Source organism: Coregonus lavaretus (assembly GCF_964263955.1).
Source record: "Coregonus lavaretus genome assembly, chromosome: 13".
Taxonomy (NCBI): Eukaryota; Metazoa; Chordata; class Actinopteri; order Salmoniformes; family Salmonidae; genus Coregonus; species Coregonus lavaretus.
Genome location: NC_140000.1, coordinates 38,797,164 through 39,085,521, shown reverse-complemented (window position 1 = coordinate 39,085,521; position 288,358 = coordinate 38,797,164). Strand labels below are relative to the sequence as shown.

General features: G+C 43.7%; 2 protein-coding genes across 2 annotated transcripts in view; both read left to right on the top strand.

The window, feature by feature from the left end:
• Positions 1–60,991, top strand: part of dgki (diacylglycerol kinase, iota) — a 68,831-nt gene extending 7,840 nt beyond the window's left edge. Inside the window, exons 2-33 of the mRNA XM_084175422.1 lie at positions 11,418–11,526; positions 18,820–18,915; positions 38,756–38,830; positions 38,936–38,992; positions 39,146–39,211; positions 40,878–40,946; positions 41,099–41,215; positions 41,617–41,691; positions 41,791–41,886; positions 42,000–42,082; positions 42,180–42,240; positions 42,719–42,832; positions 52,416–52,541; positions 52,699–52,777; positions 52,880–52,935; positions 53,110–53,172; positions 53,350–53,423; positions 53,727–53,838; positions 54,093–54,179; positions 57,039–57,151; positions 58,035–58,097; positions 58,569–58,669; positions 58,772–58,851; positions 58,994–59,038; positions 59,133–59,202; positions 59,472–59,631; positions 59,810–59,835; positions 59,987–60,024; positions 60,145–60,265; positions 60,376–60,412; positions 60,568–60,667; positions 60,852–60,991. Coding sequence (XP_084031548.1) covers positions 11,418–11,526; positions 18,820–18,915; positions 38,756–38,830; positions 38,936–38,992; positions 39,146–39,211; positions 40,878–40,946; positions 41,099–41,215; positions 41,617–41,691; positions 41,791–41,886; positions 42,000–42,082; positions 42,180–42,240; positions 42,719–42,832; positions 52,416–52,541; positions 52,699–52,777; positions 52,880–52,935; positions 53,110–53,172; positions 53,350–53,423; positions 53,727–53,838; positions 54,093–54,179; positions 57,039–57,151; positions 58,035–58,097; positions 58,569–58,669; positions 58,772–58,851; positions 58,994–59,038; positions 59,133–59,202; positions 59,472–59,631; positions 59,810–59,835; positions 59,987–60,024; positions 60,145–60,265; positions 60,376–60,412; positions 60,568–60,667; positions 60,852–60,968 — 2,686 coding nt within the window. The 3' untranslated portion in view covers positions 60,969–60,991. The remainder of the gene's footprint in view (positions 1–11,417; positions 11,527–18,819; positions 18,916–38,755; positions 38,831–38,935; positions 38,993–39,145; positions 39,212–40,877; positions 40,947–41,098; positions 41,216–41,616; positions 41,692–41,790; positions 41,887–41,999; positions 42,083–42,179; positions 42,241–42,718; positions 42,833–52,415; positions 52,542–52,698; positions 52,778–52,879; positions 52,936–53,109; positions 53,173–53,349; positions 53,424–53,726; positions 53,839–54,092; positions 54,180–57,038; positions 57,152–58,034; positions 58,098–58,568; positions 58,670–58,771; positions 58,852–58,993; positions 59,039–59,132; positions 59,203–59,471; positions 59,632–59,809; positions 59,836–59,986; positions 60,025–60,144; positions 60,266–60,375; positions 60,413–60,567; positions 60,668–60,851) is intronic.
• A 44,866-nt stretch (positions 60,992–105,857) lies between these two features.
• On the top strand, positions 105,858–243,374 carry dock4b (dedicator of cytokinesis 4b). The gene is made up of 52 exons (XM_084175424.1): positions 105,858–106,025; positions 145,509–145,592; positions 148,215–148,255; positions 148,566–148,621; positions 148,991–149,087; positions 149,518–149,666; positions 150,181–150,265; positions 161,746–161,897; positions 167,349–167,430; positions 167,579–167,639; positions 167,841–167,973; positions 168,778–168,866; positions 178,353–178,478; positions 181,317–181,441; positions 182,135–182,297; positions 185,998–186,104; positions 188,100–188,253; positions 189,675–189,772; positions 190,006–190,089; positions 190,811–190,911; positions 193,104–193,185; positions 193,949–194,119; positions 197,213–197,405; positions 199,868–200,004; positions 201,345–201,479; positions 201,945–202,043; positions 202,358–202,452; positions 202,589–202,664; positions 202,897–202,997; positions 203,312–203,370; positions 203,476–203,624; positions 203,896–203,981; positions 206,870–207,026; positions 207,495–207,588; positions 207,783–207,931; positions 208,579–208,665; positions 208,795–208,899; positions 209,288–209,429; positions 211,986–212,152; positions 214,757–214,843; positions 216,339–216,515; positions 219,226–219,309; positions 219,441–219,560; positions 219,740–219,864; positions 220,689–220,809; positions 221,013–221,094; positions 225,871–225,980; positions 226,209–226,281; positions 229,294–229,413; positions 230,388–230,449; positions 237,916–239,233; positions 242,180–243,374. The coding sequence occupies exons 1-51, from the start codon at positions 105,989–105,991 to the stop codon at positions 238,381–238,383; spliced, it is 5,937 nt and encodes a 1,978-aa protein (XP_084031550.1). The 5' UTR covers positions 105,858–105,988; the 3' UTR covers positions 238,384–239,233; positions 242,180–243,374.
• Positions 243,375–288,358: the final 44,984 nt, after the last annotated feature.

Here is a 288,358-nt window from a genome sequence, read left to right as displayed (position 1 = left end):
TCTCCTTATTTGGGGTCTGTCTGGCTGTAAGAGGCTTTTCCTGATGCCTGGGTCCTGGCCCCCCCCTCACATCACCCAGCACCAGGCAGACCAGGCTGAGGGGCCCTACTACAGGCCCAAGCTTCAGCAGGATTCACTAGGCCCCAGAGTGGATGGCTAGACAGGAACAGGTGTAGTGTGTGCCTTTTAAACCTGCTGTTTTTCTGTCAGAGCTCTCTAGACAACTACCTACCCCCCCCCCCCCCCCCCCCCCCTCTCTCTCTCTCTCTCTGTTCTGTCCAGTCCATCTGGCAGTGCCACAGACAGCCCCACTGAGCTGAGAGTGACTCCATCACTGTGACACACGTCTGGCTGAGAGAGAAAGAGAGGGGGAGGAGAGAGAAAGGAGAGAGGGAGGCAGAGAGAGGAAAGGTGGTGATGCACACCTCTCACATCCTCATCCTAGTGCATGATGTGCCAATGTGTCAGGGTTTATGTGTGAGTGGAGCGTGTGTGTGTGTGTGTCTGTGTGAGCAAGCAAGGCATTAGCTCTGAATTGAGAGTCATCTCTCTGAGTGCTGAGGGACTTGCAGTGGTCTGTAATCCTACCAGTCATACACACACACACACACACACACACACACACACACACACACACACACACACACACACACACACACACACACACACACACACACACACACAAACAGAATAAAATGCCTGCCTGTGATTCTAGCATCCAGACAGGTGTGGGAGTTAATTGCAATAGTCCTGATACATGTAAGCTTCACTTTGTGAATTTTCTCTGCGCAAACACACACACACAGCACACACACACACACACAGTACACAGCACACAGCACACAGCACACAGCACACAGCACACAGCACACAGCACACAGCACACAGCACACAGCACACAGCACACAGCACACAGAGATAGAACAGAACAGTTCTTTGCAGATCTCAGTAATTATAGAATGTCCCTTGCTCTCCAGCTGTGGTCTGGGAGGTCTTGCGTGTGTGTGTTTGCCCTGCTCTGTTCCAGCGTGCACTGATTGCTCTAGGTAGCAGAGCCTCATTTAGTAAATGATTGATTCTATTAGGCAGTGAGGGGATGAGGGTGAGACAGAAGCCAGGAGACACCACTCCTTCAGCAGCAAGCCTAACCTCTGTCTAGTCCTATTCCAACGTTATTACAACTCAACTCTAACCTTATTATAACCTTTGCCTAACCCTATTACAACATTAATACAATCTAACTCTTGTTTAAACAGTGATACAATGTTGTTATAACCTCATTCTAACCCTGTTTGAACATTATTTATACAAACCCTTTTCAAACCTTACTCTAACCCTATTTCAACATTACTCCAGCTAATTTATATTCCAGCCTCAGTTAACCTTGCACAGTTTTCCCTTCAGTCCCACCTGGGTCAATGTTTTTTACCAGAAATAAAACTACAGATTGCACCTTTGACACAAGTGACTTTGAATGAAAGAGTTAAATGCTGGTATTCTATTCTGATATAATAGTTCAGTCATTTTCTTCTGCTAGTCGTTCTATTCTGAGCTGATGAAAGGTCAAATACATGGAGAGCAGTATGCTTCAGATACTTCCCCCACAGTACACACAGACACATTCACTGGTGCACACACACACACACATATAAACATACACACACATACTCACACACTGACACACACACACACGAACGCACACTCCCACACACTGGGTAATTGTTGAGGTGTCACGACCCTGTGTGAAAGAGAGAACGCGGGAGAAAGAGAGAAGAACAGAGAGAGAGAGAAGTAGAGGGTGAGAGGATCCTGTGGGCACATTCACTACCACAATTCTGGAACTGATGCCCAGGCAGGCATGTACACACACACTGAAAGAGAGAGAGATACAGAGGGAGAGAGAGAGAGAGAGAGAGAGAGATAGACAGAGGGAGAGGGAGAGAGAGCGACAGAGAGATATGCCATTAAAGCTGTTTTTGGACCTGCCACCTCTTTGAGAGGAGAGGGGATTGCTGGGTAGGATTTTTGGAAGAATGTGCTGCTTCTTTTCATCCGTAGCATGAAAGAGGCAGAACGGAGAGAAGGATGAGAGAAGAGAGGATCTTGAGCCCCCGAGTGCTTGGATTCTGTTTGGAGGTTGAGGTGCAGAGCCAAACCACCCACTGACCCTCATAGTTAACAGGACCCTGTACATTATTCACAGCATTAATTAACTTCATTAACAGCTCTCTCTCTCTCTCTCTCTCTCTCTCTCTCTCTCTCTCTCTCTCTCTCTCTCTCTCTCTCTCTCTCTCTCTCTCTCTCTCTCTCTCTCTCTCTCTCTCTCTCTCTCTCTCTCTCTCTCTCTCTCTCTCTCTCTCTCTCTCTGCCTAAGGAAAAGTAATTTAGGCCAATAGAGGAGTGAAGGGAAGGACAGCTTGAACCACACACACACACCCTCTGCTCCTGGTGAAGGACAGCAGTGGTGAGCATCTGTTCTATTGGGACCCTAACCCTCCCCGGAGGCTGATACCTCTTCCTCCTCCTCTCCCTCCCTCTGCTCTCCTCCTCTCCCTCTACTCTCCTCCTCCCCTCCCCACTCCTCTTACTCTCAACTCTCTTTCGTACACACATTCCAGAAAGGAAGGCATAAGAGGAGAGGAGAGGGGAGGAGACAGGTTGTGTCAGGCCAGAATGACAGGAACAGGGAAAAGAGATGATCATTTTCCAGCAAAGATAGGAAGAGAGGAAAGAGGAGGAGAGGACAGGAGAGTATCAGAAGCAGGCTGGCTGTGTGCTGAAGGGAAAGAATACATGAACACACCCTCCCTGTCAGAGGGATCGAGAGAAAGAGAAAGAGGATGAAGTGGATGTGATGAAGGAGAGACGAGAGCAGTTTTTGTGTGTGTGTGTGTGTGTGTGTGTGTGTGTGTGTGTGTGTGAGTGTGTGAGTGTGTGTGGTTAGAGGCAGGGTGGGAGAGGGATAGAAATAGAAAGAGGGAGGAGGGAGGAGGAAGAGGGGAGGGGAGGGGGTCAGAGGGAAAGGCCCAGGCTTCCTGTCTGCACAGGCAGGATGAAGCTCTCACACACACACACACACACACACACACACATAGGTTATCCTCTCTCTCCAACACCTACTCCTCCCTCTCCACTGGTGTCCAGGCAGCTATTACGTGTGTGTCTGTGTGTCTTTGCGAATGCGTGTTTGTGAGTGTGTGTATTTGCAAATGTGTCTGTGTGTATGTTGCAATGATTAAACGTCAGACATTACAGGGTTAAAGAAGACCAACAGATTGGGGACACGTCTGCTGTTTCAGTAGCATCTTGTCCTCCTCATCTCGACTCAGCGTTTCCTTATCTCCCTCCAACAGTACATTAGTTTAATTTAGCAGAAATAAGGAAAGAGTCAAAGATGGGATTATCTTTTATCTGCCAGGGAATCGTGCTGACAAAGCAAGCTTCTCCTCTCCTCTCCTCTCCTCTCCTCTCCTCTCCTCTCCTCTCCTCTCCTCTCCTCTCCTCTCCTCTCCTCTCCTCTCCTCTCCTCTCCTCTCCTCTCCTCTCCTCTCCTCTCCTCTCCTCTCCTCTCCTCTCCTCTCCTCTCCTCTCCTCTCCTCTCCTCTCCTCTCCTCTCCTCTCCTCTTTTGTGGTGAGGTCTCACAGGGATTTGAGTTAAGTGTGTGTGTTGTATATGGCATACAGTCTGATCTAGCAGGTTGTGTGTTCAAAGTGCTTTGGTAGGGGTGTGTGTGTGTGTGTGTGTCATAGCAGTGCTGTGAGGAGAGGAGTTGATCTAATAGGATCTGATAGTGTGCTACGCTCTGTTCTCACTGCAGCTGCTCTCACATACACCCACTCACTGTCAGAAAGAGAGAGAGAGAGAGAGAGAGAGAGAGAGAGAGAGAGAGAGAGAGAGAGAGAGAGAGAGAGAGAGAGAGAGAGAGAGAGAGAGAGAGAGAGATGCTGTATTTAGATGAACTGGGAGGGAAGGAAGTTTGAGGTTACCATGAAAACAACAAGTTTGAGGTTACCATGACAACCTTTTCCTGACCCTCTCCCTGGTCTCGACCACCCCTGGTCAATGTGTGTGTGGGTGTGGGTGGGAGGGGGGGGGGGGTCTGTGTGTCTGTGAGTGCCTAATGCCTGTGCTTAAGATGTTGGTGCTTTCGGTCTACAGTATTTGGAGTTTTCCTGCCATTGTCTGTGAATATATGTGTGTGTATGTGTATTCTGTGTGTGTGTGTGTGTGTGTGTGTGTGTGTGTGTGCGTGTTTGGGTGATGTGTTTTGCTGTTTCCTGTAACAAAAAACGGTCGAAGAAACTCTTATTCTGTCTTAAAAAAACAACTAAAAAAGGAATTGTGTAATCCGCACTGTGTAAGTGATGTTGTAAATTATCTGTCACTTGAAACAGCACACTCACATACAGTACGCCTCCTCAGGTTGTCCCTGTCAGGTTGGGGGTCAACGGTCAGGGTCATGAGGGTTGCGTAATGACGTAATGTTCCCAGAATAGACTTTGGGGCGACTGAGAGGGGGGTGATGTAGCCTAGCTAAGTGGCACAGACCATCTGACACCACACACACACACACGGTATAGGTGACTGGTATCAGGTCTCGGCTGCCTGTCACAATGATCAGAACAACTACCTGGTGAGTGTGTGTGTGTGTGTGTTACTAGGTATGCGTGTCCCTCAGTACCTGTAGATCAGTGGAGACTAGTTGCAGGTCTGTAGAAGTGCAGGACGGTGAGCAGGCGGAGAGGAGTAGAGGAGCATTTGTGGAAGAATGATGGACAGAAAGAATGGAGTAAAGGAGAGAAAAGGACAGAGGAGCAGAGGGGATGAAAGGAGAGGTAGTAAAAAGAAAGTGTGTTGGTATCGCAGGCTGCTGGGTTACAGGTCAGTGAGCTGCCGCTTAGGGCAGGGCTTTTCAAACCTCTCCTCGGGGATCCCCTGCCGTTCCGTGTATTTTAGTTATTCCAGAGATAGCACACCTGATTCAACTAATTATGAAGCCCTTGACTACTTGAATCAGGTGAGCTAGTTTAGGGATACAACAACATTGTGAAACGCCTGGGGGTGCTCGGGGAGAGGGTTCAAAACCACTGGCTTAGGGTATGTGTGTCTATGTGTGTATTTGTGTGGGGTCTGTCTATATTCCAAAGACATACGCCTGATGAGTTCCATTCAGATATATAATGCTGTTGAACAGTTACAATAGGCCCTATGTTGACGTTTTATATTAGATGCTATCTTGGTAGAAGCAGTGAGTGGGTAATGTGGGGTGATCTCATCTTTACTGTAATGGTGTGTAGTCGGGGGTTGGTCCCACCTGTGTAGTGGCCTGACAGTGAGAGGATACAGGTGTGTGTGCATGTGTGCCTCAGTGTGTGTGCATGTGTGTGCAGACCATGATGCTGACACTGAGTCTCTACTCTATAATTACATCTTTACACAGAGACAACTGGTGCGTACTGGGTGGTTACTATAGCAACCCTGTCAGCCTGGAACTGCTGCCACGACTTGTAGAAGGAAGAGGAGAAATAAGAGGAGGTGGAGAAGAGGAGGAGGAGAAGAGGAGTAGGCAAGGAGGACAAAGGAGAATGAGGAGATAAGAAGAGGAGGTGAATGGAGAGGAGGGAGAGAAGAGAGAGAGAGGGAAAGTTGGAGGCATAAGAGGGAGGGACGAATAAATAATATTAGAGAGAGAGAGAGAGAGAGAGAGAGAGAGAGGGAAGAGGGAAAGCGGAGGGATAGAGATGGAGAGTGGGAGGCAGAGGACGGAGGCAGAGGGACAGCCTGCTTTGTTCAGTAGTTGCTCAATTAATCACCCACTTGTGTGAGTATCAGATTTCTCCAGAACTTTCTTTGGTTTATGTGATACACCAGCAACCACTAACTTCTACATCAGGGAGTGTCAATCACCAGTTGGGATCAATTCAGTTTTCAATTCAGTTAATTCAGAATTTTGCCCAGTGTTTTCTATGATGATTTTTTAAGGGATTAGTTTAATTTCAATTCACTTCCTGGATTTACTGAACTGAAAAGTGAACTGAATTAACCCCAACCATGGAGAGAATCTGTTACCCTGTTGACTGTTAGGTGCCTGAGCTGACTCGTTCCTCTGTAGAGCCCCCATTACTGCATATCCACCCATCAGTCTAACATCAAAGTCATCAAAACAAGCTCTAATACCTTGATCCTGCTATGGATTTAGTAGATTACTAAGCATGCAGTTAAAATGCAATGGTGGTCTGTCTGTCTCTGTCTGTGTGTGTGTGTTCTGTCAATCCAACACACTACAGTACATAGCTACTCTGATCTCTGAGGCATCAGGTATTGATAGTTGTGAATGCACACGGTCAATATCTCTCCCTCTCTATCACTCTCGCTATCATACAAACCGCTCTCTCCCTTTATCACACTCACACACACATCCATATCTCTCTCTGTCAGTCTACTCAGACTGTCTATCCTGTCAGATCAGGTCTGGCTATAATCAGGTTAGTATAATCTACATCACTCAACACATAACACACTGATGAGCGTGTGTGGGCAGGTTGTGTGTGTGTTGCTTTATCACTGCTATCCGATAAGCACAGGGGTTAAGTGTGTTTGGACAGTATGGGTGTGTCTGTGTGTCTGTGTAGTGTGTGTGTGTGTTACGTTATCACTGGTATCCGCTAATGCGGTAGGTTTTAGGTGCATTATTGTCTCTTCTGCTCTAACTGTAGTGTCTGTCAATGGTGGTGTGTGTGTGTACAGTGGGGAAAAAAAGTATTTAGTCAGCCACCAATTGTGCAAGTTCTTCCACTTAAAAAGATGAGAGAGGCCTGTAATTTTCATCATAGGTACACGTCAACTATGACAGACAAAATGAGGAAAGAAAATCCAGAAAATCCCATTGTAGGATTTTTAATGAATTTATTTGCAAATTATGGTGGAAAATAAGTATTTGGTCAATAACAAAAGTTTCTCAATACTTTGTTCTATACCCTTTGTTGGCAATGACACATGTCAAACATTTTCTGTAAGTCTTCACAAGGTTTTCACACACTGTTGCTGGTATTTTGGCCCATTCCTCCATGCCGATCTCCTCTAGAGCAATGATGTTTTGGGGCTGTCGCTGGGCAACACAGACTTTCAACTCCCTCCAAAGATTTTCTATGGGGTTGAGATCTGGAGACTGGCTAGGCCACTCCAGGACCTTGAAATGCTTCTTACGAAGCCACTCCTTCGTTGCCCGGGCGGTGTGTTTGGGATCATTGTCATGCTGAAAGACCCAGCCACGTTTCATCTTCAATGCCCTTGCTGATGGAAGGAGGTTTTCACTCAAAATCTCACGATACATGGCCCCATTCATTCTTTCCTTTACACGGATCAGTCGTCCTGGTCCCTTTGCAGAAAAACAGCCCCAAAGCATGATGTTTCCACCCCCATGCTTCACAGTAGGTATGGTGTTCTTTGGATGCAACTCAGCATTCTTTGTCCTCCAAACACGACGAGTTGAGTTTTTACCAAAAAGTTCTATTTTAGTTTTTTCTGACCATATGACATTCTCCCAATCCTCTTCTGGATCATCCAAATGCACTCTAGCAAACTTCAGACGGGCCTGGACATGTACTGGCTTAAGCAGGGGGACACGTCTGGCACTGCAGGATTTGAGTCCCTGGCGGCGTAGTGTGTTACTGATGGTAGGCTTTGTTACTTTGGTCCCAGCTCTCTGCAGGTCATTCACTAGGTCCCCCCGTGTGGTTCTGGGATTTTTGCTCACCGTTCTTGTGATCATTTTGACCCCACGGGGTGAGATCTTGCGTGGAGCCCCATATCGAGGGAGATTATCAGTGGTCTTGTATGTCTTCCATTTCCTAATAATTGCTCCCACAGTTGATTTCTTCAAACCAAGCTGCTTACCTATTGCAGATTCAGTCTTCCCAGCCTGGTGCAGGTCTACAATTGTGTTTCTGGTGTCCTTTGACAGCTCTTTGGTCTTGGCCATAGTGGAGTTTGGAGTGTGACTGTTTGAGGTTGTGGACAGGTGTCTTTTATACTGATAACACGTTCAAACAGGTGCCATTAATACAGGTAACGAGTGGAGGACAGAGGAGCCTCTTAAAGAAGAAGTTACAGGTCTGTGAGAGCCAGAAATCTTGCTTGTTTGTAGGTGACCGAATACTTATTTTCCACCATAATTTGCAAATAAATTCATTAAAAATCCTACAATGTGATTTTCTGGATTTTTTTTTCTCATTTTGTCTGTCATAGTTGACGTGTACCTATGATGAAAATTACAGGCCTCTCTCATCTTTTTAAGTGGGAGAACTTGCACAATTGGTGGCTGACTAAATACTTTTTTTCCCCACTGTATGTGTGTGTGTGTGTGTCCTGGCCTCAGTGGCATGCATTCAGCCGCGTGTTGTCACCCCGTACATCTATTTTTATCCCTCTGGGCTAAAGGTGTATGTGTATGTGTGTGTGTGTGTGTGTGTGTGTGTGTGTGTGTGTGTGTGTTGGGGCTCGAGTTACACAGCCCTGTAAGCAGACTCTGTCTTTGTCACTGTGGATAATTATAGACGAGGTCTGAAACTTTCAACAGGGTGTCATGTATTAGCCACCCTTTCCACCGTACCTATCCACACACACACTCACTCTCACACACACACACATTTTTTTACTATCCTTGTGGGGACCAAACAATTGATTCCCATTCAAAATCCTGTTTTCCCTAAACCCTAACCCTAACCTTTAACGTAACCCTAACCGTAACTCTAACCCTAACCTTAACCCCAAAACCCTAAAACTAAACCTAACCCTAAAAAAGCCGTTTTCATTGTGGGGTCCCCACTTTTTCCTTGTTTTGCTATCCTTGTCCTCACAAAAAGCAAACCACACACACACACACACACATATATACACACACACACACACACACACACACACACACACACACACACAGGGCTCACCCTACGGCCTGTGTGTTGCATACTGCATAGGACAGATGAGAGAGAGGTGAGGTGGAGCAGAGTAGTTCCTGTTATTTAACCCACCTAGATTGTTACAGTTACAGCAGGCTGGCTGGAGCTGAGAATATAGTCAGCTATTCTGTAGGATGGATCTGAATGTTATATATATTGTATTACACATAAGGAATGTTATATATATTGTATTACACATCAGGAATGTTATATATATTGTATTACATTAAACTGAACATACTCAATATTATAGTGCTATTATGCATTATGCATACAAATGTTGCTGTGAGCAGATACAGTTGAAGTCGGAAGTTTACATACACCTTATCCAAATACATTTAAACTCAGTTTTCCACAATTCCTGACATTTAATCCTAGTAAGAATTCCCTGTCTTAGGTCAGTTAGGATCACCACTTTATTTTAAGAATGTGAAATGTCAGAATAATACAATTATTTCAGCTTTTATTTCTGTCATCACATTCCCAGTGGGTCAGAAGTTTACATACACTCAATTAGTATTTGGTAGCATTGCCTTTAAATTGTTTAACTTGGGTCAAACGTTTCGGGTAGCCTTCCACAAGCTTCCCACAATAAGTTGGGTGAATTTTGGCCCATTCCTCCTGACAGAGCTGGTGTAACTGAGTCAGGTTTGTAGGCCTCCTTGCTCGCACACGCTTTTTCAGTTCTGCCCACAAATGTTCTATAGGATTGAGGTCAGGGCTTTGTGATGGACACTCCAATACCTTGACTTTGTTGTCCTTAAGCCATTTTGCCACAACTTTGGAAGTATGCTTGTGGTCATTGTCCATTTGGAAGACCTATTTGCGACCAAGCTTTAACTTCCTGACTGATGTCTTGAGATGTTGCTTCAATATATCCACATAATTTTCCTTCCTCATGATACCATCTATTTTGTGAAGCGCACCAGTCCCTCCTGCAGCAAAGCACCCCCACAGCATGATGCTGCCACCCCCGTGCTTCACGGTTGGGATGGTGTTCTTCAGCTTGCAAGCGTCCCCCTTTTTCCTCCAAACATAACGATGGTCATTATGGCCAAACAGTTATATTTTTGTTTCATCAGACCAGAGGACATTTCTCCAAAAAGTACGATGTTTGTCCCCATGTGCAGTTGCAAACCATAGTCTGGCTTTTCTATGGCGGTTTTGGAGCAGTGTCTTCTTCCTTGCTGAGCGGCATTTCAGGTTATGTCGATATAGGTCTCGTTTTACTGTGGATATAGATACTTTTGTATCTGTTTCCTCCAGCATCTTCACAAGGTCCTTTGCTGTTGTTCTGGGATTGATTTGCACTTTTCGCACCAAAGTTCGTTCATCTCTAGGAGACAGAACGCGTCTCCTTCCTGAGCGGTATGACGGCTGCGTGGTTGCATGGGGTTTATACTTGCGTACTATTGTTTGTACAGATGTACATGGTACCTTCAGGCGTTTGGAAATTGCTGGATGAACCAGACTTGTGGAGGTCTACAATCTTTTTTCTGAGGTCTTGGCTGATTTCTTTTGATTTTCCCATGATGTCAAGCAAAGAGGCACTGAGTTTGAAGGTAGGCCTTGAAATACATCCACAGGTACACCTCCAATTGACTCAAATGATGTCAATTAGCCTATCAGAAGCTTCTAAAGCCATGACATCATTTTCTGGAATTTTCCAAGCTGTTTAAAGGCACAGTCAACTTAGTGAATGAAAACTTCTGACCCACTGGAATTGTGATACAGTGCATTATAAGTGAAATAATCTGTCTGTAAACAATTGTTGGAAAAATTACTCGTGTCATGCACAAAGTAGATGTCCTAACCGACTAGCCAAAACTGTAGTTTGTTAACAAGAAATTTGTGGAGTGTTTGAAAAACCTCAGAGCAGAGATTTAACCTGTAGCAGAGATTTAACTCTCAGGGTTGGTTATAGGGAGGTTGTGGGGAGGTTGTGGGGCGGTTGTAGGGGAGGCTTTAAGGAGGTTGTGGGTTGGTTGTATGGGAGGCTTTGGGGAGGTTGTGTGGAGGTTGTGGGGAGATTGAACGGGAGGTTATAGGGGAGGCTTTGAGGAGGTTGTGGGTTGGTTGTATGGGAGGCTTTGGGGAGGTTGTGTGGAGGTTTTGGGGAGGTTATATTGAGGGAGCCAGGAGCAGCTCTCAACACTGCTGACTCTTCCTACCCCTGACTGAGAGAACAGACGTTTTCTCTTTCTCCCTCCATCCCCCTCTCTTTCTTTCTCTCCATATCTCTCCAGAGTATTGGGGTTACTGGGCCAGTGTACTGAAGTAGCATCATGTAATCCTCTCTAAAAGAAACATGGTGATATTTTCCATAATTACCTGAGTCCTTTCATATCACTGATTACAGATGGTACTCTTCTATGAATCTCTTCATTTCACTGATTACAGGTCAAGAGATTTGATATGATGGATCACGCTGATACTCTAATAATGTGTGTGTTTTTCAGGAAAGCCATCTCGCGGTCGGGTCTCCAGCACTTGGCCCCGGTGCACAAACCCATGCCCCCCATCACTAACGGACCTTCCAAGGAGATACGCACGTCCGTCGACTGGACAGTGAGTCACACACACACATAAAAACACACACACACGCGCACACACACACCTTTGGGAAAAAACACATGATTTCACATGTGGAAAATCATGATTTCACTAGTGAAATTTCACATGTGAAATCATGTGAATCAATGTGTTTTTGGAACACTTCACGTGTGATGATATTTCACATTAAGTTTCACGTGGATTTTCACGTGATCACATAACCTTTCACATGTGGATTCCATTTTTCACCTGAGATTTCCCTGCAAACAAAAATTTGTTATTAGGATACACACACAAACAGTGCATTTAATATACAGTATTTCCAACTTACATATTTGACTCACTTGATTACATTGTTTATTTACACAGGACTTTTTATTCAACATGTCCTCCCTGGGATTTGAATTCACAACCTCTTGGTTAGCAGCATGATTTCACCTGTATTCCTACACTTTGGACTTCAAATTCAATCTCAGCTTTGTTAAAAATACACTCAAGAAAAACTATTATATTTATCATAGTGAGTATCATTAAAACAGAATAATATGCCCCACCAACATTATACAACTATATAGAAAACCCTCAAATTGCTGAAATAAGTAAATTAAATCAATGATGAGAGAATGGTCAGATTAAAGAGATTCTCCGGTACCTTTGTATGCTTTTTACCCAGTAGTTCTGAAAGCACTATTTTTGCTGAACAGCGTACCATTAACTTAAAAAATTCCCTTACAAATAAACACGTGAAATTTGCAGTCTAACATGTGAAATCGCATTTTCACATGTGAACTAGCTGTTTTCACATGTTGAGCTGAAATGTTCACGTGAATACAAAAGAGACAGTTGCTCACATGTGAAACCATATGTTCACATGTATTACATTTAGATGTTAACACCACCTTTTCACATAGAATAATGTCACGGTTCAGACAGACGACCAGAGGACCACAATTGCGTCACACCAGAAAGTTTATTAAAACTTAAGGGAAAAGGGAAGTAGGGAGTGAATGAAGGCTCCAGGGGTAACAGGGATCCCGTCCAATGTGCTGGGTCTGTGCCCCCCCCAGTGGCAGCGATGCGTCCTATGAAGCCGGTGGTGGGTGGTCCAGTAGTCCTGGGGGGGGGAGACACAGACACAACAGGGCGGAATGAAACAAGGCAGCAGTACAGTTCAAGGGAAATCCAAAATACGTAGTAGCAAGGCAGAAGGCTGGTCAGAGTTACCGGGATTGAAGAGTAGTCAGGAGTCGTTATGGCAGAAGCAGGTCTGGATCTCCTGGGGCAGAAGAGTATCCAAAAATCAGGCAGGTCCGGGGTCACAAAACCAGGGTGAGCCAGAAGCGCGAGCAAACAGGTTCCGGGTGTGAGCTTTGCAGACGATCTGACACCGGAGAGCTGAAAGACAGGGCCTTAAATACTGGGAGAGGTAGTGGGTAATGCAGCGCAGCTGGCAGAGTAATTAGAGCAGAGCAGAGCAGGGACAGGTGGAGCTAGTTAGGCTGAGTAGAGAGAGTGGTGAGCAGAGTGGAAGAAAATTAAGGTGGTAACCCGGTGGAGTGAGAGGCTCATGACAGAACCCCCCCCCCAAGGGACGGCCCCAGAAGTCCCAAGAGCAACACCACGCCGGGCGGGAGGAGGGGAGCCGGAGGAGGGCTAGAACTCCTCCGAACGGTCCGAGTGAACGTCCTCATCCTCGGAGGAAGCCGGAGGGCCGTGGTCGGGAGATGGGACAGGTCCCGAGACAGGATCAGGCACAGGACAGGAAGCCGAGCGGGCAGGACGGTTAGGGACCCCTCTGGGGCGGCCCCTACGGATTGCAGGTTGATCAGGATGCCGTTGGTGGAAAGCGGTGATGAGAGTCCTATCCACAATCCGACTAGCTGGCACCCAGGTCCTTTCCTCAGGTCCATAGCCCTCCCAGTCAATGAGGTACTGGAGACCCCTACCCCTCCGTCTGGACCGAAGCAGGCGGCGGACGGTGTAAACCAGACCACCATCGACGAGCCGTGGAGGAGGAGGACAAGGCGCAGCAGGGACCAGCGGACTCTCATGGATGGGCTTAATCTTAGACACATGGAAAGTGGGGTGCACCCTCAGGGAATTAGGCAGTTGGAGCCGGACAGCAGTTGGGCTAATCACTCTTATGATAGGGAATGGGCCAATGAACCGAGGTGCCAGCTTCTGCGACTCCACCCTGAGTGGCAGGTTCTTCGATGACAACCACACCCTTTGACCAACATGGTAGGTGGGAGCAGGAATTCTCCGACGGTTGGCCCCGGTAGTGTAGCTGGCAACGGATCTGAGGAGTGTGGCTCGGGCTTGTGACCAGGTGCGGCGACATCGACGGGCAAAAGCAAGTGCAGATGGGCAAGTAACCTCCTCTTCCTGGCTGGCAAATAGAGGAGGCTGGTATCCATAAACACATTGGAAAGGGGACATACCGATGGCAGAGCAGGTCAGAGAATTGTGTGCGTACTCCACCCATGTCAATTGCTGCGACCAGGAGTGGGGGTTGCGTGAAGTCATGCATCGCAGTGCCTTCTCGAGCTCCTGATTAGCCCGCTCTGACTGCCCATTGGATTGGGGATGGAATCCGGAAGTCAGACTGACTGTGGCTCCCAGCAGGTGACAGAACTCCTTCCAAAAAGCGGAGGAGAATTGTGGACCACGGTCAGAAACTACATCCTTTGGCAGTCCGTGGATCCGGAAGACGTGTTCCAGGACCACCTGGGCGGTCTCCTTGGCGGTTGGGAGCTTGGGGAGGGGAATGAAGTGTGCCATCTTGCTGAAACGGTCGACTATGGTGAGAATGACGGTCATGCCACTTGAAGGGGGCAGCCCCGTGACAAAGTCAAGGGCGATGTGAGACCAGGGACGTCTGGGCACAGGCAGGGGCTGCAGCAATCCGGCTGGGGGCTGGCAGGACGACTTGTGTTGGTTGCAGATGGGGCAGGCTTGGACGAATTCCCGTACATCCTTTCTCAGAGAGGGCCACCAGAACCTCTGGGCGAGCAGGTTGTAAGTGCGGGTGGAGCCAGGGTGACAAGCTAGGCGGGAGTCATGTCCCCACTGAACGACCTGGGACCTCAGGTCTTCGGGGACAAAAAGGCGGTCAGCTGGGCAAGTGCTGGGACCTGGCTGGTTACGGAGAGCCTCCAGCACCTGTTCCTCAACAGCCCAGGTCAGAGCTGCAACGATGCAGGGACTTGGCAGAATCGACACAGGGTCCTTGGAGGGGGTGTCATCCTTCTGGAACTGACGGGAGAGGGCGTCTGGCTTGGTGTTGCGTGATCCAGGCCGGTATGACAGAGTGAAATTAAACCTGGTGAAGAACAGGGCCCAGCGGGACTGCCTGGAGTTCAACCGTTTGGCCGTGCGGATGTACTCCAAGTTCTTATGATCGGTCCAAACGAGAAATGGAATGGTGGACCCCTCCAGCCAGTGACGCCACTCCTCCAAGGCAAGCTTCACAGCCAACAGCTCACGGTTCCCTATGTCGTAATTGCACTCAGAGGGGGACAACCGACGTGAGAAAAAGGCACAGGGATGGAGCTTCCTATCCTCCGCAGCCCACTGAGAAATCACAGCACCAACTCCCACATCCGAGGCGTCCACCTCCACAATGAATTGCCGGTCCACATCAGGCATCTGGAGGATGGGAGCGGAGGTGAACCTCACCTTGAGGGTACTGAAGGCCTTGTCGGCTGCTGGGGTCCAGGTGAAGGGTTGCTTGGTGCTGGTTAGAGCAGTGAGAGGGGCAGCAACGGTACTGTAGTTCCGGATAAACTTTCTATAGAAGTTAGCAAACCCCAGAAACTGTTGCAGCTTCTTTCTGTTCTCCGGAACTGGCCATGAAGTGACTGCTGATACTTTGGCAGGATCCATTTGGATACTTCCCTCTGCCACTATGTACCCCAGGAAGGCCACTGTCTTGACGTGAAACTCACATTTCTCTGCCTTGGCGTAGAGGGAATTCTCCAGAAGACGATGAAGGACTTGCTGGACATGGCGGGTGTGTTCAGACAGGTTTCTGGAGTAGATTAAGATGTCATCCAGGTAAACGAAGACAAACTTGTTTAACATGTCCCGCAGTACATCATTCACTAGAGCCTGGAACACAGCAGGAGCATTGGTGAGGCCAAAAGGCATAACCAGATACTCGTAGTGGCCTGTTGGTGTATTGAATGCGGTTTTCCATTCATCTCCCTCCCGGATCCGCACTAGGTGGTAAGCGTTTCTGAGATCCAACTTGGTAAAAACAGTGGCTCCCTGGAGCAACTCAAAAGCAGAGGTGAGCAGAGGCAGAGGGTAACGGTTTTTCACTGTGATGTCGTTGAGTCCCCTGTAGTCGATGCAGGGGCGAAGAGATCCGTCCTTCTTCCCCACAAAGAAGAAGCCAGCACCAGCAGGAGATGAAGATGAACGGATTAATCCTGCGGACAGAGAGCCATTGATGTAGTCCTCCATGGACTTTCTTTCAGGAGCAGACAACGAATAAAGACGACCCTTTGGAGGGGCTGTTCCAGGGAGGAGGTCGATGGCACAGTCGTACGGTCGGTGAGGGGGCAGAGATGTGGCTCTTGCTTTGTTAAACACCTCTCTGAGACCATGGTAGCATTCTGGGACATTGGAGAGGTCAGGAGCGGAGTTAGTAGGTACTGGCCGAGGGGGTAGTGCGGCAGCAAGCAGGCAGGTTCGGTGGCAGTCCTCTCCCCACTCCCTGATCACCCCGGTCACCCAGTCGAGCTGAGGGTTGTGCCGGCGGAGCCATGGGTAACCCAGGATGAGGGGTTGGCCTGGAGAGGGGAGCAGGTGAAACTGGATAGTTTCTTGATGGTTTCCGGACAGACCCATCGAGACCGGGGCCGTGACATGAGTGACCGATCCGAGTAAGTGTCCGTCCAGTGCCCGGGCAGGAATAGGAGGTGTCAAACGGAGGTTCTCCAGTCCCAGTTGGCGTGCCAGCTTGATGTCCATTATGTTGGCTTCGGCGCCAGAATCCACCAGAGCAGCCAGGGTGTGAGTTGAGTCAGAGAGGCGGAGGTGAACTTGCAGCAGGGGTTTGCGGTCGGAGGACTGGATGGTCATTGAACTCAACCGGACTCCCCCTATGCCCGGTGAGCTTCGGCCCTTTAAAGGGCAGGTTACCACACGATGTCCATCACCTCCACAATAGAGGCAGAGGTTTGAGGTGAAGCGGCGCTGGCGCTCTGCAGGAGTGAGAGAGGCTCGCCCAATCTCCATAGGCTCAGACTGATCAAGCTGACCTGGGTGAGTGGCAGTAGATGACAGGAGCCCAGTCGGATCTCTCCGAATGCCGGTAGTAGGTGGACCTTGGCGCCCCCTCTCACGACGACGGGTCTGTATCCTTCTGTCGATCCTGACAGTCAGTGCGATGGCTTCATCAAGAGTGGAAGGCAGTTCATGGGAGACCAACTCGTCCTTGATATAGTCAGCCAAACTATGGAAGAACGCGTCCACCAACGATGGTGTGTTCCAAGAACTTCGTCTAGCCAGGGTTCGGAAGTCGATGGAATGGTCTGCGACTGTACGTCTGCCTTGTCGAATACTGAACAGTTCACGAGACGCCTCTGCGGTAGGTGAATCCAGGTCAAACACCTTCAGCATCTCCTCAGCAAACAGGTCGAAGGTTGCACATGCGGGGGTTTGACGTTCGAACTCTGCTGTTCCCCAGAGTCGAGCTCGGCCCGTCAGGTGAGTGATGGCATACCCAACTTTAGCCCCCTCCGTGGCGAAGGTCCTTGGCTGCAAGGAGAACTGAAGTCGGCAGCTAGTCAGGAATGGCCGGACCTGGGTTGAATCGCCGTTGAACCGCTCGGGGTTTCCAATCTTGGGTTCCGGAGCAGCGGCTGCAATGACCGGGGCAGGTAACTCGGGGGCAGGGCTGGTGGGCAGACTGGCTGGGGTAAGGTTGGTGAGGAGTTGAATGATCATGGCGAGTTGTTGTTGCTGCTGCTGGAACTGCTGCTCATGCTCATCGGTTTCCATGTCGGGGAAAGTGTGCGCTGAGTCCATAATGGTCAGATCGTACTGTCACGGTTCAGACAGACGACCAGAGGACCACAATTGCGTCACACCAGAAAGTTTATTAAAACTTAAGGGAAAAGGGAAGTAGGGAGTGAATGAAGGCTCCAGGGGTAACAGGGATCCCGTCCAATGTGCTGGGTCTGTGCCCCCCCCAGTGGCAGCGATGCGTCCTATGAAGCCGGTGGTGGGTGGTCCAGTAGTCCTGGGGGGGGGAGACACAGACACAACAGGGCGGAATGAAACAAGGCAGCAGTACAGTTCAAGGGAAATCCAAAATACGTAGTAGCAAGGCAGAAGGCTGGTCAGAGTTACCGGGATTGAAGAGTAGTCAGGAGTCGTTATGGCAGAAGCAGGTCTGGATCTCCTGGGGCAGAAGAGTATCCAAAAATCAGGCAGGTCCGGGGTCACAAAACCAGGGTGAGCCAGAAGCGCGAGCAAACAGGTTCCGGGTGTGAGCTTTGCAGACGATCTGACACCGGAGAGCTGAAAGACAGGGCCTTAAATACTGGGAGAGGTAGTGGGTAATGCAGCGCAGCTGGCAGAGTAATTAGAGCAGAGCAGAGCAGGGACAGGTGGAGCTAGTTAGGCTGAGTAAAGAGAGTGGTGAGCAGAGTGGAAGAAAATTAAGGTGGTAACCCGGTGGAGTGAGAGGCTCATGACAGAATAACATGTTTTCACCTCACAACTGCAGATTCACATGGGACATTTGCAGTTTCACATATGAAAAACATGTTATCACATGTTGCTTTTACATGTTGTCACATGTTATCACACTAACTTCACATATGATCACATGTGAAACACATCATCACATGTGACATTCATGTGGTTTTTCTGTAAGGGCACACACACCCACCTAGGGAACCAAACCGGCTGTACCTGGGGAGCAATAGGTCCCTCCACGCAGGAGATTTCCTAAACGTCATTACTGGCATTTCCCTCTCTGCATGATCCACACGCACACACACACACACACACACCGCCATTAAACTTTAATGAGCTAGCGTATCAACATCATGCAGCACTGAGCGAAAAATGTGATTGTGGTTGTGCTGTGCTTCTCTCTCTGTGTGTGTGTGTGTTTTATGTTTGATCCACACACCCTGTAGTGGAGGATATCTCAAATATTCCCTCTCCCACACACTAGAATTCACTGGACAATTAGACACATTAAACACTCATACACCACTGTTTGTCTGCCGGGTATGTGGGAGAAGGTCTAACATATTCCTTTGTGTGCATGTGCGTGCGTGTGTGTAGGAGACTGCTGTGAACGGGGACCACCTGTGGCTGGAGACCAGTTGTTCTGGAGAGCTGTGCTATCTGGGAGAAGACACCTGTGTACTGAAGACTGCAGTGAGTACATGGGGAGAGAGAGAGATATCTTGGCCAGGTCGCAGTTGTAAATGAGAACTTGTTCTCAACTGGCTTACCTGGTTAATTAAAGGTGAAATAAAAAAAATTAAAAAAAGAGAGAGAGAGAGAGATATATATAGAGAGAAAGGGGGCTCCCGAGTGGTGCTGCGGTCTAAGGCACTGCATCGCAGGGCTAGAGGCGTCACTACAGATCCTGGTTTGATCCCGGGCTGTATCACAACCGGCCGTGATCAGGAGTCCCATAGGGCGGTGCACAATTGGCCCAGCGTCGTCCGGGTTAGGGGAGGGTTTGGCCGGGGGGGCTTTACTTGGCTCATCGCGCTCTAGCGACTCCTTGTGGTGGGCCGGGCGCCTACAGGCTGACCTCGGTTGTCAGGTGTTTCCTCTGACACATTGGTGCGGCTTTGGTGGGTCATGAATCGGAGGACACATGACTCGATGAGACAAGATCGAAATTGGGGAGAAAAGGGGGTCAAAAATACAATAAAACAGAGAGAGAGCGAGTGGAAGAGAGAGAGAGAGAGAGAGAGAGAGAGGAAGGGGGTAGAGTGACAGAAAGTACAAAGGAGAGATGAGTGAGGGAAAGAGGGAAAAGTAGAGGGAGCGAGAGAGGTGAGGAGGAGATGACAGGGGAGTGACAGTAGAGAAGGAATGATCGACGGTGATGAAAGAGAGAGAGAAGAGACAGGAGGGGAAAGAGAAAGAGAGTGGTCAGAGAAGAGAGATGCAGAGTGGGTGAGGAGAGCACTGGTGATAACAGTTTTTTATTTGTTATTTATTTCACCTTTATTTAACCAGGTAAACCAGTTGAGAACAGGTTCTCATTTACAACTGCGACCTGGCCAAGATAAAGCAAAGCAGTGCAATAAAAACAACACAGAGTTACATATGGGGTAAAAAAACATAAAGTCAAAAATACAACAGAAAATATATATACAGTGTGTGCAAATGTAGCAAGTTATGGAGGTAAGGAAATAAATAGGCTATAGTGCAGAATAATTACAATAGTATTAACACTGGAATGCTAGATGTGCAAGAGATTATGTGCAAATAGAGATACTGGGGTGCAAAAGAGCAAAATAAATAACAATATAGGGATGAGGTAGTTGGGTGGGCTAATTTCAGATGGGCTGTGTACAGGTGCAGTGATCGGTAAGGTGCTCTGACAACTGATGCTTAAAGTTATTGAGGGAGATAAGAGTCTCCAGCTTCAGAGATTTTTGCAATTCGTTCCAGTCATTGGCAGCAGAGAACTGGAAGGAATGGCGGCCAAAGGAGGTGTTGGCTTTGGGAATGACCAGTGAGATATACCTGCTGGAGCGCAGACTACGGGTGGGTGCTGCTATGGTGACCAATGAGCTAAGATAAGGCGGGGATTTGCCTAGCAGTGATTTATAGATGGCCTGGAGCCAGTGGGTTTGACGACGAACATGTAGTGAGGACCAGCCAACAAGAGCGTACAGGTCACAGTGGTGGGTAGTGTATGGGGCTTTGGAGACAAAACGGATGGCACTGTGATAGACTACATCCAATTTGCTGAGTAGAGTGTTGGAGGCTATTTTGTAAATGACATCGCCGAAGTCAAGGATCGGTAGGATAGTCAGTTTTACGAGGGCATGTTTGGCAGCATGAGTGAAGGAGGCTTTGTTGCGAAATAGGAAGCCGATTCTAGATTTAACTTTGGATTGGAGATTCTTTATGTGAGTCTGGAAGTTGAGTTTACAGTCTAACCAGACACCTAGGTATTTGTAGTTGTCCACATACTCTAGGTCAGACCCGTCGAGAGTGGTGATTCTAGTCGGGTGGGCGGGTGCCAGCAGCGTTCGATTGAAAAGCATGCATTTAGTTTTACTAGTGTTTAAGAGCAGTTGGAGGCTACTGAAGGATTGTTGTATGGCATTGAAGCTCGTTTGGAGGTTTGTTAACACAGTGTCCAATGAAGGGCCAGATGTATACAAAATGGTGTTATGCTGAGGTCTATATTTCAAATTTCAAATTTCAAGTTTTATTAGTTGTATGTATTTTGTTAGAGGGACACAGAGAGCAGCAGTAGAGTGGAGTTACTATAGTGTATTGGCTTTGACATTATCTGACATTACCTAGTACCTCTAACATTACCTTTAAAGGCCCAGTGCAGTCACAATTCAGTTTTTCCTGTGTTTTAAATCATTACCATCATTATCGTTTGACCTGTGTCATTGCCAACAAAGTATTGAGAAACTTTTGTTATTGACCAAATACTTATTTTCCACCATAATTTGCAAATAAATTCATTAAAAATCCTACAATGTGATCTTCTGGATTTTTTTTTCTCATTTTGTCTGTCATAGTTGACGTGTACCTATGATTAAAATTACAGGCCTCTCTCATCTTTTTAAGTGGGTGAACTTGCACAATTGGTGGCTGACTAAATACTTTTTTCCCCCACTGTATATGGACACTCAATCATTACGGTATTTTTTATTGGTAAATTTACAAACATATATAATGATAAATAGACTTGAAACTTGTATCTCATTATGGTGTATGGTGAAATAAGTATAGCCAGTTATAATTGTAATGGCTTAGCTGATAATAACAAAAGAAGAACAATATTTACATGGCTCAAAGAGAAGGAATATAATATCTATTGTTTACAGGAAACTCATTCAACAATTCTAGATGAAGTTGCGTGGAAAAAGGAATGGGGGGGCTAAATGTTCTTCTCCCATGGGCAAAGAAATTCAAAAGGGGTGATGATATTAATTAATAGTAATTTCGATCCGAATGTGCAAATTGTCCAAATAGATACGCAAGGTAGATGGATTATTTTAAACATGTTATTGGACAATAAACAGATATGGCTCATTAACATTTACGGACCAAATAATGATGATCCACACTTCTTTGACAATATATATAATAAATTATCAACCCTGCAAGCAATTCAAGACAATATTATTATGGTGGGGGATTATAATACTGTTTTAAATAGCTCAATGGACCGTAATGGAAATCACACCACAAACAATCACCCACATGCTCTTAAGGAAATCGTGAATGTCATGGATACATTAGAACTAGTAGATATATGGAGGCTTAAATATCCTGATCTAGTGAGATATACATGGCGGAGACTCAATCAAGCTAGTCGTCTTGACTTCTTTCTTATCTCATTCTCGTTGGCACCAAAAGTTTAAAAAGTGTTGATAGGGGACAGAATGCGGTCGGACCATCATATAATTGGCATATACATTACTCTTACTGAATTTCCACGTGGGCGAGGATATTGGACATTTAATCAAAGCCTATTGGATGATAATTTATTTTTAACAAGGACAAAGGAATTTATAACTGACTTTTTCCAACATAACATAGGTACAGCAAATCCCCTTATTGTATGGGACACCTTTAAATGTGCCTTTAGAGGCCATGCAATTCAGTACTCATCTCGAAAACAAAAGCAATTTAGGTCAAAAGAGTTTATACTAACAAAGGAAATAGAAAGTCTAACAGAACAGATAGATGGCAATAAAAACTGTAACATAGAGGCTCAGAATAAATTAGAGGAAAAACAAAAAGAAATGGAGAAACTTATTCAAGAAAGATCAAGTGTAATATATTATAAAAATAAAGCAAACTGGATGGAATATGGGGAAAAATGCACCAAATTATTTTTTAATCTTCAACATAGGAATGCTACCAAAAAGAATTTAATGAAACTGGTTACAATTGACGGAGTAACCCATGATTCACCAAATTATATTTTGAAGGAGGAAACAAAGTACTTTAAGCATATGTTTTTTGTTTCAGTCGCCTCCATCTCCTCTAACTGAAGCTAATTGTAGAGATTTGTTTTCTATTGATAATGTAAAATTAACAGCCATACAGAAAGACTCATGTGAAGGTAAAATTACAGAGGAGGAACTTCTGGATGCAATGAAAGACTTTAAGTCTGGGAAAACTCCAGGGTTGGATGGCATACCAGTTGAGGTATACCAAACCTTTTTTGATATACTAAGAGGACCGTTATTAGCATGTTTTAACCACTCCTATGTAAATGGTAGATTTTCTGACACTCAAGAAGAAGGTCTGATCTCATTATTACTGAAACAGGATACAAGTGGAAAATATAAAGATACAGTCCATTAAATGAATTGGAGGCCCCTTACACTTCAGTGTTGTGATGCAAAAATTCTAGCAAAATGTATAGCGCATATAATTAAAAAGGTATTGTCGGATATTATTCATTCTAATCAGACAGGTTTTTTACATGGAAGATACATTGGAGATAATATAAGGCAAGTACTGGAAACAATAGAACACTATGAAAAATCTGGGAAGCCAGGCCTACTATTCATAGCAGACTTCGAAAAGGCATTTGATAAAGTATGACTGGGGTTTATATATAAATGCCTGGAGCATTTCAATTTTGGTGAATCTCTTATAAAATGGGTCAAAATCATGAATAGTAACCCTAGGTGTAAAATAGTAAATAATGGCTATTTCTCAGAAAGTTTTAAACTGTCAAGAGGAGTGAAACAAGGTTGTCCACTATCGGCATATCTATTTATTGTGGCCATCGAGATGTTAGCTATTAAAATCAGATCCAACAATAATATCAGGGGATTAGAAATCCAGGGCTTAAAAACAAAGGTGTCATTGTACGCTGATGATTCATGTTTTCTTTTAAATCCACAACTAAAATCACTCCACAGCCTCATAGAGGATCTATATACATTTTCTAACCTCTCTGGAATACAACCAAATTATGACAAATGTACTATATTACAATTTTTACATTACCATGTAGTTTACCAATAAAATGGTCTGATGGTGATGTGGATATATTCGGAATACATATCCCAAAGGAAATAAAAGATCTCACTTCAATAAATTATAATAGAAAGTTAGCAAAAATAGATAAGATCTTGCTACCATGGAAAGGTAAATACCTGTCAATTTGTGGAAAAATCACCCTGATTAACTCTTTAGTATTATCCCAGTTTACCTATTTGCTTATGGTCTTGCCTACGCCTAGCGAACTGTTTTTTAAATAATATGAGAAAAAAATATTCAATTTTATTTGGAACGGCAAGCCAGACAAAATTAAACGGGCCTATTTATATAATGAATATGAATTCGGAGGACAGAAATTATTAAATATTAAAGCATTAGACCTATCACTAAAAGCTTCAGTCATACAAAAGTTATACTTAAATCCGAACTGGTTCTCTAGCAAATTAGTAAGATTGTCTCACCCAATGTTCAAGAATGGCCTTTTTCCCTTTATTCAGATTACACTTTCAGTTATTTGAAAAGGAAATCATCTCCCAGATATCACTATTTCTAAAACAAGCCATAGAAAGTTGGTTGCAATTTCTATTTAATCCTCCAGAAACGACAGAACAAATAATGCAACAAATATTGTGGTTAAACTCAAATATACTAATTGACAAAAAACATATGGAAATGTCTGCTCTACCCAAAATTACAACCAAATAATTGCAGCCTTACCACAAAAATGGAAGAGGAAAGTGGAAGGGGAGAAAGTAAGGAACTTGTCTGTCGGCCTTGCATTAAAGAACATAATTGGTTAAGGAAAACTGTGATAAATAAAAAAGTATATCAGTTTCATTTAAGGACCAAAGGATTGACAGCCGTCCCATATATGCAAAATAGTTGGGAAGAGATTTTTGACGTACCGATCCCATGGCATAGTGTTTATGAACTGATACGCAAAACGACACCGGATTCAAAACTTTGAATCTTTCAATTTAAATTATTATATACAATTCTTGCTACCAATAGAATGTTATTTATATGGGGGATACAATCTTCCCAGCTCTGCAGATTTTGCTGCGAAGAGACAGAATCATTAGATCATTTGTTTTGGTACTGTCCATTTGTAGCTTGTTTTTGGACACAGGTCCAGGAATGGTTAAAGGATTGCAATATTTACCTGGATCTAACCCTGCAGATAGCACTACTGAGTGATCTGAAAAGTCATAGTCAATCGATCAATAACAAAATAATACTATTAGCAAAAATGTTTATTTTAAATTCACAATCTGTAGAAACAATGAGAATAGAAAGGTTCAGAACTTTTGTAAGACATCACAGTACAGTTGAAATATATATGGCAAATAGAAATCCTATATGGATGGTGTTAAAAGATAGATGGGAGGTGGTGAATGGAATTGAAGGATGGGACTAATAACAACTAACAACAAACAATAACAAGATAACTAATAATGTAGGCACGCTGTGTCCATAATAAGCTTTTGTGAAGGAGCACAGTTAGAAAGATATGGCATATAAAAGCAAACCGGATGGACTTCATGAAAATGATCGGAGAGGTTGAGAGTAGAAGAAGTTCAGGAGAAAGAACAAACAAAATGTAATTATTGTAAAATTGACTGTGTCCATAAAATGTAGATAGTAAGTATAAGCTGGAAGTAGAGGCCTAAGCATTGTTGTTCACTAGTTTACTCCAAGTAGGGAAAGGGTGGCGGGGTTGGAAAGTAATAAAGGGGAATATATATATATATTTTTTAAAGGATATGTATGTGTATGTACAGTGGGGAAAAAAAGTATTTAGTCAGCCACCAATTGTGCAAGTTCTCCCACTTAAAAAGATGAGAGAGGCCTGTAATTTTCATTAATGGTACACGTCAACTATGACAGACAAAATGAGGAAAAAAAATCCAGAAAATCACATTGTAGGATTTTTAATGAATTTATTTGCAAATTATGGTGGAAAATACGTATTTGGTCAACAACAAAAGTTTCTCAATACTTTGTTATATACCCTTTGTTGGCAATGACACAGGTAAAATGTTTTCTGTAAGTCTTCACAAGGTTTTCACACACTGTTGCTGGTATTTTGGCCCATTCCGCCATGCAGATCTCCTCTAGAGCAGTGATGTTTTGGGGCTGTCGCTGGGCAACACGGACTTTCAACTCCCTCCAAAGATTTTCTATGGGGTTGAGATCTGGAGACTGGCTAGGCCACTCCAGGACCTTGAAATGCTTCTTACGAAGCCACTCCTTCGTTGCCTGGGCGGTGTGTTTGGGATCATTGTCATGCTGAAAGACCCAGCCACGTTTCATCTTCAATGCCCTTGCTGATGGAAGGAGGTTTTCACTCAAAATCTCACGATACATGGCCCCATTCATTCTTTCCTTTACACGGATCAGTCGTCCTGGTCCCTTTGCAGAAAAACAGCCCCAAAGCATGATGTTTCCACCCCCATGCTTCACAGTAGGTATGGTGTTCTTTGGATGCAACTCAGCATTCGTTGTCCTCCAAACACGACGAGTTGAGTTTTTACCAAAAAGTTCTATTTTGGTTTCATCTGACCATATGACATTCTCCCAATCCTCTTCTGGATCATCCAAATGCACTCTAGCAAACTTCAGACGGGCCTGGACATGTACTGGCTTAAGCAGGGGGACACGTCTGGCACTGCAGGATTTGAGTCCCTGGCGGCGTAGTGTGTTACTGATGGTAGGCGTTGTTACTTTGGTCCCAGCTCTCTGCAGGTCATTCACTAGGTCCCCCCGTGTGGTTCTGGGATTTTTGCTCACCGTTCTTGTGATCATTTTGACCCCACGGGGTAAGATCTTGATCCCCAGATCGAGGGAGATTATCAGTGGTCTTGTATGTCTTCCATTTCCTAATAATTGCTCCCACAGTTGATTTCTTCAAACCAAGCTGCTTACCTATTGCAGATTCAGTCTTCCCAGCCTGGTGCAGGTCTACAATTTTGTTTCTGGTGTCCTTTGACAGCTCTTTGGTCTTGGCCATAGTGGAGTTTGGAGTGTGACTGTTTGAGGTTGTGGACAGGTGTCTTTTATACTGATAACAAGTTCAAACAGGTGCCATTAATACAGGTAACGAGTGGAGGACAGAGGAGCCTCTTAAAGAAGAAGTTACAGGTCTGTGAGAGCCAGAAATCTTGCTTGTTTGTAGGTGACCAAATACTTATTTTCCACCATAATTTGCAAATAAATTCATAAAAAATCCTACAATGTGATTTTCTGGATTTTTTTCTCTCAATTTGTCTGTCATAGGTGACGTGTACCTATGATGAAAATTACAGGCCTCTCTAATCTTTTTAAGTGGGAGAACTTGCACAATTGGTGGCTGACTAAATACTTTTTTCCCCCACTGTATATATATATATATATATATATATATATATATATATATATATATATATATATATATATATATATATAACATGGGGGATTGGAAGTGATGCAGACAATTACATTGATGGAAGTTACAATCTATCTGCAATATTAAGCTGCTCTACCACCCCCCCAAAAAAAAAAAAAAAAGATTATCTTAGGTCTGAGTATTTTTCACAGAGTAGTAGTTAATGCAGCACTGTCTCTGCCTCTCCCTGTCCTCTCTGGGCAGCCAGGTTTGCCTTTGACGACCGGTCTCTATAGCCAGACTGTGCTCACTGAGTCTGTACCTAGTCATTGTTTTCCTCAGTTTTCTATCAGTCACAGTGGTCAGATAGTCTGCCACCATGTTTAGAGCCAAATAGCATTGAAGTTTACTTTGATTTTTTGTGGTGTCTTTCCAATAGGTGATATATTTTTCTGAGTGCTGTCCTGAGTCTCTATGAGGTTGGTTTTGGTTAGTGAACTGAGCCTCAGAACCAGCTGGCTGAGGGGACTCTTCTCTTGTTTCATCTCTTGACATAGTAGAGCTGTGTGATGGAATGTTTTGGGGTCACTTGTTTTTAGATGCTTGTAAAATTTGATGGCTCTTTTTTCTATTCGAATAAGGAGGGGGTATTGGCCCAATTCTGCTCTACATGCGTTATTCTGAGTTTTTCTTTGCACTTGCAATACAGTCTTGCAAAACTCTGCATGCAGTATTTCGATTGGATGTTTGTCCCATTTGGTAAATTCATTATTAGAGAGCGGACTCCATACTTCGCTGCCATATAGAGCAATTTGTTCTATAACTGATTGGAAAATTTTGAGCCAGATTCTAATTGGAATTTCGATTTTAATATTCCTTTTAATGGCATAGAATGCTCTTCTTGCTTTGTCTCTCAGCTCATTCACAGCCATGTGAAAGCTACCTGTGTTGCTGATATTTAGTCCTAGATATGTGTACTTTTTGGTGTGTTCTAATAGAACTGTGTCCAAATAGAATTTATATTTGTCATCCTGATTTCCGGACCTTTTTTGGAATATCATTATATTCGTTTTTTTTTAGATTAACGGTCAGGGCCCAGGTCTGACAGAATCTGTGCAGATGATCTAGATGCTGCTGTAACCCCTCCTTAGAGGGAGACAGTAGCACCAGGTCATCTGCGTACGGCAGATACTTGATTTCAGTGTTGTGTAGGGTGAGACCAGGTGCTGCCGATTCTTCTAATGTTTTTGCCAATTCATTAATGTAGATGTTAAATAGTGTTAGACTTATTGGGCAGCCCTGTTTCACTCCACGTCCCTGAGAGAAGAAGTCTGTTTGCTTGTTGTTAATCGCACATTTGTTTTGAGTGTACATTGATTTAATAACATCATATGTTTTCCCTCCAATACCACTTTCTATTAGTTTGTAAAAAATACATTCGTGCCAAATTGAATCAAATGCTTTCTTGAAGTCTACAAAACACGAGTAGATTTTGCCTTTGTTTTGGTTTACTTGTTTGTTAATTAGAGTGTGGAGGGTGTAAATGTGGTCTGTTGTACGATAATTTTTTACAAATCCAATCTGGCTTTTGCTTAGGACGTTGAGTTCATCAAGTAAATTATGTAGTTTATGTTTATGATACTGCAGAGAATCTTCCCCAAGTTGCTGTTAACACAAATTCCTCTGTAATTATTTGGGTCAAATTTGTCTCCATTTTTATAAATTGGTGTGATCAATCCTTGGTTCCAAATATCGGGAAAATACCTGCAGTTAGGATAATATTGAAGAGTTTGAGTATAGCCAATTTGAATTTGTGGTCTGTATATTTGATAATTTCATTTAAAATACCATCAGCACCACAGGCCTTTTTGGGTTGGAGAGTGCAAAGTTTTTCCAATAATTATTGTTCTGTAATTGGGGTATCCACAGGATTCTGATAGTCTTTGAGTGCTGATTCAAGGATTTGTAATTTTTCTTGTATATCTTGTTGTTCTGGGCTCTTTGTTATATTGCTGTAGAGGTTTGCAAAGTGATTTCTCCACATATCCCCATTTTGGATAGCCAATTCCTCATTATGAGGTTTGTTTAATTTCTTCCAATTCTCCCAGAAGTGGTTTGATTCTATGGATTCCTCAATCACATCCAGCTGATTTCTAATGTGCTGTTCTTTTTTTGTTCTTAGGGTGTGTTTGTATTGCTTCAGTGTCTCCCCATATTGAAGGCATATATTTTTGTTGTCTGGGTCTCTGTGTTTTTGATTAGATATATTTCTCAATGACTTTCTTAGATTTTTGCAATCATTATCAAACCATTTTTCATTATCTATTCTTTTTGGTTTGCTCTTATGTTTCTTAAGATTAGCCTTAAAATTCTTAAAATGTATTCTTAAAATTAGCCAAGGTGGCTAATTTGTCAAATATAAAGTTTATGTTCCAAACTGCCAAATTTACACCTTCATTGCTGTAGGAGAATGTTAAGGCTAAAAAGTTGTCCAGGAGAGATTGTATTTTTTGGCTACTAATTGATTTTTGGTAGATTTCTGTACTCTTTGCGCTCCATCTATAGGTCTGTTTAGTACCATATAATTTATTGGGCCGTGATGCTTCATGGTTGGGTTCTGCTCTTCTCAGATACACTGTGATTTTACTGTGGTCTGAGAGAGGTGTTAGTGGGCTGACTGTGAAGGCTCTGAGAGACTCTGGGTTGAGGTCGGTGATGAAGTAGTCTACAGTACTGCTGCCAAGGAATGAGCTGTACGTGTACCTACCAAAAGAGTCCCCTCTTAGCCTACCATTGACTATGTACAAACCCAGTGTTCGACAGAGATTCAGGAGCTGTACTCCATTTTTGTTTTTCACTTTGTCATCGTTGGGGGGGTGTGTGGGGAGGGAAAGGTTGTTGCTTCCCGGTAGGTGTTTGTCCCCATGACTGTTAATAGTGTCTAGTTCTTCTGCTGTTCTAGCATTCAGGTCTCCACAGACCAGCACATTGCCTTGGGCCTGAAAGTGACTAATCTCCCCCTCTAGAATGGAGAAACTCCCAAGTGGCGCAGTGGCCTAAGGCACTGCGTCGCAGTGCTAGCTGTGCCACTAGAGATCCTGGTTCGAATCCAGGCTCTGTCATAGCCGGCCGTGACCGGGAGACCCATGGGGAGGCGCACAATTGGCCCAGCGTCATCCAGGGTAGGGGAGGGAATTGCTGGCAGGGATGTAGCTCAGTTGGTAGAGCATGGCGTTTGGGTTGTGGGTTCGATAAAATAAATAATGTATGCACTCACTAACTGTAAGTCGCTCTGGATAAGAGCGTCTGCTAAATGACTAAAATGTAAGTAGGGTGCCTCTGAGCGGGGAATGTATGTGGCACAGGGGAATATGTTTTTATCTGTTAAGATAGCCTTGTTGATTTTTAGCCAGATAAAGAATTCTCCTGTTTTGATCAATTCGATTGAATTAGTTAGTTCAGATTTATTCCATATTAGCATTCCCCCTGAGTCTCTGCCCTGTGTGATTCCTTTTAATTTGGTGGATGGTACGATTATCTCCCTATAACCTAGTGGGCAGCCAGTGGAAACATCACCTCTGCACCATGTTTCCTGTAGTACTACAATATCAACATCATCAATTTCTTTAAGGAAGTCTGGGTTTCTGCTCTTTAGCCCAAAAGCAGAGGACTTCAATCCTTGTAAATTCCAACATGCAACGTAAAAAGACTTCATAACAGTTTTTTCTTTACCTTCAAAATGAGATAAACACTCACAATCCAACAATAACTATTAAAATATGATTTTTCAATTAAGGTAAACTCTTATTATGCAAATGTGATTTGTTTATCATTTAAGATAGTATTTGTGTCATGCCACTTGGGTGGATGTAGTGTGAGGATGGTGGAGTTATTGTGCTCATCTTACCATGACCCTCGGCCTATCACATGTGAGCATAGTAGATTCAGCATTTGTTTGATGTCACTCATTTCGTTGGTGGGAGCTGGGCCAGTCACAGCTTGTCCATAGCTCTATCTGCCGGGCTGTGGCTCCTCCAAGTGTGGGTCTGCGGTGGGGGGGAGGGGGGTGTTAGGCCTCGTCTGGGTGGGTCTGAAGCTGGGCTGGGGTGGTCTGTGCTGCGCTGGATGTGGTGGGCATTGAGGTTGGTGGTGCTGTGGCCGTGGCTGTGGGGTCCAGGGTGCTGTTCCGGGGTGTTGTCTCTGTGATCTCGGGGGGGTGGAGATTGCTCCGCTGTTCCTGGGTGGAGAGGTCGGGATGCGGTTTAAAGCGACGTCCTTGAGAGTCTTAGCAAGGGTGGGGACTGTCTCCCTGTACAGGTGAACATGGTCATAGAGACAGTCCAGATCGAGGGTGGGATGGTGGGCCAGGTGTACATTGGGTCGCAGGGCACAGTCCGGGAGAGGCTGGCGTTTATTCTTTGGATTGTGGCAGGGTGGAAGTCCTTCCTCTGTAGAAGGGTTGACACCACAATCCTTGAGTTGGGGAAGATTGAAGAGGCCTTCTCAATCACTCCCCGTAGTGAAGTCGCCACCCTCTCCTGCTGAGCACGCAGGTCGTTGCTTCCGGTGTGTATGATTATGTGGCTTGGAGACCCGAGCTGGGCCTTATCAAGCAGCGCCATGGCACTCTGCGTTGTTGGGCACCACACCTTTCTCGTTTTGTGTTTAGGGAAAAGTTTATTCTCCTGAACAAACTTCCCATTTGAGTCCATCAACAGGACAATCTCAGCCAGTGTTTCTTCTGGACTGGAGGGGGTAGAGTTGGGGCTGCTGGGGTGTGGCTGGTCTGTGCCGGTGCCGCTGTCAGTGGGAGGCTGTTCTGGGGGCTGGGGGGAGGCATGCAGCTGGCAGGGCTGGGGAGGCCTGGCTGGTTGAGGTGGGCTCCACTGCTGTGTGAGGGCAGGTCATAGAGTTGTGATCTAGCTGCTCCTGCGGCCTGGCCTCTGTTCTCTTTCTCTCCTGCAGCTCCTCTCTTAGTGTGGTCAGCTCGTTATTACTGCTCTGCCTGTCTTTTTGGAGCTCTCTCTCCTCCTTTGTTAGATCAGCCAGCTCTCTCTTGAGTCCGTCTCTCTCTTGCTGAACTTCTTTCAGCTGTGTTGCAAGGCTGCTGTCCTGCTCTGTCCGCGCCTTGGTTAAGTGCTCCTCTAAGGTGTGTCTGAGCCTGCTCTGCACTGACAGGGTCGCTCTCCTCCTGGGGCGTGTCCTCCACTATGGTGGGAAGAGAGGTGCTGGATGTGCCTTTTTGGGTGGGGATAGTGGGGGTGAGGGTGGTGCTGGTGGAGTTTGTCTTGTGGGAGGGCATGTCACTGGTGGTGTCCTTCTCTCTCTCTCTGCTCTCTCCTTAATGGTCTGAAAGTCTGTTTCAAACAGCCTAAGGTTACCTTGCACCATGACAGTCCCAGTCTTGTAGAGGTTGATTGTTATCATGGTGCTGTCAGGGTCTCTCTCTCTCTCAATTCAATTCAATTTAAGGGCTTTATTGGCATGGGAAACGTATGTTAACATTGCCAAAGCAAGTGAAGTAGATAGTAAACAAAAGTGAAATAAACAATAAATATTAACAGTAAACATTACACTCAGAAGTTTCAAAAGAATAAAGACATTTCAAATGTCATATTATGTATATATACAGTGTTGTAACAATGTGCAAATAGGAAACAAGTACAAATGGGAAAATAAATAACATAAATATGGGTTGTATTTACAATGGTGTTTGTTCTTCATTGGTTGCCCTTTTCTTGTGGCAACAGGACACAAATCTTGCAGCTGTGATGGCACACTGTGGTTTTTCACCCAGTAGATAAGGGAGTTTATCAAAATTGGGTTTGTTTTCGAATTCTTTGTGGATCGCTGTAATCTGAGGGAAATATGTGTCTCTAATATGGTCATACATTTGGCAGGAGGTTAGGAAGTTGTCACGGATTCTGCCGAGGCTGCTCCTCCTCCTTGCTCGGGCAGGCTTCGGCGTTCGTCGTCCCCGGAGTACTAGCTACTGCCGTTCGATGTTATCGGTGTTTGTTTAGTTTTGTCTGTATTGTTTACACCTGTTCGTCATTATGTTAATTGTTTCCCTTATAATTACCCCTGTCTCTCATCTGTACTTTGTGTGTGATTGTTTTCCCCTTCACGGTTGTCTATTTTGGTGAGCGGGTTATTTCCTCCCTGCGTGGAGTTATTTTCTGTGTCCTTTTGGATCCTTTTCGTATTAAAAGTACGTATCCGAGAGTTCTGTGTCCTGCGCCTGACTTCGTTTACCGCATCTCACAGACAGTCGTGACAGAATCACACACCTTACCATGGAGTCAGCAGGAGCGACGGCACCGACTGGATCACTCGAGGAGCGCGTCCTACAACAGGCAGCGATGCTCCAAAATCTTGGTGCCGCTATGGATAACGTTATGAACACTTTGGGACGATGGGAGAGAGGAGGTTTGCCCACACCTCCTCCAACGATACCACCACCATCGGCTACTCCTATCGTCTCACATCCGGAGTCCAGTGGGATTCGGCTCTCGCTCCCGAGGGCTTATGATGGCACCGCAGCCGGGTGTCAGGGTTTCCTGCTCCAGGTGGAACTTTACCTGGCAACCATTCACCCGGCACCCTCGGGATACGAGAGCGTGTCCGCCCTCATCTCCTGTCTGTCCGGCAAGGCACTGGAGTGGGCCAACGCCGAGTGGGGAGGGATAGACGCCGCTACTGTGAACTATGCGGAGTTCACCCGCCGCTTCAGGGCAGTGTTCGATCATCCCCCGGAGGGGAAGGCGGCGGGTGAGCATCTATTCCACCTCAGACAGGGAAAGAGGAGCGCACAGGAATTCGCACTGGACTTCCGGACTCTGGCTGCCAATTCGGGATGGAATGAGAGGGCCCTCATCGACCACTACAGATGCAGCCTGAGGGAGGACATTCGTCGAGAGCTGGCCTGCAGGGACACCAACCTAAGCTTCGATCAGCTGGTGGACATGTCGATTCGCTTGGATACCCTGTTGGCTACCCGCGGACGTCCAGCGCTGGGGCCGTCCATTCCATCCCCCAGCACCTCCGAGCCGAGCCCTATGGAGCTCGGGGGTGCTGGTAGTAGGGAGGCCAGGAAGGAGGCTGTCCCCTGCACCAACTGTGGCCGCCGAGGACACACGGCGGTTCGGTGCTGGGGAGGGTCTCCTCGGATTCGAGGCAGCAGGCAGCGCACTGATGAGTCATTCCCGGTGAGTAAGGTCCCAACTCACCCAGAGCTCTCTGCTGTTCATATGTGTATCCAAGTGATGTTTCCAGAAGTTTCTTCTTACTCCCAGCATAAGGCGCTAGTCGATTCAGGCGCAGCTGGGAATTTTATCGATCGCCATTTCTCATATAAGTTAGGGATCCCTATATTACCAGTCGATGTGCCCTTCCCTATCCATGCCCTAGATAGCCGGCCTTTGGGTTCGGGATTGATTAGGGAGGTCACAGCGCCACTGAAGATGAAAACGCAGAAGGGTCATGAGGAGACTATACAGTTGTATTTAATTGACTCTCCTGCGTTTCCAGTGGTGTTGGGACTTCCCTGGTTAATATCTATCCCAACATTTCATGGCAACAGAGGGCTCTCAAGGGATGGTCTGATCAGTGTGTGTGGCGGTGTGTAGGTGTTTCCGTAGGGGCAACGACGGTGGAGAGTCCGAACCAAATGCCCACAATGCACATTCCTCCTGAGTATGCCGATTTGGCAATCGCCTTCTGTAAGAAGAAGGCGACTCAATTACCACCTCATCGACAGGGGGATTGTGCGATAGACCTCCAGGTTGGCACGGCGCTCCCTCGCAGCCATGTGTATCCTCTGTCTCAGGAGGAGACGGCTGCTATGGAGACATACGTCGCCGAATCCTTGAGACAGGGATACATACGGCCTTCCACTTCTCCTGTGTCCTCAAGTTTCTTTTTTGTGAAGAAGAAGGATGGGGGTTTACGCCTGTGTATTGATTACCGTGGTCTCAATCAGATCACTATTAAATACAGCTATCCTCTCCCTCTGATTGCTAGTATGACGGAGTCATTACACGGGGCGCGCTTCTTCACAAAATTGGATCTCAGGAGCGCTTACAACCTGGTGCGCATTCGGGAGGGAGATGAGTGGAAAACAGCCTTCAGTACCACCTCGGGTCACTATGAGTACCTCGTCATGCCATACGGTCTAATGAATGCTCCTTCAGTCTTCCAATCATTTGTAGACAAGATTTTCCGGGATTTGCATGGACAGGGGGTAGTGGTGTATATTGATGACATTCTGATATACTCCGCTACACGTACCGAGCATGTGTCCCTGGTACGTCGGGTGCTGGGTAGACTGTTGGAGCATGATCTGTATGTGAAGGCAGAGAAATGTCTGTTTTTCCAGGAGTCCATCTCCTTCCTGGGACACCGGTTGTCTGCGTCAGGGGTGGAGATGGAGATTGACCGCGTTTCAGCCGTGCGTAATTGGCAGACTCCAACTACAGTAAAGGAGGTGCAGCGGTTTTTGGGTTTTGCCAATTACTACCGGAGGTTTATCCGGGGTTTTGGACAGGTAGCGGCTCCCATTACCTCCCTGCTAAAGGGGGGCCCGGTGCGTTTGCAGTGGTCTGCTGAGGCGGACAGGGCGTTTAGTCATTTGAAGGACCTGTTCACCTCAGCTCTGGTGCTGGCACATCCGGATCCCTCTTTGGCGTTCCAAGTCGAGGTGGATGCGTCCGAGGCGGGGATCGGTGCTATACTGTCTCAGCGCTCGGGCACGCCTCCAAAACTCCGCCCCTGTGCTTTCTATTCTAAGAAGCTCAGTCAGGAGGAGCGCAATTATGACGTGGGGGACAGGGAGCTGCTAGCTGTGGTCCAGGCCCTGAAGGTGTGGAGACATTGGCTTGAGGGGGCTAACCACCCTTTTCTCATTCTGACTGACCATCGTAACCTGGAGTACATCCGGGCAGCGAAGAGACTGAACCCTCGTCAGGCTAGGTGGGCCATGTTTCTGGCCCGGTTTGTCTTTAAGATCACGTATATCCCCGGGTCACAGAACGTTAAGGCAGACGCCCTGTCCCGACGATATGACACAGAGGAGAGGTCCATTGAGCCCACTCCCATACTACCGGAGTCTTGTCTCGTGGCACCGGTGGTGTGGGAGGTCGACATGGAAATCGAGCGGGCGTTACGTACAGACCCTTCTCCCCCAGAGTGTCCAGAGGGACGGAGGTACGTGCCGCTCGAGGTCCGTGACCGACTGATTTATTGGGCTCACACGTCACCCTCCTCTGGTCATCCTGGTATTGGTCGGACGGTGCACTGTCTTAGCGGGAAGTACTGGTGGCCCACCTTAGCTAAGGACGTGAGAGTTTACGTTTCTTCCTGCTCGGTGTGCGCCCAGTGTAAGGCGCCTAGACACCTGCCCAGGGGGAAGTTACAACCTCTCCCCGTTCCACAACGGCCGTGGTCTCACCTGTCGGTGGATTTTGTCACGGACCTTCCCCCCTCCCAGGGGAATACCACGATCTTGGTCGTTGTGGATCGGTTTTCTAAGGCCTGCCGTCTCATCCCTATGCCAGGTCATCCTACAGCCCTACAAACGGCCGAAGCCCTGTTTACTCACGTTTTCTGGCCCTACGGGGTGCCTGAGGATATAGTGTCTGATCGGGGTCCCCAGTTCACCTCTAGAGTGTGGAGGGCGTTCATGGAACGTTTGGGGGTCTCGATCAGCCTTACCTCGGGTTTTCACCCTGAGAGTAATGGGCAGGTGGAGAGAGTAAACCAAGATGTGGGTAGGTTTCTGAGGTCCTACTGCCAGGACCGGCAGGAGGAGTGGTCGGGGTATATTCCCTGGGCAGAGATAGCCCAAAACTCACTCCGCCACTCCTCCACTAATCTCACTCCTTTCCAGTGTGTGTTGGGCTATCAGCCGGTTCTGGCACCCTGGCATCAGAGCCAGATTGAGCCTCCTGCGGTGGATGAATGGTTTCGGCGCTCGGAGGAGACATGGAACGCTGCGCACGTCCATCTGCAGCGGGCCATCAGACGGCAAAAGGCGAGCGCCGATCGCCACCGCAGTGAGGGTCCGGTTTATGCACCGGGAGATCGGGTCTGGCTCTCGACCAGAAACCTGCCCCTTCACCTGCCCTGCCGGAAGCTGGGCCGGTGGTTTGTGGGGCCATTTAAAGTCCTGAGGAGATTGAACAAGGTATGTTATAGGTTACAGCTGCCTGTTAATTATCGCATTAACCCCTCGTTCCATGTGTCTCTCCTCAGGCCGGTGGTAGCTGGTCCACTCCAGGAGAATGAGGTACGAGAGGCCCCTCCGCCCCCACTAGACATCGAAGGGGCTCCGGCGTACTCAGTCCGTTCCATCGTGGATTCGAGGCGTCGGATGGGGGGTCTGCAGTATCTCGTGGAGTGGGAGGGGTACGGTCCGGAGGAACGGTGCTGGGTCCCTAGGAGGGACATCCTAGATCCCTCCCTGTTGACAGAGTTCCACCGGAGTCACCCAACTCGCCCTGCTCCGCGTCCTCCTGGCCGTCCCCGAGGCCGGGGTCGGCGCACGGCTGGGGCCGCGCGTCAAGGGGGGGGTACTGTCACGGATTCTGCCGAGGCTGCTCCTCCTCCTTGCTCGGGCAGGCTTCGGCGTTCGTCGTCCCCGGAGTACTAGCTACTGCCGTTCGACGTTATCGGTGTTTGTTTAGTTTTGTCTGTATTGTTTACACCTGTTCGTCGTTATGTTAATTGTTTCCCTTATAATTACCCCTGTCTCTCATCTGTACTTTGTGTGTGATTGTTTTCCCCTTCACGGTTGTCTATTTTGGTGAGCGGGTTATTTCCTCCCTGCGTGGAGTTATTTTCTGTGTCCTTTTGGATCCTTTTCGTATTAAAAGTACGTATCCGAGAGTTCTGTGTCCTGCGCCTGACTTCGTCTACCGCATCTCACAGACAGTCGTGACAGAAGTGCAGCTCAGTTTCCACCTCATTTTGTGGGCAGTGTGCACATAGCCTGTCTTCTCTTGAGAGTCAGGTCTGCCTACGGCGGCCTTTCTCAATAGCAAGGCTATGCTCACTGAGTCTGTACATAGTCAAAGCTTTCCTTAAGTTTGGGTCAGTCACAGTGGTCAGGTATTCTGCCACTGTGTACTCTCTGTTTAGGGACAAATAGCATTCTAGTTTGCTCTGTTTTTTTGTTTGTTCTTTCCAATGTGTCAAGTAATTCTCTTTTTGTTTTCTCATGATTTGGTTGGGTCTAATTGTGTTGTTGTTGTTGTTGTCCTGGGGCTCTGTGGGTCTGTTTGTGTTTGTGAACAGAGCCCCAGGACCAGCTTACTCTCCAAGTTCATCTCTCTGTAGGTGATGGCTTTGTTATGGAAGGTTTGGGAATCTCTCTCTCTCTCTCTCTCTCTCTCTCTCTCTCTCTCTCTCTCTCTCTCTCTCTCTCTCTCTCTCTCTCTCTCTCTCTCTCTCTCTCTCTCTCTCTCTCTCTCTCTCTCTCTCTCTCTCTCTCGCTCTCTTATGGGCTAAATGCGTGTTTTATGTTTTTCAAGCGTCGACAACTCTTTTATTGTGACTTGATCCGAGCGGGCAGATTTATCAGTTTGTCTCTGTGTGTGTGCGCGCGCATGTGTGTGTGTGTCTACGTGAGTCTCATTGCTCTTTCTGCTGTGTGTCTGTGTGTTTGTCCTCTCTTTTAAGAAGTCTGCCCCCAGGAGGAAGTGTGCAGCGTGTAAGATCGTAGTCCACACATCCTGCATCGAGCAGCTCGACAAGGTAACACATTACAAATCTCCCTTTCAACAAGTAAATCTGATAAAGCACACCTGACGCTACATCCTTACCATCTCTCACTGCCCCAACCCTCTCTTTCTCTCTCAGATTAACTTCCGCTGTAAGCCAACGTTTAGAGAAGGAGGCTCTCGCTGCCTCAGAGATGTGAGTCAGCATCTGATGATGGTGTGTCTCTGATATGTGTGTGGGTGTGTGTGTGCGTGCCTGTGTGTGTGTGTGTGAGAGAGAGAGAGAACTACTGTATATGTCAGTCTTTGCTCTCTTTCTTTCCCTCCCCCTCCTCCCTGTCTTCGGCAGAATATGTTGAGGCATCACTGGGTGCACCGGCGCCGCCAAGAGGGGAAATGCAGACAGTGTGGGAAGGTAAGACACACACACATACACTTTAAGGATATACTGTACATCCTGTGTATTGTGTACAGTCGTGGTCAAAAGTTTTGAGAATGACACAAATATTAATTTTCACAAAGTCTGCTGCCTCAGTTTTTATGATGGCAATTTGCATATATTCCAGAATGTTATGAAGAGTGATCAGATGAAATGGAATTAATTGCAAAGTCCCTCTTTGCCATGAAAATGAACTTAATCCCCCCAAAAAATGTCCACTGCATTTCAGCCCTGCCACAAAAGGACCAGCTGACATCATGTCAGTGATTCTCTCGTTAACACAGGTGAGAGTGTTGACGAGGACAAGGCTGGAGATCACTCTGTCATGCTGATTGAGTTAGAATAACAGACTGGAAGCTTTAAAAGGAGGGTGGTGCTTGAAATCATTGTTCTTCCTCTGTTAACCATGGTTACCTGCAAGGAAACACATGCCGTCATCATTGCTTTGCACTAAAACGGCTTCACAGGCAAGGATATTGCTGCTAGTAAGATTGCACCTAAATCAACCATTTATTGGATCATCAAGAACTTCAAGGAGAGAGGTTCAATTGTTGTGAAGAAGGCTTCAGCGCGCCCAAGAAAGTCCAGCAAGCGCCAAGACCGTCTCCTAAAGTTGATTCAGCTGCGGGATCGGGGCACCACCAGTGCAGAGCTTGCTCAGGAATGGCAGCAGGCAGGTGTGAGTGCATCTGCACGCACAGTGAGGCGAAGACTTTTGGAGGATGGCCTGGTGTCAAGAAGGGCAGCGAGGAAGACACTTCTCTCCAGGAAAAACATCAGGGACAGACTGATATTCTGAAAAAGGTACAGGGATTGGACTGCTGAGGACTGGGGTAAAGTCATTTTCTCTGATGAATCCCCTTTCCGATTGTTTGGGGCATCCAGAAAAAAGCTTGTCCGGAGAAGACAAGGTGAGCGCTACCATCAGTCCTGTGTCATGCCAACAGTAAAGCATCCTGAGACCATTCATGTGTGGGGTTGCTTCTCAGCCAAGGGAGTGGGCTCACTCACAATTTTGCCTAAGAACACAGCCATGAATAAAGAATGGTACCAACACATCCTCAGAGAGCAACTTCTCCCAACCATCCAAGAACAGTTTGGTGACGAACAATGCCTTTTCCAGCATGATGGAGCACCTTGCCATAAGGCAAAAGTGATAACTAAGTGGTTCGGGGAACAAAACATCGAAATTTTGGGTCCATGGCCAGGAAACTCCCCAGACCTTAATCCCATTGAGAACTTGTGGTCAATCCTCAAGAGGCGGGTGGACAAACAAAAACCTACAAATTCTGACAAACTCCAAGCATTGATTATGCAAGAATAGGCTGCCATCAGTCAGGATGTGGCCCAGAAGTTAATTGACATCATGCCAGGGCGGATTGCAGAGGTCTTGAAAAAGGAGGGTCAACACTGCAAATATTGACTCTTTGCATAAACTTAATGTAATTGTCAATAAAAGCCTTTGACACTTATGGAATGCTTGTAATTATACTTCAGTATACCATAGTAACATCTGACAAAAATATCTAAAAACACTGAAGCAGCAAACTTTGTGAAGACCAATACTTGTGTCATTCTCAAAACTTTTGACCACGACTGTATATCTGAATGAATAACATGACTAATCCGGTGTGTCCTGTAGAGCTTCCAGCAGAAGTTCTTCCATAGTAAAGAGATTGTTGCCATCAGCTGCTCCTGGTGCAAACAAGCTGTGAGTAGTGTCTGTGTGTTTGTCTGTGTGTTTGTCTGTGTGTGTATTGGGGCTGTGTGTGTGTGTGTGTTGTTCTCTATTAGAGTGTCTATACCCCCTCTCCTCCCTCTCTCCTCTCCCCACTCTGCCCTCTCCTCTCCTTTCCCCCTTAGTTCCATAACAAGGTGACATGTTTCCAGCTACATCAGATTGAGGAGCCCTGTTCTCTTGGGGCCCACGCCGGGGTCATTGTCCCCCCCTCCTGGATCATCAAAGTCAGGAAGCCACAGGTGAGAACACAACACACGCACACTAAAACTGACACAGATTCACACACGCACACAGCTCAACCACAGCTCAACCCTAGAGCACACACAGTTCAACAGGCAGCCTTCACATCACATCACATCACATCAGGCAAACAGACAGGATTGGAGGAGACGCACGTGCTTGGGCACACACTCCTTCACACACTCCTTCACACACTCCTTTACACACTCCTTCACACACTCCTTTACACACTCCTTTTAGAGTCTTCTGTCTCTTCTTATTACTGTCAACTTCAACTGACCTCAGCATACACCAGCAGCTAGACAGCTCTGTGTGGGTGTTGTGTGTGCTCTAGCGTTGATCTGTGGAGCATGCCTTAATGCGTCTCTCTCTCTCTCTCTCTCTCTCTCCCCTCTCACAGAACTCGTTCAAAAACTCTACAAGGAGGAAAAAACGCACATCGTTTAAAAGAAGGACCAGTAAGAAAGGAACTGACGTGAGTACTGTTCTCTGCCCCTCTATGAGATGTATGTACAAACTTGTTCTATTTGCTGACAAGGGGTAGACTCTTGCTAATATCTTTTTCTACCATTAGGAATCAAAGTGGCGTCCGTTCATGCTGAAGCCCCTTGCTTCCCCTCTGATGAAACCTGTTCTAGTCTTTGTCAACCCCAAGAGCGGAGGCAACCAGGTAAGTTAACCTATGATTCCTGACCTATAACCCTAACTACTGGCCCACAAACCCCTAGCTACATTCATCCCTCACCCCTGACCCTAACCTCCATCTCTCTCTCTGGGTCTCAGGGTACTAAAGTGTTACAGATGTTTATGTGGATCCTGAACCCTCGCCAGGTGTTTGATCTCTCCCAGGGAGGACTCAGAGAGGCGTGAGTACTACACCCTGCATGCTACACCCTATATACCACACACTACACCCTATACACTATTTCCTACACCCTAACCTCTGTACGTCCTGTCTCCCAGGTTGGAGTTGTACAGGAAAGTGCCAAACCTGCGTATCCTGGCCTGTGGAGGAGACGGGACGGTGAGAGAATGAACATGTTATTACTGTTTTACTGCAATACAACTGCTATTACTAATGTTAGTCTGAGTCTGCCTGCCTGCCTGTCTGTCTGTAGCAATGGCTCTGTATGTTTGCAGTGCTACTGTCAGGGGTTTTCAACTCTTACCCTACGAGGTCTGGAACCTGTTGGTTTTCTGTTCTACCTGATAATTAATTGGACACACCTCGTGTCCCAGGTCTAAATCAGTCCCTGATTAGAGGGGAACAATGAAAAAAAAGCAATGGAACTGGCTTCGAGGTCCAGAGTTGAGTTTGAGGGTGCTAGATGATAGACAGTGCAATATGTGTTACTGTGTGTGAACACAGCTCCACCTGGTGACAACACACACAGACATAGTTAACATGTCCCAGGCCCCTGTACATTATTCACAGCATTAATGAACTTCATTAACAGCGCCCCCTGCTCTCTCACTCTCTCTCTCTCGCTCGCTCGTCTTAGGTGGGGTGGATCCTGTCTGCTCTGGATGAGTTAGGAATGACCCCACATCCGCCTGTAGCTGTACTTCCTCTGGGGACAGGAAATGACCTCGCCAGGACCCTCAACTGGGGAGGGGTAAGCTGCCCTTTGTGTGTGGATGTGCGTGTGTGTTTGTTTGCGGCATGTGTGCGCTGGTGTGTGCCCGCACAGGGGTGTCATCCACCCATTATTTTAGAGGGGGCACGAAGTACGTGAGGATGGAGGGGGGGTGGACTGTAGAGGGGCTGGCCCCCCTCTGGAAGTAAGTTAATTTTTTACTTTTAAAACACCTGAAACACATTTTCCCTGCAATCTAGAGCCATAATCATTATACCTAAATCTATGTAAAAAATTCAGTATGTATATTTTTCTGCATAGGTTATCTAATCATACCTCTTTACCTGTTCAAATGTCATTTTAATTAATGATGCACATTGATTCTTTAAGAACATTTTTGCCTTAGGAGTTTAGTACAACTGTCACACTGGTATATAGTGTCACACTGGTACATTTTAGTATTTTCTCAAGTCTAGCAACCTTGCCAGCAGGCATGCCAGCTAAGATAGTTACTCTAACTTGATTGATAGCCTGAAATGCCTTGGTAGCTAGTAATGAGGTTGGGAGATTGGGAACCTACAGTGGGGGAAAAAAGTATTTAGTCAGCCACCAATTGTGCAAGTTCTCCCACTTAAAAAGATGAGAGAGGCCTGTAATTTTCATCATAGGTACACGTCAACTATGACAGACAAAATGAGAAAAAAATATACAGAAAATCACATTGTAGGATTTTATATGAATTTATTTGCAAATTATGGTGGAAAATAAGTATTTGGTAAATAACAAAAGTTTCTCAATAATTTGTTATATACCCTTTGTTGGCAATGACACAGGTCAAACGTTTTCTGTAAGTCTTCACAAGGTTTTCACACACTGTTGCTGGTATTTTGGCCCATTCCTCCATGCAGATCTCCTCTAGAGCAGTGATGTTTTGGGGCTGTCGCTGGGCAACACAGACTTTCAACTCCCTCCAAAGATTTTCTATGGGGTTGAGATCTGGAGACTGGCTAGGCCACTCCAGGACCTTGAAATGCTTCTTACGAAGCCACTCCTTCGTTGCCCGGGCGGTGTGTTTGGGATCATTGTCATGCTGAAAGACCCAGCCACGTTTCATCTTCAATGCCCTTGCTGATGGAAGGAGGTTTTCACTCAAAATCTCACGATACATGGCCCCATTCATTCTTTCCTTTAAACGGATCAGTCGTCCTGGTCCCTTTGCAGAAAAACAGCCCCAAAGCATGATGTTTCCACCCCCATGCTTCACAGTAGGTATGGTGTTCTTTGGATGCAACTCAGCATTCTTTGTCCTCCAAACACGACGAGTTGAGTTTTTACCAAAAAGTTATATTTTGGTTTCATCTGACCATATGACATTCTCCCAATCCTCTTCTGGATCATCCAAATGCACTCTAGCAAACTTCAGACGGGCCTGGACATGTACTGGCTTAAGCAGGGGGACACGTCTGGCACTGCAGGATTTGAGTCCCTGGCGGCGTAGTGTGTTACTGATGGTAGGCTTTGTTACTTTGGTCCCAGCTCTCTGCAGGTCATTCACTAGGTCCCCCCGTGTGGTTCTGGGATTTTTGCTCACCGTTCTTGTGATCATTTTGACCCCACGGGGTGAGATCTTGCGTGGAGCCCCAGATCGAGGGAGATTATCAGTGGTCTTGTATGTCTTCCATTTCCTAATAATTGCTCCCGCAGTTGATTTCTTCAAACCAAGCTGCTTACCTATTGCAGATTCAGTCTTCCCAGCCTGGTGCAGGTCTACAATTTTGTTTCTGGTGTCCTTTGACAGCTCTTTGGTCTTGGCCATAGTGTAGTTTGGAGTGTGACTGTTTGAGGTTGTGGACAGGTGTCTTTTATACTGATAACAAGTTCAAACAGGTGACATTAATACAGGTAACGAGTGGAGGACAGAGGAGCCTCTTAAAGAAGAAGTTACAGGTCTGTGAGAGCCAGAAATCTTGCTTGTTTGTAGGTGACCAAATACTTATTTTCCACCATAATTTGCAAATAAATTCATTAAAAATCCTACAATGTGATTTTCTGGAGAAAAAAATTCTCAATTTGTCTGTCATAGTTGACGTGTACCTATGATGAAAATTACAGGCCTCTCTCATCTTTTTAAGTGGGAGAACTTGCACAATTGGTGGCTGACTAAATACTTTTTTTCCCCACTGTATCTAGCTGGCTAGCTTAAGCCAACTTCATAACATTGCTAGGTGGCTAGTATAACAGAGAAAGAACAAAACAATTTAATTGTATTTATTAATCAAGAAGGAATCAATAGGCTACATAGCTTGATCATTCATTTACAAACATACCTCCTGTGAGTCCTGCTCATCACCAGCAGCTCAAATCAAACGCTGTCTGTGTGACTCTACACTCTTTCTCCTCCTCCAATGACTATACTGTCTGCACACACTAGAGTATCTAGCGTCCTGCCTAGCATATCTTTGCTCCGTGGTGCACCCTGGAAGCAACCACTTACTAGGGAGAATAGGGTGGGGGGCGGGGTACTCTTTGCCTGGCCCAGTCGGTGTGCCCCCTCCGCAAAATACCGCTGACAGATCTTTTTATAAATAATTTGGATAAAACATGGGCTTAAAAATGAAGTTAATTAATTTAACATTTGAAAAATTGTAAAGCAGAGGGGACACATGCCCTTGTGCCCTCTATGCATGTGTGTGTCTCATGATGTTTGTACTGTATATATTGCCCTCTGTCTGACTCTGACCCTATATAGTCATCTTACTAACTATAGCACAGTCAACACAGTAGACTCTGTCTTATCTACCCTTACTGAAAGAACTGCTGTATTGCAGCAGTAATTAGTGTGGTTTATTGCAGGTATTGTCCTGTTCTCTTTGAGTCTGTGTCCTTTTAGATTGTCCTTTCATAGCTGCTACTCTGTCTGTCTGCTCTGTTTTATCAGCATACAGCCTGTTCTCTCTGTTCTCCTGCACCTGCCACAGCGCCACTGTGTGTGTGTGTGTGTGTGTGTGTATGTGTGTTTGTCCTGTTGGTGAGAGTGCTGCTGTCATCAGCACGTTCGCTGACACAAAAGCTAAGTGTGTGTGTGTATGTGATGTGAAACAACCTTTGTTGCCTGAGTCAGTGCAGAGACATCTCTCTCTCTCTCTTAGTGTGTGTGTGTGTGTCCGTACGTGTTTGTGTATGTGTGTATCCTGTTGGTGAGAGTGCTACCTTCTCTGACACAAATTGCCTGAGTCAGTGCAGAGATGTGTGTGTGTGTGGGTATGTGTGCGCTAAGGCTAATTAGCAGTAGCTCTAATGAGCGTTGCCTAAATATAAATGAGTTCTCTCTGAACCCACAGAGAGAGAGAGAGAGAGAGAGAGAGAGAGAGAGAGAGAGAGAGAGAGAGAGAGAGAGAGAGAGAGAGAGAGAGAGAGAGAGAGAGAGAGAGAGAGAGAGAGAGAGAGAGAGAGAGAGAGAGAGAGAGAGAGAGAGAGAGAGAGAGAGAGAGAGAGAGAGAGAGAGAGAGAGAGAGAGAGAACACATCCAGGCTCTTGGGGAGTAGAGGAGGGATGTGTATATGAAGGCTTATTAGCAGTGATTATAATTCATTACAGACAACAACATCAAATCTGCATGGAAATCACATTCAGATGCTTAGAGGAGAAGAGAAAAGGAAAGAGACGAGCGAGAGAGAGAGAGTATGAGGGAGAGATTGTTTGTCTGTCTCTCTTCAGAATAAATAAGTGCATCGAGGACGTCTAAAGTCTAGAGCTGCCGCTTTCAAGCACTGGGACACTAATCCGGACACTTACAAGAAATCCCGCTATGACCTCCGACGAGCCATCAAACAGGCAAAGCATCAATATAGGACTAAGATCGAATCCTACTACACCAGCTCTGATGCTCAACGGATGTGGCAGGGCTTGTCAACGATCATGGATTACAAAGGGAAACCCAACCACGAGCTGCCCAGGGACGCTAGCCTACCAAACGAGCTAAATGCCTTCTATGCTCGCTTCGAGGCAAGCAACACTGAACCATGCATGAGAGCACCAGCTGTTCTGTGTGATCTCATTCTCTGTAGCCGATGTGAGTAAGACCTTTAAACAGGTTAACATTCGCAAGGCCACGGGGCCAGACGGAATACCAAGGCGCGTACTCAGAGCAGGCGCTGACCAGCTGGCAAGTGTCTTCACTGACATTTCCACAATTTTCCTGACACAGTCTGTAATACCAACTTGTTTCAAGCAGACCACCTTAGTCCCTGTGCCCAAGAACACCAATGTAACCTGCCTTAATGACTATCGCCCCATAGCACTCACATCTATAGCCATGAAATGCTTTGAAAGGCTGGTCATGGCTCACATCAACACCATCATCCCAGACACCCTGGACCCACTCCAATTCACATACCAACCCAACATATCCACAGATGACGTAGTCTCTATTGCATTCCACACTGCCCTCTCCCACCTGGACAGGCCACCCCCAGGCGATGAGGGTAGGCAACAACACTGACCATCAACACGGGGGCCCCTCAGGGGTGTGTGCTAAGTCCCCTCCTGTACTCCCTGTTCACCCACGACTGCGTGGCCATGCACGACTCCAACACCATCATCAAATTTGCTGATGACACGATTGTGCTAGGACTGATCACCGAAGACGATGAGGCAGCCTATAGGGAGGAGGTCAGAGGCCTGGCAGTGTGGTGCCAGGACAACAACCTCTCCCTCAATGTCAGCAAGACAAAGGAGCTGATCGTGGACTACAGGAAACAGAGGGGCGAGCACGCCCCCATCCACATCGATGGGGCTGTAATTCAATAAGGAATAAACATGGTCCACACACACCCGCACAGTCGTGAAGAGGGCATGACAATGCCTCTTCCCTCTCAGGAGGCTTAAAAGATTTTGTATGGGCCCTCAGATCCTCTAAAAGTTATACAGCTGCACCATTGAGAGCATCTTGACTGGCTGCATCACCGCTTGGTATGATAACTGCAAGGCACCCAACCGCAAGGCTCTACAGAGGGTGGTGAGTACGGCCCAGTACATCACTGAGGCCGAGCTCAGTGGGGCCTGGACCTCTATACCAGGTGGTGTCAGAGGAAGGCCCAAACAATTGTCAAAGACTCCAGCCACCAAAGCCATACACTGTTCTCTCTGCTACCACACGGCAATCGGTACCAGTGCACCAAGTCTGGAACCAACAGGACCCTGAACAGCTTCTACCCCCAAGCCATAAGACTGCTGAACAAGACTGCTAAATAGGTCATTAAATGGCTACCCGGACCCTTTTTTAACTAACTCTCTTGCACGGACTCTATGCACACACACTGGACTCTAACCACACAATCACACATACTTACACACACATAAACACTGCATACACTACTGGTCAATAGTTTTAGAACACCTACTCATTCAAGGGTTTTTATTTATTATTACTATTTTCTACGTTGTAGAATAATAGTGAAGACATCAAAACAATGAAATAACACATATGGAATCATGTAGTAGCCAAAAAAGTGTTAAACAAATCAAAATATATTTTATATTTTGAGATTCTTCAAATAGCCAACCTTTGCCTTGATGACAGCTTTGCACACTCTCGGCTTTCTCTCAACCAGCTTCATGAGGTAGTCCCTTGGAATGCATTTGAATTAACAGGTGTGCCTTCTTAAAAGTTAATTTGTGGAATTTCTTTCCTTCTTAATGCGTTTGAGCCAATCAGTTGTGTTGTGACAAGGTAGGGGTGGTATACAGAAGATAGCCCTATTTGGTAAAAGACCAAGTCCATATTATGGCAAGAACAGCTCAAATAAGCAAAGAGAAACGACAGTCCATCATTACTTTAAGACATGAAGGTCAGTCACTGGAAAATTTCAAGAACTTTCTTCAAGTGCAGTCGCAAAAAACATTAAGCGCTATGATGAAACTGGCTCTCATGAGGACTGCCACAGGAATGGAAGACCTAGTTACCTCTGCTGCAGAGGAAAAGTTCATTAGAGTTACCAGCCTCAGAAATTGCAGCCCAAATAAATGTTTAATAACAGAGTTCAAGTAACAGACACATCAACATCAACTGTTCAGAGGAGACTGTGTGAATCAGGCCTTCATGGTCAAATTGCTACAAAGAAACCACTACTAAAGGACACCAATAATAAGAAGAGACTTGCTTGGGCCAAGAAACACGAGCAATGGACATTAGACCGGTGGAAATGTGTCCTTTGGTCTGGAGTCCAAATTGGAGATTTTTGGTCCCAACCGCCGTGTCTTTGTGAGACGCGGTGTGGGTGTACGGATGATCTCCGCATGTGTATTTCCCACCGTAAATCATAGAGGAGGAGGAGGAGGTGTTGCTGGTGAATTCAAGGCACACTTAAGCAGCATGGCTACCACAGCATTCTGCAGCAACACATCATCCCATCTGGTTTGGGCTTACTGGGACTATAATTTGTTTTTCAACAGGACAATGACCCAACACACCTCCAGTCTGTGTAAGGGCTATTTTACCAAGGAGGAGAGTGATGGAGTGCTGCATCAGATGACCTGGCCTCCACAATCACCCGACCTCAACCAAATTGAGATGGTGTGGGATGAGTCGGACCGCAGAGTGAAGGAAAAGCAGCCAACAAGTGCTCAGCATATGTGGTAACTCCTTCAAGACTGTTGGAAAAGCATTCCAGGTGAAGCTGGTTGAGAGAATCCCAAAAGTGTGCAAAGATATCATCAACGCAAAGGGTGGCTATTTGAAGAATCTCAAATATAAAATATATTTTGATTTGTTTAACACTTTTTGGGGTTACTACATGATTCCATATGTGTTATTTCATAGTTTTGATGTCTTCACTATTATTCTACAATGTAGAAAATAGTAAAAATAAAAAAATAAAAAAAATAAATGAGTAGGTGTTCTAAAACTTTTGACCGGTAGTGTACGGCCACACACACACACATAACACATGCACACTGACGCCACACTCACACACACACAAACACACTCTCACGTGCACATACACATTCATACATACAAATTTTCACACTCACCACATACGCTGCTGCTACAGCTCAGTATATTATCTATCCCGTTGCCTAGTTGCTTTTCCCCTACCTATATATACAGTTGAAGTCGGAAGTTTACGTACACCTTAGCCAAATACATTTAAACTCAGTTTTTCACAATTCCTGACATTTAATCCTAGTAGAAATTCCCTGTCTTAGTTCAGTTAGGATCACCACTTTATTTTAAGAATGTAAAATGTCAGAATAATAGTAGAGAGAATTATTTATTTAAGCTTTTATTTCTTTCATCACATTCCCAGAGGGTTAGACGTTTACATACACTCAATTAGTATTTGGTAGCATTGCCTTTAAATTGTTTAACTTGGGTCAAACGTTTCGGGTAGCCTTCCACAAGCTTCCCACAATAAGTTGGGTGAATTTTGGCCCATTCCTCCTGACAGAGCTGGTGTAACTGAGTCAGGTTTGTAGGCCTCCTTGCTCGCACACGCTTTTTCAGTTATGCCCACAAATTTTCTATAGGATTGAGGTCAGGGCTTTGTGATGGCCACTCCAATACCTTTACTTTGTTGTCCTTAAGCCATTTTGCTACAACTTTGGAAGTATGCTTGGGGTCATTGTCCATTTGGAAGACCCATTTGCCACTAAGCTTTAACTTCCTCATGATACTCAAGATATCTATTTTGTGAAGCGCACCAGTCCCTCCTGCAGCAAAGCACCCCCACAGCATGATGCTGCCACCCTCGTGCTTCACGGTTGGGATGGTGTTCTTCAGCTTGCAAGCGTCCCCCTTTTTCCTCCAAACATAACAATGGTCATTATGGCAAACAGATATATTTTTGTTTCATTAGACCAGAGGACATTTCTCCAAAAAGTATGATCTTTGTCCCCATGTGCAGTTGCAAACTGTAGTCTGGCTTTTTTTATGGCGGTTTTGGAGCAGTGGCTTCTTCCTTGATGAGCGGCCTTTCAGGTTATGTCGATATAGGACTGGTTTTACTGTGGATATAGATACTTTTGTACCTGTTTCCTCCAGCATCTTCACAAGGTACTTTGCTGTTGTTCTGGGATTGATTTGCACTTTTCGCACCAAAGTACGTTCCTCTCTAGGAGACAGAACGCGTCTCCTTCCTGAGCGGTATGACGGCTGCGTGGTCCCATGGTGTTTATACTTGCGTACTATTGTTTGTACAGATGAACGTGGTACCTTCAGCCGTTTGGAAATTGCTCCGAGGATGAACTAGACCTGTGGAGGCCTACAATTTTTTTTCTGAGGTCTTGGCTGATTTTTTTTAATTTTCCCATGATGTTAAGCAAAGAGGCACTGAGTTTGAAGGTTGGCCTTGAAATACATCCACAGGTACACCTCCAATTGACTCAAATGATGTCAATTAGCCTTTCAGAAGCTTCTAAAGCCATGACATCATTTTCTGGAATTTTCCAAGCTGTTTAAAGGCACAGTCAATTTAGTGTATTTAAACTTCTGACCCACTGGAATTGTGATACAGTGAATTGTAAGTGAAATAATCTGCCTGTAAATAATTGTTACAAAAATTACTTGTGTCATGAACAAAGTAGATGTCCTAACCGACTTGCCAAAACTATAGTTTGTTAACAAGAACTTTGTGGAATGGTTGAAAAACGAGTTTTAATGACTCCAACCTAAGTGTATGTAAACTTCCGACTTCAACTGTACATACTGTAGCTACCTCAATTACCTTGTACCCCTGCACATTGACTCAGTACTCCCTGTATATAGCCATGCTATTTGTACTCATCATTGTTATTCATTATTCACTCTGTATTTATTCCTCTTGTCACTATTTATATTTTTATTTTATCATTTTTATATTTATCTTAACTCTGCATTGTTGGAAAACGACCTGTAAGTAAGCATTCTACTGTTAGTCTACACCTGTTGTTTACCAAGTATGTGAGAAATACAATTTGATTTGAACATTTGCTTATTAATAATAAGAGAAGAATCCACTGCAGCAGATTTGTTAGGGTTTTATTGTGTGTTAATGTACATGGCTATTGAATACTGTATGTGATGCCTCAGCTGTGTTAGGGCTATAATGGTTATTACTGTGACAGAGAGACAGACATAATAGGTTCTTATTTGCTTAAAAGCCCTTCATTACTCTGTCACTGTGTGTGTGTGTGTTTGTGTGTGCGTGTGTGTGTGTGTGTGTGTGCATATGTGCATGTGTGTGTCCGCCCGTCTGACTGTGTAGGCGGTAAACAGTCTGACCTCTGTCCTGGATACGTCACTCTCATTCTCTTTCTAACACTTGAAATGTTATTATTGTCCTATTCCCATTCCCTTTGTCTCAAGCTTCAGTTTAAAGGCATATCAATGAGATCAGTTTACCTGAAGGAACCTGTCTCTCTCTCTCTGTGTAGGGTTATAACCTTTTCTCTCTCTGTGTGGGATTATAACCTTTTCTATCTCTCTGTGTAGTATTTTCTCTCTCTCTCTCTCTCTGTGTCTCTGTGTCTCTGTGTCTCTGTGTCTCTCTGTCTCTCTGTCTCTCTGTCTCTCTGTCTCTCTGTCTCTCTGTCTCTGTCTCTGTCTCTGTCTCTGTAGGGTTATAACCTGTCTCTCACTGTGTAGGGTTATACAGACGAGCCGGTGTCCAAGGTACTGTGTCAGGTGGAGGACGGCTCTGTAGTGCAGCTAGACAGATGGAACCTTCAGGTGGAGAGAAGCCCCGCCCAGCCGGAGGAGGGCACACAGAAGGTCAGTCTGGGGTTAGGGGTCAAGGGGGGAGGGATGAATGGTCAAGGAAGGGGTGAGAGATGGGGACGGGGAGTGAAAGCATAGTTCAACCTTTTTGTACCTCTTTTGTGTGTGCTCCCCTCTTTTTCACTCTCTACATCTCTCTGTATGTCTCCAGCTCCCACTGAATGTGTTCAACAACTACTTCAGCCTGGGCTTCGATGCCCACGTTACACTGGAGTTCCACGAATCCAGAGGTGAGCAGTACTGTCTCTCAGGACTATAAGCATTATTCCTTTAGCTGTCTGACTACAGTAGGACACAGACTGTAACTGTTGTATCTCTCCTCCTCCCTGCAGAAGCCAACCCTGAGAAATTCAACAGCCGCTTCCGCAACAAGATGTTCTATGCAGGGGTGAGTACCTGACAGACTTAACACCACATTACTAAATGGGGCGAGGAGGGAAAGGGCTGAGGAGAGGGATGTGGAGGGATTTGGAGGGAGGGAATAGAGAGAGAGGGAGAGGTGTAGAGAGAGATGGAGAAAGGTGTATATAGAATGTAATGAGTTGTCTCTGCTTCCTCTCAGGCTGCATTCTCTGACTTCCTCCAGAGGAGCTCCAGGGATTTGTCTAAACACGTCAGAGTGGTGGTGAGTGTCACACACACACGCACACACACACACACAGTGTCACAGGCTGACAGTTTGGATTAGAAGGCCCTGACAGCCTGATAATAAACCTGCCACTGGACTGGTCCCTGGGTTAGGAACTGGAATCGCTCTACATTAATTGACTGTACTCCATTAACTTATTTTTCTCTGTACCAGTGTGACGGGACAGATCTCACTCCTAAGATCCAGGAACAGAAGTTCCAGTGCATCGTCTTCTTAAACATTCCCAGGTAGCTTTTCACCCAATCCCCCATCCCAGGTCACCTTTTTCTATCTGACGGTGTTGATAGATCTGTTGTCTGTCCATAACCTACCGATAGTATTATGCATGCACCATACTGTGTGTTTTTGTGATGTAGTGTTTGAGGATTATGTGTGTTTTAAAAAGTGTGTGTGTTTGTGTGTCTGTGTGTCTCTGTGTGTGTTTGTGTGTGTGTGTGTGTGTGTATGTGTGTGTGTGTGTGTGTGTGTGTGTGTGTGTGTGTGTGTGTGTGTGTGTGTGTGTGTGTGTGTGTGTGTGTGTGTGTGTGTAGGTACTGTGCAGGCACCATGCCGTGGGGGAACACAGGAGACCACCGGGACTTTGAGCCTCAGCGCCATGACGACGGCTGTATCGAAGTCATCGGCTTCACCATGTCCTCCCTTGTGAGTGTGTGTTTGTGAGTGTGTGTGTGTGTTTGTGTGTGTGTGTGTCTGTGTGTGAGAGAGCGAGAGAGTGTTTGTTTGTGAGTGTATGTGTGTGTGTGTATGTCTGTGTGTGTCTGTGTGTGAGAGAGAGAGAGAGTGTTTGTTTGTGAGTGTGTGTGTGTGTGTGAGTGCGTGTGTGTGTGTGTGTGTGTGCGTGAGAGAGTGTTTGTGACTCTAAACAAAATAGTGTAATTCCTCTTCCTGTCCCCTAGGCGGCACTGCAGGTAGGAGGTCATGGTGAGAGGCTGCACCAGTGTAGAGAGGTGACTCTGACCACCTTTAAAACCATCGCTGTACAGGTGAGATATCACACAGGCCAACACTAAATGGATACAACACAGGCCCATACTAAAGATATATAACACAGGCCCACACTAGCAATACAACCAATTATGTATATAGACCCTGGATTGCTGATACTATGTATTGGCCAGTGAGAGGGTTTGAAGCCACCGGTCGGCCAAATTGGCACTCCCCAGAACGAGCAGTCCTCCATAGGAATGAATGGAATTCATGTAATTAGAAAATTAAGTACATGTAATTAGAAAATTTAGAAAATGTGATGTATTTAAGTGTTTTTGTTGTTGTATTGGGGACAGTAACATTACAACTTTCTATAAATTATACTTTAAGGAAAATGTTTTTATATATTTTTTAATTTTTAATTTTTATGTTTAGCTCACATAATATCATTTAAAAGTATGCATTAAGGTGTCTGTAATATAATAAATGTAGCAAAAACAAATGTAGACATTCATAAATGCATTTCTATAGCTTATGAATTATTTTTTACACCGGTGGGGGAGTGCCAAGAAGGAGGCGCGGTGACTTCAAAACAGTGCCCCCTGGAAGTCATCTAATGTATAAATAAATAATTGGATACAACACAGTCCTAGACTACAGAGATAGAACACAGGCCCACACTGTAAAACCAAGGCATTTTTAACTCAAATACTTCTAGTAAGTTGAACTCAAAGTAAATGAAAACTCATTATTACCTAAAATGTTTGTGCGGTACTAACTCAAATCTAAATGAGAAGTCACATCAACTCAATTTATGTAAGTTATGATAACAAAAAAACTTTTTTCCCCAGCATGCTCTACTGCAGGTCGATTTTATTGAAATTATTTTTAATATCTGTGTTTTTACATGTACATTGAGTGATTGATTGATTCATCTTATGTTACACAAAGATAAATAACATAGATTTTTTGCACCCGTTACTGAAATGTTGTTCCAGTTTAAATGGCTTAGGTAGTCTCCTCACACTGTTCTGAACCCTTGCAGTCATTATGAAAGCAGGTTGCGGGTGAATAAAACTGTTGGATATCCTAACTCTGGCTGGATTCCAATAGGAATTACACATCATTTTGCAAGCCAGCATAATGTGGTTTGCAGGTAGGGTTGCAAAATTCTGGTACATTTTCCAGGTTTTCCAGAAGTTCTGGTTGGAAGATTCCTGGAAATACTTCAACCAAGGTTTTTAGAAAATCTGGGAAATTTTGTAAAAATTACTGGAACTTTCCAACCCTATTTGCGGACCTAATGTGGCCTGGAAACCATGAGTTTCAGGCCGCTGTATTAGGGTAAAGCTAGGCCTCAAAATAAGGCCTTATGTGATGTATTGTCATAAAGAGTTTAATTATAATGGTAACATTCACCTAGGAACTCACTTGGTGAAGGCCACAGGACTGAAAATTAACAAATTCAACAACCATGTCTCTGTCACTAACAAATACAGTCATCGGTGTTAACTCTACAATTCACTCGAAAAGGCAAGGCACTCTGGGAAATTATATTGGTGGCGTGGCTTAGTGATCTTTTTTTCAAGCTGATACAACTCAAATCAACCCCCTAGGGTTGCAGTGGCTCTATCGGTTTGAGTAATGACCATAAAATCACTTTAAGTAACTATTCAGATATATTAAGTGCAACGGGTTTCTTCAAATGTTTTGAGTAATGACAGCACATTGGGGTTTACAGTGCATGCTACAGACTCACTGGTCAGTTTATTATGTACACCAACCGTTTCAGAAAATGGATCGCTCCTACAGACAGAGAGTCACGTGGCCGTGGCTTGCTATATAAAGCAGGCAGACAGGCTTTGAGGTGTTCAGTTACTGTTCGATTGAACGTTAGAATGGGCAAAACTAGTGACCTAAGTGACTTTGAGCGTGGTATGATTGTCGGTACCAGACACGGCAGATCCAGTATGTCAGAAACGACCGCCCTCCTGGGCATTTCACGCACGACAGTGTCTAGGGTTTACAGAGAATGGTGCGACAAACAATAAACATCCAGTCAGCGGCAGCACTGATGGCGAAAACAGCTTGTTAATGAGAGAAGTCGAAGGAGAATGGCAAGAATCGTGCAAGCTAACAGGCCAGCCACAAACAGACAAATAACAGTGCAGAACGTGTGTGCAGAACGGCATCTCGGAACGCACAACATCAGTGTCACAGATGGGCTATTGCAGCAGACGACCACATAGGGTTCCACTCCTATCAGCTAAAAAGAAGAAACGGCTCCAGTGGGCACGCGATCACCAACACTGGACAATTGAGGAGTGGAAAAACATTGCCTGGAACATGACTGCGAGTTCAGTTTACTTGAGTGGCCTGCGCAGTCCCCAGAACTCAACCCAATAGAGCATGATGCCACCGCGTTACCATGGACCAACATCCCTGTCGAACATTTCCGACACGTTGTAGAATGCCGCAAAGAATTCAGGCTGTTCTGGAGGCAAAGGGGGGTCCGACCCGGTACTAGATGGGTGTACCTAATAAACTGGCCTGTGAGTGTATAACACAGACCCACACTATACAGGGATACAACACAGGCCCATGCTACAGAGATACAACACAGGCCCATGCTACAGAGATACAACACAGGCCCATGCTACAGAGATACAACACAGGCCCATGCTACAGAGATACAACACAGGCCCATGCTACAGAGATACAACACAGGCCCATGCTACAGAAATACAACACAGGCCCATGCTACAGAAATACAACACAGTCCTAGACTACAGGAATACAACCGCCAGTCAGACTGTGTTTTGATAAGCAGTATGTATGTGTGTGTGTGTGTGTGTGTGTGTGTGTGTGTGTGTGTGTGTGTGTGTGTGTGTGTGTGTGTGTGTGTGTGTGTGTAGGTGGATGGAGAGCCGTGTCGCTTGGCCCCCTCAACCCTCCGGATCTCCCTACGCAACCAGGCCAACATGGTACAGAAGAGCAAGAGACGCACCTCAGTACCCCTGCTCAATGAGTGAGTCACACACACACACACACACACAGGCCAACATAGAACTAGGGATCAAAACCTCACTGCCCTCACTCAACGAGTGAATCAAACATACCCTCTCTAACTAGAATGGCGGCAGGTAGCCTAGCGGTGAAGACCAGTAACCGAACGGTCGCTGGTTCGAATCCCCGAGCTGACTCAGTGAATCACACACACTCCCTCTTCCTGTGGAACTAAGCCAGCGGCGTACAGAAGGGTAAAGACCTAGTGAGTGAGTCACATAGCTCCCAGGGCACACATAATGGACACTATGAGTGTACGTTTACACCGATTACAAGAAAGATAACCAGTGCTAGTTTTGATGCCGTGCTTGCATTCTATTGGAAAGAAGCATACACCAAGGAGAAACAGGGTCAAACTAGGCGCTGCCTTAGTGTAACATCTCTCAAGGTGTAAACCCACTGCTGCTGTACACACCCACAGTTCCATTTCTTGGTTTTATTCAGGGATGTCTCTCATTATAATCCCTTCACACTGTTAGTTTCTCCTCTAACCATCTGTTCCGCTTACTACCACCTGTTACCAGATCGTCCCAACAGCACTAATACCTGTGTGTGTATCTAGCTGCCACTGTGTGTGTTGTTCTTTACTCAGTGTGGTTCTACTCATCTACAGTAACTAAAGCTGTGTTGTTGTCTCAGTGTTCTGCAATACTACTGTCTGTCATGGGCTTCCTCCATGTCTTCATCCCCTCCTCTCCTTTTCATATTGTCTATCTTCCCTCTATTCTCACCTTCATGTCTACTCCTCTGTCCCTCTCTCTTTCCTTGATACTTACCTGACTCCCCTCCGGGCCGGTGTTATCCCCTCACTCGCCCTACCCTGTTGTGTGTGTGTACGACTGCAGTATTCAGAAAGTGTGTGCAGCAGACCTGCGCCGCCTTTCTGCTCCCCCTGACTCCTTCTCTGTGTAAGTACCTGAACCCTGTGTGTGTGTGTGTGTGTGTGTGTGTGTATGTGTGTGTGTGTGTGTGTGTGTGTGTGTGTGAGAGTGTCTGAGAGAGAGAAAGATGGAGAGAAACTGAGTGAGAAAAAGAGAGTTAAGTAATTTTTTTATGTTTATGTGTGTAGTGTACCGTATACAGTAAGTGTGTCTAATGTCGAAATTATATGGTTGCTGCTGCATGCTGAACCCTTCTAACCTGTTAGTGTGCTGTCTCCTGGTGTCTGTCTCTGTGTGAGTCCACCCTGTCCTGCTCTGTACTGTTGTGGCTACAGTATATGTAGCACAGTGTACTCTATCCTGGCATAGCTAGATCGCAATCAATGAAAAAGTAAAAATACACACATCCTATTTGTTCCGGTACTGAACAGAAAAAAATAAAGCAATACCTAATGTTGATTGAGACATTTCAACGTGCGTGTGTATGTGTTCCTCCAGCCCCCATGCTGTCCCCGAGCGCCTGCGCCTCAGAGTCAACCGTATCAGTCTGCAGGACTACGACAGACTACAGTTCGACAAGGAACGACTCCGAGACATCTGTGAGTGTGTGTGTGTGTCTTTGATGAAGCGTCCATGTGTGTCCTGCAGCTAGGAAAGACGTTAATAAAGTATGTATGTGTGTGTGCGTGTGTGTGTTGCAGCGATCGCTGTGGGGATTGTGGTGGTGAGAGGGGACTGTGACCTGGAGACCTGTAGACTCTACATAGACAGGCTACAGGAGGTGAGAACACACACACGTGCGCACACGCGACACGCTTGCATACACACATGCACACACAGGCAGACACACTCACACCAATATGATTTGGCTATGATGGTTGTTCTATTTTCTGAAACACTGCTGGGTTTCCTGTTTCTAACAGGATCTTCATCAGGCTCCATCTGCTGGCCACCAAGTGCATTACCAGGTTCCTATCTGTCTATCTTTCAATCTATTATGTTTGACTATGTTATCAATGAGTCATTATTGAACTGCCCATCCCTTCCCTCCCCTTTCTGTAGGATGAGTGTCGAGGTCTACCGCGACCAGGCTCCGCCCACAGACTGTCCCCTAACTGGAGCTTCCTGGACTGTGAGTGACTTCACTCAGTGACATCACTCACCTAGGGTCAAAACTTGGTCAAAACATGAATCAAATTTATGTAAATGAGCCAGAGCTTTAGCCTACTTGTATATACGCATATCTCCAGACGTTATTCCTTATGTAAAGTGGGACTCTAAAGTCTCTAAATAAGGTTTGGTAACGCGGTATAACAGTGTGACTGTAAAACATTGACTGTGTGACATGAAACTGTTCTCTCCTTTCACATCATCTCTCTAAACAAAGTCTCCTTTCCCCAGCTACGTCTGCGGACCGTTTCTACCGTATAGACAAGGCCCAGGAGCACCTGCACTATGTGACAGAAATCTGCCAGGAAGAGGTGTTTATCCTGGACCACGATGGACTAGCGGGGGGACATGCCACAGGAATGCCTGACCTGGTGGTGGAGCCCAACTCTGGGTGAGAGACAGAGAAAGAGGGAGAGCGAGAGAGACCCACACACTCACATACACAGATGTGTAAACACATGCATGCACACACACACACACACACACACACACACACACACACACACACCTATAACGTTATTTCATGTTGAGAGTTGCAGTCCTCTCATCTATTTGTCTCTCTGGTACAGGAGCCCTCTGACATCTGAGGAACAAGGTGGGATATTTTGCGTCTTTTGAAAGAAGAACATTTCTAAACCCAAGTTGTTCATCTATAAAAACCCTGCCTTACAGTGGGAATGATTCCTGTTAACTCATGTGTAACCCTATAACATTGTCTAACTGATAGTGGTGTCTATGTTCTCTAGAACTGTTGACGGCTGCCTGCTCTGGGGACCTGACTACGGTTAGATATCTCTACCTTCTCCCTAGCAAACCTCTGAGTGTCATTCCTGATGTAATATGCACTACTGAAGTTGATACATATGTTTCTATTATAACTTTGTTCTTCCTGGTTCTCTTTCAGTTGTCGGGCAGCTTCTTTCGTGGGACCAGCCTTCTGGTGAGGGATTCTAGGGGTTGTAGTGCACTACACCTGGCCTCCCAGCACGGACACACTGAAGTGGTCTGCTTCATACTGGAGCACGGTGAGTGTGTGCCCGTGTGTGTGTGTGTGCGTGTGTGTTGCTTCTTATTGCATCCGTCAAATTAGCTTTTTTGCAAACCTAAAATGTTTGCTCTGTTTACTTTCTTTTAGGGTCAAAGGTGCTCCTGGATTTAACTGACAGAGAAACGTAAGTCACCCACTGTCTGATGGCTTTGTTGTCTATCTGAAGGTCTAACATTGAAGAATGTCTTGTTTCTGTGCCTAAAGTAACTTTGCTATACCTCAAACTGATCAGGCAGCCTGTAGCTTGCGTGAAGTGTGTGCTCATGTGTGTGTTTTCAGAGGAGACACTGCCTTGCACAAAGCAGCCTCTCAGAAGCATCACGCTGTGTGTCGTCTTCTCATGGACTCCGGAGCTTCCCTCATCAAGACCAATTTGAAGGTTAGAACCTCACACACACACACACACACACACACACAGTACACACACACACACTTGTACCGCACCGCACAAACACATACAGACACGCACGCACAAAGGCAAGCGAGCACATAAGAGAGAGTTTGTTTAGTGGAGTGTAAGTAACCACACGTGTGTGTGTGTGTGTGTCTGTGTGTGTTCACAGGGTAAGACGCCAGTGGAGCAAGCTCGTAACGCGGGGGACCAAGAGCTGGCCTCCTACCTGACCAGCAAACAGCACCCTACCACTGTCTCTCACGAAGATCTGGAGACTGCTGTATGAGAGAGAGAGAGAGAGAGAGAGAGAGAGAGAGAGAGAGAGAGAGAGAGAGAGAGAGAGAGAGAGAGAGAGAGAGAGAGAGAGAGAGAGAGAGAGAGAGAGAGAGAGAGAGAGAGAGAGAGAGAGAGAGAGAGAGAGAGAGAGAGAGAGAGAGAGAGAGAGAGAGAGAGAGAGAGAGAGAGAGAGAGAGAGAGAGAGAGAGAGAGAGAGAGAGAGAGAGAGAGAGAGGAAAAATACTATACTCGGAGAGAGGGGAAGACGAGGAGGAGAGATGAAGAAGAGAGTTAAGCCCCCTTCACCTCCATAGATCGACTGAGGGATGGACAGACGGATGGACCGACAGACAGGAGCAGCCTGACGCGCTTTAGACTCCATAATCAACATTACTCTGTCCTATCCTGCACAGGATAGAATTTCATAGAAATCATTATTTATTATTGGTTTTATTAATTTATTAATTTATTGATTGATTGTAAACATATGGAGTTGCCTGTTGTTCACTGAATGCCAGGGTCCGGGCTAGGTTAGGGTTCAGGGGGTTAGGGGTCAGGGGTCAGGGGTCAGGGATCAGAGGTGAGGGTTCACAGACACACAGACCCTCTCTCAGTGCGGCCCTGCAGCCTTACATACTGTACCAATGCGGTTCAACCACGGTTAAACCGCATACTAAACATAGTTTCAACTTATGTATTTTCCCAGAAGGCCTTTGTGAATCATTCAGACGTGTGCCAAAGACACACAGCACTGTGAGGCAGGGACAGCACCCAGCACCCTCCATACTACTAGCACTGCTACACTAGGATACCACTACTGCTATCCCACCAATACTGCTACACTAGGATACCGCTACTGCTATCCCACCAACACTGCTACACTAGGATACCGCTACTGCTATCCCACCAACACTACTACACTAGGATACCACTACTGCTATCCCACCAACACTACTACACTAGGATACCTCTACTGCTATCCCACCAACACTGCTACACTAGGATACCGCTACTGCTATCCCACCAACACTACTACACTAGGATACCACTACTGCTATCCCACCAACACTGCTACACTAGGATACCGCTTCTGCTATCCCACCAACACTGCTACACTAGGATACCGCTACTGCTATCCAAACCAACACTGCTTGTAGACACCCAATTCTAATCCCCCACAACCCCCCGGAGGCCAGTGTGGGACTGAGATGAGGGGACAGACAGCTAGGCAGACAACGAAAAGAGAGACGGACAGATTCTCCATGCAGCCCTGGGGACCCGTTACACACCCAACCTAGAGCTCTACCAGAGCAGCATGTACATACCTACAGACTGTGTGTGTGTGTATTTGTGTGTGTTCAGTTCTTTTAGACTTGTGTGTGCGTGCATGTGTGTGTTTGTGTGATAGAGAGACAGCGGGAGAGAGGGTGTGTGTGTGTGTGGTATGCTTGAGAGAGAATAGAAAAAGAAATCTGAGCCATATTCAATGCAATATGAATGAATGACATTTGTGCATTTCTCTGTTTATGTTTACATTACATTAATGTTTTAACAGTCCTTTATGGCACCAAGGAGTGTTGAATGTGCAATTTCTTACCGTGCTGGTGGGTGTGTGTGTGGTTGTGTTTCTGTTATTGTGGACACCTCACGGGTGGGTTTGGTTTGGTTGACTTTATATGGTTAAAACACTAAAACTACTGTTAGGTATTGTAAAAACAGCTGTAATGTGTTAAGATGACCGTTCTGAAAACCAAGACAGATGGACTTGACCTTGTTTTATTTATTCAGCGTCTACCAGTGGTCGAATATGACCTGGGAAATTGAAATGTTTTTATGTTGTTCTGCCTCACTCCATTCCCCACTCACCTGCCTGGTCGTGCTGAGAGAGATAAACCATAGAGATAGATAGAGGAATCTAAATGAATACAACCCGTTTTAGCATGGAAATTGCCATTGAGGTTTTCAACCATTTAATGTAGTCAACTTGGATTCCTATGGGTTGGGAGCGCAGCCAATGATCAGAGCATTGTCCTCTGTAGCTCAATTGGTAGAGCATGGCGCTTGTAACGCCAGGGTAGTGGGTTCGATCCCTGGGACCACCCATACGTAAAAATGTATGCACACATGACTGTAAGTCGCTTTGGATAAAAGCGTCTGCTAAATGGCATATTATTATTATTATTCTACTTCTTCAAATTGGGTTGCCAATGGTTTGTAAATAGCTTTAAGATATATTACCGCCATCTAGTGGCCACAATAAATTACACACAAGATTTTGTTCAGGATTCTAGAACTGCATGTGGTGGTAAATCACCATTACTAGCTTTTCACTTTTTTTCAAACACAAATTGAGAAGAAAATGTACTACTCTAAAATGGAGATGCCGGTGCAGTCACATATACCATTATGGCACAGATACAAAGATGAGTCCTCTATCTATCTCTATGAGACAAACATCCATTATTTATGATTATTAGGAATATATTGGATATGATTTTGTATTATTTTGTCTTCTTTATTATTCAACATTGTTGTGCATGCCATTTTGTTTACCTCCTTGGAAGTTGCTACTACATAATAATGGCATCACAAACTGGCATTAATATTATTATAATGTTATTAGAATTATTAAGATTTTAATTGTTTTATACCTAAGTATATGGGTAAGGTTTGAAATGTTTAATGGTTCTACTTTGTATTTTTCAGACCATGGGATTACTTGAATGTTGTTGTTTATTTTGTATTCTCTAAAAGTTATATAGTGCTGCCTCTGACAACATTTCCTGTGTTTTGATTGGTCATTGACGTGATGTCACAGTGAGGTCACAGTGATGAGGGTCTGTGAGGAGAGTCTCTTTAAGCCTCCCAACCTTCAGAGTGTCTGTGAAGAGGAATTTGAACATTAGTGTGGTTGAATATCAAGGCTGCCTGCCCCTAACCCTAACCCTAGGGAAAACCCTAGGAATACCTTTAGAGAATAGAATAGGTGGAGAACGTAGTGGGAATGCTGTATATTCAGTCTACTGACGAGACATCAGTAGTCACAGTCTCTGCAGTGTGCCTGTTAGATAACCTGCAATTATAATGATTCAGACCTGTGTCTATGTCAAATTATTGAGGTGTGCTTTGCTTGTCTGGTACAATGGAACCAATAGAATAGTAGCAAAAGAGCAAACTGCACTTCAAGTATTTGAAGTATTGGACCCAGGTCTGACATTTACCCTCTTGTAACCCAGTAATACCCAGTACTACAGGGCATTGATAAGGCCCATACATACATGGAGGACAGTAGCTGCTGGCCATACTGGGGACTACTACTTCTAGATTTCTTTAGCTTCTTTTCAGTGTACATTGATTTCTCTCAATCCCATTTTTCCACAGGGATTGGTTAGTGCCATATTGAGTCTTTCAATGTTACAGTAACAAAGATGTTACAGATATTACAAGGACTTTCTGAAATAATCTGATCTCAAACCAAAAACACTCTCCCACAGATATCTTCCACCAGGATTTAAAAGGTTTTAATCCAAAATCATTGTTGTTAACTGTTAAATGTTCCGCAAATTATTTTGGGAAATAAATTGACATTTAAGAGGCATATAAAGCATGCCGGGGTGTACAATTGTAACATCTGAATAACCTTATCATTTTAGAAGAATATTAAAGTTTTCATTGAAACATCTTCTTGCAGTGTCATAGTTTTGTTCGTTTTAATCAACTGTTTATGAGGTTTATTAGGTTTGTACAATCCTGCCACCTACTGGATTGGAGTGGAATGGGAGTAAATACATGTTCCAGCAGTCATACTCAAATGTACCATTAGATGGCATGATAACTATAGATATCATGCCCATCCCACTTACAGTAATGCATATTCTATCTATGGGAATGTCAAGTATGTGTAACATTTATAAGTTATTTGAATGAATGATACATTCTTCCTAGCACTCAATGGACGTAGAGGCTATGTGCAGGCCTTGAGTGATCCGATTATTACTGTCCCTCCAAGGGTTGTAGTATGATGGAGGTGAGGTAGGTCTCTTGTGTACCTGACCTCCATACAGAGTTGGACTGTGATTGATGACACTCAGGCAATGGGAGCTTACAGGTACAAATAGCCCCTGGAGACAAGGAGAGAAAAGGTGAGGACAAAGCCTCAGTAATAGCAGACAAATAGCTGAATTACTTTAGTTGAAATAAGGCACTGAGCAGTATTGATGACAACATGTATTAGTATGCATGAAATTGACGTGTGTGTGTGTACTCTATCAGAGGTGTTCCACACACACACACTACATACGCTCACACACATGCATATATACACCACACATACACACACAGACACTCTTTCACACTCTTCACATACGCTGCTGCTACTCTGTTTATTATCTATCCTGATTGCCTAGTCACTTTGACCCCTACCTACATGTACATATTACCTCAATTACCTCAACTACCTTGTACCCCTGCACATTGACTCGGTACCGGTACTCCTTGTATATAGCCTCTCATTATTTATGTTTTACTGTGTTACTATTTCCTTTTGTTTTTTATTTGCTAATCTTTTCTTACTTTTTAACTCTGCATTGTTGGGAAAGGGCTTGTAAGGAAGCATTTCAAGGTAAAGTCTACACCTGTTGTAGTCGGCGGATTTGTGACAAATAACATTTGATTTGATTTGATCTAATCTACTGTTTGATTCTCACACTGTTTAAAGTTTTGAACACTAGGGGGAGACTTGCTCCCATATTCAAGTAACACTCATCCAAGATGCACCTGCAATTGAAATTCCCAGGGATCTGAATTTGATGCATAATTTATTGAAGCAGTGAACTGTGTTGAATATTGTGCTGTGTGCTGAGCTTTAGAGACATTTAATGGACTTGTGGCACGCAAAGCAAGCCGAAGTCAATCAACTATATGAACCAGGGCAGGTAGCTTAGCGGTCAAGAGCGTTGGGCTAATAACTGAAAGGTTGCTTGTTTGAAACCCCAAGCTGACTAAGAGAAACATCTGTCAATGTCCCCTTGAGCAAGGCGTTTAACACTAATCGCTCTGGATAAGAGTGTCTGCTAAATGACCAAAATAGAACAGAATAAATCAGGCAGGGGGTCATAGAATTTATTTACTTTACAGGTGTGTATGTTTATGAACATGTGAAGTCTGCCTCAGGGATGTTTTGACCATTTTACTGTAGAATGATTGATTATACATTTTTTACAATTCTGCTTTATTGCTTTGTTCCAACAGCTTTTGCCACATCAAAGTTGCACTTGATGGTTGCTACTCTCTCTTGCTCTTATTTCCTACATACCCCTCTCCCCAGTCCCCAATCTCTGTCTGTCTCAGGTATTTGATCCATATGTCTGTCTTCTCTTACCTGTCCAAACCCTGTGTGTGATCACCTGCTGGTAAAGCAGTGTCGGGGGTCGGGACAGAACAGTGGTCTTAGTGTGCCAGTCAAGGTATCAGTGTGCCAGTCACGTCCGCCTGTCAACGGATGCCAGCCTCACCAACCTCCATGCCACATGAATACAGATGATGACAGTGGATGGGAAGGACGGTGAGAGAGTAAAAAAGGTCTGAATATTCATGAAATGTGTGAACGCTACTGTATTTAATAATTCATATCACAGGGCGACATACTGGGCTGTGGGGTTTGGGGGGGTTGGAGGGTTGGGTTGTGTTTTACGTTTGGATCAATGGAATATTTCCTATCAAAATCATAGAAGAGCTGGATGTTTCAATGCATCTGATCTGTTGTTGTCACACTTGTATTGTTCTGGACTGCTCTGTTCTGTTGTCCCTTTTGTGAATTGCACATACGCAATAGCTCAGACTTTACAGTAAACAGAAGGGATGATATGGCCTCTAAATCATCTGCTTCACTTTCAGATAGGCTACATACGACAGGCAGGAGATATATCATGAAAGCTCTTTTAAGTAATGATTCATTCAGCATGTTCACCGTAACACAATGATTTAAATGGAGAGGCAAAATGGATTAGATGATTGATTAGTAGTGGCATTTTGTAACAGTAGAGTAGACTATCAACCCATTCCTTACATTGCCTTTACAATGACCTATACACCTAATACACTGTCTACAGGCAGAGAGACTTCACTCTCGATTCATTAACCTTTTCATGTGTGCTGCCGAGTGGAGAGAGAGAGAGGGAGGTGGAAGGGAGAGAGAAAGAGAGACAGAGAGAGAACGAAAGAGAGAGAGAGGGAGTAAGAGAGATTAAAGGAGATATCTCCTCTGATGCCTTGATATTCACAGGCCCACGCTCCCTTGAGATTTTAATTGATCAAAAGAAAGAGGGAGAGCAAGAGCATCCAACTCTGCTCTACCCTTTCATCTCCTCACTTTAAACCCCATCAGACTCACACAGGGCCACAAAGTGCCTTCAGAGAGTATTCATACCCCTTGACTTATTCCACATTTTATTGTGCTACAGCCTGAATTCAAAATGGATTAAATTGATTTTTTTTTCTCTCACCCATCTACACAATACCCCATAATGTCAATGTGAAAACATGTTTTTAGAAATTTTTGCAAATGTATTGAAAATGAAATACAGAAATATGAAATGTACATAAGTATTCACACCCCTGAGTCAATACATGTTAGACTCACATTTGGCAGCGATTACAGCTGTGAGTCTTTCTGGGTAAGTCTCTAAGAGCTTTGCACACCTGGATTGTACAATATTATTATATTTTTCAAATTCTTCAAGCTCTGTCAAGTTGGTTGTTGATCATTGCTAGACAGCCATTTTCAAGTCTTGCCATAGATTTTCAAGCCAATTTAAGTCAAACTGTAACTAGGTCACTCAGAAACATTCACTGTCGTCTTGGTAAGCAACTCCAGAGTATATTTGGCCTTGTGTTTTAGGTTACTGTCCTGTTGAAAGGTGAATTTGTCTCAAAGTGTCTGTTGGAAAGTAGACTGATCCAGGTTTTCCTCTAGGATTTTACCTGTGCTTAGCTCTATTCCGTTTATTTTTGTCCTAAAAACAACTCCCTAGTCCTTGCCGATGATAAGCATACCCATAACATGATGCAGCCACCACCATGCTTGAAAATATGAATATGAAGAGTGGAACTCAGTGATGTGTTGTGTTGGATTTGCCCCAAACATAACACTTCGTATTCAGGGTATAAAGTGCATTTATTTGCCAAATTTTTTGCAGTTTTACTTTAGTACCTTATTGCAAACAGGTATGTTTTTATCAGTGGTGTAAAGTACTTTGGGTATCTGTACTTTACTTTACTATTTATATTTTTGACAACTTTTACTTTTACTTCACTACATTCATAAAGAAAATATTGTACTTTTTACTTCATACATTTTCCCTGACAACCAAAATACTCATTACATTTTTAATGCTTAGCAGGACAGGAAAATAGTAAAATTCACGCACTTATCAAGAGAAAACGTGGTCATCCCTACTGCCTCTGGTCTGGCGGACTCACTAAACACAAATGCATCTTTTGTAAATAATGTCTGAGTCTTGGAGTGTGTGCCTGGCTATCCGGAATTTTTAAAAACAAGACAACTGTGCCGTCTGCTTTGCTAAATTAAAGGAATTTTAAATGATTTATACTTTTACTTTTACTTTTGATACTTAAGTATTTTTTAGCAATTACATTTACCTTTGATACTTAAGTATATTTAAAACCAAATACTTTTTGACTTTTACTCAAGTAGTATTTTACTGGCTGACTTTCACTTTTACTTGAATAACTTTCTATTAAAGTATCTATACTTTTAGTATGACATTTGGTTACTTTTTCCACCACTGATTTTTATTCTGGACAGGCTTCCTTCTTTTCACTCTGTCATTTAGGTTAGTATTGTGGAGTAACTACAATGTTGTTGATCCATCCTCAGTTTTCTCCTATCACAGCCATTAAACTCTGTGACTGTTTTAAAGTCACCAATGGCCTCATGGCGAAATCCCTGAGCAGTTTCCTTCCTCTCCGGCAACTGAGTTAAGAAGGACGCCTGTATCTTTGTAGTGACTGGGTGTATTGATACAACCATCCAAAGTGCTTTTTTTTGTTTTGTTTTTATCTACCAATAGGTGCCCTTCTTTGCAAGGCATTGGAAAACCTCCCTGGTCTTTGTGGTTGAATCTGTGTTTGACATTCACTGCTCGACTGAGGCACCTTACAGAAAATGGTATGTGTGGGGTGCAGAGATGAGGTAGTCTTTCAAAAATCATGTTAAACACTATTATTGCGCACAGAGTACATGCAACTTATTATGTGACTTGTTAAGCAAGCGTTTACTCCTGAACTTATTTAGGCTTGCCATAACAAAGGGGTTGAATACTTAGTGACTCCAGATGTTTCAGCTTTTCATTTTTTATTAATTTGTAAAAATGTCTAAAAACATAATTCCACTTTGACATTATGGGGTATAGGCCAGTGACACAAAATCTCAATTTAATCCGTTTTAAATCCAGGCTGAAACACAACAAAATGTGGAAAACGTCAAGTGGTGTGAATACTTTCTTAAAGCACTGTAGCTCTTCCATTGACTATGTACTGAATTATTCTGTCAATACATTGTCATATTAAACACTGGGAAAGGAATCTGTTTTCCATTATTTGACCCATTGATGTACTGTACTAAATATCAAATGATATGGCATACTAGTCCTACAATTTTAAAGGTTTAATTCAGTGTTTAGTATGTAGAATGTATGAGATCAGAGCCCGGAATGCTATCCATTGTAGACAGTGATATTCCTGCATTACCAAATCTGACACTCTTCTTAAACCGACTATCCGCAATTGGTTGAAATCCAGCCCTAGAGCTCCATATGGACTACATACGCTACAGTGCTAATAGTGTAAAGTCATTGTCATCTGGCCTTGCGATTTAGTAGATTAAAAGGACATTTAGCAGCTCATAAGGTGTCATATGGGTGTAGGGTAATGGCACTACTCTCTCTCACCTGTTCTGCTGTGCATTCCTCCTTGCTGATGGGCATCAGTGGGCTGCAGAGGCAGCTGCCATTTTCCTAACCTGCTGCTACGCTGTTCCTCTGACACTAAGATCCACTATCTATCTCCACTACAGATGGATCTGGGCCAGGACTCACTACGTACGACATTATGTCCTATGAACTCAGTCAGGAATTAGGCCTAGAGCTCATGTAGCTCAATGTTGTTTTATGTACAGGTCATTTTTATTTCAATGCAGGTGATCTGATTGAGATAAAACATATATTTGACAGTTCAAGAGACCTGTCTGTCTAGTACATGAGAGACATGCAAAGCAATTATCTCCTATAAGCAGCCCTCTTTGACTACCTGAAGTGTATTTGTTAAGATACTTTAGAGCCTGTCCTACATGGGGTTGATGAAAAACATACAAATGTGCTCTGTGTCTGGCAGAGTAACAGATTGGTTGAATATATGTGCCCATTTTCCAGGCTTCTTTCCACAGACAACTATTTCCTGGGCATGGAATCAATGGAGGGCTGAACTGTGGACAGGTTCAATGAATTCCACTTCCTCAAACCTCCTCCTCCCCATTATTGGAATTGCCTCCATCTTCTTTTCACAGCGGGCTGAAACGGAAAGTGTATTTTAAACGAGTTCAGACTTGCTACTATCAATAGCTTCATTTAGAAGGCAGCCAAACTTCAAACATGAGAGTATGTGCCTGCTCAGTGCCCTGTCCAGCAAGTAATACTGACTTGACAGTAATTAAAAAACTAAACCAATAGAGGTGAAATGAAGGTATTTTGTACCTTAACTGTTTAACTATCTTAGTAAATAAAGAGTCATATATATACTTTGATTCCTCTTAGAGACAATCGTATTTCTACACCCGACCCATCATTACAAACATTGATACTGAGTTAGGATTTGTCAGTATCACTAGTTCAAGTCAGGGACAACAGCAATAGCAATTCTACACCAATAGCTAAAGCAGAAAGCAGATATTACAGTATATTACAGCATCCGTGCCCTATAAACTGTCTCTGTGAATGGGCCGCTGTCTGTTAACTCCAATCTGAAGTAGACGTCTTGCCCCAGGGCCTTAATAACATGGCTAAGATGGATAGCATGAACTTAGCTCCGATGGGTTGCGTGATTGCTGATATCTGACTGAAACTGCACATCGTCCTCTCTCTAGCCCTTCTCTCTCATCACTCTCTATTCTATCTCTACCAACCCCTGATTCCTTTTCTCTACCTCTCCCTTCCTCTCAGAATCCTTCCTAAACTCATAAGGGAGATTATTGATCCACAAGTTTTTATTAGTTCCCCTCAGGGCTGAGAAACATGAACAAATCTCACCCACCATGCCCAGGCTGCATCTTAACCAGACTGGAGGCATGTGAAACAGGGATCAAGTGTATTTCCAACCCAATTTTTGACATGAGAAATCTACACCCGAAAAAAAATACTATCATGACTCTTGATTAGAATTGCTCCATCATTTCTCTGTGGGTATGCCACAGTGACGTAATCATTTGGACAACAGTTGGGTTATACCAGAGATGGTTGTTTATACACATAGTCACACATCATTCTCAACCGTGACAGGACTGCAATCTCTCACCAAATCTCTGTATGTCTTGTCAAACCAGGAGAGACTTTAATTTTTTTATATATAAAAACATTTTTTTAAAGCTGGCAAGTCAACAAAGAACAAATTCTTATTTACAATGATGGCAAGAGACAAACGGCCTCCTGTGGGGACGGGGGATACATTAAAAAAAATTAACAATGTATGACAAAACGAACAACACAGACAGAATACACTGGCAACAGCAAAAATACAACAGCAAACAAACAGTGGGTGTGTGTGCATGCATGCAGGTATGTGTGTGGTGAGAGTTCATGTGACATAAATCTATAAGGGCCCTCTGTCTCCAATCCACTCCATAGGGTTCATGTCTCATGCACCTGCAGTGAGATATAGAGCCATGGCACTCTATATAACCTTTTTTAAAAGCTTGGCCGAGACATCTTTAAATAATACATTTCTAATGGAGATAGTGGGGGTATTGTTCCGCTTCCCAATCCAGTTTCACAGTAATGCTGAGAGGAAATCACTGCTGTAATCGCAGCATAATAGATGTCTGATAAGAACAGCACACAGTGAAAACACTAAGCCATTCAGACTCCATCACAGTTAACACAACGCATGGAGAAAATAGGAACATTGTATTTTTCTACCCATGGGTTAGGAAATAGTTTTCAATTAAAGGGATACTTCGGGATTTTTTGCATGCTAGCAGATACCCATAGACTTCCAGTCATTGCGCTAACGCTAGTTAGCATTGGATCACAAAACTACCTCTAACTTCCTTCATACTGGACACAGAGACATAAAAATATATCCACGAGTTCATCTGACTCTGGGGAAGTAGATAAAGGGCCTCATTGCCAAAATCCCAAAGTATCCCTTTAACACGAAGAATGTACACATGATGCAGCTGTACTGTACATGCTCATACATGTATGCTAAGTTTTGTATGTCCATATTTAGTACAATAGATGCTATTTAGTGTCTATCAAATTGATGTATGTGACTGTAGATGGTTATAGATTTGTCAGTCACTTGAAGCAGATCTCTAGAGGGAGAGACCTAGATGAAATACTGTCGATTTTTCTAAAAGCACAGACCTCCATCTTCGCCACCATCATCCCTCTATCAATTCCTCCCTCCACCTCTCTATCCCTCCCTCCATCATCCCTCCCTTTGCACTCCACAGACCTCCATCATCACCACTACCCTCTCTCCCTCCCTCCATACATCCCTTCCTCTGCACTCCACAGATTCCCAGTCATCGGCCATTAACTAATTGTCAGTATGTCAGAGGCGATTTCTCTCTCTGATAGCAGCACCGTCGTTTCCCTAATGTTCATATTCCCAAGGCTCCCTCTCCCTAAAGCTAGGATAAATAGCCTCAGTATCAGGCCCAATCTGATATTGATGTCAGTTAATGTATCCGGTGGTGGTAGTAGCAGATGTAGCTCTGATATGTGAGGGGCCCTTGCAGTGTAACACTCATGTTAAATTAAGACAACAGTCAGTAGACAGGACCGGAAATCTTTGGAAGATCCCTTTCTGACAGTCTCGGAAAGCATATGCAGGTCATCAGAGGAGAAAAGGACGCCGTTCCTAGCAAATCATTATTTTGTATTTTTTTGTGCTTCAAAGTTACAGTTCTGACTCATAGTGGTCAGAAGTTATCGTTGACCGGATGATATCACTTCTCTGTCATGTTCCCCCTGCCTTCTCTAGAACACTCAGGAACCTAGGGAAACTCCATGCTGTGACAAGTTTCTGTTCTTTATTTCACTACTTCCCATTTGTGTCACAAACATGGTTCAATAAACACAGACAACTTTTCTCACTGAAGGGAAACTGGTAAAAGAGAAGGAATAGGTGGTGATTTAAGTGATTCGATCCAGACATCTCTAAGGTGTAGTCTGATGTTGTTTTCTGGGCACAAAAGGTTACAAACTATGGGTTGCCTGGCGCTGTGAGTTGCCTAGCAACCCCTTTAGCCATATAGAAAGACTGGTTCTGATGAGGTCTAATATAACCACAATGATCTGTGTAAGAGAGAAGGAAATCATACTAGTTCCTCTTTCATAATTCATAGTAATACAATGCTTTGAATCACTCTTTATTATTGGGAACATGATCAGCTCATGTCTTTATCACTATTGACTACAATAGCTATTATCACTCACCAACATTGCTTATCATTGACATCCTGAATGGTGGTCTGTCTCTATCCTAAGCTACAATCCCTTGACGCTTTGAGGCATCACTAACACTGTATGTGTTTACATGATTTGACAGATTATTTTTCTGTTAATCATCAGCACCATCTGTGTGCTGTGTGTGATCTGATACCATCATCACTCATAGAGAATGGCTCTGGTGAACCTGCAGAGAGGCTTATTCCTTCAGAGAGCTTACACCCAGCCTGGGACAAACACCAGTCTCCCAGCATCCCGCAAACCCCTAACCTCTATGGCAGGGATCATAAACTAGATTCAGCCGCTGGCTGATTTCTTTCTTTAGTGGATGGTCAATAATTTGCAGACAGCAAACATATATAATATTTGACTAAAACATAATAATTTCAAACCTTGCTTACATTTGTAGACAATCACATATATCTCTCTATTATACGTGGGAATACTTTGGAACAGATTACACTATATATACAAAAATATGTGGACACCCCTTCAAATTAGTGGATTCGGCTATTTCAGCCACAGCCGTTACTGACAGGTGTATAAAATCGAGCACACAGCCATGCACTCTCCATAGACAAACATTGGCAGTAGAATGGCCTTACCGAAGAGCTCAGTGATTTCAACGTGGCACCGTCATAGGATGCCACCTTTCCAACAAGACAGTTCGTCAAATTTCTGCCCTGCTCGAGCTGCCCCGGTCAACTGTAAGTGCTGTTATTGTGAAGTGGAAATGTCTAGGAGCAACAATTTTTTTAGAGAGAGAGAGAGAGAGAGAGAGAGAGAGAGAGAGAGAGAGAGAGAGAGAGAGAGGAGGAGAGAGAGAGAGAGAGATTGAGACTCTGCAAGTTTTGATGTCTTCACTATTATTCTGCAATGTAAAAAATAGTAAAAATAAAGAAAAACCCTTGAATGTGTAGGTGTGTCCAAGTGGTAGGCCACACAAGCTCACAGAACGGGACCGGCGAGTACTGAAAATCGTCTGTCCTCGGTTGCAACACTCACTACCGAGTTCCAAACTGCCACTGGAAGCAACATCAGCACAATAACTGTTCGTCGGGAGCTTCATGAAGTGGGTTTCCATAGCCGAGCAGCTGCACACAAGCCTAAGATCACCATGCGCAATGCCAAGCGTCGGCTGGAATGGTGTAAAGCTTGCCACCATTGGACTCTGGAGCAGGGGAGTGATGAATCACGCTTCACCATCTGGCAGTCCGATGGACGAATCTGGGTTTGGTGGATGCCAGGAGAACGCTACCTGCCCCAATGCATAGTGGCAACTGTAAAGTTTGGTGAAGGAGGAATAATGTTCTGGGGCTGTTTTTCATGGTTCGGGCTAGGCCCCTTAGTTCCACTGTAGGGAAATCTTAACGCTACAGCATACAATTACATTCTAGACGATTCTGTGCTTTCAACTTTGTGGCAACAGTTTGGAGAAGGCCCTTTCCCCTCTCCTGTTTTTTTTTTTTTTGTATTTATTAATTTCTTGCTAAAAAAACATGGGGTGGCAATAAGGCCGTCAGTTGGGGAATCCTGCTCTATGGAGTAGCAGCTATGTGTGTGATTACAGGAGAGGGAGAGAGGAAGAGAGAGAGAGAGAGAGAGAGAGAGAGAGAGAGAGAGAGAGAGAGAGAGAGAGAGAGAGAGAGAGAGAGACAGAGAGAGAGAGAGAGAGAGAGAGAGAGAGAGAGAGAGAGAGACAGAGAGAGAGAGAGAGAGAGAGAGAGAGAGAGAGAGAGAGAGGGAGAACTAGAAAGCGGGGGAGAGAGAGAAGTGGGGAGTAACAGAGAGAGAGAGGGAGAGGGAGAAGCCCTCCTGGTTCCTCCTCGCAGAGCAGAGATGGCACCCAAGGAACCAGGGTTGTGCTCCAAACCCAGCTGCTGCCTGCTTCCCTGCTTCTCCTCACCATCTGTGTTCTCTCCTCTGCTCTCTGGGTGATTCACTCCTCATTCACTAAGCCCCCCAATACCCCTCCATCCACAGGCTACATATACAGTACTCTACAGAATATATTATTCACACACTTGATGGAGGAGGGGGTGATTGAGCCACAAATGTGTAGCCACTAGCCAGCAGTAATGAGTGACGTTCAGGGGAGACGACATGCTCTTGCTACAGGTGTTCTTCCTAGGTGGATGATCTGCTGGGTATCAGTGTGTTTGTAGAGTTAATCAATGGAAGTTCATGCATTCATTCACTAGCCTATGATTAAACCTGAAGGAGTGGAGTGTGTTTCTCCGTAGAGATGCAGAGAGGAACTCTTTACACCTCTCCTCTCCCCATATTCGCCCTCTGTATCGCCAGAGGCCAAAAACAAAGACAAACAAATCTGTGCTGCATCGTATACCCCAAACTCACCCCTCACTCTGGGGAATGGGGGAAGGGAAACAATGCGGGAAGATGAGGAGAGAGGGAACGAGAGAAGGAGAAGCAGCAGAGCTAGGGAATGAGAGATATAGTGAGAGAGAGAGAAAGATACAGAGAAAGAGTAGGATAGAGAGAGAGAGAGAGAGAGAGAGAGAGAGAGAGAGGGAGAGAGAGAGAGAGAGAGAGAGAGAGAGAGAGAGAGAGAGAGAGAGAGAGAGAGAGAGAGAGATAGAGCGAGAGAGAGAGAGAGACAGGTGGAGAGAGAGATAACAATAAAAAGAAAGAGAGAGAAATAGCTGTGGGCAGTATTTAAATGAGTCTGGCAGTCAAACACACAGTTACAGCTGAGTGTGAATGAATACCACTGTGTGCTCTCTCCCTGCGCTCTACTGGAGCTGTTTACCCACAGCTCTCTGTAATCTAAAAAAGACCAACATAAAGAAAGGAAAGGAGGAAAGGAGAGGTTCAAAAACAGGACCTAGTGGATCGGAGGAGAGGACGAAGCTTCCCATTTCTTTCTCCCTCTCTCTTCTCCCCAGTCTGCCTGGTTTCCTGACCCAGAGAGAGAGGCCCCGGCCTGGGGAGAGATGGGCAGATCTGGGGCACCGGTCGGGTAGAACCAGGGAGCTGGGCCTCTCCCCTGAGTTCTACTTCTCCCTACTCCCTCCCTACTCCTTCTGCTGCAGACGCACCAGGGTGGGGTGATCCACATACTGTACTGTAGCAGCTGGCAGACACCGCAGGTTGTCACCAAATGTTCTGGGTCAGCTCTAGTCTGGTTTTAGAAGGCTGACGTGTGTGTGTGTTAGTGTAAGTGTGTGTGTGTGTGTGTGTGTCCTACCTGTATGCCCCTTATATCGGCTGCAGTCTCTGATGTTTCTTTCCTCCTGTTTTATACATGTGGATTATCACTCAGGTAATTCCATTAGTCAGGGCAGGAGCAGATGGCTTAGAGCACATAGCAAGCCCAGATAGGAATACATTCAGCATTTAGCTTATTGAAAATTGACAATGCAATTTTTCTCTCAACCCTACCACTAGTATGCATTTACTTACTCAAATGTATTCTCTTTTTTGTCATGGTGGGATTGGTTTTGGCTTAAAGAATAATAGATACATTCTAATGGCGGTTCCAGAATGATTGTTTTGTATCGTGACCTGACTAAGTTAGAACCAGCCTCAGCAGACATGTACAAAAAAGAACTGTTGTGTTGGGGGATAAAACTGCCAGGCTAAGAGGGCTTTGTCTGCTTTCTACCTGGCTGGTTTGGTCTGTGACACACACACACACACACACACACACACACACACACACACACACACACACACACACACACACACACACACACACACACACACACACCACAGGAGGCTGCTGTGGGGACAGCTCATAATAATGGCTGGAATGGAGTGAATTGAATGATATCAACCACATGGAAACCATGTTTGATACCATTCTATTCCGTTCCAGCCATTACTATGAGCCCATCTCCCCCAATTAAGGTACAACCAGCCACCTGTGACACACACACGGGAGGGCTGGCACAGTGTCTGCAGGGCTTCCCTGTAAACACCATGGAGGCTTTTTGCCTTCCTGTTGTCATTGATTCTGTAGTCTGCTCCTGACACTAACACAATGTCACATGGAGTCCCTCTTCCTGCTTCTGCAGCTGTGTGTGTGTCTGCGTGTCCGGCATCACTACCAGTAGTCTCTGACTCGATTTATAATCCTAAAACAAATACAAAGAGATCAATTGACAACGGCAGCTCAATGACCCCTCTCTGACTCTCTCAATGTTCATGACACATCAATAATGTAGCGACAGTAGAGGAGAGGAGTAAGGATTCAAGAGACTAGGCTACTACTATCAATGAAATACCAATTGGCAACATTATTGCGAAGGTTATTGCTAATTATTGCTAATACAGGGTGATAGCTTGGCTGTGATGGCGGCAGGTAGCCTACTGGTTAAGAACGTTGGGCCAGTAACCAAAAAGTCACTGGTTCGAATCCCTGAGCCGACAACGTGAAAAATCTGTCGATGTGCCCTTGAGCAAGGCACTTAACTGTGGCGGGTGATTTGGACGGAGTCAGGCGCAGGAGGGTGAATCACAGAATAAATGGTTTATTCGGGAAGACAGCGGTACGCAGCAATGCGTAAAACACTCCAGTGCGGTATTACGGCACACGGGGGAATATCCCGGCAATACAAAATACCTCCACAATAAACAATCACACACAAAGACAAGGGGGGCAGAGGGAATACTTATACAGGTACTGATGAGGGGATATGAACCAGGTGTGTGTAATAAACAAGACAAAACAAATGGAATGATGAGATGAGATGAGGAGCGGCAGTGGCTAGAAGGCCGGTGACGACGAATGCCGAAGCCCGCCCGAACAAGGAGAGGAGGCAGCTTCGGAGGAAGTCGTGACATGAACCTTAATTGCTCCTGTAAGTCACTCTGGATAACAGTGTCTGCTAAATGACTAAACTGATGATGTTTTTATTGTTAAACTGGGATTCCACCAGATTCTTCTTTCATCCAAACACATCATCCCCCACCACCACCACCTCATCTATAATTGAGCGTTCACGCTCTCTTTTGAGGATTCCAGATTACTTGATGATTTTAAGCCCCTCACCCTCCTACACCTCGCAGAGGTAAAACTCCCACGATGCACCTTACTAATCCGTGATGTGACCAACATCTAGATCAAACAACGTACAGAAAATACTGGAGGCTAGAAATATGATAGGACACAACCTTGCAAACAACGTTATACTGGCCAAGCATTGAACGACCGGAGGCTGCGAGGGAGAAATAGGTCTTGCAGTTCACATTAAGGACCCCGACCTCACAACAACCATAACAAATAACATTATAGAGGTGATACATCAGATTCGAAATCATAAAGCAGCAGCAATTTCTGCTGACTGACCTTGAAATGATTATAACTTCTATAAATAAAACATTGAGGTACTGCCAACTGCCTTAACTACCTTTATGCATACATTATCTGGAAAATAAACTGTTATTCAAAACACTATCAAATCTTCTGCATGGCATTTTCTTAGTGGAACTGTTGAATTACTGCACAGTACAGTGATATTAGTATATATATAGTATATATATATATATATAGTATATATATATATATATATATATAGTGAATTATAACAGAAGTATAAGAGTTCTGCCTCAGCACAAGGCAGTGCCAAGGCAAAAATAGAACTGACTGATGTAAGACATTAAGCCCAAAGGGCTCTTAAAGGTTATGGCACTGGAGTGACAGTTTGAGGAAAAAGACAAATTGAGCTGTATTACTATAGTACTCGGCCCTCTGTATGGTCTGGTCTATGGTAGAGGGTACTATTCTAATGAGAGAGAGAGAGAGAGAGAGAGAGAGAGAGAGAGAGAGAGAGAGAGAGAGAGAGAGAGAGAGAGAGAGAGAGAGGAGTGAGAGAGAGAGAGAGAGATTGAGACTGCAAGTTTTGATGTCTTCACTATTATTCTGCAATGTAAAAAATAGTAAAAATAAAGAAAAACCCTTGAATGTGTAGGTGTGTCCAAACTTTTGACAGGTAGTATATATATATATATATATATATATATATATATATATATATATATATAGAGAGAGAGAGAGAGAGAGAGAGAGAGAGAGAGAGAGAGAGAGAGAGACGGAAAAGAAAAGGAAGAGAAAGTATTCACACCCCTTGACTTTTTCCACATTTTGTTGTGTTACGTTTTGTCAACGATCTACATAAAAAAATCTAACATAAAATGTTGTAAAAATTTAACACTCATATACAGTATCTTGATGATTAGATAAGTATTCAACCCCCTGTGTCAATACATGTTAGAATCACCTTTGGCAGTGATTACAGCTGTGAGTCTTTCTGGGCAAGTCTTTAAGAGCTTTGCACACGTGGAATGTACAAAATGTGCACATTATTCTTTTTCAAATTCTTCAAGCTCTGTCAAATTGGTTGTTGATCATTGCTAGACAGACATTTTCAAGTCTTGCCATACATTTTCAAGCCGATTTAAGTCAAAACCGTAACTAAGCCACTCAGGAACATTCAATGTTGTCTTGGTAAGCAACTCCAGTGTATATTTGGCCTTGTGTTTTAGGTTATTGTCCTGCTGAAAGGTGAATTTGTCTCCCAGTGTCTGTTGGAAACCAGGTTTTCCTCTAGGATTTTGCCTGTGCTTAGTGCTATTCCATTTATTTTTATCATAAAAAAACTCTCTAGTCCTAACCGATGACAAGCATACCCATCATCATGCTTGAAAATATGAAGAGTGGTACTCAGTGATTTGATGTGTTGAATTTGCCCCAAACATAATGCTTTGTATTCAGGACATGAAGTTAATTTCTTTGCCACATTTTTTGCAGTTTTACTTTAGTGCCTTACTGCAAACAGGATGCATGTTTTGGGATATTTTTATATGTACAGGCTTCCTTCTTTTCACTCTGTCAATTAGGTTATTGTGGAGTAACTACAATTTTGTTGATCCATCCTCAGTTTTCTCCTATCACAGCCATTAAACTTTGTGACTGTTTTAAAGTCACCAATGGCCTCATGGTGAAATCCCTGAGCAGTTTCCTTCCCCTCCGGTAACTGAGTTAAGAAGGATGCCTGTATCTTTGTAGTGACTGGGTGTATTGATACACCATCCAAAGTGTAATTAATAACTTCACCATGCTCAAAGGTATATTCAATGTCTGCTTTTTTATGTATACCCATCTACCAATAGGTGTCCTTTGCGAGGCATTGGAAAACCTCCCTGATCTTTATGTTTGAATCTGTGTTTGAAATTCACTGCTCGACTGAGGGACTTTACAAATAATTGTATGTGTGAGGTACAGCGATGAGGTAGTCATTCAAAAATAATTTAAACACTATTATTGCACAGAGTGAGTCCATGCAACTTATTATGTGACTTGTTAAGAAAAAAAACTATTGCCATAACAAAGGGGTTGAATACTTATTAACTCAAGACATTTCAGCTTTTCATTTTTAAATCATTTGTAAAACTTTCTAAAAAGATAATTCCACTTTGACATTATAGAGTATTGTGTGTAAGTCAGTGACACAAAATCTCAATTTAATCCATTTGAAATTCAGGCTGTAACACAACAAAATGTGGAAAAGTTAAAGTGGTGTGATTATTTTCTGAAGACACTGTATGTGTATAAATCTTCCCAGACCCACCGGTGGCGATAAAACCATATAATCTCTGTTTATGTCGAAGAAAGGCCACAATTTTCCACTCCAAGGAGCAGATGGAGCAACATTTTTATATAAACACTAAGCAATGCTGCGAGAGGGAAACAAATTAAGCCGAGCTCACTCGCCTACAACGATTCTCCGCCAGGGCTTGTTGAGCTCAATCTATTTTCTAACCATCACTGAAGGAGGTGTGTGTGTGTGTACAGTATGTGTGGGTTTTGTTGGTTATGAAAGTAGCCACTGACAGCACAATACCTTGGGTGATAAAACACGCAGGCTGATATCTCCTTCACTGAAGCAGCCATCCAATCAATAATATCTCTGTAATAGCTGTGCCTAAGTTCAAGACTGTATCTAAAACAAGCACTAAAAAGATCACAAGGACTTGTAGTACTGCACAAAAGTTTCTGTGGACAAGATCAGACTGTCAAGTGAAGAGGGAATGTATATATCATATCTAGTCATCTGACAGGCCAGACATTTGGCAATGTAGCCCAGTCTGTGTGATGTGGAGGTATGACATTTGAGGAGGGTTTTTGATGTGGTAGGATGGCATGGGATGTGCTGTGTGTGTGTGTGTGTGTGTGTGTGTGTGTGTGTGTGTGTGTGTGTGTGTGTGTGTGTGTGTGTGTGTGTGTGTGTGTGTGTGTGTGCAGGCGTAAATGTATGTGTGTGTGTTTATCTCTCTATGGGTTTGTGTGTGAGTGTGCGTGTGTGTGTGTATATGTGTAACATACACAGCATTGTGGGATAGTCTGTCCTCCCAGGCCAGTGCTCCCAGTCTGCAGGTTATCAGGCTGCAGCCCCGTGCCTCTCCCACTGTGCCAGTCTACACACTGCGCCGCCGCCCGCCCTCCGGTACCGCCACCACTATTCATTATCCCATCTCTACCCCAGCTTTGATATGCGCTTCACTGGCCTTCGGCTACTACAGACAACAGACACAGCCGGCTGAATATGCACCTCACTGTACTGCCCTAGGTGTAATGAGCCCTGACTTCAATATTCACCACAATTCACGTTACGAAAGGCAGAAAGCTACACACATGATTTATGTATTGTTGTATGTATCGTTCGTTGCCTGTGTATGTACGGTAGGCATATTGACTGTATGTTCTGTATGTGTGCACTGTTGTAGACATATCTGAATTATTATTGTTTATTTTCTTTAGTGGGGGGGGGTTACATCAGCTTCAATATTGCAGATAGATTATGGCTTCCATCATTGTAATTTTCTGCATCACTTCCAATCCCCCATATATCTTTTTTGTAAATATATATATTGTAGACCTATATTTGTATGTGTATCTTCTTCCTTTAGGTCTATGCATGTATGTATGTACAGTATGTACTGTATACTGTTTGTATACACTGCATATGCACTGTGTCTATGGTATATTCAATGGTATGTGAGGGGTCCTGCTTTGATATTGCAGTCACACAAATACAGGGTATCTCATCCCCCGTGGTGATTTATAAATCTGTTGACGTGTTTCTCCCCATCATCAGTCATCTCTTGCTGTTACAGCTTAAACACACTAAACCTATGAGCTGCTTACTCTGATAACATACGTTCAGGAGTAAAAATGTGCTGAACAAGCAGTGGTGTAAAGTACTTAGGTAAAAATACTTTAAAGTACTACTTAAGTCGATTTTTTGTGGTATCTGTACTTTCTATTTATATTCTTGACAACTTTTATTTCACTACATTCCTAAAGAAAATAATGTAGTTTCTACAAGAAAATGGTCCAATTCACACACTTATCAAGAGAACATCCCTGGTCATCCCTACTGCCTCTGATCAGTCGGGCTCATTAAACACACATGCTTCGTTTGTAAATGATGTCTGAGTGTTGGAGTGTGCCCCTGGCTATCCGTAAATAAATAAAAAACAAGAAAATGGTGCCATCTGGTTTGCTTAATATAAGGAATTTGAAATGATTTATACTTTTACTTTTGATACTTAAGTATATTTTAGCAATTACATTTACTTTTGATACTTAAGTATATTTAAAACCAAATACTTTTAGACTTTTACTCAAGTAGTATTTTACTGGGTGACTTCATGACTTCTATTAAGGTATCTTTACTTTTAGTCAAGTATGACGATTGGGTATTTTTTCCACCACTGTCAACAAGTCACATAATAAGTTGTATGGACTCACTCTGTGTGCAATTATAGTGTTTAACATGATTTTTCAATGACTATCTCATCTCTGTACCCCACACATACAGGTCATTGTAAGGTCCCTCAGTTGAGCAGTGAATTTCAAACACAGATTCAACCACAAAGACAAGGGAGGTTTTCCAATGCCTCGCAAAGAAGGACACCTATTGGAAGGACACCTATTGGTAGATGGGTAAAAATAGAAAAATCAGACATTGAATATCCCTTTGAGCATGGTGAAGTTACCGCTCAGGGATTTCACCATGAGGTCAATGGTGACTTTAAAACAGCTACAGAGTTTAATGGCTGTGATACATTTAAATTTTAGTCATTTAGCAGACGCTCTTATCCAGAGCGACTCAGAGGAGCAATTAGGGTTAAGTGCCTTGCTCAAGGGCACATCGACAGACTTTTCACCTAGCCAGCTCGGGGATTAGAACCAGCAACCTTTCGGATACTGGCACAACGCTCTTAACCACTAAGCTACCTGCCGCTGATAGGAGAAAACTGAGGAAGGATCAACAACATTGTAGTCACTCCACAATACTAACCTGATTGACAGATAAAAAAGAAAAATAATGGAGTTGTCGTGACGTGACTTACATTAATGTGATGACTGCTTTTTATCTAATCAACTAACTGTTTAATTGTCACTCAATTAAATTAATAATGTAACAATTAACTCATTAGGAATTTTGGGCACCACGGAAGAAGTTGTTTAACGAGTTACCATCTCCCTAATTAAACTCTTAGAAGAGATGTATATGTTATATATCGAAAACAGTCACTTATTAAATCATTACCTCATCAGTCTCATTCTGAACGTCGCATAATCCTTGAATCTGCAAGAACCCTAACCTTATTGATGAATCAGCAATACACTAATTGGCTTAATTATTTATTTAGTAACTAACTAAATAACACAGAATACATAAACACACACACACACACGGTATAGGTTATCAAAAAGGGAGGGGTCAATAAAAAGAGAGTGAAAGAGAGAGACAGAGATTCAAACTATCGTTGTTACATTTGGAAACTACGCTCACAGTAATCATAATACTTAGCACCCTAACCACCGCTCATTCGGATAAGAAATGCAATGTATATATTTACGCGTAGCTGTCCTTGATCGTCGTCTCTCTGTTGAACCACTTTCTCTAAAGGGGTTTGAGTGTCCTATCCCACTTCGGTGAGACTCAGCTTGTCTTCGAGTGGAGTGTTCATTAGAATAGATACTTTAGATGTACCAACGGTTGTCTGAGATGGGATTGTTCTTCCCAACTCGTGTCTTTAGTGAAAGTTCTCGACTCTTTACATGTACAGCTGCAGACTGATAAGGTCTAGTGCGTGGTCTTCTTCTCGTATAGAGATTGAGAGTTTCAGAGTTTCTCACCATTTCAAACGTGCAGTCGCCACTCTCACGTTCTCTGGTCTTTCTGGTCTAACCATTTTAAGCCGTGTAGCCACCGCTCCACGCTTCCTGGTCTTTCTTTTTCAAAGTTCTAACCATTCCAAACGTGCAGTCACCACTCCACGCTTCCTGGTCTGAAGGTTGATTTGTTTTTCAAGGCTTTTTATGCTGGGGTAAAAAGGGGCGTTCCATCACGTCTACATGATCTCTGATGGCACTTGGAGTGTGGCTAGTCACTGTGTATAGTTTATATGAAAAACTATTATCTCATTAGAAGACTAAAATCACAGACTATCTTCACTAAAATATTCTCCTACTTAATCATATATTTTATACAACATTTAGATGCAAACCTGATAACTGAAATGTGTATACTTCCAGAGATACAGTTATTTAGTAATATCATCCTTAATGACATCACAAAACAATAAACAATATGACATGATTATTCTTTAGATCCCCACCGACCATTCCAAACATTTGGATCTCAACAACAATGTTCCAATGTCCAATCTTTTGATGTTAAGAGTTTTTAGGCGGAAATCTGTCCCTGTAACACGGAGACATTACGATCACCAATACTAGGGACCAACAGGGAGTTGTTTGCGGCAAACCATTTAGGATTGGCGCGAGGGGTCATAAAACCCCCCACATCAATCCCTCCTGTGTTCATAAAAATGACCACGGGAGAGAGAGAGAGAGAGATCTGTAGACTGTTGCTTCTCTGTATTCTGATATTGGGCTTCTTACGTGGGACCATCACATAAGAGTCATGACAGAGCTAAGCACAGGCAAAATCCTAGTGGAAAAACTGCTTCAGTCAGCTTTCCACCAGACACTGTGAGATGAATTCACCTTTCAGCAGGACAATAACCTAAAACACAAGGGCAAATCCACACTGGAGTTGCTTACGAAGAAGACGGTGAATGTTCCTGAGTGGGCGAGTTACAGGTTTAACTTAAATCTGCTTGAAAATCTATGGCAAGACCTGGAAATGGTTGTCTAGCAATGATCAACAACCAATTTGACAGAGCTTGAAGATTTTGAAAAGAATAATAGGCAAATGTTGCACAATCCAGATGTGGAAAGCTCTTAGACACTTAACCAGAAAGACTCACAGCTGTAATCGCTGCCAAAGGTGCTTCTATAAAGTATTGACTCAGGGGTGTGAATACTTATGAAAATAAGATATTTTGTTTTCACTTTGTCATTATGTGGTATTGTGTGTAGATGGATGAGAAAAATATATATTTAATCCATTTTGAATTCAGTATGTAACACAACAAAATGTTGAATAAATCAAGGGGTATGAATACTTTCTGAAGGCATTGTTAGACAATATTTCATAGACAATATATTCCTATATTGATAGACAATGCAGAATGTGTTATTTGCCTCGGTTGTATATTTGGATCACAATGCAACGTTGACGTGATATGTTGTTTCTCTGACCAATGTACTGCCTTTTACTACCTGTCACACCCTGATCTGTTTCACCTGTCTTGTGATTGTCTCCAACCCCCACCAGGTGTCTCCCACTACCTCATGTGTATTTATACCTGCGTTTTCTGTTTGTCTGTTGCCAGTTCGTCTTGTCCGTCAAGTCCTACCAGCGTGTTCCTGTGTTTCCTGTGCACTATTTTTTTCTTTTTTCTAGTCTTCCCAGTTCTGACCTTTCTGCCTGTCCTGACCCTGATCCTGTCTGCCGTCCTGTACCTGCCGGACTCTGATTTGGATTACGACTCTTTGCCTGCCTTGACCTACCGATTGCCTGCCCCTTGTACTGTAATAAACTCTGATACTCGTACTATCCGCCTCCTGTGTCTGCATCTGTGTCTTAGCCTGAGCCTTGATACTACCGGAATATTTAAATATGATTATATCAATGTGACTGTGATGCATCTCATTTCAACTCCTCAGGGCAAGGACAGTGCCTTCGGAAAGTATTCAGACCCCTTGACTTTTTCCACATTTTGTTACGTTACAGCCTTATTCTAAAATGGATTAAATAAATAAAATATCCTCAGCAATCTACATTCAATACCCCATATTGACAAAGCAAAAACAGGTTTTTAAAAATAGAAATACAAAAAAATACCTTATTTACATTAGTATTCAGACCCTTTGCTATGAGACTCGAAATTGAGCTCAGGTGCATCCTGTTTCCATGGATCATCCTTGAGATGTTTCTACAACTTGATTGGACTCCACCTGTGGTAAATTCAATTGATTGGACATGATTTGGAAAGGCACACACCTGTCTAGATAAGGTCCCACAGTTGACAGTGCATGTCAGAGCAAAAACCAAGCCATGAGGTCGAAGGAATTGTCCATAGAGCTCTGAGACAGGATTGTGTCGAGGCACAGATCTGGGGAAGGATACCAAAACATTTCTGAAGCATTGAAGGTCCCCAACAACACAGTGGCCTCCATAATTCTTAAATGGAAGAAGTTTGGAACCACCAAGACTCTTCCTAGAGCTGGCCGCCTGGCCAAACTGAACAATCGGGGGAGAAGGACCTTGGTCAGGGAGGTGACCAAGAACCCGATTGTCACTGACAGAGCTCCAACGTTCCTCTGTGGAGATGGGAGAACCTTCCAGAAGGACAACCATCTCTGCAGCACTCCAACAATCAGGCCTTTGTGGTAGAGTGGCCAGACGGAAGCCACTCCTCAGTAAAAGGCACATGACAGCTCGCTTGGAGTGTGCCAAAAGGCACCTAAACACTCTCAGACCATGAGAAACAAGATTCTATGGTCTGATGAAACCAAGATTGAACTCTTTGGCCTGAATGCCAAGTGTCACATCTGGAGGAAACCTGGCACCATCCCTAAGGTGAAGCATGGTGGTGGCAGCATGTTGTTTTTGGGCAGGTTTTTCAGCAGCAGGGACTGGGAGACTAGTCAGGATCGAGGCAAAGATGAACGGAGCAAAGTACAGAGAGATCCTTGATGAAAACCTGCTCCAAAGCGCTCAGGACCTCAGACTGGGACGAAGGTTCACCTTCCAACAGGACAATGACCCTAAGCACACAGCCAAGACAATGCAGGAGTGGCTTCGGGACAAGTCTCTGAATGTCCTTGAGTGGCCCAGCGAGAGCCCGGACTTGAACCCAATCAAACATCTCTGGAGAGACCTAAAAATAGCTGTGCAGCAACGCTCCCCATCCAACTTGACAGCGCTTGAGAGGATCTACAGAGAAGAATGGGAGAAACTCCCCAAATACAGGTGTGCCAAGCTTGTAGCGTCATACCCAAGAAGACTCGAGGCTGTAATCACCGCCAAAGGTGCTTCAACAAAGTACTGAGTAAAGGGTCTGAATACGGATGTAAATGTGATATTTCAGCAAACATTTCTAAAAACCTGTTTTTGCTTTGTCATTATGGGGTATTGTGTGTAGATTGATGAGCGGGGGAAAAAAAACATTTTAATCAATTTTTGAATAAGGCTGTAACCTAACAAAATGTGGAAAAAGTCAAGGGGTCTGAATACTATCCGAAGGCACTGTATGTGCTATGATACACTAAGTGTTGCGTGCTAAAATTAAAGGTGTGAGCAGCATGTATTTAGGGCATTAGGTCACGTATACACACTCTAATCACACACTAAGTATACCATGCCACAGCACATCTATACATCAAGGCTTATATCAGAGAGACAGAAATTATGTGTTTGTTTGCCCTGTGGTACCAACTACCAGTGTAACCAGCACTAGCTCTGTGTCTAGATAAGCCAGTGTACACTCTAAAAAATGCTGGGTTAAAAACAACCCAGCGCTGGGTAAATAGTGGACAGAACTCACGTTGGGTCATTTTTGACCCAGCCAGTTGGGTCACTTACTGTAGTTGGATTTATGAGCTATGATCCACCGGGTCAGATCAGAAGACAGGAGGCTTGGCTTAGTAGGGGCGTGGCTTTCAGATAGTTATTTTTGGCCACCCGAGGGAGTAAATGTCATTCCGGTTAATCTGTTCTATTGTCTTGTCAATACATGTTAAAATTGAGCACTGACACTTTTGAAGTTTAATTAGGCTTACACAAGTTGAGTTCCTCATGTGCCTATGCGTATTCCCATGTTGGGATAGTTACCACTTTGTTATGAAATTTTAATAATAATGTTATTAATTCAAATCATATTGAAGGGACATTTTAAGTGGATTTATTTATATTTCTGCACTGTCTCTATGCACACTCACAGGGCCATACACACTCATGCACACGGACACTCCAACACACACACAAACACTCACTTCATCATTTGCTCACACACATAATATTCACATACATTTATACTGACTCTACACACACACACACACACACACACACACACACACACACACACACACACACACACACACACACACACACACACACACACACACACACACACACACACACACACACACACACACACACACACACACACACACACATCTCCATTCACATACAATCATCATATACGCTGCTGCTACTCTGTTTATCATATATCCTGATGCCTAGTCACCTTACCCCTATATATATCTACTTCTATCACGCCCAGTATCCCTGCACATTGTAAATATGGTACTGGAACTGACTGATCCTGTATATAGCTACTTACTTTCTTGTGTTCTTCTTATTTCTATTTCTTGTGTGTTTTTGTTCTACGTTATGTTATTTTTAGTATTACATTGTTATTGATTACTGCATTGTTAGGTTTAGAGCTTGCAAGAAAGGCATTTCACTTTATTTGTGCATATACTTGACATTAAAACTTGAACCTTGAAAACATAAAAAAAAAGTCCCATCTGCTAGGTCAACCCAGCATGAAAGTGAATAACAGCTCAACTGATGGTTAAATTAACCCATGTTTTGGTAATCCAAAGGTGTGGCCTATTGGGGGCTTGGCTTTCAGATAGTTATATTTAGCCACCCGTGAGAGTAAATGTCCTCCATGTTCATCATGTTAAGTTTGTACACCGCAAATGTATATTTTCCTTCAATATTTTTGCACATTACATATTTGAATACAACATTTATAACTCTATTATTTAAATATTATAACAGTGGTAACTATCCCAACATTGGGATATGCAAAGGCATTTAAGGAACTCATACTCTTGTGTAAGCCTTATTAAAGTTACAAAACTGTCAGTGCTCAACCTTAACATGTGTAGACAATACAACAGAACAGATTAAGCAGAATTACATTTACTCTCACGTGTGGCCAGAAATAACTATCTGAAAGCCACGCCCCTACTAAGCCACGCCTCCAGTCTTCTGCTCTGACCCGGTGGATCATAGATCAATAACCCAGCATCAACAAACCAACTTAAAGAAAATAATGGGTTGTTTGTGACCCAATTGGCTGGGTCAAAATAACCCAATTTGTGTTCTGTCCAATAGTTACCCAAATTGAGTTGTTTTCAACCCAGTGTTTTTTTTGTGTAGGTGTGGTGGGCTGAGCTTTAGTCGGTAGTACAGACAGTTCTTCACACCAACACCCACTAACCACCAGTCAGTGAGATACATATCACCATCCCCCCAAATAACATTATGAGTATGCTGTGTATCACCAGCCTCAGACTCACAGATATGACTAAATTCACTGTCTATGGATAGCAATTACAGGAGTCTCACTGGGGTGTGTGTGTGTGTGTATCTGCGTGAATGTGTGCATGCGTGTCAGTCTTTCAGTGTCTGTATGTATCTCTGTGTGTGTGTGTGTGTGTGTGTGTGTGTGTGTGTGTGTGTGTGTGTGTGTGTGTGTGTGTGTGTGTGTGTGTGTGTGTGTGTGTGTGTGTGTGTGTGTGAAAGAGGACTGCAAACTGCAGGTGGGCATGGTATAAGGCTCTGGTGAAAAGTAGTGCACTACATAGGGAATAGGGTGCTATTTCGGACGCGCATTGATATTTCTCCCACTGAGCCCATGACAGCAGGGGAGATATGGAGGCTCGATATGACAGCAGCTCTTAGTCACAGACACACAGTTATAGGCACAGCCCGCGGAGCTAGGGACTCACACTGATACTGTCAATCTGGTATACCAGATAACTAATAATCCATTCTCAGTGAAAAACTTTTAACATGCATTTCATGTGGTCTACTTTGTGTGCGAACCTACAGTACCTTTTTCATTTAACTGTTTATGCGTTTTCCGCACCAAATGCACTGTACTATATCAAAACTCCAGTGTGGCCAAACTACATAGAGATAGACAAGCCTCTGTAGGCTACTCCTGGGGATTCTCTGAAGCCATTTAGTTAGACTGTTCAGTGCTCACACATTAACTATGAACATCACATAGGCTCAGAGACTCTATCCACTTGTGAGTGGGTAATGGGATGCAGTAGGAGTGAGTAGTGAAGGACAGTGAACGCATTCCAGTGCTAATCTCTGTGTTATAGTCTGCCCAGGGAAGCTTCGTGAAAGGAGAATTTGTCACTGCAGACAGGATTACAAGCACACACAGACACAGACGCACAAACACGCGTGCACACACACACACACACAGTGTAACGTGCCTCAGCTCAGCCATAAAGCCCAACTCCGGTGAAAGAAGTGGCAGTTGGAAACGTGTTAGCGCACTGGGGGAAATAATTGGATCTGGATCCCTCCTGACCTCTCCTCTGCTCACTCACAACTACAACTACAGGATTTTGATGGTAAACCGTTCCAGTGTATTAGAGAAAAGTGTGAACGAAATAAGACAAGAAACAACTGCATTTTCGGTCGTCTGATTCAGACTGGATGCCGGGAATTCATGTGACAGAATTCATTTCCACCACCACCACCAAAAACCAAATAATGTTTCCTTTTGAATAATCTTTCTTTTACATATCAAGTCAATGAAAAAAGGGGGAAACATCTTTGGTGTACTCCATGTTGACGTTTACCATCTCAACTCAGGCGGGACATGCGGAAGCTATATTTTTACATACAGGAGTTGATGTTCTGAAGTGTAGGCCGCATCTGAGGGGAGAAAAGAGACTGAGGCTGACATCTCTCCTATATCTGCTCAGATCTGTAGAGGCACACTCTCCTGTTGTCAGTATCTCTGATTGCGTGCGTATATAAGTGTGATAGGCAGAAATGTTGACTGGCTGTAAGCTTATCTCACACTCACACATGCTTTTACACTACCTGATTAAATTACAAACTGTAGAGTAGCCTAACGTGTTGGCTTCTATGATCCAGTTGGTAAACGAAGGGGGGATACAGTAGGGCTGCATCCGAAATGGCACCCTATTCCCATAGGGCTCAGGTCAAAAGTAGTGCACTATAAAGGGAATAGGGTGCCATTACAGATGCAGCCTAGGTCTGGATAGCATTGTGATGTGTGTATCCGTATGAAAAAAATCCTATATGAAGACATACAGTGCCTTCAGAAAGTATTCATACTCCTTGACTTTTTACACATCTTGTTGTGTTACAGTCTGGATTTTTTTTCTCACCCAACTACACACAATAACCCATAATGACAAAGTGAAAACATGTTTTAGCAAATTTTTACAGTGTCAATACTATGAAGAAGCACCTTCGGCAGCTATTTTGCCCATTATTCTTTTCAAAATTCTTCAAGCTCTTTCAAATTGGTTGTTGATCATTGCTAGAAAACCATTTGCATGTCTTTCAAGTAGATCTAACTCAAAACTGTAACGCTGCCACTCAGGAACATTCACTGTCTTCTTCGTAAGCAACTCCAGTGTAGATTTGACCTTGTGTTTTAGGTTATTGTCCTGCTGAAAGGTGAATTCATCTCACAGGTTCTGGTGAAAAGCAGACTGAACCAGGTTTTCCTCTAGGATTTTGCCTGTTTAGCTCTATTCCGTTTCGTTTTATCCTGAAAAACTCCCCAGTCCTTAACGATTACAAGCATATCCATAACATGATGCAGCCACCACTATTCTTGCAAATATGGAGAGTGGTACTCAGTAATGTGTTGTTGTAGATTTGCCCCAAACATAACACTTCGTATTAAGGACAAAAAGGTAATTGCTTTCCCACATTTTTTGCAGTATTACTTAGTGCCTTGTTGCAAACAGGATGCATGTTTTGGGAATATTTTATTCTGTACCAGCTTCCTTCTTTTCACTGTGTAAATTAGGTTAGTATTGTGGAGTAACTACAATATTGTTGATCACCATTGGCCTCTTGGTGAAATCCCTGAGCGGTTTCCTTCCTCTCCGGCAACTGAGTTAGGAAGGACCCCTGTATCTTTGTAGTGACTGGGTGTATTGATACACCATCCAAAGTGTCATTAATAACGGAGTCCAGGTGTGCCTCATGATGAAGCGCAGGTGCACGTAATGATTGATGCCAGGTGCGCATAATGATGGTTACCAGGACCGGTGGTTAGTAAACCGCCGATGTTGAACGCCGGAGGGGAGGAGCGGGAGTAGACGTGACAATCTGTGTTTGAAATTCACTGCTCGACTGAGGGACCTTACAGATAATTCTATGTGTGGGGTACAGAGTTGAGGTAGTCATTAAAATATATATTATTGCACAGTGAGTCCATGCAACATTGTCACGGTTTCGGCCGAGGCGGCCCCTTCTCCTTGTTCGGGCAGGCTTCGGCGGTCGTCGTCTCCGGAGTACTAGCTGCCACCGTTCGATGTTTCATGTTTGATTGGTTTTGTCTGTTTGTCACACCTGTTTATTGTTTAGTGTTCATTAGGCACCCTATTTAGTTCCCTTGTGTTAGGTCAGGTGTTGTGTGTAATTGTTCTACTGTCGTGTGGTTGTTTGGTCCTCTGTATTTTGTTCTCTCTTATTTTCGTGTTGTATTAGAGAGTCCTGCACGTTGTGCATATTTTACCTTGGTCAGTCTAGTGTGCGTTTGTTTTCGCCTGTGGCCTGTTGCCGTGTTTGGCGTGTACTACGGACTTCACTAAAGACCTTTGGATTTATATCTCTGTGTCCTGCGTGTGATTCCACATCCCACTACACTCCACTCCTGACAGAATTACACATCATCTTATGGAATCAGCAGGAGCACCCGCACCCACCGAGATCATGGAGGAGCGCCTTCGTGGTCAAGAAGATCGGATCAACCAAATCGGGCACGCCCTGGACCGAGTGATGAACACCCTCCATCGATGGGAGACCAGCGGGGTACCCACACCCCCACCTACCGCACCATCACCATCGGTCAGCCCGCCCGTCCAACTACCGGAACCCAGTGGGATTCGGCTCTCGCTCCCGAGGGCGTACGACGGCACCGCTGCCGGGTGTCAGGGGTTCCTGTTACAAGTGGAACTCTACCTTGCCACCGTACACCCGGCACCCTCGGGACACGAGAGCATTTCCGCCCTCATCTCCTGTCTCACCGGCAAGGCGTTGGAGTGGGCCAACGCCGAATGGAGGAGAATAGACGCCGCCACTATCACCTATGCAGAGTTCTCCCGCCGCTTCCGTGCGGTCTTCGACCATCCACCAGAGGGGAAGGCGGCGGGGGAGCGTCTATTCTACCTCCGGCAGGGGATGAGGAGCGCTCAAGAGTTTGCGCTGGAGTTCCGGACTCTAGCGGCAGATGCAGGGTGGAATGAGCGGGCCCTCATAGACCACTTTCGTTGCAGCCTCCGGGAGGACGTCCGCAGAGAGTTGGCGTGCAGGGATACTACACTCTCCCAGTTGGTTGACATGGCCATTCGGCTGGACACCCTGCTCGCTACCCGCGGACGTCCCAGGTGGGGGTCGCCCATTCCACCCTCCAGCGCCTCCGAGCCGAGCCCGATGGAGCTCGAAGGTGCTGGCGCTAGAGGAGGGAGAAGAAGGAGCCCGAGGGGGGCCGTGGAGGGCACACCGCGGCTAGGTGCTGGGGAGGGTCCCCTGGTGGAGGAGACGGCAGAACACACATTGGGGAGTCCTCCCAGGTGAGTAGGCGCCCCACTTACCCAGAGCTTTCTGTCGTACACATAACTATACCTGTTTGTTTTCCACAGGTTGCACCTCGTTCCCAGCATAAGGCGCTAGTAGATTCAGGCGCAGCTGGGAATTTTGTAGATCGTAAATTCTGTGTTGAGTTAGGGATTCCCCTCCTTCCGGTTGATAATCCTTTCCCTGTACATGCCCTAGATAGTCGTCCGTTAGGATCTGGGTTGATTAGGGAGGTCACAGCGCCACTTAGGATGATGACGCAGGGGAGTCATGAGGAGACGATTCAACTCTATCTGATCGACTCTCCTGCGTATCCGGTGGTACTGGGGCTTCCCTGGTTGATTACCCATGATCCTACGATTTCGTGGCGAGAGAAGGCTCTTAAAGGGTGGTCTGCTCAGTGTGAGGGGCTATGTCTGGGTGTTTCCGTAGGGGCGACCTCGGTGGAGAGTCCGAACCAGATGCCCGCACTGCACATTCCACCTGAGTATGAGGATTTGGCACTCGTGTTTAGCAAGACAAGAGCGGCACGGTTGCCGCCTCATAGACAGGGGGATTGTGCGATAGACCTCCAGGCAGGAGCTGCGCTCCCGCGGAGCCATGTGTATCCTTTGTCACAGGAGGAGAAGAGGGCAATGGAGACATACATTGCCGAGTCTCTGAGACAGGGATACATACGGCCCTCCACTTCTCCCGCGTCCTCGAGCTTATTTTTTGTGAAGAAAAAGGATGGAGGTTTGCGTCCGTGTATTGATTACCGCGGTCTCAATCAGGTGACTGTGAAATATAGTTATCCACTCCCGCTGATTGCGACTATGACGGAGTCATTACACGGGGCACGGTTCTTCACAAAATTGGACCTCAGGAGCGCATATAACTTGGTGCGCATTAGAGAGGGCGATGAGTGGAAGACAGCATTTAGTACTACCTCCGGTCATTACGAGTATCTCGTCATGCCATACGGGTTAATGAATGCTCCATCAGTCTTCCAATCTTTTGTAGATGAGATTTTCCGGGACATGCAGGCGCAGGGAGTAGTGGTGTACATAGACAATATTCTGGTGTACAGTTCTACTCGGGCCGAGCATGTAGCCCTGGTGCGCAGGGGATTGAGGAGATTGTTGGAGCATGACCTGTATGTCAAAGCCGAGAAATGTCTGTTCTTCCAGGAGTCGGTCTCCTTTTTGGGCTATCAGTTGTCTGCACCCGGATCCCACTCTACCATTCCAAGTGGAGGTGGACGCGTCTGAAGCCGGTATCGGGGCTGTTCTTTCACAACGGTCCGGCACACCACCTAAACTCCACCCCTGTGCTTTTTATTCTAAGAAGCTCAGTCCGGCGGAGCGGAATTATGACGTAGGGGACAGGGAGCTGTTAGCCGTGGTACAGGCCCTAAAGGTGTGGAGGCATTGGCTTGAGGGGGCTCAACACCCTTTTCTCATTCTGACTGACCACCGTAACCTGGAATACATTCGGGCAGCTAGGAGACTGAATCCTCGCCAGGCTCGATGGACTATGTTTCTCGCCCAGTTTATGTTTAAGATCACTTACATCCCTGGGTCCCAGAACGGGAAGGCAGATGCCCTGTCTCGGCGGTATGACACAGAGGAGAGGTGCGTGGAGCCCACTCCCATACTACCTGAGTCTTGTCTGGTTGCACCGGTGGTATGGGAGGTCGATGCGGAGATCGAGCGGGCATTCCGCACCGACCCTAGCCCTCCACAGTGTCCGGTGGGTCGGACGTACGTCCCGCTCGAGGTCCGGGATCGGCTTATTTATTGGGCTCACACGTCACCCTTCTCTGGACATCCAGGTATTGGCCGGACAGTGCACTGCCTTAGTACAAAGTACTGGTGGCCAACGTTAGCCAGGGATGTGAGGATTTATGTCTCCTCCTGCTCAGTGTGTGCCCAGTGTAAGGCGCCCAGACACTTGCCCAGGGGTAAATTACAACCCCTGCCCGTTCCACAACGACCCTGGTCTCACCTCTCGGTGGATTTTGTTACCGACCTTCCCTCCTCACAGGGGAATACCACCATCCTGGTCGTTGTGGATCGGTTCTCGAAGGCCTGTCGTCTCCTTCCCATGCCGGGTCTTCCTACTGCCCTACAGACCGCTGAGGCTCTATTTACTCACGTCTTCCGGCATTACGGGGTACCCGAGGATATAGTGTCTGATCGAGGCCCCCAGTTTACCTCCAGAGTCTGGAGAGCGTTTATGGAACGGTTGGGGGTTTCGGTGAGCCTTACCTCGGGTTACCACCCGGAGAGTAATGGGCAGGTCGAACGTGTCAACCAGGATGTGGGTAGGTTTCTGAGGTCATATTGTCAGGGCCGGCCCGGAGGAGTGGGCGAGATATGTGCCCTGGGCCGAGATGGCACAGAACTCTCTCCGCCACTCCTCCACTAAACTAACCCCTTTCCAGTGTGTGTTAGGGTACCAGCCGGTTCTGGCACCGTGGCATGAGAGCCAGATCGAGGCCCCTGCTGTGGATGAGTGGGTGCGGCGCTCGGAGGAGACGTGGAACGCTGCACACGTCCATCTGCAGCGAGCCATCCATCGACAGAAGACGAGCGCCGACCTCCACCGCAGTGAGGGGCCAGTGTACGCACCTGGAGATCGAGTCTGGCTCTCAACCAGAAACCTGCCCCTCCGCCTGCCCTGCCGGAAGCTGGGTCGGCGGTTTGTGGGGCCTTTTAAAGTCCTGAGGAGATTGAACGAGGTGTGTTACAGGTTACAACTGCCCATTGATTACAAAAATATTAACCCCTCGTTCCATGTGTCTCTCCTCAGGCCGGTGGTAGCTGGTCCACTCCAGGACTTTGAGATAGAGGAGACTCCTCCGCCCCCGTTGGACATCGAGGGGGCTCCGGCGTACACTGTTCGGGCCATCCTCGATTCGAGACGCCGGATGGGGGGTCTCCAATATCTCGTGGAGTGGGAGGGGTACGGCCCGGAGGAGCGGTGCTGGGTGCCGAGGAGGGACATCCTGGACCCGTCTCTTCTGACCGAATTCCATCGTGGTCATCCCACGCACCCTGCTCCGCGCCCTCCTGGTCGTCCCCGAGGCCGGGGGCGGCGCACGGCTGGAGCCGCGCGTCAAGGGGGGGGTACTGTCACGGTTTCGGCCGAGGCGGCCCCTTCTCCTTGTTCGGGCAGGCTTCGGCGGTCGTCGTCTCCGGAGTACTAGCTGCCACCGTTCGATGTTTCATGTTTGATTGGTTTTGTCTGTTTGTCACACCTGTTTATTGTTTAGTGTTCATTAGGCACCCTATTTAGTTCCCTTGTGTTAGGTCAGGTGTTGTGTGTAATTGTTCTACTGTCGTGTGGTTGTTTGGTCCTCTGTATTTTGTTCTCTCTTATTTTCGTGTTGTATTAGAGAGTCCTGCACGTTGTGCATATTTTACCTTGGTCTGTCTAGTGTGCGTTTGTTTTCGCCTGTGGCCTGTTGTCGTGTTTGGCGTGTACTACGGACTTCACTAAAGACCTTTGGATTTATATCTCTGTGTCCTGCGTGTGATTCCACATCCCACTACACTCCACTCCTGACAAACATATTGTGACTTGTTAAGCAAATCTGTCCTCCTGAAGTTGTTTAGGCTTGCCTTAACAAAGGGGTTGAATACTTCTTGACTCAAGAAATGTCAGCTTTTCATTTGTAATTAATTTGTAAATATTACGAAAAACATAATTCCACTTTGACATTATGGGGTGTTGTGTGTAGGCCAGTGACAAAACATCTCAATTTAATCATTTCAAAATTCAGGCTGTAACACAACAAAATTAGGAAAAAGTCAAGAGGTGTGAATACTTTCTGAAGGCACTGTATGAATGGATATTTTCTGGAGGATTATGGCTTAAGCAAGCATTGCTTCTATAGAGCAGACTGGCTAATCCTTACAGGCTATATGTGTCAGTACTGTAATGTAATGTGCTGTCTAGGTACAGTAATACAGCCAGCCTTCTCAGTACAATTAAGGCCAAAACTAAGGCCATTTTCAGATGAAAGTCCTTCATAAAAATCATTCAGCACTAGAATAGGTATAGCCTATATTTAACCCTCTTACTGTGGAGCTGTTTTCATGTTGCTTAGAAAGGTCAGATACATACATTGAGAGTTTGGGACTATAAGGTTATACTGCATTTTTTCAAAATGTAGTTATTGACATAGCCGTGTTCTGTTCAATGTTCTCTATCTATATAGTACTCTAAACACCCAAATTCATGTTGTTAAGTTCAAACGAATACTAGATAGAAATTGCTGACACCATTCAAACCCATGAGGGTTCAGAACTTTAAAGCCAATTATCTCAGAATAATGATTTTGCAGATAGAACCTTAAAGTCCCAAGCTCTCGACATGCACAACATAAATCATAAATAGGCTCTTTTCTGAGATATATTTAGACATGCCTACTTTTAGTCTGTTACAGTAGGGCATACAGTATGATCGCCTTGGCAGACCAACACAGCATGATGTGAATAAATTGAAAGGCAGAACTGCTGTAAAACAGATACAGGCCCTGTGTAGCTCAGTTGGTAGAGCATGGCGTTTGCAACGCCAGGGTTGTGGGTTCGATTCCCACGGGGGGCCAGTATGAAAAAATGTATGCACTCACTAACTGTAAGTCGCTCTGGATAAGAGTGTCTGCTAAATGACTAAAATGTCAATGTAGTCTCTTGTGATTACCAGATGTACTATTACTTAACTCAACAAGCCAGCAATGACAAAGTCAATCAACACTGAGTAGCTTAATGTTGCTGAATTATCAAGCAAGGTGACTGTTATGATGCCTGAAGGAATTCTCTAGGAGAAAGGGAAGGACACGAGGAAGACACTCCTGTGGAGAGAAGGAGACTTGAAAGGCTTGGTGCCATTAAATATGTATCACTGGCCATAGCCTGTCTCTACAAACACACAGTATGTACCTCGCTGTAGAGTACAAATGGTATGGCCTCTGTGGAAATAATGAATAGAAGTATGAAAGTAGTAGTAGAATAGTATGAAAAATAGAGTAGAATTCTAGAGTAGTAGTTAAACAATTATCTTTCCTCTCCTTCCTTCCCCTCTCCTCTCAGACAGAGCAAATGGCTCTTCTTGACAGACAGATGAAAAGCGATGATGGGTGATGGTGGGTGATTGGCGGAAAGGAAGCGCTGAGTGATATTTCAAGGTTCTATCTGGGTTACTGGATCTGTCTAGTGTGGTTCAGCCTCAGACATCCTCTCACTCTCTCTCTCTCTCTTTTTCTCTCTCTCTCTTTCTCTCAGTCTCATCCTACGTGAACTATTCAAACTATGTGACTGTGTCTTTCCAGGGACCATATGGCACCAAACTGGGACTAGGACAGTGTGAGCCTGCAGTGTCCTCTGGGTTATAATCCACACAACCGCGTGGTCAGTGGAAAGCACTGTAACCTGACTGACCTGTCTCTCTGTTGGTGTTCTCTTCATCCTTTTTACTCTCTCTGTCCATCATCGCTTCTCTGTTGTATTCCTCTGTTGATCCATATTTTCCTCTACCATTCCTATCCCTGTGGTGGTGTTCTATCCATCTCTCTCCTTTATCCTCCTGTGGTCTCTCCATCTCTCCTCTTCAAAGAGCATGGGCTTACTCAGTCACATGGGATACTCACAGTGGTAGAGGACACAAGATGTCCTTGTGAGACTTGATGCTTTGATAAAATCAGAGATGCATTTTATATATGCATATGTTGAAAAATACCAAAGCCATTATTAATCCATTATAAATCACCTGTTATAAATAAATAGTCAACAACTTCTAAATGTCTTCTGTTGTTTTTATTCATGGTATTACTTCTCCCTGGCTGACCCGAGAGTTGTGATAGAACTACATACTGGAACAGACTAGACTTCAGTTTTCTACCCTTAATGAAAGAGCACTACACGCTCAGATCTCTTTTCTTTACAGGGAGGGAGGAAGGAATACATCTAGAAGTTTTTTTTTCTTCGCCTCTAGTCCCCTCTTATGATTAATTCATCTCAGATGGAGTGTTCCGTGAGCCCATCTCTCCATGCTCCATCGAGACATGGCAGAGACCACAATGGGGTGGAGGGTGAACGACTTGTAACATGACGGAAACACTGTATAAACTGTAGTCTAAACCCAGCCAGCTAGCTCAACCAACCATATTTGTGCTAAACACACTTGTATTTACAGCAGTGGGGTGAGGGTGTGAGAGGTCCATAAGGGTCAACCAACCCACAGCCCACAGCTTCACAGTAGAACAGAGTATGAGTGAGGAAGCTTTTGGACAGTTATTTAATAAATAACATCTATGGTTTCAGTGGCAAAGAGAAGCAAACTACGCAGCTCAAAGCTGGAATTACTATTAGAGGCTATTTGAAAGTGGTGGCACTGCCTCTGAACTGAACTAAGGGGAGGAGTTTAGGAGCAGAGAGCTTTAAGATCATACAGATTGTCTGTGGGCAGAGCAGTTAATTCCAGGCATTATGTGGACTACACACCAAACGGTGCCTTGAACTCTTGGCTGTAAACTGGAGTGCCCTGCAGTCCTCAACACACTCATGCATTATTTTTATGCTCATCCTAGCAGCAGATGATCTGTAAGAGGACTTGACTGCATGGCCTACTACAGCCTTCCCTTACACGCCTTGCATGGGAAATATGAATTATGTCAGCCAACACGTTCACCATTTGTAGTTAATGAGCACCTCTGAATCTGAAACACCATGGTGCCACAACACTTGGGATCTCTAGCAATATCACTGTCATATTGTTAGACCCATAGAGATTCTATAATTTACTTATGTATTTATTTTTTATCTATATGTAATGGTATGGTTAGACCATCCTTAGACCAGGGGTTCTTAAACTTTTGGGACCCCTTTTGTGACAGCAAATTCATCAGGGACCCCCTCATAATCACAACACAACTCGAGTGAGATAAAAAAAAAAAAGCATACAAGGAGTTCTACTATGAGGACGAACCAAGTCTTGGGCCCTTGGAAATAAAATGTTAATGCAAATTTCCTGCAATTCTACACATTTTGCCATGAGGCAGAGAGAAAACTTTGCAGTTTTAAACCTTACATTACAGTGCATTTATGAGCCTACCAGGCCCATGTTGCCCAGGGTTAACTGCACTCAGAGACATACAGTTGAAGTCGGAAGTTTACATACACCTTAGCCAAATACATTTAAACTCAGTTTTTCACAATTGCTGACATTTAATACTAGTAAAAATTCCCTGTCTTAGGTCAGTTAGGATCACCACTTTATTTTAAGAATATGAAATGTCAGAATAATAGTAGAGAGAATGATTTATTTTAGCTTTTATTTATTTCATCACATTCCCAGTGGGTCAGAAGTTTACGTACACTCAATTAGTATTTGGTAGCATTGCCTTTAAATTGTTTAACTTGGGTGAAACGTTTCAGGTAGCCTTCCACAAGCTTCCCACAATAAGTTGGGTGAATTTTGGCCCATTCCTCCTGACAGAGCTGGTGTAACTAAGTCAGGTTTGTAGGCCTCCTTGCTCGCACACACTTTTTCAGTTCTGCCCACACATTTTCTATAGGATTGAGGTCAGGGCTTTGTGATGGCCACTCCAATACCTTGACTTTGTTGTCCTTAAGCCATTTTGCCACAACTTTGGAAGTATGCTTGTGGTCATTGTCCATTTGGAAGACCCATTTGCGACCAAGCTTTAACTTCCTGACTGACGTCTTGAGATGTTGCTTCAATATATCCACATATTTTTCCTTCCTCATGATGCCATCTATTTTGTGAAGTACACCAGTCCCTCCTGCAGCAAAGCACCCCCACAGCATGATGCTGCCACCCCCGTGCTTCATGGTTGGGATGGTGTTCTTCAGCTGGCAAACAACCCCCTTTTTCCTTGACAATGGTCATTATGGCCAAACAGTTCTATTTTTGTTTCATCAGACCAGAGGACATTTCTCCAAAAAGTAAGATCTTTGTCCCCATGTGCAGTTGTCGCATGGTGTTTATACTTGCGTACTATTGTTTGTACAGATGAATGTGGTACCTTCAGGCGTTTGGAAATTGCTCCCAAGGATGAACCAGACTTGCGGAGGTCTACCATTTTTTTTCTGAGGTCTTGGCTGATTTCTTTTGATTTTCCCATGATGTCAAGCAAAGTGGCACTGCGTTTGAAGGTAGGCCTTGAAATACATCCACAGGTACACCTCCAATGTCAATTAGCCTATCAGAAGCTTATAAAGCCATGCCATCATTTTCTGGAATTTTCCAAGCTGTTTAAAGGCACAGTCAACTTAGTGAATGAAAACTTCTGACCCACTGGAATTGTGATACAGTGAATTATAAGTGAAATAATCTGTCTGTAAACAATTGTTGGAGAAATTACTTGTGTCATGCACAAAGTAGATGTCCTAACCGACTTGCCAAAGTTTTAATGACTCCAACCTAAGTGTGTGTAAACTTCCGACTTCAACTGTAAACATGGTATCCACAAGTTCATCTGACTCTGGGGAACTAGATAATGGGCCTTATTGCCAAAATCCCGAAGTATGCCTTTAAGAACATAAATTGTAGATTAATAATATTACATTGTATTGGATTACACCCTCTAAACTTATTCCACAGATCCCTTGGCCAAAATTAGTTTAATCTGTTGTTGTTAGTAATATTCATTTTTTTTAAATCAACTATCACGGGCTTCTAGACACAGAGGGTATTTGAATCAGTTTGTTTCAGTTGTTGGGATGAGAAGGTGGGCGGGAAGAGACATACGTAATGTATTTGGGCCAATTAATTTTGCTACAAGTGAAGTGCAAAGTCACACTGAGCCAAAGTGTATTTTCTGAAAAATAAAATAAAACTGGTTTTCAACATGAATGCAGTTGTCAATGATTACGCCCTACACCTGCACCTATTGGATATCATCTTATGTTTCCTGTGCCTATAGACCTACCTATCCCCTCCCTTGACCATGAGACATGGTAGGCTACCCTTTGACAAGGCCTACAATTTCATGTTGGCTTTATTGGCTATGTGTAAAAAGTATCTCTCTCTCTCTCTCTCTCTCTCTCTCTCTCTCTCTCTCTCTCTCTCTCTCTCTCTCTCTCTCTCTCTCTCTCTCTCTCTCTCTCTCTCTCTCTCTCTCTCTCTCTCTCTTCTCTCTCTCTCTCTCTCTCTCACTCTGTCTCTCACTCTGTCTCTCACTCTGTCTCTCACTCTGTCTCTCACTCTGTCTGTCTGTCTGTCTGGCAATAAATCTAACTAGCCTACTGCACCAGGGTCACATCTACCAATCCAATGACAAGGCAGTAATACATAACTCAAGAAGAGCAAAGCATTCATGTATGTATTCATAGAGCCCCACAGTGGAGGTGTCATAACACCCATTACAACTAGCGGTCATTGTTCCACCATTCATTTTTCCCATAGGGGATTTTAGAAACACTTAAAATAAGGGCTGTGTTTCGTGTAGGCTTACCCTGACGAGACGTTTTGATAACCATGTAAATCTCTCTCTGACAAGGTTACTTTTATCAATGTATTTGGCTCTATTTACTCTCAGATTCGAAAATGCTAACTAGCATCACAGTAGACATCATGCAAAACTACAAATCCCTGCAAGCTCCTGCATGTCATCTCTAGCTAAAACCTTTGCTAACAGGTATTGTGTCAATTTAAATCTTGCACAAGACATTTCAAAGAATTGTCCATTTAGAGAAATGTAGCCAATTTATGAATTACTACATTTAGCTAACATTAGATAGTTTATCCATAGATTCTTACCTTTGCCTCAATTTGAAGTCTCGTCCAGAACATCGTTGCATTTGTAGTTCTTTATGATAGCCACACTAGCAGCTAATTAGCATTTCATATTTTTTAATATTTTATTTTTTTGGGTGGCGGGGTAAATACAGGTGAATATATTGATAAAAGTCACCTTGTCCTAGAGAGATTTACACGGTTATCAAAACATCACACCAGGGTAAGCCTACATGAAACACAGCCCTTATTTGAAGTGTTTCTAAAATCCCCTTTGGGAAAAATGAATGGTGGAAAAACGATTGGAACCATTTCCCTGTTTGACTACTAGGGTTTATGGGTATTATGACTCATTCTGTGATCAGTGTTGCCAACTAATTTTCAAGGGAAGTTGCTAGAGGCAGGTCGATTTGTTGCTAAAAGTTGCTAAATGATGTTGTGATGTCATTGCGTGATGACGTCATTACGTAATAACGTTAAACCGCGTCATTACGTAGAATACACAATAACGTTACTCAAATTGACTGGCCATCTGGGCGACAAATATGATTTGACATTTGTTAGTTTAGATTTGTTTGTTTATTGTCACATATTTTTATTTGTAAAAGTAATATAAACACAACACATTTTATATGATCAGATATTTGTATTTTTAAACAGAACACATTGAATTATTGAACAATTACACATTATTGAACAATTGCATTTTATTTATTTTCTTATTAACTAGTAAACCTACACATTCTGAACAATTATAGTTTTAAGCAGTGTATTGGTAGTTAGTTAACATGCTACCTAACTGATCAACAATTATAGGTACACGCTAATAACAAGGTATATATGCTATCTTATTGAACAAGCAACTTAACTCAAATAATGATGTGTGCGCTAGGCATCTCTCTCCAGGTTGTGCTGCTTGGCTGGCCTGCTGCTGACGTCACTCACACTGCACTTTTGCAGCCAGGCACGTGTGTTGTGACTGAGTGTGTGACAGAGAAAATCGTTTTTGTGTCATTTAGAGGGAAAGTGCGTGCATTTTAGCGTTTGAGTCACTTTTCAAAAGTTGCTAAAAGTTCAAAATATATTTTTTTAAGTAGCTACATTTGTTGCTAGGTGCTGTTTGAAAAGAAAGTTGCCAGGGTAGTCTGAAAAGGTGCTAAGTCTAGCAACACAATTGCTAAATTGGCATCACTGACTGTGATACTCTATTTCATCCATGTATTCAGTATGGCTTTGTGGGACTCAGAGTCCTTTTTTTCTCTCGGGTTGTTTACGTCATTCGGTTTTACTACAAGCCCCACAATTCAAAGCTCCTTCTCCGTCTCAATCCACTATGAAGATACAGTAGCCGCTCTCTCTCCTGCAATCTGAACAATGACTTCAGAACCTAGGAAAGGAATTCAATAGCCTAGAATGCGTTATACAGCACGAAATATCTGCATTGAGCTGCTGTTCTCACAAATTACTTAAATGTACCAACCGTAAATATGTGGATACCTACAGAACACGAGAAATACGGCGTCGGTAAGTTTATTGGTTCTATGTTTTAAAACTGCAGTGCTCTCGTTTACTCACAAAATTAAAATTAGTTTCAAGCTAAGAGGTAATATGCTGCTGTTTCATTTTGTTGCACAGTATCAAAATAACAACGATCACTGTCTTTTATCATGTAGCCTACTAACGCGTACTTATTTCATAGGCACCACTACTTTCACGCATTTCACGAGTATTTGCTCTTTCCATGCATTTGTAGGCTATAGGCTATGAATACATTATGGTTTTACATCTATAAAAATGAACGCACCACGCATGACTCGAGGCTATGGAACCTCTGTGATCAGTACATCTCTTTGCACTCTGTGCGCGCTCAATCGCTTTGTTGGTTGTTGTTACATTGTATCTGATAAATGAATGGAAGGAAACAAAATACGATACTCTGTGCAAAGCATTTATTTAGCACTTTATATGTGTGTATTGTGTTTACTCCTCATTAAAAAGAAGAGAAAGTGTCACGATAAATTATTATTTTTAACGTTCGAATGGAACATTGTTTTTGTTATTCGGAAATTCCACTGAACCTTCAACATTGTTGATCTCGTCTCTCTCAGTGAAAATAGCGAATGAAGCTGTCCTCCTAGTGTGCATTGTTCTGAGCGGCATGGGTGTCGTAGCCATAGATAAAACGTTGAAGCGAAGCAAACAACGCGAATAAAAGATAGGCTATGGGCTTAAAAAATAGTGCTATAATATCTAATCGAAGTGGGAGATATTCACTGTGCTCCCACATGAGATGCGTTCCCCAATGGACCAAAAATAGGGCAGTAAAGCCTATTTATTGGTTGAAGGAGTGCATGTTTGGGATGCTTTATCCAGCCCCCAACAGTCACTGCTTGAAATCTCAACATTGCAGAAATATTACGATATTGAGTTATGTAGGCCTATCAGTCACACCTCTAGGTTCTGGTCTACCTTGTCTTGACCTGAAATCATTGGAACACAGTGATTCACTGAACCAGAAACTGGCCTCTGCCCTGTATCTGTTACAATTGGTTGTTGGTCACTAACTGGCCCTGCTCTTTTTCCTCTGGTGTGTGCATGTTTTCTTCCCTCCCTGTCACAACTGAGCTAAGCTTTGCTACTGTATAATTTAAAGACTCAAGTTAGAACCCAGAGCTTGCAGTTTGATACAATGCTACATTTCACAATTTCAACCTCTTTCTAAGTTCAGTCCATGGAGATAGGTGGGAGGAGGGTTGTATAACATTCAATTTATTCTCAATGCTTAAATGCCTTCATTGTCTTAAACATTGCAAGTGAGGCTTTAAGTGGATTAAGCAGTCTTGATCCTATTTTCAATAAGAGCAATAAGACTATTTTAATTAGCTCAGATTTAGAGCCTATGGTTGGGAAGTAGGGGACTTCCTCCCTGTGATGGTGAGGAAGAAATACAGTTTCCTTGTTGTGCAACTCTGGTCATAAGCCCATTGTTGTTTTTAAGTGGACAAAGAAACAACAACACAACATTGAGTAGATGTCTTGATTTGTCAATGTTTTATAACTCAGGTTAGATGTTATGTACACATTGTTTTAAAATGGAAAGAGTGCAAGTATTTGATACACTGCCGATTTTGCAGGTTTTCCTACTTACAAAGCATGTAGAGGTCTGTCATTTTTATCATAGGTACGCTTCAACAGTGAAACGGAATCTAAAACAAAAATCCAGAAAATCACATTGTATGATTTTTAAGTAATTAATTTGGATTTTATTGCATGACATAAGTATTTGATACATCAGAAAAGCAGAACTTAATATTTGGTACAGAAACCTTTGTTTGCAATTGCAGAGATCATACGTTTCCTGTAGGTCTTGACCAGGTTTGCACACACTGCAGCAGGAATTTTGGCCCACTCCTCCATACAGACCTTCTCCAGATCCTTCACGTTTCGGGGCAGTCGCTGGGCAATACAGACTTTCAGCTCCCTCCAAAGATTTTCTATTGGGTTCAGGTCTGGAGACTGGCTAGGCCACTCCAGGACCTTGAGATGCTTCTTACGGAGCCACTCCTTAGTTGCCCTGGCTGTGTGTTTCGGGTCGTTGTCATGCTGGAAGACCCAGCCACGACCCATCTTCAATGCTCTTACTGAGGGAAGGAGGTTGTTGGCCAAGATCTCGCAATACATGGCCCCATCCATCCTCCCGTCAATATGGTGCAGTCGTCCTGTCCCCTTTGCAGAAAAGCATCCCCAAAGAATGATGTTTCCACCTCCATGCTTCACGGTTGGGATGGTGTTCTTGGGGCTGTACTCATCCTTCTTCTTCCTCCAAACACGGCGAGTGGAGTTTAGACAAAAAGCTCTATTTTTGTCTCATCAGACCACATGACCTTCTCCCATTCCTCCTCTGGATCATCCAGATGGTCATTGGCAAACTTCAGACGGGCCTGGACATGCACTGGCTTGAGCAGGGGGACCTTGCGTGCGCTGCAGGATTTTAATCCATGACAGTGTAGTGTGTTACTAATGGTTTTCTTTGAGACTGTGGTCCCAGCTCTCTTCAGGTCATTGACCAGGTCCTGCCGTGTAGTTCTGGGCTGATCCCTCACCTTCCTCATGATCATTGATGCCCCACGAGGTGAGATCTTGCATGGAGCCCCAGACCGAGGGTGATTGACCGTCATCTTGAACTTCTTCCATTTTCTAATAATTGCACCAACAGTTGTTGCCTTCTCACCAAGCTGCTTGCCTATTGTCCTGTAGCCCATCCCAGGCTTGTGCAGGTCTACAGTTTTATCCCTGATGTCCTTACACAGCTCTCTGGGCTTGGCCATTGTGGAGAGGTTGGAGTCTGTTTGGAGTGTGTGGACAGGTGTCTTTTATACAGGTAACGAGTTCCAACAGGTGCAGTTAATACAGGTAATGAGTGGAGAACAGGAGGGCTTCTTAAAGAAAAACTAACAGGTCTGTGAGAGCCGGAAGTCTTACTGGTTGGTAGGTGATCAAATACTTATGTCATGCAATAAAATGCAAATTAATTACTTAAAAATCATACAATGTGACTTTCTGGATTTTTGTTTTAGATTCCGTCTCTCACAGTTGAAGTGTACCTATGATAAAAATTACAGACCTCTACATGCTTTGTAAGTAGGAAAACCTGCAAAATCGGCAGTGTATCAAATACTTGTTCTCCCCACTGTACATCCAATTACATTTGGACATATTTTATTGATGTAGAGAGATGTTTGATGGATAAAGATATACATTTTTTTAGCCCTAGATAGTACTGGAGTTTATCTTTGGTTGTTTGTTTGGATGCTTTGGGCTGTTAAATAGGTTGAGTGGAGAAATCTGTAGACGATCTGTTTTCATCTTCAAGACTCAGTCCCTTGTTTATAAATTCCTTTCGCCTATCGGTACACAGGGTGCTAATTCCATTGAAGAGTTGTGGCCTTTTACTGGAACAGATAGTTGAGCTAAACATACGTTTAGGCTTTTGAGGATGTTTTCAAGCATCTTTAAAGTCTTAGTCACCATCGTTTTGGTTGATTTGGTTTTGAATAAAAAAAATAGAATGCACACATACACTTGATTCAAAATGATCCTAACACATGGAACATATTGATATTCTATAGCTATATGACGTCATACAGCTAATTACCCTCTGTGATCATCATTGATCATGATCACTCACTGAGGTCAAAGTTCAACACAGAATGTTATTTGAGATTATTGATGTTTCAGTGATACAGCGGTCTTCAAAATCCTGGTTTTAACCGTTTCACCCCAGGATCTTTACTCCCAAGATGAATGGATGTGCATTATGTCTTTGATGTACCAGTAGTATTGATATAGTAGCCTACTGTATTTGAATATGATTAATATAGTATGCACTGAAAATGTGATTTCCTTGAGGTCCTTTCAGTGAACATTTTACCCCCCTTTAAACCAGGGCTGGCTTCCCAAAATGGGTTGAGATTCTTGGATCCTTGGTGTGAACCATTTGATCTCTCGCCAAGGAGCGAAATTAGAATTACAGTGTTTAATTGGGAGGTATTGGGCTTTGATGTTGATTTGCCTTATGCATGGGAGGAGGACAGCCCTGTATCTATCTACCATTGATGAAATATGAATGGAGTCCAGCAGAGGAAGGTAGTACAGCATTAAGACTCCTATTAGCGCACCATTTGAGTGATTACAGGTTTGTAACCATAAGCAAGGGTGCAAGATTTATGCGCTTTACTGTAAAATCGGATTCCTAATGGACATTGAGTCTATGGCGGCGTTGCATACTGCCAAGAGGAGAGATTTTCATATCAAAGAGGGTTGGAATGGATTTCAGTTAAACATGAGGTAGGAATTTGAATAAAAATGTGTACATTGAGAAAGCCGTCTGGTGTTCAACCTTCCCAAGTTCTCTCACGTCACCCCCCTCCTCCGCACACTCCACTGGCTTCCAGTTGAAGCTCGCATCCGTTACAAGACCATGGTGCTTGCCTATGGAGCAGTGAGGGGAACGGCACCTCTGTACCTTCGGGCTCTGATCAGTCCCTACACCCAAACGAGGGCATTGCGTTCATCCACCTCTGGCCTGCTGGCTCCCCTTCCTCTGCGGAAGCATAGTTCCCGCTCAGCCCAGTCAAAACTGTTCGCTGCTCTGGCACCCCAATGGTGGAACAAGCTCCCTCACGACGCCAGGACAGCGGAGTCACTCACCACCTTCCGGAGACATTTGAAACCCCACCTCTTTAAGGAATACCTGGGATAGGATAAAGTAATCCTTCTACCCCCCCCCCAAAAAAAAAATAATTGTAAAGTGGTTATCCCACTGGCTATAGGGTGAATGCACCAATTTGTGAGTCGCTCTGGATAAGAGCGTCTGCTAAATGACGTAAATGTGCCCTTGAGCAAGGCACTTAACCCTAATTGCTCCTGTAAGTCGCTCTGGATAAGAGCGTCTGCTAAATGACTAAAATGTAAATGTAAATGTAAAGGATGGTAGACGAATAGAATGGTAGGACTGAATGTGCAGGAACACCCATGAGACTATCTGGGAATATTTTCCCCGGTATTCCCACCTTTGGAATATCCACTGCATGTGGTTCCTTTTGAACACTGGAATACTGGAATTCTCAGTGGATTATCCATCATCAATTAAACACACAGCAGCTAACAATGTAGCTTCACAGCCTTGGAGAAAGAACATTGTCTCTGTTTTGGGAAATTGTGTTTGCTGCAAATAGTCTTAAATGATGATTAACAGGAAGAGAAGGGGCCTTTCTCTCCTTGTTAAGTCTGATATTGCAGCCAATCAAGCATGTCATTGCTCATCATAATTTAATGAGCTGCATTGGATCTTGTGTGTGTGAGTGTGTGCATTGAATATAATTTTCCAGCGAGCATTCAAACAAAATACTTTGTATTTAGCATATAACCACAGCCTAGTATTTACTTTTGAAATCTCAATGTTTACCCACAGCAGCCTATGGAAACACATAAATAATCCTCAACATATAAATACCCTCAAGCGAATGGTAGAAAAACAGAATGGAGCAGTTGTGTAGTGAAGTGTTGCCCTTGAATGGCCCTGGCCCTTGAGCAATGCATGTAGTAGAGTGGAGGAGTTCGAGGCCTGCTATGTAGTGGGGGTCTGTGTTAGGCCTGGGGCTGTCCTTCTCCCCTGGCTGCTGTCGCCTGCCCCCCTGGGGGGATGTCACTGGACCGAAGGGTGGGGGGCGGGCCATGCCTGGCGGCGTGTGTCAGAAGGGCTTATTGTTGGACGTGGCCACCCTACCCCACACCCCCTACCTCCGTGGGATTAGCAGGTTGTTTGGCAGGGGGAACCGGGGCCTGTGGTCCCATTCCTTCATTATATTACACCCCCCTGCCTCCTTAATGAACACAGCCCTGGGGCACGGGGAGGCATGGCCCCACAACACCACCCCAGCTTGTAATTGCTTCTTCATCTGCTCCCCTCTGCTGTCTTCATCCACTAGGCTTAATCTACTAGCTGCGGCCGGGCCGACACAGGCAATCATTTAGGGATGATGATCGCTGGAGGGAGTTGCCCCAGTCAATATTGGAGCTCCCTGGTGAATTAGACAGGCACGGTGGGATCAGAGAGAGAGAGAGGTGGGGGGAGGAAGGGATGGGGAAAGGGAGAGAAAGAGGGAGAAAAACCTTTGACATGTTAGACTAGCTGGTGTTATAGGTAGACAGAGGCAACTAAGTGGAGCCATGTATTTTTTTATGCCTCCGCTCCAACAAAGCTTTTTTGTGTTTATTTACAATGGCAATCATGCACAACAACACATTTCAATTTAAAATGGTTGGTGAATACTAGACTGGATTGGAAAATGCTGCATTTAGCCTGTTTGTGTTATCCCATTACTGCAGCTCTATTTACTTTCAATTGAAAATATAACAAACATCATTCTATCCCATTTATTATATAAAGATGCACAGAAAAAAAACATATTTTCCGGTCTTATTTCCTACAAAATCAGAATGTTTACCTTTTCACCCCCTGTGGCGAGGCAGCCTTTTGATATGAATACAATGTAATGTGTGTGTCCCGTTGGATTCGGTGACACCACCACGGTCTAATTGGCGGCATATGTTTTTGTGGAAGGATGCAGCTGAGGCTAGGCAGCTGCAGCCAGCCAATGATTGGACATGATTGCAGCTCACATGTCACCTCCAGTATGAATCCCAGCTTGCTTTTCACCACAGCACAATCAGCTGAAGGTAGGGCAGTCTGGAGGTAGCTAGGGCTGCTGTCTCCTGGTAACAACTGGACTGAGAGGGCATCACTATGGATACATACTGTACATACATGAATGTATGTCCTATTCATGTATTTCTTAATGTACATTAAAATTACACTACTGTAAAATATATATATTTAAAGGTCAGTGCTGTGAAATGGATATATTTAAAAGCCAATGTTTTAAAAATAGGATGATATTAGCCTAATCATTGTTCAGTAGAAACTTCTTCCCCTCTGAGTGATTCAATGTATTCCTTTCAGGCCTATAGGGCCTACTTATTGAAATGGACTCTATATTTAAACCATACTGATATAAAGCCTACTTCTGTTACATTGTAATGAAGTAGCCTGCCAATTCCAGAGGTCTATCTATCATATGGTCACCGTGGTTTCCCTGATACAAATCTGTGAACCCAGTAAGAGGTTAATGGGATGTGTTCTATTATGAATTCACAGTTTGTGCTCATCAACACTGCGACAGTGGAGGTGGGAGTGGGAGAAATGACAGCCTGTCACCAATGTTTCAGAAATGAATGCTATATTCATAGATGACAATCATCGTGATTGATGTGTGAAAGGAACCATTGAGTTTTTGTGCACATGCTCATTTTAAAGATTCCGTAAAAAATGCATTTCCAGAGGTGTTGAGTTACAGTTGAAGTCGGAAGTTTACATACACTTAGGTTGGAGTCATTAAAATCCGTTTTTCAACCACTCCACAAATTTCTTGTTAACAAACTGTAGTTTTGGCAAGTCGGTTAGGACATCTACTTTGTGCATGACACAAGTAATTTTTCCAACAATTGTTTACAGACAGCTTATTTCACTTATAATTCACTGTCTCACAATTCCTGTGGGTCAGAAGTTTACATACACTAAGTTGACTGTGCCTTTAAACAACTTGGAAAATTCCAGAAAATGATGTCATGGCTTTAGAAGCTTCTGATAGGCTAATTGACATCATTTTAGTCAATTGAAGGTGTACCTGTGAATATATTTCAACGCCTACCTTCAAACACAGTGCCTCTTTGCTTGACCTGAGAAACAAAACCTCCACAAGTCTGGTTCATCCTTGGGAGCAATTTCCAAACGCCTGAAGGTACCACATTCATCTGTACAAACAATAGTACGCAAGTATAAACACCATGGGACCACGCAGCCAACATACCGCTCAGGAAGGAGACTCCTAGAGATGAATGTACTTTGGTGCGAAAAGTGCAAATCAATCCTAGAACAACAGCAAAGGACAATCTGTACAAACAATAGTACGCAAGTATAAACACCATGCGACAACTGCACATGGGGACAAAGATCGTACTTTTTTGAGAAATGTCCTCTGGTCTGATGAAACAAAAATAGAACTGTTTGGCCATGATGACCATCGTTATGTTTGGAGGAAAAAGGGGGTGGCTTGCAAGCCGAAGAACACCATCCCAACCGTGAAGCACAGGGGTGGCAGCATCATACTGTGGTGCTTTGCTGCAGGAAGGACTGGTGCACTTCACAAAATAGATGGCATCATGAGGAAGGAAAATTATGTGGATATATTGAAGCAACATCTCAAGATATCAGTCAGGAAGTGAAAGCTTGGTCGCAAATGGGTCTTCCAAATGGACAATGACCCCAAGCATACTTCCAAAGTTGTGACAAAATGGCTTAAGGACAACAAAGTCAAGGTATTGGAGTGGCCATCACAAAGCCCTGACCTCAAACCTATAGAACATTTGTGGGCAGAACTGAAAAAGCGTGTGCGAGCAAGGAGGCCTACAAACCTGACTCAGTTACACCAGCTCTGTCAGGAGGAATGGGCCAAAATTCACCCAATTTATTGTGGGAAGCTTGTGGAAGGCTACCCGAAACGTTTCACCCAAGTTAAACAATTTAAAGGCAATGCTACCAAATACTAATTGAGTGTATGTAAATTTCTGACCCACTGGGAATGTGATGAAAGAAATAAAAGCTGAAATAAATAATTCTCTCTACTATTATTCTGACATTTCACATTCTTAAAATAAAATGGTGATCCTAACTGACCTAAGTCAGGGAATTTTTACTAGGATTAAATGTCAGGAATTGTGAAAAACTGAGTTTAAATGTATTTGGCTAAGGTGTATGTAAACTTCCAACTTCAACTGTATATAGTGTCCGTTGGCTGTGTAATCTAAGTCTTGCTGTATTGATCATGGCTGTGTCTCAAATGGCATCCTATTCCCTTTATATTGCACTACTTTTGACCAGAGCCCTTTGTGCACTATAAAGGGAATATGGTACCATTTGGGACGTGGCAGCCATTGAAACTCTGTGACCCACACAGCACACCAGTGACCCACAGGCATCCTCTATTTCACCATAACCATAATGGCTTTTCTTTAATAAGCGACTTGGCTTTACCGTCTGACAACCTCTTGTCCTCAGTTATTAAAATGATCAATAAGTGGTATCTTATTCATGCATTATTAATGCTTTATAATAAATTGTCATCGTTGTGGTTGAACCAGGCCTTTCTGTGCAGTGATGCTTGTGTTAGAGGTGTTAGCGGTTTGCTATTAATACATTATGAATGCATAATAAAACGGTTGTTATGGTTGGTTGTACTAAGGTTGAACCAGGCCTTTCTATGCAGTGACGGTCCTGGTTGTGTTAGAGGTCATCAAGAAGGCTCTCTCCTCTTGGCAGGCAGAATTAATGTCAGTGTCAGGAGGAGACTGATACAGGAGTTCTGAGGCGCCCTGCCTGGCCCTGACTAAGGCACTGTAGCTTCTACCACTGTTGCCTCCCCTCCTCTCCCTCCTTCTTTCTCTTCCCCCCCCTCTCTCGCTCTCTTTCTTGGCAGGGAGCTGTTTGCAGAGATTGGAGGTTACACTCTCCCCCATATCTGTCTGTCTCTCTTTCTCCCTTTATCTCTGTCTGATGATCTGTCTGTCTGTTGGTTCTCTCTGTCTCTCTCTCTGTTATTTTCTTTCTTTACCCACCGCTCTCCGTATCCGTCTTTCCATCTGTCTTTTTTATCTACTCTCCTCCCATTTGTCTCTTTCTCTCCCCCTCTCTCTCTCTTTTGTCTCTTTCTCCTTCTGTTTGTCCATTCTTCCTCCTCCCCAGACACTTCCATAGTGTTGTTCTGGTGTCAGTGAGATTTCTAGGGCAGAGAAACAGACAGAGCGACTGAGGATGATAAAGTAGTGAAACCTCACTGGCTCTCTGTGTAGTGTCTAACTCTCCCACTATGTATTCACCTATGTCCCCGTCTCCCCATTCGGCTCCCCAAATGAATATGGATGATCATATCTGGGCAGGGAGCTGGTTGCTGCTGCTATCACAAGACACAGAAAGGCTTCAGTTGAGTACAGAAACACACCACTGAGCTGGTGCCTGGCCACAATTCATTTAGGTGTTCATCTACATGAAAGAGATAGAGATCACTACCACCACAGTTTGGTTGTAATCAAAGCTGATAGAACACTGTCTCTGTCTGTATGTGTCCCAATTAAATGATCCCCTATTCCCTACAGTGAGGGGAAAAAGTATTTGATCCCCTGCTGATTTTATACGTTTGCCCACTGACAAAGACATGATCAGTCTATAAATTTAATGGTAGGTTTATTTGACCAGTGCGAGACAGAATAACAACAAAAAAATCCAGAAAAACGCATGTAAAAAATGTTATAAATTGATTTGCATTTTAATGAGGGAAATAAGAATTTGACCCCTCTACAAAACATGATTTAGTACTTGGTGGCAAAACCCTTGTTGGCAATCACAGAGGTCAGACGTTTCTTGTAGTTGGCCACCAGGTTTGCACACATCTCAGGAGGGATTTTGTCCCACTCCTCTTCTCCAAGTCATTAAGGTTTCGAGGCTGACGTTTGGCAACTCGAACCTTCAGCTCCCTCCACAGATTTTCTATGGGATTAAGGTCTGGAGACTGGCTAGGCCACTCCAGGACCTTAATGTGCTTCTTCTTGAGCCACTCCTTTGTTGCCTTGGCCGTGTGTTTTGGGTCATTGTCATGCTGGAATACCCATCCACGACCCATTTTCAATGCCTTGGCTGAAGGAAGGAGGTTCTCACCCAAGATTTGGCCCCGTCCATCGTCCCTTTGATGCGGTGAAGTTGTCCTGTCCCCTTAGCAGAAAAACACCCCCATGTTTGACGGTGGGATGGTGTTCTTGTGGTCATAGGCAGCATTCCTCCTCCTCCAAACACGGCGAGTTGAGTTGATGCCAAAGAGCTCCATTTTGGTCTCATCTGATCACAACACTTTCACCCAGTTCTCCTCTGAATCATTCAGATCTTCATTGGCAAACTTCAGACGGCCCTGTATATGTGCTTTCTTGAGCAGGTGGACCTTGCGGGCGCTGCAGGATTTCAGTCCTTCACGGCGTAGTGTGTTACCAATTGTTTTCTTGGTGACTATGGTCCCAGCTGCCTTGAGATCATTGACCAGATCCTCCCGTGTAGTTCTGGGCTGATTCCTCACCGTTCTCATGATCATTGCAACTCCACGAGGTGAGATCTTGCATGGAGCCCCAGGCCGAGGGAGATTGACAGTTCTTTTGTGTTTCTTCCATTTCCGAATAATCGCACCAACTGTTGTCACCTTCTCACCAAGCTGCTTGGCGATGGTCTTGTAGCCCATTCCAGCCTTGTGTAGGTCTACAATCTTGTCCCTGACATCCTTGGAGAGCTCTTTGGTCTTGGCCATAGTGGAGCTTTTGGAATCTGATTGATTGATTGCTTCTGTGGACAGGTGTCTTTTATACAGGTAACAAGCTGAGATTAGGAGCACTCCCTTTAAGAGTGTGCTCCTAATCTCAGCTCGTTACCTGTATAAAAGACACCTGGGAGCCAGAAATCTTTCTGATTGAGAGGGGGTCAAATACTTATTTCCCTCATTAAAATGCTAATCAATTTATAACATTTTTGACATGCGTTTTTCTGGATTTCTTTGTTGTTATTCTGTCTCTCACTGTTCAAATAAACCTACCATTAAAATTATAGCCTGATCATGTCTTTGTCAGTGGGCAAACGTACAAAATCAGCAGGGGATCAAATACTTTTTTTCCTCACTGTATATAGTGCACTACTTTTGACCAGAACTTTATGGGTCCCCTAGGGTATCATTTGCGACGCACAAACTCTGTCTTTCTGGGTTGTGTTTTGTTGGTAAAGTGCAATGTATCAGGCCAGATGGCTTTTAATGTTTTCCTGGCTCTCCATGTCCTTGGCTCCTGTTTTTTATGTGTTGTTGAAGGGTGATGTTTGAATGCTGTTCTGTCTGGCTCGGAAAAGCAGGAACTATGATACACCAATGTGGTATTATTTTACTGTGGGCTGTTCTGCTTGTCCAGCTCTCATCGCTGTCTTTCATGTGAGTGATAATGATGTCTCTCTCTCTCTCTCTCTCTCCCTTTCTCTCTCTCTCACTCTCTCTCTCTCTCTCTCCCCCTTTCTCTCTCTTAGCATCACCAACTATTATTGTACCCTGCTGATTTAAATATCTTCCCTCTCTCTGTCACACGTACAGTATGAATAAATATATTTGTCTGCAAGTGTTTGACTTGATACTACCTGAGCTGTTAGTGAGGTGTTACAGTTCCGTTGCTTAGACCAATTCACACTACCCACACTATACTGTGTTAGTTTTCCATTCACGTCACTTGCATACACTCATAGGGATGCACGCAACCTCCACACAGAGGAACGCACACTTGCATGCACACACACACTGCATGAATCAGCTCGATGCGGCTAGGCAGAGGTTGGTTTGACCTTGGCTGCTGTAAGCCATCATCTTACCTGTCTGTCAGTGTGTGTGTGTGGGATCTCTGTTTCGTTACCCTGCCTGGTTCAGGGTCTGGCTCAACGCACACAAACACACCCACACACACACACAACCACCCCCGTCAGGTCCTTTATATCCTGTCTTGCACATCCACAGACAAGCCAGTTTAACTTAATATTAGTTTGACCTTCAAAGGGGTTTTATTGTAGTTCCATGGCTGTTTTTCACCCAGTGAAAAGCTGAGTGGGTATTTTAGAGCAATTGCAATTCATTTTATCACGGTGAGCTGATTGAAATGGCTGCGTTCTCCTAAAAGAGAGTAGGCTACACACATGGAGCAATCTACATGGGTTGTTCAATGTTCCCAGTTCGCTTTGAAAGGACCAGAATAGAATAACAGTTGAACTGTTTTCAGTATGATTGAACACTAGAAATGTAAGCCTATTTACATTTTTTTCATATGGAATAAAGAGCTTTATCTGAAATCTTACTCACTGAAGAATAGCTCTGTATCTGAACCAGTCTTTCCCCTAGGATTTTTTTCAGCAGTGGTGGCAAAGTTAGGGAGGGGGGTGGGGTGGCCAATGGTGCAGTTTTAGAGGCCCTCCTCTTGGCCACAGAGACAAAATGTAGCTGTTTTAAAGCTAATTTCCTGAAATTCTACACATTTTAATATGGGACAGACAGAATATTTAACAGATTTACATTTGTCATGGGGCTGAGAGAATTTTCTGTTTTAAAGCTAATTTCCTGCAATTATACACATTTTGCAATGGCTTATTCCTTGTTCTCATGCTATTTGAGTGACTCAAACATTATAACAAAATCAATGGGGGACCCATGCCATGCCATTTTAAAAATATTAGATTCTCCCTCAAAGTCTAGTTTTTATTTCGGTGATTGTTAGTTCTCAAAGATGATCTTATTTAAAAATACAGTACCAGTCAAAAGTTTGGACACACCTACTCATTACCGGGTTTTTCTTTATTTTTACTATTTTCTACATTGTAGAATAGTAGTGAAGACATCAAAACTATGAAATAACACATATGGAATCATGTAGTAACCAAACAAGTGTTAAACAAATCAAAATATATTTTATATTTGAGATTCTTCAAAGTAGCCACCCTTTGCCTTGATGACAGCTTTGCACACTCTTGGCATTCTCTCAACCAGCTTCATGAGGTAGTCACATGGAATGCATTTCAATTAACAGGTGTGCCTTGTTAAAAGTTAATTTGTGGAATTTATTTCCTTCTTAATGCGTTTGAGCCAATCAGTTGTGTTGTGACAAGGTAGGGGTGGTATACAGAAGATAGCCCTATTTGGTAAAAGACCAAGTCCATATTATGGCAAGAACAGCTCAAATAAGCAAAGAGAAACGACATTTCTAACCCTAGGTGTAAAATAGTAAATAATGGCTATTTCTCAAAGTTTTAAACTGTCAAGAGGAGTGAAACAAGGTTGTCCACTATTGGCATATCTATTTATTATTGCCATCGAGATGTTAGCTATTAAAATCAGATCCAACAATAATATCAAGGGATTGGAAATCCAGGGCTTAAAAACAAAGGTGTCATTGTACGCTGATGATTCATGTTTTCTTTTAAATCCACAACTTGAATCCTTCCACAGCCTCATAGAGGATCTAGATACATTTTCATACCTCTCTGGATTGCAACCAAATTATGATAAATGTACTATATTTCGTATTGGATCACTAAAAAATAAATTTTTTACATTACCTTGTAGTTTACCAAAAAAATTGTCTGATAGTGATGTGGATATACACGGAATACATATCCCAAATGAAATAAATGATCTCACTCCAATACATTTTAATAGAAAGTTAGCAAAAATAGATAAGATCTTGCTACCATGGAAAGGTAAATACCTGTCAATTTGTGGAAATATCACCTTGATTAACTCTTTAGTATTATCCCAGTTTACCTATTTGCTTATGGTCTTACGCCTAGCGAACAGTTTAAATTATATGAGAAAAAAATATCCTATTTTATTTGGAACGGCAAGCCAGACAAAATTAAACGGGCGTATTTATATAATGAATATGAATTCGGAGGACAGAAATGATTAAATATTAAAGCATTAGGCCTATCACTAAAAGCTTCAGTCATACAAAAATTATACTTAAATATGAACTGGTTCTCTAGCAAACTAGTAAGAATGTCTCACCCAATGTTCAAGAATGGACTTTTTCCCTTTATTCAGATTACAACCCCTCACTTTCAGTTATTTGAAAAGGAAATCATCTCCCAAATATCACTATTTCTAAAACAAGCCATAGAAAGTTGGTTGCAATTTCAATTTAATCCTCCAGAAATGACAGAACAAATATTGCAACAAATATTGTGGTTAAACTCAAATATACTAATTGATAAAAAAGCGTTTTATTTTGAGATATTTTTTTTAAAAGGTATAATCTTCGTAAATAGCACTACTGGGTGATCTGAAAAGTAATAGTCAATCGATCAAAAATATAATAATACTTTTAGCAAAATGTTTATTTTCAATTCACAAACTGTAGAAACAATGAGAATAGAAAGGTTCAGAACTTTTGTAAAACATCACAGTACAGTTGAAAAATATATGGCAAATAGAAATCCAATATGGATGATGTTAAGAGATAGCAACAACTAATAACAACAACAACTAATAACAACAAGATAACTAGTGTATAATAAGTATATAGGTTATATATTGTGAGCTTTTGTGAAAGAGCACAGTTAGAAAGATATGGAATATAGAAGCATACCAGATGGACATCATAAAAATGATCGGAGGAAGTTCAGGAGTAAAAACAAACAAAATATAATTATTGACTGTGTCCATAAAATGTATATAGTATGTATAAGCATGAAGTAGAGGCCTAAGCATTGTTGTTCACTAGTTTACTCCAATTAGGGAAGGAATGGTGGGGTTGGAAAGTAATAAAGGGAAATATATATATTTTTAAAGGATATGTATGTATATATATATATGCATATACAGTGGGGGAAAAAAGTATTTAGTCAGCCACCAATTGTGCAAGTTCTCCCACTTAAAAAGATGAGAGAGGCCTGCAATTTTCATCATAGGTACACGTCAACTATGACAGACAAATTGAGAATTTTTTTCCAGAAAATCACATTGTAGGGTTTTTAATGAATTTATTTGCAAATTATGGTGGAAAATAAGTATTTGGTCACCTACAAACAAGCAAGATTTCTGGCTCTCACAGACCTGTAACTTCTTCTTTAAGAGGCTCCTCTGTCCTCCACTCGTTACCTGTATTAATGGCACCTGTTTGAACTTGTTATCAGTATAAAAGACACCTGTCCACAACCTCAAACAGTCACACTCCAAACTCCACTATGGCCAAGACCAAAGAGCTGTCAAAGGACACCAGAAACAAAATTGTAGACCTGCACCAGGCTGGGAAGACTGAATCTGCAATAGGTAAGCAGCTTGGTTTGAAGAAATCAACTGTGGGAGCAATTATTCGGAAATGGAAGACATACAAGACCACTGATAATCTCCCTCGATCTGGGGCTCCACGCAAGATCTCACCCCGTGGGGTCAAAATGATCACAAGAACGGTGAGCAAAAATCCCAGAACCACACAGGGGGACCTAGTGAATGACCTGCAGAGAGCTGGGACCAAAGTAACAAAGCCTACCATCAGTAACACACTACGCCGCCAGGGACTCAAATCCTGCAGTGCCAGACGTGTCCCCCTGCTTAAGCCAGTACATGTCCAGGCCCGTCTGAAGTTTGCTAGAGTGCATTTGGATGATCCAGAAGAGGATTGGGAGAATGTCATATGGTCAGATGAAACCAAAATATAACTTTTTGGTCAAAACTCAACTCGTCGTGTTTGGAGGACAAAGAATGCTGAGTTGCATCCAAAGAACACCATACCTACTGTGAAGCATGGGGGTGGAAACATCATGCTTTGGGGCTGTTTTTCTGCAAAGGGACCAGGACGACTGATCCGTGTAAAGGAAAGAATGAATGGGGCCATGTATCGTGAGATTTTGAGTGAAAACCTCCTTCCATCAGCAAGGGCATTGAAGATGAAACGTGGCTGGGTCTTTCAGCATGACAATGATCCCAAACACACCACCCGGGCAACGAAGGAGTGGCTTCGTAAGAAGCATTTCAAGGTCCTGGAGTGGCCTAGCCAGTCTCCAGATCTCAACCCCATAGAAAATCTTTGGAGGGAGTTGAAAGTCCGTGTTGCCCAGCGACAGCCCCAAAACATCACTGCTCTAGAGGAGATCTGCATGGAGGAATGGGCCAAAATACCAGCAACAGTGTGTGAAAACCTTGTGAAGACTTACAGAAAACATTTGACCTGTGTCATTGCCAACAAAGGGTAAATAACAAAGTATTGAGAAACTTTTGTTATTGACCAAATACTTATTTTCCACCATAATTTGCAAATGAATTCATTAAAAATCCTACAATGTGATTTTCTGGATTTTTTTTCCTCATTTTGTCTGTCATAGTTGATGTGTACCTATGATGAAAATTACAGGCCTCTCTCATCGTTTTAAGTGGGAGAACTTGCACAATTGGTGGCTGACTAAATACTTTTTCCCCCCACTGTATATGCGAGAAGAAAAAAAAACATATGGGGGATTGGAAGTGATGCAGACAATTACATTGATGGAAGATACAATCTATCTGCAATATTAAAGCTGATTTACCCCCTAAAAAAGAAGAAAAGAAGGAGAGTGATTGAGTGCTGCATCAGATGACCTGGCCTCCACAATCACCCGACCTCAACCCAATTGAGATGGTTTGGGATGAGTTGGACCGCTGATTGAAGGAAAAGCAGCAAACAAGTGCTCAGCATATGTAGGAACTCCTTCAAGACTGTTGGAAAAGCATTCCTCATGAAGCTGGTTGAGAGAATGCTAAGACTGTGCAAAGCTGTCATTAAGGCAAAGGGTGGCTACTTTGAAAAATTCTGACATATAAAATATATTTTGATTTGTTTAAAACTTTCTTGGTTACTTCATGATTTCATATGTATTATTTCATAGTTTTGATGTCTTCACTATTATTATACAATGTAGAAAATAGTAAAAAATAAGGAAAAACCCTTGAATGAGTAGGTGTGTCCAAACATTTGACTGGTACTGTATATTGCTCCATTATCTTTTGTAAATACACTGAAAATGTTTTACCATCCTGAAAATTATTGATATTGTCGCTGGGTGGTAAAGGTAAACACCTGTGTTTAATTTATTGAGTTGACTATTCCACCGACTGTTACCCGCTCCACTTAGGTTAAGTAGGAGACTATCTTTTGGAGCTTTTTTCTGTCGGAATGTTTATCCAACTAAACAGAAAGCCTTTAAACCATTTAAGGCGGAAACCAGAATTCTGTTAGGCTTTTCCTGAATAATAATAACCCAGTTCTCTCTCAAGTTATTTGTCTGGGGAGGCTGTGTCTTCTCTTCCTCCTCCTTCTCATCATTGATTGAATGGGGGCCTTTTTTGCATTCTTTCAGCATCAACACCAAAGGTTGGCATTGCATAGCATTCTGGGATGCCCTTTTGTTTCCTAGTCTTTTTACTGGCTGTGAGGATTCGTTCGGTTGATTCATTTGGCTGCTTTTGTATCCTTGTCATTTAACAGTCTTTGTGTTACACAACCATTACCTATTAATTACAACGCAAGAGTGGATTGAAGTTGTTTGCTGTATTTTTTAAATTTTTATGGTTTAAATAAAGTAAGAAGTGACTTATTCAGTAGTGGCTGACCCAGACTGACATTATCCCTGTCTGGCCTCAGTATTAGTAAATACTGTACTGAGTTGCCTCTGGTCTGGCTGTGTTCTAGTTCACATCTCTGTACTGTGCATATCTGATGAAGATAACATTACACTTTTTTTCCCTCAAGGTAGCTACACCAATAAGAAGCTGCCACAGTCCGGCCTGTTATTATACTGCAGAATTGCATATCTCTCAGACATGTTACATTCCAGTTCAAACAAACCTCAGACTGGAATCATTCATAGTGCTGGTGTCTCTTACACCTCTCTCCCCGACCGATGGGTCACTGAAACCAACTGCAGTGGGACGGCTGCTAGTGAAGTGGCCCGCTTTGCCCACAAGCCCTTAACACCACGGCCCTTTTCCTCTCTCTCTTTCCTTTTCGTCTCCACCTGGTCCCTTTATTTAACTCCTTCACTTCCCCTCGGGGGTGAACATTTAGTCATAAGCGACTGCAGCGAAGTGCAGTTCAGCAAAAAGTCTGTGTAATGTATACCCTTTGTGTGGGTGAGTGGGTTGGGAAGGACTGCGGCTGTCCCGCTGTGAGAGCCTTTGTGTGGGACCTTAATGCACACTGTTCATGTGATGACAGATGGAGACCTGGGGCCATAGAGTCAATGCAGCAGGAGAGAGAAGAGATACTGTATGCACAACACTGGAGAACACTTAGCCTCTATACATCCGCCTTTCTGTGGGTATCAGTGGATAGGCCATAGGAGGTTTGGAGAGAATGAGAATATGGTTGGTTCCCATGCTTGAACCTACACTATAAAACCACATTGGCTTGGATAATCAGAGAGCATTCACACTGTATAGTCTGAATACAATTCTCAATTTGGCAGATCTTTGGTTTTCTCGTGCAATCTTATTCTCACTGTTGGTCTTCCGACAACAGATGCCAAAATGTGTATTTCTCAATGTCATCTTCAAATTTTAATTGTCATCTTCAATAAGTCAATAAAATCACTTCCTCAAAATCACAAAACAATGCTGCCGATCCTCTTTTTAATATTGAGTGACTTCCCAACTTTTCCTCAACTTTTTCAGTTGGTGGCACCAGCACATTATTTTGTTATAATTTATGACCTGGCCTCTGTCCCATAATGTGCCTGCATTCCACACAGAACTAGGCATGCCCTTGTGTTCTTACATTGATTTGGATAGATTTAGTGTAAAAGCAGATTTCAAAGTGCAATGTGTTCTTTTCTGCGAAATTCTTGAGAGGGCAGAATAAAAATTAAAAAAACGATACTTGATACCAAAACGATACCACAGCAACAACAACAATGCTTAAACCACATCAGGGGGCCATTTTTTTAGGTTTGGAAAAAATTGGAGAAATGTTGATATTTGTATGTAATTACCCTTTATTTCAGGTGAGCACCAGTCAGAGAGTTGTTTGGCTTGCAGTGTTTCTTTAGCGCAGTTGTGATGTGAGTAAAAAAACTAAAAGTCCACTGGATTGATGCAAATAATCATGATTATGCCAGGTAGGCATAGGCTACTTTGTTAGTTACCTTTTAAATGCTTTTCCATCTACCCGAAGAGAGTTAGGCTATCATTAACATTGCTAAGGGTTACAGAGAGTGTAGACATACAGTGCATTCGGAAAGTATTCAGACCCCTAGACTTTTTCCACATTTTGTTACATTACAGCCTTATTATAAAATTGATTAAATAAATAAAAAATCCTCATCAATCTACACACAATACCCCATATTGACAAAGCGAAAACTGATTTTTAGAAATGTTTTCAAATTTATAAAAAAGAAAAACCAAAATACCTTATTTACATAACTATTCAGACCCTTTGCTATTAGACTCGAAATTATGTTCAGGAGCATCCTGTTTCCATTGATCATCCTTGAGATGTTTCTACAACTTGATTGGAGTCCACCTGTGGTAAATACAATTGATTGGACATGATTTGGAAAGGCACCCACCTGTCTATATAAGGTCCCACAGATGACAATGCATGTCAGATAAAAACCAGGCCATGAGGTCGAAGGAATTGTCCGGATATCTCCGAGACAGGATTGTGTTGAGGCACAGATCTGGGGAAGGGTACCAAAACATTTCTGCAGCATTGAAGGTCCCCAAGAACACAGTGGCCTCCATCATTCTTAAGTGGAAGAAGTTTGGAACCACCAAGACTCTTCCTAGAGCTGGCCGCCTGGCCAAACTGAGCAATCTGGGGAGAAGGGCCTTGGTCAGGGATGTCACTCTGACAGAGCTCCAGAGTTCCTCTGTGGATATGGGAGAACCTTCCAGAAGGACAACCATCTCTGCAGCACTCCACCAATCAGGCCTTTATGGTAGAATGGCCAGACAGAAGCCAGTCCTCAGTAAAATGCCACATGACAGCCTGCTTGGAGTTTGCCAAAAGGCACCTAAAGGACTCTCAGACCATGAGAAACAAGATTCTCTGGTCTGATGAAACCAAGATTGAACTCTTTGGCCTGAATGCCAAGCTTCACGTCTGGAGGAAATCTGGCACCATCCCTAATGTGAAGCATGGTGGTGGCAGCATCATGCTGTGGGAATGTTTTTCAGCGGCAGGGACTGGGAGACTAGTCAGAATCGAGGGAAAGATGAACGGAGCAGAGAGATCATTTGATGAAAACCTGCTCCAGAGCGCTAAGGACCTCAGATTGTGGTGAAGGTTCACCTTCCAACAGGACAACGACCCTAAGCACATAGCCAAGACAATGCAGGAGTGGCTTCGGGACAAGTCTCTGAATGTCCTTGAGTGGCCTAGCCAGAGCCTGGATCTGAACCCGATCGAACATCTCTGGAGAGAACTGAAAATAGCTGTGCAGCGACGCTCCCCATCCATCCTGACAGAGCTTGAGAGGATCTGCAGAGGAGAATGGGAGAAACACCCCAAATACAGGTGTGTCAAGCTTGTAACGTCATACCCAAGAAGACTCGAGGCTGTAATTGCTGCCAATGGTGCTTCAACATAGTACTGATTAAAGGGTCTGAATACTTATGTAAATGTGATATTTCTGTTTATTTTTTATTTATTTTTACTAAAATGTCTAACAACCTGTTTTTTCTTTGTCATAATGGGGTATTGTGTGTAGATTGATGAGGGAAATAACTATTTAATCCATTTTAGAATAAGGCTGTAATGTGACAAAGTGGAAAAAGTCAAGGGGTCTGAATACTTTCCGAATGCACTGTATAGGCCCTACGCACACCGCACACACAGGACTCGACATTCAGGTAAATCGCATTATTGGTTGACATTCACATTATTTTTACATTCTAAAATATGTCCAAATAATGTGGGCATTGTCTGACTAAATACACAACATTCTCCTGACACAAACACACTAATGTAGTCTGTCCAAGTGGTAGCTATCAGAGTAGCCATTTTGAGATGTTGAAGGGTTATTGATGGGTTACTGTATCATGTTTTAAAATGAGAAAGCGACCAAAAACCAGGTTCCCTTTGTAATGGAACGCTTTGTATGGAAAACCAAGTTGAAGCCAACAGTCAATGTTCTTGTTCTTATAATAACCGCGCATGGTTTTACCGCAACAAGGACAACAGACTAGCGCAACACTGAAAATGGCGGGAAACAAACGAAGCGGCTACATCTCATAAAAACTGATTAAATGAAATCGCAGAATAATTATATTGGAGCAGTAGAACTTCAAATCGGCTACCATAACTTCAAAGACTTTTCAAGGACCGAAGACCATAGAGGAAATGTCAGATTTTCAAGGTAGGTTATTCCATGATGACTGAATTACCCATCACAAATATTCAACCAAGACTTTGAACTTTTTAAATACCTGATTTGCGTACCCATTCTTGCCTTAGCATTTACTGGTAGATATCATAACTTGGAACATCTTTCCGTCTTCGGGCCGAGCTGCTCCACTCAACAACCAGCTGTTTAAGAGCTGTGTGCTCTCTCTGGCCAACAGATTATCTGTGTGCAGCGCACGTGATAAATAATCACCATAACAAACAAACAGCTTCGGGAATCCATCCGTTTTTTTTTTTAAATCAGACTGTTTTGGTTGCAGTATGGAACCCTGACTTCCTGTAGGCCTATCACATTTCATTTTGTATCATGTGGGTTGTTCCTTTCTGAAGAAAAGATAGTCATGCTTAAGTCATTTCAAATGGATTCAATGGGCATCTAGGCAAACATGATTAAAAAAAGTTTGTTCCTCTATGTTTTTAATGACCTAGCTGTGCTATCTATAGTTGAAATATGAATATTGTTTTTGGCCCAATGTGTTGGTGCTGAGAACGCTGGCCAACATAATTAGTAGCTGAGCCTCTGTATAGTAACAGCGAGAGATTGATGGATGAAAGGTAGATCATTTATCATTTTTGTACAATGCAATTATTTCATTGAATATATAGGGGGACAGAAACACTTTATTTTTGCAGTATCTTACAACCCCCTAATGACCTGGTATTTGGACTCCCGAGTGGCGCAGGGGTCTAAGGCACTGCATCGCTGTGCCACTAGAGATCCTGGTTCGAGTCCAGGCTCTGTCGCAGCCGGCCGTGACCGGGAGACCCATGGGCGGCGCACAATTGGTCCAGCGTCGTCCAAGGTAGGGGAGGGTTTGGCCGGCAGGGATGTGGGTTCGTTTCCCACGGGGGCCAGTATAAAAAATAATAAAAAATAAAAAAACATGTATGCATTCACTAACTGTAAGTCGCTCTGGATAAGAGCGTCTGCTAAATGACTAAAATGTTATGTAAATGTATTTACATGTTTTTTGTGTTGTTTTTTTGTGTTGTTTTTTTTACATATCACCATGCACATTCACTTTTTGTATTCTTTCGAGCATGTATTCAATTAATTATGTTATTTTTGCATCTCGGGTCTCTTTGGGTTATTCCTTTTCATGGTTTTGAGTGCGAGTTCTTTTTTAACTTTACAGATATTTTCTCTCCCACGCACCGGCCGCCTTAACATGGTATTACCTGGTATTTACATGGTAAATTCCATGGACCCTCTCCAGAATATACAGTTATAAACGGTATGAATCTTTCTGGTTAATACTGAAGTCAAAGGCCAGGATAATAACCTGATGATTGGATTGATATGAATCTGAATCAAGGCCATTAATTCCTTAATTCATCAATTTACAGAGGGAATGTCCCCACTCCAGACATCCTCATCATCAACACCTGCGGTGGTGTTTAAATCTCTCCTGGTTGGTTTTCATCTGGATTTGCTCCATAATCCTCTTTGATGTTGGCCCTAATGCAGTGTGGAGGCTACTGCCTCCCTCTACTCACACCACCAGTGCCACCAAAGAATAGGCCTATCCTATCAACAGGACAGCAGCAGAGAAGAGCAGAGGCTTCCCCTGAATGGATTCCCCAGCCCAGTCAGTGTAGCACAGCTCTGACAATAGGCCACACAGCAGCCTGTCACCCTACCAGGCTGGATCCTACCTGCAAGACTGGGGGATTACAGAGAGGGGAGGGGAAGAGAGGAGAGGGGGGCCGGGGACATTGTCTGAGCCATCTGTAGCAGTGTTGGGTTTCATCCCCAGCTGGATCTGTGGATGAGGGGCTTGTGTTGTGTTGTATTGTTGCAGATATTTGAGTGTGTTGAGAGACAGAAAGTAAGTGAACCACTTCTGTCAATTGATCATCAAGAAGGCCTTGTCCTGTGGATACATTTTGCAGCTTAGTCCCGTATCATCCATATCAAGGGATCGACTGCCAAATTAGCCAGGCACTGCGTTGGCATGAGGGTTGTGCCTGTTTGGTTTTGAGGAACACTCACTGGCGCTCATTAAAGATTTTATACAAACCCATTCATGGCCCCCAGGGAGCTGTAAAGATGGAACGATTCACATGCACAAATTAGGCTACTTTTCTTTTTTGTTATACGCTCTTATACACCTAGTACTGAGGGACTGGGAGGGAGTAAAACAAAGATTAAATTAATCACACCAACCAACCTCCCCTTTTCCTTCCATTGCATTTCCCCCAACACCTCCACATCCGCAGCCCTCTACAAGGCTTTTAACTAGTTTTGTTTAATTACAGGCAGTTTGAGGGTGTAAATGACTGCTGCTGACCCAATTCAGGGTGGAAACTGGGGCACAGAAAATGTTTTTCACCCTCACTTACTTGCCTGTATTGATTTTGCCTGGCTGTGTGGACCCTGGTCGGCATGAATAAATTAACAGAGCTTAGCCACTTTGACTCACGACAGGCGCAGCAATAGCTGCTGCGTCTAAATCGCATAACTGTTTTCCCTCCCAATTTAATCTGCAAGCAAAATAGAATAATTGAAAAACTCATTCATTTCAGTTTGACCGGACGAGCTATAAACTTGAGAGTCATTATGGAACTAAATGAGAAGCCCAGTATTAGTTTAAAGCCTGATAGGCTCCGGCTGGACTGTAATTGACAAGATAAAGGTAATAGCAGCACATGTGAAGTAGCTGTTTCACCGCAACTCAAAGCAGAGCCTTGAGAGATGCACTCATGACTATGTTGAGTAGCACTCAGGACTATGTTGAGTAGCAGTCATGACTGCTGTATGTTGAGTAGCAGTCATGACTGTTGAGTAGTAGTCATGACTGTTGAGTAGCAGCCGTGACTATGTTGTGAGGTAGCTGGAGAATGCACTCTCTTGGTTGTGCTGTGGTCTCTTGTCCTCTCCCCTCCCCACCGCTCTGTGGCTACTGGCTATGCCTCCTGTCTCTGTGGCTGGCTTTGACAAATAGAGTTCCATTCCTGAGTTCCATTCCTGAATGAACTCTGGAACTCTCATACTGAGCCAATGGCGGTCTTCGCGGTTCCGTCATGGCTCTCTCGCACAGTTCCTCGACCCCTGGAATAATCCGGCATGATCCACCAACGGTATGCGCCGGCAGCGGTGGGCAGCAAAATAACACAGACATCTGAAGCCCTTAGCCTCAGAGGAATGCTAAACCATGTGCGCGAGCTCCCAACACAGAGGGCAATACTGTTGGGAATCAAGTTTAACCATACTTTAGCCCTTTCACTGTTTCTCTCTCATACTCCGTTGAATATTATATTGTAACCTGAGAACCTGTGCTTGGTGTGTCCATGATGACCATGTGTCTCTATCCCATTCCAATGACTGATCTACCGCAGGCCAAGGCTCATGTCCACACCACACCTGAGTGTGTTCGGGTGTCAATGGGCCGGATGGAAGCCAGGGTGGCGGTTATTGATTAGTCTAAACCAAGCAGATGGCATGGCTGACTCTGGCATGCCCAAGGCTTAAAGGGCCTCTCCCCAACCTCGTCCCCGAGCTATCGAGGAGGAACACATTTTCCACTAGGGAAAAAATTGAACACCACAGCAGCCTGGACTCGTTTGTCGCTTGGTAACATCTTGTGGCAGGCAGGGAAGGGGAGGGAATGTTAAATGTGACATGAAAATGACGTTCTTTCATATGAGGGGTTTTGGTTTGGATGACAAAACTCCTTTTCACTTCTGTTTTTCACTGTCACCGTATTGTATAGGCTCTGCAGTGGACCAGCTCTGAAGACACCACACACACACACACACACACACACAAATTTATTCTTAATGTAAGACAACAACAGCATTCTCTCAGTCCATTAAACGTTGTTATCCTTCACTTCTCCTCCCACTGTTCTGTTGTAAATTGATGATTAGCTTTTCCAGCGCCTGTGGTTCTGGTATGCGTCCTAAATGGCACCCTATTCCCTTTATACTGCACTACTAAAAGTAGTGGACTGCAGTATATAGGGAATAGGGTGTCATTTGGGACGCAACCATTGTGAAATTGTGTTGTGTTAGTGCCACTGTGCTCACGGGCCATGGCTCGCACTGCTTTCTGACGGGATGAATGGCTTAGTGCTAAAACAAACAAACAGTGTTGGCGTTCCTATAACCAGAGGTATCAGATTATGATAGCTGGGGGTACTGGAACATCTCTGATGCTGTTTACAACGCTGGCTGCCTGGCCTTCATTTTGGTTGCGTCCCCAAATTGCACCCTATTCCCTTTACAGTGCAATACTTTTGAACAGAGCCCATAGGGCAGTCTGGTCAAAAGTAGTGCATTGTATAGGGAATAGGGTGCCATTTGGAACGTGTTATTTTCCTCCGTCACCTAACCATTGATGGGTTAACTGAACAGCATGTTGGGTTATGTAATGTTATAGGAACTGTGCACCACACACTCTTTATCCTGCTTGACCCAAATACAGTACAGATTTAGGTATACATACTTTCCTCTGTTTACTGAGTAAACATTGTGTTTTCAAAATGCATTTTCAAATTCTGTGTTTTGATGTAATTGAATAGGGCTGTGACTGTAATTGAATAACCGTGAAACTGACGGTTATGGATGGGAAACTGTTGAGCGTGAAAAACCTAGCAGCATTGCAGTTTTGAAACAAACCGGTGCGCCTGGCACCTACTACCATTCCCCATTGAAAGGCACTTAAATATTTTGTCTTGCCCATTCACCTCCTGAATTGCACACATACACAATCCATATCGCAATTGTCTCAAGGCTTAAAAATCCTTCTTTAACCTGTCTCCTCCCCTTCATCTACACTGATTGAAGTGGATTTAAAAAGTGACATCAATAAGGGATCATAGCTTTCACCTGGGTTCACCTGGCCAGTCTATGTCATGGAAAGAGCAGGTGTCCTTAATGTTTTGTACACTCAGTGTATGTGAAAACAATGCATTTCTACGTTTTGTAGAACAAAATATAAAGTTCTACCTGATGACATCATCAAAACACTATGAGATTCGCGGTGATGTGGCGAGCAAGAAAATACCCTCCCTTGGGATAGAAACTCGTTGCAGGTTTTGATGTCACAGATAAATAATGTTTTTATATTTTTAACCACAGATCATAGAAACGTGCTGTTTTCACATATGTAGACACTGGTTTGGTGCTGGGGATAATGCATATGAGGTTGAAAAGTAGTGGAATTGCCCTTTAACCATTACGGGGATGAAACTAATATCTGACCCTGTATCAGTGGTTATGTGAGTGATGCTGTGCTGTGTAGCAGTGCAGCGTAGCCCTTATGTCCTTCCACTATACCAGCCCCTCTCCAAGTCTCTGTCCTCGTATTCCTACCATACCCCATCCAACTCATCCAGACCACTGGAAGCTAACCAGTCTGTTGTACGACACACGCCTGACCACCCCTCTCACTTGACTAATGTGTTCACCTGCCCCTTTCTTATGTCTTCCACATAAAGGCTTTCTACCCTTCCAACCATCCTCTCTTTCTCCCCCTCCTCTATTTCTCCCCCTCCTCTATTTCTCCCCATCCTCTCTTTCTCCCCATCCTCTCTTCTCCCCCTCCTCTATTTCTATTCTGTCAACCATCCTCTCTTTCGCCTCCTCTGTTTCTCCCCCCTCCTCTCTTTCTGCCAAACATCCAACCATCGACCAAGTCATTCAGCTACGACTGATTCCTACAATACTGTATCTCTCTCTCCAGTCTCCACCACTGGTTCTTCTGCTTGTCTGTGTCTGGCCCCAGGCTTGATTTGTATGGATGAAATATCTCATGACCCCAGATGACTCACTCGGGCTCCCAAGTGGCGCAGCGGTCTAAGGCACTGCATCTCAGTGCTTGAGGCGTCACTACAGACCCCCTGGTTCGATTCCAGGCTGTATCACAACCGGCCGTGATTGGGAGTCCCATAGGAGTTCCGTAGGCCGTCATTGTAAATAAGAATTTGTTCTTAACTGACTTGCCTAGTTAAATAAAGGTTAAATAAAAATAAATGACTGAGTGTCTTTATACAGTTAGCATGGTGGTTTCTGGGCCTGTTCTCATATTGTTGTGAGCTTGGGATGGTTGCTTCACTTGCTTCTTGTGCTGAATCTAAATCACAGATTGGGATATTGTAGTCAGATGCTGGCTGACTGAGTTGATAATAAGGTATGCTCCACTGGCTTGTTTGTGTAGCACATGCCATCTGGGTCTTGAGTGTGTGTAACTGTGTGCGTGTATACTCTGGCTACTGTCTCCTTTGTAGGGACTTCCTCTGCCCTGGCTGTGCTCTGAGGCGAGCATTGTCTGTCCGTGTGTGTGTGTGCGTGTGCCCTGTGTACTGAACCCTAACACACATCTGAAGACCAGACGTGTGTCCGGTTCTCCTACTGTGCCCTCTTCCTTCTGTAGCTCTGCAGTGACCAGAGACTCAGCATTTCATACACTCACTGCTCTCATAATGCTCAATACTCTACTCGTACACTCACTGCACTGTGATGCTTAGTTTGCACTAGTTAGCTTTTATTGAGGCCAAATTGTCTAAATAAGCAATCTATAATGATTAAACAAATAGAAATTGTCTGTCGCTAATAATGGTGATGTTGACGCTCAGAGAGAAATGCCTGATTCATCCCATCCTTTACCCCTCCAGTCTTAGAGCTGATGAGCTTTAATCATGAGTGTGTGTGTCTGTGACTGTGTCGATACCACTTCCCTCTCTGCTTCCTATACAGAATACATGTTCACTGGGGCTAGCTGAGGCGTAGTAGGGGATATATATCCTTGACCCATTACCACAGGCATCAAAAGTGACAAGTTAGTCTGATCTTTATTGGAAGCGCTTTTTGTTGGTGTGATAATGAGATGCAAATGGCTATAGTTGAAAGGGAATCCTAACCTCCGGGCTCCAGCTCCATTTTGTCCTGAGAAGTCAATCCATCTCCCTTTATCCCTCCCTCTCTCTCCCTCCATCCATTTATTCATCCCTCCCTCGGTTCTACTTCCCCTCTATCTCCCTCTCTTCCTCTGCTCTTGCTCCTCTGTCTCTTCCCCCCTCGTTCTGTCCCCTCCCTCCCTCCCTCTATGAACCATAGGGCTGAGGGTGCTAATCAGATGAGGCAGTGATGCGGTCCTAGGTGCCCAGCGGGGAGGACGCCAGCCAGCTTTGACTTGCTGTTATACTGCCAGCTAGTGCCGTGAACACACACACCAAGCTGTGGTGTTTTTGTGTGTTTTTCTCATTCTGAAGTGGTGTTGGTTGCGTGCGGTTGTCAGGGCTTTTCAAAATGGCTAATCGGTGTGCATCTGTTTATATGTAATGAGCAACGTAACTGCCTGACAATATTTCAGAGGCTACTGTCATGCAACAATCCAGCAGATTCACAAAAGACAACCATATGGTCTTCATGGCTCAATGCATATTGAAATATGTTAGCCAATCCCCTAACACCACCCTGTGAGGGACAAGTTGAGGTATAAATATTTTCATATTTTTTGCAGAAGTGATGGGCACAGCAGCTGTCGAGCATCATATTTTATAAAGTAGAGTGTTATAATAATCCATATTAACAAAGTGATATCATGCCACTTCAGTTGAGAACATAGCTTCCACACAGATATTGTCTGCATCATAGGGAATGAGATGGCTGTAGTGCAGACACTAGTGGGAGAAAAGATGCAGCTCTTCAGAAGTAGTGTTTCATCTTCCCTAAGGAAAGAAATAGTGAAAGTGTACAGCCTTACTATTAAATAGTCATTGAAAAACCATTCTATTCGACCCAGACACGCAGTCTCCACACAATATTCCCACACTCTCACACACACACTCCCTTCTCACAGCATATATCCCATCCTGACCATTAACATCAGTCCTCTCATGTGCGTTTAGCTCACCTCCCATTTCCTTCCTCCCTGGTTCAGTCCAGGGCTTTTGTGTTTGGAGATTAGAGTCGAGTGCTAGTGAATCACTTTATATTAGACTGACAGCAGACGGAAACAGAGAATGGGGGGAGAGAGTAGGATGATATGCATGAGGTCTGACAGGCACTTATCTCTCCTCCTTTCCCTCTCTCTTCATCCTCTTCTCCTTCTCCCCTCTACACTCCCTTGTTAGTTGTAACCCCACTGGTGTCTGGGTGTACAGACAGGGGCTTGAGCTGGATGCTGTTTGTGTGTCTGCTCTAAGATCCATGGAGTACCTAGTAGCCTACTGTCTGTTTGCTTTAGGGCTGTCCCCGACTGAAACAAATCTTGGTCGACTGAGAGCCTTCTGTTCTTTTGACCAATCGATTGGTTGAAATAAAAAAACGTGTATTTCTCCATATGTAGACACACCTTATATGTTTTAATCAAATCAACTATATGCACTGAGCTTGTCTGATGCTTTAAGTAGGCTTGGTTGGTATCCAGATTGCCATACCTTCATACCGGGATATTCGGTAATACTGGCACTGAACACAAGGGGCACTGTTTTCAAACCCCACTGATACTTTGTAATCCGAAGGTTAGCAATGCTAACAAGTACTAGTAAAATCCCGTAGAGAATGCTATCTAAATGCTAATGCGCGCATTGCGAACATTTTGTACAGTTTCTGACCTAAAATATACAAGTATACAAGTAACTCAAAAATGTGACGCACAGTTTGCTGAATGCACAAAACAAATATTAGCCAGCAAGGCTCTTGATCCAGGAGGGGATTCTCTACTGTTATCAAGCGAATGCTTGATTTTGGAAGAAGCTAACCACTTAGCCAAATAGCTAACTAGCTACTAAATTAGCAAACAAAATGCACAACTGCTGAGCATTTAGCACATTTTAGAGAGTCAACTTAATAGATATAAAAATCTAGCTAGGTAGGTAGCCTAGTAGTTAGTGTTGGGCCAGTAACTCAAAGGTTGCTGGTTCAAATCACCGAGCCGACAAGGCTCTGTCGATGTGCCCTTGAGCAAGGCTTTGCTCTGGATAAGAGCATCTGCTAAATAACTAAAATGTAAATGTATAAAAAAACCTCAAATAAATATTTTTGACGGTATACCGCCTAGCTTTAAGCACACTGTTTGATTAAATAATTAAGACATACAAATGACTCGAGGGAGCCAGGGATCAAGATAACCAGAATAAAAAACCTGTTCCCTACCCACCTCCTCCCGCTGCAGCAGATTCTGCCCTTACGCTCCTGAAGTTGCCGGTAATAGGCTACACATGTGGTTCCCAACCAGGGGTACAAGGACCCCCTGTGGTTACTTGGCCTATCCACAGGGGGTACTTGAGAAGACTCATGAGACCCGAAGCCTACTGGTAAAATGCACATGAGGGGGGTACTTTAGGGGTACTCCAGGCATAACAAAATTCAGTTGGTGAAAAAGTTTGGGAACCATTGGGTTACACAATAGGCCTTGTAACTATATTTGAGAAGGCCAAGTAAAACGCGTGAGAAAGCTGCCGTATGTACCGGTAAGCAAGTCTTAGGCTACAATTAGGCTCATTTGCACGTGCCGTCTGCCAAGAAATCTAGTGAATACACAGTTAAATGAAAGGGGATTTTTGGCATTATATGTTAATAGTAATAAACCATACAATTCGGGAAAACACATTTGTTATAAAATGTTGCACCATTGTTCTTACATAATATAACCATATACAATTTCAGTAGCACATATGTCTTAGAGTGATGGACTGTGCCATCCCCGCAGCCTCCGCAATGGATTAGGGTGTCTCGTGTGCCATGAAAAAAATCTATATGTTTGCGACTGCTCGACCAACAGCCTATCGACCAAACAAACCAGTCGACTAAATTGTGTCAGCCCTAGGCTGCTTGACCACATCCTGACTTCCCTCAAACATTAAGTAAAACATAGCGAAGAGGAAAATGCTTCAAGTCAGTGTGACATTTCTTAAAGTCGCAAAGGGAAAATTAAACTTCAAAGGTCAACCTCACACTCTCTTACGAAGGCTTTCATCATCCTCATAAGGTAGCGCTCCACAAAGATTACTCACAGGCAGAATATCTATTTTTTGGGGAGTTTTTATATTACAAGTGTGTGGGATATTTATTTTCTCCTAGCCGTGATTTCTTGGCTGAAGCTGAGAGCGAGACCTCCCCCTTCCTGGAAGCAGTGGTGGTGACAGCTAAACAAGGCAGCTGTCATCTCTGTTACTCTGTCACTCAGACAATGGGGCTTAGGGAAAGATAGAGGGGGGAGGGGGGAGAGTGGGGGCAGTTCATCACATGCCCAGTCAGTGGCCCCTTGCTCACTTGTGTCAGCTGTACACGTGTGTGTGTGTGCGCTCAGGGTCAGGTGTCTATGTGGTCTGTCTCGGAATACTGGTGTAAGCTTGCATGAACACATGTGTTTTGTTTTCCTCTCTGAATGCTGGGTATTTACACTCATTTGATATCCTGTGTGCATGTATGTGTGTGTTCGCCCACAAATGTGTGTGTGTGTGTTCATACACGTGCAGTGGGAAGAGCAGGTGATGGATGTAATTTGACTCGGAGAGCTTGAAGTGCGGGTGGAGTAGGTGGTCACTCACTCCTCCCCTCTCCCCAGAGGGAGGGATGGAGGGAGGTGGTGAACAAAGACAGTCTGATGCAGCACGCTTCATATAACCTCTACACTGCCTCTACCCTCCCTCCCACACAAAGAAACCTTACCTGAGAATACCAGGCCTCTTTTTCCTCTCTCTTTCTCTCTCTCTCTCTCTCTCTTCTCATCTCATTATCCTCACCCATCCCTTTTTTCTCTCCTCTCCATCTGTCCCTCTGTATCCTCGTCTTCCACTCCTCCCTCTGTCCTCTCCTCTCAGCTGGGTGTAAGGAGGCATAGGCATCTGTGTGTTCTCAGTTTGCCGTTGACATGCAGTACTTCTTAAAGCTACAGTAGCGCACCATCACTTTTCAGGGTCAAAATTACATTTACATTTACATTTTAGTCATTTAGCAGACGCTCTTATCCAGAGCGACTTACAGTTAGCACATACATTATTTTATCGAACCCACAACCCTGGCGTTGCAAACGCCATGCTCTACCAACTGAGCTACATCCCCTGCCGGCCATTCCCTCCCCTACCCTGGACGACGCTGGGCCAATTGTGCGCCGCCCCATGGGTCTCCCGGTCGCGGCCGGCTACGACAGAGCCTGGATTCGAACCAGGATCTCTAGTGGCACAGCTAGCACTGCGATGCAGTGCCTTAGACCACTGCGCCACTCGGGAGACAAATACAAAGTGAATGAGGGAGAGAGAGAACACAGGCATTCCGCTCAGCTTTTGCTGTCTGTCTGTTTCGGATGCTGTGAACTTCATGATAACATATCAGAGAACCCTAACCCCCCCCCCCCCCCCCCCCCCACACACACACACACACACACAGCCCTCCACACCCCAGCCAGTCCACAGAGAGAGGCAGTAGGCAGGCATATTAGGCCTGAGACTGAGAATGAGGTGAAGTGGGATTGCTTTGCATTGGACTCGCTCTGACCTATATTCCCCTTTAATCTGAGTCATGTATGATTTCCTCTGCCTGCCCTAGTCATTAAGCAGGCTGTCACCATTTCACTGTTTTCACTGCTTTCATGGCTTTATTTCAGCAATATGGGACCTCTGATCTAGTCAACAAAGATGAGATATAACACTGCCATTACTGTTTATGTTTGTCATGATGATATGCAGATGTTAAACAATCCGTTTAGTTTTTTACTTTCACTCTTTTCATTTATGAGCTGAATAAATCACTCGCTACTCTGTTGATTACAATCAGGCTATGTGGTTTATTGCAGAGATTGAGTGCGTGTATGTATGTGTGTGTGTGTGTGTGTGTGTGTGTGTGTGTGTGTCATCTTCCTTGTCAAGATGCGGCATACCATACGCAGTAAACACCCTGTTCATGTTTTAGGCTGACAGTGCATTACGTAAAGTGCGATTTATGCGATGTCGTTCAGGCCTAGACGCGTTTCTCAGAGCCAAGGGAGCTCTTTCTTTACAATAGGCTTTAGTTAGTGCTAATCAAGCACTAGGAGAGATCTGCATGCTAAAGCAGCCACAGCAGAACACCCAGTTCCTCTCAGACTTCCCTTTTAATGAGCAGAAAGAGAAGGGGTTCTGAAGGGTCTCACAGGATGCTGCTGAAAGGTATTGGACACACACACACACACACACGTTAGCATGCACATGTACACAAACACACACACACACACAATTAGCACCTCTCTAAGAGCACGCTGCTCTCCGGGGCACCGTTCAAGCTCATAATCTTGCCTTTTATGAATACATTCAGACCAGAGTGAACAAAGCACCAACCAAGCAGAATTTCTGTCTTACTACTTGTGAGGTCTTGCATGATTTACTTGCATTGACATTTGTAGGAGTAAGCCTATTGTATGGCTTATATTTGTATTCATCTAACATTATGGATCCCGGGATGATGTTCTTTTGCTCACAGTTATTTGTAGTAATTACATTTTATTCCTTTATATTCTGTGCGTGCCCTTGCCACCTCAGAGAAGCTATACACTTATATTTTATGAAAGCTCATTTTGAAGCGTTGTGATTCGAGGGAAGGCTATTGTTGCCAGCGAGCGCTTGTTTCCCCGAGCCTGCTCATCACTGTTATCTCGACATACAAAGGCATCGAAAGGACAACTGGAAATGGAAAAGGTGAAATGAAAGCCGTTCCTCGTGAGCGATTTCGCCAGTCTAGCTTTCATTGGCCAGTCTTTCCTTCTCTTTAGCAGACACAGAGAGAGAGCCTATATATATCTCTGTAGCTGAGCGGATGCAGCGTGGCGCAATGTGGGTCTTCTCGCTTCACGGCCGTATCGTCTGGATGCTGTGAGGCAGGCGTGTGTTTGTTTGTTTGCTGTGAGGCAGGTGTGTGTGTGTGTGTGTGCATATACTCTATGCTGTGAGGCAGGCGTCTGCTGCCTCCTCTCATGCTGTCAGCCCCTGTTGAGTCCTCCTGCTTTAAAATGCATAGCGGCCTCTTCCAGGGTTGAATCTCATCCCCAGGAAATCACCTTTATGAGAGAGAGCAGAGAGCTGAAGCGCATCGACATTTCTTTAATCCCTGTCTCAGTGTTAGAGCACTCTGTCAGATGACCAGGCTTGGCCCAAAGCTTCGTGCCCCATGTCTCACTGGACTGTGGTGCGCGTATACACACACACATGCACACACATACATTTCTCTGCCCCAAAGCTGCTTAGTGTGTTTGGAGGGGCTGAGGGTTGTAGGCATGTGTACTTAACCACAGGGGCTGAGTCATTGCCTTGTGTCAATAACACAGTGGAAAAGTATGTTAGGAGTGGGTATTTTAAGACTCATGCCTGTTCTACACATTGAAAAGAATGTCCAACTGTAATGTTTCCCTAGAACTGGGACATAATGGGTTGGGACCCATTCAAACAACATGGTTAATTCTGGGTTACTCTGTCATGTTTATTTGCATAGCTAGAATAGAGAGTATTTTGGCCATGGTCGAGTCCAGAAAATTGCACAGTAAAGTAATATAAAGACGGTCTTAGACTTGGACAGACAGATGCTGTCTTTGTTTCCGATTGGCAGAAATAATAATAATGTACGGCAGAAATAATGCTGTTTCTCTACCCATGTCCAAGCCACAATGGCATGCCTGTACCAACTACCAGCCCTATGCCAGAGAACATTAAGGATCTGTTGAGAACTTTCTAAAGATAATTTTGATATTCTAACTCTGACAGCCGAGTTCCCATTATGAAACGCAACTGTTTCATGGTTATGAAGTCAAACCCAAGCAGATGGCTGTGGTTTGAGATGTAAATTCTGCAGAGCGCCAGAGTATAAATAAAGCAGGACTTAACCATCCTCAACTCGTAGCCTTGCACATAGCGAAGGAATAGAAAAAGGAGTAGAGGGAATGAGAGGAGGGATGGATAAGAGGAGGGGAAAAACGAGGGATGTCACCTTCCATTTTGAATATCACTTACTGCTGATGAATTGTTTTGCAACTTCCTGCAACTCAAGTGCGGTCCCGTTCTCTCCATTATTTATTAACCTGATTACATTACATTAGATTGCAGTATGTGTGGATTGGAGTAGGACTCCAACCACAACACATCTGAATAATGCAAAATGCATGCTTGCTCATTTCTGGCAGCAGGGTCAATGGACCACCCGTGTCTGTGGCAATGAATTAGCATATTAATGATGTGTTGAGTAATTGATGACGGAGGAGTGGATTACGAGTGTGATTCGTTGTCGGAACACAAATCGGAGAGAAAGGGGGTGAGGCCGGCTGTTAAAAGCACTTTTATGGAGCCTTTGAACACTATTTGCACAGTCGACTGCAGGTTGTTTTTCTAGTTCTTTTGGCAGATACTCTCTGTACTAAGAACCTGCTATGTATGTTTCATTGTCTTCTCTGAATATTCTGTCTGGTTCATGCAACACAACTGTTTTAATATCCTTTCAAACGTTGTTGTTATGCCTGCCACACTCAATCGGTAGCTACTTACCTTTTACATCTTGCATGGTATGAACACATGACACCAAGGTCTGTGTAATACCTAGCTAGTTGAAAACCTGGAATTGCTTGATAAATTCAGTACAACCTGTGAAACCCAGTGCCTTTGAACACAACATAACAAACCCCACCAAAGCCTGTTTGAACCAGTGGTCTGCATCATGTTTCTATAAGGAGCTTAGAGGGAGACCGACAAACCAACTGTAGGATCACTTGACAGGCCTAGACTCCAAATGGCAGCCTAAAGGACATGTAAGCCTAATTCACACAAACACTCTTTGTACTGATCTGCCTGCCTTTCCCAATCCACCCTTGGCAGAACACTGACTACACAGTCAGTCTTCTCTCTGGCTTTGGGGGACTGCCGTAGGATTAGGGCAAGGTGAGAGACTCAGGAGCGGCTGATCCTTACGGAGTCGCACGTAGCCCATGGGTAGATTACTGGACGTCAGTGCAACTAAGTCTCTACCTAGGCTCAGGAATGGAGCGTAGTTACCTACTTCCCGTTTGGACATAAAAGTCATTACATCTCAAGTCTGAAGAAGATAGTGTAATATAAGTTAATGGATCTCAGTCATAGTTCAGTCCATGACTTTTATTTCAGTTTGTGACTTTTATCCCAGTTCCTGAATTCCTCTGTGTCTCTTTTTTTCAGTTTCCTGCAGTCTTTACGTAATGTCTAAGTTAGTGCAGCATGATCGAGGCTGCCTGGTCAGAAATAGGAACAGCCGTTTGCCCACGAGTAGATGTGTGTCACAGCGGAGCAGAGCACAGCTTGTGGTGACTGAACTCCTGCTTCAGACCAAGCCGACTGGAAACATGGGGGCCCTGCCCCTGCGTGACAGGTTCACCACTATGAGGCTATGAGACCACGGCTGTGTGTGTGTGTGTTTATGTACACATTTCATATCTGTGTATCTGTGGTTTTGTTATATTTGTTTTTTATGCCCCAGTTCATCTTTTTATTACACTGTGGTGGGTGTGTGTGTGTGTGTGTGTGTGTGTGTGTGTGTGTGTGCGCTGTCCTGTTTGTCCTGCCTTTAAGGCGGCACTTCCTCCACTCCCCTGGAGAGGAAATAAAAACTATATTCTCTGCTGAGTGAACACCTTTCAAGTGCCAACATTTCTGGAAAAGATCCATGCCAGTTAGCAGACAGACAACAGCTGGGGAATGGATTACCAGGAAGTGATTCAGCTCTGTCAAAACTCTACTTCAAGCTGCATCCTTTAGTACACTGCAGCTGGAAAACTCTACTTGTATAATTCATGCATTGGACTTGGTGTGTTTAACCCCCCTTTTAATTACAAAGTCAAATTGAACACGTGAAACAAATGCTTCAAATAAGTGTTTTGTGATTGAGTTAAGGATAACATGGGAACTGAGTCCAAATATGAAAATGCAGTGTGGACTACACTAGGTTTTCACAGATAGGATACTGTCCACGCTGTGATTTAATTGGTAGAACTGATGTGGCATTCCCTCGGAGAGGGACAGATTTAGGTTTCGTTCTCCCCAGGGTCTTGATGTGCCCCAGGAGTTCAGTCTGGATGTGTTGTCAGTTATTCTTTGATTTACCATGTGGTTCAAGAGTTAGCACGGTGCAAGTGAAGTGTGTTTGAAGTTAGTTGTATTTAATGTAGCGGAACCTCCCAATTTGAGTTCCACTGACTTTGCAGCCAGGTCAGTTACACAAGATTGCCCTGTGCCCCATGAAATGAAACCCTCTCCAAAACCCTTGCCTGACTCGAGTCTTCCTCATTTCCATGCCGTAGTACAAACCCTATTAGATGTGTTTACCCCTGAGTGTGTCAGTGTGTGGCAGCTTGGATAATTCTCTGAGTGCTGATATCATGTCCTGTTTCTCAGAACCACAGTGAATGGCATCTGTCGACACTCCTCACTACTAACCCAGCTATTAGATGCTGTTAGAGCAAAGTGCTCTGTGCTGATCGACTGAGATGTTACTCTCTCTTTCTCTCTCTTGCTCGCTTGTTCACTCCCTCTCTCGTTTTTTCTTTCAATTCAATTCAATTTAAGGGCTTTATTGGCATGGGAAACGTATGTTAACATTGCCAAAGCAAGTGAAGTAGATAGTAAACAAAAGTGAAATAAACAATAAATATTAACAGTAAACATTACACTTATAAGTTCCAAAAGAATAAAGACATTTCAAATGTCATATTATGTATATATACAGTGTTGTAACAATATGCAAATAGTTAAAGTACAAATGGGAAAATAAATAAACATAAATATGGGTTGTATTTACAATGGTGTTTGTTCTTCACTGGTTGCCCTTTTCTTGTGGCAACAGGTCACAAATATTGCAGCTGTGATGGCACACTGTGGTTTTTCACCCAGTAGATAAGGGAGTTTATCAAAATTGGGTTTGTTTTCGAATTCTTTGTGGATCGCTGTAATCTGAGGGAAATATGTGTCTCTAATAAGGTCATACATTTGGCAGGAGGTTAGGAAGTGCAGCTCAGTTTTCACCTCATTTTGTGGGCAGTGTGCACAGCCTGTCTTCTCTTGAGAGCCAGGTCTGCCTACGGCAGCCTTTCTCAATAGCAAGGCTATGCTCACTGAGTCTTACATAGTCAAAGCTTTCCTTAAGTTTGGGTCAGTCACAGTGGTCAGGTATTCTGCCACTGTGTACTCTCTGTTTAGGGCCAAATAGCATTCTAGGCTTACTCAATCTACCAGCAGCCAGCAGGCTATTCACTTCTCTCTTTCTCTATGCCCAGAGAACACTAGAAACAAATCACATCACAACCTCAAAGTCAAGACAGTTGTGCTCGGATTCAATTCTAGTGACATGAAAAGAGAGTGATTTATGACTTTTTTGTGACTGTGTGTCGAGTCGGTGTGTGATACCTAGTTACAAACATAAAACTACACACAGGTATTAAAGTAGGTGTCTTCTATTGTGTTTCAGTGCTGGCCAGTTTCCGAGGGACGGTCCAGCATGGCTTGCCATTGGAGATTGGGGACACGGTGCAGCTCCTGGAGAAATGTGAAGGTAACTGATAACCTCTACTCATTTCACACCCACATAAACCATGAACCCCCCTTCAAGCTTCACAGATAGCCACTGTGACTCACAGATGGGCTGCGACTGCTGCTGCTGCTGGGGCTGTAGTCAACCTTTGAGGTTGGGCCATGTTTCCTTCCCCAGTCCGTCCCTCCAGGGGTATTGTGTTGCACATGAAATGTTAATAGACATTTGTAGTTTTTTTTCTTTTTGATGAGATAAACGTTTGTGGAGGCTCTCAGTTTGCTACTGTTTCCTGTGCCGCGAGAGGGAGAAGACTTCGCTTCCTGCTTCCCGCCCACATTGAGCTCAGAGAGAGAGAGAGTGTGTGTGTGTGTGTGTGTGTGTGTGTGTGTGTTTGCTTGCCTTAGACACAAAGAGACTGAGAGCTTGTGCGTGTGTGCTTGCTTGCATGTGTGTGTGTGTACATGCTAAGGAGTGTGTGTGTGTGTGCTTGCTTGCCAGTGTGTGTGTCCCTGCTTGCCTGTGTATTGCTAAGGAGTGTGTGAGCCTTAAGGCCGAGGCACTCACACTCCAGGTAACATTTTTCAGACAGAGCAGAGCAGGCGCCCGTCACACTTTCCTGTTTCCACCCAGCTAACTTACACAGCATTGACACAACCTTCCTCCCTTCTCAGGGCGGCATGATCTCACTTCCTCTTGTTGCTGAAGGACAGACAGACTGACAGATCCATCTGAGATAGCTGATGATGCATTCCAAACTCACTGAAGGAAATGATCTGACATCTAATATATACTATGTATGCAAAAGTATGTGGACACCCCTTCAAATGAATTCGGCTATTTCAGCCACACCCGTTGCTGACAGGTGTATAAAATCGAGCACACAGCCATGCAATCTCCATAGACAAACACAAGCCTAAGATCACCATGCGCATTGCCAAGCGTCGGCTGGAGGGGTGTAAAGCTCGCCGCCATTGGACTCTGGAGCAGTGGAAACGCATTCTCTGGAGTGATTAATCACGCTTCGCCATCTGGCAGTCCGACGAATGAATCTGGGTTTGGCGGATGCCTGGAGAATGCTACCTGCCCCAATGCATAGTGCCAACTGTAAGGTTTGGTGGAGGAGGAATAATGGTCTGGGGCTGTTTTTCATGGTTCGGGCTAGGCCCCTTAGTTCCAGTGAAGGGAAATCTTAACCCTGCCGCATACAATGACATTCTAGACGATTCTGTGCTTCCAACTTTGTGGCAACAGTTTGGGGAAGGCCCTTTCCTGTTTCAGCATGACAATGCCCTCGTGCACAAAGCGAGGTCCATACAGAAATGTTTTGTTGATCGGTGTGGAAGAACTTACCTGGCCTGCACAGAGCCCTGACCTCAACCCCATCGAACACCTTTGGGATGAATTTGAACGCCGACTTCGAGCCAGGCCTAATCACCCAACATCAGTGCCCAACCTCACTAATGCGTTTGTGGCTTAATGGAAGCAAGTCCCCGCAGCAATGTTTCAACATCTAGTGGAAAGCCTTCCCAGAAGAGTGGAGGCTGTTATAGCAGCAAAGGGGGGGACAAACTCCATATTAATGCCCATGATTTTGGAATGAGATGTTCGACGAGCAGATGTCCACATACTTTTGGTCATATAGTGTATGTGGTTGGTTTGGATGGAGGGAAGAAATAAAATCTGTACCAGTTTCCACAACCCAAAGGCAAGACAGGGTGTTGACAAGAAGGTCTATCTATTCTGTACTAGAGAGGAGAGAAGTTACTAAAAAAGGGCTTCTGCCATTGCTGGTACTGTGTCATCAAGTTGCTACTGTAGTGTGATCACTCAAATGAAGTGTGATCGGTAACATACGACCGCTTCTTCTCTGACACTCTGGCCAAGCAAAAACTAGGAAGACTTCTAAAAGCAGAGGTCCTTCAGTAGGCAATACCACAGTGAGACTCATTCTCACCTTGTCTCTATCACTCATACCTCTTTAGCACTGTCACAGACAGGTGCTGGACCGAGTAGCACATTATGACCTTAGGTTACTAGTACTACTTACACCCCCTGGTGCTACTGACACCCCCTGGCTCACCAGCCTGGCCGGTGGCCACAACAAATACTGGGTGCTCAGTGCCATGTAACACCGTGCCTGGTAGGCTGCAGTAAACAGTGCAGTGACAGATACAGCCTCCCGTGATAAAGTGTTCCAGCTGGGTGTTTGTTTTACAGCTCGACAGCTCTACGACTGGTGTGGTCGGAGCTGAAGTGGCGATGCTTCAGTAACCCGGGCTGCATCCCATAGGGCTCTGTTCAAAATTAGTGCACTATACAGGGAGTAGGGTGCCATTTGAGACACAGCCCCAGTCATTTGTTTGGCAGTGAGAGGCAGCCATTACTTAACCAGACAGCTCTTTCTCTCCTCTCCTACTCTCCACTCCCATATCAGATGCTGTAGTGATGGAATGAAATTGATTATTTGGTGGTTGACATTTTAACTGAGAGCGCAGAAGAGCCAATCTTCAGAATCATAATAGGAATGCTATCTATTAATTCAGTAGACACACACACACACACAGACTCTTCGATAGAAGGAAAGATAGTGGGTCTGAAAGTCACGGTGACATGATGAAAATGTTTTTTTTTTTGTCTCCTCAGGCTGGTACAGGGGGTTCGTCCATAAGAATCCAAATGTCAAGGTGGGTGAGAGACTATTTTGTGTGAATTGAAGCTGTCAGTGCAGCTGCTATTTTCAGTTTCAGAAATATCAGGTCTCTGCTTTGATCTGAGGGCTGTGCAGCAAGCAGGTCAATAGGGAGAGGCTCATAGTTTAATAATGTCAAGTTGACACACGCACACACACGCTCACACACACACAAGTACATTTATTTGTATTGATTATATGCATCATTTACACTCGCTAACATAATGTGTTAATGGTAGTACTGTTGAATGATACAGTTAGAATGACATTCAACATTCATTAGTTTGTTTATTCTCTCCCCCCAGGGTATTTTCCCATGCAGTTACATTCACTTGAAGAATGCCCATATCAAGAACAAAGGGTAAGTAATGAGTGTATTGTGTGTGTGTGGGTGGGTGTGTGTGTGTCTGTTTCAGTGTGTGTGTGCGTGTGTGTGTGTGTCTGTTTGTGTTTCCCTGTGTCTTTCTCTGAGAAGGCAAACAGCCTTATTAGATCAGCCAGTCTGGAAGGTGAGGGAGGTTTATGTCATTTCTGTAGAAAGGAAACGTTAGATAAACAGATTAACGTCATAATAACAGAACAGAGGTTAAGTGCTTCTTCTACCAGCCTCTCATAATGATACTGCATTGTTATCTGTGTGTGTGTGTGTGTGTGTGTGTGTGTGTGTGTGTGTGATAGTGTATTTTAACTGTAGTAATTTGATGTCCCTCTCTCTTTCTCTGACACACAGGCAGTTTGAGACTGTCATCCCCACAGAGGACTCTGTTATCACTGAGATGACATCCACCCTGAGAGACTGGGGGGCCATGTGGAAACGGCTCTACGTGGTAAAGAGTGTTCAACACACACATGTAGGAATGCATGCAGGAATACGCACAGACATGCATGAATTTACACATACACACGCACACATGCATGCACACACACACACACGCATGTATGTGCATGTTCCCATGTGTACACCACACCTCCTGCAGAGTGGAGAATAGACCTGAATATTAACCATTGCAGACAGGGAATACCTTTCAACTAGTGGGCAATACATTTTGCCTCAGCTGTTTTCCCTGCAGCAAACAGTGGAAGCTTTTTTCTGCATATTAACATTGCTTGTGTTTGTGTCCCTAATAAATTACCTGTGCTTGTTAGACAGAAAGTCTGAATTTGTGATGCATTATTTGTTATGGAAGGCTGACTGTCTGGCCCCATTTTCTTTACTCTGATATGTCTCTCTGTCTCTCGCTCTCTCTCTCTCTGTAGAAGAATGAGGGGGATCTGTTCCATCGGTTGTGGCACGTGATGAATGAGATCCTGGACCTGAGGAGACAGGTTCTGGTTGGTCACCTCACCAACGACCGCATGAAAGACGTCAAACAGCACATCACTGCCAGGTTGGACTGGGGAAACGAGTGAGTAGTGGCGAGAGAGAAACATTCCTGCATCCCAGTCCCCAGTCCCTGTCTTTGAATGTCACACTCCCTCCCCAGGCACATGCTGTGCTCAATCAGTTCCGTTCTCCTTCAAACAGACACACCACACATTCAAACAGACACATACACACACACACACTTTTCATTTTCTATCAAACAGACACACACACAAACACTTTCCACTGCGTGTCTATCTCCCGGGCAGAAGGGATAAAACGACACCCGTCAGTCCCTTGTTGTTGGGTGTGGACAGACGACAGACGGCTCCCCCTGCCTCTCCTAGTCTTATACCATCCCATGCTTTGAAAGACTGATCTATCCCTGGGAGATTGGAGAGTGTGTGTGGGTACCCCTCTACTCCTCTATGTCCCTGTGAGACATAGCAGACTTGCAGTTTTGTCAAGTGTGTCCTGTCTAAATGGTTTGATGCACTGACAGTGCTGTGTGTGTGTGTGTGTGTGTGTGTGTGTGTGTGTGTGTGTGTGTGTTCCAGACAGCTGAGTTTGGACCTGGTACCTCGCAGGGAGTTCAGCATGGTGGACCCAGACGAGATCAGTGTCACAGAACTCTTCAAACTGGTGAGTTATATTCCCAAAACCAGGAACACTGTTCTCTTGTTACTGTTTATTCCCCACTCACTATCCTCATCAATCCACTGTCCACTATACCTTTCTCTAGCATTAGCCACATAGCTAGCCCTAATGACTGGAGAGTGTGTGCCAGTATTCTCCTCTGTAATTCAGGTGCGCCTCCCCCCCCCGCCTTCCTCTCCCATCCCGTAACCATAGCAACCATATCCCCTGCCTGATGCTCATATCCTGATGTGAGGTGGCTTTTCTTTTCCCACACAATGTAATTAAAGCAGTTAATCCTTTTTGCTAAACAAAGAAGGTACATGGGGATGAGAAAGAGGGGAGTGAGGGATGAGATAAATAAAAGTCTAATGCATCTCCATTACAGCGTGTAGGATGTAGAAAATTACAGTAATTCCTTAGGAACTGAGACGGAAGATACAAAGGGGGAAGAACCAAACAATTACTGTTGTCGTCATGGATGCAAAACAATAATAACGCCACCATATTCATGATAATGGAAAAATGTATAGCGCATAGAATTAAAAAGGTATTGTCTGACATTTACATGGGCGATACATTGGAGATAATACAAGGCAAGTACTGGAAACAATAGAACACTATGACAAATCTGGGAAGCCAGGCCTACTAGAGACTTCGAAAAGGCATTTGATAAAGTACGACTGGGGTTTATATATAAATGCCTGGAACATTTCAATTTTGGACAATCTCTTATGAATTGGGTTAAAATCATGTATAGTAAGCCTAGGTGTAAAATAGTAAATAATGGCTATTTCTCAGAAAGTTTTAAACTGTCAAGAGGAGTGAAACAAGGTTGTCCACTATCGGCATATCTATTTATTATTGCCATCGAGATGTTAGCTATTAAAATCAGATCCAACAATAATATCAAGGGATTGGAAATCCAGGGCTTAAAAACAAAGGTGTCATTGTACGCTGATGATTCATGTTTTCTTTTAAATCCACAACTTGAATCCCTCCACAGCCTCATAGAGGATCTAGATTTCATTACATTTTCTAACCTCTCTGGATTACAACCAAATTATGATAAATGTACTATATTACGTATTGGATCACTAAAAAATACAATTTTTACATTACCATGTAGTTTACCAATAAAATGGTCTGATGGTGATGTTGATATACTCTGAATACATATCCCAAATGAAATAAATGATCTCACTCCAAATTTGTTTTATAGAAAGTTAGCAAAAATAGAAAAGATCTTCCTACCATGGAAAGGTAAATACCTGTCAATTTGTGGAAAAATCACCCTGATTAACTCTTTAGTATTATCCCAGTTTACCTATTTGCTTATGGTCTTGCCTACGCCAAGTGAACAGTTTTTAAAATTATATGAGAAATTTTTTTTCCATTTTATTTGGAACGGCAAGCCAGTCAAAATTAAACGGGCCTATTTATATAATTAATATGAATTAGGAGGACAGAAATTATTAAATATTAAAGCATTAGACCTATCACTAAAAGCTTCAGTCATACAAAAATGATACTTAAATCCGAACTGGTTCTCTAGCAAACTAGTAAGATTGTCTCACCCAATGTTCAAGAAGGGACTTTTTCCCTTTATTCAGATTACAACCCCTCACTTTCAGGTGTTTGAAAAGGAAATAATCTCCCAAATATCACTATTTCTAAAACAAGCCATAGAAAGTTGGTTGCAATTTCAATTTAATCCTCCAGAAATAATATAACAAATATTGCAACAAATATTGTGGTTAAACTCAAATATACTAATTGATAAAAAACCATTATTTTTTGAGAAAAAAATAAAATAAAATAATAATCTTCGTAAATGATATTATCGGTAGGAATGGTGGAGTTATGTCGCACATGCAGCTAACAAAAACATATGGAAATGTCTGCTCTACCCAAAATTACAACCAAATAATTGCAGCATTACCGCAAAAATGGAAGAGGAAAGTGGAAGGAGGAAAAAGTAAGGAACTTGTCTGTCGGCCTTGCATTAAAGAACATAATTGGTTAAAGAAAATTGTGATAAATAAAAAAGTTTACCAGTTTCATTTAAGGACCAAAAGATTGACAGCCGTCCCATATAGATTGCAAACTAGTTGGGAAGAGATTTTTGACGTACCGATTCCATGGCATAGTGTTTATGAACTGACACGCAAAACAACGCCGGATTCAAAATTTAGAATTTTTCAATGTAAATTATTATATAAAATTCTTGCTACCAATAGAATGTTATTTGTATAGGGGATACAATCTTCCCAGCTCTGCAGATTTGGCTGTCAAGAGACAGAATCATTAGATCATTTGTTTTGGAACTGTCCATTTGTAGCTTGTTTCTGGACACAGGTCCAGGAATGGCTGAAGGATTGCAATATTTGCATGGAGCTGACCCTGCAGATAGCACTACTGGGTGATCTGAAAAGTAATAGTCAATCGATCAATAATATAATAATACTTTTAGCAAAATGTTTATTTTCAATCCACAAACTGTAGAAACAATGAGAATAGAAAGGTTCAGAACTTTTGTAAAACATCACAGTACAGTTGAAAAATATATGACAAATAGAAATCCAACATGGATGGTGTTATATTAACAATATTTGAACGGTTAGTTGAGTTACAATACTACACTATACTAGTTCCCCTCCTCTATTAAGTGAGGCAGAAACTGTCACATAAGACATTGTCTCCCCTCGGTTGCTTAACGTACTGTATAGTTGAGACAGAGAAGAAACCTGCTAATGAAATTCTGTCAGTTCTCACATAAACCTATTCATTCCAGATTAAACTAAACTGGGAGATTAACCCTGTTACGTAAACCGCAGAAAACATAATGTCTCAATGCCTGGCTGATGCCCCCTCTTCTCCTCCTTTATCCCTCCATCTTCCTCTCCTCCACCTCTATTAGTCCTCTCCCTGAAAGAAAAGTGAATATGAATGCAGGGCGGCCTTTGGCAGGGACTATAGCAGCCATCTGGTGGAGTGAGTGAGTGCATGCAAGAGTGCAAGGAAGACTTGGATTGGGTCCTGGCTCGATGTTTAGTTGTTAGCCACCAGTCCTTCTTTTTGTCCTTGTTCTGGGCACCAACACAGACAGTGACTGAGGAAGATGAGAGCTTTAGTCTTTTTCTGTCCTCAGTTTATGCAGACTTGTGCAGTGAGCTGTGAATAATCTGTATTAAGGCGTCAGCATGCTTCAGTTCGGCTGGTGGGTAACGAGCTGAGATTAGGAGCACACTCTTAAAGGAAGTGCTCCTAATCTCAGCTTGTTACCTGCATAAAAGACACTTGTCCACAGAAGCAATCAGTCAATCAGATTTCAAACTCTCCACCATGGCCAAGACCAAAGAGCTCTCCAAGGATGTCAGAGACAAGATTGTAGACCTACACAAGGCTGGAATGGGCTACAAGACCATCGCCAAGCAGCTTGGTGAGAAGGCGACAACAGTTGGTGCGATTATTCGCAAATGGAAGAAACACAAAAGAACTGTCGATCTCCCTCGGCCTGGGGCTCCATGCAAGATCTCACCTCGTGGAGTTGCAATGATCATGAGAACGGTGAGGAATCAGCCCAGAACTACATGGGAGGATCTTGTCAATGATCTCAAGGAAGATGGGACCATAGTCACCAAGAAAACAATTGGTAACACATTACGCCGTGAAGGACTGAAATCCTGCAGCGCCCGCAAGGTCCCCCTGCTCAAGAAAGCACATATACATACCCGTCTGATGTTTGCCAATGAACATCTGAATGATTCAGAGGAGAACTGGGTGAAAGTGTTGTGGTCAGATGAGACCAAAATCGAGCTCTTTGGCATCAACTCAACTCGCCGTGGTTGGAGGAGGAGGAATGCTGCCTATGTCCCCAAGAACACCATCCCCACCATCAAACATGGAGGTGGAAACATTATGCTTTGGGGGTGTTTTTCTGCTAAGGGGAAAGGACAGCTTCACCGCATCAAAGGGACGATGGACGGGCCATGTACCGTCAAATCTTGGGTGAGAACCTCCTTCCATCAGCCAGGGCATTGAAAATGGGTCATGGAGTGGCTCAAGAAAAAGCACATTAACGTCCTGGAGTGGCCTAGTCTCCAGACATTAATCCCATAGAGAATCTGTGGAGGGAGCTGAAGGGTTGAGTTGCCAAACGTCAGCCTCGAAACCTTAATGACTTGGAGAAGATCTGCAAAGAGGAGTGGGACAAAATCCCTCCTGAGATGTGTGCAAAACTGGTGGCCAACTACAAGAAACGTCTGACCTCTGTGATTGCCAACAAGGGTTTTGCCACCAAGTACTAAGTCATGTTTTGCAGAGGGGTCAAATACTTATTTCCCTCATTAAAATGCAAATACATTTATAACATTTTTGACATGCTTTTTTCTGGATTTGTTGTTATTCTGTCTGTCAAATAAACGTACCATTAAAATTATAGACTGATCATTTCTTTGTCAGTGGGCAAATGTACAAAATCAGCAGGGGATCAAATACTTTTTTCCCTCACTGTATATGCACAAACTCTTCCAAACTGTTTCTGCTTGGAAGCACGGGACGCCTTTACAGTACTACCCCACACACTGCTGTGTCAGATAATAATGTGGAGATATACTGTAGATCTGGTTGAGTTAATACATTATTATACAGTGCTTAAGAGCGCATTAGGCTTGATGCTGTCGGTACATTGTGCTACTGTTCATTCTATCCCAGTTTGACATGGCTGATTGTGTGTGTGCACATTTCCTAATGCGTGTGTGTGTTAGACTGATCATCTGTTTATTTCTACAAAGAGGGCAGCATATTTTTTTAATTTTTATAATATGTTTATTATTTTCCAATAAAAATAAAGTAAAAGAGACAGCAATACAAACAATGACATTCATTGTACTGTTGGATGGGATGGCCAGTTTAGAGGACAAAACAAAAGTTAACTCACACATACACAAAATAAAACAAAATCCTATTAGGTGGTACGTGTATAAGAAGACAGCATATAGTCATTACAAGCAGTGTAGTTCAGCCAAAAATAAATATTGAGTGGAGTACAGCACAGAGTAGCAGCAGATCGTCAGCCCAGTTATGAAGCGGGACTAGACCATTTATCCAGTATCGGCTGCCATATTTTGTAAAACAATGGACTTCTATTGGAGGTGTTGTATCGAATCTTTTCCATATGGATTACATTCCCTAAATCCCGTAACCACATTTCAAAGGTAGGTACAGTCTCCAATTTCCAAAATTGCAATATGAGCCTTTTGGCTAATAGAGTACAAAGAGAGACAGCTTTCCCCTCCTGGTTATTCCCATCAACTGTACCAAACAGAGCGATCAATGGGTCTGGGGCTAGAACTCTATCAAAGGCCTTAGATAAGTAATCAAAAATGAGAGCCCAGTAAGCCTGTAATTTAGGGCATGTCCAGAATAAGTGGGACAACGTCCCCTCCTCCTGCTTGCACCTCTCACACAGTGGTGAGGTGTCCGGGAATATTTTATGCAGTTTTACTTTTGAGTAGTGTAACCTGTGTATCACCTTAAACTGTACAAGGTTGTGTCTGGCATTCACTGAACTGTGGTTTATATTCCTGAGAGCTTCTATCCAGTCCTCATTTGAGATTTCTGAACCAAGTTCTTGTTCCCAAGCCCTTTTAATGGTGTCTGTGGATACCTCTATGTGGGCCTGTAGCACATCATACAGTCTGGAGACCGACCCTTTTGAATGGGGTTTGACAAGGATCAAGCTATCTAATGTAGGACTATTTGGCTTCATGCCATACTGTGGGATGTGTGTCCTTAAGAAATTCCTGATTTGGAGGTATCTGAAAAAATGTGTTGTTGGCATGTTGAACTTTGCCTGTAGTTGTTGAAATGAAGCTAACTGACCATCTATGTATAGATTACCAATTGTTGTGAGCCCCTTCTCCCTCCACTGTGAAAACACCACATCATCCATTGCAGGGTGGAAAGCATGATTCCGGCTAATCGGGCTGTCTATGTACACAGTGGGTATGTTAAGAAAATCCCTAATCTGTTTCCAGATCCTAAGAGTATGACAAATGACTGGATTGGAGTCATAAGTGGCTTTTTTCACATATGATGGGCTATTAACAAGTGCAGGGAGTGAGGAACGTTGACAGGAGGCCTGCTCAATCAAAAGCCATGAAGGCATATCCTTCCGTCTCATCTCAGGTAAACTTTCCCTCCAGAAAGACACAATGTTCAGATTAGCAGCCCAATAATACAGTTTGAAGTGAGGAAGGCCAAAGCCCCCCTCTATCTTGTACTTGCATAAATGCTTCTTTGCAATTCTGGCTGCCTTGTTATCCCATAAAAATGGAGTTACTATTGAATCCAGTTTCTTAAAATAGCTTTGTGGTATGAAATTGGGTAGACATTGGAAGAGGTAAAGAAACCTGGGTAGGACAACCATTTTAATAGCGTTTATACGACCAACCAAGGAAATAGGCAGAGTTTTCCAGAAATCTATATTTTGTTTAAGCTGATATATTTTCATGTCCCAATTCACTTTCAATAGCTGGTCAAGGTCTCTTGTCACTACAATGCCAAGGCTTGTGAACTTGTCCCTCACTGTTCTAAGCGGGGTAGATTGCAGAAATTGCATATCCACAGGCCGTGATATTGGCATCATCTCACTTTTTTGCCAGTTTATCTTGTAGCCAGAGAAGGAGCCGAATGTGTTTATCAATTTAAGTAATGGTGGAATAGACGTTTTAGGCTTGGACAAAAACAAAAGAACATCGTCTGCATATAGGGAAATTTTGTGCTGTGTGTCTTTTATTTTAACAGAAGCTATATCGGCACATGCCCGAATGCGCGTAGCAAGGGGTTCCATGGCTATAGCGAAGAGAGCAGGCGAAATAGGGCACCCCTGTCGGCACCCCTTGAACAGGCGGAATGACTGCGACATTTCCTGATTGGTCACCACGGACGCCATTGGGTGTGCATAAATAATTCTTATCCAATTAATAAATTCCTTTCCAAATCCGAAATGCTCCAGAACCGACATCATATACTTCCACTCAATCTGATCAAACGCCTTCTCTGCATCAAGAGCTATTACCACTGCCTCAACTTTATGATCATGATACATTACGTTGAAAAGGCGTCTCAAATTGTAGTATATATGTCGGCCCGGGATAAAACCTGTCTGGTCAGGGTGTATAATGTCGGAAATATATTTTTTCAATCGGTTTGCCAATATCTTTGTCAACACCTTGTTTTCTATGGGGAGTAACGACACGGGGCGATACGACGACATCTCCATGGAATCTCTATCTTTTTTCAAGATCAGGGCTATTGTAGCCTCATACAGTGTTTGCGGGAGTTTGGTATTTTCTTTGGATTGTTGAAACATTCGCAGCATAAGTGAAGATAGACTAGCGCAGTACTTCTTATAGAATTCTATTACATATCCATCGGGCCCAGGGGCCTTGCTGTTTGGAAATTGTGCTATCGCTGTGTTAATTTCATCTAAGGTTATCCCTGCATCGAGTGCGGCAGCTGCCCCCCTGTCTAGTTTAGGAAGTTCACAATCAGCGAGAAAGCGTTCCATAGTTTGTGGATCAGTAGCATCGCATTTTGATTGGTATAGCTCTGAGTAAAACTGTGCAAAGCATTTATTAATGTCCTGCGGATCTGTTACTATTTTACCCTTCTTGTCTTTTATTTTGTGAATAGCTCTAGATGCTTGTACATGCCTTAGCTGTCTTGCTAATAATTTATGTGGTTTGTCCCCCAGTTCAAAATAACTTTGTTGCGTTCTAGCAAGTAAAGAGCCCACCCGTTTCGAAAGGATGGTATTGTATTCATACTTTAACTTTGTGATCTTCTCAAGGACTGTATACGAGGAATTTGTCCTAAAAACGTTCTCCTGTTCCCCTAACTCCCTTTCAATTTCTCTCAGCCTAGTATTGGCACGTTTCTTCCTCTCTGATGTATAAGAAATAATGTAACCTCTAATCACAGCCTTTAGAGATTCCCAAAGGGTGGAGTCGTCAACATCCCCCGTGTCGTTAGTACTGAGGAAAAAGGCAATCTGCTCCTCCAAATACTGACAGAAAGCCTCATCTTTCAACAGGTATGCGTCTAAGCGCCACGGTCGCCGACCTGTCGACATATTGTCGAGTTTCAGCACCATGGACAGAGGAGAGTGGTCCGTAATTAGAATGGGGTGATAGGTAACCGACTCAGCTGCTGAGATTAGTTTGGAGTCCAACAAAAAATAGTCAATTCTGGAATATGATTTATGAACTGATGAGAAGAAAGAATAATCCCTGTCTGTTGGGTGCGTCAGTCTCCAAATATCGACAATGTTAAGGTTTGTCATCAATGTATTTAGACAGACACTGGCATTTGATTGTTGAAGTGACCTTGATAGCTGTTTATCTAAAAGAGGGTCTAACGTACAGTTAAAGTCACCTCCAACAATAACACTTGTATCCGAGATATTTGGTATGGCCTTAAATACCCTTTGAAAAAATACTGGATCATCGAAGTTGGGTCCATATAAATTGACCAAGGTTATTGGTTTTGAATTCAGTGTACCAGCCACAATAATATACCGACCATTAGGATCTGAAATCGAGGTTGAGTAAACAAAAGGAATGTTTTTCCTTATCAGGATTGCTACCCCTCTCGCTTTTGCATCAAAGTTAGACTGGTATATCTGACCGATCCAGCCGACTGGTAGCTTGGCCTGCGCGGGGCGTTTAATATGAGTTTCTTGAAGAAGCACTATGTCAGCACCCAGTGATTTAAGATGAGAAAAAACCTTAGCTCGTTTCACGACATGCCCTAATCCATTACAGTTCCAGCTGACTATCTTTATTCCACCTGGTCTACTCTGTGCTCGGTCACTATGTGGCATTTCTTATTTTAAAGCAAATTGCTGCTGTCATACAAAACCCAGAAGAAAAACGTCCCGCCGTGCGGGAGCTTGTCATGCCACCTGTACTAATAAACGTGAACATAAAACACAGACCCCAACCCCCCTCCCGTCCCTTTACTGAGTGACTTCCCCAAACGAAGCACTCCTTGGCTAACACACAAACGTTAGGGTGTCTAGACATAAAGCTTGAACTAACTCGTCGTCTATAGATGCTCCGCATATAAACTAATATTAAATAACACTTAACTTAACTCTCATGTTAGGGGGTGAGTGGCGCTAAAACATGACATGCCAAACAATGCTATATTAGCCACAACATCTCACCTATCCTATAAGTCCCAATTTCTGATCTTCTGATCGAAAAGACATAGGCCGGAAATTCAATTCACACACATTCCTGGCCTGTATTTGGCCATTTAGCCTGCTGGCACAGCCGTTCTGTATCCTCAGCCGGGGAGCTTGCTTGTCAAGAACAGATCTGCCTCTTTTGCGTTGTCAAACGTACGTGTTGATCCCTCGACTGTCACCTTAAACCGGGCTGGGAAGAGGAATCCATATCGGATGTTGGCCGCCCTGCATTTGTTGCGTACCTCATCATACTCTTTCCGTTGGTTCCTCACCTCCAAGGTAAGATCTGGGTAGAAAGACACCCTGGCTCCGTTGTAGTTAAGGGGGAACTTTTGACTAGCCAGCTTGAGGATGAGATCCCTGGTGTGGGGATAGTGCAGCCTTACAATGAATGGCCTTGGTGGCCCGCCCTTGGCCGGCTTCGTTGCCTGTGCTCTGTGTGCGCGGTCGATCAGGATGGCCGTTTTGAAGTGTTCACTCCCCAGCAATGCCGGTATCAGCTCCGAGACAAATTCAGTGGGTTTCCCTTTCTCCGTGTCCTCCTGGATCCCACATATTCGGATGTTCTGGCGTCTTGAATGCGACTCGAGCATTTCCAGTCGGGCCTTCAGGGTTTTGTTGTCATTTTTGAACGTTGCGCACTGTTTCTCTATGTCCTGTAGCCTGGCCTCGTGATCGATTGTCGTCTGCTCAACCTCGTGCACCCTTCCCTTAGTTGCCTTCACAGTTTCGGCCAAAGTCCCAATACTCTTTGAGATATCAGCCAACCTTGTGTCCACCTTCTTGCTTAGTGCGTTTATGGCAGCCAGTATGTCACTTTGAGTAGGATCTGTGGGGAACTCTTGGAAGCTAGCCTCTTCAGCTAGCTCCTCGTGGGTCGGCGACGTTGAAATTGGTTCGTTGTCTATCTCATTCCAATTATCTTGTTTAGCGCCCCCTTTTTTGTTGCCTTTTCCCTTTGTCATATTTGTTTGAAGTTATAGGTTGTGAGAGGTTAAGATAAATATTAATTTGTTTCAAAATTGAGCGGAGCTCTAGCAATGCACGTCTACTCCATAGCACGCTCTCTAGCGCCCCCCGAGGGCAGCATATTAACTGAAACAAATTAGATTTGTGCGACTATTAAGGAAGCGTGCTGCGAAAATGCAGCCTCTGGAATTAAATGGAATACTTAACACATTTCTGGGAAATTAATATGCATAGCTTTTCCACAGCTACACTTAAAGGGCCAATCAGCTGTTGAAACAATAAAAAAGCATTTCCCCGACACTGTTTTGGTAAAAAGCTGAGGGACGGTTCGGGAGAAATGAAATCACTCTCAAATTGATAGACAGAGCTATGGATGGAAGTACTGACCATCAAAAATATCAAAATTATAGTTTTAACCATGTTTTGAGGCTATAGTGTTTTGTTTACATTTACTTTATTTACAAACATTGCAGTAAAACAAGTGTATATTTTGGGGTCTGATGGGGTATGATAGTTAAACTAAGCTAATGAGGCATTTCTAAGTTATATTCTTCAAGAATCAATGGGTACATACAATTAATTTATACGTCCAAAATGGATGTTGCAACTGCTGATTGCCCCTTTAAAGGGTATTGGAGCAGAAGGGTAAAAATATAGCATATATTTGACCTAAATCTGAATTCCCTCTCTCCCTTTACCTGCTCTACTCAACCAGTTATAAAGCGCTTTCCTCAACTGAAATGAAAGGCAAAGGCCAGAGTAGACAGAACAGCTTAAAAGCCAATGCTGCCATTTATTTTCACAGAGCTAGGTCCACTTTGAAGCGTTTAATTCAAGTCAAATTAGATCATTTAATTTTTAATGAAGGTCAAAGCTGAATAAATCAGTTCATTGAAAAAGGGAAAGTGATTAAATTGTGTTCATGGGATAATCTCTGCACTCAGAACCAATGTTAAGGCTGTGTCTAGATACTATAATAAAACTCCTTCGGGTAATAAAACACCAGTGTGTTTGCACTACCTGATGACCATATGGTTTTGACATGTCTAATCCCGTGTGCACACATTACAGAGCGTTAGCTTACTGTCTTTATGACATCCCTAGTTCAGATAATAATCAACCGCTAGACCTGTGGTTGCACCAGCTGATGACCATCAAGGTTTTGACATTTCTGATCCTTTGATGATAAAGCACCACTAGACTAGACTGGTGTTTGCACTAGCCAGATGATCTCTGATCCTGTTTATCCACACTACAGATGGAGCACCGTCACCGTAAGAAGGAGACTCCGGTCCCGGCCAGCACGCACCACCTCTTCGTCCACATGAAGAGCCTGATGAGCTCCAACCTGGGAGAGGAGCTGGAGGTGTTCTTCCACATCTACGACGGCAGGGAGAACAGGCCACTCAGGTAAAAAAAAAAGAAACATTGCAACCACTGTGACTGTATGTTCTGATATTCACACTGGTATACTACTTTGAATTAAACACTGTGTTGGGCATGCATTCTAAGTGATATGCTACTATCGATATGTTGTTGACTTTAAAGTGTGTGCTCAAAGTGTACATTGAAGTATGTGTGTCTTGCATCCACTGGCGGCTGCCCCAAATCAAATTGCCCTAAAGGTATGAACGCATTTGTGTTGTGTTTTATTGTATTGCATTATATATTTTGAGAGACAGGACGCTGTAGGCTATGCTCAGGTTTGTGATGATGACTGTATGATGATCATTGAGTTGATGGGCTACAACATCCAAATGACTAAATGTAATGTTATGTCTGCGTCAGTCAGTGTTCTTTTAAGCTGTTAAAGGACCGCTTACAGTAAGTAGTACAGGAAGTAATACAGTAAGTAGTACAGTAAGTAGTACAGTAAGTAATACAGTAAGTGGTACAGAAAGTAATACAGTAAGTAATACAGTAAGTAGTACAGTAAGTAATACAGTAAGTGGTACAGAAAGTGGTACAGTAAGTAGTACAGTAAGTAATACAGTAAGTAGTACAGTAAGTAGTACAGTAAGTAGTACAGTAAGTGGTACAGTAAGTGGTACAGTAAGTGGTACAGTATGTAATACAGTAAGTAGTACAGTAAGTAATACAGTAAGTGGTACAGAAAGTAGTACAGTAAGTAATACAGTAAGTAATACAGTAAGTGGTACAGAAAGTAGTACACTAAGTAATACAGTAAGTAGTACAGGAAGTAATACAGTAAGGAGGGTCCCATGATGTGGCTTTGAAGTGAACAGGATTGACTGACCTCTGCCATTGTGTTGGGGGTCTTTGCAACTAACAATGGAATTAATTTAATTTGAACCAGTTCTGGCATCTAGCAACCAGTCTATCAGTTGTGTTTTTCCCTTGACCTCCATTGAGGCTAACACACTTGTAGCTAATCCTCTCGGACTGTAATGCTGCGTCACAATGAGCTGTTAACTGGTGGCATAGTTGAAGTGGGTAAGGCCATGTTCCTTTCATCTGACTGTAAACACACATCTGTCTCAAAGCCACGTCACTGGGTTGGTTTGGGGTTGGCCATGGCTGGTAGTAGTAGTTATAAGGGAGGCACACGGGTGATTACGTGCGAAGGGACACCACACACACGCACTTGGATGGAACCACGCATGTGGGCATGCACACTCTCTCACACACACACACACACACACACACACTCACACACACACACAATCAGCGTCATTGTTTCCTCTGAAGATTTGAGTGTCGCGAGTCAAAGGGCAGAAATTCCATTTCATCTCGCAAATGAATCTATTCATCAAAACAGAACAGAAATTGGAAATGTGAGAAGAGAGGCTCAAGCGTCCTCTTTCTGTACAACAGTGTCTGATGTCTGTACCCTGGTGGCTAACATGACAGAAACTAGGCTGACAGTGATGGGATGAATGTTTCAGCAGGTACAACAGAGATGAGAAGCCAAGTGTATCTAGTCAACTATTATTAATACACAGTTATTCGTAGGCATTGATAGACTGGTCCTAGAATTCATTGTAGAGTCTGTTGTCCAGATAATTGTCAATGGATGTTGCTCTGTCGTGTTTTATCCCCCCGGAAGCTTTTCAACCTTGGATATAGTTAGTCGCCACACTTCTTCCCCTTGTGAGTGTTGCTGTGACTAATATCACATGAGAGAACATCTATTTTTACCTTCCCTGCACAAGGCTGTGTTGATGGCGTGTTTTGTGTGCCTGAACGTCGAGAGTGTGCACAGGGGAATAAGAGCAGAGCACGTTCTGAATAAAATACCTACCTGCACAGAGTGCCAGCGGGACTCACTTTAAAAAGGGGCCTATTTAAGTGTGTTCTCTTGGCTCTCTAACTCACAGCTCTGAAGTCCATGATAATGAAGGCAAAAAAAAATGTGCTTTCCCAGCGAGCAACTTTGTTTCGTAGTGTATAATTAGCTTTAACGGTATTAACTTCATTTTCGCTCCAATCTCGCTCTCTCTCTCTCTCTGGCTTTCTTTTAAAAAGCTTGCCACTAAGCACCTGTGCCAGGTAATTGGTCCTTCATTGTAATGCCATGCCGTTTGAAATGTATTTTAAGCTCACTACCTAGAAGATATTTCTCTTAATAAGAAGTAAGTGTGCTTAGAACAATACAGTAGCTGTCGCTCAGTTGCTTGACAAATATAAACGTAATCCCCCCCACAAAACATAGTCAGAATCGTTTGAAAGACTATATAATTTATATGATTCTTACCTTGATATAGACTTGATGGAATTGTGCATCTTCTAGCCCTGAGACATGAGAAACACAACACGTCCTACTTTTCCCAGCCAACTGACACATTATGTGAATTAGTTTCTCTATGCAAGTGGCACTTTATCTTATCTCATCTTAACTAATTACTTTCTCCCCCTCTCTCTTTTTCCTTTTTCTCTCTCTCTCTCTGGCTGGGGGGGTGAGGGTGAGGGCTGTTCAGCTGTCTGCCTACAGTTCCTCCATTGTTCCTCCATTCTCTGGAAGCTCTGGGTGCCCACTGAGTTTATTCCAGGCTTATCTTCCTTCCACCTATGTTGTCTTGAAGGGGAATCTGGCTACATCCCAAATGGCACCCGCTACTTTTGACGTTGGGCTCTGGTCAAAAGTAGTGCACTATATAGGGAATAGGGTGCCATTTGGGACGCAGCCTCTGTTTATTGGCTGTTTTCCAAGGCAGTTTTCTCTGCCTGGCTGACAGCCAGTTAATTAGTCCTTATGGTGTTGTGTTGGTCCGGGGTTTGACTGGAGCCAGATGGGGGTCTGACCTGCTCTTTCTCAACCACAGCTAGAGGAAAGAGAAACCATGCCAGCACCACCAGCTCAGCAGAAGCCCCTATTCAGAGTCAGACATGGCATCTGTGTTATATCTGATAACCCTAGCATGGATGCAGGCACATACACACACACACACACACACACACACACACACACACACACACGTATATTCACAACTACAACCCCTCTGAAGAGTGGATGACATTGACAAGCCATCCAAACTCCGCTCTCTCTCTCTCTCTACTTTACAGTTCTGTCAACTGTCACTCAAGCCCCTGTCTCTCTGCTGTCATATAAACTAATGGGTTCCCTCTCCTCTTCCACGCTCTGGTCAGCTTTAACAAGACTGGGGATGGATGGATGAGTGGTGATGGGGCACTAGCTGCTGTCTACACAAACATCTATTGTTAGAGCAGCCAGTAAAACAACAGCAGTCTAATTAGAACTGTCACAGATGGTGTAGTGGGGACACATTTACTGATAGCTTGGATGTTGAATAGTATGCTTGGACCCAGACACTTTGAAAAAAACTATAACATATGGCTTCCACTGTTGTTACAAATTCCGTGTCTATGAGACACTCCCACAGTGCTTCACTCTGTGTTTGTGTCTGTGTGTCTGTGTGTGTGAATGTGTGTAGGCCATATTGTCTGGCTATACGTTAGTCCGTCAGACTGATTCAGACAGTCCATTGTGGAGTGATATCCCGTCTCCTCTTCCCCTGGAGACTCTGTATAACATGGTTAATTTAGCCAGTCATCAACACGCACCAGCCAGGTCATTCTGGCCCACGCTCATGTCTGGATCTCTGTCTTAATGCAATCATTAAAAACAAACGCTCTGAGCACCGCAGAGGGACTATGTGATGAGAGAAAGAGAGGGAGGGAGAGAGAGAGGGAGAGAGAGAGGGAGAGATAGAGGGAGAGATAGAGGGAGAGAGAGAGGGGGAGAGAGAGGGAGAGAGAGGGAGGGAGGGAGAGAGAAGCCATTCATGATATTTAAATGAACCTGCTGATAGGCAGTGATATGGTCCCACTAGGGGCCTGCTAGTGGTCTGAGGCAACCAGATCAGCAGCCTTACAGCTGTGTGTGTGTGTGTGTGTGTCGGGGGGCTCAGGGACCTGTATGCGCTGGGGCGGCTGGTAATTGGAGGATGAGGTTTCAACAATGTAGTGTTAATTAGAAATTGGAGTGTGTGTGTGTGTGTGTGTGTCTGTCTGTGTGTGTGTGTGGAATCTATCCATCTCCTGGTTTGCTTGCTGAATTAATAGGCTAGCTAGCTAACAGTCAATGTAAGGCTATAGCTGTAGCAGCAAGGTTGGAGTTGGCTTGCTGTTCCAGCGTTACAAGGCTCTCTCTCTGCTTATCTGAGGGCTGTGAAAGTCACCTAACGGGATTAGCTGGCCGTTGGCAGCGGGATGGGCAAGCACGGCAGGGGATGGTGTCTGTGTCCTCTGTCTGACAGTCACTCTCCTCCCTATCCTTTGAGCATGGGCGCATCTGAGGCCAGTTCTGTAATGCTGCAGTTGGTTAAATGCACATTCTGTAGATGATTTGTATTTTTGTATACACGGTATGTATAATAAACTATGTACATATTAAAATAAAATGGCTTGTGGTTGACTGTTCTGCAGCCGAACGATGATGATGATGCATATTAAAATACTAGCGGTTACTGTTTCTAGACAGCAACACAAGTCAGAAGTTTATTTATGTAAGGGGTAAACGCTGACGTTCTGTACATTACCTTGGTCATAACGGACGACGTAGCGGGACGAGGTAATGTACAGGACGGAAGGGTTTATCCCACTTAAACCACAGTTACCAGAGAAAACACATTTACAAAGTACACATTTACTGCTAGAAATAAAATAGTTTTGTTGATATTTAAATACTTTCTCATCTTTTGGTTGCTAGAGAAACAACCCAGTCGTTCGTTCGATTAGTTCTATATTTAAGGACGTGACCCAGTTTTTTCATTCTGTATGTTGCCATGCTCGCTGGCAATGTTCTTATCCCTTACTTGCTAGCTAGCCAACTAGTTACGGCTAACACAGTCACGACCTCTGCAGCCAGAATAACAGAAAATTAGCTGCGTTTGCGTTTGTTTAAGCTGTTTTCTATTGACATTAATTTGGTTACTTCCATAACAACGAGCTGATGATGCCCAATTTTGCCTGGCAAAGTGCCTTCTCGTCAAGACATTCAACACTGTTCATTACAAGGAGATCACATTGCTTATCAAACACTAGGCTAGAAGCTAGCTAAATAGTTTGTTGTTAGCAAACCTGTGAATATGACAGCCAAATAAAAAAAAACTCTGGGTTACCTCTTGTTGTACTCTTGTAGACTAGTACACTACATCTGCTTGTACATTAGTACACTACTAGTGCACTACATCAGCTTGTACTCTAGTACACTACTCTCATGTGGGAGACCTGATCTGGTAGCTTGCATGTTGTTTTAGCCAACTCCCCTCCTCTGTCATGTTTGCTGTCATCCGCAACATGTGTTTTATTTATGGCATGACAATGAATAACCTCTCTTCCCCTCCTCTTCCTCTTCTCTTCTCTTCTCTCCTCCTCCAGTGAAAGGTTCTTTGTCAGACTGAATAAGAACGGAGTGCCCAAGTCGCCAGAGAAGACAGAGAGACAATGCACCCTCTTTGTGGTGAGTACTGAACTTCACTGTGTCTTCTATGCACTCTAGGGGGTTATAGAAGTAGTAGTAGTGCTGCACATGACACTTTGTCTGTTATTGTATTGAGGATACTACCATAACCCTTTGATTAAAAATGTATGTATTTTTCTCTCTTCAGGATTTGGGGAGCAGCGATCTCAGAAAAGATGTCTACATTGTTGTTCACATTATGAGAATTGGCAAGATTTCTGTTTTTTTTCTTCTTCAATTAGTCAATCACTATACATACACTACATGTATGTACAGTGCATACATTTTAAAAAAAACATTAGTATTATAGTATTGCAGTAATTATGGTATAGTGGTAACACTGTCTGACATAGTAACTACAGAGCACTGATGTACAGACATTGACTGTGTTGTTGTTATGTTGGTTGCAGGGCGGATGGGTGCTGGGGAGAAGAAGAACCTGTGTAGTATCCAGTACAGACGGCCCTTCGGTTGTGCTGTGGTCAGTATCGCAGACCTCCTCACGGCAGACTCTAAAGACGACCACCTACTGAAGGTTTACGCGTGAGTCACCTTCCATCAAATCTAAAGTGCATTTTACACGGACGTCACAACTCACAATACACTTCAGTACCCTCTCACAGACAATTAAATAATGATGATGGAGAGTATCAAAGTGCACAGAGTAGCAGATACATTTTTCAGCTTTCACAGTGGACTGATTGTAGTGCAACAGTGTTTGACCAGCTTTCACAAACACACACACACACACACACACACACACACACACACACACACACACACACACACACACACACACACACACACACACACACACACACACACACACACACACACAGGTACTATTAAAGCACTCTAGATACATGCCCGAGGAGGATAGAAATAGCTGTTATGGACACAGTAATGGTTTTTGACCTACATAGGGGCTGAAATGGGTGGACTATATTGCCCTACCAAGCAAAAGGCAGGAACTGCTCATTTGGTCGAAAATGAGTTAATGTCATTTTTGTTACATTAAATACATGCTTATTCATGTGGACAAGTATCCTGCCTTTATTGTATTGTGTTTTGGAGAAAATGGGGGTCATGTTAGCAGTAACTGCATAAGGTTATGTGAAACCAAGGTAAATAAAAGCAATTTTTCTCAGTTCCACGCTATGAGCAGTTACTGCCTTTTTGCTTGGTAGGGCAGTATAGGCCTATAGTATTTACCCCAGAGAAGTGACGTATCTCTACTTCTGTGTTTCATTGGATTTATATTGTAAAGTTTTAGAATGCTATTGGGCTAATGTTATCTTGTTGACCCAAATCATGCATGACAAACCATGTTTTGCATTTGTGTTCCAGATGTACCACAGAAAGCGAGTGGTATCAAATCCACGAGAACATCATCAGAAAGGTCAATTCCAGATACAACCTATCGGGTTCCAACACGGGTAAGGAACAACCTCCCTTTGTATTTCTCACCTCACAACTATCGAAAACATTATACCTCTAACATTCTGCGAACTGAAAATACATGAGATGCGATGGATGGGAGTTTAATGGGAAGCCGATTAGCTCTCTGCTGTAGAGTTCCACTGTAGCTGGGTTTGTACCTCGCTGCTCCGGGGGAAGCCTGCACAGCTCAATATGCATTGAACTGATATAAATAGAAATCCCCTCCATATGAAACTAAATGTCTGCAGTTCTCCCTAGCAACAGGTTGATGGATATGAGGAGAACATGAGGTTTCGGCTGTGAAAGGAAATTGCAAATCGGATGGAAAGGAAGTGGCTGGAAGACGCTTAAACATATGTATGAATCTCTTCTCAAATAGGCCTAAATGATATCGTGTGTGCGTATATTTGTCTGTGCGTGCATTCGTGTGTGTGTGCGTCATCAATGGCTAATTTCAATAACTACCTCGCCCTATTCTTATATAGCTTGTTTACAACAATAAGATTAGTAGCTAACTGGCCTGTATTCTCTCCACATAGAAAACACTGGGAAGGATTATAGGATTTGGATCTCCATAAACAGAGTCTTATCTCAGAGTCCGACCTGCAAGTCTGCTCCTATTTCTGCCTCAGCGCCTCAAAAGACCAGCAGTAATTGCGTGAGGTGCAGTCACAACTTGAATAATCTGGTAGTGGAGGGAGCAGCAGCAACACAGTAATTACGATGCTATACTAAGCCTACTAATGATAATGAAATAACTTATTATTATAATTATGATCTTAATAATAATAGTAATAATAACAATAAGAAGGAGATCAAGGGAAGAAAAGAAAAAAATCGGACAATTTGGAACAGTGTAAACAACGCTAAATAAATTAGAAATAATTCCAGAGAGGCTGTTCTAACAAAAAAAAAGTGTAAAGCCATTATTACAGCATAGCAAAGATGAAAACAGCCACATTTGTGAAATTGTTTATCTGACATGTGGTTGGGTGAGACTTGGTGCTCACGGAATCAGTAGGCTATTAAACAAACACTCAAACAGGCAACATAAACAGGATCTGTCTTATTTCTGTAGATATATATATATATGATTTATAAAGCCAGGCACATTTAACAGTTAGGCTATTGATTATAGACCTAATTAAGTTGGGGTTTCCTCTCTCCTTACTTTTCTTAGACAATTAAGGCAAGGGCTGTTTTCTCGTCTCCTAACTCCGCTGCTGCCTCCACCGCATTGTTCTCAACACCAATATGCTGGTTAACTTTGCTATTATGCACATAGCAACATGGTCTAGTCAAATGTGCCAATTCAACAGCGCACTGATGTGTTTAAGAATTGCGGACAGCGACCACTATCCAACGCGGGAGAAAGCACATGTATTATAAAATAATATACCATTGTTCTTACATAATATAACCATATACCATGTCTTAGACTGATGGACTGTGCCATCCCAACGGCCTCCACAATGGATCAGTCCACTCAGACAGGCGCCAATCAGACAGGTGTCTTGCGCACCATGATATTTTTGTAATATGTTTTTTGCTATTGCTCGACTAAAGAAATCTCGGTCGACCAACAGCTTATCAACCAAACAATCGACTAGTCGACTAAATGGGATCAGCCCTAATAGCTAGCATCGCAATATCCAGCACTGGCGCCAGCTGAAATCCCAAATGAAAGATTGGCTTTGGAATAAATTAAGATGTTATTTGCTCAGTTGAATTGATAAGCGAGAAATTGGATGAATTCCCAGACAAAAATGAACTGGGGAACGACACTAAGTAGGATAACAATATTCTTACAGAGATACTTTAAATCAAATCATTTGCCACATGCGCCGAATACAACAGGTGTAGACATTACAGTGAAATGCTTACTTACAAGCCCTTCACCAACAATGCATTTTTTAAAGAAGAAAAAAAAGTGTTAAGTAAAAAAAATTAAAGCAAATAACTAAAGAGTAGCAGTAAAATAAAATAACAGTAGGGAGGCTATATATAGGGCGGTACCGGTGCAGAGTCAATGTTTGGGGGCACCGGCTAGTCGAGGTAATTGAGGTAATATGTACATGTGGGTAGAGTTAAAGTGACTATGCATAAATAATTAACAGAGTAGCAGCAGCGTAAAAGAGGGGGGTGGGAGTCGGGGGGCAGTGCAAATAGTCTGGGTAGCAATGATTAGCTGTTCAGGAGTCTTATGGCTTGCGGGTAGAAGCTGTTGAGAAGCCTTTTGGACCTAGACTTGGCGCTCTGGTACCGCTTGCCGTGCGGTAGCAGAGAGAACAGTCTATGACTAGGGTGGCTGGAGTCTTTGACAATTTTGAGGGCCTTCCTCTGACACCGCCTGGTATAGAGGTCCTGGATGGCAGGAAGCTTGGCCCCAGTGATGTACTGGGCCGTACGCACTACCCTCTGTAGTGCCTTGCGGTCGGAGGCCGAGCAGTTGCCATACCAGGCAGTGATGCAACCAGTCAGGATGCTCTCGATGGTGCGGCTGTATAACTTTTTGAGGATCTGAGGACCCATGCCAAATATTTTCAGTCTCCCGAGGGGGAATAAACTTTGTCGTGCCATCTTCACGACTGTCTTGGTGTGTTTGGACCGTAATAGTTCGTTGGTGATGTACACACCAAGGAACTTGAAGCTCTCAACCTGTTCCACTACAGCCCCGTCAATGAGAATGGGGGCGTGCTCAGTCCTCTTTTTTTTTTTTCTGTAGTCCACAATCATCTCCTTTGTCTTGATCATGTTGAGGGAGAGGTTGTTATCCTGTCACCACACGGCCAGATCACGGACCTCCTCCCTATAGGCTGTCTCATCGTTGTAGGTGATCAGGCCTACCACTGTTGTGTCGTCAGCAAACTTAATAATGGTGTTGGAGTCGTGCCTGGCCATGCAGTCATGGGTGAACATGGAGTACAGGAGGGGACTGAGCACGCACCCCTGAGGGGCCCCCGTGTTGAGGATCAGCGTGGCAGATGTGTTGTTACCTACCCTTACCACCTGGGGGCGGCCCGTCAGGAAGTCCAGGATCCAGTTGCAGAGGGAGGTGTTTAGTCCCAGGATCCTTAGCTTAGTGATGAGCTTTGAGGGCACTATGGTGTTGAATGCTGAGCTGTAGTCAATGAATAGCATTCTCACGTAGGTGTTCCTCTTGTCCAGGTGGGAAAGGGCAGTGTGGAGTGCGATAGAGATTGCATCATCTGTGGATCTGTTGGGGCGGTATGCAAATTGGAGTGGGTCTAGGGTTTCTGGGATTATGCTGTTGATGTGAGCCATGACCAGTCTTTCAAAGCACTTCATGGCTACAGACGTCAGTGCCACGGGTCGGTAGTCATTTAGGCAGGTTATCTTAGTGTCCTTGGGCACAGGGACTATGGTGGTCTACAAAATGTCAGTGAAGACACTTGCCAGTTGGTCAGCACATGCTCGGAGTACACGTCCTGGTAATCCGTCTGGCCCTGCGGCCTTGTGAATGTTGGCCTGCTTAAAAGTCTTACTCACATCGGCAACAGAGAGCGTGATCACATAGTCATCCGGAACAGCTGGTGCTCTCATGCATGCTTCAGTGTTGCTTGCCTCGAAGCGAGCATAGAAGTAATTTGGCTCATCTGGTAGGCTTGTGTCACTGGGCAGCTCGCGGCTGTGCTTCCTTTTGTAGTCTGTAATAGTTTTCAAGCCCTGCTACATCCGCCGGTGTAGTATGATTAAATCTTAGTCCGGTATTGACTCTTTGCCTGTTTGATGGTTCATCGGAGGGCATAGCGGGATTTCTTATAAGCGTCCGGGTTAGAGTCTCGCTCCTTGAAAGCGGCAGCTCTACCCTTTAGCTCAGTGCGGATGTTTCCTGTAATCCATGGCTTCTTGTTGGGGTATGTACAGTGAGGGGAAAAAAGTATTTGATCCCCTGCTGATTTTGTAAGTTTGCCCACTGACAAAGACATGATCAGTCTATAATTTTAATGGTAGGTTTATTTGAACAGTGAGAGACAGAATAACAACAAAGAAATCCAGAAAAACACATGTCAAAAATGTTATAAATGGATTTGCATTTTAATGAGGGAAATAAGTATTTGACCCCTCTGCAAAACATGACTTAGTACCTGGTGGCAAAACCCTTGTTGGCAATCACAAAGGTCAGACGTTTCTTGTAGTTGGCCACCAGGTTTGCACACATCTCAGGAGGGATTTTGTCCCACTCCTCTTTGCAGGTCTTCTCCAAGTCATTAAGGTTTCGAGGCTGACGTTTGGCAACTCGAACCTTCAGCTCCCTCCACAGATTTTCTATGGGATTAATGTCTGGAGACTGGCTAGGCCACTCCAGGACCTTAATTTTTATTTTATTTATGAATGTGCTTCCTCTTGAGCCACTTCTTTGTTGCTTTGGCCGTGTGTTTTGGGTCATTGTCATGCTGGAATACCCATCCACGACCCATTTTCAATGCCCTGGCTGAGGGAAGGAGGTTCTCACCCAAGATTTGACGGTACATGGCCCCGTCCATCGTCCCTTTGATGCAGTGAAGTTGTCCTGTCCCCTTAGCAGAAAAACACCCCCAAAGCATAATGTTTCCACCTCCATGTTTGACAGTGGGGATGGTGTTCTTGGGGTCATAGGCAGCATTCCTCCTCCTCCAAACACGGCGAGTTGAGTTGATGCCAAATAGCTTGATTTTGGTCTCATCTGACCACAACACTTTCACCCATTTCTCCTCTGAATCATTCAGATGTTCATTGGCAAACTTCAGACGGCCTGTATATGTGCTTTCTTGAGCAGGGGGACCTTGCGGGCGCTGCAGGATTTCAGTCCTTCACGGCGTAGTGTGTTACCAATTGTTTTCTTGGTGACTATGGTCCCAGCTGCCTTGAGATCATTGACCAGATCCTCCCGTGTAGTTCTGGGCTGATTCCTCACCGTTCTCATGATCATTGCAACTCCACGAGGTGAGATCTTGCATGGAGCCCCAGGCCGAGGGAGATTGACAGTCTTTTGTGTTTCTTCCATTTCCGAATAATCGCACCAACTGTTGTCACCTTCTTACCAAGCTGCTTGGCGATGGTCTTGTAGCCCATTCCAGCCTTGTGTAGGTCTACAATCTTCTCCCTGACATCCTTGGAGAGCTCTTTGGTCTTGGCCATGGTGGAGAGTTTGGAATCTGATTGATTGATTGCTTCTGTGGACAGGTGTCTTTTATACAGGTAACAAGCTTAGATTAGCAGCACTCCCTTTAAGAGTGTGCTCCTAATCTCAGCTCGTTACCTGTATAAAAGACACCTGGGAGCCAGAAATCTTTCCAATTGAGAGGGGGTCAAATACTTATTTCCCTCATTAAAATGCAAATCAATGTATACAAATTTTGACATGCGTTTTTCTGGATTTTTTTGTGGTTATTCTGTCTCTCACTGTTCAAATAAACCTACCATTAAAATTATAGACTGATCATTTCTTTGTCAGTGGGCAAACTTACAAAATCAGCAGGGGATCAAATACTTTTTTCCCTCAATGTACGTACGGTCACTGTGGAGACGACGTCATTGATGCACTTATTGATGAAGCCAGTGACTGTTGTGGTGTACTCCTCAATGCTATCTGAAGAATCCCGGAACATATTCCAGTCTGTGCTAGCAAAACAGTCCTGTAGCTTAGCATCTACATCTGACCACTTTTTTATTAACCGAATCACTTGTGCTTCCTGCTTTAGTTTTTGCTTATAAGCAGGAATCAGGAGGATAGAGTTATGGTCAGATTTGCCAAATGGAGGGACGAGGGAGAACTTTGAATGCGTCTCTGTGTGTGGAGTAAAGGTGGTCTAGAGGTTTTTTTCTTCTGGTTGCACATTTAACATGCTGGTAGAAATTAGGTAGAACGGATTTAAGTTTCCCTGCATTAAAGTCCCCGGCCACTAGGAGCACTTCCTCTGAATGAGTGTTTTCCTGTTTACTTATGGCCTTATACAGCTCATTGAGTGCAATCTTAATGCCAGCATCGGTTTGTGGTGGTAGATGGACAGTTACGAAAAATATAGATGAAAAGTATCTTGGTAAATAGTGTGGTCTACAGCTTATCATGAGATACTCTACCTCAGGCGAGCAAAACCTCAAAACTCTCTCTGACTCAATGGAGTTGAATTAATAACTTCAATAAGATTATGTTATAATCCTTATATCAGATGCATATTGTAGTAGTATCTAGGAATCTGTTATGTTGTTGTTGATATCAGATAAGACATGCATATTAGATGTTAATTAAGAGGATGGGGATTTAGCATGCTTTTAAGATAAGTGTTGATGTTTTAAAGAGGTTGCAAAAGAGTTTAGTAGGTTTAGAACTCGACAGGAGGGTATTTGAGGCAGTTACGATGCTATGATCCAATAGACTTGAGTGTTCTGCTCTGCTGTGTGTAATTGACTTCCCTGTCATCGGCACCCGGGGAGCAGTTGTTGATGGGGGCTGCCTTGCTCAAGGGCAGAACGGCAGATTTTCCCATGTTGCCGGCTCGGGGATTCAACCCAGCAACCTTTCCGTTACTGGCCCAACGCTCTTAACCGCTAGGCTACCTGCCGCCCCACTTAACATGGTGTTTCTATGCTGAGTGCTGCTCTTTCCATGCCATAGTGGATATTGTTATCCTACTTAGTGTCGTTCTCCAGTTTTGTCTGGGAATTCATTCCAATTTCTCGCTTATCAATTCAACTGAGCAAGTAACATCTTAATTGATATGTCTGCTGACCAGGTGAATCCAGGTGAAACTATTACCCCTTATTGATGTCACTTGTTAAATCAGCTTCAATAAGTGTAGATGAAGGGGAGGAGACCGGTTAACACTAGAACCGCTGGGCCTCGATGGACCCCCGTTCAACCTAAATAGCAGTCATTCTGACTGCAACATTCTAACAGTGTAATTCATATATTTCATATATGCTATTGCAAAATAATAATTTGGTTGTGTTTATGAAGGCCTTGGGTAACATTAGAATATGATTTGTATTTGATTTCAAATAACACAATAGCATTTTGATTAGTTTATGTTACTGTAGGCTATATGTAAAAACAAAAAACTGCAAAATTCACGTGTTCAATCAATTTTATTGGTGGAGTGCCATTGTTACAACGATGAAACAGAATGCATAGGCATTGGAACAAAATAAAATTAAAATATCCCAACCACCAAGACACATGGTCAAAAGACACGCTGTCAAATGATGAAAATATCAGTAGCCTAAACATCATTATAAGCGCCAAGTGGCCTTGATAAATCGTGAAACTCGGCACAAAAGCAATAAAGGCATTATAATGAATATAAGTGTTGATATGACAGCAGTCAAAAATAGTCAATTATTGTCAGCTCGTGCTTTGTATGCATCTTCACTCAATGGCATCTGTTGGATTTAATTTAGCTACAGACATGGGTCCTTTCCATATGGTCTTTTAGAGGTTGACTTAATGTAGACGTCATTAGTTTAAAAAAATTTAACGGGACAGTTCAAACTGCATTACAGTAAAACTGTGTGTTTCATCTGAATGACAATGAATGCAATATGGATTGATACAGCAGTTGATTATGAATTATGTCAAACCAGTGCTGTTTGGTTCATTGAGGAGGCACATTCATTAATTATGACTCTGCATAAAAATTTGACAAAATTACAGTGTATGGAGTAGTTCCATGGAAACCCTGCATGTGAAAACGTTTTCTAGTAACAGCATGTTATGCCTAAAAGCAGATTAGGCATTGTGAAGAGGTAGAAATGTTGACTTCTGCAGAACAAACCACATTACATTTCACTTGGATTTACTTGACTAAGAACACTTGTTTCCCCCCTAATTCTGTGTATTTAAAGCCATCCACCATTCCTACTGTACAGTATGTATCCACTTCATTTCAATATCAACTCCAGCCCCTTACACGTTCTGCTGTACTGCAGCAGGCTACTATACTACTGCACTATAAGACAATCAGTTGAGCCTCTCAGCCCTGCAGCCAGGTGACTCCACTCATCCTCTCTCTTCTCCACAGGTCCTGCCCTTATAGATCATTGATGCAGGAGATGGTGGAATACCTTGCATAATTAAATGCTTTAAATTCATTAGCCTGGTTGTCAGGGGAACAATTAAAATGGAGTGGTGGTGTGCAGTGCTGTGCTGCGTAGTGGGGCTTACTGTGTAGAGCTTCCAACTACCAACCAAAACCAGCATGGACCTGGCTCTCAGGCAGATTAGCCAATTAACAAGGGAGAGACGGATGAAGAAAATCTGAAGCAGAGGAATGTTGGAAATTATATTGGTTTGAATAATCAGAGAGAGAGAGAGAGAGAGAGAGAGAGAGAAGGAGAGAGAGAGAGAGAGAGAGAGAGAGAGAGAGAGAGAGAGAGAGAGAGAGAGAGAGAGAGAGAGAGAGAGAGAGAGAGAGAGAGAGAGAGAGAGAGAGAGAGAGAGAGAGAGAGAGAGAGAGAGAGAGAGAGAGAGAGAGAGAGAGAGAGAGAGGAGAGAGAGAGAGAGAGAGAGAGAGAGAGAGAGAGAGAGAGAGAGAGAGAGAGGAGAGAAGAGAGAGAGAGAGAGAGAGAGAGAGAGAGAGAGAGAGAGAGAGAGAGAGAGAGTCAGCAAAAGTGACAGAGAATGATGCTCTACAACTGACAGAAACAAAACTGTCTGTGTGTTGTTGTTGGAACAGCAGAAATGTTCCATCCTGTTACTCCCAGTGCTCCTTGTGTTAAATTGGTGAAAAGCCATTGAGGAGGACAGAGGGGAGAGTTTGTCAAAGCGGTGGCAGGCAGGCTGGCATCCCTGAATACTCGGTGTGTTACTGTGTAGAATAGTAATGAAGCAGGGGTTGCCTAATTGTGGCTGTGAGGCTGTGCTGTGCCATGGGCTTAAACCTCATGAAAAGGAAGGGCAAAGCAGACATGCCCCAAGCACTGTGAAATCTCCCTCCAAACTTAAAGGGTTCCACGTTACTGTGGAAGGATTTCAGGGTTGTTACAATGAAACCCTTGCCATCTTGGGCCACAGAGTACTGTAGCTTCTTCTTTTAGCAGGCTGGCCAAATATGTCACTGTCTCTAAATTCGAGAACATAGTGACGGTGACCTGAAACCTTCCAGGATGACAGGATCAATGGTCTGGTTGAACAAAAGCCTCTTTCACTTCCCTGAAAACTGGAGCAATATCCAACATTGCATCAAGGAGATATGAAAATAAAAAATACAGAAAATAGAAACAGGGGTTTTAATCCAAGGCTACAGTCTGACATTTTCAATTTATTAAATGTTATCCAATATATTAGATGGAGAGGACACCACTGCTTTCTATTTTTATTTATTCTTGAAGTAGTCTGACTCATGTTGTGTGTGAGTGTGTGTGTGCGTGCCTGTGCGTGCCTGTGCGTGTTCGCGCCTACGAATCATATCTTACTAAATGTCAAGTTTTCAAGACGCATAACTTTAATTATAAACATTTGTGTGGGCTTCTTCTGTTCCCAGGCCTGGCTGTGTCTCTCCAGTTGCTGCACGGGGACATTGAACAGCTGAGGAGAGAGTACATGGTGTTGTTCACCAGAGGAGTCTCCATCACCAAGAAACTGGGCTTCTCTGACATCATCATGCCAGGTACGGAACAACCCACACAGCTAAGCTCTTCTTTGGTCAAAACAGAACGATGTCTGTACTGCACTGGTTTTGCAGGTAAATCTACACTCACCGGCCAGTTTATTAGGCACACCATCCCGTTCACAAAAATGGTTCACTCCTACAGACAGTGAGTCACGTGGCCGTGGCCTGCTATATAAAGCAGGCAGACAGCCATCGAGGCATTTAGTTATTGTTCGATTGAACGTTAGAATGGGCAAAACGAGTGACCTAAGCTACTTTGAGCGTGGTATGATTGTCGGTACCAGACACGCCAGATCCAGTATGTCAGAAACAACCGCCCTCTCGGGCATTTCACGCACGACAGTGTCTAGGGATTACCGAGAATGGTGCGACAAACAAAAAACATCCAATCAGCGGCAGTCCTGTGGCCGAAAACATGTAATTGATGAGATTAGTCGAAGGAGAATGGTAAGAATCGTGCAAGCTAACAGGCGGGCCACAAACAGACAAATAACGGCACAGTACAACAATGGTGACTTGTCGATCCTTGTCACGGATGGACTATTGCAACAGACGACCACACCGGGTTCTACTTCTATCAGAAAAAAAAAAACACTGGACAATTGAAGAGTGGAAAAACATTGCCTGGTCCGACAAATCCCAGTTCCTGTTGCGTCATGCTGATGGCAGAGTCAGGATTTGGCGTAAGCAGCATGAGTCCAGCATGAGTCTTTGGATCCATGGCGTTGGTGTACTGGTGTGGGGAATGTTTTCCTGGCACACATTAGGTCCCTTGATACCAATTGAGCAACAATTGAACGCCAGGCAAAGGGGGTTTGTTCTGGAGGTAAAAGGGGACTCAACGCGGTACTAGGTGAATGTACTTAATAAACTGTCCAGTGAGTGTATATTGGCATGAATTACTGTACATAGTAAAGTGTACAGTAAAAGTGACTTGCGAAACAAACATAAAGCCATTGTTTGAATGAAGAAAGATCCATGTGTACATCCATTCACATAAAGAGCAACACACAAAGAGGAACCGTTCGCTGTGTCCCCTAGTGTTTTGCCTTCTACAGTAGCTCGAGGTTTATGTTCACAGTGTTTGTCACAGAGAGTCTTCTCCTACTTTCAGTGTGTGTGCTGCTGTAGGCAGAGGATTATAGTCAGGCTGCGCTGCTCTCTCTGTCAGCCTTTCCAGGCTGTGTGTGTGTGTGAGTCGATCTCTCTGGGTTACCATGGTGATGCCTATTAGCCGGTTGAGTTGGACCCTGACCCTGAACGCTATTAGATGGAGATGTGGAGAGCTATTTGCACGCGCGTGCGCACACACACACACACACACACACACACACACACACACACACACACACACACACACACACACACACACACACACACACACACACACACACAAAGGGATGGAAGACGACTTCCTCTCGTTTCTATTCTGTGGCTAACCATTCTCTGAAGCGGATACAGACCTGTCTTCTCTTGTGCAGATGTTGCCTCACTATATTGTGCTACTTCTCCAAAAACCCTATTTATAAAACATGTACCACTACCACTCGGCTATTTCCTGCCCAGGACTGCCCTTCTAATTTCTGCACCAGTCAAAGGCTGCCTTGAGCGTATACATGTGTCCTTTCCTGTAATTATTCTCTAGGCGGAGAAGTTATAGACAGACCTCCTCAGGAGGCTGTTTTCATATGAGGCAGCTACTATCTACTTTTGTGTGTGTGTGTGTGTACACTTATCTCAGTACAGATCTAACACTTCTCACTGGCTCAGATAGTTCAGTTATCTATGTACAGCAACAAAATCATAATACTTCCCACCAGCTCAGAATGTAAGTGGGGATGTAATTCTCCTTATCTCACAAAGTAAATGAAGAGCGGCTGGTTTAACTGTCACACCCTGTGGTCATGGGTACCGGGTGATGAGGTGATGGAATAGCACATTCATGTGTTATCACTAGATGACAGCCTGTGTGTATGTGTGTGTAGCCACATGGCATCCATGTCACCCGTCTGAGTCATACTGCAGGAAGCACCTGCCATCTTTAATGGTATAGTTGCTTAGCCGTAATGTTGTACTGTGACTGTACATCCATTCTACTTCCTAAGCCCCACACATGCCTGAAAGTGCAACACAAACATGTCTGAAAGTGCAGGCGCAAGTGAAAACCAAGCCTTTGGAAAAACAACAAGCACATCGATTTATTTTTCATATTTTACTTGTTATTTTAAGCTTATGAAGTATGCAGGGAGGGTGCCACTGTACAGTCCAGTGTGACTCAGCTATACGCCTTTTGCCAGCCTTTGGGACGTTGTTGTTTTTGTGGAATGTTCAGATTCAGAACCCTCAGACCCATCTGCCCTGAAAACAGATCTGTGCCCTGTGCCAACCCTGTGTCAGTCCCTGTCACTTCCATGTCTGTCACTGGGGTGAGGAGGTCACCCTATCCTTGCTGACAGTATGATGTGTCAATGCATTGTCCTCCCTCTTTGCTGATAGATATAAACATACTTTTCTCCTTTTTAACTTATTTAACTATGTACTGACATTTAACTCTAGCATTTATGTGTATATCATACATGTAAATGACCACTGAACAGCAGGAGAAATTGCAATGTGGCTTTATGTGTATTTATGCTAACCTGCATGACATGATAGGGAACTTCTTTCCCGGAGCAAATGAAAAATATTTGACTACATTAAAATATCATCAATCAAACACTAGATGAGTATACCAAGGCACTGCATGCCGAAACGTTGGTTAGGTTTCCCCATATACAGAGTGTGCAACTTTCTTTCTTTCTTTTTATTTGAACCACTCTGTTCACCCTCCTGCAGGAGAGATGAGGAATGACCTGTACATGACGCTGGAGAAAGGAGAGTTTGAGAAAGGAGGGAAGAGCGTTGCCAGGAACGTGGAGATCACGGTCTATGTGCTGGACATCGAAGGCCAGGTCATGAAGGTAAGATGATCCATTCCTTTATTACAATATTCATTACTTGTAGCAAAACATTTTTATTTTTTTGCTTTTCCATATTACAGGCATGATTGTGCTTTCAATTCTCATAGTAACCTGGTAACCTGGTTCAACCAGACTGAACAATGCTAATGTTTTCTAATGTTGAAGGCCTATATGGGTAAATCTGGTGTGTACTGGTTGTTCCTCAGCCAGATGTGAGATGAGGATGGGTGTTGGCACATGGTGTTGGTCATTAGTAGGGTACTAGTGTTCTCTGTAAAACACTGTGGTTTCCTGATCAGGCAGGATGCTGCTGCAATACACAGAAAATAGATGTGATTCTGCTTCTGCTAGAGCTCTCCTCTGCATGCAACCATGTCACTCACTCAGCCAGAGTGAGACCTGAGAGTGCTGTGCGTCACAGGTCCAGTAAACAGTGTGTGTGTCCTGCACTCTCTCTCCATCTCTTGCTTTCATCTCCACTACCTATTAACACCACTATCTCCCCACTCTCTCCTCTCCCCTCTGCCCTCTCTTATCTCCCCTGCCTCTCTTCCCTCTCCCCTCTATCCCCATCTCTCCTCTCTCTCCTCCCTCCCTCCGCTCTCTCCCCTCTCTTTATCCTCCCCCCTCTTTCTCTCACCCCTCTTTACCTCCCTTCCTCTCTACCTCTATCCTCTTCTCTCTCTCCTCCAGAGTTATGTAGCGGCTGGGTCAGGGGAGCCTGGTGGGGATGAGTACCACTCCTTTGTGCTCTACCACAACAACAGTCCCCGCTGGGCTGAGCAGATCAAACTACCCATCCCTGTGGACATGTTTAGGGGCTCGCATGTCCGCTTCGAGTTCAGACACTGCTCCAGTAAGAAACTACTCCACCACTACTCTGGGATAATGTATTGTGTGTGGGGGGGAAGAGGGATGCGTGGGTGTGTGCGTTTTTCTGTTTCGTTGTCTGTGTCTCTGTGTGTTTCTGTGCATGTAAACTCAGCAGGACCCTGTCTTTCAAAGATAATTCGTAAAAATCCAAATAACTTCACAGATCTTCATTGTAAAGGGTTTAAACACTGTTTCCCATGCTTGTTCAATGAACCATAAACAATTAATGAACACGCACCTGTGGAACGGTCGTTAAGACACTAACAGCTTACAGATGGTAGGCAGTTAAGGTCACAGTTATGAAAGCTTAGGACACTAAAGAGGCCTTTCTACTGACTCTGAAAAACACCAAAAGAAAGATGCCCAGTGCCACTGTACAGTACAGTGTGACTCAGCTATAAACCTTTTGCCAGCCTTTGGGACATTGTTGTTGCCGAGAGAGACTTCAGGAGCTTGGCAACAGACGTTCTTGCACTGCAGCTTAACATTTATCGTAAATATCCCAGTCACATTAGCCTATAGTATAGCCACTAGCCAGTAAGCATGCTTACAACAAACTATTCAACTACCCTTACAAAAAATGACTGCAGTCGACTGTGGTATTTTGTACACAGTAATTGCAGAATAATTGCAGTGTACTGCAGTTGAACTGCAGTTACACTGCAAAATTACTGCAGAAAAAAACGGTGTTATTTTGGACGCAGTATTTGCAGCATACTGCAGTTATACTGCACTATAAATGCAGTTATACTGTAGTGTACTGCATATATACTGCACTCTGACTGCAATCTTTTTTTGTATCGGTATGCAAGAAACTTCATCTTAACAATATTACAGTCTTGAATAATGCAACCAAACCACATTACACTTCAATAATGCAACAATTCACAAGCATGTGCAGACAGTAAAAAAAAAAAAAAGTGTTTCTCGTCCGTACACGCTTCAAGACAAAAGCAGTTACTGCTAGTAAGCTAGCTAAAGCTAACAACATGTCTTCATAATGTTAGCCTATCAAAAATGAATGATTACCCCTCTCATACAAATATAAGAGTAAAGTAGGACTATCTTACAACATTAGAACAAACCAGGCTTCATTTTGATTAATATCATGAAAATCATCACGTGGTGAACTCAAATTGCAACTGAAAACGTTAGTAATTCACTGGGGAGTGGACATCAGCTGTTTAACGTGGCTCAGTGCAGCCAGCCAGACAGAGTTAACAAAAAAAATATTCTTAAAACTATGACAACAATTTCAAAATGTAACAGGCTGTTACTGCAATTGAATTTAACTCAATAAAATAAGTCTCAAATACAGTGAGGGGAAAAAAGTATTTGATCCCCTGCTGATTTTGTACGTTTGCCCACTGACAAAGACATGATCAGTCTATAATTTTTATGGTAGGTTTATTTGAACAGTGAGAGACAAAAAAATCCAGAAAAACGCATGTCAAAAATGTTATAAATTGATTTGCATTTTAATGAGGGAAATAAGTATTTGACCCCTCTGCAAAACATGACTTAGTACTTGGTGGCAAAACCCTTGTTGGCAATCACAGAGGTCAGACGTTTCTTGTAGTTGGCCACCAGGTTTGCACACATCTCAGGAGGGATTTTGTTCCACTCCTCTTTGCAGATCTTCTCCAAGTCATTAAGGTTTCGAGGCTGACGTTTGGCAACTCGAACCTTCAGCTCCCTCCACAGATTTTCTATGGGATTAAGGTCTGGAGACTGGCTAGGCCACTCCAGGACCTTAATGTGCTTCTTCTTGAGCCACTCCTTTGTTGCCTTGGCCGTGTGTTTTGGGTCATTGTCATGCTGGAATACCCATCCATGACCCATTTTCAATGCCCTGGCTGAGGGGAAGGAGGTTCTCACCCAAGATTTGACGGTACATGGCCCCGTCCATCGTCCCTTTGATGCGGTGAAGTTGTCCTGTCCCCTTAGCAGAAAAACACCCCCAAAGCATAATGTTTCCACCTCCATGTTTGACGGTGAGGATGGTGTTCTTGGGGTCATAGGCAGCATTCCTCCTCCTCCAAACACGGCGAGTTGAGTTGATGCCAAATACCTCGATTTTGGTCTCATCTGACCACAACACTTTCACCCAGTTCTCCTCTGAATCATTCAGATGTTCATTGGCAAACTTCAGACGGGCCTGTATATGACCATGCGGGCGCTGCAGGATTTCAGTCCTTCACGGCGTAGTGTGTTACAAATTGTTTTCTTGGTGACTATGGTCCCAGCTGCCTTGAGATCATTGACAAGATCCTCCCGTGTAGTTCTGGGCTGATTCCTCACTGTTCTCATGATCATTGCAACTCAACGAGGTGAGATCTTGCATGGAGCCCCAGGCCGAGGGAGATTGTTATTTTGTGTTTCTTCCATTTGCGAATAATCGCACCAACTGTTGTCACCTTCTCACCAAGCTGCTTGGCGATGGTCTTGTAGCCCATTCCAGCCTTGTGTAGGTCTACAATCTTGTCCCTGACATCCTTGGAGAGCTCTTTGGTCTTGGCCATGGTGGAGAGATTGGAATCTGATTGATTGATTGCTTCTGTGGACAGGTTTTTTTTATACAGGTAACAAACTGAGATTAGGAGCACTCCCTTTAAGAGTGTGCTCCTAATCTCAGCTCGTTACCTGTATAAAAGACACCTGGGAGCCAGAAATCTTTCTGATTGAGAGGAGGTCAAATACTTATTTCCCTCATTAAAAAGCAAATCAATTTATAACATTTTTGACATGCGTTTTTCTGGATTATTTTGTTGTTATTCTGTCTCTCACTGTTCAAATAAACGTACCATTAAAATTATAGACTGATCATTCCTTTGTCAGTGGGCAAACGTACAAAATCAGCAGGGGATCAAATACTTTTTTCCCTCACTGAAAAGGAAAGTCTATGTCTATACATTTCAACGGTTTCAATTTTTTTTTTACTGTAGGCGTGTTGGGCTCAACGAAACAATTCTGTTTACACTGCCCTGCTTGGAGGGGGGTAACTGTCAGACGAATGTCGCGCGCTACCTCCGTAGGTAGCGGTCAAGGCGTGAGCATTTCACAGCTTTACATTACAGTAATTAGTCTATTCTCTGGATTTTTTTTCGATACCTCTCGAGAATCTCCTTCAACTTTCATCAATGTAAAAAGGGCCTGTGTCTCAGCATCTCCTCATAATCGTCTTCCAGGCCTGTAGTCTCCCACAACACTGAGGAAAACTTCTCATGTAATGTCCACCCCCTGCTCTGACACACAGCTGCCCTCATGGGCATACTGCAGCCTCTGCAGAACTATGACTCATAGGTGTTGTTTTTAAACCTGCTACCTTAAAGCCACCATTTTCCCTCACTTCCTCCAAGGCTCTAAACATAGCGATAGAGCTTTCAGGAGGCTGGTGAGGGGAGGACGGCTCATCATAATGGCTGGAATGGAGTGAATGGAATGGTATCAAACACATCGAAACAATGTGTTTTCTACAATTCCATTTATTTAGTTCCAGCCATTGCTATAAGGCCGTCCTCCCCAATTCAGGTGCCACCAGCCACCTGTGATGCATAACTGCACAGTCAAGCTCTCTATAATATAGCTGTCTGATCGTAGAGTAGTAGAGAGTAGCAGTGATAGTACTAGAGATCCTCATGTGTTTCCTGATAGTGACGTTGGATGTGTGCGGTGTTCCACAGCAAAAGACAAAGGTGAGAAGAAGCTGTTTGGCTACTCCTTCGTTCATCTGATGCAGGAGGACGGACGCACACTGCCGGACGGCACCCACGAGCTCATCATTCATAAGGTACCAGAGCCCTACTGTACACGTACACACGGATGCACACACACATACAATAATTTCTCACCTGTCCACCATGATAGTCATCACTTAGGTAGGCGTTCCACATTAGTGGCGGATGAGTCAATCCATACTGTTTAATGTAAAGCTCTTTGAGATCTTGAGAAAAAGAGCTATAATAATGCAATCACATTATTATTACTGATAGTGGCTGCTTGGCTCCAGAGCGGTGGCTAGGTGGGTCAGATGCTTCAGTAATGAGCAGGCTAGCAGGATGATGAGTAATATCTGTTAATGCGTGAGACATGGGTGAAGCTGTGTGTGTGTGTGTGTGTGGGGGGGGGGGCATTTTCTGTGAGCACTCACACACACATGCACAAATACACGCGTGCGCACACACACATCACATGCTCACACTGCTATTTCCCGTTGATACTTTTCCAGTTTATACTCTGTCATAAACAGGCGCTGGCCATCCTCCCAGCTGGTTTTCATTGCTACCCCAGTAAGCTCTCCACTTAACACATGGCCTGTCCAAAGCAAACAGCAGCTAAACCAACCCTCAGGCATAGCCAATTAAACACAGCTCTGTACTACGGGGCCAGTTGCCTGTAGCTGTGTGTGTGTGTGTGTGTGTGTGTGTGTGTGTGTGTGTGTGTGTGTGTGTGTGTGTGTGTGTGTGTGTGTGTGTGTGTGTGTGTGTGTGTGTGTGTGTGTGTGTGTGTTTATGTGTGTGTGTGTGTGTGTGTTATGTGTGTGTGTGTGTGTGTGTGTGTGTTTATGTGTGTGTGTGAGTGAGAACTGAGGCTGTGGGTTAAGAGAGAGACCGGAAGGGGTAGGGAGCACTGTAGGTGGTCTGTGAGTTTTATAAAAAGAAAGGCAGGGTAAGAGAGCATGCACAGGTTGTGGATAGTCTGGACTCTTCTGAGACAGAGGTTTTAGCCTGAAAGAGAGACAATATAATCCAAGGTACTGTAGAGAGACAGACAGGTTAGGGGTTGTCTAGACTCCTCTTAGTTAGACAGACAGTCAGACAGACAGGGAGAGCACAGAGGAGTCGAGACTGTGGGAGAACCATTATGCAGCCTCTCCCTCCCTGTGGTTCTGGGCTTGCCCTTTGCTAGTCCTGCTCACCACCTCATTAAGAAGATGCCCACTGCTAACAGGTCATTTCCCCTAACACAGGAGAAACAGAGAGATTAAAAACACCTTGGCCTGGCTTCAGATGCAGTCTGTAGTCTGACCTGTCTGCAAGCAATAAGGGATAGTCTATAGGTGGACCGTTTTGCACAGTTTTAGCTGCCTTGAAATGTGTGTAAAGTGGTATAATTCAAATACAGCTGCATTTGGAGCCTTGCGCTTTGAAGTGCTTACATGTCTCCCCTTTTGTGGATCTTTGATGTGCTATTACCTGAGACAGCTGGTTCTCTGTAGTGTTTTAGGGGAATTGCATTGGACGCCTCTGAAGAGAGAATCTTCTTGTGTTGTTTTCCATCGGCGTAAAAAGTCCTCTTACTGTCAGATGGAAGTCAGGACAAAAAGCTGAAAAAAATTGGCATGGCCTAGTTTCTCATTGCCAAAATAGGGAAAAGGGATTCAGCACTAACCACGTGTAAGCATCAGTGTGGGAAGAGCCTGAACTGTTAGTCAGAACAAATTTAAACACTAGCTTCAAAATACTTTCCAATCTGTGCTGAGACATTAAAAAGCATGGCAAAAATATTTCAAAGTTAGAGATCTGGAAAAATTCGGAGGGCTCACTTTATTGCAATGTATCATTGAAACAAATATATTTGTTTCAATGATGATGATAATAATAATACATGAAATCCCCCAAACTGCATTTTCCTAGCTGTATGGAAGCATCATATTGTAGTGGAACAAACTCCTTAATGTTTGAGAATGCAGTTAAGTAATGAACCAAATACCGTAATACTGTAGCCTGTTTCTTCAGTCTCCTGTAGTGGCACTAACCCAGTACATTATCTCTGCTCCTTTCAGTGTGAGGAGAATGCTAACCTCCAGGACTCTAGCCGTTACCTCAAGCTGCCCTTCTCCAAAGCCAATCTGCCCGGCAACAACCAGGCTGTGAAGGGCACCAAGGAATCCTTTTGGATCACCTCTTTCCTCTGCTCCACTAAGCTCACACAGAATGGTAAGAGTGGAAGTCAAAGTATTAAATCAAATCAAATCAAATTCTATTTGTCACATGCGCCGAGTACAACAGGTGTAGATCTTACCGTGAAATGCTTACTTAAAAGCCCTTAACCAACAATGCAGTTCAAGAAATAGAGTTAAGAAAATATTTACTAAATAAACGAAAGTAAAAAATAAAATAAAAAGTAACACAATAAAATAACAAGGCTATATACAGGGGTTACCGGTACCGAGTCAATGTGCAGGGGTACAGGTTAGTCGAGATAATTTGTACATGTAGGTAGGGGTAAAGTGACTATGCATCTGAGCATTAGAGCATGCATCTGCACAGTAGACCTACATCCAAACCAGTAGACCTACACTTTCCTACACCACAGTAGGCCTGCTCCAACTTTCTATGGATGTATTATCCAGCGACAGATCACTTACTAGTGTAAAGTGTATCCTTCAGTCTGGAAAGTGGATATTGGTCTGTTTCTGACTCGTTCTGAGTCGTTGTCTTGCCTTGAATATTACAGTGGTATTGCTGAATTCTCAAACAGTCTACCACTCAGTGTAAATATTCTGAAACGTGAGCTGCACAAAGTGAGTAGAGACATTGTGCAAGGAATATATCTAGTTTATTGTCTGGGAAATACAGGTACTTCCTCACATACAGACTGGCACGTTGCAGACACCTTCAGAAGTGCAGTTGAAGACTGAGACATCCAAAGTCCTTTATTCTTCAACCTGGATATTTTATTCATATCGTCTGGGGAATTTAACGCTGGGAAAAAAATAGCTTTAAGTGTTTAAAGCTCGCTACATTCTGAGATGTCATCATTATTTAGAATTCATGGATTGTTTGACTGTTTTATTGTTTGACTTGTTTTATTATATCCTGTAAATAGAATAGAATAGAATTACGTTCTTTTTTCCAGAAGGAACTTCAGTAATTAAATTAAAGCACTTAAACCATACGCCCTCATATTGCTTTGACAGAAATTTTCTCGATTTCCCAAATAGTGATGGAAAGTTGTTTCTCTGTACGGATACTCAGAGTAGTGTATTCAATAACGCTTCTTCATTGCCTTGCCATGATATTGTTTGACAAGACAACGGCAAGTTGCCATTATGCAGAAACCCAGGCTACTGTGCAGATGTCAAGTCTTAATTTGATCACTCTTTTGTTGCTGTGAATTTTCCTGCAAAGCAGGACATGCAAACTTTTAGTGTATTTGAATGTAACATTTGTCTGCTGCAGGATTATTTTCCTGCTTTAGCAAACTGATTCAAATTTAAGATCCTACATCTGTATGTTTCTCTCTGTGTGTGTGTGTCTAGGAACCAAGAGTAGACAGTCTCTCTCTACATGTCTGTGAGCTAACTGAGTTTGTTCATGAGGTAACGGTGGTTGTTTCTCTTCATCTGTCTCTGTAGGTGACATGTTAGACCTGCTGAAGTGGAGAGCCCACCCAGAGAGGATAAATGACAGCCTGTCAAAGCTGAAGGAGATCGATGGCTCTGAGATAGTCAAGGTACCGCCTCTCCCCGGGGCCTCTATCTTGACCCTGATTGGTTCATGATCACGTCCCTCAAACGATGGCCTGTTTAGATTGGCCTTTTCTGTGTTTTACTTAAAGTCTGCTCAACTTCAAAACAGAAATCAATATGTGTTCTAGATGTGTTTTATAGATGTATCATATTATTTTCACCACATGATCTCATAGATATTCACTCTTATGTTCTACCTCTATCTCTCCCTCACCAGTTTTTACAGGACACACTTGATACACTCTTTAGTATATTGGACGAGAGTTCCCAGAGGTATGGACTGAAGGTGTTTGACTGCCTGGTAAGTGACTACTGCTTCTGTGGTCTTCTATTTCCTAGCATATTGTTTTCTCCCTCCCTGACAGCTAATCGTTAGTTGATTCTAAACACTACTGGTTGGATGCTGGTTGGAGCCAGGATTGGGGTGTCATGACAGCAGAACTAATTGTGAGTGTGTGCGTGCGCATGTGTTGGGAAGTAGACCAAGCCTCATTAGAGAAGAAGGCCTGTGTCCAATAGTGGCTAACTGCGGTCAGAGAGAAAAAGTGCAATGATGCATGGTAAACACAGACACACACACACTGGAAGCTTGAGCCAATGGATGTGCTTAATACTGTAACGCTTCACAGCCTTCGTTGATCAATCCCAGTCCGGTCATGCTGCATCTCTCTAATATAGACCTGAGGGATTGATTTGCCTGCAACTGACTCGGTCCAGTAAATCACGCACGCACACACACACACACACACACACACACACACACACACACACACACACACACACACACACACTCATCTCTGCTCTGTTCTCATTTATCGTGGGTGAAAGGCTGTAGTGAGGCAGTGAGGCAATCAAACTGCCTTTGTGACAGCAAGATGAATCTGGACAACTAGGCCAGTTTCTGTCACATAGGAGGTTAGGTTTAATAAATAGGTTGTTTGTTGTTGGCTAAATAAAGAGCGTTGCATTTTGTGGAAAGCATTAAGCGGTATGTTACTGAATTATTTTGCTTGCTCTTTCAGGTCCACATTATTAACCTGCTACAGGATAGCAAGTTCCAGCATTTCAAACCCGTCATGGACACCTATATTGAGAGTCATTTTGCTGGAGCCTTGTCTTACAGGTATGTTTCTCTCTTTCTCTTCCTATGGTATGTTATGGTTGTTTTATGGTAAGTAATAATTAGGATGTGTCCTCAATATCTCACATTGATTTGGCCCTGCAAACACACACTTCCTGTCATATACACTCATTGTTCCTCAGACGCTGTGCTGTCGCCTCAAACTCACAATATGATACACTCACACTGTTCTGCCCACACTACCTGTTAAGCTCTAACACTCATTTCTCACTAACACCCCTCTCCTGCCAGGCTAAAATAAACTCACCCTCATTTAGAGAAAGAGTGTTGCCTGCCTCTAGAATCATAGTCTACGGTGGTTTTGTTGAGTTGTTCAGTGACTTCAGTAGAATATAATACTGTATGTACACTATATATACAAAAGTATGTGGACACCCCTTCAAATGAGTGGATTCGGCTATTTCAGCCACACCCGTTGCTGAGAGATGTCTAAAATCGAGCACACAGCCATGCAATCTCCATAGACAAACATTGGCAGTAGAATGGCCTTACTGAAGAGCTCAGTGACTTTAATAGTGGTACCATCATAGGATGCCACCTTTCCAACAAGTTAGTTCGTCAAATTTCTGCCCTGCTAGAGCTGTCCCGGTGAACTGTAAGTGCTGTTTTTGTGAAGTGGAAAGGAGCAACAATGGCTCAGCCGCGAAGTGGTAGGCCACACAAGCTCACAGACCAGGACCGCCGAGTGCTGAAGCGCATAGCAACACTCACTACCAAGTTCCAAACTGCCTCAAGAAGCAACTGTTCGTCGGGAGCTTCATGAAATGGGTTTCCATGGACGAGCAGCCGCACACAAGCCTAAAATCACCATGCACAATAGCAAGCGTTGGCTGGAGTGGTGTAAAGCTCGCCGCCATTGGATTCTGGAGCAGTGAAAATGCTTTCTCTGGAGTGATGAATCACGCTTCACCATCTCGCAGTCCGACGGACGAATCTGGGTTTGGCGGAAGCCAGGAGAACGCTACCTGCCCAAATGCATTGTGCCAACTGTAAAGTTTGGTGGAGGAGGAATAATGGTCTGAGGCTGTTTTTCATGGTTTGGGCTTAACCCCTTAGTTTCAGTGAAGGGAAATCTTAACGCTACATCATACAATGACATTCTAGACGATTCTGTGCTTCCAACTTTTGGCAGCAGTTTGGGGAAGGCCCTTTCCTGTTTCAGCATGACAATGCCCCCGTGCACAAAGCGAGGTCCATACAGAAATGGTTTATCAAGATTGGTGTAGAAGAACTTGACTGGCCTGCACAGAGTCCTGACCTCAACCCCATTGAACACCTTTGGGATGAATTGGAACGCCGACTGCGAGCCAGGCCTAATCGCCCAACATCAATGCCCGACCTCACTAATGCTCTTGTGGCTGAATGGAAGCGAATCTCCGCAGCAATGTTTCAACATCTAATGGAAGGCTGTTACAGCAGCAAAGGGGGGACCAACTCTCTATTAATGCCCATGATTTTGGAATGAGATGTACGACGAGCAGATGTCCACATACTTTTGGTCATGTAGTGTATCTATTTAGTACCAGAAATAACATTCTACACTTTATTCGCTGATTATTTCCAACAAAATGGTGCCTGTCTCTTCAGTACACTATGTACCCAAGGGAAAACCAATCAACATGCAATCACAGTCCAATCACAGAAAATCAGGCGAAAACATCTCCCACATAAATGCTCATTCTGTGGAAATTACTGTACGACCATTTGCTCTCTCCACTATTTTCCCTTTGCTTGTACTCATACTCTCTTATGATTTTTTTCAATTATCTGTAAGTGTGTGCTCTCTCAAACCTGCCCATTAATGTTAATACAGTACACAGTGTGAATTTGAAGTGTTGTTATCACACCATTGCACAGCCACACACAGACATTTTATAAACCAACCCTTGTGTTCTTTTTCTTTTGTCGTATAAACAGAACACAATCCAAGGTTGTTCAGCCCTAGACATTGTTTGATTATGAACACCATTGCCATACATTTTCAACAATATGGGTGTATCATACTCAAAGATTTGACATGCACTATAAAGTGTTTACGCATGCTACACCAAGGCATTCTTTGTGTGTTGTCTCTTGAATATGTAGGTGGATGCTTGGATTGCTGGTGTAAATGCATTGTGATTGCAGAGAAAGGTCTAGTTCAGTAGTTGATGCTAGATGTGTGTTTTTCACAGGGACCTGATCAAAGTACTGAAGTGGTACGTGGATCGCATCATAGATGCTGAGCACCAGGATCACATTCAGCAGGTCCTCAAGGTGAGTGTGCCCTCCTGAACACACACACACACACACACACACAGTCTTGCGCAGCTAACCTTGTGGGGACATATAATTCAGTCCCATTCAAAATCCTATTTTCCCTAACCCCAAACCTAACCCTAACCCGTACCCTAACCCTAATCTTAACCCTAACCCTAACCTTAACCCAAAAACCGAACCTTAACCCTAAACCTAACCCTAGCTCCTAACCCTAACCCTAAAACTAACCCTATCTCCTAACCCTAAACCTAATTCTAACCCTAACACTAATTCTAACCTTAACCCTAAACCCCCTAGAAATAGCATTTCACCTTGTGGGGACCAACAAACTTCCCCCAGTTGGTCAAATTTTTCTTGGTTTACTATTCTTGTGGGGACTTCTGGTCCCCACAAGTATAGTTAAACACCTCCACACACACACACACACACACACACACACACACACACATACATACATACATACATACACACATCCTCTTCAGCATGTGTTGATGATATCTCAGTATCATTCATTAGTCTGTTTTCCCCCCTTTCGCTCATATTGTTGCTGCAATTTCAAAAAGTGGAAAAACTACGCCTTGGGTGTTCGACATTTCCATAACACATTACTTTTAATGACCTAGTAGCACACATATTTGCAGGGGCCCACATCATACTAATATGTTTCCCCATTATGTTTTAATACCAGTGTTATCTAGCATCAAGGTGGATGAGTGATGTTGTCAGTGAGTAACTGTGTGTTACTGTATTTCCCCCCCAGGCCACTGAGTACATCTTTAAGTACATCATCCAGTCCCGGCGTCTCTTCGCCCTCGCCACGGGGGGTCAGAGCGAGGAGGAGTTCCGCTGCTGCGTCCACGAGCTCTTCATGTCCATCCGCTTCTTCCTGTCCCAGGAGAACAAGATCACCAGCCCTGTCACGCAGACACAGGTGTGTGTCCGTGTGTGTGTTTTTGTTACAGTGTTTGTGTGTGCACGTGACACTGACACAGTGACTTGACGCAGTGCAGACATGAAACATGCCCCACATGATTGATAGAGAGCACTGAGGTTATCAACATTGCATCCTGGTCTGTCTTGCTTTATATGCCTTGGGCAATAACAGCAGGAGGCAGGTTTCTCTGTCTGTGTGTGTGTGTGTGCGTTTGTGTGCGTTTGTGTGTGCGTGTTATGTTTCAAGCAACCCCACTTAATTCAGTTTGATTTGTAATAAAATGCTTTTAATTGAATTTCACGCAGATATAAAGCCCTGGAGATACTTGGTAATTCATATTTCATGCTTTGTCTTGGGGGGCTACACAGCACGAAACCAGGCTGAACTGCTCTCCAGGAAGACTAAAACAAAGCTGCTAAACACACCCACAAATAATCTGAATTACACACAGTGTAGCGTGTGTCTTCGCGTGTCTGCGTGTCTCTGTCTTCAGCTGATGTCTTTGTTTGTACAGACACACACATTAGTATGAGGGTGTGTGTGTGTGTGTGTGTGTGTGTGTGTGTGTGTGTGTGTGTGTGTGTGTGCTTATTATACCCCAGTACCCCAGAGACCCCCTTGTCCTCCTTCCCCTAAATCCTCTGGATCCTAATCTACAGTAATACAGTATATATGTGTGTGTGTCCCCCACCCCCCCTGCTCGCTCTAATAATCATCTCTCCCCAGTGGCTCTCTGTTGGCCTCCAGCCTGTCTCACCCTTGTGCCCTCCACAGATAATATGTGTGGGTCTAATTCAAGGTTGCACACTAGGATATAAGCCACTGGGCTGTGTGTGTGTGTTGTCTGTTTGTGTGTGTGTTTGCTGCACATTTAGCTGTGTAAACTCCCACAGCAGCCCTCCTAATGAACCCACCTGATGACCTGTTCACCCTGTTGCTTGACCACTCACTCTGGCTCACACTCTCTGCTGGAGTTCCTTACGACACACAGCGCTGTTGTTTTCACCTTGGATGTGGTGTTATTTCACCCTGGTGTTATCCTGCTGCTCCACCGGTTCCTCCCTCCAGTGCCGCCGGGAAATCATTTTAACTAGGCACAGAGACTCTCTGTCAGAACAGTAACAGTGCACAGTAAAATTATGCACCTCTTGGCACAATCCAGTAAAAAAAATGTCTGATTGCTGATCTATTGTAGTCTTGATCTACAACAGAACAGAACAATGGCTATAGGAGAATGCAGATCAGGCCACTCCTAATCCATGTTAATCTGGCGGCTTCCCCCCTCCCCCTCATCCTGTATTGTACTGTGCTGCTGCTGATGGCACCTCTGGATTAGGTGTGTTGGAGGCATTAATGAATGGTGCCCAGATGGCAAACTCTCCATGAAGGCCAGTGGTTTGGGATTGGAGATTAACATAAATGTAATTTCCAACCCAGTACATTAGTTAGCTAGCAGCTCTCTTTGTGTCAAGGGCAAACTTGTGGTGTACATAGACGGGGGGGTCTTTGTGACATAAAAATAAATATAAATGCACAATTTGACATGATTTATGCCTCTCTTAAGGGGTATTTTGAGGGGTATATGGAGGGATATTTTGAAAACACAGTGGAAGGATAAATGTAAGGACCCCCACTACAGTATGGGCAGAGAGTAAAAACATTTTTATAATGCTATTCTACACATTTTGTCTTGAGCCTGAAAGAAAATGTTGCAGTTTTAAAGATCATTTCCTTCAATTATACACATTTTGCAATGGAACAGAGAGAAAACGTTGCTATTTTTATAGTTAATCTCATGCTATTCGTCACATTTTGCCATGAGGATGATATTTACTTAGCAGTTTTAAAGCTAATTTCCTTCAATTCTACACATTTGCCATGGGTCAGAGAGAAAGAAAATCTATTTTAAAGCTCATCTCATGCTACTCTACACATTTTGCTATGAGGCTGAGAGAAAATGTTGCAATTTTAAAGTAACTGTCCAGTGAAAATCTCACTTTTAAAAGTTAATATTCTGTTAACTTATACCTAAATAATGTTGTTGACTCATCATATACTCGTATTTGTAACCAACCTCTTCAAAAAACCCACCTCAAACTTGTATCTCAAACAGACCGTTTAAAAAAATGCTTGCTATTTCCTTATAGAGGATGATGTCATCCTCCTGAAGAGGATGAGCTGGCCAATCAGCGGTCTACTCGCATTAATATTTTTCATGACCGGTATATGCCCACCCCATTCTGTTGTTGGGGTACGCCCACATAATTTTAATTATTAAAAACAAAAAACGAATTATGAATAAGATATTTGGCTACAGAAGTGCCATTTCTTTCCGATCTCTACAGCTTCCGTTCCAAAAACAAAACCTGTGAAATGACGTCAACACATACTGGAGGAGTTACTGGATAGCTACAGTGGCTAGCTTAGCTAACAAACTAGCTACGTCGGTCGCAGCGCTCATGACCAGAATGACACATCGATGAACCACCAAAGGCACACCCATTTCTGTTTGAAAATTGAGAAAGAGGAGGAGATGGACTGTTTTTCGTGCTCAATGTCGACCGTTAAAGATAATTTCCTGCAATTCTACACATTTTGACATTGCTTATGACATGTTCATATGCTATCTGGGGGGCTATAACACGACACAATGTGGATTAAGTCAAGGGGTATGAATCATTTCTGAAGGCACTGTAGGTTAGAGATAAGGGATATCAAGATATATCTTATATTATACTGTAGTGGAATTGTGTTTCTGTACAGGCATAGAATAGACGTTCTGCTGTGTGTGTTGGGGTCCTAGACTGTATCGGTTGAAGCATTGGTTATGATTGGTTTGATTTCTCATGGGCAACATTTACTGAATAGCCTGTTTGTTACTAGAACTGTAGATCACTTTAGGTAAAAGCCTCTGCAGATACGTGTGTTGGGGACCTAGACCTAGACTGTATATGGTTTGAGTAACATACAGTATACTGACTATACAGTAGCTTATGTGTTAACTGTAAGTCACTTTAGGTAGAAGACTGTACTACATACTGCTAGATATCTATATTTATACAGTGTCTGTTTATGTCTGTTTATTCCCAGGCGGTGTTTCTGCTGACGTTCCCTGCGGTGTATGGGGAGCTGCTGAAGATCTTCACGGTGAGGGAGGTAGCAGGCTTCGTCAGAGAGACGCTGGGCAGCCTGCCCGCCACCGCTCACGCTGAGTGCCCCCTGGAAGCTGTCAAGCTTCATTGCATCGCCAAGACCGTGGAGAGCCAGCTGTACACCAACCCAGGTAGGAACACACGCACACGCACACAAACACACACATAATATTTAATAACTTACACAACATTCACAAGCAAACATTTGGGGGTTATACAGTGGGGTAAAAAAGTATTTAGTCAGCCACCAATTGTGCAAGTTCTCCCACTTAAAAAGATGAGAGAGGCCTGTAATTTTCATCATAGGTACACGTCAACTACGACAGACAAATTGAGAAGAAAAAAATCCAGAAAATCACATTGTAGGATTTTTAATGAATTTATTTACAAATTATGGTGGAAAAAAAGTATTTGGTCACCTACAAACAAGCAAGATTTCTGGCTCTCACAGACCTGTAACTTCTTCTTTAAGAGGCTCCTCTGTCCTCCACTCATTACCTGTATTAATGGCACCTGTTTGAACTTGTTATCAGTATAAAAGACACCTGTCCACAACCTCAAACAGTCACACTCCAAACTCCACTATGGCCAAGACCAAAGAGCTGTCAAAGGACACCAGAAACAAAATTGTAGACCTGCACCAGGCTGGGAAGACTGAATCTGCAATAGGTAAGCAGCTTGGTTTGAAGAAATCAACTGTGGGAGCAATTATTAGGAAATGGAAGACATACAAGACCACTGATAATCTCCCTCGATCTGGGGCTCCACGCAAGATCTCACCCCGTGGGGTGAAAATGATCACAAGAACGGTGAGCAAAAATCCCAGAACCACACGGGGGGACCTAGTGAATGACCTGCAGAGAGCTGGGACCAAAGTAACAAAGCCTACCATCAGTAACACACTACGCTGCCAGGGACTCAAATCCTGCAGTGCAAGACGTGTCCCCCTGCTTAAGCCAGTACATGTCCAGGCCCGTCTGAAGTTTGCTAGAGTGCATTTGGATGATCCAGAAGAGGATTGGGAGAATGTCATATGGTCAGATGAAACCAAAATATAACTTTTTGGTAAAAACTCAACTAGTCGTGTTTGGAGGACAAAGAATGCTGAGTTGCATCCAAATAACACCATACCTACCGTGAAGCATGGGGGTGGAAACATCATGCTTTGGGGCTGTTTTTCTGCAAAGGGACCAGGACGACTGATCCGTGTAAAGGAAAGAATGAATGGGGCCATGTATCGTGAGATTTTGAGTGAAAACCTCCTTCCATCAGCAAGGGCATTGAAGATGAAATGTGGCTGGGTCTTTCAGCATGACAATGATCCCAAACACACCGCCCGGGCAACGAAGGAGTGGCTTCGTAAGAAGCATTTCAAGGTCCTGGAGTGGCCTAGCCAGTCTCCAGATCTCAACCCCATAGAAAATCTTTGGAGGGAGTTGAAAGTCAGTGTTGCCCAGCGACAGCCCCAAAACATCACTGCTCTAGAGGAGATCTGCATGGAGGAATGGGCCAAAATACCAGCAACAGTGTGTGAAAACCTTGTGAAGACTTACAGAAAACGTTTGACCTGTGTCATTGCCAACAAAGGGTATATAACAAAGTATTGAGAAACTTTTGTTATTGACCAAATACTTATTATCCACCATAATTTGCAAATAAATTCATTAAAAATCCTACAATGTGATTTTCTGGATTTTCTTTCCTCATTTTGTCTGTCATAGTTGACGTGTACCTATGATGAAAATTACAGGCCTCTCTCATCTTTTTAAGTGGGAGAACTTGCACAATTGGTGGCTGACTAAATACTTTTTTTCCCCACTGTATATGCACACAAACAAACACACATATTGCACACACATGATTAAACAAAATTGCTAGTAATTACATACAGGCGCACTTGCCAGTTAATTGTAGTTCATTTACATTTACGTCATTTAGCAGACGCTCTTATCCAGAGCGACTTACAAATTGGTGCATTCAACTTATGATAGCCAGTGGGACAAGCACTTTTTTTTTTTTTTTGTTGTGAGGTATTCCTTAAAGAGGTAGGGTTTCAAGTGTCTCCGGAAGATGGTCAGTGACTCCGCTGTGCTGGCGTCGTGGGGGAGCTTGTTCCACCATTGGGATGCCAGAGCAGCGAATAGCTTTGACTGGGCTGAGCGGGAACTGTGCTTCCGTAGAGGTAGGGGGGCTAGCAGGCCAGAGGTGGATGAACGTATTGCCCTCGTTTGGGTGTAGGGTCTGATCAGAGCCTGAAGGTAAGGAGGTGCCGTTCCCCTCACAGCTCCGTAGGCAAGCACCATGGTTTTGTAGTAGATGCGAGCTTCAACTGGAAGCCAGTGGAGTGTGCGGAGGAGTGGGGTGACATGAGAGAATGTTAATGATAATTATATACTCACACAAATAGTTGTGGTAACATTTTATTAGCTGCTTCCTAAGAGGGCGGGCTGGGGGTTAAAATCACACCCAAGAGAGGAAGGAAAATAGAAAAACAGGTGTTTGAGCAGAACACACATGCTAGTATTTTCCTGTCTGTGTGTGTGAGCGTGTGTGTGTTTTCATGTTCATGTGTGTGTACTTGTGTGTATTCCAGAGTCGAGGTGTATCCTGCTCCCGGTGGTGTTGCGTCTGTTGCAGGCCCACATGCAGGAGCAGAGAGACCTGGTGATGTGTGCCCGTATCCTCACCAGCATGCTCTCTCTCATCAAGAAGGACGACTCTGTCACCACCGTGAGTACAGCTACAGATGAGCACCATGGGTAGTGTAGTGTTTTAGGCTGCCACCTCACAGTTAATCATGGACAGACTACAGATTGTGCAAGATTTGAGGTTCTGGGTTAATCGAGGTTACCTCACAGTTAATAGCTCAAAAGGCATTGCTCAACATTTTTATTGTTCCCTTGATATTGATAACAACAATGTGTATTTGTCACGTTCGTTGAAGGACGGGACGGACCAAGGCACAGCGTGATATGCATACATGTTTATTATACCGAATAAACACAATGACAAAACAACAAACTAAACGAAACGTGAAGTCCAAGGTAGACACAAACAACATACCTTACACGGAACAAGATCCCACAACCCACTAGTGCCAATAGGCTGCCTAAGTATGGTCCCCAATCAGAGACAACAAGCTACAGCTGCCTCTGATTGGGAACCACACCGGCCAACATAGATCTACACATAATAGAACTACAACATAGAATATATATAACAAAGAATATACACACCCTGACTCAACATATAAGAGTCCCTTGAGTCAGGGCGTGACAGTATTGTGATCTCAATACAGCTTTGTTTGTTTGCTTGACGTGATAAAATAAACTAGCAAAACCTGCCAGACTGACAATAGACTCAAAGAAATGTGGTTCATTGATCAAGTAATGAAGTAAACAGATAGGTGCCAGAACAAATAAACAATCCAATCCAATTGGAATCCATTAATGAAACATAACAGTGTAGATGTGGCAGTTTGTCCCTGTGAGTGTGTTAGTGTCATCCTGACCTTGACATGGTGCTGGCCTGTTTGTAAGCAGCTAGTCTCTCTCTCACACACACACACACACACACACACACACACACACACACACACACACACACACACACACACACACACACACACACACACACACACAGCTCTGACAGACTGGGCTGTGAACATGGCTAAGATGAAGTGACAGCAGGAGCAGCCAGTGTGCCAGTCTGACACTCTCTCTCATTATCACTTTGTCTGTCCAACATGGGGCTCCCTTCTCAGAATGGAGTGGGGAAATGGACTCTCTCTTCCTTGGCCTTAGTTTCCCTCTGCTGTTGCTCTGTTGTTGTGGCTCATGGAGCCACCAAGGAGCAGGCTGGCAATCTGGATCACACACACACACGCACACACACACACGCACACTTAATCTCTCTAATGTGTGTCCGATTGTTTAAGACTGGTTTAGCTAGTATTGGCTAGTGGTCTATCTTTTTGTGTCACCTGTGTTTGCATACTTCAGGCATGATCATGTACCTGTCTACCATATGTACCTGTGTGAAACTTAATGTGAACTTGTGTGTGTCACTAGGAGCCAGTGGTTTCTGAGGAGGTGGATTTGATAGTGGACAGTCTGCTGGTTGTCCTGATGAGGACCATCCTTGAGATCACTAACAGACCACAACCAGCCGGAACCAATATGAGACTGCAGTTCCAGGACATCACGGTCAGTGTGTGTGTGTTCTGTGTGTGGGTGCATGTGTGTGTGTGTATCTAACTGCTAGTCATTCTAAATGTAGGTTTTAAGGTCAATGATTGAAACTGCATTTGTGGTTAAAAAGAGCTGTACTTCTGTCCTGCTCTTAACCATAACCACTTTATTTCTCTCCCAGCCTGTTCTGACTGTAGTGTTTACAGGACTTCCATGGAGATGCATGGTCTTTCATCTCTCTCACTGTTAGAGCTAGTATATGTGGCCAATGTCTCAGATGTTAAAAGCTGTTTCTCTTGTTTCTCTCTCTCTATCTCTCTCTCTCTCTCTCTCTCTCTCTCTCTCTCTCTCTCTCTCTCTCTCTCTCTCTCTCTCTCTCTCTCTCTCTCTCTCTCTCTCTCTCTCTCTCTCTCTCTCTCTCTCTCTCTCTCTCTCTCTCTCTCTCTCTCTCTCTCTCTCTCTCTCTCTACCTCTACACAGGGGGAGTTTGTGGCGTGCCTGCTGGCTCTCCTCAGACAGATGAGTGATAAACATTACCAGCAGCTCCTGCAGGTCTTCACCAGCAAAGACGACCTGAGGGTAAGGCTACACACAGACACACTCACATACACCACTCAGCAGAATCTGACTGATGACTCAGCTCATGTGTGAGCCATAGTCAGTAGCAGGAGTGTGTGTGTGGAATGAGGAACGGTTATGCCAGGGGTTGAGGAAGAGGTGAGATGGAGTGATAGGAATGTGGGCAGGAAGAAATGGGGTCACTAAGTTCACAGTAATAGGAATGAATACCATAAATGCACACTATGGATATCATGAATGCACTACCACTCTGAATATATTACTTTAGATTCATAGTTTGGTGATGTGCTGAATGGCAATTGCTGTTTTCTCAGGACTTCCTCTTGCAGATTTTCACAGTTTTCCGCATTCTGATTCGGCCAGAGATGTTCCCGAAAGATTGGACTGTCATGCGGTTGGTCACCAACAAGTAAGATCACTTTTCCCCCTTGCAGTAGCTAACATATTTGATTCAAAATGGTGTCCCTCCATAGTTACTCCTCATTAGCTGACACCTGTTCTTAGTCTGGTTTATCAACTTAATCTTATTATCCCCTCTCTCTCAGTGTCATCATAACAACAGTCCTGTACCTCTCTGATGCTCTGAGGAAAAATTTCCTCAATGAGAAGTTTGACTACAAGGTAAGAGCTGCTTATATCCACTTTGTCTTTCTTTGTTAAAAAACAACATATAATGCGGTTATATGTGTTATTGACATGCTATAATGCGGTTATATGTGTTATTGACATGCTATAATGTGGTTATATGTGTTATTGACATGCTATAATGTGTTTCTATGTGTTATTGACATGCTATAATGTGTTTCTATGTGTTATTGACTTGCTATAATGTGTTTTTATGTATCTTCCTTAGGTGTGGGACTCGTACTTCTATCTGTCTGTCATCTTCATCAACCAGCCCTGTCTTCAACTGGAGTCCTTCTCTCCATCCAAGAGGAAGAGAGTACTGGAGAAGTAAGTGTTGTCTCTACATACAGTACACCTCTAAAGCTCAGCTGGTAGAGAACGGCGCTTGTAACGCTAAGGTAGTGGGTTCGATCCCCGGGACCACCCATACACAAAAAAATAATAATGTATGCACGCATGACTGTAAGTCGCTTTGGATAAAAGCGTCTGCTAAATGGCATATTATTATTATTATTATTATTATTATTATTATTATTATTATTATTATTATTATAAGTACACACTCATTAACTTTCTTCACATTTCACATCCTGGGTTCGGCGCTGTTCTGATCTCGCGCTGTGTGTTATCTCGTTGTACAGGTATGGAGACATGAGGGTGATGATGGGTTGTGAGATCTTCAGCATGTGGCAGAACTTAGGTACGATACAGTCACATTCTCATTCTATTTCTGTATCACTTTATTGGATTATTGCTAGTCACTCAGAGGAATGTAGTTGATCTCTCTCTCCCTCACTCTCTCCAGGTGAACACAAGTTGAACTTCATCCCGGCGATGATAGGTCCGTTCCTGGAGGTGACCCTGGTTCCCCAGCCTGACCTGAGGAACGTCATGATCCCCATCTTCCATGACATGATGGACTGGGAGCAGAGGAGGAGCGGAAACTTCAAACAGGTAATGGACAGAGCCGTCCATATATGCAGTTCATATAGTATGAAAAATTTATGCACTCACTAAAACTGTAAGTCGCTCTGGATAAGAGCGTCTGCTAAATGACTAAAATGTCAATATAGCTCTGGTACTGGACTGACTGGGACCAGCACTAGCACCTCCTGGTGGCACTTTATGGGTACTGCAGTTCCACCAGACCAGACCGACTGTGCCCAATGGTGGCATCCATGTATTGATATAGACTGATTACATAAACAATATGTTCTCTCGTCAGGTGGAGGCCAAGCTGATAGACAAACTGGACAGTCTGATGTCAGAAGGCAAAGGAGACGAGACGTACAGAGAGCTCTTCAACAGCATGTGAGTCAGAGGGAACACGCATACAGTCTCCCACACTGTAAACGTCATTATCAGAATCAGTTCGTCTGTATGTTGTATTGAGTAAGGTAAGAGGACTTGTGAAGGGATGGAGGGATGTATGTGGGGAGGGAAGGGTGTAACAAGGTAAGTGTTTTGAATAATCCAGACAAGCACCTCCTCTCATATCCATACTCCTTCACGCCTCTTCTCTGAGATCTCCTTGTCCGTGTGCTCAGGTTGGTCCCTTCACCTTGCATGCTTTGTGCTGTAGCGCTTGTGTGTGTGTATGAGTGTTGTTTTTTGTTGGTCTGTGCAGTGTTCGAGCAATTCTCTCCCTATCTCACTGCAAGCCCATATATCATAGTCCCACTTTTTGTCAGACATCAATTGGGCAATTTATGAATGTTCCACAAGCTGGTTTTGAGATGTAGAAGCTTTATGAGCTTTATATGAGCGTTATAACTAGTTTATGAGCTCTGTAACTAGTTTATAAACAAGTTTCTACACTGGTTAGAGCTCAGCATAGGGCAACATTAATTTGCTTTAGAGGAATCAGTCACATACACGCACGTACAGTCCAACATCCATATGATGTGTCACTGCCTTGTCCACCATCAGTGTACAAAACATTAGGATCACCTTCCTAATATTGAGTTGCACCCCTCTTGCCCTCAGAATAGCCTCAATTTGTCGGGGGCATGGACTCTACAAGGTGTCGAAAGCGTTCCACAGGGATGCTAGCCCATGTCCCTCTAAGGTGCGTGCAGGCATACAGCTCCCCCAGGGACTGCAACGCAGAAGAAAAATCAGCCTGCGCAGAGAAGCAGGAGATTGAACTTCACTCAACTTTCTAGTTTTCCCTGTTAGTTAACACTATCAACGTTTCCCTTTACTGTGGGAATTGTGATTGAATCAACGCAATATTAGCCACTTTCAATGCAACATACTGAAACAAAACGAACTATGCAAGACTTAGTATGCAAAACTAACTATGCAAGAGTAGGATTCTATTGCATTGACAGGCACAACTCAGGCCGTACTCTACACAGACCGGTGCACCATAACCAATCAGAGCTGCGGTAGGCCTATATGCAAATATACAATTTACTTTGAATTGGACTGTTTTACAGCATGAGCGGTTGTGATTATTATGTGCTTGTTTTGAGATCAAAGCGAGAGCTGCATGTAGCCACGTGTGCACATTTTGTTCATATCCTTTGCTAGTTAGTGAATTATTAGCCCAGTTATAGCTAATTTGTAGTCAGCAATAGGGGAGTGATTGCTTCCTACAAGAGCACAAAACGTGTACATTTCTAGCCATCTTTGAAAAGCGAGTCAGGTAAAGAGCTTTTGTTTATGTCTTAAAGGGGCAGTGTTGTATTTTGAGACAGGCTTGAATAAGCTAAGTAGGCAATAGGCAGAGGGTAGCATAATTTGTCTGATTCTTTGTAATAATGGTATGGGAATAATAGTGCATTTTATTTTGTAAAGTGGTTTCTTGCAGCAAACAACACAGCAAAATGTTCAGTCACCTCCTTGTCTGAAGGACAAGTGGATAAACAGGTTAATGTCAAGCCCTGCATGTTTTTTTCAAAAGTCTCATGGAATGTAGGCCTACATTGAACAACACACATTGGCTGCTACTGTAGGCTGAATAATAGAACCACTATTTACATGTTAAAATGTTATGTGATACATTTTCTAAATTGTTTTTGATGGTAGGCTACTCTGGTAGGCTACATTATGATCAAATAGCCACAGTAGCCTACTTGGCCACTGTAAAACAGTAACTTAAAGCGAGTACAGCCTCAGTGTTCACAGTAAACGCGCGCTGGACGTTGCACGAAAATTTCACAAGGTTCAAGTTTGCTCTCAGCAGACCTGAAATTTGCTCAGTGCTGAAAAATATTAGAGGGAACATTGATGCTGGCCCACGTTGACTCCAATGCTTCCCACAGTTGTGTCAAGTTGGCTGGATGTTCTTTGGGTGGTAGACCATTCTTGATACACACAGGAAACTGTTGAGCGTGAAAAACCCAGCAGCGTTGCAGTTCTTGACACACTCAAACCTACTACCATACCCCATTCAAAGGCACTTAAATATTTTGTCTTGCACATTCACCCTCTGAATGGCACACATACACAATCCATGTCTCGATTGTCTTAAGGCTTAAAAATCCTTCTTTAACCTGTCTCTTCCCCTTCATCTACACTGATTGAGGTGGATTTAACAGGTGACAGCAATAAGGAATCATAGCTTTCACCTGGATTCACCTGGTCAGTCTGTGTCAGTGTACATGTGGAACACTGTAAAGCTTAGTGCCATCACATTGCACTCCCTCCACCACAGTATTTTACATGTTTGATCTGGATACAGTTTATTTCAATATATTGGTAAAGTTTTCCCTAACATGGGGTGCAGACACCTTTTAGCCTTTATAGCTGTACACAGTCTTTTTCCTTATCTACCTGACTACTCCGTTTCCTTATCTAACTGACTAACATCACTAACCCTGAGTTAACCTGTGTGAGTGTGTGCTGATATTATTAATCTATTAATATTAATTTGTTTTACCATTGCTTTCCCGGAGTAGAATCCCTCTGTTTGGTCCGTACCCTAGGTAAGACACTCCAATACTCTACACACAGTGTGTTGTCCTTCTGTTAGGGATGTGCTTTACTGCTGTGAGACAGGACAACATGACTGACAGCAGGTTTAAGAGTTTATTTCTTTCCTCTTTTTCTGTCTCTTTCTCTCTTTTTCTCTGCTTGCTCTCTCTCTCTCTCCTGCTCTCTTTCTTCTTCTATGTCTATTTCTCCCCCTCTCTCCCCTTCTCGCCTCTGTCACTCTCTCTCTCCCTTTCTCTCTCTCTCTCTCGCTATTCCAGTCTGTTGAAGAAGATTGAGAGGGAGACCTGGAGGGAGAGTGGCATCTCTCTCATCGCCACCGTCACACGTCTGATGGAGAGACTACTGGACTACAGGGACTGCATGAAGCTGGGGGAGGTGGATGGGAAGAAGATTGGCTGCACCGTCAGTCTGCTGGTCAGTGACAGTCTCTTTCCGTCTGTGGCCCTCGAATAGATTTAACCACTGCTCTTCTCTCACCATAGAAACCCCATTTATTTGTTGCTAGCCTTTTGTCCCTTTGAACTATTGTGTTAAGAGAACAGGACCAAAGCTGTGTTTCTGTTCCATTCCCGATGATGTTAAAGTTGCTATGATGATCATGCTTTTTAGATCAGGGCTCCATGAGTTCATAGCCCCCTCATACATACAATATGTTCTGTGTTGTCTTTGTTACCACGCCAACCTGGGGGATTTATTTTGTGCGTGGTGTCTTTCAGTCCTGCAGGTTTATCTTATATAACGGACCAAAGCACTAGAGCCTGAAAGCACCTGTTTATGTGGGCAGATAGCACTGAGTTCATTACTATTCAGTGGCTGATAAACATTGGTGCACCTTGCTCTCTCTCTCAATCTCTCTCTGTCTCCCCCTCGTTGCCTCTCTAGAATTTCTACAAAACTGAGTTGAACAAGGAGGAGATGTACATCCGCTACATCCACAAGTTGTACGAACTTCACCTGAAAGCACAGAATTACACAGGTACACTGTAAAACATGGCCAGGAAATTAAGCCATGTATGTACACTAGTGTGTGTGTGTGTGTGTGTGTGTGTGTGTGTGTGTGTGTGTGTGTGTGTGTGTGTGTGTGTGTGTGTACTGTGTGTGTTTAAGTGTGTGGGCTGTGAGTGTGGCTCAAGGGTTTGGCATAACCATGACTGTGTGTGTGTTGTACAGAGGCCTCCTACACTCTTCTGTTGTATGACGAGCTGTTGGAGTGGTCCGAGAGGCCCCTCAGAGAGTTCCTCAACTACCCCATGCAGAGCGAGTGGCAGAGGAAGGAGTACCTCCATCTTACCATTGTACAGAACTTTGACAGGGGGAAGGTGGGATCTCTAGCCCTTTATTTCACTCTCTCTGTCTCTCTCTCATTCTTTATCTCTTGCTCATTCTTTCTGTCTCTCATTCGGTCTTTCATTCTCTCTCTCTCGTTCTCTCTTCCCCACTCTCTCTCTCCATTAACAATTACCCTGGGACAGTGTCATAATAAGAAGCCAATCTTATTTGAATGTTCTGCTCAGCATCTCCCATCACATTATTACATTACATTTACATTACTCTGCTGAATTTAAAAATGTCCTCCCCCATTATTCTTTGCCCAATTACCCTGTGAATTCACAACCAAAGCCATCTGCTAGCTGCCGCTGCCATGGGATTAAAACGCAGCAGGAAAGCTTTCATTTCATTAGCATGATGGCTGGGTGCTGCACCTGCATTGTGATGGCAGGTCTGCCCTGTCAGTTGGCACGGTTATTGTTAGTACGCTACCGCCACTCAGTGGTCAACACTCATACTGCAGTCAGTCTCCTCTGTAGGCCATTCTACATACATCTTTTGTCAGCATCTCAATATTCTAAAGAGGCTTCCTTTCCTTTAATCCGTATTCTGCTAATGTGAACGAGATGAAAAGGTGAAAACACATTCCTATTGAGATGTAACCATTGTTAGTGTGATAATGTGTTTGTTTCCTCAGTGTTGGGAAAACGGGATCATTCTGTGCAGAGAGCTGGCGGACCAGTACGAGTCTTACTACGACTACAGGAACCTCAGCAAGATGAGGGTTAGTTACTTTATATATTCTCAGTACATCTCCACTCTGACTGATCCCTAAACAGTTTTCAGTTTAGTTTATTAGTAGAAAATGACATAACCTAATAGTGTTTTGTAACCTGACATTTTCTGTTGACAGATGATGGAGGCATCGCTGTATGATAAGATCATGGACCAGCAGAGACTGGAGCCAGAGTTCTTCAGGGTCGGCTTCTATGGCAAGAAGTTCCCCTTCTTCCTAAGGGTACCTCTCTGTTTTACGACTGGTCGTTTTGTTAAAGAAAGGACATTTTAGAGGCCATAGAATAGCTCATATAGGGGTTTGCCCTCCAATTTCCATCTGTACTTCTAAGCAAGTTGCCAATGAAGTATATTGTCAATCTGTTCCTTTCCTCAAAAGGACTTATGCATTCATAACCAACGTTACACAAACGTAACCTCATATAAATTGTTAGTATGTGTTCATTAGATTGACAAATAAATCATAAATCATATTTTGATGTTACAGTATTGGAAGATTTGACCTCTAGATACTGTAACTGTTGCAGATACTGTAACTGTCCACTAGATGTCATGTTAACCCCTGTGCTGTCTCTGTTCTGCCTTTGATGCGGTCTCTGCCTCGTCTGCAGAATAAGGAGTTTGTGTGCCGTGGCCATGACTACGAGAGGCTGGAGGCTTTCCAGCAGCGTATGCTGAATGAGTTCCCCCACGCCATCGCCATGCAGCACGTCAACCAGCCTGACCAGACCATCTACCAGGCCGAGGCTCAGTGTATCCTTTATTGACATATTGACATAGACTACATACACACACACACACTCATTTGTTTTACTATCCTTGTGAGGACCAAACAATTGATTCCCATTCAAAATCCTATTTTCCCTAACCTTAAACCAAACCCTTTACACTCGTGAGAATTGGCCTATATGGAGAGGGCTAAATTGAAATGTTTCTTACAGAACAAATATGGAAAACATATGTATAACTATGGTAGAAATTAAAACGGAACAGTTGGGAGATTATGGGAAAATTATTAGACTGAAGGTGAGGACACAACAGTTCACCTGACACAAGACTTCATCCAAACATTACACTGTTGATTTTATGTGCATTTTACATTTACTGTACTTTTCGTCGCATTTGTTACGAAATCTGAAAATACTCTGTAGACATTCAGTAACATGATAAGACTATTCCTGGAAAATGTGGGGTAGGTGCATCATAAGACAAATAAATGACAAGGGTTTAAGTGAGAGGGACTAACTGGGGGGCCAGTATGAAAAATGTACGCACTCACTAATTGGAAGTCGCTCTGGATAAGAGCGTCTGCTAAATGACTAAAATGTAAAATGTCTCCAAGTGGCCACACACCTCTCCAACGTGCACAGTTCCTAAGTAATTTCAATTCTCATTTATGACTCAAAGAAGAGTCTTCAACTATAAGGTGCTTTTTTGAGCTCTCCTTGCTGTGCCGTTGAGGAACTAGAGCAAGCACACTTGTAGTTGTTTTGATTGGAACACAGCCCTGCATCCCCGCCATCCATCCCCGGGCATCATTTGAAAGCTTGTTCTATTGCCAACATGACTAGCTTTTACAAGGCAATTCAGAGAAGCAGATCATAATTTTGGTGCGCATAGAATGGAGTTATGAGTGCATTCAGATGCAAGGTCCGTGGCAAATTTTCTTCACAATACAACAATCATAGGCTCATTATGTTCAGAACAACCCAGGGTATAACGCCATGACATCTTGTAACTGTACATCAAACATAGTCGTCATAAACGTTGACACTGTATATTACATTAGTTTTATTATATGGACTCACAGGTGATTGGCTTGCTTGTATGACATTAAAGAGGTATTTATTATAATCCTCAACATCTCATCTTTAAATATCCATTGAGTCTTAATTTACAGCATTTCCCTCACTCAGACAACAAAAACAGTTGCAAAAGTTGGCCAATTAGCAGGAGGGATGGGGGCAACTTCTTGTCGCGCGAGGTGCTCAAGTCAGAACGGCTGTCAGTCAAAACCCTTACAGATCTGTGAAGGGCAGAGCCTGAGCTCTGACGTCATGTATAGCATTTTACTGTACAGCCACTGCATTCCAATTTAGGTACTTATCAGTGCCAAAGTCTTCCATTTTGAACCTGTATACGGGTATGAGGGTAATGGGTTAACCTAACCCTAACCTGAACCATAACCTTAACCCCTAAACCTAACCCCTAAGCCTAAAATAGCCCTTTTCCTTGTGGGGACTGGCAAAATGTCCCCCCAAAACACAAACACAGTGGTGCACTGCATCCCACATGTCTAGTAAGCCTAAATAATATAAGTGCCATATTACACAGACTAATTATTCCTTATGAATAAGGATATCAATACGAGTCATATTAGGAGTATTTCCTAACCTAACCAGGAAACCCTTAGTACCCTAGTTTTCTTCCACTGCATTACAGCATGTACATTATAGAGGAGTAAACCAAGAGTATGACTCGTTCCATCTTGGTCCTGAGCCAGAACTGTGGCCATGCTGTAAATACATACATGAGTACTTAGTGAGGATCGGGATCGATCCCTTGTTAAAAATGCACAAGGTGCCTGTAGGATGCGGGAGCCATCTTAGTGATCCTACTCTTCCGCTAGCGATTGATGGGACAGCTGTTTGGAAGGAACCGCTCTCTCTCTCTCTCTGTGTGTGTGTGTGTGTGTGTGTGTGTGTGTGTGTGTGTGTGTGTGTGTGTGTGTGTGTGTGTGTGTGTGTGTGTGTGTGTGTGTGTGTGTGTGTGTGTGTGTGTGTGTGTGTGTGTGTGTGTGTGTGTGTGTGTGTGTGTGTGTGTGTGTGTGTGTGTGTGTGGATGTGTATACATGCGTTTGTCTCTATGTGTGTGTGCGGGCGTCGTCTGTTCTGTGTGTGACTTTTCTCAGAGCAGACAAGGCCCCTCAAACAGCATTAGCATACGGCTTTGTTATCCTCATGTGTCGTTAATCATTGAGGCTCCTGGACCCATGCCCGTCCCTATTTATTTCTATGGGCTGATAAGCTCTCCTTCCACTACGCTGACACAGGCCAGTCCTGCTGCCAATGGGTATGTGTTGTGATATAGTGTGGGGTGGAGATTCAGATATATGGCTACAGGATGTGATTAGTGGAAAGGATGTATTAGCACAGGAATTGGATGGATAGACCTGTGGAACCAAAGAAAGAGGGAGGTGAGGAAAGTGTGTGTGTGTGCGTGTGCTTGAGTTCATGTGTGAATGTGTGTTTGCCCAACCTATTGTATACATCTCTTACAATCAGTCATATCCTTGACGTGCTGGCCCAGACCTGCAGATCTATGCGGTGAGCCCCATCCCAGAGAGCCAGGACGTGCTGCAGAGAGACGGAGTGCCTGACAACATCAAGAGCTTCTATAAGGTCAACCACATCTGGAGGTTCAGATATGACAGGCCATTTCACAAGGGCACCAAGGACAAGGAGAACGAGTTCAAGGTGGGAGACGCACGCAGTGTTTGTACACACAAAAACTCTCCTCTGTGCCTTTCTGTTTCTCTCTCATTCTCTCTCTTTTGCCTTTCTGTTTCGCTCGTCTTGCCATCTTATCTCACCTTTCTGTACTTGTTACTGTCTTCCTTTGATGTCTACCCAACATCCCTATCCTTACTCACTTTCCCTCCCTCCCTCTCCCTCTCTCCCAATCTCTCTTCCTCCCTCTTTCCACTCTCTTGTTTATTGAGTGGTTGTGTGGGTGGCTCATGGTCTTCATCTCTGTATACAGGTGGGTTCAGGTGTTGTTTAATTCATAGTCCTACTAATTAGACTCCGGGGCTAGGAGAGGCTAAGACACGGAGCTCAGTCTAAATATCGTCTCTCCAGACTCCACCCACCCACGCTCACTCAATCTCCATTCTCACTCAATCTGCATTCATAAACCTAATTTTGTCAGGTTTATGAATTGGATATCATCATCATATCGTCCTGAGGGTTAGATTTCCCAGCTGTCTCTTTTGGGTCTACTTAGTACTTCAGATAAACTGTTCAGGCCAGATAGATTTGACATTTAATATGGAAATATTAAGTAGAATGATCAGTTCTGTGTTGATATGATCTCGTAAAATGATTGACAGAAAATACAATTTGGTTGCAAAACTTCTTTGGGGATTAAAGTAAAGGTATTACTGGAATATACAGTGGGGAAAAAAAGTATTTAGTCAGCCACCAATTGTGCAAGTTCTCCCGCTTAAAAAGATGAGAGAGGCCTGTAATTTTCATCATAGGTACACGTCAACTATGACAGACAAAATGAGAAAAGAAATTCCAGAAAATCACATTGTAGGAGTTTTTATGAATTTATTTGCAAATTATGGTGGAAAATAAGTATTTGGTCACCTACAAACAAGCAAGATTTCTGGCTCTCACAGACCTGTAACTTCTTCTTTAAGAGGCTCCTCTGTCCTCCACTCGTTACCTGTATTAATGGCACCTGTTTGAACTGGTTATCAGTATAAAATACACCTGTCCACAACCTCAAACAGTCACACTCCAAACTCCACTATGGCCAAGACCAAAGAGCTGTCAAAGGACACCAGAAACAAAATTGTAGACCTGCACCAGGCTGGGAAGACTGAATCTGCAATAGGTAAGCAGCTTGGTTTGAAGAAATCAACTGTGGGAGCAATTATTAGGAAATGGAAGACATACAAGACCACTGATAATCTCCCTCGATCTGGGGCTCCACACAAGATCTCACCCCGTGGGGTCAAAATGATCACAAGAACGGTGAGCAAAAATTCCAGAACCACACGGGGGGACCTAGTGAATGACCTGCAGAGAGCTGGGACCAAAGTAACAAAGCCTACCATCAGTAACACACTACGCCGCCAGGGACTCAAATCCTGCAGTGCCAGACGTGTCCCCCTGCTTAAGCCAGTACATGTCCAGGCCCGTCTGAAGTTTGCTAGAGTGCATTTGGTTGATCCAGAAGAGGATTGGAAGAATGTCATATGGTCAGATGAAACAAAAATATAACTTTTTAGTAAAAACTCAACTCGTCGTGTTTGGAGGACAAAGAATGCTGAGTTGCATCCAAAGAACACCATACCTACTGTGAAGCATGGGGGTGGAAACATCATGCTTTGGGGCTGTTTTTCTGTAAAGGGACCAGGACGACTGATCTGTGTAAAGGAAAGAATGAATGGGGCCATGTATCGTGAGATTTTGAGTGAAAACCTCCTTCCATCAGCAAGGGCATTGAAGATGAAACGTTGCTGGGTCTTTCAGTATGACAATGATCCCAAACACACTGCCCGGGCAACGAAGGAGTGGCTTCGTAAGAAGCATTTCAAGGTCCTGGAGTGGCCTAGCCAGTCTCCAGATCTCAACCCCATAGAAAATCTTTGGAGGGAGTTGAAAGTCAGTGTTGCCCAGCGACAGCCCCAAAACATCACTGCTCTAGAGGAGATCTGCATGGAGGAATGGGCCAAAATACCAGCAACAGTGTGTGAAAACCTTGTGAAGACTTACAGAAAACGTTTGACCTGTGTCATTGCCAACAAAGGGTATATAACAAAGTATTGAGAAACTTTTGTTATTGACCAAATACTTATTTTCCACCATAATTTGCAAATAAATTCATAAAAATCCTACAATGTGATTTTCTGGATTTTTTTTTCTCATTTTGTCTGTCATAGTTGACGTGTAGCTATGATGAAAATTACAGACCTCTCTCATCTTTTTAAGTGGGAGAACTTGCACAATTGGTGGCTGACTAAATACTTTTTTTCCCCACTGTATAAGAATCTCATGTTTTAATGCATTTCAATAAGTGACACTGCATCATTTGTAGATTTGTGTAGACTGTTGCAATGAGAACTCTGTATCCATGAGTGTGTGTACTACTTGGACATTATATGAACCAGTGCCTACACAACATATATTGACAGGAGAGAAAAGCAATGTTCTGTGCTGCTCAGATGTGTTGGTGAATATGTTTTGCGAGCAGTATAGTGCCAGCATTAACATTAAGTGTGTGTGTGCCTGCCTGCACATGTGCCTGCGTGTGCTTATGTCTCTCTGTGTGTGTGTTTGTGTTTTCAGAGCTTGTGGGTGGAGAGGACTACACTAACCCTGGTCCAGAGCCTGCCAGGAATCTCCAGATGGTTCGAGGTGGAAAAGAGAGAACTGGTGAGTCTGTTACACTCCTCCACTAACCTCCTCATATAACCCAATACACAACACATTACTCAATGCTGACCCTGCTATGTTCTAACTTTGCAGAGAACCCAACCAAGCTCCCTGAGCGTAGACTTATATTAAAGGGAAATTTCATCTCTAGCACCACCCCAACATCAACACCTGAGAAAATTGTGCATTTCTATGTTTTGTAGTAGAAAATATATGGGAAGATAAGTGTTTCCAATGATTGTGAAATGGCCCTTTAAGAGAAGGGTGAATGTTATTCATAATATTCATAATATTCCTAATTATAATATTACTCTATAAGGATCAAACTGCGTACGGAAGGCTGTGTGTTAGAGAGATGGTGTTTGTTTGTGTGTGTGTGTGAGAAATGTACATTGTCTTGTCTCAACTTATAAATATTCTGTTTGTGCGTGTGTGTGTTCAAATCAAATCAAAACCTTACTGTGAAATGCTTACTTACAAGCCCTTAACCAACAATGCAGTTTTAAGAAAAATAAGTGTTAAGTAAAAAATAAAAACAAATGCAAATAGACCGTGTAGCCATTTGATTAGCTGTTCAGGAGTCTTATGGCTTGGGGGTAGAAGCTTTTAAGAAGCCATTTGGACCTAGACTTGGCGCTCCGGTACCGCTTGCCGTGCGGTATGGTCCCGTGTAGCTCAGTTGGTAGAGCATGGTGCTTGCAACACCAGGGTTGTGGGTTCGATTCCCACAGGGGGCCAGTATGAATAAAAAATGTATGCACTCACTAACTGTAAGTCGCTCTGGATAAGAGCGTCTGCTAAATGACTAAAATGTAAAAAATGGTAGCAGAGAGAACAGTCTATGACTAGCGTGGCTGTCTTTGACAATTTCTAGGGCCTTCCTCTGACACCGCCTGGTATAGAGGTCCTGGATGGCAGGAAGCTTGGCCCCAGTGATGTACTGGGCCGTACGCACTACCCTCTGGAGGCCAAGCAGTTGCCATACCAGGCAGTGATGCAACCAGTCAGGATGCTCTCAATGGTGCAACTGTAGAACTTTTTGAGGATCTGAGGACCCATGCCAAATATTTTCAGTCTCCTGAGGGGGAATAGGCTTTGTCGTGCCCTCTTCACGACTGTCTTGGTGTGTATGGACCATGATAGTTTGTTGGTGATGTGGACACCAAGGAACTTAAAGCTCTCAACCTGCTCCACTACAGCCTCGTCGATGAGAATGGGGGCATGCTCGGTCCTACTTTTCCTTTAGTCCACAATCATCTCCTTTGTCTTGGTCACGTTGAGGGAGAAGTTGTTATCCTGTCACCACATGGCCAGGTCTCTGACCTCCTCCCTATAGGCTGTCTCATCGTTGTCGGTGATCAGGCCTACCACGGTTGTGTCGTCGGCAAACTTAATGATGGTGATGGAGTCGTGCCCGTGTTGTATCTCTACGTACAGGTATACATCTGTCTGTATATATACTGATACCTTATCACCCTGTGTTTTCCTCCTTTAGGTGGAAGTGAGCCCGTTGGAGAACGCCATCGAGGTGATTGAGAACAAGAACCTGCAGCTGCGGACGCTGATCGCCCAGTGCCAGAGCAGACAGATGCAGAACATCAACCCCCTCACCATGTGCCTCAACGGGGTCATCGACGCCGCCGTCAACGGGGGGCTCGCACGCTACCAAGAGGTCAGAGGCCAATGATGATGTCACTGGCTTACATCGGTCACTCAATAGAGTGTGGAGACATTGTCTGGGCATGCTAGATCTAGGATATAAATACAGTCTGCCTTATGTGTTTGTTTAAAGAGTGCATAGACAGACAGACAGACAGAGAGACAGACAGACACAGACAGAGACAGAGACACGGACAGAGACACGGACAGAGACACAGACAGACAGACAGACAGACAGACAGACAGACAGACAGACAGACAGACAGACAGACAGACAGACACATACATACATACATACATACATACATACATACATACATACATACATACATACATACATACATACATACATACATACATACATACATACATACATACATACATACATACATACATACATACATACATACATACATACATACATACATACATACATACATACATACATACATACATACATACATACATACATACATACATACATACATACATACATACATACATACATACATACATACATACATACATACATACATACATGCATGCATGCATACATACATGGAGTCCCCTGTAGCTCAGTTGGTAGAGCATGGCGCTTGCAACGCCAGGGTTGTGGGTTCGTTTCCCATGGGGGGCCAGTATGAAAATGTATGCACTCACTAACTGTAAGTCGCTCTGGATAAGAGCATCTGCTAAATTACTAAAATGTAAATGTAAAATGAGTTCATTCAGACACATTCAAGGGCATGTAAATCACACATTACATTGAAATATATAGTTTAAAATACATACAGTAGTTTAATTGTCCTGAAGCTCTGTAAATGAAGTGTTGAATGAACCCTTTCTCCTCTCCCTCCTCTCCCTCTCTTTTCTTTCCAAATCCATACCGGAGTGCTATAGCATCCGAGCTATAATCACTCCTTTTCGAGGAGTCCTCCGGCGTCAGCCAGCTAACTGTGTGGCTCTCGGTTGCATAGCACCTTCACATTATCACTACAGCTAGCCGTGTTGAGTTTGCAGCGAAGCTTAAGGGGGCCAAGTTAGCAGTCTGCTCTCCTCATGACCACCACTACCTCTCACCTCTATTAAACTGGTGGTGGAGATGATGAGATGATGCTAGAGATGTGGATGTTATAGGAAATGAGTTTGACCTGGGAGAGAATAGCTAGGCTAGCTATGGTTGTGTTGCGCAGTGCCCACCTGTTGCTGCTTCAAGTATCTTATCTGCCAGAGCTTTGATTCAATGGGCTCATTGTATGAAGTATATGATGATATACAATGCTGCTGAATCTATAGAGTACATCATGTGACAGTTTAGATTCAGTTGGTTTAATGTCATGATATACAATGCATACATTTTATAAATATATTACTTATTTAAAGTGTGTACCATAGAGGGATATAATGATGATATATACTGTCTATAAAGGCAATGAGAACGTCATACATCCACATTTCGTATTCCTAATGCTCCATGATATTGACGTATGGAGTTGTCTTGAGGAATATCGCACACAATACATCATAAATCAGTTGCTTTATTAGGGTAACGCAATTGACTTTTATGCCAATTTGTTCATCCATAAATGAAGCAGATATCAGCATTCATATTTCGATGTATTGCTTATGGTTATAGTTCCAGCCCTGAAGGAGAATCCAGCATGATTTAATATCTATTTAATTGAGGTTTTATAATGATTCACAATGTCACTTGACACTTGGAGTTTCTCCTCCAATCTCAAGTCCAACCAGCACCAGAGAAAAGTATCATTTGATGCTAATTATTTTTCCACCCTCAGCTATGGGTTTCAGACAGTATTATTCATAAAGCCACGCTATGGTTCACTCAGACGGAATAGTCCCTTTTCCTTTGAATATGTATTTCTGTGGCTTTGGACTATCTTTCACACCAGTTATTTCAGTCAAAGCGACCGTGGCATTCAGTGTCACAGCAGGGGTCGTAAAGCTATGTTTTGTGTCGGGGATAACGATCGGGAGATGAGCCTGCTACTGTAGCCGAGCTAGCACTGTTACATTGTTCTCATGGTGGTAATTGTGTGTGTTATTGTTTAGCTAGCGTCATGGTAGAGGTTACCTCTCACGGTCAGATGGTAGACACAGATAGGACCATGCCTGTTTGGGAAGGGGCTTTGAAGTAAGCAGTGAGTCTTTTGAGTCCCCCCTCTCTCCCTCTCTCCCATATCTCTCTCTGTCTCTTTGGAGATAGCCCGCCACAAAGACCTTGTGAGGGAGACCAAACCCTGCTTTCTCCTTTGTGGCAACTCTAGCCCCTTTGCTCTCTTTCCACTGAAGATTTTAAAAGCGATTTTGAGTTGTTGTTCATTTTCTGGTGTTTTCTTTTTAAAAATCTGTTTTTATTGTAATGCAGATTAAAAAGCCTTGACTCTAATCTGCACTCATCTCAAGGGTTGCAATATCAACATCAGGGAATATGCATTTAATGTATGATCAAACAGACCCACTCATAATTATACATAGCATGTTTACATTATGAATATTATTTCTTCCTTTTTATAATTTGCCCACAAAAAAAAGTATAGATAGTGACAGACAGACAGACAGACAGACAGACAGACAGACAGACAGACAGACAGACAGACAGACAGACAGACAGACAGACAGACAGACAGACAGACAGACGAAACATGGTGACACTATGAAGTAAACAAATTCAGAACATACAATGAATTGTGTTCATGCAGGCGTTCTTTGTGAAAGACTACATCGTGAATCACCCTGAGGACGGGGACAAGATCGGACGACTAAGGGAACTCATGTTCGAACAGGTCAGTTTCCAATGTTGGAAAACAGTAGCCCTACTTTAGTAGGAGAACTGCTTAGCTTTTGTGATGATATTTCATCTGAAAGAGATTAACGTTAACAAACAAAATGCACCATCTCCGACTCTCTCCTCTAGGCTCACATCCTGGAGTATGGCCTGGCCGTCCACGAGAAGTTTGTTCCTCAGGACATGAGACCTCTACACAAGAAGCTAGTGGACCAGTTCCATGTGATGAAGTCCAGTCTGGGGATCCAGGTTAGTAAAGGCCACTCAACAGGAGCACAATCATTCACAACCTCAAATCAACCTTCATCCAACCTGCATTAGCACAACCATAACTCACACTGGCATAAACAATACGCTAATCACATGTTTTCTCCTCCCTCTTCTCTCTCTCTCTCCCTCCGTTTGCCCTTCTCTAATCCCGACCCCAGGAGTTTCCGGCGTACGTGCGCGCTAGCCCCGTGCACTTCACCAACGGCAGCCCGCGTAGTTCATGCAGGAACTCAGTCCCCAACATCCTCAGCCCAGATGGTGCTCGCGTGGTGGCCAGACGCAGGTGAGAAACACTGTCCTCATCTCTCTTTATCTTCCTCTCGCCTTCTCTTGTCTCTTCCCCTTTTCACTCCCTTCCTGATACTCTTTTCTTTCCTACACGTCCTCTACTCTCTCTCTCTCTCTCTCTCTCTTTCTCTCACTCCCTGGTATGGCACCATATGGGTGTAGGTGAGTTCTCTGTGTGTGTGTGTGTGTGTGTGTGTGTGTGTGTGTGTGTGCTCGGTGACCCTGCCATTCTCTACCTGGGACATCCTACCTCCATCCTGCCTCCTCTCGAGCGTAAAGAGGCACAGACATGCACAGCCAAGAGGGGAATATACACACTCACTCACACACACACACACACACACACACACATGTGTACGCACACACGCACACCCAGCCTCAATCTGTCACTGACATTTCTCTCACTGAGTTTTTACTGTCTTCTTAAGTCGACAGCTTGCAAATTTAAAACTCACTAACAGCTACAACTTGTGATTTAAGGAGAGATTATTTGGCTGTAATTTTCTTCTGAAACCCAAATATTGTGCCTTTTTATCAGAACGATATGGTATTATGTCAGATGAATGCTCAACCAAATTCTGAAAGAAACTGGTCTTATTTTCTTTCTCGCTCTTTCTCTCTTTCTCTCCCTCTCTATTTCTTTCTCTCTCTCTCTCTCTCTCTCTCTCTCTCTCTCTCTCTCTCTCTCTCTCTCTCTCTCTCTCTCTCTCTCTCTCTCTCTCTCTCTCTCTCTCTCTCTCTCTCTCTCTCTCTCTCTCTCTCTCTCTCTCTCTCTCTCTCTTTCTCTCTCTCTCAATGTGTGTGTGTGTGTGTGATCAGTCCCCTCACCTACCCAGCTGTCAACCGCTACTCGTCGTCATCACTGTCATCTCAGGCCTCCAATGAAGTGAGCAACATCACAGGGCAGTCGGAGAGCTCTGACGAAGTCTTCAACATGCAGGTACAATTCCAATTCAATTTACCCTCAACCTCCCTTTTTCAAAGTGAATTCCTTTTTTTGGATGTTTGCAAAAGCTCACTTGAAAAAGGCACTGATCTAAACAAGATTTGGATAATTCCAATCCCTCACACGGTCTTAGCTGTCTATAATTCTTAACTTGTCAGTGATGTTGTTGTTGTTGATGTAGTTGTTTATCCCTACAGCCCAGCCCATCTACCTCAAGCCTCAGCTCCAATCACTCTGCCTCTCCCAACGTGACCAGCTCTGCTCCGTCCAGCGCCAGAGGTAAGACTAACAGAGAGAGAGAGAAAGCACACTTGAATGCTTTTTGGTCTTAAACACTCAGTACTTGGTGGCAAACTATCTGACCACCGTGACTGATAGAAAACTGAGAAAAACGCTGACTGTGTACAGACTCAATGAACACAGCCTGGCCATAGAGACCGGCCGTCACAGGCAGATCTGGCTACCCAGAGAGGACTTTGCAGACATACAGGCAATTTTCTTCCCCAAAATTGAAAACAAATATTACTTTGAAACAAAAACATTGGGAAAAAATATCCTCTCTAGAAAGAGAGAGGGAGAGAGAGAGAGGGAGGAAAAGGAGAGAGAGAAGAACAGCTAAAATCATATCTGAAATAGTATCAGTACTTGCACTGGGAACCATTTGTATTCAGACCAAAATACTCCACTGAAACAGAAAACTGTGTCCTGCTGGAGAACATCAAGAAATCACTGGATTAGGGAAATGCGGTCGGAGTAGTCTTCCATGACATGAAAAAGTCATTTGATACAGTTAATCATAGTGTACTGATCTCCAAACTCCACAAGTTCAATTTCTCAGACAGTGCCATATGTTGGTTTGGTTCATATGTGGAAAACCATGGACAATGTGTGGTCATCAATAACATCAAATCCACATTTCAAAAAACTAAAATGGGAATTCCTCAGGCTTTGGTGCTTGGTCCAATTTTCTTCACATTATACATCAATGATTTATTTACCAGAGACAAGTGTAAGTGCCGGTCTTCAACTGTACGTTGATGACAGTGTTGTCTGGTAAAACCTTTGCTGCTGTCTCTAAACAACTGACAGAACACCTGGACTCAGTTGGACAGTAGGTTGAAAATGGTCTCATTTTGTTTCTCAACAAGGAAGCTGCCAGTGACAGTGTCACTCTAAATCAGCATCAAAGGAGAGACAATTGAAAAAGTCACAGTGGTGAAATATCTGGGGATCATCCTGGATTCACAACTGAAAATTGACAAACATGCTAAAAAGATCAGTAGAACTATCAAAGCAAGCCTCCCCTGTTTCAGACTAATAAGACCTTGTCTGCCTCTTGACAATGCCTTCTTATTCTTACATGCAGTGGTGTTCTCTCACATGTTCTACTGTATAACATCCTGGTTCCAGCCAGACAGACAGTGCTGAGACCCCTAGAGTCACTGTACAACCTTGCACTGAAAATCCTGGACCAAAAGCAAATACTGCACCATCTTTGTCACATCATGAAAAAGTATAATGAACTGAGCCTTGAACTCTTCATCAAATTTGCAAATGGAAGCTTGTGTTTAAGTGTCTCAATGGTTTTGCGCCTAAATCCCTGACCAAACACATGCAGAAGCTGCAATGGCCTGGAATGTCCACCAGGGGGGCCACCAGTGGAAACCAAGGTCCCTCTATATATCCCTCTATATCAGTTATTTTATACAAGCAACAGTTCCGGAATACAATGGCCTTGTGTGAGGGTGCAGACATACCAGGAGTCTATGAAAGGCATAACATCACAGTCCAACACAGAACATATTCCTTGAGAAGTTACAACAGCTCACCCCAAATTCTGCCACCACACTATGACATTTGCTTTGTGCATATAATTGTGATAATGTACTGATATGTGATTAAATGGGATTTGTATTGATTATGCATTACTTTCTTTCCTTTTGTTTCCATAAAAGCCATTCTAGGGACGGTTGTTGAAAATTAGCGTAAGATAGAAACACCCATCGGACGATTGTTTGTTCAATGTGTCAATGTGTTTGTACTTGTGCCTTTCCAAATAAACCAAACAACAAAAGAGACGAAAGTAGACAGAAAGAAAGAGTGAGAAGGAGAGAAATAAAATTATTACCATTATGTTGTTACGTAGTTAGATTGGTAAAAACAGTCAAATGGATTGTTTGATTGAAAAATGGATACATTAATGCATACATGGGAGAAAGAGAGATGAAATGGAGAGAATCTTGAGAGGGTGCATTGTTGATTACACCTGTGAATCAAAGAGAATGTCTCTAAGCCCTATAAGAAGCTTGGTACCACAGCCAGCCAGGTTAGGAGGTTCTTTAGAGGATTGTGACAATCTAATTGCTCCTCCAGCCTCTTATCGCCCCTCGCTCAGACACTCTCATGCATTTTTACCTGATGCAGATCATAAACATAAGAATATATGGAGACATTTATGGATGCCTATACACTCCCCTTGGCAGCTCCTGTGCAACCAGAAGGACCCCTATAAAGCCACTGTCAGGATCATAAAGTGTTTAGAGAAGTACAGCAAACTGAATTGCCTGTAAGATGGCCATCTCATTCCCATATGATGTCCGTTCTAAAGCTAATTGCTATGTGATGTGAAATGGAAAAGGATCTATGGGCAGCCAGTGATAAGCTGTAATCATTACTGGCTGTAATGCGTTTGTGTGTGTGTGTGCACACCTGTGCATGCGTCGTTTGAGTACACATACGTGCGTGTGTGTGCGCATGTGTGTGTTAGTCAGTGTATCCCGGGAATGAGTGTCTGGCGCCACCACAGTGTGACAGCCAGCCCAGCAGGGCAGGTCTTTTATGTGCTGAGGTTAGTGAGGTGGAAACAGCCAGGGTGGAGGAAGTGAAACAGGGAGCGCTGTTGGTTAGTCGATGGTTGTTGACTGCCAGCTTCTATCCTCGTTTATTTGTGTGTATCGCTTGTCTAACAAGAACACCTTTTGCATGTGTGATTTTTGTGTCATCACCTATTCTCACACTCACTCCCTCTTCCTTCCTCTCTCTCTCTCTCTCTCTCTCTCTCTCTCTCTCTCTCTCTCTCTCAAATAAATCAAATAACACAATGCCTCTCTCATATCTGATCTAGTTAACCTAGTTAAAGCATATGTATATTGTAACTTCATCCTACTGCTACGATTGGATAGAATGAGGCTGTAACGCCACTCCCTTTCACATCTCCTTGCATATCTCTCCATTGCTCATATCACTTAGTGCTGTTTACTGCTATTATGAGAACTAGCTCAATGGCGAGGACATTTGCTACCAAGCCATATATGTGCATAATATCTAACAAGGAGAGCGAGTGTAGGAAAAAATATGAAATGACGATGCATGTTCTATCTGAATGACTCAAGTCTGCCCATTAGGCATTTTAAAACGCTTCCTTCTTTCCATATTACGACAATCGTCTAATCCGACTATTAACTGTCAGTTTACGGATACGATTGCCGCTGGTCAGATTAGCACACCAGTAAATAGCTAACGTTTCACCGCAAGTCAGATGGCTCGTTGCTGAAAATGGTGCATGTTCAAAATGATAACTAGCTTAACGTTAGCTAGCTACATTGGCTATTAGCAAAGATTATGGATATACTGACAAGATACATGTCTCTCCGCCCTAACAATCGTTGTCCACAAAGTGGCACGGTGGGCTGTAACTCCCGCCTATCCTTGGATTGGTGGATACATCTCATAATTGTAATCCTTTTTTTGAATATTTGATGAGATCAAAATTCGATGAGGGTTGATGACGTCACCCGCCTCTATTCAATGGAGAGAGATGCTATGCTACTAGCCTCATGCCATGAATATGCATAGCCATCTCAACATAACTCAGATTTAAAGTGTTTTTTCTCAAAGGATGTCACGTGTCCTACTTATATCAGTACACATTTACATTTTAGTCATTTAGCAGACGCTCTTATCCAGAGCAACTTACAGTTAGTGAGTGCATACATTATTTTTTTATTTTTCATACTGGCCCCCATGAGAATCGAACCCACAACCCTGGCGTTGCAAACGCCATGCTCTACCAACTGAGCTACATCCCTGCCGGCCATGCCCTCCCCTACCCTGGACGACGCTGGGCTAATTGTGCTACGGGGCTACGACAGAGCCTGGATTCGAACCAGGATCTCTAGTGGCACAGCTAGTACTGCGATGCAGTGCCTTAGACCACTGCGCCACTCAGGAGACTACTACGAAACATCTATTAGATCAAATAAACCTTACGTAGCAAAAAAGCCATACATTTTTTTGTTGACCAAATTCGACACTCATTGACCTCCATATAAAAACCTCCTTGCTTGGTGGGCAAAACAACGAATAAAACGCCACCTGCTGGAGGGAGACATATTTTCTGCCGAGTTGGGCCTCTCTCTTCCTCTTCCTCTCTGCTATTAGCTCCTATCTGATATCTTAGCACCATGTTTATCTAGCCAGCTAACTAGCATAGTAGCTAATACAGCTAGCTAGCTAACACCACAGATGAAAGGGTTAGTTATTGTAATCTTTGCTAACAAGTCACATAGCTATCTGCTTAGCTAGCTTGCGTATTGCATGCATGTCCAGGCACGTCGACACGAGTGTTATTATTAGTGATTAACTAAACTAATATTTGCAACAGGAGTTTGATTTTGGTCACTGTGTCAATTCATCCATTTCTCAATACTGCACCTTTCTGTTGGAGAATGAGCTAGCTTGCTGCTTGCTGCTGCTGATTTTCTTCGGCATTGTGCAGTGCTCGTGGCTCAGGCAGTGAGTGGCGGCTGGCATAGCAGCAGCTTTGCTATGTAGAGGGACTATCAGCAAAGCTGATAGAGAAGAGCCGATAGACTAGAAAAGGCCAACATCGGCCCGATTCTCTAATATGTAGTAATGTATGCATGCGTGTAAGACTGTAATGTCTTTGTTAATGTTTTTAAATGTATGTATTTTTCGTTATGTGTTGGACCCCAGGAAGACTAGCTGATATAATCTACATCTAAATCTCTCCTCTCTCTTCACCTCTCCCTCCAGGTTCTCCCCAGCTGCAGGACAAACACAAGCATTCCAGAGAGAACTCCTGCCTCTCTTCCAGGGAGAGACCCGTCAGTGCCATCTACCCCAATCCCCTAGACCCTGCACAGGTGAACACATACTAATAAATCAATACACAGACAAGTACAGTTGTAATACCTTTATTAAGATCTCTGCCGTTTGAACCGAAAGAGCTCTTCAAGCATAAAATGTCACTCATAGTATGGAGTTCTCTAAGTTAAGACTGTAAACCTGAACTCCACATAAGTCAAGGTATTTTACTCTCCTTTATGGATTTTGTAGCTTCAGTATTGTGCTGTCTTGTTTGCTTTTTCTAGAGGGCGACCCCTCATCAAATAGGTGACACCACACTACCCCGAAGTGATCCTAACCTTTCTGCACCAGACAAAGGTGAACCATGTCTCATTGTCATGAATGTCATCTCAGTCATTGTCTCCATCTGTCTTTACAGTACATGAGTATATAAGCCCAAAATCATTATATCACCAAAGTATCCTTGGCTATGTGTCATACCAAGACACTAGCGTCCTGCTAAACAGTCACTTCTCATCCTTCAGTCAGTCAAAGATATCATAGCTGTGGTCATCTGTCCGGACATGAGTGTAGTTGACAGACTGACCGATGAGAGTGTGACAGACTATGTCTGGAGAAGAGACATCTGCTTCAATGACAACCTCTCCCCATGAGGTCTATTCCCTCCCAGCTCCATCAGTATTCACAGTCAACAACAGACACGTGAGGAATCCCAAATGGTACCCTATTTCTTATATAGTGCACTACTTTTGACCAACTCTGGTCAAAAGTAGTGCACTTTATAGGGAAGAGGGTGCCATTTGGGACACAGCTACATTAAATTGATGCTTTTTATTTATTAATATCAGAACGCGTGAAAAGGTTTTATTCCCCAAGGGCTGATGGGATACGCCTTTTTGGAAGGCTATGCATATGTATAAATGCATATGTGTGTCAGTTTTCTATCCACAGATGCCCGTTGTATATTTTATATGTTATATATATTTTTACATATTCCAGTGGATGGCATTTCAAATCTAGTTTGGAAGGGCCCTTGTGTAATTAAAAAAGCTCAGCTGTTTGATTGCTTTCTGTGAACTTCACTGATGGCTAGAGGTTCAGGGAAAATGAACTAATGAAATTAGCATTTTATAGAAAATGTAAAAAAAATATGTGGAAAATTAATATACCTGTAAAAAACATCACGTTGATCCACAAGCACAGTGGTGTGCCACTTTAAGGTGTATTCACTCAGCTCAAGTGGAAATGCACAAACCAGGAAATCCTGCTCTTTTACACCAGTTTGTGGAAGAATGAACTAGACACAGAGCACCTTCGTATTAACAGGAGAGAACAGGGAAGTGTTATTTACACTGTGATTTCTCTCACTGCATTCTAAACAGCACAGCGAGGGTTTAAGATTACAACTTGTCAGTTGCATGATATTCAGTACATAAGAAGATTGAGGTGTGGGTGATTGTTAATAATAATAATTCATAATTTGGTGGGTGCTTACATTTGTCCTATTTCACACATATACAAGTGTGTATTAATTGGAAATGTGTTTTTTGCATATCCCACGCTCCCTGAGACACCCTCAGAGAGCGGGGTCACACCAAGGTCTGCCATTCAATGGCGATCATGGAGCAATTAGGAATAAGTGCCTTGCTCAAGGGCACATTGACCGATTTTTAACCTTGTCGGCTCGGGGATTCAAACTAGCGAACTTTCGGTTACTAGCCCAACGCTCTAACCTCTAGGCCACCTGCCACCCCCACAAATGTAAATGTGTAGTCTGTCAAATCTCTATCTGATCATGCTTTATATTAAGGCTAAGAAAATCTTGAAATGTAGTAACTCTGTCATAAATCATCAGTTACAACAACAGATATGAATCCCTATCTCTAATGTTATCAAATGTCCTGTTATTCACTATGATTACAGTGGCTTGCAAAAGTATTCACCCCCCTTGGCATTTTTCCTATTTTGTTGCCTTACAACCTGGAATTAAAATTGATTTTGGGAGGGTTTGTATCATTTGATTTACACAACATGCCTACCACTTTGAAGATGCAAAATATTTTTTGGGGTGAAACAAACAAGAAATAAGACAAAAAAACAGAACATTTGAGCGTGCACAACTATTTCACCCCCCCAAAGTCAATACTTTGTAGAGCCACCTTTTGCAGCAATTACAGCTGCAAGTCTCTTGGGGTATGTCTCTATGAGCTTGGCACATCTAGCCACTGGGATTTTTGCCCATTCTTCAAGGCAAAACCGCTCCAGCTACTTCAATTTGGATGGGTTCCACTGGTGTACAGCAATCTTTAAGTCATACCACAGATTCTCAATTTGATTGAGGTCTGGGCTTTGACTAGGCCATTCCAAGACATTTAAATGTTTCCCCTTAAACCACTCAAGTGTTGCTTTAGCAGAATGCTTAGGGTCATTGTCCTGCTAGAAGGTGAACCACCGTCCCAGTCTCAAATCTCTGGAAGACTGAAACAGGTTTCCCTCAAGAATTTCCCTGTATTTAGCTCCATCCATCATTCCTTCAATTCTGACCAGTTTCCCAGTCCCTGCCGATGAAAAACATCCCCACAACATGATGCTGCCACCACCATGCTTCACTGTGGGGATGGTGTTTTCGGGGTGATGAGAGGTGTTGGGTTTGCGCCAGACATAGCATTTTCCTTGATGGCCAAAAAGCTCAATTTTAGTCTCATCTGACCAGAGTACCTTCTTCCATATGTTTGGGGAGTCTCCCACATGGCTTTTGGCGAACACCAAACGTGTTTGCTTATTTTTTTCTTTAAGCAATGGCTTTTTTCTGGCCACTCTTCCGTAAAACCCAACCCTGATCTGTACTTCTCCACAACACAGCTCCTTGGTCTTCATGGTGCCCCTTGCTTAGTGGTGTTGCAGACTCTGGGGCCTTTCAGAACAGGTGTATATATACTGAGATCATGTGACAGATCATGTGACACTTAGATTGCACACAGGTGGACTTTATTTAACTAATTATGTGACTTCTGAAGGTAATTGGTTGCACCAGATCTTATTTAGGGGCTTCATAGCAAGGGGGGTGAATACATATGCACACACCACTTTTCCGTTATTTTTTTTTTTGAATTGCTTGAAACAAGCTATTTTTTTCATTTCACTTCACCAATTTTGACTATATTGTCCATTTTTAAATTACAGGTTGTATTGCAACAAAATAGGAAAAACGCCAAGGGGGATGAATACTTTTTCAAGGCACTGTACATTCTAATATAGAGCTAGATTCTAGTCTACATTGTCTGATGTGTTGTGATATGTTGTCTTGTGTTGTAACCCAATGAGCAGTGATTGATGCATGTCTGTCTATATGTTTGTACACCAACATAGTGAGACCCACCTTCAGTAGCTGGAGTCTAGACAGTGTAAAAGAGGTCAACAACACACAGTTCTCTGACACTGTGGGAAAGTTGCTCTGTCCCCCTGTCCCTCCTAGGCCACCATACTCAGGTAAACCAATCAGAACACTCTGCCAATGAGGAATGGCACTAATACTTTCCCCCATCTTTTGACACCTGGTGCTTCCACCTGCTCTCTTAAAAGGCTTGTTCTTACTCTATCAACTCTCTGCTATAAACTCAGCTGCTCTCTTCTATTCCTCCTGGTTTGCTTCTATAAATAATTATCCTTCACATGATGTATACATACTGTATAATAATGGTCTGTATTCTAGCCTGGGTGCCTGTCTGTTTCTGCTCTAGCCAACTTGTTATTATCCTGCCAAAGGCAACTATCTAGCACTGTTGAGGACACAAATACTCCAGTACCCAAGCTATTTATTCCTTCTACTTATTAGAAATGATGACCAATAATTGACTATCTGACAAGCTTTGGTGCAGGAGGAAAATCATAAAACAATCTATATGATTGACTTTGATGATGATTGCACTAGAATCCCTATGGACAAATAAATTGGTCAAGCTCACGTCATAAAGTCGTGAATACTTTATGAATGTATTTTATCTGATGGGAAAACCAACAACAGCATACAGCGCACACATACACACATAAACACACACATGCAGTGCACACAAACACACACACAGCACACAAACACACACACACAGTGCACACAACTCACAAACTCTCACTTCTGAAGCCCTGAGCTTGACACTTCCAGTAAACTTTTTTTATCTTTTATTTTTTATATTTATTTTGTGATTCACTAGAGCTGACTTTTCCCCCTTTGTAGCGTTGAATTTAGTGTTTTGCCCTCCAAAGAGCAGCTGTTGGATGTATAAACAGCTTAGTGCTGACTAAGGACCCGCGGCTGTGCGATTATTTGATTCATAGATGCCTAAACCTACTGAAGCCCTCAGCTGTGGAGGACTCACTCCTGTGTCATCAAGTCAACTGGTACAAAATGGTGGCAGGATTTAAACATACCCTATTTTCTCTGTTTCTCTCTGGTTGACTGTCAACAGGCTCTTCAGCCAAGACTATGAGGTCGCAGTCCCCTGTCCCAACGTCCAGATCTCCACAAAAGGTTGGTGTTGTGTGTGTGATTGCATTTATGTGTCCTCTAGTGGTTCTCTGATGATGCTGATCTGAGTATACTGTGCACTACAAATAGGGTCAGGAGGACAGCATGGGATCAGAACCCTGAGTCCTTCATTCCAGCAGTAGATGACTCATTTGATCCTGTTGCGTGCATGCTTGTCTGAATGTGTGTGGGTTTGCGTACATACATGCGTGCTTGTATGTGGTACGTGTGTGTATGTATTTGTGCATGCATGCGTCCATCTGTGAGTGTGTGGTTACTGGGCTGTGACAGATGACACTGATCCGGTTGGCAATACAGTGGGCAGCTCAGCTAAACAGAACTGAGTCCAGGGCCCTGAAGGAGTTCTCTCAGTATAGCATCCTGCTCACCACTAAACCACTCACATACACACTCACACACACTTTCAAGAGTTTAAGTACCAGGCATTAAAATTAAAATGGGTTTAGAATATTTATTGAGGAAATGGAATGGATGTTAGAATGAGGATTCAGGAGGGGAATGAGAATGGACCGGATGAAGCCAAGGGCTGCAGATGAAGGATCCAGGGGGTGGACTCTGTAGGGTTTTGCTTTGAGTCTCAGATAGACATCATCATCAGGCCGCGGTAGATGGGCTGCTGTGGTGATGGCAATCACCCATAGGCGATCCTTGGAAGAACTTAAGAGATACTAGATAGAAGGTGGAGATGAAGCGATGCAAAACTTCAAAAGGCTAGTAAGGCTATGCGCATGCACTGCAGAACAGAGAGGAGGCTGATTAGCAATGAGTAGCAGCTGATGCTTGTTGAGTTGCTAGGGAGCTGTGTTCAAGGCAACTAGTTAAAGTGTTGCATTCAAGTCTGGTCCTCTCTCCTGAATTTTAGTTAATTCTTAACACCATAACAACCCTCAGGCTCCCTCTCTGTGTACCCAGAGGAAGAGCCTCTTCATTATATATCCCTGAACCTGGTACAACTACATGTATTTATAGTTGTCTCCATATTTTATTAAACAACTCCCCCGTACCTTTCCTAGAATCCTTTATGGGTTGTGGGCTGGCTGCTGGTGACGATATGCTGTTGAGGCCAAGGGAGATGTGTATGTATGTATGTACATTACATGACCAAAAGTATGTGGACACCTGCTTGTCGACCATCTCATAATATGGAGTTGGTCTCCCCTTAGCTGCTATAAGCCTCCACTCTTCTGGGAAGGCTTTCCACTAGATGTTGGAACATTGCTGCGGGGACTTGCTTTCATTCAGCCACGAGCATTAGTGAGATCGGGTACTGATGTTGGGTGATTAGGCCTGGCTCACAGTCGGTGTTCCAATTCATCCCAAAGGTCTTCGATGGGGTTGAGGTCTGGGCTCTGTGCAGGCCAGTCAAGTTCTTCCACACCAATCTCGACAAACCATTTCTGTATGGACCTCACTTTGTGCATGGGGGCATTGTCATGCTGAACCAGGAAAGGGCCTTCCCAAACTGTTACCACAAAGTTGGAAGCACAGAATCGTCTAGAATGTCATTGTATGCTATAGCATTAAGATTTCCCTTCACTAGAACTAAGGGGCTTAGCCTGAACCATGAAAAACAGCCCCAGACCATTATTCCTTCTCCACCAAACTTTACAGTTGGCACTATGTATTGGGGCAGGTAGCGTTCTCCTGGCATCTGCCAAACCCAGATTCGTCCGTCGGACTGCCAGATAGTGAAGCGGGATTCATCACTCCAGAGTCCATTGGCGGCAAGCTTTACACCACTCCAGCCGACACTTGGCATTGCGCATGGTGACTTTAGGCTTGTATGCGGCTGCTCGGCCATGGAAACCCATATCATGAAGCTCGCGACGAACAGTTATTGTGCTGACGTTGCTTCCAGAGGCAGTTTGGAACTTGGTAGTGAGTGTTGCAACCGAGGACAGACGATTTTTATGTACTACGTGCTTCAGCACTCAGTGGTCCCATTATGTGAGCTTGTCGGGCCTACCACTTCGCGGCTGAGCCGTTGTTGCTCTTAGACATTTCCACTTCACAATAACAGCACTTGCAGTTGACCGGGGCAGCTCTAGCAGGGCAGAAATTTGACGAACTGACTTGATGGAAGTGCCACGTTGAAGGTCACTGAGCTCTTCAGTAAGGCCATTCTACTGTCTATGGAGATTGCATGGCTGTGTGCTAAATTGTATGCACCTGTCAGCAGCAGGTGTGGCTGAAATAGCCGAATCCACTAATTTGAAGGGGTGATACTTTTGTACCGAGAGTCATCTTCTTCTTTCGACCAATCGATTGGTCGAAATGTTTAAACTTATATAGACAGACACACCCTATGTGTTTGAATAAAATGTACACATATGCACTGAGCTTGTCTGATGCTTCAAGCACACTGTTTGATTAAATAATTAAGATGCACAAATGACTCAAGAAAGAGCCCGATGTTCACACTGTGTTAAAAAAAATGACAGCGAGTGCCTTTGTGACTGGCGCACGTTGTCTCGCTCTCCTCCCTACTGCAGTGAAAATGCACCATAGCACAGCAAGTGTTTATTACGCTGTCCGTGCTGAAGCTGCAACATCATTTCAGCAATTTAGTTTCTTACTTGTTTCTGACTGAAAAGTTATGTTATTGAAATCCCTCATTTGTTTAGGGAAAACATTCCCTATTCCCTCAAACCTTGCTCTCTTTACGTGAAACATGTAACCATCGCATGGATTTGACCAATAGGGCCTGACCTATAGCCTCTCATAATCGCATCAATAAATTGGTTATAACAATCTCAGAGCACAGTACGTGACTGCAAAATGGATATGGAATACGTGAAAAAGAAACTCGAAACGGGCGAATGTTTACTGGTTGCTCAGGAGGGAAAGGGGAAGTCAGATCTGTGGACGACATTTGACTTAGTTGTGGAAACTACTGGAGATAATGTATAATGTGTGCCAAACATTTTCTGACCATTTGGAACAGTGTAAACAACACTAAATAAATAAGTGTACCAGAGAGTCTGTTCTAACGAAGAAATAAAGCCTTTATTACGGCAGACTAAAAACAGCTGCATGCATTCGTGAATTGTGGTTTATTTATTGTTTAGGCTAATTATTCAAAGCTCCCTTTGTTATTTAATTTAAAACTAAAATGCTTCATTGCATTTCAAAGCATGAATGTCTCGTATGCTCTGTGATGGTATGAACGAATGAATTATTGATTGATTGATTGATTGATACAGTAGCCTATATATTGAAATAAAGGCCTAAGTAAGTTACGGTATTAAGACTAAACAGAACGCGCTCTTAGGCCTACAGCTCGATGGTGGTTATACAAGGCTACTATACAAAGCCTACTAATGATAACGGAATTGCTTATTATTATAATAATGATGATCATAATAATAATTTTAATAATAACAATAAGAAGGAGATCAAGAAAAAGGAGGGTATAGGAGTGAGAGCTGCGTGCATATTATGTGTGACAAACCGGTGCTGTTAGATTACAATATTGTTTTTCTTCCTGTTTGGAACACTAAATAAATGCCAAGTAATACCAGTCTGTTCTAACGGCAAAAAATTGTAAAGCCATTATTACAGTGTAGCAAATATTAAAAATAGCTGAATCTGTGAAATTGCTTTATCTGACATTTTGCCTTTGCATGAGGCTTGGTGCTCACTGAATCAGTAGGCTATTAAGCAAACACTCAAACAGGCAACAGAAGCTAGATCTGTCTTATTTCTGTAGATATATATGGATGATTTATAAAGTCAGTCACATTTAAGACAGAGCTGGTGTAACTGAGACAGGTTTGTAGGCCTCCTTGCTCGCACATGCTTTTTCACTTTTGCCCACACATTTTCTATAGGATTGAGGTCAGGGCTTTGTAATGGCCACTCCAATACCTTGACTTTGTTGTCCTTAAGCCATTTTGCCACAACTTTGGAAGTATGCTTGGGGTCATTGTCCATTTGGAAGACCCATTTGCGACCAAGCTTTAACTTCCTGACTGATGTCTTGAGATGTTGCACCAGTCCCTCCTGCAGCAAAGCACCCCAACAGCATGATGCTGCCACCCCCTTGCTTCACGGTTGGGATGGTGTTCTTCGGCTTGCAAGACCCCCCTTTTTCCTCCAAACATAACAATGGTCATTATGGCCAAACAGTTATATTTTTGTTTAATCAGACTAGAGGACATTTCTCCAAAAAAGTATGATCTTTGTCCCCATGTGCAGATGCAAACCATAGTCTGGCTTTTTTATGGCGGATTTGGAGCAGTGGCTTCTTCCTTGCTGAGCAGCCTTTCAGGTTATGTCGATATAGGACTCATTTTACTGTGGATATAGATACTTTTGTACCTGTTTCCTCCAGCATCTTCGCAAGGTCCTTTGCTGTTGATCTGGGATTGATTTGCACTTTTCGCACCAAAGTACGTTCATCTCTAGGAGACAGAACGCGTCTCCTTCCTGAACGGTATGACGGCTGCATGGTCCCATGGTGTTTATACTTGCGTACTATTGTTTGTACAGATGAACGTGGTACCTTCAGACGTTTGTAAATTGCTCCCAAGGATGAACCAGACTTGTGTAGGTCTACAATAATTTTTCTGAGGTCTTGGCTGATTTATTTTGATTTTCCCATGATGTCAAGCAAAGAGGCACTGAGTTTGAAGGTAGGCCTTGAAATACATCCACAGGTATGTAAACTTCTGATTTCAACTGTATGTACAGTTGAAGTCATTAAAACTTGTTTTTCAACCAATCCACACATTTCTTGTTAACAAACTATAGTTTTGGCAAGTCGGTTAGGACATCTACTTTGTGCATGACACAAGTAATTTTTCCAACAATTGTTTACAGACAGATTATTTCACTTATAATTCACTGTATCACAATTCCTGTGGGTCAGAAGTTTTACATACACTAAGTTGGCTGTGTTTTTAAACAGCTTGGAAAATTCCAGAAAATGATGTCATGGCTTTAGAAGCTTCTGATAGGCTAATTGACATCATTTGAGTCAATTGGAGGTGTACCTGTGGATGTATTTCAAGGCCTACCTTCAAAATCAGTGCCTCTTTGCTTGACATCATGGGAAAATCAAAAGAAATCAGCTAAGACCTCAGAAAAAAAATGGTAGACCTCCACAAGTCTGGTTCATCCTTGGGAGCTATTTCTAAATGCCTGAAGGTACCACGTTCATCTGTGCATACAACAGTACGCAAGTATAAACACCATGGGACCACGCAGCCATCATACCGCTCAGGAAGGAGACGCATTCTGTCTCCTAGAGATGAACGTACTTTGGTGCGAAAAGTGCAAATCAATCCCAGAACAACAGCAAAGGACATTGTGAAGATGCTGGAGGAAACAGGTACAAAAGTATCTATATCCACAGTAAAACGAGTCCTATATCGACATAACCTGAAAGGCCGCTCAGCAAGGAAGAAGCCACTGCTCCAAATACGCCATAAAAAAGCCAGACTACAGTTTGCAACTGCACATGGGGACAAAGGTCGTACTTTTTGGAGAAATGCCCTCTGGTCTGATGAAACAAAAATATAACTGTTTGGCCATAATGACAGGAAAAAGGGGGTCGCTTGCAAGCTGAAGAACATCATCCCAACCGTGAACCACGGGGGTGGCAGCATCATGCTGTGGGGGTGCTTTGCTGCAGGAGGGACTGGTGCACTTCACAAAATAGATGGCATCATGAGGAAGGAAATGTGTGTGGATATATTGAAGCAACATCTCAAGACATCATTCAGGAAGTTAAATATTGGTCGTAAATGGGTCTTCCAAATGGACAATGACCCCAAGCATACTTCCAAAGTTGTGGCAAAATGGCTTAAGGACAACAAAGTCAAGGTATTGGAGTGGCCATCACAAAGCCCTGACCTCAATCCTATAGAAAATGTGTGGGCAGAACTGAAAAAGCATGTGCGAGCAAGGAGGCCTACAAACCTGTCTCAGTTACACCAGCTCTGTCAGGAGGAATGGGCCAAAATACACCCAACTTATTGTGGGAAGCTTGTGGAAGGCTACCCGAAACGTTTGACCCAAGTTAAACAATTTAAAGGCAATGCTATCAAATACTAATTGAGTGTATGTAAACTTCCGACCCACTGGGAATGTGATGAAAGAAATAAAAGCTGAAGTAAATCATTCTCTCTACTATTATTCTGACATTTCAAATTCTTAAAATAAAGTGGTGATCCTAACTGACCTAAGACAGGGACTTTTTACTAGGATTAAATGTCAGGAATTGTGAAAAACTGAGTTTAAATGTATTTGGCTAAGGTGTAAACTTCCGACTTCAACTGTATGTGTGTGTGTGTGTGTGTGTGTGTGTGTGTGTGTGTGTGTGTGTGTGTGTGTGTGTGTGTGCGTGCCTGACTGCCTACCTCCCTGTGTGTGTGTGTTGGGGGTGTGTGCATGTGCATCTCTTTCTGTTCTCCTACTAATGCTGATGAGTGTTCTGACAATGCTTTGAATGTCTGTGTGCTATATGGTTTCTCTGTTGGTTGTCAGGCAGTATTGAACCACAGTTGAATTATCTTCCCCCTCTATGTCATCTCATGTTCTCATCCACACTGGCTTTCACCTGTCAGATAATTCTGCTAATGAGCAATTTATTATCTAGCACCAGCCTGCATGTGGCAAGGCAGATTAGGAGGAGTGACATTTTAAGAGGCTTTTACAAATCTGCATTGAGAAAGTCTTATTTTTAGTTAGAAAATCAAATACAGTTGTTCTTTGCACTGGCAGTTTTTCGTAAGTGAGGCACAAACAGCAACAGAAATACAACGCCTTATAGTTGTGTGTGTTGTAATGGGGCCTGTTGGAGGTCTGCTGAGGGGTCTTCTTTGATTGTGCTGTGAGGGGCAGCTCAGTGCTCTATCTACGCCTTTGAGATATGTGGGGAATATTAACATATCAACGAGCATTTAGCTTCAGTCATGTTGAGAGAAGTAACATGAATATTTTGAATTGTCAGACAGAAACATTAATTTGCTGCGTCTCAGTATGACATACTGTAGCATACATAACAGATCAATTGTCCTTTCCACTAAATCAAATTAAGTGTAACAAGATATAACAGTATTTCCATGTAATTTCTCAGAAAACATTTTGACAACATATTGGATTCCTCACGCTGAAACTGTATTGTATTTCTCTGTCTCAGTGCACACTGACATATGATGAGGTGGAAAAAGCACCATGGCACTGTCAATCTGTCTGGAGTCTTTATTATTTTGCTTCATAGGTTTTATTGTTCCTTTATGCTATACCTCATTAGGCTGTGAAGCATACATGTGCAGTCTTAAGGAGACTGCTACTCTCTCTGTTTCTGTACGAGCTATTGGTTGTGGTTGGTTCTCAGTTTCTGATTGGTTCTCTGATAAGTTCTCTATTTCTGTTTGGTCCTCTGATTGGTTCTTTGTTTCTGTTGTGTCTCTGATTGTCTCTCTGTTTCTGTCTCTCCCTAGAGTTCATTGCCGCCCTTCACGCCCTCACCCACTGAATGCCAGTCGGCTGGACTGGTGTCCAACTCGCCCGTCCTCTCCGGTAGCTACAGCAGCGGCATCTCCTCCCTGAGTCGCTGCAGTGTGTCCGAGGCATCGGGCACCGAGGCAACCACCGGAGAACACCCCGCCCACCAGGGGCCCACCATGCCCAACTCGGTCTCCTCGGGCTCGGACGAGCTCATCCGCCGCGAGAACAAGACGCCGCCACCCTACAGCGTGTATGAGCGCACCAACCCTCGTAGGCCGGTTCCCCTGCCCCATAGTCTCTCCATCCCTCCCAGTGTGGACCCCCCGGCCCTGCCACCCAAGCCCCACCAGCTACGCACTAGCAGCATGAAGTTGGACCCAGCATCGGACCCTCGCAGGGCCGACGGGGTGCCCCATGTCCCCAGACCCAGACCTCTCCCCAGGAAGGTCTCCCAGCTATAGGGTGGGTGAAGACCTACAACCCTGGTGGGTTAATGGGTGACACCACTGGCGCGTTTTGCACTTTTTACACTGTCTTCTCTTCAGTTTGGCAATCCCAGGATCTGCCCAAGACAGACTCAAGACTCATGAGTTTGTCTCATTGTGAATATCTTTTTTTGAAAGGGCTTTGCATTGACTGACTTTGTCATTCCGCACTTTTAGCTCCAGTACAGTAGGTTCCGCACGGTAAATTGATACGTTTATCAGAAGAAGAAAAATGAAGACAACGAACTTAGGTGTTGATTTTTAGATTTTTTATAGATGTAATAGTCCCAATATATGTATATATTGGTTATATATAAGAAGTGTTTTGCCTTAAGTATTGGAAACAGAGTCTTTTATCCATGAGTCTTGCACGTTTTTGAAGTACACTATACTTTTCTATATGGCTAAAAGGTGCTAGAGGTCTCATGCATATGCATTTCAGTTTATTGTAGTAGCTTAGGGTGTGTTCGCATACATCCACAATGGTACGGGAACAGGAAGCAAAGATTGACCTATTTGACCGTTTTTTCATTGTCATGACTATTTGAAAAGTACTGTATAGCTAAAATCGGTGCCTTGTTTTTATTCTTGGTTAGTAATAGAACATTCCTTTCCCATAGGAATGGAGAATTGTAGTCGTAACAAGTCACTCAGAAATCCACCCCTTCATGACATTGAATCACTCAAATATCTTAACCTTTCTTCAAGCTCTACTCTAAGACATAAAGAGCTCCTTCCATCTTTGAAATCAATTTTCTTAGACCAATGCACATGTTTCCAAGTATCCATAGTTCTTGTATCTGACGTGCCACTAAATTGAAGACTTGTGAAAGTATTTAACCCCCTTTCATGTTTCCTATTTTGTTGCCTTACAACCTGGAATTAAAATGGATTTTTGGGGGGTTTGTATCATTTGATTTTCACAACATGCCTACCACTTTGAAGAAATAAGACAAAAAAACAGAAAACTTGAGCGTGCATAACTATTCACCCCTCCAAAGTCAATACTTTGTAAAGCCACCTTTTGCAGCAATTACAGCTGCAAGTCTCTTGGGAAAAGCAATGGCTTTTTTCTGGCCACTCTTCCGTAAAGCCCAGCTCTGTGGAGTGTACGGCTTAAAGTGGTCCTATGGACAGATACTCCAATCTCCACTGTGGCGCTTTGCAGCTCCTTCAGGGTTATCTTTGGTCTCTTTGTTGCCTCTCTGATTAATGCCCTCCTTGCCTGGTCTGTGAGGTTTGGTGGGCTGCCCTCTCTTGGCAGGTTTGTTGTGGTGCCATATTCTTTCCATTTTTTAATAATATATTTAATGGTGCTCCGTGGGATGTTCAAAGTTTCTGATCTTTTTTTATAACCCAACCCTGATCTGTCCTTCTCCACAACTTTGTCCCTGACCTGTTTGGAGAGCTCCTTGGTCTTCATGGTGCCGCTTGCTAGGTGGTGCCCCTTGCTTAGTGGTGTTGCAGACTCTGGGCCTTTCAGAATAGGTGTGTATACAGTTGAAGTCGGTAGTTTACATACACCTTAGCCAAATACGTTTAAACTCAGTTTTTCACAATCCCTGAGATTTAATCCTTGTCAAAATTCCCTGTCTTAGGTCAGTTAGGATCACCACTTTATTTTAAGAATGTGAAATGTCAGAATAATAATAGAGAGAATGATTTATTTCATATTTTATTTATTTCATCACATTCCCAGTGGGTCAGAAGTTTACATACACTCAATTAGTATTTGGTAGCATTGCCTTTAAATTGTTTAACTTGGGTCAAACGTTTCAGGTAGCCTTCCACAAGCTTCCCACAATAAGTTGGGTGCATTTTGGCCCATTCCTCCTGACAGAGCTGGTGTAACTGAGTCAGGTTTGTAGGCCTCCTTGCTCGCACATACTTTTTCACTTTTGCCCACACATTTTCTATAGGATTGAGGTCAGGGCTTTATGATGGCCACTCCAATACCTTGACTTTGTTGTCCTTAAGCCATTTTGCCACAACTTTGGAAGTATGCTTGGGGTCATTGTCCATTTGGAAGACCCATTTGCAACCAAGCTTTAACTTCCTGACTGATGTCTTGAGATGTTGTTTCAATATATCCACATAATTATCTTTCCTCATGATGCCATCTATTTTGTGAAGTGCACCAGTCCCTCCTGTAGCAAAGCACCCCCACAGCATGATGCTGCCACCCCCGTGGTTCACAGTTGGGATGGTGTTCTTCGGCTTGTAAGCAACCCCCTTTTTCCTCCAAACATAACAATGGTCATTATGGCCAAACAGTTATATTTTGTTTCATCTGACCAGAGGACATTTCTCCAAAAAGTACGATCTTTGTCCCCATGTGCAGTTCCAAACCGTAGTCTGGCTTTTTTATGGCGGATTTGGAGCAGTGGCTTCTTCCTTGCTGAGCGGCCTTTCATGTTATGTCGATAAAGGACTCGTTTTACTGTGGATATAGATACTTTTGTATCTGTTTCCTCCAGCATCTTCACAAGGTCCTTTGCTGTTGTTCTGGGATTGATTTGCACTTTTCGCACCAAAGTACGTTAATCTCTAGGAGACGGAACGCGTCTCCTTCCTGAGCAGTATGGTCCCATAGTGTTTATACTTGCGTACTATTGTTTGTACAGATGAACGTGGTACCTTCAGGCGTTTGGAAATTGCTCCCAAGGATGAACCAGACTTGTGGAGGTCTACCATTTTTTTTCTGGTCTTGGCTGATTTCTTTGGATTTTCCCATGATGTCAAGCAAAGAGGCACTGAGTTTGAAGGTAGGCCTTGAAATACATCCACAGGTACGGCTCCAATTGACTCAAATGATGTCAATTAGCCTATCAGAAGCTTCTAAAGCCATGACATCATTTTCTGGAACTTTCCAAGCTGTCCAAACTTAGTGTATGTAAACTTCTGACCCACTGGAATTGTGATACAGTGAATTATAAGTGAAATAATCTGTCTGTAAACAATTGTTGGAAAAATTACTTGTGTCATGCACAAAGTAGTTGTCCTAACCGACTTGCCAAAACTATAGTTTGTTAACAAGAAATTTGTGGAGTGGTTGAAAAATGAGTTTTAATGACCGAAGTGTATGTAAACTTCCAACTTCAACTGTATATACTGAGATCATGTGACAGATCACGTGACACTTTCTTTGCACACAGGTGGACTTTATTTAACTAATTATGTGACTTCTGATTGAACTGAACTTCTAATTGGTTGCACCAGATCTTATTTAGGGGCTTCATAGCAAAGGGGGTGAATTCATATGCACGCACCACTTTTCCGTTATTAATTTTTTAGAATTTTTTAAAGAAAGTTATTTTTTTCGTTTCACTTCACCAATTTGGACTATTTTGTGTATGTCCATTACATGAAATCCAAATAAAAATCAATTTAAATGACAGGTTGTAATGCAACAAAATAGGAAAAACGCCAAGGGGGGTGAATACTTTTGCAAGGCACTGTAGCTATACTAAATTTACATTTTAGTCATTTAGCAGACGCTCTTATCCAGAGCGACTTACAGTTAGTGAATACATATTTTTTTATACTGGCCCCCCATGGGAAACGAACCCATAACCCTGGCGTTGCAAACACCATGCTCTATCAACTGAGCTACATCCCTGCCGGCCATTCCCTCCCCTACCCTGGGCCAATTGTGCGCCGCCCATGAGTCTCCCGGTCGCGGCCAGCTGCGACAGAGCCTTGTTTCGAACCAGGATCTCTAGTGGCACAGTTAGCACTGCGATGCAGTGCCTTAGACCACTGTGCCACTCAGGAGTACTAAATTGTATGTAGTTCTAATAAGTTGGAGGCCATTGCTGTCAGAGGGGCCAGAGATGTGGACACACCCTAACCCTCCTGCATGAAGTGTAGTATGTATGTGGAGGTGGATCTTTGGGGTTTACCAAGTATTGTGCCAAAGGAAGATGTACTGTATGTATGCTGTAATGACAAACTAGGAATCCTGAACCTGGAAACTGGAAACACTCTATTGACAAGACAAGCTGAGATTGTACTAGCCCACAATGAAAACAACAGACTTTGGGACAAATCCAGTTATTTAGATGAAAAGTCATTGTGGGGGTATAAGAATGGCAACTGTTAAAGTAAGGAATGGTTATATGATATTAGCACAAATCAGATTGAATCTGCATTAACAGTGGTTACATTACCAAGGACTCACTCTAACTCTCGAGTTGTTATCCTCTGACCACAATGGGCATTTGAAGTGCAGTATGTATGGTAGAAAAGATGCCCGCTGTCTGCCACTCAGTGACTGCCAGCAACTCGTACACACACGAGGGCTGCCATTCTATTCTATTTGAGAATCTTTTTAGAAAACCTTTTCAACTAATCATTGTATAGTCACACTTGTACAGTACAGCCAAGTGAGTTAGAAGTGTTCTCTCTATGTTTGACATACGTGGTGGACAGAGTGTACTGGTATCGAGTCCTGTTCTACGGTATCTAGGCAGTCGTCACGTCAGGTGGTTTCCTTTCAGTGTTTTATGAAGAGAAGACAACACTGTTTTTGTAATAAAAATGTAAAAAATTGCGGGAAATATTGATCACTTAATTCAGTACAATGGTTTTCAGAATTAACTTGGGTATGGTTTGTATGTTTCACTTTTGTATGGTTAATTTCCTTTTTAATTTGTTGTGATTAAAAAAATAAAAAATATTCACATTAATAAGTATTTGAGAAATTGTAAATTATATAATGATGAGATTGTTGTAAGTATGCCAAATATAGTACCTTTGTGTATTATTATTATTATTATTGTAAATATTGTGTTTTTAACAAAATGTAGCTATAACGCATTTACAGCTTTGAATGTTGGAACAGCAAATTATTGTTATAAATGTCAAAGAATTATGTTTTTGTGAGTGTAGAAATCTAAGGTAATGCATAACTACACCTAACACATTTACATGCTCAATAAACTGCCCTATGTAATAAAAACATTTTGGTCAAGCATACCTTTAAATCATTCCCAGCTCTAACCTGTTAAAAACAATTCAGTGATAATTACTTCTATAATAGTTGCATTTTACAGTATATGTGTACAGGTTGAGCAATCACAGCAATGTTTATTCAATAGTTATAGTGATCTTCTGTGCACTCTAACGTTACATGATTCAGGATCAGCTTCATGTAATCAAAGAAATTCCCACACAATGCAACGATAAGCATGTACTGTGGGCGCTCAAGGTGATGTGGTAATTGTTTATGAGGAAATGGTGCGTGATCAGATAAGACAATGTGCACACACGGGGGAAATATTCCTTTAAACACAACACATCTAATGAATGTCTCCTCTTTAGTCTGTTGGGTGGGTGGGTGAGCCTGGATGATGGCACTCTTCATAACATCACATCACCGCCAAGAGGAGAGAAGAGGAGTACCCTTCACCGGATCAGATAGATGCAGTAATACAGTAATTGTGTCTGAGGCTGGTAATTTGACAGTGTTAATCTTGTCAGAAATGAATTTCCTGAAGACTTCTCGGAAGAGAGAACACGTAGTGGGGTACCGGAGGAGCGATTAACGTGCCTCCATTCTGGAACCCAGGAGAATGGGTTGTCAGTCCAACCCTCAATGGGCTTGTCAATCATCCTCACATTCAGCTTTCACTAGCAGGAAGGAAGCTGCATTTCATTCATGGACTGAAAGACTGTCTCAGCAGGATCGGGGAAGGGTTTAATCATTATGTACTACACAACTTTTTGCGGATGCAAAAACTAGACATCCTGTTTTTAAGTGAAAATAGCTTCATTGTAACTGAGCTAATAGCTCGAAGGCACGACTGCAAATTATATGTAAATGTTGTGAACTTGTGTGGCTTCCAATAACCACTATAACATAATACCATACATTTTAACAATACATCATTCAAACTGTAGTCTAACTCAGCAAAACAGTTTAGCCTCGTTATTTGGATGCTAAACATCTGACATTGAAAAGTGTTCCATAGGTGCGAAAAAAGAATTAGCGAGGGAAGGCTGGTTTTAATTTAACCTTGCCTAGGGCACATTTTGAATAACACACAACCCGAGAGAAGCCCTAGGTGTTTTTCTCTCTGTGCTAAATCTCCCTGGAATAGGAAAGCTGGAGCAACTCTACAGGGTGCACTGAGATCCGGCGGTTCAGAGAGGAGGGAATTTTCAAAGGAAGCTCTGAATAATTGATCTGCTTTTCCTATATCAACTTTGTTGTGCTCCTGGCTTATGGGGATTTACCTGACAGCTTCAAGTACTCAGGGTCTTTTTTTTTTTCATGACAGAATGAGTGAAGTTACATTTTTACTGTGTGTTGTCCTCAGTGGAAGAGTATTGTCTCCACTGTGTAGGGATTTACCTGGTAGTTTCAAAGAGTTAGGCTGTTGAGGGTGTGTGTGTGTGTGTGTGTGTGAATGAGTGGATTATCAGTTGGAGGCTTACACGTCCAGATAAATTAAAGTTTTTGCATAGAGTGGCCTCGCTGAAATGGCCAATGCATTAATAAAGGCATTACTTGTCGATAATGAGTAAACACAATACCAATACACCACAATAGAGTCCATACGTGTAAGGTCTTACAGTCAGGCTACAACATACTGAATAGGCAATCATGGGAATCAAATGGGAGTCCTGTGCAGTGCTTACTACAGCACAAGGACTACATTAAATGGACATTGATTGGTAAATTACCAGTAAAAAGAGCACAAAGGAATGGTTGTCTTGGGAAAAGGACAGATGTTGCAGGGCACTGTTAACTACCTCTGTCTGTCCTGGTTGGGGCTAGTTTCTTAGCATGCCATTGAGTTTCCTTCCTGTATGGTTGATTATTTGAGCATTTGTGCATGTTCAATAGCAAGGTGTGGCCATAGTCCACTACCAAGGACTGTGGCCTCTCCTTCTCCTTCTCCATGGCCGACGTGATTAAGACATTTAAGCATGTTAACCCCCGCAAGGCTGCCGGCCCAGACGGCATCCCTAGCCGCGTCCTCAGAGCATGCGCAGGTCAGCTGGCTGGTGTGTTCATGGACATATTAAATCTCTCCCTTTCCCAGTCTGCTGTTCCCACATCCTTCAAGAGGGCCACCATTGTTCCTGTACCCAAGAAAGCAAAGGTAACTGAACTAAATGACTATTGCCCTGTAGCACTCACCTCTGTCATCATGAAGTGCTTTGAGAGACTAGTCAAGGATCATATCACCTCTACCTTAACCTGTCACCCTAGACACACTTCAATTTGCTTACCGCCCCAATAGATCCAGAGACAATAAAATTGCCATCACACTGCACACTGCCCTATCCCATCTGGACAAGAGGAATACCTATGTAAGAATGCTGTTCATTGACTATAGCTCAGCATTCAACACCATAGCACCCTACAAGCTCATCATTAAGCTTGAGGCCCTGGGTCTGAACCCCGCCCTGTGCAACTGGGTCCTGGACTTCCTGACAGGCCGCCCCCAGGTGGTGAAGAAATGGAACACTAGACATCTCAGATGTACAGTGGGGGGGGAAAAGTATTTAGTCAGCCACCAATTGTGCAAGTTCTCCCACTTAAAAAGATGAGAGAGGCCTGTAATTTTCATCATAGGTACACGTCAACTATGACAGACAAATTGAGATTTTTTTTCTCCAGAAAATCACATTGTAGGATTTTTTATGAATTTATTTGCAAATTATGGTGGAAATAAGTATTTGGTCACCTACAAACAAGCAAGATTTCTGGCTCTCACAGATCTGTAACTTATTCTTTAAGAGGCTCCTCTGTCCTCCACTCGTTTCCTGTATTAATGGCACCTGTTTGAACTTGTTATCAGTATAAAATACACCTGTCCACAACCTCAAACAGTCACACTCCAAACTCCACTATGGCCAAGACCAAAGAGCTGTCAAAAGACACCAGAAACAAAATTGTAGACCTGCACCAGGCTGGGAAGACTGAATCTGCAATAGGTAAGCAGCTTGGTTTGAAGAAATCAACTGTGGGAGCAATTATTAGGAAATGGAAGACATACAAGACCACTGATAATCTCCCTCGATCTGGGGCTCCACGCAAGATCTCACCCCGTGGGGTCAAAATGATCACAAAAATCCCAGAACCACATGGGGGGACCTAGTGAATGACCTGCAGAGAGCTGGGACCAAAGTAACAAAGCCTACCATCAGTAACACACTACGCCACCAGGGACTCAAATCCTGCAGTGCCAGACATGTCCCCCTGCTTAAGCCAGTACATGTCCAGGCCCGTCTGAAGTTTGCTAGAGTGCATTTGGATGATCCAGAAGGGGATTGGGAGAATGTCATATGGTCAGATGAAACCAAAATATAACTTGTTGGTAAAAACTCAACTCGTCGTGTTTGGAAGACAAAGAATGCTGAGTTGCATCCAAAGAACACCATACCTACTGTGAAGCATGGGGGTGGAAACATCATGCTTTGGGGCTGTTTTTCTGCAAAGGGACCAGGACGACTGATCCGTGTAAAGGAAAGAATGAATGGGGCCATGTATCGTGAGATTTTGAGTGAAAACCTCCTTCCATCAGCTAGGGCATTGAAGATGAAATGTGGCTGGGTCTTTCAGCATGACAATGATCCCAAACACACCGCCCGGGCAACGAAGGAGTGGCTTCGTAAGAAGCATTTCAAGGTCCTGGAGTGGCCTAGCCAGTCTCCAGATCTCAACCCCATAGAAAATCTTTGGAGGGAGTTGAACGTCTGTGTTGCCCAGCGACAGCCCCAAAACATCACTGCTCTAGAGGAGATCTGCATAGATGAATGGGCCAAAATACCAGCAACAGTGTGTGAAAACCTTGTGAAGACTTACAGAAAACGTTTGACCTGTGTCATTGCCAACAAAGGGTATATAACAAAGTATTGAGAAACTTTTGTTATTGACCAAATACTTATTTTCCACCATAATTTGCAAATAAATTCATAAAAAATCCTACAATGTGATTTTCTGGATTTTTTTCCCTCATTTTGTCTGTCATAGTTGACGTGTACCTATGATGAAAATTACAGGCCTCTCTCATCTTGTTAAGTGGGAGAACATGCACAATTGGTGGCTGACTAAATACTTTCCCCCCCCACTGTATATACTGCATTCTATTCTATAATATTCTTCTGTATCTTAGTCCATGCCGCTCTGTCATTGCTTGTCCATATATGTATATATTCTTAAATCCCATTCCTTACTTTTTTGTGTGTATTGGGTATATGTTGTGAAATTGTTAGATATTACTGCACTGTCGGAGCTAGAAGCACAAGCATTTCGCTACATCCGCTATAACATCTGCTAAACACGTATATGTGACAAATAACATTTGATTTGATTTGTGTTTACTTCTTCAGTTCACTACAAATATTATCATGCCATCGCTCTCTTGTTGTATTATTCAGACACTGCTATTTGTTATCAGAGGACCGACACAGACAGAGAAGTGGCTTGGGGTAGATTATAGTACAGAGATAATTTCACTGAAATCAAAGAGAGGAAAATAACAGCCCTGGATACGCAAAACTCATCACTACTGTATGGTGAGAGGTGTAGCACCCTCCACCGGGCACTTGAACTTGTACTTTCATTATCTCACTCCCCATCCTCTTCACTTACTCATTGTCCAAGGTCACCAGACTAGAGGCCCTGTTTACCCTGCTCCAATGCCCACAGAGGACCCTCCTCTCTGGCCCTCTTGACACCTCCTCCACCCCCTGTGCTGCGGAGAAGCTCCAGAGGGACACCTGTATCTGGAGCTCAACACTGGTAAAACCAAAACACATCTCTCTCTCTCTCACACACTCTCTCGCTCTTCCTCCCTCTCTCTTTCTCTGATGATCACCTTAGTTCTGCCTGGGTGACCTTGCCACAGCGATGTGCAGATGAATAAACATGAGCCCGATGAAGCCGGTTGGGGATTACAGGTGTAGGCATATGGCATACGCCACCTCAACACTAATAAAGTGTAGAGCACAGAGTCACTGCTGTAATGTCCCACACTCATGAACGTAACCAAGCATTTACAGGAGGAGCTGTCAGACACTGTAAGGTGATATGACTTTAAAAGCCATACGATCAAATATATTAAGTAAAACGACTCAACGATTGAATACAAGTTTATGGTTTAGACTAGAGTTATAGTCGGGACTAAATGGTTTAGTAAAGTGACTGAAATCTTGAAAAACATTATTTCAAAGGCAGGATAACAGCATGCAGAAAAAATAAACCCTTTCTCAGTTTTCCCAACTCCATCTCACTTCTGATATTGCATTTTGATTGAACATGTACCAGCAGTGGCAGTGGCAATGGCGGTGTTGTTTGAGTAGGTAGGGATGGCTGCAGTGGACCAGGTTATTTGAAAGGCTCTGGCTGGAGTGATATACTGCTTGGGTACACATGGTTTGATTTCAGTGTGAGAATGACTTGACTGTGCTGAGGGCTTCAGTGAGCTTTCCACGAGTGATTATTGTGTTCTCCACAAGGCTCAGGGGGCCTTCACAAAGCATTCCTATGGCTTTATCTGGGCATGTCATCAAATTGTATGTGGCTGGAATCATGACTACTGTTTCTCATTCTTCTCCTCTATTAACTTGTTATCCTGTTTTGATGGGTCTAAACTAAACAAGAAAGAGAGAGAGAAAGAGAGGGGGGGGGAGAAAATAAGTAAAAGAAAATAAGCACTGCATCTAAGGCAGCAATAATATTTGAAAACACAACAGTAACATTGTAGCACTCTAGTACAATGTATTATATGGATACTACTGGTAGCCACCCACCCAGTAGTAGTCCAAAACTATTTTACGGTAAATCAATAGTAGGGTTACAAATCTACCGGTCATTTACCAAAGTTAACAGAATCTTCAGTAATTCTGTGTTGATCTAGCCTGATGAGAGCTTCATTAAGTGCTCCAGGCCCCCATCCAGACTAGCTGATCAATAAGGTATCCCCCCCAAGAACACCTAAGCCTCAGCTCCCCCTCGTTTGTCCAACACAGGGTAACATGCTGATGAGATTGTATTTGTCTGCTGTTTTAATGGAGTTGATGTCTCTGTGTGTGGTGTGGATTTAGATGTGAGGTATAGTGGAGTGAATGTATAATGTATTGGAGATTAAACCCAAGGTCTTTCTGCTTGGATAGCATTCGGCAATGCTTTAGAGGAAATACTTCATGTGATTTCAGAGTTGTCTCAGTCGATTACAGCTCCACATTTGGTGGTTTATGAGCTGATTAGAATATCATGCAGTGCACATTAGCCATGATGGCAGCCTGGCAGGCTTGGCACAACCCATTGGCCTTCTAGACTGAAGGAATTTATTTGGACTTCTTTTGAACAACCTTTGGGTGATTCCTCATGAAACTGAAACAAAAAATACCATAATTTGGGAGATTTTCACTAAATGTAGTCCATAGAAGGGCCCTTTGGAGGACGGATTGTTGACATATATTTGACATTTGTAATTAAAGCATAATTTAGGAATAATTTATTGAAGTTGGAATATTTGTGACATTATGGCCTTACCCAGGCCTTCTTTAACACCTCAGAGTGTTTCATATGTAGGTGCTACAACGCAAAAGCTGGTGTCATATGAAGCTTTACCATTTGCTCCGTAATATGATTAGTATTTTGATTTCAATAACAAATGTCTTACATTAATCTATGAATATTAAAATGTTAAACATGCATATTGAAAATATAATAATTGTAATTTGTAAATGTTTCAATATATTGTTGAACATAATATACTGTATGGTCATATCAAAGTCCGAGAGTGGGATCTCTACTAGTTTTAAACTTATGGCCCATTTTATACAGAGACATTGGCATAGTAGGCAATGTAACCAATTACAGCCCTCCAAATTACCAGCAGAGCGTGACCATTTTGAATCCATCCATTTTCACATCTCTATTGGTAATGCTTACAAATTGGATCATAACTCTAAAAGTAGCAGAGATCCCACTCTGGAACTTTGATATGCCAGTAGAGTATATTATGTTCAACAATATATCAAAACATTTACCAAATCATTATGTAAGAAATGTGTTGCTGAAATCAAAATACTATTCATATTACAGAGCAAGCGGTAAAGCTTCATATGACACCAATTTTTTCTTTGTAGCACCTACAGATTAGTCTTCTAGAAGGCCTGGGTAAGGCCAAAATGTCAAAAATATTCCAACTTCAAGTACTAATTTATCAATTATACTATACAAATGTCAAATATATGTCAACAATCCTTCTTCCAAAGGACGCTTCTACGTTGATTCAACCAGTGTGTACTCAGTGGGGTGTCTGTGTGTCTGTTAGAGGCAGCTCGGCCAGACCATCAGGGAGGGGCCTGCCACGCGCCAGCTGCTAGCCGGCTTTCACACTGATTCCCACACTGTGGGCCCTGAAATATTTACAGTGGAGGCAGCTAGCGTGTTTAGATGGAAAACTCATTTTCAACTCAGATCTATTTTTTGGGCATCCCTCTCTCTTCCTCCCTCCTCCTTCTCTACTCTCTCTCTCTCTCCCTCCCTCTCTTCGTCTCCTGCTCCTTCCCGCGCTCTGGCCTCCTAATCATGTTATGAGGAGTCAAGGAGGTAAATAAAGAACAACCCTGGTTAGATGCTGCACTCAAGTTTGTTTACTTTCCTGCCTTTGGTGGAAATGAATATTTGGCTTCATGTGTGTGAGGTGATTGGAATATGGCATAGCGCATAGACATATAATGAATAGATTATATTTCCATGGCATAGCCACCATGGCCAAGTGTTTTGTGTGATCCATAGACTGATATAAAGTGATGTGAGTCTAGCCTGAACAGCTCAGGACCTGTCGTCATTCTACCTATTATCATGGTTGCCATAGCTTCAGCATGCGATGTCAGAGAAAGGTGTATACAACCTCTCTCTCTCTTGCCTCTCTCTTTTGAGTCTCTCTCTTTCTCTCTCTTGCATTTCTCTCTTCCTCTCCTCTCCTCTCCCTCCCTCCCTGGTTTTATCAGGGTCTGGCTGGCTTAGAGGACAGCTTCTTAAATGTCATGGAGGAAAGACGGCACCACAGGATGTTCTGGAACTTTAAATCAAACTCTTCCTCCTACTCCGCTCCACTAAAATTAATCTCGCTCCAGTCCAAATGTTGCGACGATAAGCAGCTAGCCTGCTACAGGTACAAACCAAAACCGACAGGCACAAGGTTAACAGTAAATAGATCTAGATGAAAAAGCCAAGTTGAAATGGACAGTGATGGACTTTGCGTGACCCTGTGGAGTATAGGGCGCAGTGACAAATTGATTTGAGAAAGCCTGGTTTCTCAGCATGGCTGGAACATAGAGCTAATTAAGTTACATAATATAGTGGGCCTCGCGTTTCAATCCTATTGAGTGAGGTCATGTGGCCTGTTAAACGATTGGACGCTTCGGTGCCAGGGCACAGGGGTTTCCATGGAAATCAACTCTGTCAAATGTTAAAGGGATTAGTGAGCCATTGATTGGACCTTTTGATTTCCTCCCTATACTGTACATGAGCAGGAACGCATGCACGTGAGCACACACACACGTGCACACACACACACGTGCGCACACACCGAAACCCTCAGGGGAACCGTAGAATGTCAGAAAGTAGCATGGATACTATTTCTCATTCGATCGGAATGCAGCAAATATGATTATCATAATTACATTAACACCATTAACAATCAAAAACTCTGTCCTATATGATTATGGTGTGTCCCCAACCAGGCCTACATTCCAGGAAATTATGTATTATTTCATATGCAGGACCGTTTCCATTTTCCATCAGAGAGGAAGTTACAGAAACCACTAAATTGGACTTGTCACGCCACAATAAACAGCGTCATGCGAGGACGATCGGCAGTACAAATGATAGTGATGATACAATTACATGTGCTGGCAAGCCAATAAAAGAAGATGTCTGGGCCCAGTGGCAAACTGCTTCTCATCCCACAGTGCATAGCATGATCCCCGCAGGTGGGGTTGAGTCAGAGCCAGTGGAGGTGTGTGTGTGTGTGCGTGCGAGTAGAGGAATCCATTCTCAAGAAAGAGCCTTTGGGACCAGTCTCACTCTCAGCAGCTCATCTGTTCAAGTACCTGTGATGCCTCCAGTCTAGTTAGCCACATGTAACTGCTACAGGAGGAAAGAGGGAGGAAGAAGGGAAGAAAAAGACAGAGAGGGAATGTTGAATGATAGATAAATACTGTAATAGACTATTGCAGTATGAAACTACAGTATATAAAGTTAGAACACACACACACCAGCCTGGGGCATCTCTCTCATAATGTTCTTAAAGCAGTATAGGCCAACGGACCCTTGGGCAGACTACACTGAATCCTGGGCTCGTTATGTAACAGAGCAGATATAGGTCAGGGTACAGGAGAGGTGGCATTGACTGGAAACCGAACAGGCCCGTAATCCACTATGCACTCCTCCTGGCATCCCTTCCTGGCTCTGGATGAGAATAAAAGGTGCCCTGTCTGCGTTTGATCTCCAGTTCTAATAGAAGTGGAGTGGGACAATGTGGATGCTACTTTTCTCCACTGTTTTCTCTATTCTAGTATTTGCTCTTCTCTTCCTCCTCTGGCTTTATGACGACGACTTCTGTGACAAAGGCTAATTGTGTTCGATTTGGACAGTCGCTGCATCTGTTGGAGCCCCAGCGTTGTTTATGATATCGCCTGACTTGATCTGTTGGAAAATGAAAAGGCAATAACAAACAGGCAATCAGATCTGGGTCAGGCGTGAGGTGTTGCAGAGCTTTTTCATTATTTGGCCCCCTTCCAGTGATTTCTCTGCCTTACACCAACTCCGGCTCCTCACCTAAAATGTAACGTTGAAAGACACGTCATTTCGTTTTAAGTCTTACTCTCCATCTCTTAAACTCACTCTCTTTGCTTGATGGGATTATCCCCAGAACCTTAAACTATGTCTCCTCTTCTCTTGACTCATCCATAGAGTACCACAGTATGAGTCATAATTGTCACGATCGTCGGATATAGAGGACCAAGGCGCAGCGTGGAAGGTGAACATACTTATTTATTAAATGATACACGAACAAAACAACAAATCGATACGTGACGTCCACAGGTGCAAAACACAAACCAACACGGAACAAGATCCCACAAACACTGTGGGAAAACCACCTGACTAAATATGGTTCCCAATCAGAGACAACCAGCAACAGCTGATACTCGTTGCCTCTGATTGAGAACCACTCTGGCCAACATAGATATACAAACTAGACTAGACACAACGAGCACAAAACATAAACTCTACACACCCTGGCTCAACTTAAAAGAGTCCCTAGAGCCAGGGCGTGACAGTACCCCCCCCCCCCCTAAAGACGCGGACTGCGACCGCGCCTAAACATCACCGAACAGGGGAGGGCTGGGTGGGCATTCCTCCTCGGAGGCGGTTCCGGCTCCGGGCTTGACCACCACCCTCTACTAACCCCCCCGTAGTGCCCCTGGTCTGGTCTAGCCCCACTGGCTGGAGCTGGACTGGACTTCGGTGGAGCGGATTGCTCAGGCTCCGGTGTGGAGCAGCTGACCGGTACCTGACCAGGCACCGGTGAAACGGGCACGGGCTGGCGATGCGCACCACAGGTTTGGTGCGGGGAGCAGGAACAGGCCGGACCAGGCTGGCGACGCGCACCATTGGCTTGGTGCGGGGAGCAGGAACTGGCCGGGCCGGGCTGGCGACGCGCACCACTAGCTTGGTGCGGGGAGCAGGAACAGGCCGGGCCGGGCTGGCGATGCGCACCACAGGTTTGGTGCGGGGAGCAGGAACAGGCCGGGCCGGGCTGGCGACGCGCACCATAGGCTTGGTGCGAGGGGCAGGAACAGGCCGGGCCGGGCTGGCGACGCGCACCATAGGCTTGGCGCGATGGACAGGAACAGGCCGGACCGTACTGGGAACACACACCACTGGCCTTACACGGGGATCAGGAACGGGCCGGACCGGACTGGCAACACACTTCAGTACCTCTCGCCGTGCCTCTACATTTTCCTTCCCTCTATACACCAATGGCTCCCGTAACCCGGTGGCCTTCTCTCCTCGTCCACCAACTCGCCCCTTATCTGCCTCCAGTGGCCCCGTCGTCCCTGCCATGTGCCCCCCCCTAAAAATGTCTTGGGGGTGCCCTTCGCCTGTCCGACGACTGCCCGGTTGGCGCCGCTTCTCCTCTCCTGCCTGGGCACGCTGCTTGGTCCTGTATTGGTGGGATCTTCTGTCACGATCGTCGGGTACAGAGGACCAAGGCACAGCGTGGAAGGTGACCATATTTTATTAATTAGAATGATAACACGAACAAAACAACAAACGATAACGTGACGTCCAAAGGTGCAAAACACAAACCTATACAGGAACAAGATCCCACAAATACTGTGGAAAAACAGACTGTTTAAATATGGTTCCCAATCAGAGACAACCAGCAACAGCTGACACTCGTTGCCTCTGATTGAGAACCACTCTGGCCAACATAGAAACACAATAACTAGAACACCCTAGAAACACAAAACTAGAACACCACAAAGAACACTCACACCCTGGCTCAACATACAAGCGTCCCCAGAGCCAGGGCGTGACAATAATACAGATAAAACCTAGCAGTCAAACAGGGAAATGGTTCCAATCATTTTTCCCATAGGGGATTTTAGAAACACTTAAAATAAGTGCTGTGTTTTGTATAGGTTTACCATGGCATGACGTTTTGATAACCATGTAAATCTCTCTAGGACAATGTGACTTGCTAGCACACGTCACCACCCTCCCGAAGTGTCTTACCAGTCAGCGCCACCGGAAAGTTAACAATTTGCTGCACAAGTAGCGACAGTTCAGGCTGAGGAGTAAGTTTCACACATCCCTTCAGGCTGAAGAATAAGTTTCACACATTTTTATATTTTTAGTCAATTAGCAGACGCTCTTATCCAGAGCGACTTACAGTTAGTGAGTGCATAAATTTTTCATACAGGCCCCCCGTGTGCTACACAAAAACAGGACTTGAATTGCGAAGCCCCCGAAAGACAAACTAACATATGGCCTGTTTAAGGTATGTATCTCCATGGATACTATAACCTTTAAAATTTTAATTATGACTCTACATTCATCAAGGGAGTGGCTCAACCTAGATACTGTAGCTCTTCAACCGACGGTAGTGCCCCTTCAGATGTGACAACTTTGATATATATTGCATAAGAGTAAAGTCAAAAGTGTGTGCGATACGAAAGAGCTAGTTGAAATAGCAGAATAAATCTCTCTCTCTCTCGCTCTCTCTCTCTCTCTCTCTCTCTCTCTCTCGTGCTCTCTGTCCCATCTCCTCCTCTCTTCTCTCTCTCTATCTGTCTCTTCATATCATATTTCTCTCTCTATTCTATTCTCTCTATTCCTCGCTTCCTCTGTCTCTCTCTCTCTCTCTCTCTCTCTCTCTCTCTCTCTCTCTCTCTCTCTCTCTCTCTCTCTCCGTCTCCCCTCTCTGTAGCTTTAAAAAACTGATAAAAAACATATTGTATCACAGCACCTCTCCTCTTTCTAAATATCTAATTTAACTGTACTGTATATAAGAATATGTATATACTGTATGAATAATGTGTAAATAGTATTTTTGTTGTCTCTTGGTGTCTTTCCTATTTACTTATAATGTATTTGTACGTTTTATGTGGACCCCAGGAAGAGTAGCTGCTGCATGTGCAGAGGCTAATGGGGATCCTAATGAAGTAAACTAAACTCTACTCTCTCTCAATTCAATTAAATTCAATTCAAAGGGCTTTATTGGCATGGGAAACATATGTTTACATTGCCAAAGCAAGTGAAATAGATAAACAAAAGTGAAATAAACAATCAAAAATGAACAGTAAACATTACACTCACAAGTTTCAAAGGAATAGACACATTTCAAATGTCATATTATGGCTATGTACAGTGTTATACATACAGTGTTATACTAACTGCTCTTTATCTTTCTGTCTCGTCCTCTCCTCTCTCTATCTCTATCCCTCTCTTCCTCTCCTCTATCTCTCTCCTTTCTCTGACTCCCCCTCTCTCCTCTCCTCCACCCCTATCTCTCTCCCCCAGCCCCTTCTCTCTCTCTCCCTCCCCTTTCCCCCTCTCACATCCTCTAGTTTAGAGATTTAATATGCCTGTTTCAGGAGAAAGGCATCACAATGCTACTTAAAGCAGCATGCAGTCCGCTTAGAAACAGTGGTGCCTGTACGGTGTGTGTGTGTGTGTGTGTGTGTGTGTGTGTGTGTGTGTGTGTGTGTGTGTGTGTGTGTGTGTGTGTGTGTGTGTGTGTGTGTGTGTGTGTGTGCGTGTGTGTGCGCCTGTACAGCCTGTATGTATCTGGAAGGCACGCGGCTGCCAGCGGGTCCTCAAGTGCTCCACTAATTTTTCTCTCAAATTTGATTCTCTAAGCACTGCGGAGAATAAATGTTATATTATGCCACCATATCCTGCTGGGGGAGACATTTAATATTTTGTGTGTTGCTTCTTTCCTTCTGTTCAGTTCCCTTTTCAATGAAAAATCGATTTTAGCGGCCATCTTGAGCTAACATCAGAGAGTATTTCCTCATCCTGTTTTGATTGGGCTGTCTATCATTGTTTTTCTGTCTGTTGGTATTAGGTGTGATCAGAATGAATCAATGACTTGTCAGTCTAGAATATTTATTGGAAGTGTGTGTGAGCATCCATATGTGAAAGTATATTGAAAGCAGGTGCTTCCACACAGGTGTGGTTCCTGAGTTAATTAAGCAATCAACATCACATCATGCTTAGAGTCATGTATAACAAAGCTGGGCAGGTCATTATTTTGACGAAGATCAGTTTCGGATCGAAACGTTGTCAATAAAGCAGTGAATTGGGATCTTTAACAGTGTGCGGGCCTTGTTCTTTACAGGCCATTGTTTTGGCTACCATGGCTATGCCTCCATTCACAGGGCATGAGTGGTCACTGAATGGTTTGATGAGCATGACAACGATGTAAACCATATCCCATGGCAGTCTCAGTCACCAGATCTCAATCCAATTGAGATTCTGGAGCGGTACCTGAGATAGCGTTTTCCACCACCATCAACGAAACACCAAATGATGGAATTTCCCATGGAAGAATGGTGTCGCATCCCTCCAATAGAGGTCCAGACAGTTTTAGAATCTATGCCAAGGTGCATTGAATCTGTTCTGGCTCGTGTTAGCCAAACACCCTATTAAGACACTTTACAGTGCCTTCCGTAATTACTGGGACGGTAACATTATTAAATTTTTTGTCTCAATACTATGTACAGAAACTGCTTTAATTTCTAAACGGTTCACCCGATATGGATTACAATACCCTCAAATTAAAGCTGACAGTCTGCACTTTAACCTCATAGTCAGTGTATCATTTCAAATCCAAAGTGATGGAGTACAGAGCCAAAACAACAAAGAATGTGTCACTGTCCCAATAATTACAGAGTGCGCTGTATGTTGGTGTTTCCTTGCGGCAGGTAGCCTGGCGGGTAGGCGTGTTGGGCCAGTAACTGAAAGATTGCTGGATCGAATCCCAGAGGCGACAAGGTATTAATCTGTCGTTCTGCCCCTGAGCAAGGCCGTTAACCCCCAACAACTGCTCCCCGGGCACCGATGATGTCAATTAAGGCAGCCCCATGCACCTCTCTGATTCAGAGGGGTTGGGTTAAATGCGGAAGACACATTTCAGTTGTACAACTGACTAGGTATCCCCCTTTCCTTTATTGATCTTTATTGAGCATGACCTACAAATATTTATTTCATGCATCTGACTTTTGTATTAATCTACAGCAGGGCTCTCCAACCCTGTATCTGGAGAGCTACCCTCTTGTAGGTGTTCCTTTCAACCCCAGTTGTAACTAACCTGATTCAGCTTATCAACCAGATAATTATTAGAATCAAGTGTGCTAGATTAGGGTTGGAGCAAAAACCTACAGGACAGTAGCTCTCCAGGAACAGGGTTGGAGAGCCCTGATCTACAGTAAGGGTCTCTGTACAGGTGTTCAAACTTGTGAACTACCACCACCATCCTCCTCTTACTTGTATGTAAAACGTACGGCAGAAGCGTTAAGATTCAGATCACTGTCTCATTATATAAATGGGTTTGCCCAGAGGAGCAGCCGGCGATTATAGAGAATATGCTCTTGTTAATAACATACGCACCACGATCTGGAGGCATCTTGTTTTCTCCTGTTGCTCACACTTCGGAATAACTGGAGAATATCGTGACCCCAACTCAAAGGCTGGCTGTTTGTTCTAATTGGTTTAGACAAAAAATACACTGTATAGTAAAAAAACAGTCACAGTCACTGTTAAATGGTGCTATCTTCTACTGCCGCTTCCTTTGTATAATTCAAAAAGGTTTCAGAAGTCACAAGGTAAGAGTGTGCGTGTGTGCGTGCGCGTGTGTCTGTGTGCAGCGAGAGAGAGGTTTGAAATCTACTTGCCTTTCAATAGTCCGAGTAAAATCTGCTCCGTTTCTGAGGTCGTGGTACTCTCTGGATAATGGATGAAAGGAAGGGTGAAACAGACAGAGAGAGAGAGAGAGAGAGCCATGGGCATGAGAGGGAGGGAGAAATATTGAGAAAGAGAAGAGGAAGAAAGAGCAACAGAAAGAGAGACAGGTGGGCATGAAAGAGAGAAAGAGAGAGAGAGAGATGGAGAAAGTGAGAAGGAGAAAGAGTGAGTGAACAGTTGGTCATCCAGACTGTAGTTGTCAGTGTTGTGTCCTGAAGCATGGAGCATTGTGTTGTGTTGTCTTTATCTTTATCTTTCATCCCCTTCCCTATCCATCCTTCACAATGTGTCCTTATGAGTGAATGCATGCAGCTTCCTATTCACATTTACACAGTGCTGCTGGGGAGAAGAGGACTCGTATCACTGCACGTTGCTATAGAAAATGTCCAGAGGAAAGCCTAACAGAACCTGATGTTCCCGATGACTCAAAGTAGAGAGAGACACACACACACAGAGAGAGAGAGACACAGATAGAGAGAGAATGAGAGAGAAGAGAGAGAATGACAAAGATGGAGACAGAGCGATAGAGAGAGAGAGAGAAGAGAGACAGAGAGAGCGGAAGAGAGAGATAGAGAGATAATCAATTTTCTATCCTGTGTTAATTTTAGTAATTTCATGTGTTAGTTATCCTATTTTCTATCCTATTTTCTATCATATGTGTTATCCTATGTTCTATCCTATGTGTTATTGTCAATAGTTGAATGTCACTAATGCTTGGATCTGTCCTTCCTGATGGCCATTAGATGTTGTTGTGACCCATTTATGTGTTGTTGTTTAGTCTCTCCCTGTGTGTTTGTGTGTGTTCTCTGCGCTGGCTGCCCGTCTGTGTGTGTGAGGCTCTAGCAGTCCTCTCCTTTAGGACGGCTCCATCGCTCACTCTCCTCAGACAGACAGAGTAAGCCCCCGGGGGAGCCTGATAGCAGCCCAGAAATAGGCCTGTCTAGGTCTCACAATGATCCTCAGACCAGCATGAGAAGATGAGAAGGAGAGGAAGGGTGAGATGGAGAGAGAAAGAGAGGGAGGGTGGGATGGAGAGAGAAAGAGAGGGAGGGTGGGATGGATGGAGAGAGAAAGAGAGGGAGGGTGGGATGGAGAGAGGAAGAGATGGAGGGTGGGATGGAGAGAGAAAGAGAGCGAGGGAAGGAACTGTGGAGGGGGGGTGAGAGAGTGTGCATAAGTGTGAGAGAGAGAAGGAGATTGAGGGAGGGAGAGAAAGAGAGAGGGATGGATGGAGCGAGAAAAGGTGGGATGGCGAGAGAAGGGAGGGGAAGGGTTGAGAGAAACATATATGGCATCTCCCTCCTCTCGTGTCATCTATGGGGAAGGAGAAGAGAAAGTATTGTTGTCGCCAGCATGGTTTGAGTAACTGATAGGTGTTACTTCAACTCCTGTTGCGATATTTTTTTGGAAAATCACAGCCCTACAGTGTTTCACAACAAATACATTGCTTTTGTCGGAAATACCCCAAAGAGCAAATTAACCCCTTCGGTTTCCTTTTCATTTTGTTGCTTGTTCTTCATCCTTTTACCCAAAACAAAAAAAGTATGGCATTTCCCACTTTATCAGAAGATAAACTTGTTTAAGCTGTGTTCAGTCAAGGCTGCTGTTTTTTTCTTTTAGAAAGGCCCTCCAAACTCTATCAAGCGTGACCGCAGTCAATAATGTTACAGATTTAGTGAGTGTATCTGAAATGGCCAAACTACTTCAGCCAAAGGATGGCGAAAGAGAAGGGATAGTGAGAGAGAGAACGAGAGAGAGAGAGCGAGAGAACTAAAGCGAAGGAGAGAGAGAGAATGAGAGAAAGAGAAGAGAGTCAGACCTGGAGATTTGATTAGCATGTTCTAGTGCCCAGTCTCTGGAGATAAGAGAAGTACCACTAGCTAGGGCCGTCTCAGGAGGGAAATCGACTGTCCGCCTACCAGCTGCAGGATGATTTGTCTATCACAAATTGAGCAGCACATTTAAAGTACCAGGGTCCCTGACCTCTAGTTTCACTCTCTGCATTAATGACTTAGGATGTGTGTAGTGACTGTAGAGATTCTCTTTAACTTGTAGTGACTGTATGTGTATAGTGTCTGTTTAACTTGCTATGCACACTGAGAGCCAATGTTCTGGGTATTTGTACAGGAGACTGTATCTCAAGGGGACTGATGTGAAACGGGTGAGACACAGGAATCCAACACTACGGATGTGCTCTGGTTCCTTTCTACATGATACTTGGCAAATATAATATGTGGAAGGAGGGACTATAACTGTGGCTTGAGTAAAAGTAGTGATTCATTTGGACGGAGTGTCTTATCCGTGCGAGCCGTTCCATGTACAAGGATTCTGACTCCCCATCCTGAGAGAGTCTGTGCGTCGGCCTGTGGCCCTGTCGAGCCTCAGGGTGTGTGTGACCACTCTAGCTGTCTCCTCACATCTGTCTCCTCAACTGAAGCCTTCCTCCAGTCCCCCGTAGAGGATGGACATAAACACACACACACACACACACACACACACACACACACACACAAAGTCCCTGGGCTGATATGTATCGAGCTATGGGTAGTTCAGTTGGGGATGAGCGCTGGGTCAAGGAACAGACACAGATGCAGTCACACACTCAAGCGGACTCGCACACAAACACGCACACACTGTATGTAAACAGACACACGCTACAAGCAAACATACAATCACTCATGCAAAACATATACACCCACACAGTCATTGCACACGACTGAATGAATTGTACCTACACATATACTTATGCTTCCATAAAGAATGTTCACCTTTCTCAGAAATAAAGCAAGAAATCTCCAAGAAGACAGTTGACAATTAATCATATTTCTCTCTGTGTTTTACACGTGACATAAAAGAGAATGGTGTGTACTAGATCTTACTCCACCTTTGTATTTCCTGTCTATATGCTGATTTCTTCTTCTGCATGCGAGGCAGACGGCTTCCAAGTTTAATTTGTTTAGTCGTGACGCTCAGATCAGAGGCCCCGGAGAACAGAAGCTCTCGCTGTCTTTCCTCTTACACTACAATGCCTTTAACACAAGTAGGATCGACTTTGTTACTCTGCCATGCCATGAAACACACTCTCTCATGTATGAAACTGAAGTGGAAAACCTTCTGAAAAAGGTAAAGTGGATGTGTATTCTGAGAAATTATATTGCTTTCTGTGTGTGTGTGTGTGCTCGGTTTGCGAGTGTTAACCTGGAATCCTTCATTCTTTAGAACTACCTATTCGAATCTTGTAGCAGTAACAGTCAGTCCTGGCTGTTTGACACAGTGGCACAATGCAGTGTGTGGCATTGATCTCCTACCATGTTCTCTATTAGCATAACTGTCACACTGTGGTAGACTGTCTCACTGTGGCAAACTGCCTCACTGTGGCAAACTGTCTCACTGTGGCAAACTGTCTCACTGTGGCAAACTTCCTCACTGTGGCAGACTGTCTCTACACTTACACCCTTTGTTTAGAAGCCCTGTGTAGAGCCAAATGTGTCTGCTGTGTAATAACTGCACTGTAGTCCCATGTAGAACCCCTACCCAGCACTACTCAGCACTCACACATCTGGTTAGTTCTTTTTAAATAGATAAACACTAATGAACTGACGGTTCCCAAGCTCTCGCTGCTTTCATAATTATAAAATGTGGTATATTGTGTTTCTCTTTGGTGTGCTGAACCATGGCAGCAGAAGATTAACAGACTTGGTGGCAAAATTATGTTTTGGTATTTTGGCATTTTTCCATTTCCCAAACTGTGTTGGGCCAAGAGGTCTAACAGCACTCAGCCTTACAATTTACATGTTGCTCTGCATATTTATTTTGAAGGACATGTTGTTCATAATGATAATGAAAGCCTATGACGGATGTTATAATCTCTCATATACATGTTATAAAGGCTTTATGAATACATTGCCTATTCAAGTGACCTATAGTAAAGTGTCAGTGAACTATGAGCTATACTCCTCATCTCATCCATTATAGCCCAAAGATGGCAGTGTCTCTCTGCAGGGTGATGTGTAGGCTAGGCACTAGGCAGCAATGTGCAGGTCAGAGAACCAGGACATTTAATTCCCATTAGAGAGCTCTGCCTGACAAAGTGTGCAGGGTGCTGCAGGAGAATACTAATCTAGCTGATTTGTATGTGTTCTCTCCGGCTCACTATTCAACACAATTGCATTCATTTGGTGAAAATAACCCAAACCAACAACAGCCAATATGGACTGTAGCTAGTATTTATCTCCCTCTTGTTTGCTGCTTGAGAAGTGGATTTATGGCTAGAGAGACACAAGGACGCAGACGTTCAAACGTACACATGGATGCACAAACACGCATACACACGCATACACACACACACACACACACACACACACACAAGTACGCACGTGTACACATTTTGTTATGTACACACTTTGCTTGCTTGCTCATTTGAAATGCACTTGCATCTCAGCATGCAATTTGAGATTCAAGTTGAAAGGCTTGAAGAGTTGTTTTTCTGTTTAATTTGACATGAAAATCCTCCTACAACAACACTGTCGACGCCACTCCTTATTGATAATTGTCTGTCCGTGACCCCATAACCTCTATGCACGTTGTCAGCATACTCGTGTCGATAAACATGTTGTATCAGAAAAATCATTTAAATATTATACACATACACTTGCCATGAGGATCAAATCTAAATGTGGGTGACTTTGCCGTAATTAATACACCAACAACATGAATTCGATCTGTATTGACAGCTATAAACACCAGGGATTTCCTCCGATAATGAAAAGCTTGTTTCTTCCCTGAGTTTTCTGTGTGAACGAGTCTTATCTGGCATTTCAATTTCAAATGTGATGTTTGTATTCTTCTGGAGACACCTAATTCCCACACATAATTGATATTCATTTTTGAAAGCAAATAGTTCAAGGGAACTATGGGTCCACAGAGTAATATTTTATTTACAGAAAACCCTTCATTTTTCCATGTTTTCCCCAGCCCATGTTTGATAGAGAAAAGTAGAAAAGCGTACTGTCATTGGTCTCTTCCATTGGTCTCCATATGGGATTCGCTCAATGCTTTTTTGTGTGTGTTTTTGTCATGCTTTCAGCGGAAGCCATTATAAACTTGATTTATTATACATGCTGCTGAGAGCAGCCTCATCTGCTTGCTGCCTGAAAACTGATTTCTGCAAAGCATCATTTCCAATCGGATGGATATACAGTATATCATATAGACTATATTCCACCGGATAAGAATGGATGCTGGCAGAAATGGGAAGTGATATGTCATTTTCCGCATTGCTCTATTGTTTGCTGCATGTTTTTACCATATGAATGAATACAGTGATGTCACATTAGCCTCTCACTGTCACGCTCTGGCTCCGGGACTGTGTAGGTTGAGCCAGGGTGTATTCATTTGGTTGTGTTGGGTATAGGGTGTGTTCATTTGGTTGTGTGTTGGTTTTGGTTGTAGTGTCTTGTCTGTTCATGTGACTCCCAATCGGAGGTAACGAGTGTCAGCTGTCGGCTCGTTATCTCTGATTGGGAGCCATATTTAAACTGCCTGTGTTCACCTTGTGTTTGTGGGTTTTTGTTCCTTGTCAGTCTTAGTTACTGTGGACTTTACGATTCGTCTATTTTGTTTTGGTACTTTAATTAAATAAAGTCTATCATGTTCGCTCAACGCGCTGCGCTTTGGTCTCCCTCATTTGACGATCGTGACAGAAAAACCCACCAAAGAAGGACCAAGCAGCGTGTCCAGGAGCAAGGAGACTGGACATGGGAGGAAGCGCCGGGTAAGGAGATCAAGAGGCTGGCGATGGCCCAGGTGGGCAAATCGTGGTCCTGGGAGGACATGCTCGGGGGCAAGGGACCTTGGGGGAGGATCAAGGCCCTGGCGAGAGAGGAGCAACGGCGTCAGCAGGGCCATCGTCGGAAGGACGAGAGGCAACCCCAAAAAGTTTTTTGGGGGGGTCACATGGCTTGGGCGGCTGGGCAGCAGGAGGCTGCCACAGGGAGACGTGGAGAGAAGGCTACCGGATTACGGGAGCCATTGGCGAGTAGAGGGAGGGAAGAAGTGGAGGCACGGCGTAAGAGACTGAGGTGTGTTACCAGTCCGGTCCGGCCCGTTCCTGATCCCCGGTTAAGGCCAGTGGTGTGTGTTCCCAGTACGGACCGGCCTGTTCCTGCTCCACGCACAAAACCTACGGTGTGCGTCGCCAGCCCAGCCCGGCCTGTTCCTGCTCCACGTACAAAACCTACGGTGTGCGTCGTCAGCCCAGCCCGGCCTGTTCCTGCTCCACGCACTAAACCTACGGTGTGCGTCGCCAGCCCAGCCCGACCTGTTCCTGTTCCACGCACTAAACCTACGGTGTGCGTCGCCAGCCCAGCCCGGCCTGTTCCTGCCACTCGCACCAAACCTACGGTGCGCGTCGCCAGCCCGGTCCAGCCCGTTCCTGCTACTCGCACCAAGCCAGGGGTACGAGTCGTCGGCCTGGTCCAGCCCGTTCCTGCTACTCGCACCAAGCCAAGGGTGCGAGTCGTCAGCCTGGTTCAGCTCGTCCCTGCTACTCGCACCAAGCCAAGGGTGCGAGCCGTCAGCCTGATCCAGCCCACTCCTGCTACTCGCACCAAGCCAGGGATGCGAGTCGTCAGCCTGGGGAGGCCCGTTCCGGCTCCACGCATCAAGCCTAGGGTGCGTTTCGTCGGCCCTGTCCGGCCCGTTCCTGCTCCCCGCACCAGGTCTGTGGTGCGTGTCGTCAGCCCTGTCCGGCCCGTTCCTGCTCCCCGCACCAAGTCTGTGGTGCGTTTCGTCAGCCCTGTCCGGCCTGGTCCCGCTCTCCGCACCAAGTCAAGGGTGCGCTTCGTCAGCCCGGTCCGGCCCATTCCTGCTCCCCGCGCCAAGGCAGTGGTGCGCGTCGTCAGCCTGGTAAGGCCCGTTCGTCCTCCACGCACCAAGCCAGGGGCGCGTGTCGTCAGTCCGGCTCCGGCCAGCGGGGCTAGACAGGACCAGGGGTACTTTGGGGGGTTGGAGAGGAGGTGGGGATCAAGGCCGGAGCCAGAGCCACCGCCGAGGAGGTATGCCCGCCCAGCCCTCCCTTGTTTAGCCCGTATTGAGGCGCGGTCGCAGTCCGCGCCTTTAGGGGGGGGTACTGTCACGCTCTGGCTCCGGGACTGTGTAGGTTGAGCCAGGGTGTATTCATTTGGTTGTGTTGGGTATAGGGTGTGTTCATTTGGTTGTGTGTTGGTTTTGGTTGTAGTGTCTTGTCTGTTCATGTGACTCCCAATCGGAGGTAACGAGTGTCAGCTGTCGGCTCGTTATCTCTGATTGGGAGCCATATTTAAACTGCCTGTGTTCACCTTGTGTTTGTGGGTTTTTGTTCCTTGTCAGTCTTAGTTACTGTGGACTTTACGATTCGTCTATTTTGTTTTGGTACTTTAATTAAATAAAGTCTATCATGTTCGCTCAACGCGCTGCGCTTTGGTCTCCCTCATTTGACGATCGTGACACTCACTTAGCCTAGCTCTTTCCCGTTTCCCGTAGCTTTTACCACATACATTATACCGTTTTATATTCTGATGTGGAATTACAGGGATATTTTCTAGTATGCAATAACAGCAAAAAGGGCAATATTATTATTGTTAATATTATGATTATGATTATTTATTTTGTATTTATTTTGGTGATGTTTGTCAAATTTTGGAAAACAGTAAACAGCCATGCTTTTGCACATCCTAAAAGCTCCTAAAACATTGAGTAAAAGTTATTCCTTGTTTTCCCTTCTTTCCTATAGAAATGTAATGAGTGTAAAAGAAACCTGTCTCAGTCTGAGACTCATTAGCTGGTGTGTAATGGGCATGCTCTAACTCCAAGTTTTTCCGCTGCTTCCTCCCTCCTCCTTCTAATGCCAACACTTCTGAGCCACATCGTCACGCCAAGCGAAACTAAAACGGAGACGTTTGGCTTATTCTCTTCCTTCGGAAACATGAGAGAAAAGGTTTTAGGCAGCTTTGGGAGGCTTCTGAGCCACCAATCTCTGCTTTGCAGACATGCAATGTATTCTGGGATGCAAGCAGAGAGCAGTACGGTGTGGCAGCAGGAGACAGGAGGGAGAGGAGGAATGCTCCAAATGAGCCGTGGCTGGATCCAGAGTATTGTTCCCTCAGCTACTGGTTAACAGGCTCCTGACTGGGCAGACTGGTTTACTTGGTTCCAGGTGGGAGACCTTTTCCCTGGTGGTGGTGGTGCACGGTGGTGTTCCCTCAAATGAACAATGATTCCCTGGTGGTGTCTGTGTTTGGGGGGGTTGTCCAACAAGGAATCTTTGGCCCCTAATTGTAATGCCTTTATTCTGGACACTCGTGTTAAGAAAATGATGATGAATGATGATGAGATTTGATACTATAGTTCATTATAGCCAAGCTAAACCCACCCTCTAAGATTCTCCTGGTTCATACTTCCTATTCATTACTGTACTGTTCAGTCTTACGTCAGCTATGCACATTGAGTAGGGCCTAGCCCATATACTAAATATTTATTCACACTCATACATTAATAATTCTGAGGCAATTTTAAATAAAGACATATCTGCATGCAGCGACTTAAATATTGTGTGCAGTTTACGTGTAGGGTGTTCATGATATGAGTGGACAAAATTAGTTTAATCTCTCTGCCATTTAATCTATTTATTTGCGCCGGAGCAGAACATTTAATATTGATGACTTTGTTGGTGCTGAAATATGTATGTGCAAATCATAATATTCAGTATACTACTCAGCTACATAATCAGTTTGCATAATCAGTTATCTGTTAAAGAAAGCGTTGACATCTGATTTTAGTAATTATAGATCATATGATGGGCTTGTAGTCAGAGTTTTGTCAAACATAGGAGAATATTGACGGGATACGCTAGGTGTTAGCTAAAGCTGACAGACGTTTTGAACTCCTTAGAGGGTCATTCTCACCATAGATACTAGCTAATAAATACCTCGAGAGTGCATGTATACGGTAGTGGTACTTCTACAGGTTCCCGCTGTGCCAATTCAGTACAAGGTTAAATGCAAGGTTGACCTTGTCACGCCCTGGCTTTGGGGACACTATGTTGAGCCAGGGTGTGAGTTTCATTTGTTTTTCTAGTAGTTATATTTCTATGTTGGCCAGAGTGGTTCCCAATCAGAGGCAACGAGTGTCAGCTGTTGCTGGTTGTCTCTGATTGGGAACCATATTTAGACAAGCTGTTTTCCCACAGGTGTTGTGGGATCTTGTTCCAGTTGGTTTGGTTTAGACCGTGGACGTCACGTTTGTTGTTTTGTTCGGGTGATTACTCTATTTAATAAAATATGTTCGCAACTAACGCTGCGCATTGGTCCTCTGTTCCCGACGATCGTGACAGACCTATTATTGAGTAAGAAAATGAATTCCACGCTGCGACAGTCTACCACTTGTTGACCATTGCCATACAAGACGTATTATGTACACACTATTAGCCTTTGGGTCCCTCATCCCTCTCATTTAGATTGCAATACCCATGATGATGCTCCATCATTTCTATGGCTGAATAAATAAAAATATTTGTTGCTGTTGTACAGTACAATACACCTTGAAATGTATATATTTCCATAGTACATTGCTCTATGGTTTCCACAGTCTATCCAGGCTAGTGAGCATTTATGTTGCTGTTTCTGTCCTAGTCACTTTACTCAGACAGAGGGAGAGAAGTTGTGGGTTTGAACCTTGACCTTTTAGAATTCCCATAACACACCTATAGTGCTCAGCCAATTACCACTCAGTGTGAAACTTTACACCCAATCACTTTCTCCCGTTCAGGAAACCTGCCGGCTTCCAAAGGGCACATCATAAATATTGATTGCTAGGTGTTACTGTGCGGCCACTGGTCGTTTTACGGTGAATTGCGCTTATTCTTCAAAAGTGTTAATTTAGAGCGTTAATTGCCGAACGCACAATAGGGGAGGGCCAAGTCGTGGCTGAATGTAAATGCGCTATTAATATGTTGTCAGCCAGGTTTTATTGCTCATGTTGCTGTATATTTTATTCATGAGAGAAAGGACGAGGGGCAAAGGGTCCAGTTAGCAGCTCAGTTAGCAGCTTCTGAAATTACCAACAGAACGACAGGAAGGGAGAACCTGAGGTAGTTTTGTTCTTCCGCCTGAGAGAGAGGGGCGAATCGTGAATCCCGGATCCCCGCCCCGCCTTGGGCAGAACAAACCATGCTTATTAAAGGGGATCATGGCGGGGTAAAAGTGGGTCATTCAGTTCTTTAGATCCTGCAGCGTTGCTACTTCTCATACATGGTGGATATGGAGCGCCGGAACTAATTTCCAGTAAATCTCTATCTCCATGATTGTACTAATTAAATCGCCTCATGAGAGGTTTGGCCTTCTTCTCTTCTTGCGTTGACGATCCAACCGCCTCCTCTTTTAAACATTATGGGGTTATGAGTCAGTCAATGGGCTGAGCTGAGCTGAGACAAGACCAGCATTAATGTATGAAATTAAACAAGTGTCCTAACTTTCAGCAGGATTTTACCTTGCAACCGTCTGATTCTTGAGGGAACAGACGCCAGTCCCCCCCCCCTGATGAGTGAGAAAGTTACAGAGGGTAAAAGATCATACCCCCAAGACATGATAACCTCAACTGTTATTTGTAATGGTGAGAGGTTAGCATGTCTTGGGGGTATGATCTTTGACCCTCTATAACTTTCTCACTGATCATTATTCCCCATGTTTTTGAGCAGTCAATATAGCTCAGTATTTGAATTATTTATTTTATACAGTCATTATTGCCCATCTTTATCAAGGGTGTCAATAATTCCGGACCCCACTGTATATCTGTGGTATACATGTAAGTTAGTTCTGTGATCTTTGGGTAATAGTTCTAGTTTACAGCAGTGTTATCAGCTATATGTCATGTCTGTCAAAACGCCAAACATGCCTAGGGGTGGTTTTAACACAGTAGAGGAGGATAGGTAGGTGTAGCATTTCATTATAGGAATAAAAATCTAAGGAATGAAACATCAAACAGCAATTTGGCATGTCTGTCAGAGCAAATACTGTGAAAAGGGAACTACTGCAACATACAGTTGAAGTCGGAAGTTTACATACACCTTAGCCAAATACATTTAAACTCCATTTTTCACAATGCCTGACATTTAATCCTAGTAAAAATTCCCTATCTTAGATCAGTTAGGATCACCACTTTATTTTAAGAATGTGAAATGTCAGAATAATAAGAGATAATTATTTATTTCAGCTTTTATTTCTTTCATCACATTCCCAGTGGGTCAGAAGTTTACAGACACTCAATTAGTATTTGGTAGCATTGCCTTTAAATTGTTTAACGTGGGTCAAACGTTTCGGGTAGCCTTCCACAAGCTTCCCACAATAAGTTGGGTGGATTTTGGCCCATTCCTCCTGACAGAGCTGGTGTAACTGAGTCAGGTTTGTAGGCATCCTTGCTCGCACATGCTTTTTCAGTTCTGCCCACACATTTTCTATAGGATTGAGGTCAGGGCTTTGTGATGGCCACTCCAATACATTGACTTTGTTGTCCTTAAGCCATTTTGCCACAACTTTGGAAGTATGCTTGGGGTCATTGTCCATTTGGAAGACCCATTTGCAACCAAGCTTTAACTTCTGTTGTCTTGAGATGTTGCTTCAATATATCTACATAATTTTCCTTCCTCATGATGCCATCTATTTTGTGAAGTGCACCAGTCCCTCCTACAGCAAAGCACCCCCACAGCATGATGCTACCACCCCCGTGCTTCACGGTTGGGATTGTGTTCTTCGGCTTGCAAGCAACCCCCTTTTTCCTCCAAACATAACGATGGTCATTATGGCCAAACAGTTCTATTTTTGTTTCATCAGACCAGAGGACATTTCTCCAAAAAGTATCTTTGTCCCCATGTGCAGTTGCAAACCGTAGTCTGGCTTCTTTATGGCGGTTTTGGAGCAGTTGCTTCTTCCTTGCTGAGCGGCCTTTCAGGTTACGTTGATATAGGACTCGTTTTACTGTGGATATAGATACTTTTGGACCTGTTTCCTCCAGTATCTTCACAAGGTCCTTTGCTGTTGTTCTGGGATTGATTTGCACTTTTCGCACCAAAGTACATTCATCTCTAGGAGACAGAACGCGTCTCCTTCCTGAGCAGTATGACAGCTGTGTGGTCCCATGTTGTTTATACTTGCGTACTATTGTTTGTACAGATGAACGTGGTACCTTCAGGCATTTGGAAATTGCTACCAAGGATGAACCAGACTTGTGGAGGTCTACCATTTTTTTCTGAGGTCTTGGCTGATTTCTTTTGATTTTCTCATGATGTCAAGCAAAGAGGCACTGAGTTTGAAGGTAGGCCTTCAAATACATCCCCATTTACACCTCCAATGAGGGAAAAAAGTATTTGTTCCCCTGCTGATTTTGTACGTTTGCCGACTGACAAAGAAATGATCAGTCTATAATTTTAATGGTAGGTTTATTTGAACAGTGAGAGACAGAATAACAACAACAATATCCAGAAAAACGCATGTCAAAAATGTTATAAATTGTTTTGCATTTTAATGAGGGAAATAAGTATTTGACCCCCTCTCAATCAGAAAGATTTCTGGCTCCCAGGTGTCTTTTATACAGGTAACGAGCTGAGATTAGGAGCACACTTTTAAATGGAGTGCTCCTAATCTCAGTTTGTTACCTATATAAAAGACACCTGTCCACAGAAGCAATCAATCAATCAGATTCCAAACTCTCCACCATGGCCAAGACCAAAGAGCTCTCCAAGGATGTCAGGGACAAGATTGTAGACCTACACAAGGCTGGAATGGGCTACAAGACCATCGCCAAGCAGCTTGGTGAGAAGGTGACAACAGTTGGTGTGATTATTCGCAAATGGAAGAAACACAAAATAACTGTCAATCTCCCTCGGCCTGGGGCTCCATGCAAGATCTCACCTCGTGGAGTTGCAATGATCATGGAACGGTGAGGAATCAGCCCAGAACTACACGGGAGGATCTTGTCAATGATCTCAAGGCAGCTGGGACCATAGTCACCAAGAAAACAATTGGTAACACACTACGCTGTGAAGGACTGAAATCCTGCAGCGCCTGCAAGGTCCATCTGCTCAAGAAAGCACATATACAGGCCCGTCTGAAGTTTGCCAATGAACATCTGAATGATTCAGAGGAGAACTGGGTGAAAGTGTTGTGGTCAGATGAGACCAAAATCGAGCTCTTTGGCATCAACTCAACTCGCCGTGTTTGGAGGAGGAGGAATGCTGCCTATGACCCCAAGAACACCATCCCCACCGTCAAACATGGAGGTGGAAACATTATGCTTTGGGGGTGTTTTTCTGCTAAGGGAACAGGACAACTTCACCGCATCAAAGGGACGATGGATGGGGCCATGTACCGTCAAATCTTGGGTGAGAACCTCCTTCCCTCAGCCAGGGCATTGAAAATGGGTCGTGGATGGGTATTCCAGCATGACAATGACCCAAAACACACGGCCAAGGCAACAAAGGAGTGGCTCAAGAAGAAGCACATTAAAGTCCTGGAGTGGCCTAGCCAGTCTCCAGACCTTAATCCCATAGAAAATCTGTGGAGGGAGCTGAAGGTTCGAGTTGCCAAACGTCAGCCTCGAAACCTTAATGACTTGGAGAAGATCTGCAGAGAGGAGTGGGACAAAATCCCTCCAGAGATGTGTGCAAACCTGGTGGCCAACTACAAGAAACGTCTGACCTCTGTGATTGCCAACAAGGGTTTTGCCACCAAGTACTAAGTCATGTTTTGCAGAGGGGTCAAATACTTATTTCCCTCATTAAAATGCAAATCAATTTATAACATTTTTGACATGCGTTTTTCTGGATTTTTTTGTTGTTATTCTGTCTCTCACTGTTCAAATAAACCTACCATTAAAATTATAGACTGATCATGTCTTTGTCAGTGGGCAAACGTACAAAATCAGCAGGGGATCAAATACTTTTTTCCCTCACTGTATATATATATTTTTTCACCTTTATTTAACCAGGTAAGCCAGTTGAGAACAAGTTCTCATTTACAACTGCGACCTGGCCAAGATAAAGCAAAGCAGTGCGATAAAAACAACAACAACACAGAGTTACAGTGGGGAAAAAAAGTATTTAGTCAGCCACCAATTGTGCAAGTTCTCCCACTTAAAAAGATGAGAGAGGCCTGTAATTTTCATCATAGGTACACGTCAACTATGACAGACAAATTGAGAGAAAAAAATCCAGAAAATCACATTGTAGGATTTTTAATGAATTTATTTGCAAATTAAGGTGGAAAATAAGTATTTGGTCAATAATAATAAGTGAAATAATCTGTCTGTAAACAATTGTTAGAAAAATTACTTGTGTCATGCACAAAGTAGATGTCCTAACCGACTTGCCAAAACTATAGTTTATGAACAAGAAATGTGTGTAGTGGTTGAAAAACAAGTTTTAATGATTCCAACCTAAGTGTATGTAAACTTCCATCTTCAACTGTAGAATAATCCTCATTGCTTGGTATAACAGGCATTGATACACAGACATACTGTAGCAGCCACACATTGAGGCCATGATCAAAGTGCATATTCCTAAATCTTCAGATAAAAAAGCCAAATCTATGTTTTAATGTAGTTGTTTTCAGAATACGTTGATGTAGATGCATTATCCAGGATTATGGTTTTCAGGATAGAAAAGGGGCCAGATTCATTTGAATTTATCATGCATTAACACATAACAGTGCTTTCTTTGTATACAGAAGTCACTTCTCACAGATAAATCAGAATAAGGCAAATACTTTATACAGTACACCTCAAAGGTAGGATAGATTGAATCAGGACCTTGGACAGCCATACATACACATCAGCGGTATCTTCCAACAACTATACTCAGCTTTATCTCAGAACATTTATTCATGTTTGAAACTGAATTTAATCTAAACGGAATCAGGACCTTGGACAGCAACCCACACACATCAGTAGCATCCTAACAATTATACTCAGCTCAAACTTATTACAGCTATTTGTGTTTGAAATAACCAACATAGCTATTGACATTGCGCTCGACTTATCCCACTTCTGTAAAACTCCACTGGTCAGTACTTCTCCTCGTCAGAGTATGTTCAGCGGCCACCCCGCCACACGTCTGAAGTGATTATGCTTATCTCCATGCAGAGGTGCTTTGCACCATGTTGAGCCCCATATCCTATCCTCAGTGGCACACAGCAACGCTGTCCCTCCAGCCACAGATATGTTGATTTAGCCTGCGTGTGTGTGCATGTGCTTGTGCGCGTGTGTGTGCATGTGCGCGTGCGCGTGCTTGTGATGGTTGGCCAGAGGACTCTGGTGATTTGATATGAAGGGGACGCACATTAAGATGCATGGGTGCACTGTCAACACTGTAATCCCTTAATAAAGAAAAGGGCTTTGCTAAGATTAGACACCTCCTGAAGCACACTTCCTGAAGCTATGTCCTTTCCTCCAACCACTCTCTTTGGCATTTGATATCATGTTTGACTGAGAAGTGTGGTAAAAAGCTTACAGCTGTTTAGTCCATCCAATAGCACTGGCATTTATCATGGTTGAAAAATGTCAATTTTGTTACTTTGAGAAAGTTAGGCCTAACTAACTATTAGCTTCGCTCTCGGCTAGCGGGCGCTAATATATTAGCCGGCTAGCTAGCTGGACACTCATTAGAAGCTTGTCTGTTGTCTGCATTTTGTACTAAACTAGCGAGTTTGTGTGTGTTTTCTGCCTTTCACTCTATTAGAGTTTTGCTGGAAAACGATAGGCACTCATACTGTGGATACAAGGTTGATGTCTCTTTTGGCTAACTGGCTCCTACTGTATGAAGTTGGCTAGCTAGCTATCTAGCTGTGCACAGTGTGGCTTGCCTAATTAAGAGAAAAATGACGTATTTTCCATCATATCTCGTCTGGTGTGGTAATACTAGTGCCTAACTTAAATGGGCTAAAGGTACAGTAAGTAACAGGTCAATTATGTCCTTCACTTGTGGCAAGAACAAGTAAGGAGAGGCAGAGAATTAGCCTCATAAATTATAGAATTCCCAATGTGGATTCATAATGACCAAGGGCGTGATTTACTAAGCGTTTGTACCTGTTGTTCTCAGACGGGAATACTGTAAAAGACCAAAATGATATATGAAACGTATTCACTTGAATGTCATTAATTCTCTTAATTCACCTCCTAATAATACTTTTTCTCTCATTCATTATCTTAATCTAAAATAACTGGTGCAAACATTGGACTAGCGTGAACGAATTCAGTTTGCAAAAATGTACTTACACTGGAGTGTTTGTTCTGTGTATCCCTCAAGCTGCCTGTGTCCCATCATTCTCCAGTCTAGGCCAGTCTTAAAACAGCATTACACCATTCTCAGTCACTACCAAACTACATTCACGTTGCTTTCTATTGTATTTCAATTTCTGGTTGAGTTCCAAGTCTTCATGGAGGGCTATACATCCAGAGCGCTATTCTCTGGCAATTTGTAGCTAGTCACGTCCCATTGTATTTCAAATAAAGCTTTACCTTGTGTCACTTTAAATACCTTCCCCCTTGCGTTTACTGTAGCCGGCTGTCTGCCACTGCATATTACATTTACATTTGCATTTACATTTACGTCATTTAGCAGACACTCTTATCCAGAGCAACTTACAAATTGGTGCATTCAACTTATGATAGCCAGTGGGACAACCAGTTTTTGTTATGGGGGAGAGGGGGGGGGGGGGGGGGGGGGTAGAAGGATTACTTTTACACTATTCCAGGTATTCCTTAAAGAGGTAGGGTTTCAAGTGTCTCCGGAAGGTGGTCAGTAACTCCGCTGTCCTGGCATCGTGGGGGAGCTTGTTCCACCATTGGGGTGCCATAGCAGCGAATAGCTTTGACTGGGCTGAGCGGTTGAACACCAGATGGGCTGCAGCGTTCTGGATAAGTTGTAAGGGTTTAATGGCACAGGCAGGGAGCCCAGCCAACAGCGAGTTGCAGTAATCCAGACGGGAGATGACAAGTGCCTGGATTAGGACCTGTGCCGCTTTCTGTGTAAGGTAGGGTCATACTCTGCGAATGTTGTAGAGCATGAACCTGCAGGATCGGGTCACCGCTTTGATGTTAGCAGAGAACGACAGAGTGTTGTCCAGGGTCACGCCAAGGTTCTTTGCACTCTGGGAGGAGGACACAATGGCGTTGTCAACCGTGATGGACTTCCAGTCCTTCCCCGGGAGGAAGAGCAGCTCCGTCTTGCCGAGGTTCAGCTTGAGGTGGTGATCCGACATCCACACTGATATGTCTGCCAGACATGCAGAGATGCGATTCGCCACCTGGTTATCAGAAGGGGGAAAGGAGAAAATTAATTGTGTGTTGTCTGCGTAGCAATGATAGAGACCATGTGAGGATATGACAGAGTCAAGTGACTTGGTGTATAGAGAGAATAGGAGAGGGCCGAGAACTGAGCCCTGGGGGACACCAGTGGTGAGAGCACGTGGTGCGGAGACAGATTCTCGCCACGCCACCTGGTAGGAGCAACCTGTCAGGTAGGACGCAATCCAAGAGTGAGTAGTGCCGGAGATGCCCAACTCGGAGAGGGTGGAGAGGAGGATCTGATGGTTCACAGTATCAAAGGCAGCAGATAGGTCTAGAAGGATGAGAGCAGAGGAGAGAGAGTTAGCTTTAGCAGTGCGGAGAGCCTCCGCGACACAGAGAAGAGCAGTCTCAGTTGAATGACCATTCTTGAAACCTGACTGGTTAGGATCAAGAAGGTAATTCTGAGAGAGATAGCAGGAGAGTTGGCTAGAGACGGCACGCTCAAGAGTTTTGGAGAGAAAAGAAAGAAGGGATACTGCTCTGTAGTTGTTGACATCAGAGGGATCGAGTGTAGGTTTTTTGAGGATGGGTGCAACTCTCGCTCTCTTGAAGATGGAAGGGACATGGCCAGCGGTCAAGGATGAGTTGATGAGCGAGGTGAGGTAATGGGTCTGGAGAAAAGAGGAGGGGATAGGGTCAAGCGGGCAGGTTGTTGGGCGGCCGGCCATCACAAGTCGCAAGATTTCATCTGGAGAGAGAGGGAGAAAGTCAAAAATAGGGTAGGGCAGTGTGAGCAGGACCAGCGGTGTCATTTGACTTATTAAATGAGGATCGGATGTCGTCAACCTTCTTTTCAAAATGGTTGATGAAGTCATCCACAGAGAGGGAGGAGGGAGGGGAGGAGGAGGAGGATTCAGCAGGTAGGAGAGCTTCCTGCCAGACATGGCAAAGAGCTTCCTAGGGTTAGAGGCTGAGGCTTGACATTTAGAGTGGTAGAAAGTGGCTTTAGCAGCAGAACAGATGAAGAGAATGTAGAGAGGAGGGAGTGAAAAGATGACAGGTCCGCAGGGAGTCTAGTTTTCCTCCATTTCTGCTCGGCTGCCCAGAGCCCTGTTCTGTGAGCTCGCAATGAGTCGTCAAGCCACGGATCAGGAGGGGAGGACTGAGCCGGCCGGGAGGATAGGGGACATAGAGTGTCAAAAGATGCAGAAAGGGAGGAGAGGAGGGTTGAGGAGGCAAAGCTCATTGATGAACTCTCCAAGGGAACCTGGAGGGCGATATGAATGTGTGCGTTGATGGAACCGCACAGTAGGGACAAAAATAGGCTTAAGGTGAGCTGTGCCTGAGCTAGCAATAATAAGTGACAGGTATACAGTGGGGGAAAAAAGTATTTAGTCAGCCACCAATTGTGCAAGTTCTCCCACTTAAAAAGATGAGAGAGGCCTGTAATTTTCATCATAGGTACACGTCAACTATGACAGACAAAATGAGGAAAGAAAATCAAGAAAATCACATTGTAGGATTTTTTATGAATTTGGTGGAAAATAAGTATTTGGTCAATAACAAAAGTTTCTCAATACTTTGTTATATACCCTTTGTTGGCAATGACACAGGTCAAATGTTTTCTGTAAGTCTTCACAAGGTTTTCACACACTGTTGCTGGTATTTTGGCCCATTCCTCCATGCAGATCTCCTCTAGAGCAGTGATGTTATGGGGCTGTCGCTGGGCAACACGGACTTTCAACTCCCTCCAAAGATTTTCTATGGGGTTGAGATCTGGAGACTGGCTAGGCCACTCCAGGACCTTGAAATGCTTCTTACGAAGCCACTCCTTCGTTGCCCGGGCGGTGTGTTTGGGATCATTGTCATGCTGAAAGACCCAGCCACGTTTCATCTTCAATGCCCTTGCTGATGGAAGGAGGTTTTCACTCAAAATCTCACGATACATGGCCCCATTCATTCTTTCCTTTACACGGATCAGTCGTCCTGGTCCCTTTGCAGAAAAACAGCCCCAAAGCATGATGTTTCCACCCCCATGCTTCACAGTAGGTATGGTATTCTTTGGATGCAACTCAGCATTCTTTGTCCTCCAAAAACAACGAGTTGAGTTTTTACCAAAAAGTTATATTTTGGTTTCATCTGACCATATGACATTCTCCCAATCCTTTTCTGGATCATCCAAATGCACTCTAGCAAACTTCAGACGGACCTGGACATGTACTGGCTTAAGCAGGGGGACACGTCTGGCACTGCAGGATTTGAGTCCCTGGCGGCGTAGTGTGTTACTGATGGTAGGCTTTGTTACTTTGGTCCCAGCTCTCTGCAGGTCATTCACTAGGTCCCCCCGTGTGGTTCTGGGATTTTTGCTCACCGTTCTTGTGATCATTTTGACCCCACGGGGTGAGATCTTGCATGGAGCCCCAGATCGAGGGAGATTATCAGTGGTCTTGTATGTCTTCCATTTCCTAATAATTGCTCCCACAGTTGATTTCTTCAAACCAAGCTGCTTACCTATTGCAGATTCAGTCCTCCCAGCCTGGTGCAGGTCTACAATTTTGTTTCTGGTGTCCTTTGACAGCTCTTTGGTCTTGGCCATAGTGGAGTTTGGAGTGTGACTGTTTGAGGTTGTGGACAGGTGTCTTTTATACTGATAACAAGTTCAAACAGGTGCCATTAATACAGGTAACGAGTGGAGGACAGAGGAGCCTCTTAAAGAAGAAGTTACAGGTCTGTGAGAGCCAGAAATCTTTCTTGTTTGTAGGTGACAAAATACTTATTTTCCACCATAATTTGCAAATAAATTCATTAAAAATCCTACAATGTGATTTTCTGGATTTCTTTTCCTCAGTTTGTCTGTCATAGTTGACGTGTACCTATGATGAAAATTACAGGCCTCTCTCATCTTTTTAAGTGGGAGAACTTGCACAATTGGTGGCTGACTAAATACTTTTTTTCCCCACTGTAACCATGTGTGTCACAACAGAGAGGTACATCGCTAGGTGACTGGCATAAAGAATAGCACTTAAACCATACATTTAATCTGGGAGCTAGTGACAATTCTGTGCTGTGCAAGATTTCCATGTCACAGAGCAAGAGATTTACAATAGTATATTTTGAGCAATAGTTTTACCAAAATAGTTTAAGCAAGCAAATGTAATCAGTCTTACTCTTTCACGTGTTGTCCAGTTTCTCTGAAATCCCAGTCAAGTTTTGCAGTCAGGCCATGTTTTAAGAAATTAGAACATGTGGTTGAACCGAATTTGGTTCATCCACGCAGCAACACACACACACACTCCACATATTGGCAATGACCCTTGTGGGTTCAGAGGAATGTTCTCCCTATATGATGAATAGTCTCCCGTATCCTTGGCCACTTTTAGACCCTTACTTTGGGGCTGCTCTACAAAAGAAGAGCACACCAGGGACAACACTGCCTCTTCACATCCATCGAGTACAAAATCTCCGCTATGATTCAAGTCTAGAAGAACAAAAACCTGCAGGGAAGGAGGGGAAATAAAGGCGGAATGGGGTATAGGGAATATACAGCTATTGAAGCAAAGCAATGGAGTGTTGATAGGCTATGATGTAGCCTCAGTTGGCTGTACCAAGCCCACAGGTATTATTTCATATTTCATATCATTTGAAGTGCTTGTAGTCAGTTGCTGGGTCATGCACACACTGTGCATCATTCAGTGAACAGCGTAGAGGCTTATGCTCACTTAATGGTGTAGTTTGACTGTGTTGGATGGGATGTGCTTTACCTTATAAAGCATTCTGACTGGGTTGTGTAAGTGTGTTACCTGGGCACTTCCAATTTCTCTCCCCTCCTCATCCTCACAGATACCTGTACCTTGATCCCCTGCTGCTGTTAACAAGAGGGAGGGAAAAGAGAGCGAATAGAGAGGAAACGTTTGGAGTCAGGAGAGATCACCTGGAGTCAGGATGGCTCCTATGGAATGTGATGGAATTCTACGTAAGTCCATCATCCTCCTTGTTCAAGGAGAAACAGCTGAACCCCATGGGTCACAGAGGAGGGAGGAAGTCTATAGAATATAAATAGGCTTATTTCTCTGTTCTGATGAGCGATGCTGTCCTGGCTTTAGATCATCCCCCACTAAAAGAGAATAAAGATCTCGTCTTTTACCTCCACCCTTTGGAAACAATTTTGAAAGTCAGCCTGCAATGTCCTTCCAGTGGCTACTCGTGGTCAAGGGTAGAGATAGAGTAATGAACTAGATACATGTATTTATGAACAATAAAGCTGAGAAGAGATATGGGGTGGAAGTTGGACCATACCTGATTCTATAGATTACCTTATACACTAATGGACTATAGATACAGAAATAGTAATGGAGTATATGCTGCTAAATTACTAAACTGTACTATGTAGAAATAAATGGGCCATCTAGTCCCAAGACGATGCATTAGTTCCTGGAATGGATCATTATTTGATGAGGACCCATGTTTGAATAAATGCATGCTACGCCAGACGATAATATGGAGCAGCTAGCTTAAATTGGTGGTGATTTGCTCTGTTTTGTCTGCATGAGTAATAGCGAGAGCTTTGCTGTTGTAGAGTTTTACTGTAAGTTTGCACTGTTTTTAATGAGATCTTGAGAAATATAACTATATAATATTATATAAATTATACACCTTATCTCCTCATTTAAATGACAACAAAACCTTCACCACTGAACGGCAATAGGTCATGGTAGGGATCAGGAAGGAGTGAAATCGTTGCTATGCCATTATCCTCATGGGAGCATTTTATTATTCCAGAGTGACATTATATAAATGCTTCTATCCAACCGCTCCATTTGTCAAGTGCATAATTGTGGCAGCTGTATATACAGTTGAAGTCGGAAGTTTACATACACCTAGCCAAATACATTTAAACTCAGTTTTTCACAATTCCTGACATTTAATCCAAGTTAAAATTCCCTGTTTTAGGTCAGTTAGGATCACCACTTTATTTTAAGAATGTGAAATGTCAGAATAATAGTAAAGAGAATGATTTATTTAAGCTTTTATTTCTTTCATCACATTCCCAGTGGGTCAGAAGTTTACATACACTCAATTAGTATTTAGTAGCATTGCCTTTAAATTGTTTAACTTGGGTCAAACGTTTCGGGTAGCCTTCCACAAGCTTCCCACAATAAGTTGGGTGAATTTTGGCCCATTCCTCCTGACAGAGCTGGTGTAACTGAGTCAGGATTGTAGGCCTCCTTGCTCGCACACGCTTTTTCAGTTCTGCCCACACATTTTCTACAGGATTGAGGTCAGGGCTGTGGAATTTCTTTCCTTCTTAATTTGTTTGAGCCAATCAGTTGTGCTGTGACAAGGTAGGGTTGGTATACAGAAGATAGCCCTATTTGGTAAAAGACCAAGTCCATATTATGGCAAGAACAGCTCAAATAAGCAAAGAGAAACGACAGTCCATCATTACTTTAAGACATGAAGGTCAGTCAATCCGGAAAATTTCAAGAACTTTGAAAGTTTCTTCAAGTGCAGTCGCAAAAACAATCAAGCGCTATGATGAAACTGGCTCTCATGAGGACCGCCACAGGATAGGAAGACCCAGAGTTACCTCTGCTGCAGAGGATAAGTTCATTAGAGTTACCAGCCTCAGAAATTGCAGCCCAAAAAATTGCTTCATAGGGTTCAAGTAACAGACACATCTCAACATCAACTGTTCAAAGGAGACTGCGTGAAACAGGCCTTCATGATCGAATTGCTGCGAAGAAACCACTACTTAAGGACAACAATAAGAAGAAGATTTGCTTGGGCCAAAAAACACGAGCAATTGATATTAGACCGGTGGAAATCTGTCCTTTGGTCTAATGAGATTTATGGTTCCAACCGCTGTGTCTTTGTGAGACGCAGAGTAGGTGAACGGATTATCTCCGCATGTGTGGTTCCCACCATGAAGCATGGAGGAAGAGGTGTGATGGTGTGGGGGTGCTTTGCTGGTGTCACTGTCTATGATTTATTTAGAATTCAAGGCATACTTAACCAGCATGGCTAACATAGCATTCTGCAGCGATACGCCATCCCATCTGGTTTGGGCTGAGTGGGACTATCATTTGTTTTTCAACAGGACAATGACCCAAAACACATCTCCAGGCTGTGTAAGGGCTATTTGACCAAGGAGATTGATGGAATGCTGCATCAGATGATCTGGCCTCCACAATCATCCGACCTCAACCCAATTGAGATGGTTTGTAATGAGTTGGACCGCAGAGTGAAGGAAAAGCAGCCAACAAGTTCTTAGCATATGTAGTAACTCCTTCAAGACTGTTGGAAAAGCATTCCAGGTGAAGCTGGTTGAGAGAATGCCAAGAGTGTGCAAAGCTGTCATCAAGGCAAAGGGTGGCTACTTTGAAGAATCTAAAATATAAAATACATTTAGATTTGTTTAACACTTTTTTGCTTACTACATGATTCCATATGTATTATTTCATAGTTTTGATGTCCACTATTATTCTACAATGACTGGTACTGTATATATTACCATTAGTATATTATCAAAAGTGTATTTATATTCTTGCTACCAGTCTTTCTTTTTTTGTCCAGCTTTCAGACACACACACACAAAACACACACACAAAACACACACACACACGCACACACGCACACACACTTATACTTACGTACACACACTCACCACCACGCACACACCCACCCACCACTTGCTGTATGCTGCTGCCATAAAGTTGACTATTATTATTATTATTATTATTATTATTATTATTATTATTATTATTTATCCTGCTTCTATCACTTACTCCTAATCCCTGCCTACATGTACATATCTACCTCAAATACTCAGTATCCCTGCACATTGTACATTTGGTACTGGCACTGACCCTGTATATAGCTTACATTCTTCCGTTTTTTACATTCTTATTTCTTATTTCTCATGTTGTTGTTTGTTTTTTATTAGTTATAATATTTTGATATTGAATACTTCACTTTTGGGTAGGGCTTGCAAGTTAAGAGTTTCACTGTACTTGTGCATGTGACAAGGAAAACGTGAAACTTGAGAGAGAGAGAAAGAGAGCCTGAGAGAGTGTGTGCGTCTGCCCGTCTGTATGTGTGTAAGCTCAGTGGTTTTGTTTTTTTAATGCTAATGTAGGCGCCTGGCTTTTGAAAGTGAAAAGTGGAGATTCTTTACTTAAGCATGGCCCCATTTGGCCTTGAGATCTGAAACTCATTTCTCCATAATGGCTCTATTCCACAGCGAGCTCCCCTGGGAGATGGTCAGCGCGCTTTGTGCTTTCGTTCTGCCTCTCCTCTTCCACGGAAGTGAGGGAGGAAGGAGGGGAGAGGGTGGACTGTACAGTGCAACAATGAGTGAACACTGATGAGGGACAGTTATTATGCAGATATTATTATATATTTCTCCTCGCGAGCAGGGACATGTCAGTGGTGGGTCTGTTCATTAAAGCCATTAAATATGACCTGCCGCAGAGGGGCCAGACCAGCAGGCCCCACCACACACACACCTCAAACTCCTTATTTCTCTCTCGCGCGATGTACAGGTATATCCACTCTTGATCTGGCTCTATTTCTTTCTATTTTTTCTCTCTCTAGTACACTTTCACTTTCAATCTCTCTCGCTCAAACACACACACACACTTCTACTGCCCCCTCTTTCCTCTCTCTCTCTCTCTCTCTCTCTCTCTCTCTCTCTCTCTCTCTCTCTCTCTCTCTCTCTCTCTCTCTCTCTCTCTCTCTCTCTCTCTCTCTCTCTCTCTCCCTCTCTCTCTCCCTCTATCTCACTCACTCACACATCCTCTCTTTTTCTCTATCTCTGGTGCTAAGAGTGGTCCCAGACCCAGAGCCCCCTTAGCCAGAGCACCTGCGCAGGCTTAACTGTGATTAATGCTGAAGGGAGGACCAGTTCTCTCCTGGTGTCCCATCACTAACACCTTTGTCTCCACTGTCTCACACGTACCGGGACTCAGCATTTCAGACCCCCTTTTAATCTATGGCATCACAGTCTCCTGGTATCTTACATATCATTCCTGTCTTTAAAACGTTCCAAACCCTGTCTGTTGCTGACTGTCTTCTAGGTGTTTAAGAGCCTTTAGAATGACAGTCCCATTGAGATGCAAATATTTTATGTTATATTATAGTGTTTTATTTAATCCTATGGATTGAATAGAAACCATTGAACCATTGATGAGTACATAGACTGCATGCAGATCATGAAGAACGATCTAAATAAAGATTACAGTACATGCATTACATAACAGTGTTCTTTCCTCCTATGCTCTAATTTTGTCGCTACCGAAGGGTGATACTGGAAGTGGGAATGCATTCAGCAGTGTGAAATATGGAATGTCACAGGTACAGTAACACTTCGTTGTTTGTGCGTAATCGACGGTGAGAAACTGGTGATGGAGACATAGCGGCAGCAGGTGACACAGCCTCAGCACCAGATGCTAGGTGTTAAAGTACATAATGTTTCATATTCACTAAAACTGCTATGAGCTCAACCTAAACATTCCTTTCAATCCTGTCAAAATTATTTTTCACTGAAGCAAATAACCACCATTTCCATTACATTTTTTAAAATGTACCATTACCATTATTTCTAGGCTAGGGAACATTTTATGGCCGCATTTATCCTTTTTTACAGTTGCATTCAAAAAGAAGATGACAGTTCAGGTTTATGGATGTGGCCAGACCTAAGTAGACAATTTGTCATTGCAGTCTCTTTGTCATAACAGCTCTCTCATCGGTCTTGGTATTGCAGCACTCAGCTATCAAGCCATTAGTGGCCATTTTTCATTCAGTTGCTAGGGCAACAAGTTGATTGTGTGTTTGCATGTGTGTGTGTGTGCTTGAATATGTGTTTCATCCAAACATCCCTGAAACCACAGGGTTCCAGGCATTTTCAAATGTATACTGCTGTTTGTACAGTGGGGAAAAAAGTATTTAGTCAGCCACCAATTGTGCAAGTTCTCCCACTTAAAAAGATGAGAGAGGCCTGTCATTTTCATCATAGGTACACGTCAACTATGACAGACCAAATTAGGGAAAAAAATCCAGAAAATCACATTGTAGGATTTTTAATGAATTTATTTGCAAATTATGGTGGAAAATAAGTATTTGGTCAATAACAAAAGTTTCTCAATACTTTGTTATATACCCTTTGTTGGCAATGACACAGGTCAAATGTTTTCTGTAAGTCTTCACAAGGTTTTCACACACTGTTGCTGGTATTTTGGCCCATTGCTCCATGCAGATCTCCTCTAGAGCAGTGATGTTTTGGGGCTGTCGCTGGGCAACACAGACTTTCAACTCCCTCCAAAGATTTTCTATGGGGTTGAGATCTGGAGACTGGCTAGGCCACTCCAGGACCTTGAAATGCTTCTTACGAAGCCACTCCTTCGTTGCCCGGGCGGTGTGTTTGGGATCATTGTCATGCTGAAAGACCCAGCCACATTTCATCTTCAATGCCCTTGCTGATGGAAGGAGGTTTTCACTCAAAATCTCACGATACATGGCCCCATTCATTCTTTCCTTTACACGGATCAGTCGTCCTGGTCCCTTTGCAGAAAAACAGCCCCAAAGCATGATGTTTCCACCCCCATGCTTCACAGTAGGTATGGTGTTCTTTGGATGCAACTCAGCATTCTTTGTCCTCCAAACACGACGAGTTGAGTTTTTACCAAAAAGTTCTATTTTGGTTTCATCTGACCATATGACATTCTCCCAATCCTCTTCTGGATCATCCAAATGCACTCTAGCAAACTTCAGACGGGCCTGGATATGTACTGGCTTAAGCAGGGGGACACGTCTGGCACTGCAGGATTTGAGTCCCTGGCGGCGTAGTGTGTTACTGATGGTAGGCTTTGTTACTTTGGTCCCAGCTCTCTGCAGGTCATTCACTAGGTCCCCCCATGTGGTTCTGGGATTTTTGCTCACCGTTCTTGTGATCATTTTGACCCCACGGGGTGAGATCTTGCGTGGAGCCCCAGATCGAGGGAGATTATCAGTGGTCTTGTATGTCTTCCATTTCCTAATAATTGCTCCCACAGTTGATTTCTTCAAACCAAGCTGCTTACCTATTGCAGATTCAGTCTTCCCAGCCTGGTGCAGGTCTACAATTTTGTTTCTGGTGTCCTTTGACAGCTCTTTGGTCTTGGCCATAGTGGAGTTTGGAGTGTGACTGTTTGAGGTTGTGGACAGGTGTCTTTTATACTGATAACAAGTTCAAACAGGTGCCATTAATACAGGTAACGAGTGGAGGACAGAGGAGCCTCTTAAAGAAGAAGTTACAGGTCTGTGAGAGCCAGAAATCTTGCTTGTTTGTAGGTGACCAAATACTTATTTTCCACCATAATTTGCAAATAAATTCATTAAAATCCTACAATGTGATTTTCTGGATTTCTTTTTCTCAATTTGTCTGTCATAGTTGACGTGTACCTATGATGAAAATTACAGGCCTCTCTCATCTTTTTAAGTGGGAGAACTTGCACAATTGGTGGCTGACTAAATACTTTTTTCCCCCACTGTATGTTTATAGTATACTATAATGACAAATGACATGTCTACATACAGAAGATGAAACAAATCTCCTGTAAATCAACCACAGCTAGCATCGCGCCTAGCCTACTGAATCATGTTAACAGTCTCTGTGTCATAATGTAGGATGTCAAGTGCCAATGGAGTTAAAAGCTTCGAGGAGATCTAATAATCATGCTATTACTGATTATAATTATAGCAATTCATTACCATTTCCTTGATTTTAATAAACATTTGGTTACTAAATAATTGACTTAAGTTGTGCAAATTTATTCCTTTTCCACTCTAGAAACACATGGGACTTGTCACCATTTTAATGCAGTGAACACAACCTTTAAGCTGTGCTCCTGCTCCAACGTATGCTTTAATTGGTGAAACACTGATTTCCTGTAGCTTTGCTATTGATTTGTATTTGCATAGTTATTTGTTGATGGATACAAAGCCGGTGACACTCTATTGACCAGGCTTCCATAGGGTACAATGAGGACACGAGGGCAGCAAGGTGTCGAGAGCCAATCATTAAAACAGAATTGGAGAGAGGGTTGTGGTATGTTACCCCAACAAGATCTCACGGTTTGACACGGTTTCACTTCAGTATTTGACATTTATCCAGAGGGGAGATAAACGTCAAATTTCGGGAGTTAAGTTGAAGCATTCGTTCCGAATGGTTAAGGTAAGGGTTAAGGTTTGAGAAAATAGAAAATAATAAAAAAATGAGTGCCTAACACTGGGATTGAACACACGACCCTCAGAGCCAGAGCTCGCGGCTTACGCCTATCCACCATCCCGATCCACAACGCCCTAGCAAGCCTACTTGATGGTAATAGCACTCACCGTTACCTCTTGTGGACGGTTTTGAAGGCATCTCCCGACATCCTGGGACCGGGACGAATGTCGAATATCGCCTTGGATCTCGAGTGACCTGGCTAATTACAGTTTGATTTACACATGCTCACACACACACACACACACACACACAGACAGACACACACGCTATGCTGAGTGGGAGCCCATGATTGGGAGCAGTGCTGTGTATTTATTCATCACTGTGCATAATAATAAACTTCTTAATGTTAAAAAAGGAAAGATTTTTGTTTATACTTAAAATGTAGGTTTTTTTCTCTTCCCTGTATCCTTCAGTTACACAACACTCAACTAGTTTTCGATCATGTACAGTGTGTACTGTGTGTGTTTGGGTTTAGATTGTTTGGCTGAATCCACAGTGACACAGGCACATGATTTGATTTCAAGGGTACATTTGATTTAATACCCCCCCCCCCCACAGTGGCAGTTTGGCCCACACCAACCCCTCTCTCACTCCATCTACCTCTCCTTTTGTCGTGATAGACAGTACCTCTGATCAATCCCTCTCTAGATTATCTTTGTTTAACGAGGTTTCAGGTGCTGACACTAACACATTTTTTTGCTCCGTTAAGAATCGAGCGTGTTTGAAACCTCAGCTTGATTCAGCTCAATCCTCTACCACAATAGAGCCAAAGAACAAAGGCACTAAATGGATTAGTGTAGGTGATTATTGCCATTGTCACCAGTCAATAGCATGTGTTTGTCTCGTGTGGCCTTTGTCTGTCATGG

Excerpts from the sequence above, each read along its gene's own strand:
- dock4b (XM_084175424.1), top strand. The coding sequence starts at position 105,989 with ATGTGGATACCTACAGAACACGAGAAATACGGCGTCG. Across the intron at positions 145,593-148,214 it reads GCTCCTGGAGAAATGTGAAG|GCTGGTACAGGGGGTTCGTC; the intron begins GTAACTGATAAC and ends TTGTCTCCTCAG. Across the intron at positions 207,589-207,782 it reads GAAAGCACAGAATTACACAG|AGGCCTCCTACACTCTTCTG; the intron begins GTACACTGTAAA and ends TGTGTTGTACAG.